Source organism: Chiloscyllium plagiosum, unplaced genomic scaffold (genome assembly GCF_037043375.1).
Source record: "Chiloscyllium plagiosum isolate Xiang-an unplaced genomic scaffold, Cpla_swu_hap1 HiC_scaffold_11, whole genome shotgun sequence".
Taxonomy (NCBI): domain Eukaryota; kingdom Metazoa; phylum Chordata; class Chondrichthyes; order Orectolobiformes; family Hemiscylliidae; genus Chiloscyllium; species Chiloscyllium plagiosum.
Window position 1 is genome coordinate 29,740,762 of NW_028270149.1, and position 259,642 is coordinate 30,000,403.

General features: G+C 40.1%; 2 protein-coding genes across 4 annotated transcripts; both read right to left on the reverse strand.

Moving 5' to 3' along the window:
• Window positions 1–44,736: 44,736 nt before the first annotated feature.
• On the reverse strand, window positions 44,737–176,889 carry amot (angiomotin). Of its 3 annotated transcripts, XM_043704943.2 has the most exons (15): window positions 176,785–176,889; window positions 169,334–169,458; window positions 139,072–139,122; window positions 98,281–98,442; window positions 91,707–92,640; window positions 83,871–84,177; window positions 80,089–80,233; window positions 70,719–70,811; window positions 63,323–63,468; window positions 58,091–58,240; window positions 57,144–57,334; window positions 54,679–54,801; window positions 53,538–53,770; window positions 52,827–53,039; window positions 44,737–48,481 (listed from the first exon to the last, which is right to left on the reverse strand). In XM_043704943.2, the coding sequence occupies exons 2-15, from the start codon at window positions 169,419–169,421 to the stop codon at window positions 48,384–48,386; spliced, it is 2,934 nt and encodes a 977-aa protein (XP_043560878.1). In that variant the 5' UTR covers window positions 169,422–169,458; window positions 176,785–176,889; the 3' UTR covers window positions 44,737–48,383. The 3 variants fall into 3 exon arrangements, with proteins under 3 accessions (XP_043560878.1, XP_043560880.1, XP_043560879.1); XM_043704945.2 differs by lacking the exons at window positions 139,072–139,122; window positions 169,334–169,458; window positions 176,785–176,889 and adding an exon at window positions 121,847–122,256; XM_043704944.2 differs by lacking the exons at window positions 139,072–139,122; window positions 169,334–169,458; window positions 176,785–176,889 and adding an exon at window positions 121,623–122,256.
• An 8,056-nt stretch (window positions 176,890–184,945) lies between these two features.
• On the reverse strand, window positions 184,946–220,272 carry pgk1 (phosphoglycerate kinase 1). The gene is made up of 11 exons (XM_043704942.2): window positions 220,098–220,272; window positions 210,785–210,835; window positions 209,657–209,812; window positions 208,121–208,265; window positions 201,030–201,133; window positions 200,295–200,414; window positions 198,029–198,143; window positions 196,077–196,256; window positions 194,912–195,089; window positions 186,599–186,697; window positions 184,946–185,332 (listed from the first exon to the last, which is right to left on the reverse strand). Exons 1-11 carry the CDS (start codon window positions 220,160–220,162, stop codon window positions 185,292–185,294), a joined length of 1,254 nt encoding a protein of 417 aa, XP_043560877.1. The 5' UTR covers window positions 220,163–220,272; the 3' UTR covers window positions 184,946–185,291.
• Between the last annotated feature and the right edge of the window lie 39,370 nt (window positions 220,273–259,642).

Here is a 259,642-nt window from a genome sequence, read left to right on the forward strand (position 1 = left end):
GGGTTGGGAGGAGGGGGGTTCAGAGAACATGTCAGCAGTCTGGGGCATTCGGCCTCGGATCTTCGGGTGATCATCCTCTGAGGTGACTTAGGGATAGGCAACAATGCAAAGTGGCCAAGCTGAGACTAATAGCCAAGTTCGATACCCATGAGGATGGCCTGAACCGGGACCTTGGATTCATGTCACACTACAGCTGACCCCATTACACTATACACTCTCTCTCTCACACTCTCACACACATACACAAACACGATTACATACTCATACACGCATGCAGACCCTTTCACATACACATATACACCCTGCACTCACACCCTCTTATAGGCTTATACTCCATCACACACTCTCACTCTCTCACACACACACAAACAAACCTCTCTCTCTCTCACTCACACACACACTCTCACATGCACTCATACTCACACGCACATTTACATACCCACACACTCTTTCTCTCTCTCTCTTTCATGCATGCACATCCATATATAAGTCTATGGGGTGAATTTATATTTGCAGAATTATATTTTCAGATACATTCTATTTTGCTCAAAACATGCACAATCTGCAGGCAGTCAATCCATGTATTATTTTGTAAATTCCACCTTGGAAATAGAATCAGTCTGACTCAAGATTGGGATACAGCTAGACTCTGACCTCACACCTTTAATGCATTGTCTGAGCTGAGATGTCACCTTTTTTTTAATAAAACTTTAAGAATGTGACTTAAAAGAAGTTCTAGGATTTACATATTAATGAACTGAAACCTGCAACCCATTCTAAAAGATAAAAGACTTAACAACAATATAAGTTAGTTCAATATATCATTTCAGTTGCATGACACTGTAATCTTTTGCTATAAATTCTGTGTCTTATAGTCCTCCTCAACAACTTCCTGAAGGAACAGTGCTCCGAAAGCTAGTGCTTCCAAATAAACCTGTTGGATTATAACCTGGTGTTGTGTGATTTTTAAAACTTATATTAGTAGCTTTACCCAATGTTTAGCACATTCTGTGCTGATCTGAGGATTAAAATACATCATTGATAGTCATTCTATTGATCAGCCTAGTCATTCAAAATATGCTTACTTTATCAGATTGTTTTATATTTCAGATATAGCTCAGACAAAATGTTATTTCAGGACAGGTCGATGGGCTGAATGGCCTGACCTCACACTATAAGGATTCTATGAAATCTTTACTTACTCCTGAACAATTAAAACAGACTTCAGTTTAATGGACTCTCTGCAATGGAGTTCTTCTGGCAAAGCTTCATTGTAGCCAGGAGCATACAAATGTGGTGAAGAAGAAAAGACCAGCTTCCAACAAGTCTCTCCCACACCTCCATAGTCAGAGCATTGTGATTATACCTTTCACTGCCTATCATTTCTCTACAGACCCTGTTACCCCACCCTGACCCTTTCCCATGGTAGGCACATAGCCTCCTGAATGACAAATGCAAAAGGAAGAAAAATAAAGGATCAATAAGAGGGAAAACTTGGAATAAAAAAATTGCTTAACCCAAGCAAGTGGGTGGCAATTTAGATTAATCAACTTTGAAAAGAAACCCATTAGCATCTTTGGTTTTATAAGTAAATATATAAATGCAAAATTTTACAAAGAAACAGTTATGTTGGCATAGTAAGTACAACTGTGGCACTCCACATGAAAAGGCTTCTAAAGCTAAAGTCACTATAGACTTATCAAGCCTTCCGTCTCATTGGGAAGAGATGGCTGATTGTGGTTTAACCTGATGGTCACCATGCCTCAGGCAAGGGGATGAGATTGAGAAGGAGAGTCCTTCATTGTAATGTCAGCCAATAGCAGGAATTAAACTCACACTGATGGCATCTTCTCTATATCACAGACCAGCCAGTCATTCAGCCAAGTGAGCTAACCAACCCCTGCTACAAAACTACAAAGAATACAAATTATAGATTCAACACGGACATACCAGGAATGTGAACTACAGTTACGTGAACATTAGTTGAGATATTGACAGTGTGTTCACTAAAACAGCGAAAGCAATAAGGAGTTATATAAATGTTTGTAACATATAAAATCTCTATAATTTAATGTATATACAGAGTTGTTAACATAATTTCAGCTTGTTTTCAGAGGCTAATTAGACAAAATGTCTTTCTTCAGAGATCTGTTGTAGCTTTACCAGAGGAATTAGTTGAGGCAGAGGAATGTTTTAGCTTTTACAGCAAAATTGAATCAGCATTTGAAGCTGAGCTAAATTTAGGACTACATGAAGAGATCATGACAATTAGGATTAGAATTACACACAGAAGAAACAACACAAACTTGACTGACCTGATGGCTTCATTCTATTCTGAAAATTAACATGAGTTTATTCCTCCCTCTGTCACTGCCAACACAAATAAATTATTCCCAATTACTTTTAAATAGAGTCATAGAAATGTACAGCACGGAAACAGACCCTTCGGTCCAACTTGTCCATGCTGACCAGATGTCCCAACCTAATCTAGTCCTATTTGCCAGCACTTGGTCCATATCCCTCTAAACCCTTCTTATTCATATACCCATCCAGGTGCCTTTTCAATTTTGAAATTGTACCAGCCTCCACCACTTCCTCTGGCAGCTCATTCCATATACGCACCATCCACTGCGTGAAAAACTTCCCCCTTAGGAGTTGCCCCTTAGCTGCCTTTTATATCTTTCTATTCTCACCCTAAAACTATAACCTCTACTTCTGGACTCCCCCATCCCAGGGAAAAGACTTTATCTTAATATCCTATCCATGCCCCTTTATAAACCTCTATGAGGTAATTCCTCAGTCTCTGATGCTCCAAGGAAAATAGCCCCACCCTGTTCAGCCTCTCCCCGGAGCTCAAATTCTCCAACCCTGGCAACACCATTGTAAATCTTTTCTGAACCCTTTCAAGTTTCACAATATCCTTCCAATAGGAAGGAGACCAGAATTGCATGCAATATTCCAAAGTGCCCTAACCAATGTCCTGTACAGCCGCAACATGACCTCCAAACTCCTGTACTCAATACTCTGATCAATAAAGGAAAGCATAACAAACGCCTTCTTCACTATCTTACCTACCTGAAACTCCACTTTCAAGGAGCTATGAACTGCACTTAAAGGTCTCTTTGATCAGCAACACTCTCTAGGACCTTACCATTAAGTGAATAAGTTCTGTTAAGATTTGCTTTCCCAAAATGCAGCGCCCCGCATTTATCTAAATTAAACGCCATTTGCCACTCCTCCAAAAGTTGGTGCCATCTGATTCTGTAACCAAATGGCTAGTTCTCCTTGTATTCCATGAGATCTAACCTTGATAATCAGTCTCCCGTGGGGAACCTTGTCGAACGCCTTACTGAAGTCCATATAGTAATCTGAGGTAACCTTCATCACTGTCCACTACACCTCCAATTTTGGGCTCATCTGCAAACTTACTAACTATACGTCCCATGTTCATATCCAACTCATTTATGTAAATGACGAAAGGTAGTGGACCCAGCACTGACCTTGTAGCACTCTACTGGTCACAGGCCTCCAGTCTAAAAAACCTCCCTCCACCACCACCCTCTGTCTTCTACCTTTGAGCCAGTTCTATAACCAGTTGGCTAGTTCTCCCTGTATTCCATGAGATCGAACCTTGCTGATCAGTCTCCCATGGGGAACCTTGTCGAACGCCTTACTGAAGTCCATATAGATCATGTCTACCACTCTGCCCTCATCAATCCTCTTAGTTACTTTTTCAAAAAACTCAATCAAGTTTGTGAGACATGATTTCCCACGCATAAAGCCATGTTGACTATCCCTAAGCAGTCCTTGCCTTTCCAAATACCTGTAAATCCCATCCCTTAGGATTCCCTCCAACAACTTGCCCACCATCGATGTCAGGCTCACTGGTCTATAGTTCCCTGGCTTGTCCTTACCACCTTTCTTAAACAGTGGCACTACATTAGCCAACCTCCAGTCTTCTGACACCTCACCTGTGACTATCGATGATTCAAATATCTCAGCAAGACACCCAGCAATCACTTTCCTCGCTTCCCACAGAGTTCTAGGGTACACCTGATCAGGTCCTGGGGATTTATCCACCTTTATGCATTTCAAGACATCCAACACTTCCTCCTCTGTAATGTGGACGTTTTTCAAGATGTCACCATCTATTTCCCTACATTCTATATTTTCCATGTCCTTTTCCACAGTAAACACTGATGCAAAATACTTGTTTACGATCTTCTCCATCTCCTGCGGCTCCACATAAAGGCCGCCTTGCTGATCTTTGAGGGGCCCTATTTGATCCCTCATTACCCTTTTGTCCTTAACGTATTTGTAAAAGCCTTTTGGGCTGCCATGCCTGCCCTCATAATAAAGTGCTTGCACTTTATTTTTTAAAAAGAAGCATCTTTTATTGTTTCTGAAACCTGGTAAAATATTCTATAAAACAAGACTTTTACAACAATCTGTCGTCAACCGTGTCACAGAGTGCCATCTTTTGGAATTATTTATAATTGCAGTTTCAAATTATCAAGCACGAGGGACCTTGAGCTGTCTATCTTGACAGGAGTGAGGAATAATTTTCACCTCCACCAGATGGGCAGTAAACTGGCAAATGAAAATAAGATGGATTTACAACAAGTAATCGATACACTCCACCAGACAGTGAAGATGAAAACTGAATCCATTTATATATGTTGACAATTGCACATCGTATGAAGAGCTCAGATAAAAATTGTATGCGACAAAGGCTAGTTCAAAAAAGTAATATGTGGCTTATAGTTTTATTCTAATATATCCTGGATATACAAATTCCTATTAATGCAACAAATTATTTCTCATTAAGCCAAAACATTGATGAAGCTAGTAACTTCCTTTATTCACTCAATGAACAATAGACTGCAATGGTTACCATGGGAACCAATGAAGAGCTAATAATTTAATAATTCAGAAGCTGTGTTAAAATTATTTTGAAATTATGCTTGACATGGATATCCACAGGATGCACACAGATTGAAAGGAGTGATTTTTGCGACTGCAGAAGCTGTTTGGAGAGATGTTGACTCACTGAATCATAACAACGTTATCAGAACACATTCAACACAGTAAGCTATCCCAACAGCATGGTCAACCTGGGTCAGACATGGTGTGTCAAGAGGGGTGACTGAAACCTTGACAGAAAAAAGATGTGTTTAAGGAGAGTCTTATAGGAGATTCACAGAAAGATTTAACAGCAAAAGTCCCAGAAAAAAAATAGAACTGCAGTACAGTCAACTCTGAGAAAGAATATATAAACTATTGAAACGATAGGGGATATGAGTTTTTGTTGGTAAAGTTTTTCCAATGTGGTGACGAGATCAGGAGGTGTGTAAGAAAATGAATCTAAATCTCCCATCTTATACTCTTAATTAAAAATGTTCAGGCTAAACCTGTCTGAGCGGTGAAAGTGGTAAATGTTTACAAATGTTTTTTAAAATGTTTATTGTGATATTGATCAATTATAAATGAAAAAAACACACTTTGTCGAAGCTTTCCATTTTGCATTTGTCAGACAATCTCCAAGGATACAATTCAAGGGGAAAATCTGATGTTTGCACCGCATGAGAGGAGAGTGCTGATTTGTTCGCATGTGGGCTCTGGTTGGTTGTCAGCAATATTTTTCACACACTCCAGATTATCCAGCAAATACTGTCCAATGACAGAATCATATCTAATGTTCACACCGTAAAAAAGGGCAACTCCCAACTGAGTGTTGTTATGAAGTTGAAGGCATGTACTTTACTTTAAGAGAGAGTGAAAGCTGTTCTGCACCGAGAGCTTACAAGCATCTGTCATATGACTAGCTAGCAGTCTCAGAGTGTATTGGAAAATTGAAAATATGTAACATTTGGCTGTGAAATGGATACCTGGATTGGTTACTGTTTTAACAACAATTTAAATTTAACCAATCCGTTTAAAGTATGCCTCAGGATACTAAAACACAATCAAGATTGAATTTATTGTGTTGCCAACCTCAAACCAATGAGACAATCTGATATTGGTGGTATAAAAAAGGCAGGCATTTTGAAAGTCAGACAGAGTAACTGCCTTCAAGAAAGACCCAAGACACTCTATCAAAGGTACCTTTTTTAATGAAACATATTCGCAGTAAAAAGAATGATGATGACCCAGGGAGATCTTCAGCCGAAAGAAGGATGACTCTAAAGATTACAGCCACTGTATGGTTTCGAAATTAAGTTGATGTAATTTTAATAAGTGTTTTATTGGAACAATATATTGGTATAGATTTGGAGGCAGGTAATAAGCAGTTAAGAAAAAGAGAGGCTTAGAGTTGTGAATAGTTGTTGTTCAATGTTCACTTTTAAAGTGAAAAATAAATTGATATTATTTTCTTTAAATAGTGGAATTTGGGAGTTCTCTGTCACTCATATTTTAGCAGATCACGACGCAAGGTGAGCTTTTCTGAGTGTAAATTAACAGAGGGGTTCATGGCTATGTCATAACAGTATCTAATGTTAGATATCATGCTGCAATTGGATAGCATTTGCTGAATAATCCTAAATAAGCAAACAATTGCAATGACAATTAATTTAGGATCGTCAGCCAGTCTCAAAGTGTGGGATACTTGCATGTACTGGCAGTAACGTATATTAATAGACAGGGGCCTGTTCTTTGCAGACAGAAAGAACATGTACACGCATTGCACATGTTTCAACTCAACAAAATACATGATACTTAATTTAAAAGGCATTGCCTTGACCAATCAAATGGCCTTATGGTGTTCTCACTGGATTGTTACTCCAGAGGTAATATTCCCACCATGCAGATAGTGGATTTTGAATTTAATAAATAACTGGAATTAAGAGTCTAATCATGACCATGAATCCATTGCCAATCGTTGAGCAAAAAACCACCTTCCCTAATGACCTTTAGGGAAGGTCTGGCCTATATGTAACTCTAGACCCCCAGCAATGTAGTTGACTTTTAACTGCCCTCTGAGCAATTAGGATGGGCAATAAATGCTAGCCTAGCCAGCGACGCCCCCATCCTGTGAATGAATAAAGAAAAAAATTGCCTAATTTAAAACTTAAACTTGTCAGTCATCATAAATCAGTGTATTCTCCTATCTATCAGAATCTTTTTGCCAACCAATCAACAGTCTCCTTCCATGCAATATAAGTCCTGGTTTTCCACGGGTTGCTTTCTTGTGAATTGCCCTGATGAGCAATAAATGAATAACTTCAATAAGATACTTTACTTTGCAGCAGCACTCCATTTCTGTGCTGCCAACTGACCAAACTTATTAATATCAGCTTCATGCTTCTTTTTATTATAAGTCATTATAATACAAAAACTCGACTATACTATTAACCCTTCAAATGCTACTTCTGAAAAGTTGCTTCTGGTGTTCCAGCTAGTTCTTTAGTTTAGTTGTCCCAAATTGCAATGATTCCCAATCCACAGGTATTGTTTACAGTTCTATAGTTTGTAGACACATATGCTTTATTAGCATATATCGTTCGCTTTGTTAGCTGCTACTGAAGAATATTGAAAAAGTCATTCAGAATTTGACCAATTTCTGAAAAATGTCTATTTAAAAAGCCCTTTTTGCAGTATCTTTTCTAATGTTGGCGACATTTAAAGTTTAGCCCATTCTTGATGCAGGACTAGTTACAGAACTCAACCCTTAAGTAACTGAGGTCAGACTCCTCAGATCATTTTGTCATTTTTTTTAAACAGCTTCTCCTGTTTCTTGCTTTCAAAGTTGAACATGTTCTTGCTGAAGGGCCAGTTAAGGATTGGTGGGGGAAGGGTAGGGTGGATGGAGCTGTGGGGTGCTGTGGGATGGGGGAGTGGGTGGTGGAGGTACAGGGAAAAACGAAGTTACTTACCTCAAGGTTTAGTGCAAAGACAACTAATCTTTCCATTTGTCACATATGATATTGATTATTTAGTGGCCAGATTTACGAATGAAACCAAACTGAGAAAAACAGTGGAATTGAATGGCAATTCATTAACTACAGAATGAGTTTGAAGTCCAGAAGTGGGCAGAACAATGGCAAATGAAATTTAATGCATCACAACACAATTTAAGAAAATGAAACCCATAGCTCATGAATGTAATTGAAATAGCTAACAATGAAGTTGAACAAGATCCGGGAGTTTAATAAACTTGATGCTAAAGACTACTAACTGATGTAAAGTCGCAATCATCAAAGCTCACAGAATGTTGACCTTTAACAAAAGAGAAGAATTTAGTCAAAAAAGGTAATGGTAAAAGATTTAAATACTCTAGTCAATCTTTTCCTTTAATGCCAATTCAGTTCCTGGTAACTAGGAGCAGCAGAAACATTTCAGTGCGTGAGACAGCCGAGAAGAGTCACAAGGCTAATCCACAGAGACATGGTGTGAGCTATCTCAGAAGGTTAAAGGGCCTTAACTTTTCAGTCTTGTAAAAAGAGACATCTGAAAGATCAACCTAAATATAGAGAAAACTAAGCTAGAACATGGCTGGACTTACAAATAGCCAGCAGAATCAATATTAGGGGATATTGATTCAACTGTAGAGAGATTTTTCAGACAAATCAATAAATGTTTCTGTATATAAAGTAATCAATGTATGGGATTAGATTCCAGATAGAGTAATGCAGGCAATAAACCTGACATTATGTAAGAAAAAATCTGATGCTGGGAGAAGAAGCTTCCAATCTCTAGGAATGTAGGAGCATAGTCAAACGTCACACAACACCAGGTTATAGTCCTACAGATTTATTTTGTATCACAAGCTTTCGGACCGTAGCCTCTTCATCAGGTGAAGTGTCACTTCACTTGATGAAGGTGCAGTGACACTTGTGATTTTAAATAAGTCTGTTGGACTATAACCTGGTGTTATGTGACCTTTGAGTTAGTCCACTTCAGTCCAACATCAGCACTTCCACCTCAGGAATGAAGAAGGGCTTATGCCCGAAACGTCGATTCTCCTGTTCCCTGGATGCTGCCTGACCTGCTGCGCTTTTCCAGCAACACATTTTCAGCTCTATACAATTGCAGCAAGACTTCATTATTCCTGTATTCAAAGTATCTTGCAATAAATGTTAACATTCCATTAACCTTCCTAATATGAAATCAGGAATTGCTGGAGAAACTCTCTAGGTCTGGCAGCATTCCATAGAGAGAAAATAAGCCTTTCTAATAGCTTGTTGCACCTACACATCAGCTTTAGTGACTAACTGACAAGGATACCCAAGTCCTTTTGTATATCTACACTTTCCAATTTCTTGCCATTTAAGAAATATGCTGCAAATTGTGGCCAGGGACCTTGCATTTTTCCCATTAAATTCCATCTGCCATGTTCTTGGCCAATGGCTAAGCCTGTCCAAATTCTCTTGAAAATGATTCACATCTACCTCGCAACATACATTCCTGTTGAGCTTTGTAACATATGAAAATTTGGAAATATTGCCCTTGGTTCCAACATCCAAAATCATTGATATACATTATGAACATTTGGGGCCCAAGTACTGAACATTACAAAATCACAATAATCACAATCTGCCAACATAAGAATAACTTATTTATTCCTACTCTCTGTTTTCAGTTAGCCAATTATTAATCTTCATTACCTCCTATACCTTGTGTTTTATGTTTGCTTAGAGTGTCCAATTGCCTATGTTGTCATGCTTTTCAACGTATTTTCCCAATCCAGTTCAGCCAAATTGTATCACATGTTTTCATAAGTTTCATTTAGGTTCCCTTCCTTCAGAAGTTGTAGTTGACATTGGTACCAATGACTTATAGGAAGAAGGAAAATGTTCTGAGAGTAAAATTCAAGGAGTTAGGAAGAAAATTGAAAAGAAGGATCTTAAGAGCGGTAATCTTAGCCTTATTCCCAGTGCCATGTAGTAATGAGGATAAGGACATGAGGACTGATCACTTGAACACATGGCTGAAGAACTGGTATGTGAGAGAGGCATCAGATTTCTGAGGCATTAGGATCAGTTCTGGGGCATGTGGAACATGTAGAAGATGGAAGGCTTACTTCTTAATAGGACTTGATCTGATATCCTAGCAGGGAGACTAGCTAGTATAGTTTGGGTTAGTTTCAATTAGATTATCCGGAATTTGGAAACCTGACAAATCTACCTGAGGTATCTACCTCACTGAAAAATCTAACGTAAAATTCTGTCATATTGTGGTCACTCATCCCTGAGGTTCTTTTACAAGATTATTAATTGCCTCTTTCTCAACACATAATTCTGGATCCAAAATAGCCTGCCATCCATTCAGTTCTTCAACATGCTGCTCTGGAAGTACATCTCTAACACACCCCAGAAATTCGACCTCCATAGCTTTCGTGCTCAGTTGATTTATCCAGTTTATATGCAAATTCAAGTAACCCCGATTACAGTGTTACACATGCTAAAAGCTTCCCTCATCTCCTTAATAAACCCATACCCAACAATGCTACTATTATTTGGTAATCTATAAATAACTTCAATAAATGTTCTATACAAATGTATTGTACATATTGTTCTTCTGTTCAGAGAGCCTCCCTTATGAATGTCCTGATTCCATCTTACATCATCAGCGCATTATATACCTCCTTTCTTTCTTATCTGTCTCTCCTATATGTCAAATATCCTTGAATATACAATTCCCAGGCCTTGTCACCAAGCAGTTGTGTTTCTGTAATGACAATTATATTTTAATTTGCTGCTATTTGTGCCTTTTGATCATGTGCCTTGTTGTGAATGCAACATGCATTTAGTAGTCTTTAACTTTGTGTTTTGACAACATTCTGCATTTGAGGCATACTCAGCGCTCAGCTTTGTTTTTGCTGTTTTTTAGTCTCCATCACAGCTTTTCAATTTCTTTTTATGAGCTTAACTCCCTTCCAATTTGGGTTACTCTTCAGGTTTCCAAATTCCGGATATTCTAATTGAAACTAACCCAAACTATACTAGCTAGTCTCCCTGCTAGGATATCAGATCAAGTCCTGCTAAGAAGTAAGCCTTCCATCTTCTACATGCCCCAGAACTGATCCTAATGCCTCAGAAATCTGATGCCTCTCTCACATACCAGTTCTTCAGCCATGTCTTCAAGTGATCAGTCCTCATGTCCTTATCCTCATTACTACATGGGAATAAGGCTAAGATTACCGCTCTTGAGGTCCTTCCTTTTCAATTTTCTTCCTAATTCTTTGAATTCTACTTTCAGAACTTTCTCTTTCTTCCTATAAGTCATTGACCAATGTCAACTACAACTTCTGGTTAACCCCCGTAAGGATGTCCTGCAGTCATACAATCATACAGCATGGAAACAGACCCTTCGGACCAACCAATCTATGCCAAACATAATCTCACCTTCCTGTTCCTGGCCCATATCCCTCCAAACATTTCCTACACATGTACTTATCTTAGTGACTTTTAAACATTATATCTGTGTCCAAATCCACCCCTTCCTCAGGAAGTTCATTCCACATAAAAAACAACACTCTAAGAAAATTGCCCCATGTCTTTTTTAAATTTCTTGCCTCTCACCTTAAAAGTCTGCCCCTAGTCTTGAAATCCTAGGGAAAAGACACTTATCATTAAGCCTGACTATACACCTCATGATTTTGTAAACCTCTATAAGGTAATTTCTCAATCTCCTATGCTCCAGTGAAAAAAGCGTCAACCTATCCAGCCTTTCTTTATAACTCAAACCTTCTACACTCAGCAACCTCCCAGTAAATCTCTTCTGAATTACCTTTAGCTTTACCTATAACAGGGTGACCAGAACTGGACTCAGTACTCCAGAAGAGGACTCACCAATGCCTTGTACAACCTCAACATGACTTCCCAACTCTTACACTCAAAGGACTGAGCAATAAAGGCAAGCATGCTAAACACTTTTTTAACAACCCTGTCACCCATGATCTTGGCACCTGGGAGATAACACACCACATCCTGGAGTAACATTTCACGCCACAGAAATGTATGTCTGATTCCTGGCTGTGTAATCTTCTATTACTATTGCTTTCCATTCTTCTTTCTCTTCCCAACTCTCCCATTCAGCTAGAACACACTTTGTGCCATTGTCTGGCAGCTCTCCCCTGAGGATCATTGCCGTCATTAATTTCCAAAACGGAATACCAATTGACAAGCTCAGTAGACTTAGGGGACTAAAAATGGAAATGTGTTGCTGGAAAAGCGCAGCAGGTCAGGCAGCATCTAGGGAACAGGAGAATCGACGTTTCGGGCATTAGCCCTTCTTCAGGAAAGAGTTCCCTAGATGCTGCCTGACCTGCTGCGCTTTTCCAGCAACACATTTCCATCTCTGATCTCCAGCATCTGCAGACCTCACTTTCTCCTTAGGGGACTAAAACACAATTTGCTGGAAGAACTCAACAGGTCTGGCAGCATCTTTGAAGAGAAATCAAAGTTAACGTTTTGGGTCCACTGACCCTTCTTCAGAACTCTATCCTGAACAAAATGCTGTTCTGAGGAAGGGTCACTGGATGCGAAACCATAACTTTGATTTCTCTCCACAGATGCTGCCGGACCTGCTGAGTTTTTCAAACAATTTCTGTTTTTGTTTCTGATTTCCAACATCCCCAGCTCTTTTGGTTTTTTAGACTTAGGGGATTGCTGTACTACCTTTCAGGAAATCTTTACCTGCAGGTGCAAAGGTGGAGTGCTCCTTAACTGACCCTCCCCTCAACATGTTAAACATTTCCCACCACAGGTTCCCTCCTCCCCCCCACTCTGCAACCTCTCAGACCCCATATCCCTCCACAAGAGACCCACTTCACGAGTGCTAATGCAGCACAGCTCACCTCTTCAACCTCACACACACTTTCATTAGTACCGCCATTACTGGAGAACTGCTCATGTCTACTTAGCCAGTAAACTCCGAGGCAGGATTTCCTGTCCCTGAGGGAACTATTTATGATCTCTAATGTGTGGGGCAGTTGGTCTCCCTACTGGAGAAGTTTGCCATTCCCCCATCTCAGCTCCAACCCCTGACATTTAAGACAGAAGGGAAACAGGAACCACAAAGACCAGTAAAATCCAACCCCCAATCTCAAGTTTGTTTATAACAATCGAGTTTATTAATGTTGTGTCAAGTTTATTGATTTTGTTCCAAAAACAGAAATTACTATTCTGCAAAAATTCAAGTTCTGAAGAAGAGTCACTGGACCCGAAATGTTAACTTTGATTTCTCTCCACAGATGCTGCCAAACCTGTAGAGTTTCTCTAGCAATTTCTGTTTTTGTTTCTGATTTCCAGATTCTGCAATTCTTTTGGGTTTTTTTAATGCTTTTGTCCTTGGGTCCAAGTAAAACTTAAAATCACCAACATCCAATTTACTCCCCAAAACTTATTTCTCCTTGAGCAGAACTCATGCACACTGTGCACCTTGGGCAGTTTATCCCTCTCTGATCCTTTCAAAATACATTGAAATCAGGGGAGGAAGAGAAAGGGTTAGACCATCAGATAAAGTGAAATGTTTCTCATAAACTAATGAAGTCCATATGGCCTAACCTCAATTTTTACATTCAGCTAAAACCTGGATCTGTACACATGCTGGCAATAATCGCTTTTTTGCCGAGTCTAAGCTGAAGCCTATTATATTTTCAAACTACATAGAGTGTACATTTGCAGTAAAATATAAGTGCAGTTCTTTAGGAATGTTCTCGTTGAGCTGAACAACAGCTGGTTTCACTTAAGCCCAAAATAAGATGATCCATGTGCTTTCAATTGCTTTCTGACAGTAAGCAGAAATATCTGTATGGGGGAGTTCTGGAATTTTCCTCTGTTACTTATTCTGGACTCTCAGTGCTCTCAGTTTGTAGCCTGTTACCACAAGCTGTCAGTTTAAAGTTAACAGAGCTATAGAATTCCAGAGATAAATTTTGCTGGAATGATTTAATAGATTGGGGCAGCATGCTCCCCAACCTTACCCCATAAAACATGTTGACAGTTAGATACTAAAATTGCTCATTACATTTGTGCATGGGGGAGGTGTTGGAGACAAGTTTGGCACTGAATTGCTGAATTTTGTTGTAATTCTTCGGATTTGATGCAGAAAGCGTAACATTCTAACACATGTAACTTCTAAGCATCTTTAATGCCACTGTTTTCAACCAAGTATCCAAGTGATAATAAGGACAACACCACTGACAAGATAACAGCAACTACATGCATTTTAATACCAATCTAATAGCCCAGATTTTGGATAGTATCAGTACCATAGTGCAAACCTTGGATAAAACTGTCCAAAGACTGTAGTGAACTCTATGTTGTGAATTTCACTTTCCCCAATGTTAATTTCATTCTGGTTCCAACCAAAGGGGTCCTCCAGTCTCCAGTCACAGTGATGTCACCAATTCACTAAACAGTCAATTATCTTGAAAATTCTCACAAATAGCAAACCATAAAGCAAGAAACATTCATTATTCTTCACATTTAATCCCTTTACAGGGAATAAAATAAAGACAGGGGCATACAGATGGGATTATAGCGTAAGATGAAATCTCATAAAATTTAAAACAATGATTTTTAGTGAGTATTTTAATGAGCAAAAGAATGAGTATTCTTTTAATAATGTAATATAACTTTTTTTTCAGTAATGATGACCATGTCAAGTATCATTAATTGTTGTAAAAGCCCACCTAGTTCACTACTTCAAAAAAAAATCTGCCATCCTTACCTTACCCAGTTCACATATGACTCCAGACTGCAGCAGTATGGTTGGCTCTTAACTCCCATCTGAAAAGGCTTAACAAGCCAATCAGTTCAGGATAATTAGGGCTGGGCAATAAATGCTGGTCTTGCAGCAAAGTCCATCTCATATGAAAAAAAATAGAAAAAAAATGAAAGAACAGATGGCAATACTGGCTAGTTTGAAAACTGAAGTCATTAGAAAATTAAAAGATGAGAGAAGGATAGAGATTATATGCTGGAGACTATATGACAGGGACCTTCCATCAAGTGGAATACACTGATGATGAGGAGAAGAAGGAGGTGGTGGTGGTGCAGAGTTAAAGCAAAGTTGAGTCAAATTTCACAAGATTTAGTATTTTCCAAGGTTTTTACAGTGAAGCTCATGGCATTGAATAGTGAGGGTTCAGGTTAAATCCTAATTGATCTGCATCTCGGAGAACGCTAACAATGCATACTTGAATGAACAGCAACTTCTGTGGATACTGACAATGTCATTGTCAATACATCTGTAACGTCCCAGCCCATTATGGACAAATAGCCATATGTGACACTTTACAACAATAGAAAATAGAGTTGGGGCAAAGAAAAACAGAGTGACGAGAGACCAAAATCTCAAGGGCTTTAAAGACGTTTATTCAGCGAAGAAGGTAACAAAACAAGAATGTAAGGAAAGTTGTTCCACAGTCAAAAAGTGTGGTGCTGGAAAAGCACAGCCAGTCAGGCAGCATCCGAGAAGCAAGAGAATCGACGTTCCTACTCCGCGGATGCTGCCTGACCTGCTGTGCTTTTCCAGCACCACACTTTTCGACTTTGATCTCCAGCATCTGCAGCACTCACTTTCTCCTAGATGTAGTCTAAAGACCTTGAAGTTGGCTGACAAAATGGAAGTGGATAGGAAGTGGGACTGCAAAGTGCCTAGCAGACGACAAGAGGATACATGCAGGGACATAGGAATAAAGTTCGTGGATGTAAGGAAAATGACGTTAAATTGAACATGTGACGTTTAATGGGAAACAACATGGAAAATCAGTTGAGCTTGTTGAGTGCAATAGTGATAGAGTGGGGATTGCAGCATAGTAAATGGCCCGTAGTTGCAGAGGAGCACAGTAAAGGAGCACCTTGTTGCGCAGCTGACTCTGCTATCCCTGGTCAGCCAAGTGGCTAAATGAGAATAACATTTTCAAACGCTAACATTTACCAGAATAAACAAAAGAACAGAAAATCACCACTACGTCTTAGAAACATGTATGAAATAATACTGTACTATTTACCTCCTCACAGTGTTTAAGGTATAGGTAGCTGGAAAATATTGAGAAATACTTTATCAATAACAGTGCCACTTTTAAAAGAGCATTGACATAGAGCCATAGACATGTAAACAATTACCTGATGCCCTCAGCAACTGCAAAGCAAATAATCATATTATTGTATGGGTTCTGTTATGACGGACAATGACAGGATAGTTCTGAAAGAATGTTGTCTTCCTGGCAAAAGTTCAGCTAGTAAACGTGCTATGTGATGTGGCAGAGACCAGGATAGACATTCAATCAAGTCAGTGTTGAATAAGCCAATCCCTTCATTTAAATTCAGCATCCCTGAGCTAGGAAGGGAAATTATTATCCAGGACTTCTAATATAGATCTGCCCTTTAGTTAGAGGAGTTAATCTTTAGACAATGGATAGGGTTGAGCTAACTATGATGCCCACCTATCAAATAACCAGAGATTAGATTCTGTCAATTCAAATGTTCAAACGCTTAAAGGTAATTTGCTGAACAAGTTGTGAGATGAGTTAGACAAATATACAAGATGAAAAAGGAAAGCAAAGGAGGAGTAGCAGCATTTTTTGTTAAGGAGGGCATTGCAGCGCTGAAGAAATAAATTGTACCAAGGATCTAAAGGACAGAATCGATTTGGCTGTAGCTCAGGGATAGTAAATTGTAATTGCATTGCCTGGTGTAATCTACAGACCACCCACTAGTGGGAAGGATGTAGAGGAACAGACCTGCAAGGGAATTACAGATAGATGCAAACATCATAATGGAGAATAATGATAGTGTAAAGGCTAGTGAGGGCAAGATGAAAGGAGGCACTGTTAAACTGATTCTTGGGAATGTGGCCAGGTTTAGAATGTTGATGGAAAATGACAATGAACCTAGAGCAAGAACAATCCACTGGCAGAGAGTTGACTTCAATGGGGTAACAATGAAGCTGGGCCAGATACACTGGAAACAAGGGTATTGAATATTGATGCAGGACATCAAAATAGCAAATAAGAAAGATAAACATATTTGCACACTAGATACAATGGAAACAATGAGATGCAAATCAGCTGTAAATATATTTGGCTGCCAGCAGTGGAGAAACACCACTTAGCGGTATAGAATCATGGAGTTATTCAGCACAGAAACAAACCCTTCAGTCCAACTTGTCTATGCCAACCAGATATTCTAAACTGATCTAGACCCATTTTCCAGCATTTGCCCTGTATCCCTGAAGCAGTTTCTATTCACTTACCCAAGCAGGTGCCATTTAAATGTTGTATCTGTACCCATCTCCACCACTTCCTCTGGCAGCTTGTTTCATACATGCAACATCTCTCTGTGAATAAGTTGCCCCTTTAGATCCCTTTTAAATCTTTACCCTCTCACCTTAAACCACTTGCTAAAAGTTGCACACAAACTTCTATGGCCTTCTGAATGTAAATTCCCTTTAACCCATGTCTCTTCAAGTACATCTGTCCTATCTGTGTTTAGGGTAAGAAACAGTAAGGTCTATCAATAAACCAGATTGAGAAACCCTCACTGACCCAGACTAGGAAAAACTAAAGAAAATATAAATGACAGCTGAGTGATATACAAAAAAAACTTCTACTATTTGAATTAAAGGGGAGGAACGTCAAAAAGGCAAACAGAAAAAGCAAAGGAAACTACTATTTTAAAGAAAATCTCCATTATTACATTTCTTCTGAAAAGGAGTTCCCAACACTCTAAAATTCAGTTTCAGGTACTGAGTTGTCATTTCAAATTAGTTATTGATTAGAAAATCATTTACATTCTGAATGCACCAACTTTAATGTTTTTTAGTCACTTGTCAGTAAAGAACAAATGAGTCCATGTTCATGCAGTTACAATGATTTCAACAGTAAGTCCTATAGTACACCCTCATGATTTTCATCATTATTATCCTCATCAGTATTATTATGGTAAAATCTGCACCATTGTTCTTTGGTACTAATAATTCTGAAAGATAAAATGCAAATGTTATAGATTCCTTGCAATTAAGAGTCAGATTTATTCCTGAAAAAATTTATGAAGACTCTCCAAAAATGTTTGTCTGTACAGGAAAGATAGTCACTGACTGAACCCTTGGTTCCATCTTTCTATTACTTTAAAATATCCCTCATATAAAGCTTTTCTTCTTTGCCTCTCAAAAACTTGATTCCTTCACCAGTGTTATACCTGCAGTATTTACTCCCTTTCCTTCAAACCCCTATTAGAATAACATTTAAAAGGCATCTGAATGGCTATATGAATAGGAAGGGTTTAGAAGGATATGGACCAAATGTGGCAAATGGGACTAGAATAACTGCAGATATCTGATGGCATGGACAAGTTGGAGCAAAGAGTCTGTTTCCGTGCTGTACATCTCTATGACTCTGTAACCAAATGATCACTGTCATCATTGACATCCCTCCATCTACAATAAGTTTCTTTGTAACTAAGTAAAAAGGCAAAGGCATCTATTATTTTTCCTTTCCCTGTCCTTGTAACTCCAGATAAGGAATTTTTTTTTGTTTCTGATCAGTTTGCTCATCGCCTCTCTTGAATCCGCTAACACTAAATGGTGGCAGTTTGAGGGATGACTACCGTCCCTGATTTCTCAGCGAAAAGCCTGGACAGTACATTTTAGTCCACATGATATAGGATACATCACACACCCAGCCCTTTTCTCACTTACTTCAATCCATAGTTCATTAGTGGTCATTGAATAACAATATAGGAGGGGGACGCCAGCTAAATTATCAACCATTGTACAATACAACAACTGCATTGGAACTGAGCTTGGGGCTTTGAGGACTGTAGAAATTAACTCTGCAACACTAGGTTATCTGGGAACATGGGCCACTAATATCAAATTTTGCTCAAAAGTTGCAATTTTGCATTCTGCCTTATAGCATCAGGACAAGCCATTTAACAGTGTCACTTGTCCAAAATAATTCCTTTCAGCAGCTCTACTCAGGAATGGAAGAGGTGCTGGGTTTAAAAGAGTTAACCAAAACTGCTTCAATTGAACAGACTTTGTGGACTGAGATTAAATCCTTTGAGGTAACATGAGTCTTTTTTCAGTTGCCTTAGCAACAAGTTCTCTGTTTAGGGTCACTACAGCAACTGTATGTTCTGGCTTCTTGCCCCAAAGACTAAAGAGAGAAGTGAGTTGCAGTTCGTTCTTGGAGCATGAAAAAGACAGCTGGACAAAAACCACAAAACTGAATTAGGAAGGAATATAAACAGAATGTCCTGGAGAAACTCAGCAAGTCTGGTAGCAACTTCGGAAACTGAAACAAAATTAGCATTCCAAAGAAGAGTCACAGCAGACTCAAAACATTAAATTTGTTTCTCTCTTGACAGATTTTGTTAGGGCTGCTGAATTTCTGCAGCACTTTTTGTTGCTGTTTTTCTATTTCAGATCTCCACATCCGCAGTACTTTGCTTTTGTTTGAAAGTTAAGAAGCAGTCAGTTCTGCCGATTTCTGACCTTGGTAGTGGATTAGGAAATAGCAAGTATTTCGTTGGAGTACTACACTAACCTTTCCTTACCCAAACCTTGAAATTAAAATGGGGGATGGTAGCATTTAATAATTAATACATGTTCAGTAAGATCCCTTCTTTGGTAATAATTAGCAGAAGCTGTTTAAAATGAATAATTTAGTGAATCCACTGAAATGTTCATAAAGTGTTGTCCCACAGATGACATTTTAAAAATGCCCATATAAAGGAGCCAGCCTGCTTGCTCAGTATCCTATGTAACCCTGAGGAAACTTCTGACCACTATACTCTCTCCACTGCAATGTTCACCTGCTTGCATGTCCACAACATTGCAACATCTTTCATATTACCACAGCTTACCTTCAACTAAATCCCCTAACTACTTCTGGACTCAACTTTTTCAAAGTTCGCCTGGCTCGGGTCCCGTCTTCCATCATCAATAAACTGAACTCGGCAGCTTGAGGCCTTGCAAAACATTAAGTTCCATTCACCCATAACCCCTTGGCTTGGAGATCTGCATTGATTCCAAGTCTATCAATACCCTGATTTAAAAAATAATAAATCCTGTCCTCAAGTCAACCCATGGCTTCACCCTATCTATTTCTGTCACCTTCGACAGCTTCAGTATTTTTCTGAATTCCTACAGATTCCCACTTCTGATCTCTTACACAACAGCTTGACCTTGTCCAGTGGAAAGTAGTAGCTAGTTTGAGGAAAGGATAGATAAGGAGTGGCACAGAGATCACCAACTGGCAAAGGGAGAAATTGGGTGGCAATCGTGGGTGAGGATGGGGGAGGGCAGAGGGAGCAGGGGGATCACAGAAGCTCAGACAGTCCTTATGGGTTTAAAAGGACTACCCCTGCTCTTCTATGCCCACTATAGAAATACTTTTTACGCATTTTTTTCTACAGGTTTTGTTGGGTCCCAAGAGTTTCTCTATAGTGCAGTCCATTCAACTATCAGTTGCAATTCCATTAAATACATGAGTCCTGGGACCAAAATTTAGATTTACACAGGGGTTCTCCAAAGTCCAATGTGAGTCAGAGATACCATCCAAACCATCAGCACTGAAACTATTGATCAGGTGGGAGCTGAGTGAGAAATGGCAGCAGAATATGAGGACAGAAAACGGGAAGTGGCTAAAGCTTGCACATAAACTGAAAGCAGAAATATCAGCTTGTAAGAATCTGTACAGCATGGAGGCAGGCCATTCAGCACATCGTTCCCACACTGACCCCTCCAAAGACCATCCCACGCAGACCTGTTCCCCCAAATCTATCCCTGTAACCCCATATTTCCCATGGCAAATCCACCTAGCCTGCACATCCCTAGACACTATGGACAATCAACCTAACCTGCACATCTTTGGACTGTGGGAGAAATCCAGAGCACCCGGAGGAAACCCACGCAGACACAGGGAGAATGTGCAAACTCTATACAGACAGTCACCCAAGGGTGGAATTGAACCCAGGTCCCTGGCACTGTGAGGCAGCAGTGCTAACCACTAAGCCACCATACCACCCAAATTAAACATTTCACTTTTTCTGGGAGATGGACAATGTCAGCAAAATCACAGGTACTATCTATTCAATTGTTCTGAGAAATTGGTGCTGTCCTTTCCCCTTGTGCTATTACTGTTCCATCAACAGTGAATAAATGTGGAAGATTTCTTTAATAATTCATGCTCTAGTGTGCTCAGATTACCTTCCAGCTACAAAACATGGCTTCAGGCATCACATTCCAAATGGAATGATTAAGAGCCATAAAGAAAATTCCTGTGAAAACATGACCCAGTTTACTTATTGATAGAGATCAAGGAATAAACCTAATTGGAAACAGATTGTAAGCAGAGACTAGGTGACTCCCAGTAAAATATTGTTTTAATTAAGCACAGAATCACTTTTAAAACGTGAAGCACTTCTACCTGGCAACAGTACATCAGAAATATTTGATTAGGAAGGGGATTTTATTTCACCCTGAACCACCTCCTTCAAAATGAATCAAATTGAAATTTTATCCCCATGTTTAGTAAGATGTCTCTTAGCACAGAAAGTAAGCTTGCTGAGCTGGTAGGTTTGTTCTCAGACGTTTCATCACCATGCAAGGTAACATCATCAATGAGCCTCCGGTGAAATGCTGGTGTTCTGCCACATTTGCTATTTGTGTGTCTTGATCTGTTGTGATGGGTGATATCACTTCTGGTTCTGTTTCTGAGAGGTTGGTAAATCGGGCCCAAATCGATATGTTTGTTAATGGGTTCTGATTTGAAAGCCAGGCTTCAAGGAATTCCCATGGTTGTCTTTGTTTAGCCTGTCCCAGGATGAATGTATTGTGTCAGTCGAACTGGTGACCCTCTTTGTCTGTCTGTATGGATACAGGTGATAGTTAGTCATGTGGCTAGTTGGTGCTCATGTATCTTGGTGGCTAGTTTCTTGCCTGTCTGTCCAATGTAATGTTTGCTGCAGTCCTTGCAGGATATTTTGTATATGACGTTGGTTATGCTGGCTGTTGGTCCAGCGTCCTTTAAATTCATCAATGCTGTTTGAGCTAAACAAAGACACGCACAGGAATTCCTAGAGGCCTGGCATTCAAACTGGAACTCGATTAACAAACATATAGATTTGGACCCCATTTATAAACCTCTCAGAAACCGAACCAGAAATGATATCACCCACCACAACAGACCAAAACACACAAATAACAAGCGGGACAGAACACCAACGCTTCACCAGAGACTCACTGATGATGTTACCTTGTGAAACATCGGTGAACAAATCTACCAGATCAGTGAGCAAATTTACAACCTGATCCACAACCTAAGCTACAAATCTTCTCCAAAATCGCAAACAGAAAGTAAATCTAAAATCATAAAAAGTCTCTAAAACTATGCCTGACATAAGGAAGTCAACACAATTAGTCAATGGACACCGTTGGCAGATTAGAACGGAGCCTGAAATTTTCAGTACTAACAGATAATCCTATTCCAGAATGCTTTTCTGTCTCAAGACTCAAGACATTGTAAGGTTAAGGTTGCACAGAATATGAATACTTGATTATGCCAAATCTCTTGAAATTTGGACCTGACTATATATTTACAGCATGTCCTCAAGTCCTTATTCTAGATTAACCTTCCAGATGGGAGCATATTAAAGGAAGAAGAGTTCTGGATGTTAGTTTGCTTACTGAGCTGGAAGGTCCATTTTCAGATGTTTTGTCACCATACTAGGTAACATCATCATGGTAGCCCACAAACCACCAACATACTAAAACAGCAGCAAATGAACTTGAAAGACCCTATACAGACAACAAGCAAAACTAATGTCATTTACAAAATACCTTGCAAGAACTGTAACAAACATGACATTGAACAAACAGGCAAAAAACTACCCAGCAGGATACATGAACATCAACTAACCACAAAAAGACATGATCCATTCTCACAAGTATCTTCACACACAGATGAGGAAGGACACCACTTCAACAGGGACAACACATCCATCCTAAGACAAGCCAAACAGGGACATGCACGAGGATTCCTAGAAGCATGGCACTCCAACCGGAACTCTATCAACAAACACATTGACTTGGATCCCATTTACCACCCCTTGAGAAAAAGAACAGAAAATGGCATCACCACAAGAAATTACATCACCAACCCAAGGAAATTAAACACATAAATCAAAAGCAGGCTACGCCACCAGTGCTTCGCTGGAGGCTCACTGATCATATTACCTAGTATGGTGACAAAATGTCTGAAAACGAATCTTCCAGCTCAGCGAGCAAATCTACATCCAGAACCTCAACCTGAGCTACAAATCTTCTCAAAACCTGCTAGGAAGAAGAGTGATTGGGGTGAGGGTGAGTAGGAGAGGTCAAATGCAGATGGTAGTCTTAAAGAGATAGCAATGTCATTCAAAAGGAAGGGATTTTCTTGTGTTGCAAGATAATCACTAGCAACAAAACTTGCAAATGATGACATTATGCTCATAAAAAAAACTTCCAGTATTTAGTGATTGAATTAGGAAGCTACTATTTCACAAGGGGGCAAAAGAACAGCTACCATAACATTGAATAGTGCTTTTCTTCATTAGTACTACTTTATTAATTTAATTTGGTGTCACTTTCAGCACCACATCGTGGGCCAATGGACCTGTTCCTGTGCTGTATATTCTAGGTCCTGTGTTCCCAAACAAAGAATCACCCAAACTGTGTAGAAAGAGATTGCAGAATCAAGGTACTTTCAGAGGACCTGGAGCAGCAAAGGATGTAGTTTCCTACACTCTGAAAATCTGTCAAGGTAGAATAACCCAGTTATCCCTGGAGACATTGCCCATCTGCTATGAATGCAGACTACAAATAACTTTCTTTCACCTATTATCCCTCAACTTAGATTATGGAAAAAGCATTCAGAGCTTACAGTGAGAAAATGCCATAAAGGGCACCAAATATTAGGAAAACTGTTAAGACCTTGCCAACGTTATGACCACAGATCATAACTTCAAATTACCTATAAACATAGCGAACTTTAATTCCAACATGTGGTTTAATTTTAAAGATGCAGCCAAGATGACCGTAGATGTAAATTCAATGGTTACCTGAAGGGACACAGAGTTTCTGGAATGTCCCACCTCTGGAATGCCAAGGATGTCTTAAGGGGATGGACTTCAAAGGGGAAGGGGGTGAAATGCACTACAAACTGAACTATAATCTTCTGGAAATTGTCTCTCACTGTAAACATGTTGTGTGGAAAAAAAGCAGCAGTCTCGGTGAGAAACATATTCTGCGTCTTCCCTTTTCAAGAATATACCAGAACGGAGGCTAAAAGCCATTCCAATGCTGGTCAGTGGGTGCTAGTCGAATAAAGTGTGCCAGTAGGCAGAGGTACCACGTCTATTAGTCTGGGTTTGAGCACCAGTGTGCCATGAAGGTCACAATCGATGAGCTGCCCATTAGTTAACTCTGCACTGCAGGGAAAAGATCCTCTCTGATGGAATACTGAAAAGCCAGCCAGCGAGTCAAAAATAAACAGGTTGAATGAGTTTCAATTAACCCAAATCTCAAAATCAATTGCTTGACTATAAACATTCTGCTGTCTACTCTTCATGAGAAACCCATAGACTGAACCACATATCTTTTAAATTTTGTCGTTTTTATGATTTACCCTTCAAATCTATCCTGTGTACGTGTGTTGCATTATTATTTCTTCTACACATTTAGTAACTAATAAACTCATTCCATTAATTCAAGACAGGTTAAGTTGGTTCCTTTTAAATCATAATTCATTTGGTCATGGAGATTTGTGAATTAACCTTGTGGTGACCAAAGGAGTAGAGGGGAGGAGTAAAGAAGGTGAGCCAGTTCATCTTTTCTCACCTGAGAGTTTGACAATTTGGGAGTATCCGGCTGGAACTGTAACAATTGTGGAATTATGCTCAGGATCGAGCTGGAACATAAAGGGTACAGAGGAGATTATCAGAAAGATAATCGGGATGAGGTACCTCAGTTACGTAACAAGACAAGAGAAACTGGGATCTTTTCCCCTAAAGAAGGTGAGATTTAACCGAGTTGTACAAAATGAAGAAGAATTTTGACAGAGTAAACAAGGAGAAACTATTTTCTCTTACAGGATGTTCAGAAACCATATGACACAGGTTTAAGATAACTGGTAAAATAAATCTAGAGAGGAAACGAGATACAAAAATGGCACAGGTTCAAACCTGAAGGGATGGTAATAGCAGATCCAATTGTAACTTTAAGAGAGAACTGGATACACATTGGCACTCGAAAAAGAGAAATTTTCTGAGCTTTAGGTTAAAAAAAGTGGAGCAGCACTAACCAGATTGTTCTTTTAAAGAACTAGTACAGACACAATGGCCTGAGAAGTTTCTAGCTGTACTCTATGTTCCCAGGAGGAAGGCCTGGAAACTTAGTCTGTTTAAAGATATTTTAAGACATTATTATCCAATGCAGGGTTAGAGATTGTGAATGGAATGTGCTATTGTGAAATGTTGTTCACAGAATAATAGAAGTATTAAGGTGCAGAAGGCAGCCAATTGGGACCATCGTGTCATTATCTCCCTCATGATTAGTAGCAAACAGCATTCTTGGAAAAGAGCCCTTGCTTTTTACAGATCTGCATGTGCCTTTAACATACACTATCTGGTAATGTAGCAATGCCTATGGTTAAACGATAAATGTTGTTACTGTAGGCTGCTCATTGGGTTAGTTCTTATAGTTTTCCACTTAAATGAGTTAAAAGTCACAACACTTTGCTAGTGCCCTAACAATACTGAACTTCTGTCGGTTGTGTAAATCTTCACGAGTATTTTCTCCAACCCTCACGATGTCACTTTAAGTATTTGTCTCCAAGCCGATGAATCAAGATGAACTGTAGCAGGGGCTGCCAAAATATATCCCTCAGTCTCAGCTTGATACTATCAACAATCTCTCCAGTGGAGAGACCTTATGAACCATCCCCTGCAGTGAGAAACTCTGCCCCTCCATGTTCGTTCCCACAAGCATCTGGATTGGCTGTTCGTGCTCCACATGAAGTGCCCCTGGCCTGACATGGCATTGTTGAACTTAGGCGCAAAGCTTTTTACTTCTAAGTGATTGTTTTAAGGACAAAGAAAACAAACTGCTTTAAAAAATTTTTACTTGCTTTTCAATTAAAATGCATTTATGCGTGAACCTTACTGCGAATATTTCCTCCACAGCAGCAATTTTCAGCCAATGTGAATTTTACCTCAACTCAAACAAAATAAGCCAAATTTAAGAGAAATTTAAAATGGTTAATCACATAAACATGGATGTCAAGACAGCAGAGGTAGAATTTCTGCAGGAATCCCCTGGTTCACCATTATTACTTTGACAGACAGTTACCAGAAAAGCTTAGAGAAGTGATAGAAAGCTGGATTGATGCATTTTCTGATCTTTATGTTGCCTTTGCCAATGTTATGGCAAAAAAATCAGCAACCTCTTGTGGAAACCTACCCCTTAGAGTTTATTACTGTTTAAGATACAACAAAAGTTCACTTTGTATTAAATAAAACTCACTCTCGTTCAAACTAATAAATGATAATGGAAGCAAAAAAGGACAATTACAATGATAAGATCTCAGTAATTTGAGCAATGTTTCCCCTGAAACAATTGGATATGAATTGAGAACAAAGCTTTTTTTTTTGAGATCAACAGCTAGGATCAAAGATATTGTTAGAAATGCCTTTTGATTATTTGAACTAGGAATTAATGAGGACAAGGTAGTAAGTTTTATGAGAAAGCTACTATACAAAATATGCACAATTTTCATTTCCTGGTTGTTATCAGGCACTAGTAGCACAGAATGTGACTGTTGTGCAGGTACTTTGTAAAGCCTCAAATTTCAATCATCTTCTTTACACATTTTCCTTTTCCATCTGCTTTGAGCAGAAGGTGAATGTTAACGTAAGTACATTTATGCAGGAATTATATTTCTCAACCCCATTAGATTTGTGTGCTAGTCCTGGTTTGGATTTTTGAATAGCCCACAGTTACAGCCCTTCATATATCAACTAAAGTTGCATATCTATACGGTCACTATGTATGGAAGTTCTTTGATTCTTCAACAACCATAAATCTATAGGTAGCAGTGACACAAACTTATCTATTTTAGGAAGCCACAACAGAGGGCAATTTAAGATCTTCTTTTGTGATACAAGATAAGGACTGGATTTTTGGTTTTGAGTCAGGATACCAGAATCAGGGTCAAACAGAGCAATCAACCTGCAATGTTTTGGGAGCAGTCATCCTTAGAGCCCAGGGGGCTTGTTCTTCATCCAATTAAAGATGGCAGACAAGCTCTGTAAGCAGGAGGCACATATCGAAGAACATGCAATCTACAAAACTGAGAGAGAAAGAGAGAGAGTGTGTGAGGAAGAGTGAGAGAGAGAGAGAATTTAACGCAGAAATATAGCTGCGGGACCATCGAAGTGGTTGTGACACTTTTCACAGGCCACCTTGTGTTTCTGCTATGGTCGGGTAGACAGGGAAACATCAAAGCTCACCTGGAGCACTGCCCCAAATCTTTACACGTATGGAATTGTCCAGAGACATTGAAGAAAAGTGCAATGCCCTTTTAAGAAGTAGAATACAGCAAATAAAAACAGGCAAATATAGGAGTGCCTGATGTGAATAGACATTGATTAATCTGCATATACCTTACAATTGCATTATGGCTTGGCTTCTTTGTTGAAACAAAATTTTAAGCTATAACAAGCTTTGCACATAGCCAGTAAATAGATTCAGAACATATGCCTTAAAAGACAGGGATGGTATTAAAAGGTCCCACAATAGACTGCTATCCAACAATTGTTTATTGATATTGTGGGCCAGCATTTGAACAAATGTATTTTCTGTTTTCAGGAGTACCTTAAGAAGCAGCTACACCTCTCAATGTTACAAGGAAGGCAGCCATCCACAGACAATATGGGGACAATTACAGGGAATGTCAGTAGAAGCATGTGATGATGTCATTGAGGAGCAGAGACATCAACCTCTTGTCATTATTCCAGGCCTGCAAAGCAATCTAAACCTCTCATAGCAATAATTCCATTTTAAAGTGCTGTGTACTTGGATAAATCCTTTTCAAATTTGAATACTGGAAAATCCTACTAACCCTGCTCTCTGATATAAAAGACAGTATCAATCAGGCGAGTAAATTTGCAATTTCTGGCAACAAAAAAAAGGGGGAAAAATGAGCTTGCATTTCCAATAAATAGTTATGATCAATAATGGTTGCCACCATGGTGTGGAATTTAAAATTACACTAATGATATATTTATACAGGGGCAGCTTTATTCTGAAAGTTGTAATCTTTTGGTAACTTTGCTCATGGATGAACTTGAGTGATAGGCTCATAGCAGGTATTTACATATTTAACTTTTTGGTCACATTTGTAAAATTTACTTCATATTTCATAAAATGTGGTTGATATTTTAAAATTAAATCCAAGTCTGGGGCTGTACTACTCTGTTTTTGAAGATAGTTGTGAGATCGTAAGGCATACATCCCATAGGGGAACGGGATGAGCATTTTCTGGCATATCACTTAGTGCTAAATACACATTACTGAACCTCACTGCCAGGGTATACACTCTGGAAGCAGCATAATAACAAGTATGGAAAAAGTTTAAAGCATAACAGGTGAGGAAGAATAGATGCTTGCAAATGTTCTAAACATGGCACACCAAACTTTAGAGTGTTTTAAAAACAGGACAGAATATACATTACAAAAAGAGTAACAGATACTTTGGAGTTAGTAAAATAATAACATATAGAACATACGTGTTTTGTTGCTGTTAAAATTAAATTGAACCCAATATCTCAACAGGAAAGTCATATGATGCACTAGAACTACTGTAAATAAGATGTTCTTGTGTTTCAAGAACAGAACAACTCTCAGGATTCAGATGACACAGATAAAAGTGTTGGACTTGGCTCTAATCCGTCATGGTATCCCCAAAACCATTGATCCATGATAATACATTTTAACCTGTGTCATCTGAGACTATTATCATTTACACAGCTATAACACTCTGCTATAGAATACAATGAGTGGTATGGATCAACACTTCCTCATAAAACATGTAATAATATATTATCTTTATAGAGATGTTAACTAATGTCTATTTTTTTTTTTTACTTCTCTTTTTATGTCGATTCAAATATTTCAAGTCTGTCATTTTCTTTTTGGGCAAGACTTCTAAACTCTTCATATCTGTAAGTGGTTGGTGAACTCATCCCACTTCGCAAAGAAGCTATTAATAATGTGGATTAGAAACCACAGCTCATAAAATAGTGGGATGTGGAATGTGCTTTTTGCAGATTCCAAAGGACTACAGCAAAACCAAAGACAAGTTACCAGGAATGAAAGAAATGATTGAACTTTTCCATTCATCCGGTCAGTAAGTGCACGTGTGCCGAGCTAAGCAGACTGGTAAATCCATAGTTCCAAACTTTGATTTAAGCTACAGTTATTTATCTCATCCATGCTACAATATTCCTTGATCGGCTTCAAACTCTGGAGTCAGATGGTGAACAAATCATTGAAGTTTTGCATACAAAGAATTTCATGCATAATTGAGAACAAGATTGAGTCCATCATTCATATTCCCTCTATTCAAAATGTTGCTGACATTGTCACAAAGAGGACGGCGACTGTGATGAAATTTAATAAGAAAGAAACAAGTTACTGGCCTGACATAGAAGGCCAAGAAGCTCACTCTGCAAAAATAAAGCACCACAGAATGATGCGTATAGGTTTGAAAGGTGTTGCTCCCAAACATAATAAATATAAACACCAAAGCACTGGACAATGCATCAAGAATGGAGGTTTCATATCTGGGGTTTGCAGGTATCAGTGTGAAGAATGTCAGTGCAGACGAATGTAAATATTTTACACTTTACAGCCTGGAGTTTCAGTCCCATCCAGTCTCAGGTCATCACTAGCATGTGTTGGAGAACATTATGAATGAACCATATCTAAAACAAATGACCTCCTCTCCTCTGCCACAGCAGTGATCCCTACGTCAAATATTAGTCAGGTTAAATGTAAATTAAATTTCCCTAATTGTAACTATGCCCCAATATCAACTTGCTAAATTAATTGTACCATAACAATATTTTTTATTGTTCTGATTTAAATGGAGACAGGCAACTTTTAAAAAGAAATTTTCTAGTTTTTGCCTGAAAAACCATACCACAAGCTTTCATATTTTACTTCACAAGAAATCAACAAAACAAGTCTTAAATTTGCTGCATCGAGTGTGTGGTGATGGAAAAGCACAGCAGGTCAGGCAGCATCAGAGGAGCAGGAGAGTCGATGTTTCGGGTATAAGCCGAAACATCAATTCCTGATGTCGATTCTCTGGATCCTCAGATTATGCCTGACCTGCTGTGCTTTTCCAGCACCACACTCTTGACTCTGATCTCCAGCATCTGCAGTCCTCATTTTCTCCTTAAATTTGCTGGGTTAGCCAAAATGAGAAAAATACACGAAGCTTGCTGTATTGAAAGATTAACCAGTTGGATGATGACTTATGTGTTCATTGTGTTTGTTGAAGGGATGTGTGTGTTTGCATTAAGTGTTGTAACAGACGATACAGCGTCTGACTGAAGTTCTGATTTAAAACATATACAGTGCACTACATGTATAACGTACCATTTGTCATCAACACCATTGGGTGAATCTGTGCAAATATCATACGATTGATATAATGACACAAAAGCTATAAGGATCTAACTTATGTGAGCAGCCTGGACAAGCTGGCCTGAATCAAGGTCCATTAAAACTGAAAGATAAACCTCTTTCTGAAGAAAACAAGCAGTTTTCTCAATAAGCGAATGATTGGTGGCACAGTGGCTAGCACTGCTGCCTCACCAGATCCCAGGTTCAATTCCAGCCTTGGGCGACTGTCTGTGTGGAGTTTGCACATTCTCCCTGTGTCTGTGTGGGTTTCCTCTCACAGTCCAAAGATGTACAGGGCAGGTGAATTGGCCATCCTAAATTGCCCATAGTGTTAGGTGCATTAGTCAGGGGGAAATGGGTCTGGGTGGGATACTCTTCGGAGGGTCGGTGTGGACTTGTTGGGCTGAAGGGCCTGTAGGGAATCTAATCTAAATGACCATAGTAAATGACAAATCTTTAATGTTTGTTTATGGTCAAGTTAATCAGTCGCTGAAGACTGGACTGTGTCAAGATTTGATCACACAGGCTTCCTGCATTGAAAAGAAATGTAAGAAAGCATGCCTCAGAAAGATAGAGTCAACTGATCAGCAACTGAAGTTGATACAGAGGGGGCTGATTGCCTGTTTCAGTCTGATCCTTGGACAAATCCACATTTGTCACTTCTGATTGTAAAGTTAAATTTATAATGTATGACTATTCTTGCAATATTTTGTGTTTTATCTGACTTCAATAAAGAACAATTGGGTACATTCCATTGATACTGCCTTAGGTTAGTGATAGCCAGAGTATGTCCAACAGACTAGGGAAGGTAGGAATAAACCCTACATAACTTAACACTCCTTCATAAATTCTTATCGTTTAAAACCAAAACCTCAACAGACCCTTTCCCATTGTTTTTAATCCCACTTGAGCTTGGCTATACTTTCCAGGACCTTGACATCTCCAAGAACTAAACCAAGATGCATTCCAGCTCTCAGCAATTCACTTTGACTCCTCATGGTTTCTTAATCTGGTATTTAGACACCAAAGCTCTTCCTGCCTCTGGAGAACTTCATTGCTGGTGTCTTCCACTAGTGTTACCAGTCAGATCTGGCAATTTTAATTTTTATTCAACCATGGAACTCATTCACGATTTCTCCTTCGTGACACAAACTTAGGAATAGAATAAAAGTGCCTCAGTTTAATACAGAGATAAGGAGATTTTCTTTCTTCTCTCAGAGGGTTGAGACACTTGGGAACTCCTCACCACAGAGGCCTTGTATATATTTAAGGCTGAGATAGATGGATTTTTGTTCAGTAGGGGAGTCAGGTTTATAGGGAAAGGTTAGGAACGTGGACATGAGAAATTTTGTATTATCCATCATCTTATTGAATGGCAGAGCAGCTCAAGGGGCTGAATGTCCTACTCCTGTTCCTTTTTTTAAAATAGTTTTATGGTTTAACATACTTTATTCCTCTTTTCATGGCCTTTGTGTTAGCTGCCAGCAGACACTCAGCTACTTTCTCTCAGTCTTCCAAACTGACTGCATCTGTGAGAAAACAGAAATAAACACAAAATAAAAGACTACCTCTCTGAAATCTAGCCCCAAGGATAGTTGACATACCTAGGATAGTGTCATAGAGTCATACAGCACGGAAACAGACCAATCAGTACAACCCATTCGCACCAACCAGATATTCTAAACTGATCCAGTGCCATTTGCCAACACTTGGCCCATATCCTTCTAAACCTTTCCTATTTATATAGCCATCCAGATATCTTTTAAATGTTGTAATTGTACTGGCCTCTCTTTTGGCAGCTTGCTCCAAACCTGGACCACCTTCTGCATGAAAAAGCTGCCAATCATGTCCCTTTTAAATCTCTGCTGTCTAATTCTGGACTCCTCTACCCTGAAAAAAAATACTTTGGTTATTCACCCTATCCATCGCCCTCATGATTTTATAAACTTCTATGAGGTAACCCCTTAGCTTCCAACAGTCCAGTGAAAATAGTCTTAGAATATTCAGCCTCTAACATCCTGGCAACATCCTTGTACATTTTTTTTGAACCCTCTCAAATTTAACAACATCTTTCCTGTAACAGGCAGACCAGAATTGAAAGCAGTATTTTAAAAGTGGTCTAACCAATGTCCTGTATAGCCGCAATATAACATACCAGCTCCTATTCTCAATGCACTGACCAACAAAGGCAAGCATGCCAGATGCCTTCTTCAGTACCTGTTTACCTTCTGTAGCTATTGTAATGAGGACAACCAGATGGATCTCCGAGAACAGGACTGTTTATCTGGTCCAATCAGGGAGACCTGGCTGATTGAGATAAGAACAGGAGCATAAGACATCTTGTTCATTCTGGGAGCTGGCTCTGAGGAAGCTGGATCAGTGTCAAGAACTCTCAACGTGTAAATAAAGGGTGACTTGGTGATGGGATACTGGCCTCTGTGGAGCTATTCCACCTGCGACCCCACTTTCAAGGGACTATGCACCTGCACCCCAAGGTCACTTTGTTTGGCAACACTTGCTGTTAACGGTGTAAATCCTGCCCTGATTTGCATTACCAAAATGCAACACCTCACATTTATCTAGATTATCTAAATTAAACTCCATCTGAAATTCCCTGGCCTATCTGATCAAGGTCTCATTATTTCAAATAAACCTCTAAACTGTCTGCTGCACCACCTATTATTGTCCCAGATATATATACTTTTAGGATTACATTTATGTACTATGCTTTTGCATCTCTAGTAAAGATAGACTAAGTCTCCTTAGACTTATTATCCTCAAGCCCCAATCTAAACAAACCCACCTGCTGCTTCACACCTCTTATACTTCTAACTCTGACCTTCTAAGTGCACATAGAAGGCCTTCCATGTGCAAGCAGAGTCATAGAGTTGTACAGCATGGCAACAGACCCTTCAGCCCAACTTTGTCCATGCCGACCAGATATCCTAAATTTATCTAGTCCCATTTGTCAGCACTTGCCCCATATCGCTCAAAAGCCTTCCTATTCATGTATCCATCCAGATGCCTTTTAATGTCATAACTGTACCAGCCTTCACCAACTTCTCTAGCAGTTCATTCCATACACTCACTCCCCTCTGCATGAAAAAGTTGCCCCATAAGTTCCTTTTAAATTTTTCCCCTCTCATCTTAAACCTATACAGTTTAGTTTCAGACTCCCCTATTCTGGGGAAAAAGACCTTGGCTATTCACTTTTTCCATGTGCCTCACGATGTTATAAATCTCAATAAGGTCAGCCCTCACCCTCTGATGCTCCAAGGAAAATAGCCCCAGTCTATTCAGCCTCTTTCTATAGCTCAAACCCTCCAACCCTGGAAACATTCTACAGGAAAGATGTTGTGAAACTTGAAAGGGTTCAGGAAAGATTTATAAGGATGTTGCCAGGGTTGGAGGGTTAGGGCTATAGGAAGAGGCTGACTAGGCTGGGGCTATTTTCCCCGGAGTATCATGGGCTGAAGGGTGACCTTATAAAGATTTTAACTTAGGTTGTCTGCTAACTTCTGAAATCCAGAGTTTCAATTATGTTATACTTAGAAATTTAATTTCCCCAAAATTAAGTTATATTCATACAATACTTGAATCATGACAGTAAATGATTTCACACAATTATTATTTGATTCCTCTTTATGGCTGAGCAATATCCAATTCTTTAGCATCATCTCTGAAGATCCCTCACAGAAGCGTAGGAAGGTAGTTGACATTTTCCTGGAAATAACACAATCCACTCTCTAATAGCTTGAAGACATTTACTGCAATATTCACAAATGAAGAATGGTCACTGAGGCAAGGTAATAGAGGGTGCAAGTAATCTTTGGAACTGAACTCTACTATATGTCTGCACAATCAATCAATCAGTACAGGAAAGGAGACCAGGGAGAACCACAATCTGGGGATTGTTCTGAAAGACTTACTTAATAGTAATCTCCAGTAATGTACATGACATGAATCTGACCACTGATGAGTCAGATTGTGAGAAATATTTATTCATTTTAAATCAAAATACAGTAATCATCCAATTTGACTTTGTGAAATAAGCTTGACTGCTACTATTAAACAATGTCTGCCCACAAACCTGGCTGGATTGGATTCGAAGAATTAGTCCTTGTACTGGAGCGCCATCCAGCAGTGTAATGTATGACTTACAGTAAGTTCAGGTGAATTCATCTTGGCTCACTATGCCCTGTTCCAAAAAAAAAGAACCAATTCCAATCTGTTGAATTACTGCCCCATCAAACTAGCCTTGTTTATCAGCAACATGATGAAAGGCTTTGTCAATAGTGACATCAACTTACTCAAGATCATTTGTCCACCAACGCTAAGTCTGGGTTCTAACAGGACCACATAACTCCAGATTTTGCTCAAAACATAGACAAAAGATCTGAACTTCAGTGATGAGGCGAATGTCACTGCTTTGATAGCAAGACATCATTAGATTCAATGCGGCATGGAGGAGTTCCACCAAAATTGTAACAGCTAAGATTCAGGACAAGTTCTCCACAGATTGCAGTCATATCTAACACAAATGAAGGTGATTGCAATAGTTGGAAGAATGTCACTGTACAGGTTTCTTAGTGTGGATAATTTCTGATCAACCTGTTTAGAGTGGTTATTACACACCTTTGTAACAGATGAAATTGAACCCAGCCTCCTGACTCAGAGGTTAGGACACCACCACAGTGCCACAAGGGCCCATAGGTTTTTCAGGGTGTTACAAAAGCCCTAACCTATCATCAACTGCTCCATCAAAGGGTTATCTTCCATTAGAATATCAGAAGGTCCAGCCATCATATTCCTTATCCAATGTAAAGAAAACATTAGTTTGCTCCACATGCAAACTTTGCCATAGCTGCGGTAATAAAATCAACAAAATATTTATGCTGAACTGTGTCTTTGGTGAAATTATTTGATGTGAGCAGCCTAAACTGTTCATGGAAAAACAAGTCACTGACAGGATATGAAGTCACCCTTAAAACAGTGAGATTTTCCCCCCACAACTGAAAACCAATTGTCTAAGCAACAGCTATGGCACTTTCACTGTCACTGTATGCATTCAAATCAATGATAAGAAATAACTTTATTTTTTCCAAAGTCATGCAATCATTGAATGACATTTGGTGTGCATCCACTACATTAATATAGTCAACAGCAACCCAATTTGCACAGCAAAATCCCACTAATGATGTGTATGATCAGTGAGCAGATGTATGATTTTCAGAGACATTGCTTAAGGGATAAATCTAGGGCAAGACACTGTTCTTGAAATCATGTTATTTCAATCTTCTACATTCACTCAAGAGCAGATTGGGACATTGATGCATTATGTCATGGGAGGATGAGCACTGTTTTTCACTACTCCACAGGTCACAGCATATATTTGACTGTTCTGTCTCATTTATGATATGGCCAATTGTATTCAATACATTTAAAATCAGAAGATCCATCAAGATTCTTTAATAAATAAAAAATATCAATTCATTATAAAGCAAATCTTATTACAGAAAGATGCAGAGTTTGTTAATACAAAAACACATATACATTTACACCAGGAAAAGATACAAAAATAAAAAGATTTCTCTCTGCAGAAATACACTTTGGGAAACAATTCATTTGGCCAGTAAGTCTTAGTTCATGTTGTGGAATGCTCAAATGGCAGCCAGTCTGATGCTGTGGCTCACAAAGATGGGTATTACTAAATTCAAGCAGCTTCTTTGCCAACATAGTTTGGTCAGGCAAAAACAGTATTGAGGACTCTTCTGAATGCCAATCAGGAAGACAATCAGAGTTCAGACTGGGCCAGCACTGCAGGTACATATGCTAGACTCAAAACATGAGTTTTCTTTTAAATGTGAGAAATGGGCTGAGAAAGCAATTTCCTTTGTGAGGCTAATCACCATCTGAAAATCCAAACAATTTTAAAAGCTGAAGATGCAAGCTGATAGTCTTAAACCCAGGCTGGGTTTATTAGTAAGCGAGCAGTTATGAGAAGACATGTGACTTTCAAGAAATGCCCTGTTAGACAAAAATGTTCCACAGACCTTGTATTAATCCCTTTACCAATTCAATCCAGGCATTCACAGTCCTTCAAAACTGAGTCTGCAAAATAATTAAACGTTATAACATATCTCAATAAAAGTTTGGCATCATTAAAAGTTTGACAACAGATGTTGGTTAGTTACTAGCACTCTTCCCTTTGAGTCATAAGATTGTGGGTTCAAGTCCAGCATCAGATCCTGAGCACATACAACTAGGTTGCCACTCCAGTGCTCTAGCAAAGGAATATTGCTCGTTTGGGGCAATTGGATGCAATTGTAATTCTACGTCACTGTGTGCCCTCTGAGGTGGGCACAAAAGATCCATAGTACTCAGTGTGGCAGAATGATCAGGGCATTGTCCTGAGGAATAGACCAGAAAATATCTATTTCATTAATCTGAATGAGTGGTAATGTAGCTCACCACTAGGAATGTAAACTATTCATCCAAAACAGCATGGTCCTTCTGCAGTTCACAACAGGCAAGGTGCTGAGCATGCCCAACCAGTCCATGCTTGCAAAACACAAAACTATTCAACATTAGTTGAGAATTAATTGGACAACGTCTACTTAACAATCCTGAGTGTGCTATGAATTATGCTGAGAACCATGTCAAAATCAGTCAGGCTCACAGTGTGATGAATTTGTCCATACTGGAAGATATATATATATATATATATATATATTAATACACAGGACCTTGTATTTACAGGCAGAAAGAACATGTACACACATTGCATCTTTTTCATTCTACAAAATAGGTGATAGCCATTCTCTTGTTTATTCATCAGGGCAATGCCTTGACCAATGAGATTCAACCTGCACGGTTTAATATTTACATTAAGCCTGACAGTTAACTGTCAGTTATCATTAACTGTTGCATTGGCCATGGCAACACTTCTACCAATCGGCTTCCACCTGCTAACCAATCAGTGTGCTCCTCACATATAACACTAAAAATGCTGCTCCCCTTTATATTGATGTTCTTGTAAATGTATATTGATGTCATGTGATGATTAACAAATTGCTGTTTGTAGGAGCTTGCTGTCTGCTAATTGGCTATGTTTCCTACATTACATTAGATTCAACATTTCAAAAGTACATCTATGGCTCTTTGGGGCACTCTGGTCATGAAAGATGCTATATAAATCCAAATCATGACTTTTTTTTTTCTTTATACAATATTGTACCAGTAACATATTCTATCTGTATTTTCTGTCCTGAAGTCCATGAAACATTTACTAAAAATAAAGCTCCAATGTTGTACAAATTAAAATGAAAAATATAATACTGTAGATGCAGGTCAGTAGGAAGAGAACTTAATTTTCTAATGAAAGATATACAAACAAAATGAATCCTCCTTTTCACTACAAATTTGGAGTCTAGTTTCTGCATTTTGGGGAAGATAACAATACGAGTGTAAGGAATGTTTGTTTCCAATTTTGGCATGCATTGATTGTATTTTTACAAGTTTATACTTCTGACACAGTGCCTTATTCATTCAGAGCACAAGGTAGAAATTTCAAGTACCTGTTTCCAATTTTCTGTCCATTAAAATTTCCAATATACAGTCCTGGTGGTGAGGTTTCATACTGGAAAGAGGAACTCATAAAATTAACCCTCAATTATCAGCAAGAACTCTGCTGGGTTAGATGTCAAACAAATTAAATGCATAGTAAGACTCTTGACTACATTCCTCATAACATGTCTCAGTGCCAGCCTCAGTCAAGCAGCCCTGACTGCACCTGTGTAACAAATGCCCACAATGGAAATTCTTTTAAGGCCTTAATGTTAAATTAGGGCAATTTTTCACAATTGACTCATACATACAAGTAACTGGACTCTGCCAGGTCACGAGCTGCCAAATGCATTTCATGCAAAACCTCTACGATCCTTGGACAGAAAATGTTTTAAATTATTTCAATATGGGTTTGATCCGGAAACAAAAAGATGGAATAGTTGAGGGTAAGGGTTGTTATTGTGAATGTCATGTTCACAGAATGGTATCATGAGCAGATTGAATATGGATTTTAGCAAGTTACTGACAAAATCTGCAGGTAATGAATGTGTTAAATGAATAATTTGTCAGGAAATTCACAGAAATTGTTACAATGCAAGGGTGGAGACAGTGGTTAGAAGCAGAGGAAACGTGCTGCGTATTGTTTATTGCTGTAATCTGAAGAGATGAGAGGTTTTCCTGCCACACATATTTAAAGAACATGGCCTAAGTGAATGTTAGGGAATTGGCTACAGGATGAAGCAATGGGTGGGATAGTAGGGGGTAGATATAAAGTGAAAGAGGAAACGCACAGGAAACCTCTACTAAACATATTCTAAAAGTATATTAGTTCCAAGGACAGATTATTAAGAATCAGCATGAATACTAATTTCATTCGGAATGATTTATAGAATCAATTCATGGAAATACTCTGATCTACAGACATTACTACTAAGCTTGAAACATGTGGAAAATATCAAAGAACTAGGTGGTGCAGTGGAGTGACTAGACTAATTTTGCAGTGTCAGATAGCTGAGTTATGAGGAAAATTTCAGTAACGTTTCAGTCTGAATTTAACTCAATATTTCCAGTGGAATGCAATGGACAGTTAATTTGCACCTCACCCAATTTTTCAACTGACAACCTCGGTGATGCTGGATGTTTGGGGTGAGGAACAGATTATCTGGGTAAGGGGATCGGGTTATCTGGATAACCATCCCAAAGACCCCTGGCCCACACCCTCCAATTCTCATGCTCTCTTTTCAAATGGACCTGCCCACTTTATTGGACACGTGCTATATCATAGAACATAGAACAGTAGAGCACAAAAACAGTAGAGCACAAAAAAATCCGGCCCTTCGGATCACCACATGCATACTGAACATGATGCCATTCTAAACCATTCCTATTTACCAAATGTGGTCCGTATCCCTCGATTTCCTGCCTGTGCGTGTGTCTGTCCAAATGGCTCACCAACATTGTATTGTATCTATTTCTCCCTTGGCAGCACATTGCAAGCACAGTGCACCCTATGTAAAAAGAAATCTCCATCACACATCTCCTTTAAACCTCCCCCCTCTCACTTTAAACTGATACCCCCTAGTATTAGCCATTTCCACAGTGGGAAGAACCTCCAATTATCCTATCCATGCCTCTCTTTTTTCTATATATATATACATCTGTCAAGTTGCCCATCAGCCTCCGACACTCGAGTGAAAACAATCCAAGATTGGACAATCACTCCTTACAGCTAATACACACCAATCCAGGCAACATCCTGGTGGACCTTTTTAGCACCCACTCCAAAACCTCCGCATCCTATCTATAGTGTGTGGATCAAAACTGCACACAATACTCCCAAAGTGACCTAACTAGAGTTTATACAGCTGCGACATGACTGATGAAAGCAGGTATGACACATGCCTTCTTTACCACCTTATCCACTTATGTTGCCACTTTCTGGGAGATACAAACTTGAACCTCAAGATCCCACTATCAATGTTTCTAGGGGTCCTGCTATTTACTGCATTTGACCTCCCAAAATGCATCACCTCACATTTGCCCAGGTTAAACTCCATCTGTCATTTCCCTGCCCAACCAACTGACCTATATCCGACCAACCTTCCTCACTATCCAAAATTCCACCGATTTCCACATCATCTGCAAACTTACTAATCAGCCCACCTACATTTGCATCCAAATGATTTATATAAATTACAAACAACAGAGGCTACAGCACTAATTCTTGTGGAATACCACTAATCACAGACCTGCAGTCAGAAAAACTTCCCTCCACAACTACTCTTTGTCTTCTACGATCAAGCCAATTTTGCAGCTAACTTACCAACTTACTGTGGATCATATGTGACATGATCTTTGGGACCTGCCCATCATACTTCAGTAAAATCCATGTAGACAAACATCCATTGCCCTACCCTCATCAATTATCTTCATTACTTTGTCAAAAAAAAAACTCAGAGAAACATGAGCTCCTGGCACAAAGCCACGCTGACTATCCCGAATAAATCATTTTTTTACCCCCAAAATGCAGGTAAACCCTGTCTCTAAGAATTTTCTCTGCTAATTTCCCTACCACTAATAAGGTTCACAAGTCTATGACTTCCTGAATTAACTCTGTTGCCCTTCTTAAACAAAGAAACAATGTTGGTTATTCCAGTGTCATCTGAGCCTTGCCTGTAGCTAAAGAAGATCTCTGTTAAGGCTTCACCAATTTCCTCCCTTGCCTCCTTCAGTAAACTGTAATAGATCCCACCAGGCAAGCTGATAAACTTCAGGCTTTCTTGCTGTCTTCATTAATCTGACCTTGCCTGTTGTTATTAGGTTTACCTAATTTAACCTCTACCTTCTCCTCAATCACTCCATATACTGACCTACTGTACGGATTCCCAATATGCTGTCACATTAGGTTAAACCTTCCTGCAGGGATATTTTTGCCCCTCCAGTTTAAATGCAACCAGTCCTTCTTGTATAGGTCCCATCTGCTCTGGAAGAGATTCCCAATGATCAAATATCTGAAGTCTTCCCTCTTACTCCCTCATCAACACAAAATCTTTATGATTTTTCAATACTTACTTGAACACAGCAGTTGCTTATGTTAAAAGGAGACCTTCACTGTCCACTGCTCACCTTCATTAGTGCTCCTTGTGTATGGCTGCAATAAAGAAGCCAGGGATTTGGAGCCAATACAAGACGACCCAGCTGGAAAGACAAGTGATAGCACTGCCACTGTCCAGAAGATCTGAGCCAGTGTTTCATTCCCTACCTGACATATCTTTTCCAGGTATCAACATCTTGCATTTATATAGTATCTTTAATGTAGCAAAATATCTCAACTTGCTTCATAGCTTTTGCAAGATCAAATTCAGCACCAAGCTATGAGAAGATACTACAACACCTGGCCAACGAGTTAAGTTATAAGGAGCATTTTAAAATAGGGGGCATCATAGAGTTTTAGCAAAGAAATTTAAGAATTCAGCATCTCGGCAACGGATATCACAGTCACCAATTACTTTTAACATGCGATCCCAGTTTTCATATTACTGCTAGATCTTGTCACTATCTACACCTGCACAAGACTTATGAACTTTCATTTTAGATCCTTGTGCTCCTTTGATTTTATTATCTTGTGCACTACTAATTTTACTTACTCCACTTGCCAGACTGGGAGCTGAAGTGTGTGATTGAGCATAAAAGTAATGGCCAAATGGAACTTGGTCAGCAGACCTTTGGATGAACTGATGTGTGTGTAAGGTGAAACATGGGAGGCCACTCAGTACAGCATTCGCATAGGAAAGGCTCAAAATAATAAGATACTGAATGAAAATTTCAGGGAATCAGTTGAGGCATCTTTGCTATGTTATAGAGTTTAAAGGAGGAAATCTTTTGCAAAGTATCATACATGAGGTTCCAAGCTTATTTTGAGGTCAAATGTAATATCAAGGTTGTAAACCATCTGGTTGCCACAGTGTGGTTGAGTCAGTTGCTAGGGAATGAAGTTTGCAACGGAGGCCAAAGACAATAGCTTTCCCAATATTTAGTTGGATGAGGCTTTAGTTCATCCAGAACTGGATATCAAATAAGCTGCATATCAAATAGCAGGGAAGATTCTTGGCAAAAAATCAAAAACAATTCAGAGATTTTGAACAATACATGAATAATGGAAATACCCGAAACCCATTATTGTCAGAGATCCTACAGCTTTGAAATCGTCAGTATATAACTAAAGATCTTATCTTTATCTACTTTCAAGGTTTTGCTCAAGTGAGAAAATATCTAGTTTCCATGTGGGTTATTTTGCGATCCTAACATATCCCTCCACATTTATCTACTTATTAAACTCATAGCAAAATGACAATATCTTTCGAAACAAACTGAATGTCAAATATTACAGTAACAAGTTTATTGGCTTCAGAACCATCTAAAGTTGCTATTTTGCCCTGGCAGATCTTCAATGATTAAGTAGCACAGAGTATGTATGTAGTCGGATTAATGTTCAACATAGCTAAACAATTGTTTTACAGTATAAACTGACCGTTAATAATGAATATGTTAATGTACATAACACTTATGGATCAGAAACTGAAGCAGCTGAGAATAAATTCCTCCATTATAGCTAGTTACACACCAGCTGCTTATGTGAGTGCAATAAGACAGCCTGTTGCCAAGGTTCCTACTGATGTTGTTCATGGTTGTTGCTAGGAGACTTGTCACAGGTGCCAGTGATAGTCTTCTCTTCCTTATTGATACATATAGACCAATTTAGTACTTTTCACTAGCAGCCCATTACCTCTTGGTGTTTGCCTTCCTGTTCCTTGCCTAGTGTGAGAGTTCTTAGATTAAACTACTAACTCCACTTCCATTAACATGGAAAGGCAACCATTTTAAGAGGGTAGAGAGGAAGTCAGCGCAACCAGATTCTGGCTGCAATCAGTTGCTCTTTTCCAGTTTCAATGGTACATTCGGTCAATTACAAACACATTTTTAGTTTTGTCCCTGGAGTGAAGTACTTTCAAAGTCAGATCACACTGACTATGCCTTGCTGGCACTAGCATCCTACAACATCCTTTGCAATGTTTCCACGGAAACCAAACAGTCAGGGTGTGGAATCATGCTGTCAATTTTAATAAATCTCAATTTGAAGCACCAAACCTGATTGAATATCATGCCACGTATCAGCATTTAAGTTTGAAATAAAGTTTTAAAATACTTATAAGCATTGATTTAAAACCTAAGTGCAATGAATTAAGCCTTCTTTACTACACAAACAAACTTAACTAGTAAACATATCAGTTATGATCAAATATAATTGGACTTCAATTGCTGGCTTAATGTTCTACTTTGGGAATACAACCATCCTGTCATCCTGGATCATGCATGGATGTGGTGAAATCCAGGGTGCTCATCGTCAAAGACTACAAAGACCACCAAAGTATTTACAGAGCTGGGAAAAGCAAGTATGGTTTAAATGTGGAATTTAAGAACTTACAAAAATTGTTTTTTGAACAGCACACCCAACATTTTTAAAAATCTTTTGTGCTTAGATTCTTGCTTAAGGGGGTTGAAAACCATCATGGGTGGTACATAAAGGGGAAATAAGTGATAGAAATTCAATAGTCATGTCAAGAAATGTAGCCAAGCTGCTTATATCAATTAATCCTTGAAGAGGAAAATGAGACAATTTGTTATTTGAAAAAGTGTTTCATGTTCATCGGTCTATAGATCAACACACTGTCCCAGGTCTCCAACTTGTATCCAAACTTGTGCTCAATGTTGGTCAGACAGAAAAGCACCCGCTGATTTGCATACAGTTTGTCAGTCCAAACTTCTCATGGAGAGCCAGAAGAATTCAATCAATAGCAGGAATCCACAGAGGGAAAAGTATAGAGAATTTGTGCAGGAGCCAAAATTACTTTTCACAATACCATCTACTGTATTCCTGAGAGCTGCTTAATAGGCCCCAAAGCTTCTCAGTGTATTAGTGAATGAATAAATGGGCGAATGTGCAGGGGTGTGAAATGACAGGTGGGGGAGGGGCATCAGTTGTCAGACCAGGATTTTTCTGCCATTTCAAAGTCTATTTTCCAAAGGAACTCAGGGAGCAAAAGTAATTGCCCATTGGAAATAAAAAACTCCTGAGCAATTTTGCAGAGTCAGTACATCGGCTCTTCTGGCGTGTCGCAATGCACATCTTGCCCCAGACCATCCAAAAGATCAAGTCCACTGTATTTTAACCTTTAGCAAAGGATTTATCCAAACCCCATAACTGTTCATCATGCAATTGGATGAATGATCCATGCTCCAGTTACTGACTGAGGCATGTAGTTACCACAGGATGTGGTAAAGAATAGGCTTTAAACTAAATGCTCACTATTCAGCACACTTTCAATGTCGCTCGTATAACACTGTGAATATTAGATCTTTTAACGTTTTTGCAATTTTGTATATGCTGCAATATGTTGGAATACAACTAGCAAGAAAGACAACAGTCAGTTTCAGCAAAATTTAGAAAATGTTTCTATTAAATATACAATAAACAATACAGAGAAAATACAAAATACAGTTGTTTTAACTTAAGAGCAAAAAGCCAGCTTTAACATCCTAACAAGAAGTTTTGAATTATATACAACAAAGTAAAAAATGTTTGTTTTTAAAAAGGCACCACATATCTGAGATTTATTTCCTAATTGTTAAGTGCACAACTTGAGTAATTAAATGCCTACTTATCAAATTTTTGAAGGTAGGCATCTTTACCAGGCTTTTAAACAAAAATCTTGTTTTATAATTACAGTAAGGTTAATTTGGAGCTTGAATAAAAATCAACTTTTGAAATGCTATATACAGTCATGACTTGGTATTTTTAACTAGGTTATTCCCATTTTGAACAAAACAATAATTTTATATGCAGGACAGAGTGGTACAGTGCAATGTTACAGGCTTTAGAGCCAGAGCTATTTAAATATATGTACATTATATACCTTTTACCCTCTAAAAAACGATTTAGTGCCTTAATATGTGGATGAAGTGATTGTTACCTTCTGAAGGTTAGCTTGACAACTATTATTTTTCATATGCAGTAACTTCCATTTATCCATCAATTTCTGACATTAGTCAATTACAATTCTAGCCTGTGCATCGCGCTTACTATTTTGCACAGAAGAGTTTTAGAACTGCCTCAAGTGCCATGCTATTTTATATAAATTGTGCACACAAATCATTGACCTCATTATGATTATTGACTTACAGGTGAGCTTTTCATATAGTCAACCACCGCTGAACATAATTCTTTTCTACTAATTGGGTTATGATAAGAGGATACCATGTTAATACCAAAAAGGACTCACACATCTCACTGGTAGATCAGTTCAGCAATTGTCATCAACTTGAAATCAGTAAAAACTAAAATTGGGTATAAATATATACTGGATCAACCACAACTGATTAACACACTATAGCTCACTGTATGAGGAATTTCTATTGTAATCCTCTTAATGTAGTCTAGATTTAATGCTCAACATCAATCAAGACTCAGATACTTCTGCTTTGTAACTGTAAAACTCTCATAGATATGTGTTATTCTATGTTCTTTTAACAGGGCTCATGCATTTGTGGGATTATGGTATTTAAGAGATATATCTGTTATATAGCAGCATTTCTGTTGTATTTCAGGCATAACATTACGATTGAACCAGTCACTAACCTGTGCACTAAAAGATATCAAGTCACAACTGTAATATAAATTAGATAAATCTACATTAGGTATAAATATTTCTTGCACAGATGATTATGAACAGAAATATATTGAAAATTATTGAAATTAAGGCAGAACTTGGCTGGGAAATGATTAGTCAAAACTAAATCAATTGCATTTTTACATAAAAAGAAACTACTAGTCACTTACTACAATCACAACAATACTATCAACAATATTGGCAAATAGAAATGGTCCACATTTTTACATGATATAAGCAGACAATTAAGAAACGTCCACTCTCTACTCTGTCCACATTTGAAACTCCCTGGCCCCCTGCTTCAAGCCAGCTCCGAACCAGCACTTAAGAGAACTGGACTCAGGATTCCTATCTACTTTTCCACCTAGTAAAATGGCACTGAACAGAAGAAGCCGTGAAATAACTGGAACAGGAGGGAGAAGATAAATTTAGTCTGAAACACTGTCATTGCAACATTTTAGCAGAACACAATTATTCATTATATGTCCAGTCAAACTCTGAAAAATACCAAGTGGCATAATTACTATTTTTGTCCTTTTCCAAAGGAACATGAGTTAAACAACACCAGAGTGAAGTATTATGGTACAAATCTAACACTCATGGCAGTAGAGACAAAGGCAGTGACAGTATCTCGCCCGAGTATAGTTTTGTTCTGAGACATACTGTTCGCAGTATTCTCAATAAAATGGTTTACAAGACTGCATGCTATGTCGTTATTCTCTTTCCCCAGATTCTTGAATTATCATAGTGCCCCACAAATTATAAAAGATTTCAATGCAAATAGATTAAGCAAAGCATAACGCTTCCTTATAATCTGGTTATACCTACTGGAAAAGACGTGAATGTCTGTCATTTAAATGTACACCAAAAATATACTGCATATTCAAAATTCCTCAGATTTGGGACTCAACTGGCTTATTACAGACATTGGCGAACTTGCATATGGGTAAAACAATGTGTGGTGCATTTAAAACAAGCATATCGTAACCAATAGTTTGAAATGTACATGAACACAATCTACCCGAAGCTACATGATATATTAAAGCAAAATTTTCAGGATCCCAAAATGTTGTTATAACAATACCAGTTTATCCTGGCGATACAGATCTGAAATTTGTTTGTCAAGTTACACTGAAATTAGGATTACAATGTCACATGCTTCTATCCCACAAATACATATTTAAAAAGAAAATTGCTAAAGTAGAATGGCATTCTGAACAGACATGTTTTCCTTTTTTGACGGGGAAGAGGGTGATCACATAACCTGGATCTATATAATGTATATCAAATGTTTATATACATTTTAACCCCATCAGTTGTCAATACTGAAACTGGTCTATGAGGCATTTGAGACTGGTGAAACCAGAATTAGCTGACTGCAGAGAGCATATTAATCGTATTCATGAAAGCAAAAGCAAGGATATCAGAGAGCTTTGCAATTAATCTGGGTATTCTTTAATTTTCTCCTCCTCTATAGCAAATATCAGCTAGGAGAAATATATTTGAATATTACCCAGTAACTCAAGTATAGAAAGTGCTCATGCCTGGATGCCAGATACAGAACAGCTCAGCTATGAGGTCCTGGTAGATGAATTACCTTCCAACACTGTTTTGGCTCATTCTTAAAGAGGGTAAACTTTGTCGAGATGTTAGAATATTGTCAGTGCCGCAGACCTCTCATTGCATGAGACAGTGGGTTTACTAAGAAAATTGTAGGGGAAATTGTTAAGCTTAGGATTGGAACAAATATTAATGATCTTTTAAGAGAGTTTCTGTACATATGAGCTAGTGAACTATTAAGATAGATTTAACTTTAATTGGTAATGAACAATTTCATATACAATCCAGAATGTTTGAAATGATGTTGTTCCAGTTTTTTGTAATCCTGAAAAAAAATACAAGAGGAAACTTGCCAAGATTTAGTGGGTTGGAGATTCTGTAAAACTCTGGCCCCCACCTCAAAGGCTATTGTCTCTCTTTTATACAATGTTATTGGTGAAAGAGTGGTTCTCCAATACATAACAGCTTGTGCTCTTATCACTATACTGTTCTGTTTGAGTATATAATACATCCATTGTTAAACGCTTAACATAATAAATTGAGCTGGAATGTATTGTACAAGGCAGTGCAGATACTTCTCAAACAGTTTGTACTGATACAGATCAATGAAGGGCTGAGTGGATAAATGATCTTTCCATGTACACTGCTTTAAAGAATGTGATGAGAAAGCATACATATCCCTTAGTCCATTTTTTGTGGCTTCCTGAAGTGCTTCGGCTTCATAAACACTTCAGCTGGAATAAAAGAAGATCCATTTTGCACGTTTTTCACAATAGACCTCAATGAGATCAGATTTTGTATTTTCAACACCCTTTATTGCCTGCTCACTGTGTCCTAGGTGAAAAAAGTTCAAATCAGGATTTCTACCATCTCATTATCAGCAAGGTCCTGCCCAAATGGAGAAGAGGGAGCTTTCTTATCAAGTGTACTCGTTGAAAGAGAATTGTCTGTAGACAAAAACAAGAAATTGATTTGGTTATTAAAATAAGAAAGTATACAATTTCAGTAACACCAAGTAATCTAGCTTCAATTAAATCTCAGAATACAATATCTGCCTCAGGTCAGAGATTTAAATGCATTTCAAGGGTACTCCATAAAAACAAATCATCTTGTGTTGTAGTAATATTGGAATACTTATGACCTTTTCTTCACAAGTTTACACAAATATTAAGTAGAATTCTGCAAGAAGCCAATATCAGTTCAAAGTTATGAAGTACTAAAATTAAACCTGTATTCACTGGAGATAATATTTAGGTCTTTAATATGCTAAAAGTCAACTATGAAGGTACAAACATGAACTCAAAACTTCAGCATAAAAATACAAAAGCAGTAAGTTTCAATTCAGAATTTTAACATGGATAATCTAAGGTGGACTGGGCACGTTTTGGGATCTAAAGTGCCAGGATCTCTCTCTCTCTACACAGGGGTCTCTTCTTTGCAGACAAAAGAACATGTACACATACTGCACCTGTTTCAACTCAACAAAATAAGTGACAGCTATTCTCTAGTTCCTTTCTCAGGAAAATGCCTCGACAAATCAGAATCAACCCAACTGGTTTAAAATTTAAACAAACTTGGCAGTGAACTGACAATGATTAACTGCTGTTGCTACCAAGGTCAATGCAGCTATGAGTCAGAGTTCACTTGCCAACCAATCAGCACTCGCCTCTCATACAGTGTAAATGTCGCTTTCCCTTTGTTTTGGTGTTTCTTGCAAATTGATCTGATGAGTGAGAGACGAAAATCTTTGACAAAATATACATTTTTGTCCTGGAGTACTCAAACTGGAATCATTTATATAATTTACTCTCAGAAGAATAGATTAGTGGAAAACTTCCAACAAAGTTATCAGAGCTAACAAACTGTAAAGAATAAACCTAAATGAATATTTGATTTCACAAAGGATTTAGATCAAATGCACAGAGACATGAATGATTAAATGCAATATATGATATTACGAGCACAACTAGCATCTCTGGCTTTAGCATATTACCAGCAGCAGGAACCATAGCAGAGTGTTTGCTTGCAGGGAGTTCAGCCAATGGTCCAATTAAAGACAATTTCTTACCCACTCTGTTATTCTGCCTGCTTTTGAAGATCACCAGAGTCCTCCCAACAGGTTCCCAACATGTAGGCTTCTTTAGTGATAGCTATATAGTTCACAAAGTTGGGTGTGCGCTGCTGGTAAAGCACAGCAGGTCAGGCAACATCCGAGCAGCAGGAAAATCGACGTTTTTGGGCCGGAGCCTTCATCAGGAATTTCGGGCCATTCCTGATGAAAGGCTCTGGCCTGAAACGTTGATTTTCCTACTCCTCAGGTGCTGCCTGACCTGTTGTGCTTTTCCAGCAAAACATTCTCAACTCTGATCTCCAGCATCTGCAGACCTCACTGTCTCCATATAGCTCACAAAGCCAATCCCTTGTCCCCAGCAAAGGCATCAATAATCAAAGATTATGACCCCCCCCCCCACCAAAGGTCTGCTCACGGACATCTATACTCCCTTCAAAGGCACTTCAGCATAAAGTCATCCACTTCCTTATCCTGCAAGCTTGGCAGTGACCACCACTAGAAGTGGCACTGCTGAGATTACTAAGCCTTTGATAGAGTTGTGATACTCTGAGAGGGACAGGCCGCTGTCCTCAACTGAACACTGATTGCGGCATCAGTCTGCTAAATTGGCTGCTGTGCTTTACCAGCACCACACTTTTCAACTCTGGTCTCCAGCATCTGCAGTCCTCACTTTCTCCTAGTTGATCTTAACCTATTGCAAATCCTCTTGCAAGGATGCCTACCTTGAAGAAGCTCTCCTTCTCCCTCTACTAGGATCTCAGTGAGTCCCTCTCTCACTGCAACCCCCAGGTCATCTCCTCTGCCCTGAAGCCACATTTCCCCTCCCCCCACCTTATCTCAGTCCCAACCCCCAGATTCAGCACCGCCCTCTTGACCTGCAATCTTCTTCCCGACCTCTCCACCCCCACCCCCTCAGGCCTATCATCCTCACCCTCACCTCCTTCCACCTATCGTATTCCCAGTGCCCCTCTCCCAAATTTCCCCCCCCACCCCCTACCTTTTATCTCAGTCCGCTTGGCACACCAGCCTCATTCCTGAAGAAGGGCTTATGCCCGAAACATAGATTCTCCTGCTCCTCGGATGCTGCCTGGCCTGCTGCGCTTTTCCAGCACCACACTTTTCAACTCTGGTCTCCAGCATATGCAGTCCTCACTTTCTCCTGGTGCAAGTCACCAACCCCAGGCCCCTGCTTTGGCTGCCCTACAGTTGGCTCCAACTCTCAAACCAGTTGTATGACATCTCAATTTCCAACAAAATTCAACCATTGCTCCAGGAAGACTGGAACCAATGAGAATTTTATCTGTGGAATGTAACCAGTCAGGTTTATTTAACGTATTACAATGCTTGACGGACATCCTGGAACTTTCTGTTTGCATTTGGTGGGCAAGACTCATCTTAAAACTTCACATGAGCAAAATTATTTTTAATTACACAGTGAAAGTAAGTTTCAAAGTGGTTGTTCACCATTTACCTACAGAGGATTTTGACAGCTGGAGAAATTACTGATTGCCTTTTCTTAACTGATCATAAAATTGCTACTGAGATGCATATTTGTTTTAGTTATGAATTTTCTGCACATTTTTTTGAGCAATACTAGCATTGACAAACATTCTTTTTGTACAGTTTAGCCCAATAGTACCTGCGATAAACACTCACGGGTCAGGAACAAAAACAGCAATTGCTGGGAAAACTCAGGAGATCTGGCAGTTTCTGTTGAGGGAAAGCAGAGTTAATGTTTCTGGTCCATTGCCTCTTCTTCAGAACAGTTTTTTTTTGAGGGGGAGGCACTGAATCAGAAACGTTAACTCAATTTTCTCTCTACTGCTGAGTTTCCCAGCAATTTTTGTTTTTGTTTCTGATTTCTAATTTCCACAGTTCTTTGGGTTTTTTTAATTCACAAGTCAGGTATGGCATAAGTTAAAGTCTTATTACCAAGAGGCAGAGAAGACTTTCATCTATCAGGCTGATCTTTGTCCATAACCAGGATTTCCATTCCTCATGGTCATCAAACAATCCACACTAGACTGTGAACCCATGGAGGTTAGTGACCCACAACATCTCTTTGCAACCCACCTCTCATGTTCAATTAGTTATCATGTGTACTTACATATGATGACTAAATACATGAAAAAATACCAGATGGTCTATTGATCCATAACTAGAGACCAGCCACTGCCTTCGGGACATAAGAGCAAGTGGTCACTCTTTTAAAAAGATAAGAAATCCCTAAAAGGTTGCAATTGTAACCATATGGAACACATGAAAAAGGAGCAGCAGTTGGCCATTCAAATAGATCATGGCTGATGCGTTAACATTTTTCCACACTATCCTCATATCTCTTGATAGCTCTGATAACCAGAAATCTACTGGCCTCCACTGTAATTTAAAATCCTTATTGAAAAAATTCCCTCTCATCTCAATACTAGATGGTCTACATATTGTTGATATTGTTCCCCTGGTTCAAGTTGCTCCCAGACAGAAAAAAGCATCTATCCCATCAAGCCCATAAGAAATTTATCAGCTCATTCTTCTAAACTCTAGAGAATACACATGGTCTTCTTAATCTCTCTTCATAAGATTGACCTGCCATTTCAGGGATCAGTTTGGTGAACCTTCATTGCATTCTCTCCATGTTAAGTATATCCTTCATTGAAGAAAGAGATCAAATGTGCAAAACTGACCACAATTGGTGATTACCCAAGTTAACATAGTTTTGCTTTCTGAGCACCTTCTAGCCAATGAATCTTAAAGACTGACAAAAGGATCTAACTGAAATCTATGGGACCAATTAGTTTTTAGAGAAAGGATATTTTCAGTTTTTGATACATTTAACCCCATGCCTCCCCCAAAGGTTCCACTCTGGCCCTTTAGAAAAAGACTTTGCTTAGCCCAACCGAATTAAAAGTGAAGTTTCTTTCTAAAGGGCCCAAATGAACACCAAAAGGAGACATAGATTTCAATCCTTTGGAAGAGAAAAAAGTTGCTTTTAGATTCGTTCAGCCAAATAAAATTATTTCCTCAAGGGACCCAAAATCAGCATGTCGACAGGCTCCATTCAGGTTCACTTACAAAAAGATCTTTGATTTTTATATCTTATTGTTTTTCAGACATGCAGATAAAGGATACCCAACTTGCAGTAGCTTCAATAGACTAGCAAGATACGTTAACACATTCACTTATAAGTAGCTGGACTATAGGACAAACACCATTAAACAAAATACCTGCTTTTTCCACACTTGCAGGGCTTGTACTGCCTGTCTTTCCTAGTGATGGTGAGGCAGTGCCTAATTTGTTATGCTCTGGACCTCTTTCTGTCTGGGTGCTGCTATCCCGGCTTCCTGTTTTAGAATGCGCTGAAAGTAGTGGCGTGGATGGTAGAACCGGTGAAGAGGAGGAAGAATGTGATTCATTCCTATCTGTGCTGAGCAGAAAACCTGATGGAAGAGAAGGCGTATCAAAAAAAATCTAATAAAATAATTTTTTTGACGATCCAACTAAAGTGGTGGCTTCTGCTGAATAATAAGAGGAACTCATGCCCATGCGATTGCCAATGATACATAGAAACAACCAAGAAATAATATTTTACAACCTCTTTTCAACTTTTTTTCCAAACAGTATTAAATCCGATATATTTAGACTTATATTTCTTTGACAGACACTTAACTAATTCTGCACAGTCAAAAAAAAATTCATTTTTAAAAATGTTTTTATTTAATCCATTTTCTAATCAACCTGTTCAGAGATATTATTACACACCTCTGGAGCAGGTACAACTTAAATCTAGGCCCCCTGGTCCTGGAGTAGAGACACTACCATTGCACCACAAGAGAGAGTTTAATCATCTGAACTCCTTTATTGGCCATTAGCATTACTAAATTCTATCACATTAAATCCTGCAATTCCTTCATTTTTTTAAAAAAAAGGATGTTTACCCAGACTGCCTTTCCAGCACTTGTCTTCCTTCTTCTCCTCAATGATTGGATTACTGGACAGCAATGTGGGATAAGACGAAAGTCCAGATGTAGCATTGGAAATAGAAGCAAGAGACTTTGAAGGTCTTAAAGCAGCTGGCTGTTCTGTTTTGACTTGTTCTCTCCGTGACCTCTGTTGGAGAACTTTGATCATAGCATCTTTCTCAATAATTTGAGCATGGAGAGTCTTAATCCTGGAACAAAACACGAACAATTAAAATGACCTATTAGCAGAAACCATTCAACCTTAATCTTGTGAAACAAAAAGGGAAAGATTTAATGAAGAGGAGTACTGACAGTATGGAATTTGAAAGGTGGCATCAGTGGTTTTGCAATAGAACTAGTAACCAGAATCACCGAGAGTTTATTTGCTACAGGGAATTGAGTCCTTGGATGTGGGATAGATTTCAGACTACATTTACCAGAAATCCAGTGGGAGCTAATTACATCAGGACGATGATCAAATTCTACTGGCTTGATGCACGTCAGTGTTGTAGAGAACAGTGCTATCCAACTTTGAGAAGGAGTTAGAAGTCTCTGAGGTAAGTATAAGTATTAAAGTTCAAAAGTAAACTGGAGCAAGACAGGAAAGGTTGAAGACAAAAAGAAAACCAATCACTGAAAGCATGCACTATTTGCTCTGTGTAATGCCTTTTAGGAAGTGACAAATCTCTCATAATATTGGTCATAGGGGTTTTGGAGTCTCATGTTCTAACGAGACATGCTTCTCGTATCACTACTCAGATACTCTCCACAATTTAGACCAAATTGGCAAATTGTGAGGTCAATTAAAGGCAAATTGTTGGAAGACTGTCAGTTGAAGGACAGATTTTCTCCTTGCAAAGTATGTAAAGATATAAGAAATAAATGATAGGCCTTCTTTCTATACACTTTTTAAAAAATGATTCATTCTTATTTGTGTTTTTAAAAGTGTGATATCTTAAGGGAGAGTGAAAAAATTACAAAACTTACATAAAGGATCTCTGTTAAGCATTACGCTAGTAAATTCTACTCTCGAACATTTTACAATGCACATGGATGATTGATTATTTAAGAAAACACAATAACAGATTCTAGGAGGATACAAATGCATTTGACCCACCTGCTTTCCATGTCGAGACACCTCCTATTGGCCATCAAAATTTCCTCCTCTTCTTTCTGGATCCGAGCTTCTAAAGATGTTTCATAGCTACCATTTGGAGAATGGCCTAAAACTGTCGTATCCCTGACAACAGACACACATTTATAATTAGTAATGCAGTTAACTCTGCTTAAACTCATATTGTTTGCTTTTACACACAATTTATTTAACAAATCCACTAACCACTGTCTTACTGAGTTATAGCAACTAAGGATTCTTGAGCTTAATTTGCAAACGGTGCTACATTAACTGATCTTAGCCTGCTTGGAAATAAAAGTGCCACAATCCCTCTAACTTTGTTGGATTAGGTTCTAGACCATGATTGCTATTCAGTAAGTTTAAAATATATGTGCACACTGGGTAATAATACAACTATAAGGCCGCTAATACTGTGTGGGATGACAGGTAAAGAAAAATGATCACTTGGGTAAGGTACCAAAGGGTCCTAACCTATAAGAAACTCTCAACCATCAGTTACTGTTCTCACAAGCTAATTAGCAAAGATACTATATATGCATCTGGTTGAAAGATTCAGTTGTTACACATCAAACCTCAATCATGTTTACTTTATTGTACATTTTCATTTAAGTACAAACATTGGCAATTCTGATTGATATACAAATCTTAATTATTTTACTTAAGTCTAGTTGCTGTAATGTCTACTAAAATCCAGAAGCTTCAGTAAGAAAGAATCTCTTTTCACTTGTGAAAAAGACTGAGGTCAACCTAATAGAGGCACTGTTCTTCAAATGACAAAAGCTTTTAACAGAGCAGGTACAGAGGGAATGTTGCTATTGTGATGTGGATCATAACTAAAAGGTCATCAGCATAAGATAATCACTAAGAAATCCAGGAACAAGTTCAGAAGAAACTTCTTTGTCCAAGAAGTGATGAGACCTTAGAAATCGCCACTACAGTCAGTGATTGAAGTCAATTCCATAGATGCATTCCAATGGAAGCTAGACAAGGGAAATGGTTATGGTGATAGACCATTGTGAGCAAAAATGAGAGGAGGCTTGACTAGAGCATAAACCATGCACTGAATTGGCTCGGCTAAATAGCCTGTTTTTTGAGACAACACCAATCCAATGCAATCCTGCATAAAAAGCCATACATTTTGAAACTAACCTTCAAGTAAAGCAAGATTTTGTTCAGTGCCTTCTGTTTTTATTTAGCCTGAAGTCCTAAATGAAATATGAGCTAGGTTGAGCTATAATTTGTTAATTGGCTATATTGAATTTGCAACCTACGAGACATATTTATGTAACTGTTACATTATTTTTCTGCAACAGTGTGCTCATCAACTGTGACAAAGACTAATTCAGTGAGTTTAGAACAGGCTCCATATGGAGGCAGCTATTAGTTGTTGTTTTGAAAATACAGATGAACCTCTATTACTATTGCAGCCAAGACATTTGCTTCATTTTGTGGTCTAGTAACAATATGAACTTTATCAAAGTCATGTGTGAGGATTTTTAATCATGCCTCATCTAACAGAAAGGACTAAATAAAGAAAGGGAATGACTTAAATTACACAACTTCTTTGAAACTATTATCATTACTTAAATCAATTTGTCACTAACAACTTGCAGTTGGCTGTATGAAATAATTTACAGATGCATCTGTAACTTGGCCTAATTTCATTTTTCTCTTTTACTAAATTCAAAGCAGAATTCCCAAAGGCAACAAATGGAATGAATAACTATTCATATTTGTAATTCATCTTCAGTCTTAAAAAGGACCCCTTTTTCCCTCCTTACATTCATGCATGAACAGAGCGCAAAGATTAGATTAGCTGCTGCAAAACTTTGAGTTGAATCAGACTCCGGTCCTACTCAAAAAGATGGAGCATGAAGTCCAGCATTACGCTGCAGACAGGCCATTCTCGCTACCTTTCCTTTCTGGCTTTGGACAGTTCATCCTCTCCTCTCGTATCCCACCTCACCTCAATTTCCTGCCCTCTGTTCCTAGTTATTTCTTTCTATCCTGATAACAGTATTTGCCTCCTTTTGTCCTAGCTATTCCCATTTTTCAGTGATTTCAAGATCAAAGTTTTCTATTGCCGTTAAAGATGGGATGGGGCAAGAGGGAAAGGTAGTAGTTTGGGTACGTGAAGTCAGCCTCTCTAGCCATCACCAAGACTGTCTTGTCCAGCCACTGAGAGACAAATGGAATATTGTGCACTTCTCCATCTGCTTTGGGTTTCTCCTCCTCCTCATAAACAAGTCAGAGAAGCTTAAATTCAGGTCAGTGAGAGAAAAACACAGGTGGAATTAATCCTACTCATTCCAGAGAGGCATTTATAAATTATTAGAAAGCAGAAGCAAAATTCCAATCATGCATGAGGCTTGCTATATCTGAAACATATGAGTCTGGTTCTGACAATGTAACTTATGGCACAGAAGTACTTTCGAGGTTAGACCGACCTTTGAGCTGCCACTGTAGCTGCAGCATCCAATGCAAATTGTCGCATCACACTTTCTTCAAGATACTTCTGTTCCCACTTTGTCATGTCAGCCTCCAAAGCCAGGATTCGCTCTTCCTTCTCACGTAGCAGTTCCATTAAGGAAGTGGCATTACACTCAGGAGCAGTGGGGGCCTGGGAGGTACCCTGACGCTGGACGAGATCAAATGAAAACGGCAATCAGATGACATCACAATTTACATATTCCAACGTCAGCATTTGTTTCTGTAATTATACAGGATTTTCCAGAATGTTGTTCAGAAAGAGAAATCAATCTTAAAAGTGATATCTTCTTTCTCTCTATACTGCTCATCCTTCCCTTCCTCTGCTGGAAGGACAGATTAGCGATCTGCTCTCCACTCTTTACCATTGAGCTCTTTGTGTGACTACTGCACAACAGCAGGATTTGAACACTGTAGTCATTCGTGAATATGCAACAGAAAATCGGGTATTAGGTGAGCTTTACTTCATTCAATTTTCATTTACAATTCCTGACAGCATAGCCATTCTAAGCAATGCCGCACACCAATAACCACTCTTCAAATTGAATCAAGTCAAAACGTATTGATATGTTACTGAATAATTGTTTGTAAATGTGATACCAAGTTCTGACCTCATTCAACCTCATCCATGCATTTCTATATGATTCACAATATAATGATCAGGAGACGATGACTCTTGTAACTTCATTTATACATCCATTAGAAAAATATCAAATGAGGAAAGGTCCTTCGGCTCAGCCCAAACTTTCCCAATACTATATAATATCCATTCATTAGGAGTTTTATTTCAATCATCAGAGGGAAACATTCTGCTTAAATCCACTAATCCCTCCAAAGGTGATCATAAAGAAATTACAATTTAAATATGAAATATGAAATATAAAACTGACACTAGTTTGCAATATACCTGCTGCATCCGAAGGGATTCCAATTCCCTTTCGAGGCGGGTTCGCAGCCGATGCTCAAGCTGCTCCCGTTTCTCACATGCTGCCTGCAGCTGGATCAGAGCTTGCTGCATTCTTTCTACTTTGTCCACGTACACCTGCTTCCTCTTCAGCTACAAGAGTCAAAGAAATGTATTTCAGCAGGTAAAGAGAATGCACACCAATGCCATGCATGTACACATAAACCACAGCAAGTGTGAATCACAATGTAAACAATGATAGCATATCATTATGACTTATTAACATTTAAAATATTGCAGGGTTTCTGAACAGCTTACATAGAAATCAGAAAGCCTTGAACAAATCTTAAAGTATTACTAACTCTCACTTTCTGGAGAGTTCCCATCATTTTTTAAAATTCAAGCTGCATTAAGCAATTGTCCGAGAATAACCTGGCATATCATATTTAGGCAGTGGAATGAAATTACTTCTCATACTATACTCATTATTTTCAGAGTACCTTTCCTTAGCCTTTGTACTATGGCGTCTACCTAGAACTCTTCATTTGGATGGCATGGTGGCTCAGTGGTTCACACTGCTACCCTACAGTGCCAGGGACTCGGGTTAGATTGCAGACTCGGACGACTGTTTGGAGCTTGCACGTTCTCCCTGTTTCTCTGCCGGTTTCCTCCCACAGTCCAAAGATGTGCAGGTTAGGTGGATTGGCCATGATAAATTGCCCCATAGCATCCAGAAATTGTAGCCATGGGAAATGCAAGGTTAGGGATAGGGTAAAGGGGTGGGTCTGAGTAGGATGCTCTTAGGAGGATCAGTGTGAACACGATGAGCCAAATGGGCTGCTTCCGTTCTGTTGGGATTTTATGATTCTTCTAATTGATTCTCTACAGGGACAAAAGTTTAACGAACTCTGGGTATCTCTGAATAGACTGGGATATTGAATGAGTTGGGATTCAGTGCTGCTGAAAAGCAGGGTTTTTGCAGTTTCTACACAAGAGTAGTAGTAGTTAACATGTAAGTTGGAACTGCTTATTCAAACATCTGTCCTCCAATCTTCATTAGTAGCTGCCCACAGATGGGGGTTTAAAATCAATGTTCATAAGCATGGGTACTGCCTTGCAAAGTCCACTCGTGTGATACAGACATCCTGAGATAAGTCCTCAATCAAAATAGAGCATAACCATACCCTCCACAAACAAGATGTGTAACCATTTGCAAAAGTGAACACTGTTCAGCCAAGAATAAACGACTGAGCACAGAAGAAAATGTCAAACAATGAAGCAGAGCGTCATTGTAAAGTGAATTATTGCACAGAGTCTCATTTACACTTCTGCAATTACAAAGTTTGCCACCAGCTAGCAAGTTGGAGATTTCTAAGGTGTCAATTTCACTTTATTGCCTTCAGGTGTTTTGCTCTCCCCTCTTTCTTTTGTACCATTACCATGGGGCCTCTTGAGGCACAATGGTAGTGTCCCTACCTCTGGGATAGAGGCTTGGGTTCAAGTTCCACTGCTTCAGAGGTGTGAGATCTCATCTCTGAATAGGTTGACTGGAAAATATCGTCATCGCTATCATTTGCTGAATCTACGTCAATTATCACTAATTATTGGCTTGGTGTAAATAGACAGTGTTGCACATGTTGTTAACAAGTGGAAGAGAAGAAACTCTTTAATTTAATAGGCAACTTTTTCACTGAACATTTTTAAGAATAAAAGCACTTCAAACTTTACACTAACGTTTTGATCAAGATATCAATATATATGCACACAATGCATCATTTAAATTTGATTGGCAAGTGCAACAGATCTGAAGTGGCTTTTGAAAATATGCTATGCTAGACAATGAAAAAGACAGAATTTAACTTTACTAATAAGCTATTTCAAAAGTTCACAAAACTTTCTAATTGTGTTCACTTAAGAAATTCTGTTTATTTTGAGTTAATTTCCTCATTCAATATCATTTCCTGTATCTTTTTGGTTCTCTCCCTACCTCCTAAAATCAGGAGACAAGTGCACAAGTCTATTCCCAGGTGACTGTGAATGTTGTCTAACAAAGTGGTGCTGAGGCTGGACTTTGCTCTACAAATAAACAGCCAAGAGATCTGTTCAGCTATCAGCCAGAAATCAATAGTTAAACTGAATCTGCAATCATCCCCATTGGGAAGTATGACACATAAGCAATACATGAGGTATTGCAGTCTGTGCACATTCCAAGTGCACTCTCATATGCCTCTTTCCAACAAGTTCAAACTGGCATTCTCTCTTGGATTAGTAGTTAGCCGTAAGTATCCAAACAGCTCAATTTAGTTGCACTCTCACTCCCACAAATTTGTGGCTTCAAGCTCTTTCCAGCACTTAATTATGTAATCTAGGCTAATACTCAAGAATGATACTAACAATATTTTCAGAAGTGATAATCTACATATAACACAATAAACAGAGTCCACGGAGTCAATATTAATCCAGCCCCCCCACCACCATGACAGAGAGAGGGAACATTAAATACTAAATGTTGGGCACATGTTTGTATTGTGATGAATTGCAAGTCATGCATATGGCCCCTTTTACAGAGTTGGGATATTTTATTATCAAATTTAACATCAGGCTTACATGGAGCAATTTGAACCTAATGTAAATTTAACAGCTGTCAGCTGGGCTTCCTGCAGTTTAGGCAACCTGGCAGTGCGAGAGAGGTGAAATTTATCAGCTCAATTTGTTCAAAGGTGTTTTATACCAATTGTTGTTAACCAGAAGAAGCAGGAGTGCTCTCTCTTTCAATTAACCCTTCAGAATAATTTCTTCCAGATTCTCTTTTTTGCTGCCAATGGTAGCCTCATGTCCTCTGCTGCCCTATCTCCATGATGTGGAGGAGCTGGTGTTGGACTGGGGTGTACAAAGTTAAAAATCATGCAACACCAGGTTATAGACCAACAGGTTTATTTCGAAGCACAAGCTTTCAGAGTGCTACTCCTTCATCAGCTACCTGATGAAAGCTAGTGCTTCCAAATAAACCTGTTGGACTATAACCTGGTGTTGCATGATTTTTAAACTTTGCCCTTGTCCCCAGTGGGTCCTATAATTGACCCCCAGCCTTCTTCCACACCTGATCCACCTCCCAGGCACTCCCAATCTGCCTCACGTTCACTGGGGACTGTCCTCAAAGGTCCTGGGCATTGATCTCCTGACTCTGTTTTCTCACCAGACATGCTAGCCAAACTGTCACTTTGACCAGTGGCCAAATGAAAAACAGAAGAGACAAATTAAACGAGGTCTTACCATTAAATCAGGGAAGACCTTGGAAGCCCCAGTTGACTTTCCTCCCTATAATCTCTTTTCAGGTGCACATCAAAAATCCAATGACACGCTTGACAAGCAACAACATCTATAAACATACTGGCCAACAGGCTCTTTCAAGCTATACTGCCAACAGCAGCTTAATCAATCATTTAATTTGATGTTGCTTGTAGGGTATTGCTGTGTGCAAAATGGTAGCAACGTTCACCTGCATATCAATGAATGGAGTACAATTCATTGTATTCACAACATGGATGGGTACATTTATGAGACAAATAAGAAACCTCATTTACACAAGGCCTATTTTTTATTATGACCCATGGATAATTAGGATAAAATGGAATTATTAACATTTAGTAAACATTTTACTGGAAATATGGAAATAAACATTAATTTATTTTGTCTCGAGACTGTCCAAAGCTTGAATAGAATTCTAGAAAAGTTTTTAAAAATCCACATGATACACATGTTTCTCAATTGTAATTGTGTTCTTAAAGTGTTGCTGTAACAACAGTGACTGGATTTCTTCATTAATTATTCCAATTTAGACATCGGGTTTTTACCAGAACAATCAGGACAGAAACTCCAAGCCTGCAGTGAAGAAGCAAACCCAATGTATTAAATTATATTCAGGAAGTGCAATACTTCCATCAGGCTTAAAAATTTAGAGAACAACATCAAATGATGACAAATTACCAGCAGTCAAGACATAGGGCAAATAAGGTGTTTTTAAAAAAAGAGTAATTGTATTTTCTAAATACGTAAATTACCAGATTCAATCTGAAAAAAAAGGAACTGTAGATGCTGGAGATTTAAGACAAAAACAAAATCTGGAGAAACTCAGCAGGTCTGGCAACATCTGCAGAGAGAAAACACAGTTAAGGTGTCAGGTCTGAAGATGATCATTGGACCAGAAATGTTGATTCTCGAGATGCTGCCAGACCTGCTGGGTTTCTCCAACAGTTACAGTTTTTGTACCAGATGCAAAAATTCAGTCTTTGAAAGGCACAATATTTTAAAAAAAGTAAATATTGAGAGAGGAAAAAACCTATAATGTTGATAAGTGAAATAGAAAAATTACCCCACAATTTGTCCTTCCACCCATTCTCCAGCAAGTCCCTCAAAGGGTTGGAATTGCTCCTTGTCCTCTATCAATGCCTATAAGGCTGAACTACTGCCCAGAGGTAAATCTCCGGTTACTATGGACACATCTTTCCCCTGGATTGCAGCCAGTAATGAAAGGGAATTTGATATACTAAAATTAAATTTTGCATTAATGGAATGCCAATGTGATCTTGTGCACATGAAACATCTTCCTCAAACATGAATGTAAAACAGACAATACACATTTATGTAATGAAAATTGAAAAGCAAGCATTTCTTGGTCCAATTTTCACTTCCAAAAGTTGTCAAGACAGTTACTTCAGAAGCTGGGCTGGCTAGTTCACTCCTCTAATATCAACACACTTTTTTTTCTCCACATAGTTAGTACTGTTAGGAGTGGAGACAGAGTTAAAGTAAGAGGTTCTATGGGATGAGCTCTCACACACGAACACTCTAACTCCATGGTCATCATGCATTGTGGCAGATAAAATGACCATTGGGTAATTATAGCTGAACCACAACTCTTGCCTCACGAATCACACTCTTGTTTGGGTAGGGATATTGAACGTTGTTAAAGAATGAGACCTCTGCTTAATACTTCTTCCTTATCTTAAAGATTCAGACAGAATTAGACTTCGAGATCAAACCTGTGTTGTGCTTGTTCTGAATAGCTGAGTCATATACCATTTTGCACACATTTATATCTAAATTCAATTGAAGAGAAATTTAAAATAACTGATGTTAGTAAGTAATTATAGTTACTCGTGTTAATTGCAATTCTTTTAAATTTTAAAATCGCATTGACTGCTACAGATAAGATCATCCTATTCCAATTCTTACCTCCTCCTCCAATTTGACCACTTTCCCTTGGGTGTTGTTCAAAGCCTGATCCCGGATTTCAATGTGTCTTCTCTGATCCTCATTGGTTGAACGGAGGACAGAGAGCTCCATTTCCAGCTTCTCCTTTTCTCTTGAATTTTCTTTACCTGGAGAATTCAGAGGCAAGGAAAGGGGAAATAAATATGCAAAACTGGGAACTGGCTTCCTTTAGAAAATAGAAGAGGAGATGCACATCATACAGTATGAACTTTACAAAAGCAAAGCTGCCCAGTGCCATTAATAGTTTTCGGAGAGAACACTGATCAAACTCCAACTAGGGTTCAGAAAGCCTAGGAACTTTATCAAAAAGACACCATGGATGATGAGCTTCAGTTATTGACAATTTAATAAATCGGTTCACAATTACAAAAGAGTTTTGATAGAGTAAATAGGAAGAAATTGTTTCCAATGTCAGCAACTTTACAGGTTCAGATCTAAGGTGTCAAAAGAACTAGACCAAAGATAAGGAGGAAGTTTTATTTTAAAATGCAGCAAGTTGCAAAGATGTAGAATTCACTGCCATAAGGAGCTTGTTGGGATCCACATAGTTTCTACTCTCATTTCAAGTAATGTACCAACAAGTAATAATAACTTCACAAGTTTACCCTGCTCTCTAGTATTAACTCTTCCACTCTATGCAATGTAAAAATTTGTAGAGGATTATTTCAAGCGTTTTGTTTGTCTACATCAGTTGCTAATGTAACCACCTCTGGTGAAAAAATTAAGGCAATAAATGAACTAATGTTCACACTGCAACAGTATTAGAACTGCAGTCTTTTGACTGCATACTTATATTATCAGTATACATTTGACAATCATTTATTTGATTATTAGATAAGCTGTGACAGAAAATAATGTACCAGATACTGTGCAGATAAAGCACTACAGACTTGAAAGAACTGCAAGACAGAACAAAAAGTCCTTCCTCAAGTTCACTGATCAGAACTATATCACATATCAGTCAAGATAGTGGGACCAATCTAAAATTTCTAATAATATAAGTCATAAATGCGCAAGGACAACGGTTGGTAATAATTAACATTCAGAATATTTGGTTTCAACCTTCCACAATACCAACTGTGTACTCCAATTAAAAACATTACTATGCAATAACTTAAAGGTCATTTATGTTCTTTTCATCTTGACATTTTACTGAATACAGTTGAAGAGGCTATCATTCAGTGTGGGACATCTAAACTGCTGATGCAAAGTCTAGTCACAATCACAAGTCTTAATTCAACTCAACTGACAAATTTAGTTATGTTCGACATGGACCGAACATTCCAGGAAGGTAATTTGGCTCGACACAAGCAGATAAGAGGTTCCAGTATGGCGGAAGCCTGGAAAGACCACTGATTAGATTACCACACTTGATTAATGTATCCTAATGGAAATTTCAATGACGCTATCTTTGCTGGATGCACTATCAAAACAAAACTAAGAAACAAAGAAATAATTTAGTCATTTAATAAATCTCTAAAGTCAAATCAACACTGCAACAAAGTAAGGCCAATAAAGTGGATCTGATTTTATAAATTAAATTGTGCAGTCTCTGCTAATAAAATTGACGATCCAAAAGAAACGCATGCAAATACAGGGTTTTGTTTTCTCTGAATAATGAGAATATTAGCAGCTTCAAAATTATGATCTTTATGTTAAAAATACTGCTGTGAAAACCACACTTTGAAAATAGTTCAAGAAAAGGCCTTTGTTGGGAATTCTGTGGGAAACTTACTGATTAGCTGCTTGGTATGCAAGGGGTACTTTCCAAGTTCATGAGCCAAAGGAAATTCAAACCACGGAAGACATAATCACTAAATTCATTACTCTGCTCCAAGCAATCTTCGTCCATTAGGGCCGGCTCTCAATTTCAACAGCCAAGAAATCACAGTAGGACATATGCATGATTTTGCTAGAATATCATCCCATCACATAATTGAAAAATCATCAATAAGACAAAGATATCCAATCCTATACCGTGGACAGGCAAAAAGAAAAGACTTGCAACAGCAGCAGCAAATGGCATTTACTTTCTTTTTGTTTATATTTGTTTCTTGAAAACTTATTCAAAACTCACATCTGCTTCTACCGAGAAACAAATAAAAAGGGGGAAACCACATGCAAATATTCTTTGGTCTTCAATTATTCTGACAACTGCTGCCTCCTTACTTGGCTGCCTGTATTATACTAAATTGTGCACTTCAATAGCTCCCCTTGTATAAAGTAAAGCTTCGGACACCATTTTTAGCAAAGAAACAGGGTGCCTGCAGCACATCAAAGCTCACCGCACATTCCAGAGACTGTGCTCTTGGAAATAAAGTGCACAGCATTTGGGGATTCAAAGATTAAACTTGCCAGCCACGTTGGTGTGGGAATGCCTTGATGTTCTGACTGTATTCATATATGGAAAATCAAAGCAACACTTGGAATTGATTATTCAAAGACTTACACATTTAACAAATAAATCTCAGGCCGATAACACATTGCTAGAATAATGCAGTTATTAAACCATCGGTTTCAAACATTCTTTTTCCAAAAAAAAAATGCCATGAGAGTTTTTATTTGAAGGAAGTCAGTGTGTGATTAAAGCAGTTGGATGGATTAAATTAAGCTATGATGGATGCTGGAGTTGTAATTGAACAAATTATGTCCCCCCTAAAGAATGGAGCAGACAGTTTCAGACAACGCATTATGTTGTGCCAAATTTATTACAGACCTGAGTATAACTTTCAAATAAAAACTACACATTTAAAAATAACAATATTCAGTGGCAGCAGGGTCCAGAGCAGGAATTGGGATCATTAAGTCATTTGTTAGAATATGTTTGAAAAACTGATAACTGTTGTTACTAGTTATTTAATGTAATAGAAAATTAGAAAAGCAAATTTGTCCCAATATGACTTTATATTACAATGCATGTTGGAAAAACAAGGTTTAACTCACAATATTACTTAGATCAATAACCTGAAACCATTCTCAACAGAATACTCTGACACTACAGAATTATAAGGACAGAACTCATCGTTGCAATGCTAAGACATAAGATATAGGGAGTGAAGGTAGGCCATTCAGCTAATCATGTCGACCTTGCCAATGACATTATGGCTGATTTGATCATTCTCAAATCTACTTTCCTGCCTTTTCCCCATAACACATTATTTCCTTGATGATTGGAAATCTCTTTCTCAACCTTGAACATAGCTAACCATAAAATCAACAGCCCTGTGCAGTTAGAATTCCACAGATTTGCTATTCTCAGAGAAGAAATTCCTCATCTGTCTTAAATATGCGACCCCATATTCTGAGATTATGCCGTCTGATCCGCGACACTGTCGCATAAGGGGAACCAACCCTTCTGCATCTACCCTATCAAGTCTCCAAATAACCTTGTATGTTTCAATAAGGTTGCTTCTCATTCTTCTACATTCCAGCAAGATCAAGGCCAACCTACTCAACCTCTCCTCATAAATCCATCAGTTTCTTGTATCAGCCTACTGAACCTTCTCTGGACTGCCAACCTTGCCAGTATATTTTTCCTTACATAAGGGGTGAACAACTGTTCACAGTATTCCAGCTGTGGCTTGACTAGTGCCTTGTACAGTTTTAGCAAAACCTTCTTGTTTTTATACTCCCCTTTTCTTTGAAAGGAAGGCCAACTTTCCATTTGCCTTCCTTATTACCTGAAGTTGGTTGGTAGCTTTTCTGATTCATGGACGACGACTCTCAAATCCCTCTGATTGCGCAGCTTTGTGCAGCCTTTCTCCGATTCAATATGATTCAGCTTCTCTAATCTTCCCTCCAAATTGCTTCATCTCACATTTTCCCACATGATGTTCCATTACATTTGCCAAGTTTTTCACCGACTCACTTAAGCTATCTATACCCCTCAAAGTTTGTGAGAAGATTTGTAGCTCGGGTGCTCGTTGTTGTGGTTCTGTTCGCCGAGCTGGGAATTTGTGTTGCAGACATTTCGTCCCCTGTCTAGGTGACATCCTCAGTGCTTGGATATTAAAGTCAGTAGCTACAGAGGGAGTAGATGCACTGTTAGTAAACTTCCAGAAATCTTCAATTCTGGAAAAATCCCAGAGGCTTAGAAATCTGCTAATGTAACATCTTTATTTAAAAATATTAGGAGGCAGACAAAATGGTAACTATAGGCCAGTTAGCTTAATGTCCATTATTAGGAAAATGTTAGAGTCTATTATAAAGGATATAATAGCAGAGCATTTAGAAATACATAATATAATCAAATAGAGGCAGCATGACTTCATGAAGGGGTAGTCATGTCTGACAAATTTACTGAAGTTCTTTGAGGGAATACTCAGCAGGATAGATAAAGGGGAAGCAGTGGATATAATATGTTTTGATTTTTAAAAGGCATTTAATAAGGTACCGCACATTTAGTTTGTTTAATAAGATGAGAGCCCATGGTATTGGAAATCGTGTACTAATATGGCTAGAGGATCGTTTGACTTACAGAAGACAGTTGGGGTAAGGGCATTTTCAGGCAACCTGTAACTGGTAGTGTGCCGCAGGGATCAGTGCTGGGTCCACAATTATTTGCAATGTATGTTAGCAACTTGGATGGGAAAAGTGAAATGTATTGTAGCCAAGTTTGCAAATGACTCAAATAGGAAGGCAAGTGGTGTTGATAGCACAAAAGGTCTGTAGAGGGGTATAGACATCCTCAGTGCTTGGGAGCCTCCTGTGAAGCGCTTCTGTGATGTTTCCTCCGGCATTTATAGTGGTTTGTCTCTGCCGCTTCTGGTTGTCAGTTCCAGCAGTCCGCTGCAGTGGTCGGTATATTGGGTCCAGGTCGATGTGCTTATTGACTGAATCTGTGGATGAGTGCCATGCCTCTAGGAATTCCCTGGCAGTTCTCTGTTTGGCTTGTCCCAGTCGAACTCAACCGACCACTGCAACGGACAGCTGGAACTGACAATCGGAAGCGGCAGCGACAAACCACTATAAATGTCGGAGGAAATATCACAGAAGCGCTTCACAGGAGGCTCCCAAGCACTGAGGATGTCTATACCCCTCTACAGACCTTTTGTGCTATCAACACCACTTGCCTTCCTATTTGAGTCATTTGCAAACTTGGCTACAATACATTTCACTTTTCCCATCCAAGTTGCTAACATACATTGCAAATAATTGTGGACCCAGCACTGATCCCTGCGGCACACTACCAGTTACAGGTTGCCTGAAAATGCCCTTACCCCAACTGTCTTCTGTAAGTCAAACGATCCTCTAGCCATATTAGTACACGATTTCCAATACCATGGGCTCTCATCTTATTAAACAAACTAAATGTGCGGTACCTTATTAAATGCCTTTTAAAAATCAAAACATATTATATCCACTGCTTCCCCTTTATCTATCCTGCTGAGTATTCCCTCAAAGAACTTCAGTAAATTTGTCAGACATGACTACCCCTTCATGAAGTCATGCTGCCTCTATTTGATTATATTATGTATTTCTAAATGCTCTGCTATTATATCCTTTATAATAGACTCTAACATTTTCCTAATAATGGACATTAAGCTAACTGGCCTATAGTTACCATTTTGTCTGCCTCCTAATATTTTTAAATAAAGATGTTACATTAGCAGATTTCTAAACCTCTGGGATTTTTCCAGAATTGAAGATTTCTGGAAGTTTACTAACAGTGCATCTACTCCCTCTGTAGCTACTGACTTTAATATCCAAGCACACATCCATAGGTCCAGGTGTCTATCAGTCTTTAGCCCTATTAGTTTTCCCAGCACTCTCTCTCTAATAACAGTTATGGTATTTATTTTCTTTCATCCTTTTGCCTATTTAGTAATTTTAGAATGCTATTAAATGTCTTATACTATACAGACTGAAGCAAAGTATTTATTTAACTCATCTGTCATTCCCAGCTTCCCCACTATTATTTCCCCACCCTCATTCTCTAAGGGGCCTTTGTTCACTTTGGCTTCACTCTTCCTTTTTATACATTTAAAATAAGATCTTGACGTCTATCTTGATATTCCTTACAAGTTTACAATAAATACTGCTCACAGTTCAAATGGTCATGAAGCATTAAAATTTCACACACTTGCAATATACTTTGTCAAAATCCAAGTGATGATCAATAAAATAGGAAGCATTGACTTTAGAATCAATGAGGTATCATTACAATCGAAATTCAAAATACTGCTTGTGTTTTTATTGAGTTTCTCAGAAACTATAGCAATCATTGGATATTGAACTGTGTCATGATCAGCAGACAAGATGTTCATTAACTCTCTACTGCCATATCAGTACAATAGAAGAATTTTAAATGAAGTTCGAATATCAACGATGATGTGAACAACCCATTCCATTATTGGTTATTGTGCCAAAAAGTTATGGTGCACAGCAATACAGAACAGGGACAAATGCAATTTTAATCTAATCCATGCTGAGTGATGTATTTCCTCATGGGAATTAGGGTAGAACATTTCAAAGGGAACAGCCATCCATGGGCAATCTTCAGCATCGCTATGGTGGTTGGCTACTATCAAACAATGGCAGCAGTCCACCAGAAAGCTCAACATCCATCCTCTCAGCTTCAGGCACCAAGACAGCGAGACAAATAAAGTACAAAAACTGGAAAAGGAACAACTTATCTGAATATCTTCCATAAAAATTAAATTGATTTTAATTATAGCTGGAGTACATCCAGGGTTGCACCTTGGAAGATACCAATAATTATAATTTTGTTCTGTACAGCCTGAAGCCTGTGTGATATTGGTCAATGAAATGTTTTTGTAGAGCCCTGGGGTCGGGGAGTCCAGAACTAGAGGGCATAGATTTAGGGTGAGAGGGGAAAGATATAAAAGAGACTTAAGGGGCAACATTTTCACGCAGAGGGTGGTACGTGTATGGAATGAGCTGCCAGAGGAAGTGGTGGAGGCTGGTCCAATTGCAACATTTAAGAGGCATTTGGATGGGTATATGAATAGGAAGGGTTTGGAGGGATATGGGCCAGGTGCTGGCAGGTGGTTCTAGATTGGGTTGGGATATCTGATCGGCATGGACTGGTTGGACCGAAGGGTCTGTTTCCATGCTGTACATCTCTATGACTCTATGACTCTTTATTTCAGGAACTTGTGTCCACTTAAGTGGAGTCAAAGGCAATCAAAGTAATGGTCACAAAACTCTTTACTGTATGTACTTAGCTTTGCAACAAAACATTCAACTTGCAACTTTAAAAGCCATTGACAATGTCAGAACAGAATCCTTTTCAGATGCAGAATGATTGTGGATTAGTTCCCAGGCTTTCGCAGTAGCCTTGGTTATTGAATTAACTAACAGTCTCACACTGTCCAAACAAGAAAAGACCACTTACTTTGCCCAATGAGCTGAGCAATAGTTTTTCGGCTGTCTTCAGAACCTTCACACTCTTTAACAGCAAGCTGTTTGTTAGCAGTTTCCAATCGATCTACAATTTATAGAACGCAAGAAAATTAAACAATAAAATTTTGGAGGCAAGTGGAACAGTTTTTTTTTTAAAAATATTTGTTCATGGAACATAGGCATTCTAACTAGACCATCATATATTGCCTATCTATAATCATGCTCAGGAAGGTGGTGGTGAGCTGCCTTCATGAACCACTTCAGTGCTGAGATGCAGGGACACTTAGTGCTGTTAGGAAGAGGGGATGTTGAATTTTGACCCAGCGACAGAGAAGCAACAGCAACATAGTTCCAAATCAAGATGTGTGGTTTGGAGGGGAACCTGCAAGTTATGGTGCCCCCATGAATCTGCTGCTTTCGTTGTTCTACTGAATACAGGTTACAAGATTGAAATGTGTTGTCAAAGGAGCCTGGATTAGTTGCTGCATTATGAAAATGGTACTTTGCAGTACAGTAATTCTTCAAGTAGTTCAGAGAAACTAGCTCTGGTGCCAATGCTGCAGATACCAGTTGGCAAACACAAAAGTAGTTCCCACATCAGTAAACTTTTAAAATTTATGATTTCGTGTTGTACCACTGTCAGATCTGGGGAAGATCATGCAAACCATTTCTTTTAAACTTGTTTTCACTTGAAGTCGAGTACAACTGATCAATAGGCAAAATCTCGGCTTCTCAACCTCCTGTGACAAGCCTAGTTTGTGTTTTTTGCCACTGGTTAAAACCAGGAGAAAGTGAGGACTGCAGATGCTGGAGATCAGAGTTGAGAGTGTAGTGCTGGAAAAGCACAGCAGGTTAGGCAGCATCCGTGGAGCAGGAAAATTGATGTTTCGGCCATAAGCCCTTCATCAGGAATTCCTGATGAAGGGCTTATGCCTGAAATGTCGATTCTCCTGCTCCTCGGATGCTGCCTGACCTGCTGTACCTTTCCAGCATTATACTCTCCACTGGTTAAAACCAACCTTTTCAAGTAGCCGCTTTGCAATTAATGTTACTACAAATGTAACTTTGCGGTGGTCTCACTTGTATTCAAAGCTCACCTACATGGAAGAGTCCATAACTAGGAGACACTTTTAAGAATGAGATAAGTGCTTTAAAATAATGGTTTATTGAACCAACTAAAACTTGAAAGGACAAAGTCCGTGGTCTTGATGAATTAGATATATTTTTCATACATATAATATACATATCAGAAGAATTCAGGAGATAGTAGAGATATTACTACCCAAATATAATCATTTGTTAGAAAAGGGTGCAGCAGAGGACAGCAATAACTAATGTAATTCCAATACTTAAGACAACTGAAATAACATACCCAGGAAATGACAAACCAATTAGCTGATCATCTCTAGAAAAAAATAATACAAGCCTTAGAGTGAGCATAGAAAGAAAATTTAGAAATTGAAAAGGAAAATATTCCTTGACCAACCTTACTGATTTTTGTTGGAAGAGTTAACTAGAATACAATGGCGTTTCAGTAGTTGCAATTCATCTGGAGTTTCAAAAGGAATTTACTAAAATACCCATAACAGACAAATGAATGTCAGACAATGTGAAATGAGACTTGGCAGAATAGATCATGAGCTGGCTCCAAGACAGGAAACAGGGAGCATCGGTAAATTGTAGTTTTATTCAGAGTAGCAGAAAGTGGGAACTGGTATTCCAGACAGATCAGTGCTGGATCACCACTCTAGAATATTTGCATTAAAAATTTTTGGATTTTGGAATCTAAATATACTTAGTAAAATTGCAAATTACATAAAACCAGGAGAGAATTAAGCAAGGCTGCAACAAATTTCCAGAATGGAAGAGCTCAGACCAGAGTGGCAGCGTCCCTACGTTTGAGCCAGAAGGCCCCAGTTCAATTCCAATCTGCTCCAGTGGTGTGTCATGAACACAACGGAACAGGTTATTTGAAAATATCTAAGCTTCAATAATGAACAAATGATTGATAAAGAAAGGGAGGGGGATCATCCATTACTTGGAAAGCACAAATACATTGAATAGAAAAACAAAGAGATCAGAGTACAAATACATCAATCACTAAAAACTGTTCCACGGGTTAGCAAGACCTTTTAAAAGAAAAAAGCAAACCAAGTACCAGATTTTAATTGTGGAAGGATGGGATTAGAAAGTTGGGAAGTTATCCTAAGCCTGTATCAAACCTTGGGTGGACCACACTCAGAGTAATTTATGCAGTTCTGGTCACTAAGATGGCAGTGGAGTAGGACTCCTCAGCCAGAGGCCAGCCCCTCCGTCCATTTCTTTTTCCTTTTTTTTGTGCTATTTTTCCCTTCTTTTTTCTTATCTCCTGTCATTAAGCCTCGGCTGAAGTCATCATGGACTCCCAGCCTTAGCTCAGATTCCCAGCATACAGAGCCTCAAGGTGAAATCTGGCATGGTTTGGAGGCGAGGGCTGGTGCAAACTGGGTTGGAGGGACTACTGTTCTTAACTTTTCATTTCTTTATTCTTCTAATTTATTCCTATGATTTTGTACATTTGTATCTAAGATGGCGTGAAGGTCTGGAATGTTGGACTTTTTCTTTATTTCTCTAATTTTTTTCCTAAGAATTTGTACTTAAGAATCTGTACCTAGGTAGCATTGTACCTAAGATGGTAATATAAGTGGCGATTTGTAAACTTTTCACTGTACTCATGTATGTACATGTAACAATAAAACCAATTTACAAATCTACACAGATACAGTGGAACTGGAGAGGGTGCACACAAGATTTACAAAAAAGTGATATCAAAAATAAGGCTGCAAAATATCAGGAAAAGTTTAAATTAGCCAATAAGGGTTTTTAGAATTACGAAATGTTATGATAAAGTGGATATGGAGAGAATACTCCTGCTTATGGAAAAGAGTGGAACTAGAAGTCATCATAATAAGACAGACACCATAAACTCCAACAGGGATTTCTGAAGAAACTTTATCAGAGTGAAGCATAAACAAAGGCATGGACTGATTGGGATGAATTGCCTGTTTCTGTGCCACATATCCTACGTGAAATCCTAATTGATATAAAACAACCGTAAATGTACTAGTATGTCGTACAGTTGTCTAAAATGAAAATTCCCCACTGTTAATGGTTCCCTGCAATAAAACAAGCTGGTTCTACAGTAACAGGGGGACCACAACTATACTGGCAGAATTACTTCCAAAGCTGTTTTCTAGTATAAATGCACCTTTCGCGCTGGCTCTCTATTTTGGACAGAGATGAAACGTATCAAGTCAATAGTTGTCAATTCAAATACTAACCAACCTGGTACACTCAAGTTACAACTGAAGTACAACTAGGAAAAATTCAATAGAACGTTTCAAATTGCATATTAATGGATATCTAGAAGCGAGTTTGCAAGCTGGAATCTAACAAAGAGATTCTGATGGCATATATGGTAATGAATATCCATGTGTAATTCATACGGATCCAATACAGGCTACTGCATCAGAATGAATGTCAAGTTCCTAAAATTTTAAACCAAAATTGTGTTGCTGCCCTATAAATAGACAATTTGTATCATTTTTGAAAATAGTTGCCGTACATAAATTCTTTATACTCCTTTGACAATTAGAATTTGACCATAAGCAGGATTGTATACCTACCACTGTAGAAAATAACAAAAATATCATATTCCTTTGCAATATCACAAGTGCAGGTTTATTGAAATTTATGCTGGTTTAGGAAAATTTATTACATGTTTTCACTTGTCTAAGTTACTGAATACCAGTCTGATGAGCTCATTTGAAACTCTATTTTCATACTCTGCGCACTCTCTCACTTCCCCTCTCACCTGCTTTACAGAACGTCATTTGTTTTTTTTTAATTTTGTTACAAACCTTTTGGATCTATCATGTTTACATTTCTTTACAAATATTACTTAGAATTCTATCCTATCCATCCAGTGATGAGTCATTTGTATGTGCAATACATAAACAACACATTGATTTCAAAAGTAATAGCACTACTTGGGAAAGAAAGCATTATTTTTTAAACAGCTAAAATGCAATAAAGTGCAAAAAACTAAATTTGTAATAGAAAGAACAACAGAAACAAACAGGAGAAAATGTATGCATTTCACAGTTTATAATTAGTATTATTTATTTTTATACACCTCAACTTCTTGGCAAATTCCTCCACCCTAAATACTTGCATGTATATATCATTGCTTTAACACTGACTTTCTTTGGAGTATTCTTTTCCTCCCCTTCATTGACAAAGGCTTCAGTGTCTGTCACGTAACCTGGAACATTCCTACCAAACTTTGCCACCTTCCTCTACAGCCTTTAAAGTTGTTATGCATATACAAGTATTTTGACCAACTTCCGAAAACTCTGAAGCCAACAGAATTCAGTCTTCATACTTTGAGAGATATCTTTATACAACAAAACCGAAGTAAATGCAATTTGTTAACGTTCAAAGCAAAATAAACTACAAGGCGGGAAAACGTTCAGGAGAACAGAAGCTTTGGATGGAAGTATAATATAAGGGTGAGGATGAAAGCAAAGAAAGCAACAGGAGAGAAATGGAACTTCGTCAGGCAAATGAGCTAGGCTATTTCACCAGCCTTTGTTCATCCATCAACCAATAAGAAGCATCACTGTATTCTATTGTTGAAACTTATTTCAGCTTATGCCTCCACTAGTCTACCTGTGAATCTACTCCATGTGTTGATCGGTTTACAAGCAGTAATCTTCTAACATTCATCTTAAACTTGCTATTCACTAATTCAACCCTGGGGCCCATTTGTTCTACTTCACAGCCATCAATAACTATTCGCTGCATCCCCGATAACTACTTCTAGGGTTTCCTGAGGAATCTATCCCTGGTCTTCTCCTTTCTTTAGCTGAAAGCACAATCTGGATTTCACTGACAACGCATATTGACAATACCTAGCTCTAACTCACCAAAACCTACTCTCTATCCCTCCACTGTGTCAAATTGTCAGACTGCTTATCCAACAGCCATTATAGGCTAAACAGAAACTTCCTCCAACAAAATATTGGGAAGGCCATAAACACTGTCTTCCATCCCCAATAAAAAATCCACCCCATCATTAATTCCATCCCTCAAATGGCACCTTTCTGAGGTTGATCCAGACTATGTGCAACTTCATTGGGAGATGTGATTCCCAGAGGAGCTTTCAACTACAAATCTGAGCCATCACCAAGACCCCTGCTTCTACCTCTGTACCATCACTTATCACAGCTTTTCTGCTGATACAATAAAGACACAGATGAGGGTATCATACACCTAAGTGCCCTCTCACATTTTATCCTTTGCAAACTTGAGGTCATCCAAAATCTGCTGACAGATCTTAACTTGCACCAACCACCATTTACCCATCACTCCTGTGCTTTCTGATTTACACTAGCTCCTGGTTGAGTAATATCTCGATTTTAAAACTCAGTCAAATCATCCATAAACTGGCCTCTCCATATCTACAATCCTCTCCAGTCATACAATAATCTGATCCACCCTTAATTCTCCAGTTCTAATCAACCCACCACTGCAGTCTATGCCTTCAGTTGTCCCAGTCCTGAATCCCCTGTTTAACCTTCCTGCCTCTACATGATGCTTTCCTACTTCAAGACTGTCCTTAAAACCTACTGCTTTACAAGTTTTCAGTCATCTGCTCCAATGTAGAGTGTCATATAATGCCTAATAGAGCGTTTTGGGACAAAAAACAAAAAACAGTATAGCACAGGAACAGGCCCTACGGCCCACCAGCCCACCAAGCCCATAGAAACACATGATGCTTTTCTAAATTAAAAACATTTTTCCTCTGTGTGGTCCATATCCCTCTATCCCCTGCCTATTCATGTATTTGCCTCACGATGCCTCCTAAATGTTGCCATTGCATCTACTCCAACCACCTCTTCTGTCAGTGCATTCTAGGCACTTACCATCTGTAAAAACAATCTGCCTTTCACATCTCCTGAGAAAACTTTCCCCCTTTTACCTTAAATCTATATGCTCTAGTACTGGCATTTTTACCCTGGGAAAAAAACTCCGACTATCCATGCCTCTCATAATTTTGTAAACTTCTATAGGCTGTCCCTCATCCTTTGACGTTGAAGTGAAAACAAATCAAGTTTGTCCAATCACTGCTCATGACTAATATTCTCCAAAATAGGCAACATTCTAGTAAACCATTTTATACTCTCTCCAAAGCCACCACATCCTTCTGGTACTGAAGTGACCAGAACTGCATACAAAATTCCAGATATAGCTGAACTATAGTTCTATACAGCTGCAACATGACTTGCCATGTTTTATACTCTATGCACTAACAGATGAAAGCACGCATGCCATATGCCTTCTTGACCATGTAGCCACTTGCCTTGCCACTTTCAGGAAACTGTGGACCTGTAAACAGATATCCTTATGTTTGCTGATGTTATTAAGGGTGCTACCGTTCCCTCCTGTATTAGGCCTTCCAATTCTGCGCCCAAAGCTCCAACCTATTTATATCCTGCTCTCTCCTCTGCCAATCCTCTTCACTGTCTGCAGTCCCCTTAATCTTTGAGTCTTCCACAAATTTACTAACCAGATTGTCTATGTTCTCTTCCAAATCATTTATATATGTCTTAAACAACAGTGTTCCCAGTACTGATCCCTGTGGAACACCACTGGTCACAGATCTCCAGTCAGAAAAACACCTTCCACTGCTACTCTGTCTTCTATGGCAAATCCAGTTCTGTATCCATCTTGCCAGCTCACCACAGACCCTAGGTGACATCACCTTGTCAAAGGCCTTGCTAAAGTCCATGTAGATTACATCCACCGCTCTGCCCTATTCAATCGTCTTTTCCACTTTCTCAAAGAACTCAATCAAATTTGAAAGACATGATTTGCCCCACACAGAGCCATGTTGCCTATCATTAATACATATTTTCCCAAATGTGAGTAAATCCTTTCTCGAAGAATCTTCTCAATAATTTCCCTCCAACTAATGTAAAGCTCACCAGCCTGTAATTTCCAGGATTATCCCTCTTATTCTTCTTAAACAAAGGAACAATACTGACTATTCTCCACTGACTATTCTCTGGAACCTCTCCTGTGACTAAAGAGGATACAAAGACTTGGTACATCACCCCAGCAATTGCCTCCCATCAGAAACTTGTCTCACAATGCTTTTCAAAACACGCAACATCACCTTTCTTATAAGGACATGCCCTAGAATATCAACATATCCTTCTCTAGGCTCATTACCAACCACATCCTTCTCATTTCTGAATACTAATGCAAAGTATTTATTAAAGACCTCACCCATTTCCTCTGGCTCCACTCATTAATTCCCTCCTTTTTCCTTGAGTGGATTTACCCTTTCCTTACCTACCCTCTTGCTCTTTATATACGCATAAAACACCTCAGATTTTCCTTAATCCTATTTGCCAAAGAAATTTCCTGACCCCTTTTAGTCCTCCTTAACTATTTCTTCAAGTTTTTTCCTTCTTTCATTATATTTAGCAATGGCACTGTCTGTCTTGGTGGCACGGTGGCTGGCTCAGTGGTTAGCACTACTGCCTCACAGCGCCAGGGACCCAGGTTCGATTCCAGCCTTGGGCTACTGTCTGTGTGGAGTTTGCACATTCTCCCAGTGTCTGCATGGGTTTCCTCCGGGTGCTCCGGTTTCCTCCCACAGTCCAAAGATGTGCAGGCCAGGTGAATTGGCCATGCTAAATTGCCCATAGTGTTAGGTGCATTAGTCAGAGGGAAATGGGTCTGGATGGATTATTCTTCGGAGGGTCGATGTGGATTTGTTGGGCCGAAGGGCCTGTTTCCACGCTGCAGGGAATCGAATCTAATCTTCAGTTTCCTAAACTTCATTATGCCTTTTTTTCTTTTTGACTAAACTCAATTTCTCTTATCAAAGTTCCCGAATCTTGCCATCCCTGTCCTTCATTTTTACATGAACATGCTGGTTCTGAACTCTAATCAACTGGTATTTAAAAATTCTCTCAGGACAAATGTAGGTTTACCTTCAAACAGCTGCCCTCAATCTACATTCCCCTGCTCTTGCCTAATATTGTCGTAGTTAGCCTTTCCCCAGTTCAGTATTTTCACCAGAGGACTACTCTTATCCTCATCCATAAGTAACTTAAAACTTGCCGAATTATGGTCACTGTTCCTGAAATGCTCCCCACTGAAACTTTGATCATTTGGCTAGCTCATTCCCCAATTCCAGATCTGGTATGGCCCCTTTCAGAGTTGGACTGGTTACACATTACTTTACAAAACCCTCCTAGATGTTGTATTTATATAGTAGCTTAACAATGTAATTGTTGCCATTGAACGTTTGGATGTAGGACAACAAAATATGTTATCCACACAAGGAAGGCCACAAACCCCAAATGCTACAATTTATAAAGTGTGTCATCATTCTTCCCAGAGTTGGAAGTCTAACTATTTACTCTCAAATATTGGCTGATATTTCAACAAATGAAACCTGCTCAAAACACACATGAATCAACATTGTAAGCTACATCAGCAAAACAACTTAGCAGGCAGGTAAATGAGGAAAATATTCAATTAGTTAGTTATTAAAGAACTGAGGCTATAAATTGAATAGATTTCAGAGTAGCTGATCAATATCTTCATTTAAGACAGGCAGAGGAATTTTGTCAATCTCCTTGACCACCATAAACTTCTTTGCAGTTTCAAAAGGCAGAATATTAAAGAACCTGAGCACGTATAGCAGGGAAGCAATGTTTGTTTAGCCAAATACCATTACAGTGACAGTAACCAACCCAACCCCATTTATACGAAATGCTTTATGCTCCTTTTCAAATATTTATTGTAGTTAATCAATAAGGAAATCAAAAATTATGGGGAAAAAGGCAGGAGACTCGCATCAAGGACTCTCAGATCAGTCATGATCTCATTGAGTGGTGGGCAGGCTCAACGGGCTGAATGGTCTACTTCAGCTCCATGATCTTAATCCCTATCAAATGATATCATTGCATCTACCTTACTTGCTGCTGCTGATGGCAAAATTCAATAATCCTTTATTTAAATAGAATCTAACTTTTCCCTTTGCCCCCATCACAATGATCCCCAGTTAATGCACCCAGGAGAAAGAATTTTTTGCCAGCTAGCATTCATAAATTTAAACTTATTTTATAACCAACTCCCCTCTTGCCAATTAACTTTGTTCATTAATACATCGTTCTTTGACACAGGAAGGCAGACATTTGTCTATGATTCTATGCGAGGTGAGCAATAGAGAAGAGTATTGCTATCGTGGAATGAACCAAGTCACCAAATACAAAACTACTGAAGCATTAAGACACATTTACCTCTCAAATCTCGATTGAAGTCGTAAAGTCTGCGGATTTCACCTTCTAACTTATTCCGCATAGCTTTTTCCAAGGTTTCTTTCTTGGAAGATGATTTCACCAGGTTTTCATAAGCTTCTGAAACTCTCTCAATTTCCATCTCCAGCTACATGAAAAGAAAAATTTCCAGTCAGCTCCTTCACTAGTGCCTGAAGCAACAGATTCACAGTATATGCATAATACATTCAGGAGATCAGAACAGATACAAGCACTGGAGTTGGTTCAGAAATAAGAACCATCATTTTTTGACCAGTTCAAGGTAGTACAATGATTGCAGGCTGATGCCAATATTGGAGCTGTCCTAAATTCTAAAGTGCAATATGTTGAGAATATCAAACTCATATTAGCAAATTACTACACTCAAGTCAGAGATTTTGAAATGGAATCCCCAGGGGACTCAGATCAGATTTCAATTAACCTGCTTTCAAATTTCTGGTCTTTCTGGATTTGGTGACTCACTAACACTCCAAACCTGTTGGAAAATCTTTTTACAATAATAACCCTGTTTCCCTTTGAGTAACTTAGACTCTCTTTCAGACGTTATAACAGAAAGGTTCTCAGGAATATATTAATATCTGCAGGGAGTCAGGCAGATGGAAAATCTCAGATCAGTGGTCAGACCAGTCAGTACTGCAACTATCAACATAGTGACACACAGAGATTCTGAATTATTTTAAAGCATACTAATGGGAAACCAGTTTTTTAAAAATGAATTACTTGAATAGGTGTTCACTGATCAACCTTAACTGCAATGAAAAACGTGTAGTAACTTGCATTTTGGACTAACCTGTGGACCAGATCACTCTAAGAACCACTGTTCTGACACACTCCTGGATGGCCTTCATTAAAAACAATGTCATCCAAAATTCAGTTGCCCATGCTCTTTACCACACCAACTTTTGTCCACTCATCATGTTTGTGCTCAAAAGGTCTACAGTAGATCCAAGTTCAGCAACAGGTCAGTTTAAAATCCTCACCTTTGTTTTCAAGTACTTCCATGGTTCCACCCCCCATTATCCTTCCTCCATCCTGACAGGATTCCAAGATATCTGTGATTCTCTAATCCCAGTGGCGTTCTTGAGCAACCCTGATATTAATCACTACACTGTTAGGAGCTGTACTTTCAAATGTCAAGATCCCAAGATTTAGAACACCCTCTCCAAAAACTTTCTAACTCTCTTTCCTCCTTTAACACACTCCTTATAATGGCCCCGCTCCCCTGTCCAATACTTCCACATGTGGATCTGCCAAGTTTTGCTATATCATGAAATGTCTTGGAATATTTTATTGCATTAAAGAGACTTCATAAAAACTAGCTGCTGCAGTAAACAACATACCTTGGGGCTGAAGTCACAACAGGGCGGAGTGATATTTTCTTGTCCTTTAAGGACCTTAAAGCAGTCAGATTTTTGACAATAATCTCAGTTTTCTGAGGTGATTTTTTTCTCTGGAGATTCCACACAAAGTATCAGAATTACTGAGTTCAATTTCATAACACATTCTGGCAGATGTGAACTCTTGACTCTAGCTTGCTTATTCAATAACTACTTGGGTAGTAGAAAATTAAATGATCAAGTCCATTATAGAGAGAATGGCTCAAATTTGTGGAAGAAGTGGGCTGTGTTCCCATCCCACATGCATTACAGTAACATCCTCTGTTTTGAGCTATGCATGCTATGTGCCATTTGTGATCTTAGATGTCAAGCGAAAAAGCAGCAAAAGACAGAAAACAGCAGCCTTGATTAACTTGTTGATTGATTTCCCTATCTTTTCCTTGGTTTCTGCTCAGGAGCATCATCCTCTCTCTATAATCTAAGCTGAAATAAGAAATATTTAGTTTTCATGAGGCTGGAGTACATGAAACTAAGCCCTCAATTCATCTCAATTTGCTTCAGTGTTAACTGCACTCTCTCTACATCTAGTCATAGTCTGAGTGTTCACCTTGGATTACTATGCTCAAGTCAGCTCTCTCAGGGGAGCACACATGAATCCGATGGCCCTCCTGCCTAGTTTAGAAATAGCTGTCTTAATTCTAGAGTTTAAAAAAAACTCCAAAAAATGAAACATAATCCAAAAGAACAGATCCACTAAGGAAAGAACACAAACAGAAAGGCTAACTCCCTCTACACCTTGGTCTTACACTCAAAGTTTAACATGTCAATCAGTTTCAATAGCTGGCAGCTTTTCCTGAAGATCCATGTCTCCAAAGACTGGAACTTTGATAAAGGATGGTGTGTATTCATGCAGTGATCAAGAGTCTGCTAATGTTCAGTTTAACTGTTTTAATGCTCTTGTGAAGAGGATCCTGTTCTTGCCCAATTAATGAGAATCAAGTACATTTTTCAGTCACGTAGCAACCAATTTGGAGGGAAAGAAGATTGAGAGATGAGGTTTCTTTTGGGTCCTTGTGACTCCATGGTGACTGCCAATGGAACTTTAGTAGCAGTTTAATCCCTCAACTTTATAATTTAGCATCTGAAATAATAAGTCACAGCATGACAGGCTAACTGTCCAGGCTTTTAAGTGAAACTGGAAGCGCTGACTGGAATTCTTTCCATTGGCTCCAAACTAAACCTGCAAACTAACAGTCTAACATTGCTAATCCTAGCTTATCAAGCAGTCAGAAAGTCTGTAACAATAAATTATGCAGTTTTATCTGGTTAAACCAGTAACTACTCATACACTTCTAAATTGCCTAATCCTCATCACTACCAATCCGAAACAAAGCTCTCTGGATCTCAAAAGTATTATGTGACCACACACAGTCACATATCATGAGGGACATGGATAGGGTAAATAGGCAAGGTCTTTTCCTCAGGATGGTGGAGTCCAAAACAAGTGGGCGTAGGTTTAAGGTGAGAAGGGAAAAGATATAAAAGGGACCAAAAGGGCAACTTTTTCACGCAGAGGGTGGTGCATGTATGGAATGAGCTGGCAGAAGTGGTAGAGGCTGGTACAATTACAACATTTAAAAGACATCTGGAGGGGTAGGAACAGGAAGGATTTAGAGAGGGGTATAGACCAAGTGCTAGCAAATGAGACGATGTAGGTTATGTGGCATGGACGAGTTGGACCGAAGGGTCTGTTTCTCTGATTTTATGTGGAAACCGCATGCACTCCGTGCCAAGTATTGAGAAAATTCAACAGAGTCAGATGTCTCAGTAAGTTGGTTTTTGAAAGTGAACTAAATTTAGACTTCCCCAAATCTGAAGAATCTGAGGTTGGTGCAGTGAGATCAGTGAACTTACAAACTAAAGTATATCACGCAATCAAAATGAATCAGAGTACTTACAAACACCGCAGCTAAAAGTCACAAAATATTAGATTGCAAAACTATCTGACATTCCCTCAATTTATTCGAGGTTGAAGGTTTACCTCTAATTTATCTTAAAAATGTGCCTCAAGAAAAGCATGCTTGCCACATTTCCATTTCCATTTCCAGGCAAAGTACTTCAGCAGATTTCTTTAATTTACTGCCACTTTAAGAGCAGTTTCAGGATATGGATCTGCACCTGCAACGATTGCCACTGTCCCAAAGCTATTTAATTGAAGTGAATTTAAGAAACTATTACCTTATTCCCTTCTAAGGGTTGACTTTGAATTTAGCCCCAAGGATGAAGGAGCAATATCCATGACTTACCTCTTCATCAAATCCTCTTGGAAATCGCCTATGATACCATAAGAAAGTAATTATTCATTCATGCTACACGTACTGTAAAGGTTGCTAATGGAACATGTATCACCTTCTGTAATTTAGCTACTTTGTCATAGTATCCCTCCAACTCCTGCCGAAGAGCACGGTTTTCCTCGGACAAGATTTCTACCATTTGTTGAGCTCGCAAGACAATGGCCAATGGGTCACCCTGGAACTGCTGATTCAGGTGGCTTGTAAGGGGGGTCTGTTGGTGTTGAGCAGTCAGCAGATTTGGTGAGGGTGGTGGCTGCATCACTGACGTAGATCCCATTGATGTCTGAGATGACGATGGGCTGTGTTGATAGGTTCGCTGCTGTAACTGCAGCTGCTGATGTGTCGACCCTTCTTGACTTTGCCTGTTAATATGAAAAAAAAAGGACTACTACTTGCACAGAGTAATGAGAAGAACATAAAAAACAGGAGAAATGCAAATCATAAAGGCCCCTCACTGTTGCTCCATCATTTAACACGATACCGGCCAATCACTGACCTCAACTCAGTTTTCCTATCCTCAATTCTCTCAGGAAATGGACTGAGAATATTAAAGGCTAATATCAGTGACTGTGTATTCATAATCATAATACAAATACCATGTAGTGAATTCACTGCGTTACTATAAAGGAGCTGTTTTGCCACCATTTTTGGTACCATTTTTCTCACCACATGAGATTAGGTTCCTGTTAAATGAAAAATTGTAATCCTCCATCCAATATACTGCTGTAATATACTCTAACAATTGCCACTATTTGAAGAGGAGGATTGGAACAGACTCCTTGTGCAAATCTGCAGGGTGCATCCAGGAGCTTTAGTTGTTTTGCCATAAGAAATGTCAGTTTTTCTCGCTATCCTCTCCCAAATGCATGACTTGCCTTTTACGAGCAACTTAAATGAGAAACAGTGTCCAATGGAATTCTCCAAATACTTCTAGACTGGTAAAACAAGTATATTATATTTGATTACTCGTGGATTTTTAAAAAATAAACACATACCAATGAGTGCACTGCAGGCAAACAACCAAACATTATTTTATGCTTCTTTTCATTGCTTGGTTAAGCAATAACCTCAACCCTCCAGCTACTGTCAATCACAGCATTTTTTTTAACACCAATGTAATGAAAGAAACAACTTTAGGGCACATCGCAAGATGAGGCAGGGCTGGAAAAAAATTATATCTGCTGACAAGTCTGAAGCAAACAGGTATGTGAGTTTGAAAAACAAACTTGTCAGTTTTCAAGCACTCTGCCTCCACATCTGATTCTTCAGAATTTCTTTGTTGAATTATTATTGAGTATTTATACTTGCAAGGTAGACTGCACACAAAGGTTAATTGGAGGACATGAACTGGGTGAAGAATGACTGCATGGGGCAGGACCAAAGATATTGTTAAAGCATTGGAAAGAGACTTTGGACGGATGGGAGAGAAATAGGGACAGGAACACACCAATCTCTCAGTTTACAGTTAATCTTTACCACAACTCCATTTACTCATCTTTCCTTCCAGTGCCTGAATACACAAAAGAAAAATCCATTGATTTCAATCTTGATAAACTTTCATTTGAAGCAGTACACATAATGATACACAATCTCATTGTTCTGCTCAATCTCAACTAAAGCCTTAAACCCAAGACCATACAGAGCCATTCCGCATCACAATAACCTGTAAAATTCACACCTGTACTGTGATTTTATAATGATAAATGTCTAAGCAAAGGATGATATATTCAGTGTGATGATCAAAAACTCAAGTCTGAGAGTACTAAACATTAATGGAATACAGAGGTTTAGGAAGAGAATTCCATGCGCCTGGGCCAAGACATAAGATAGCACTCCCAATTTTGAGAGGAAAGGATTATACATCAGGGCAGAACTGCAGAAAAATCATTCTCAGACAGTTATGGGGTTGTGAAAGAGACAGGGAACCAAAAGGCCATGAATTGATTTAAACAAGAGGAAGGCAGTTTTAAACCAGAGAAACATAACCGTAGCTTATTTAGTTCAGGAAGCAAAAATGCAATGGATAAACACAACTTCTAGGATAGCAGAGTTTGGGACTTTGAAGTTTATGGAGAGGAAACAATATTAGATCAGTCATGAGAGCAATGGAATTGTTAGGCCTAGAGAAACAAAGGCAGAGATCAGGGTTTTAACTGCATGAAAACTGGGTGAAACATACTACATACATATTAGAAGCTGAAGCCTTTGGGATGACAACTGATATGATGTTAAACAAGTTGCTGTTTGTTTTAGAAAGCAGTCCAATACAAACAAACATAGGCCATGAAGGAGATGGAGCTAACAGTATAGAATTGGTGTCAGAAGCCTAGGTACTGTTCTCAGATTTGCCAAAGTTCAGTTTGAAGAAGTCGTAGCTCATCGAGATAAGAAGACTGACAACCAGAGACAGTTAATTAGTTGAGGCAAGGAATGGAGTTGTGGAGCTGGGCATTCTCAGCATATTACATTTGGAACCTGCCATAAAATGGTCTCACCAAGGGGCAACATGTAGAGGATGTGGAGCAAAGCTGATTGAAGGGGACTGCAGATATAATGGCACAAGATGGGAAAAGAATCCAGTACTCATTTTGTTCGAGCTATGAATGGATGGGTAAAAGTTACCAGGAAAGGTAACTTCACTGAGGTAGACAATGGAAGGGAGAGATTGGAGGAAAACAGTGCGATTGACGACAAAGGCTGCGGAGATGTGAACTGGATGAGAAAAGAAGCAGTGCACTAAGTCAGAAAGTACACAGTCTAGAGTAATTTCATTGCCCTCCATCCCTCAGATAGATTAGTTGTGTAATCTTTCCTCCAGCCCCACTCCCAGCAGAGCCATCAGGATCAACTCTTTGGAATCCTAACCCTATAACCACCTACATGGTAAGGCATGCCTCTGGCCAACTTCAAAAGCTAATCACTGGCTGTGTTCAGATATGCCATAATTTGCCTCCTTCTTCCTGATTTGGCATTTGTTATTGGTCTTCATACAAAGAAAATGATGAGACAAAGGAACAACTAACAGGACTACTAACAGGATGTAGTAGCAGTAGCACACAACAATGCATACCGAGACTATATATGGCTGGAAATTTCTCACGGTGTAACTTTGCAAATATCTCTAAAGTCTATTTGAAAGAATAGCCCATCCCTAGAACTTGTCTTTTCGAAAAACAACTGCTTGCTGGATTTTAGTTTGGCTTATCCCAATATAGAACTGAAGAGGATGTTGAAGGGTACTTTAAATACCAAGAAAAAAATAGTTATTGTGTTGGAGTTCCTGATCCCAGCTGCGTCATCAGGGAAAGGCCCAAAGTGGAGGCCAGGTGTTTCCCTACAGGAAGGAAGGAAAGGAGAAGAGACACAAAAAAATTCACATTGTGTCAGGCACACTACTGCACTTCTACATACTCGTTCAATAGCAGCACAGTAGAAAGCCTGGGATCAGCGTTGTCCAGTTGACCCTGTCAGGAATATTAGATGAAAGCAAAAAATGTTCCACATCAGTTTGCAGCACTCTCTGCAGTAAAGGGAGCATGAATAATGCATTCTCATTCTTTTCAATGTACTAAAGACGTTATGCCTTTGAGACCTGCTGCAAATCAACTGTCCACTTTCTTAAATATTTGCATTCATATTAAGATTTAAAATATCAGTTCTTGATCAAGCAACAAGCATAAGCTCCAAACTACTGGGGTCATGCAGTCCAACACCATTTGGAGTTGGTCAGGAAGATTTGAATAGGATGAATGGAACTCCCCAGATTTAGACTTCGCAGCCTTTTTTAAAAAATTGCTTCCATTTTCAAAATGTCATCAGTCAACTCCTCGATATACTGCACAAGTATGTATTACAGAAGAGCAAAACTACAACTTCTCCAATTTTCCCATTTTCTTCATGGAAAAATTATGCATGGGAACATGACATTGCCTCAAGTTCCCTCCAAGACACTCAACATCCTGACTTGAAATCAAGTTGCTGTTCCTTAAGTAACATTTAACCAAAATCATGGCAATTCCTTCCTAACAGCACCGCGGATGTACTACAGCACATGGACCACTGCAGTTGAAGAAGGTGGCTTGTCACCGCCTTCTGAAGGATAATTAGGAATTGGCAATAATGCTGGCATTCACATCCAGTGAGTGAATTTGAATGTCAACAAAGAGAACTGAGAGGAAACAGTGCGTGCCAACACCCTCAAGCCTGCAGCATGACAGAGAATTCAACTCATGAAAATTTACTTCCATTTGCAGCTAACATGTGGACATGATTAATGGATTTTATTTCTCTTGGAAATGAATACTGTAAAAACTGGATATAATTACAAGTATGGGCTCACCACAGGACAAGAAAGGCTACGATTTCATATTGTAACGTGTTATCAGATGACCAAGTCAAAGAAGACCATCAGGATCCAATGCTCTACCTTGTCCACAGATCCCATAGGAACTGCTGCTCTGCTCCCACTCAGGGTTGTACAATCATAAAAATACTCAAAAGGTAATTAACATATGGCAAATGAAAATGCTACAAATTATAGTTCTGCATTTCTGCCAAGGTTTTCATCAGTTACTCCGCCAACTGTGTTCGAATACAGCTTTACAGCTCAGTACAGGCCCTTCGGGCCTCGATGTTGCACCTACCTGAAGTCTATCTATCCTACACTATTCCATTTTCATCCATATGTTTATCCAATTACCATTTAAATGCCCTTAAAGTTGGCGAGTCCACTACTGTTGCAGGCAGTACATTCTACACCTCTACTACTCGTCGAGTAAACAAACTCCCTGACATCTGTCCTATATCTATCACCCCTCAATTTAAAATTATGTCCGCTCGTGCTACCAATCACCATCTGAGGAAAAAGGCTCTCACTGTCCCCCCCCCTATCTAATCCTCTGAACATCTTGTGTGTCTCAATTAAGTCACCTCTAAACCTCCTTCTCTCTAACGAAAACAGCCTCAAGTCCCTCAGTCTTTCCTTGTAACACCTTCCCTCCATACCAGGCAACATCCGAGTAAATCTCCTCTACACAATTTCCAAAGCTTCCACACCCTTCCTATAATGCGGTGACCAAAACTGCACACAATATTCCAAGTGCGGCCGCACTAGAATTTTGTACAGCTGCAGAATGACCTCGTGGCTCTGAAACTCAATCCCTCTACCTATAAAAGCTAACACACCATATACCTTCTTAACAACTCAACCAACCTGGGTGGCAATTTTCAAGGATTTATGTACATGGACACAGAGATCTCTCTGCTCATCCACATTACCAAGAATCCTACCTTTAGCCCAGTACTCTTTATTCCCGTTGCTCCTTCCAAAGTGAATCACCTCACACTTTTCCACATTAAACTTCATTTGCCACCTTTCAGACCAGTTCTGCAGCTTATCTATGTTCCACTGTAACCTGCAACATCCTTCAGCACTATCCACAACTCCACCTACCTTAGCGTTATAGGCAAATTTACTAACACATCCTTCTCTGACTCATTTAGGTTATTTATAAAAATGACAAACAGTAGTAGCCCCAAAACAGATCCTCATAGTACACTGCTAGTAACTGAACTCCAGGATAAACATTTCCCATAAACCACCACTTCTTTCAGTTCAAATCAGTCTTCTTTCAGCTAGCCAATTTCTGATCCAAACCGCTAAATCATCCTCAATCCCATGCCTCCATATTTTGTGCAATAGCCTACTGTGGGGCACCTTATCAAACATCTTACTGAAATCCATATACACTACATCAACCATTTTACCCTCATCCACCTGTTTAGTCACCATCTCAAAGAACTCAATAAGGTTTGTGAGGCATGACCTACCCTTCACAAAACTGTGTTCACTATCCCGTATCACCTTATTCCTCTGTAGGTGGTTATAAATCCTCTGTATTATAATCTTTTCCAACACTTTACCCACAACTGAAGTAAGACTCACTAGTCTATAATTACCAGGGTTGTCTCTACCTTCTTTCTTGAACATGGGCACAACATTTGCTATCCTCCAGTCTTCTGGCATTATTTCTGCAGGGAATATTTGGGAAAGTAAAAGATCACATAGAACTTTGGTAAATGTTTCTGCTCATTAATATGAGGAATTTCAGTTCAAAATCCTTTTGGAAGTAAACTTTCTGCTCAACGTACATGTATAATTGCAATGTCGGCATGGTCAAGTAGCCCAGACTGTGGTTGCGTAGGTTTATTCCTGAAGAACATTCAATGAGCAAAGAAACTGAAGGATTACTTGCATCTGGGAATCAGAGTCAAATCTTTCAAGGAAGATAATTAGTTTCTATTTTTTAATGAAGATAATTTTGCACTTTATGGAGTTGTCAGTTTTGGTGCCTTAGAACATGACACAAACTTGTTTCTGTAATAGTAAGTCAATCACAGAACATACCACTCCAAAAAACATAGAAAAGTCATGGGGGGGGGGGGGGGGGGGAAGTAAAAAAGCAAGGGCCAATAAGATAACTCCATGATCCCCTATCAAAGTCTACTTTCTCTATTGTTATAACTGTTGAACCAACAGAATAATGTTTTCATGACAGAACAGCATTCAATGTAACCCAAATAGATGTCCAAAAATTGAAAATATTGGGTTTCAACTGCAATTTTGTGGGATAAATATTAAAAAGCAGTTGTGTGTGCCATTTTAGCATTGCCATTCAGACAGACATGGAGTCCCTTTTGCTAGTTTTCTTCTTTCAACCTCCATAATCCTGAACTCATCCAAATCGCTATGAAACATATCAAGCTGCAATGGTTCCCAGTTCAGCAATGCCCCAAGTTTCAATTTCTTATCTTAGATATCCAATTCTTCCATGGCTTTGCCCACCCTACCACTGTAACCTCCACCAGTTCTATAAACCTTCAAAATACGTCCTTCTCCATCTCTGGCCTCTTACACATTTATTATGTTGGTATGGTATGTGGTTTGTGGTTTAATCTCTCAGCCCTTCCTGTAGACTATTATGGAACAGTTGGCCACAAGTTTGAGGCCAGAACATACATGTACTGCTCTATACAGGCCAAGATGGTTACCAGGTTTGATCTACTGTCTATACTAGTCAGTTATCCCTATCAGAGCAGCAGTCAAGCTGACTTCAACACCTTGAACTGGGAAGACAGAAGGGAAGAAAAGCAAAAATCTAAATGCTAATCAATAAACAATGGAAAGTATGCATGTGGGAGCATCAGGCAAGCACTGGATTGAGCTTGGCTCAAACGGACCTATTCAATTAAAGAATGAATGATGATCACCGAATTCTAACATGGAAAATGAATACTAGAGCGAGATCCTGTAACTTACCACAAACTACTTTCATATTCATTTTTTTTTGTTCTAACGGAATACAACTTGCACAGAGCTTTGGTTATACCTTCCTTGAAAAATCTTGAGAGTTCTAATTCCCATATTATGAGGAGGATACAAATGCACTGGTGAGAGGTTTTACAAGAATGAACTTGAACTTGTAGATTATAATCAACAGGAAAGATCAAGTACATCATCACTCATCCTCTAATAAATGACTGACAGATGACCCTATTGTGGTTTTCTAAGATTGTAAAAGATCTTTAAAATTTATAAGGAAAGTTTTACTTGATACCAAAAATAGTTGTTATGATGAATAGCACCATTTAAGGTAAGTTGGATAAGTAGATGAGGTCAACACAAAATATAAAGTTATGCTGAGGGGATTAGATTAGGGTGGAAGGAATTCTTTGTGGAACATAAACAATAACTTAGATCTGTTCCATTGGGGTTATTTCTGCACCGTGTGCTCGATGTCAAATCATAAACTGAGACTTTGCCCTTTACTTTTCCCATAAAGATAAAATTGCACTGGAGACCAGGACTTTAGAATGGTCCCTCTTTACGTACCTGACAGCTCCATACTCAGGAGGTGGTTGGTACCTCATAACAGGAGCATCTGGCTTAATGTGTTGCTGAGAGGTTGAAGGCGGCTTTAAACCTTCCGTTGTCATTCCCAGTCTAATGTCACTGTAGAAATTGCCATAGTCCTGAGCCTTGGAAGTAACAGGTAAAGTTGACATATTTTTGTAAGGATATTCAGGTGGAGGCCCCCGAGGGTCTATTCCCTTTATGGACGTCTGAGACAAAACATGCCCAGCATGTGTGTAGAATTCATTCGCCTGTTGGGACGAAATCACACTACTTGCAATTGAAGATTGTGCTTTTACACCAGTTGTAGCTAAGGAGAGCTGCATAAGCCGCTCACTGAGAGAACGAACATGACCTTGTTTCAAGTCTTTAAGCCCATCATCTTGGTGAACCTTTCCAGTACCCAGCCTCTGGACTGTGGACCGCCCTTCAGTTCTCATCTTCTGGTTATTTATTCCAGTAACAAAGAAAGCAGTTCCTGCTGCTGTATGTTGCTGTCCTCTAAAAAACTGTGATTGGACCTTCGCTTCTTCATAAGTTGGCAGTTCCTCGTTATTCTGTGCTTGTGCTGCTCTGGTCTGCAGCTGCTTCTCCATGACACTATTGTCAACTTGCAGCTCCTGGCCTTGGGGTTCCTGTCGTGCAGAATGTGTGACCACTTGACGCTCATCTTGTGTCAGACCATCGTTTGTAGGTACTACAGACCCACTACTGTTGTAGGCAATGACATTTACTGTGGCTTGCTGGTGCAAGGCAAGGAGATTTCGATTCTCAGTGGGGTTTCCATATCTGAGCTGCTCTTGCAACAAACGCTGTAGAACTGTCCCACTTGCTCCTTCTTCTGAATTTCTCATTTCAAGCCCGTGTGTTCTGTGAATGTCTTGCAGATACTGGACATCAAAATGGGTTTTTCCTTTAAGAAGAAAAAGTATTAGGACAATGAGTAAAGATAATATACAATGAGATTCATAAAACTTTAATTGTGCTTAACATTCTTTATTACTTATGCACAAATAAAAGACTTTAAAAATTGTAGAAGATTCAGAGGAGAATCACAGAAGAATGCTTTCAGAACCGAATACTTGCCTTATTCATTTTTCCATAGACAAATGCATAATGAAGATCTAAAAGAACCATCTGATCTTGAAAAACAATAAATCTTCTATTTTCTCATTTCCTCACTGACTCAGTGCATAATTGGTACATTTGGTTTTGTAATGAACTAGACAAACCAGGTAGCTCTCAATTATAATTATTAATATACGAGTTAGCCAATATTTCTCAACTCTACTTCACTAGAACCTCTCTGAATTCTTCCACTGTTGCCAAATCATCAGACCTGTTTATCCAACATCCAATACTAGATGAGCTGAAATTTCTACCAATTAACTTTTGGGAAGACTGAAGCCATCACAATTTGTTTCTTTCTCTGGCAACAGTCTGGGATTAAGTGGGTCTATTTGCCACCTTGACGCTACATTTAATCCTGAGGTGAGCTTTCAAACTTAGGCTTATGTCATCTCTAAATCTACATAATTTCTCTCAAAAATCATCTTAGCTCATCAGCTGCTGAATCTCTCATTCATGGTTTTCTTAGATGCAAACTCAACAATTCCAACAATTTTCCTCACTATTTCCCACATTCCACTCTCTGTAAATTTTGGGGCATCAAAACTTCTTCTATTAACTTCTCAATTTGCAGCAAGCCCTAGTCCCCTAACATCCTGTGCTCGATGAACCTACACTGATTCCAGGGAGCTGTGGAAGCTCAGTCTTTACATGTGTTTAAAAGTAGAGATTGTTCGACTTCTGATTATCAGTGGAGGACAGGGTTATGGGAAAGGGTGAGTTAATAAGATTGAAGTGTTCAATAAACCATGAATGCATTGAATGGTGGGGCAGTCTCAACAGACTAAATGGGGACTCTTGCCCCTATGCTCCTATGTATCTGAGTTATGACTGTAATGTGAAAGGCATAGGTTGAGGGAGAAATTTTCTTTGGTTGGCCTGAGTATCTGTAGACAATTGGGGAAAAAAAGAAACAGATTCTAACCAGGATTATGACTATTTATTACTGTCTTATGAGAAGCCAATGCAAGAACATCTCTCAAGAACAAAATTGGACTAATAATAAAAGGTAGGTCCTCCGCTCTTCATTGATTGTCAAGTGCTAGGAGATGTCCTAAATGTCAAGAAATGAACAACCATACAAATGCAGACTTTTTCCTTCTATGGTCAATTGCTGACTCTGAAGAAATGATGACCTGACAACGTGACAACTTGATAGCATTCACAAAAACTGTAGCTCAGCATTAATTTCAACCTTCAGCCAAAAAAAAAAAGGGCCTAGGAAGAAAAATCAGTGTTGGAAGTGAATGAGGTAAGATCCTCCTCATACACACAACTCTGTTCTTTCAAATGTATCATTCTTTTTCACTCTGGCAACGATACAACTACTTTGATTGCCAAGGCTAGAATAAACAGCCTGTCACATGACAGGTTATTCTGTCATTTCACCATTCAGACAGAGAGGCATGTAAAAGTAAATAGTGCTATTGTCCAGCTGCTGTTTAAAAGAAATGAATCAATAATACAATTCAGCTCAACTGTGAATGTGCAATGATTAAGCTGTTTGGAATGTGGTTCTACCCCTTATGGATTTCTTATAAACTAATTCTGTAATATATACCAACATATAATTTTATCAAGGAGGGCTACACCTTCTACAAAATCAATTGCTGTATACCACAGCTATATCTTTTCAAAAATGGAAACTACTGATCTCATTTCTAACGAAGTTGAAGCAAGAGCAAAAGCCCTTAAAACCAATTAAAGCATAAGACACAGGAGCATAGTAGGCTAATCATCCCATCGAGTCTGCTCTTATGCTCAAAGAGATCATGGCGAAACTGATAAGCCTCAACTCCACTTTCCTGTCTTTTCCCCATAATCCTCGATTTCTTTACAGATTAAAAACCTATCTCAGCCTTCAACATACTTAACGACCTAACCTTAACAACCCTTTGTGGTGAAAAATTCCACAGATTCACAACACAGATGAAATTTCTTCACATCTATTTTGAATGTGCAACCCGTTAACTCTGAAATTTTCACCCTCTGGTTCTGAACTCTCCCAAAATTCAGCATTTTTAGTGGTTTCCTTCTAAATTAAAAAATTAAACGTTCTGATGAATGACCACATACAACATATTATCTGATCTTTGTGTTTCACAGCTTCTGTATGACCTGCTGTACATTTCCTGCACGCTGTTTATTGTTCAGATTTCCATATTTTATAGTTTTTTCCCCCTTTAATTAATCAAATCCAATGGTTTTGAACACTGAAGATCGTAAGTTTTTTCTGCACAAGAACATCTTCATTCAAATTATAAAATTAGTTTAATGTGCTTTAAACATCACGAGAATCAGAGTTCAGACTCCAAACTCTGATAAAAACCCAATATAGCTGATCAGAAATGATCCATTTTCATCTAAAATATCACGAATTGCCACTTTTAAAGACAAAAATAGTTCTACTCTGTTACATGAATCAAGTATAACTTATGCAATAAAGGGAATAATTCTCTCAAAGTGTCTAGGATAACTTAGTTTTATCACATACTACTATGACAAGATGGGTGAAAATAAAGTTACGTTCGCATTGAGCCATAATGTTACACCAAATGTTTCTTGCACAACAGCCTTCATTTATCATTTCAAATTCATAGAATCAGAGAATCCCTACAGTGTGGAAGCAGGTCATTTGGTCCATCAAGTCCATACCAACCCTCCAAAGAGCATACCACCAAGATCCACCCCTTTACCCTATCCCTGTAACCCTGCATTTCCCAGGGCTAATCCACCTAGCCTGCACATCCTTGGACACTATGGACAATTTACCTATCTTGCACATCTTTCAACTATGGGAGGACACTGGAGCACCTGGAAGAAATCCACGCAGACACAGGGAGAATGTGCAAACTCCACACAGTCACCAGAGGGTGGAATCGAACCCAGTTCCCTATCACTGAGGCAGCAGTGTTAAGCATTGAACCACCTTGCTGCAAGAACAAATACTTTTGATGAATTTTTGTGAAATTGTTCCCTATGTTGCCAGTATTTTGCCATCTCTGCAAAACAAAGCAGCATTGAGAGCAATGTATAAAATTGCAGTATTTTTGTAATTCAGGTAAACACAGTATGAATATTGTACATACCTACTGTTATCCTTTATTCAAATTCAACAAAATTGAAAGGCTACCACAATATTCCAACAATGTAAAGGTTATATGGACTTGCCCCATCGTGTTCAGGGGTGTGTAGATTAAGTGGATTAGTCATGAGGTTACAGGGATAGTGTAGGGGCGTAGGTCTGGGTAGGATGCTCTTCGGAGGGTTTGTGTAGACTTGATGGGTTGAATGGCCTGCTTGCACACTCTAGGGACTCTGATTGACACGTGCATTAAAACATCATGCAGATTCATTAGTTAGTATCTGCAGATGTATCAGATTCTCAGCTACGTACGAGACATTGAAGAATTACATAATATGTTTTAGTTATTGATTATTTATTTCTTGCAGTAGGACACAGAGAGAAAAATGAACAAAGCTGACTCAAAATAAGGAAGCACCAAGTGAAATTCAAGCAATTTTCAGGGCTTCAGTGGTGAATGAGGAGATAACAGTAGAAGGACAAGACATGGAACAAGGTAATATGCAAGAAAATTTACATCATTTGGTGAATCTTTCAATATTTTCTCCTAATTGTTCAAGTGAATCCCTTTGGTCATACCTTAGACAAAAGATGTCTGCTCTTAGGTATCTGCAATAAAATGTACTTTTTATTTACTTTAATTCGAGTGATAGAGAGGTACAGCCTGAAAACAGACCCTTCGGTCCAACTCATCCATACTGACGAGATATCCTAAACTAATCTAGTTCCATTTGTCCCATATTCCTCTAAACACTTCCTATTCATGTACCCATCCAGGTGCATTTTAAATGTTGTAACTGTACTAGCCTCAATTATTTCCTCTGGCAAATATTTCCATGCATGCACCATCCCCTGCATGAAAAAGTTGCCTTTGGGTCCCTTTTAAATTTTTCCCATCTAACTTTAAACCTATGCCCTCTAGTTTTGGACTCCTACACCAGAGAAAAGGCCTTGGCTATTTACCTTATCCATGTCGGTTATGATTTTATAAACTTCGATAAGGTCACTCCTCAGCCTCCAACACTCCAGGGACAAGAGCCACAGCCTATTCAGCCTCTCCCCATAGCTCAAAACCTCCAACCCTGGCAACATGCTTGTTAAAAAAAAAAGAGAAAACTACAGATGCTGTAAATCAGAGACAAAAACAGTAATTGCTGGAAAAGCTCAACAGGTCTGGCAGCATCTGTGGAGAGAAATCAAAGTTGATGTTTCAAGTCAAATTACCTTTCCTCAGAAACTCAATCCTGAGAAAGGGTGACTCGATGTGAAACACTAATGCTGATTTTTCTCCTTTGCTCATCTGTTTTGACCTTAACAGGCTTTTCATGTAAATTAATTAACTGGAAAATACGGGTGATTTATAGTGGTGGTTGATAGATAAAAATTGCCTCAGGTGATTTGGTAATGGGAAAAGCAATTCTGTTTTGCAATACAACTGTGGTAGTGGACAATATCACTTCCAGATATAAGAAGGGTCCTAGTGAAGCCCAGGTTCAAGTCTCATCTGCTCTCGAGGTGATGTGTAAAAGTGTCTCTGTAGCAAAAATATCAAAATTCCTTTTGGCACAGTGGTCAGGAGGCCTGGTTTCAGGTCCCATCGATGTCAAACGCATGTCATAACATAGCTGAACAGGGTTCTTAAGGCCCAGGTTCGAGTCTATCGGCTCCAGAGTTGCAGGTTGATTAAAAATGTCGATTAAAATGTGTAAGGAGATTGTGTTTCTATCTCCCGCCCACTTAGATTATCATATTGTTGTTTGGGGACCAAGCTGTATGCCAATTCCCGACACCATTCATCCCTACATTACAAAGTAATCTATACTTGAAAAAGTACATAATTGACTGTAAAGTTTTTTTTGGGACATCCTAAGATTGTGAAAGATGCATGATTAATGCAAGTGTTTTTCTTCGTTTAAGAAATCTAAAGTCACTCGTGATATATTATTGGATATGTTTTGCACATAAAATGTAAAATGATACCATGAGATTCATAACAAGTTTTACTTATAGTATGGTCTTGCATAAAACACTAGCAAAGATGACATAAAAAAGTCACCTTACCCCAAGGATAAACTGGCTTCATGTGCACATTTACATTGCCCATTGTTTTCATGTAATAAAAAATAGCAAGCAGTACAACAAATTTACAACTCACTCTTCCATCATGGTACATGGAGGAAAGTCTGCCTCACAACATATCAAACATAGTTTGTGCTTTTGAAAACCAAGTCTTAATTTGTGGAAAGTTGTTTTTAAATTTTGGCAATTGCTCCTTGGTCCTGAATTGCTGTACAGTGCAGTAACTTAGGTGTGCCTTTTATAGTAATAGCTACAAAGTACCTGTTTCACTCTTTTCAATATCCTCCTCAGCTATTGTGGAGAGCTCATGCCGGTGCAGTAACTGGCTGTGTTCCTCCAAGTAAACAGCATCTTGTTCAAACAAACACTTCACTCCTTGCAGGATAGACCACCGATCACAGAGATTGCTCACCCCCAGAGACTCTACCAGAAGGAAAATAAAACATCAGCAAATCGACAGGCTTAATTTATTTCACTAGCCTATTGTAAACTGCAGTTCTTATGTAAATTATATCATCAAAAGCATGCCAGAGAAATGAGATCACCTGAATTGCTCTGATAATCTTTAAACAATAGCACCTGAGTAATTCCCTTAAAGGCAAATGTGTCTGCAAAGTTTTCAACACATGAACATAATGTGCACACATGATCACGAAAAGAGATTTCAGCCCTGCAAGTTTAGATTTCCTTCCCTAACTTGGAATGACCATATGATTTCAGTGGTAAAGTTTTATGGTCTCCTTTTCTCTTGGAGGAAAGTATCAAAAGGTTCATTTTCTTTAATTTCATTAACTATGCTGGAGAGTCTTTTACGCTGAAAAATGTGTTGCTGGAAATGCACAGCAGGACAGGGAGCATCCAAGGAGCAGGAGAATCGACATTTCGGGCATAAACCCTTCTTCAGGAATGAGGAGGGTGTGCCAAGCAGGCTAAGATAAAAGGTAGGGAGGAGGGACTTGGGGGAGGGGCGTTGGGAATGCGATAGGTGGAAGGAGGTTAAGGGGAGGGTGATAGGCGCGGAGAGGTCGGGAAGAAGATTGCAGATCAAGAAGGCGGTGCTGAGTCTGAGGTTTGGGACTGAGATAAGGTGGGGGGAGGGGAAATGAGAAAGCTGGAGAAATCTGCATTCATCCCTTATGGTTGGAGGGTTTCTAGGCGGAAGATGAGGCGCTTTTCCTCCAGGCGTCGTGTTGCCATGGTCTGGCGATGGAGGTGGCCAAGGACCTGCATGTCCTTGGCGGAGTGGGAGGGGGAGTTAAAGTGTTCAGCCACGGGGCGGTTGGGTTGGTTGGTGCAGGTGTCCCAGAGGTGTTCTCTGAAACGTTCCGCAAGTAGGCGGCCTGTCTCCCCAATGTAGAGGAGGCCACATCGGGTGCAGCGGATGTAGTAAATGATGTGTGGAGGTGCAGGTGAATTTGTGACAGATATGGAAGGATCCCTTGGGGCCTTGGAGGGAAGTGTGGGAGGAGAGTGGGCGCAAGTTTTGCATTTCTTGTGGTTGCAGAAGGTGCCGGGAGTGGGGGTTGGGTTGGTGGGGGTGTGGACCTGACGAGGGAGTCGCGGAGGGAGTGGTCTTTCTAGAACGCTGATAGGGAGGTGAGGGGAGGAAAATATATCCTTGGTGGTGGGGTCTGTTTGGAGGTGGCAGAAATGACGAAGGATTATCTGTTTATCCTTCGTCATTTCCGCCACCTCCAAACAGACTCCACCACCAAGGATATATTTCCCTCTCCTCCCCTATCAGCATTCCGGAAAGACCACTCCCTCCGCGACTCCCTCGTCAGGTCCACACCCCCCACCATCCCAACCTCCACTCCCAGCACCTTCCCCTGTAACCACAAGAATTGCAAAACTTGCACCCACACTTCCCCCCTCACTTCCCTCCAAGGTCCCAAGGGATCCTTCCATATCCGTCACAAATTCACCTGCACCTCCACACACATCACTTACTGCATCCGCTGCACCCGATGTGGCCTCCTCTACATTGGGGAGACAGGCCGCCTACTTGCGGAACGTTTCAGAGAACACCTCTGGGACACCCGCACCAACCAACCCAACCGCCCCGTGGCTGAACACTTTAACTCCCCCTCCCACTCCGCCAAGGACATGCAGGTCCTTGGCCTCCTCCATCGCCAGACCATGGCAACACGACGCCTGGAGGAAGAGCGCCTCATCTTCCACCTAGGAACCCTCCAACCATAAGGGATGAATGCAGATTTCTCCAGCTTTCTCATTTCCCCTCCCCCCCCCCACCTTATCTCAGTCCCAACCCTCGGACTCAGCACCGCCTTCTTGACCTGCAATAATCTTCCCGACTTCTCCACCCCCACCCCCTCTCCGGCCTATCACCCTCACCTTAACCTCCTTCCACCTATCGCATTCCCAACGCCCTTCCCCCAAGTCCCTCCTCCTTTTATCTTAGCCTGCTTGGCACACCCTCCTCATTCCTGAAGAAGGGCTTATGCCCGAAATGGCAATTCTCCTGGTCCTTGGATGCTGCCTGACCTGCTGCGCTTTTCCAGCAACACAATTTTCAGCTCTGATCTCCAGCATCTGCAGTCCTCACTTCCTCCCTGGAGAGTCTTTTAGCAGAGTCCAGTTAGATCCAGCACATAGAGCATTAGGACATGCGGTGACATTGGCAACCAATGTGGTAGAACATTCTGATTCCCATCTGTTGAAAGTTTAGCTACATTTAATGTTCACAATTCAAAAAGATTTGGATAAACTTCTAAATGTCTTAGCCCCACACATGTATGCACAAATATTTTCCTATTGAGTACAGTACCCTACCTATAAAAGGGTTAAACAAAGAATTTTTATTAAGTTACATCAAAATCAGAAAGCAATTTAATATTATCCACTGTAACATTATCCTTTAACACGCCTCTTCCCAAATGTAGTCAATACATTGTGAGCCATTTCCAGATTGGCAAGTAAAGTTTTAAATGCAGTAAGTACTTCAATCTACATCCGAAGGCCTCTGAAGATTTAGGTTCCCCCAAATATCCGCAGTGACAATAATATGAAAATAAAGCAGTCTCGTACTTGCATGTTTTCAAAGAATGCCACTGATCATACCATCAATGCATAGAACAAAAAGTGGCTCTCAACAGAACACAGATTGAAAATTAACTGATCAGCATTAAATTGGAAAAGGCTTTTTTTTACACCAAGCACAGTAATTGTGCAGAGTCAATTAATAGAAGAGGTCAACAAAGTTCAAAAATAAATTGGTTAAAAGAAAAATCAACCAGATGGATAAGAGAAAGAGATCAAGAGAAGCTGACTCTTCGGTACTTTGGATAATAATATGTGAAATTCACATTTTTGTATAGAGAGCTGTGAATACTTAGTTCATAATTCTTATATCTCAGAATGTAATTATTCATTTTAAGGATGTATCAAAGCTTCCATTTCTTGAACTTCATGCAGAAATTGGAAGCATCTGATTAAGAAATTGAAGAACTGAAGAAGTAACCCCAAATAACTTCAATTGAAATAACCTTAAAGGTTAATACACTTAAAAGATTGTGGCTACATTAACTGAAGAGCTTAACAGCTAGAAAAGCAAGATCATAAACATCATGCATGCTTACTTAGCTAAAGCACCAGAGATGCGACATTTGCAGGTACTTCCACTGAAGAATAAGTTATCCATGTGGCTGCCAAAATTAAGGAAAACTTTGAAATTAAAGTGCAGTTCATTTGCATCTTTACCTAGGCACACGTCAAGATGTCACACTGTCAATGGAAGTAGATCAGACTTAGTAAACGTCTCTGTTGGAATTTATATCTGTGAATTCAGTTAGAGCATAGCCATCAGGAAAGACTGGATGATATTTGGAAAAGCGACTAAGAGTCTTTGTCACATTTGGGTTAACTGTAGATTGTGGTTTCATAGACGTCAAGAGATAAAGACAAACCTGAAGTACAGGAAGTGCTAGATTTATCACTAGGACGTAGCCTGAAATTCGGGGGCTAATATTCGGTATTAATCATAATTGGTAAGGGAACTAAGATTTATTTAACTGTAAGCCAAGGGAAAAGAAATCTACCGTAATCCTCAATAAAAGGTAGCAGGGCTTCTTGAAGTAATCAGCTTGATTGCAAATGGAAACTACAAAGTGGGCTATTGGAAATCAAAGATATTTTCTGATGTTTTAAACCACTACATGAGCTGCGGGCAATCATATGCTTGAACTGTGGAATTTGGAATTTAGGTTGGTGAAGAAATTAGAGGGTCAACTAACTGAAAGATAAGAGAAGGATCCCAATGGACCCCCAACATACCTTGGAGAATAACTGAAATACTGAAGAGAAATCAATGACTCTGATGGAATGTGAATCAACTGAGTTGGTTCCAAGCAAAGTGAAAAATGTGGTGCTGGAAAAACACAGCAGGCCAGGCAGCATCCGAGGAGCAGGAGAATCGACATTTCGGGCATAAGCCCTTCTTCAGGAATGAGGAATGCTCATATATCAGTTTAAATCAGAAATCTTTACAAATTATATTAAGTTAGTCATGCATGTACCATATGTTTAATACCCCTTTATATATAAATTAAAGTTTGTTTCTAGTTAAAAAGTGAAAGATCTTATGGCTTAGTTCATTTGGCTAATTATTGGGTGTTTGAATTCCTTCTTCAAGTGTCAACAATCCCTAACAAGATCTTAACAGGTGAACTGAAGCTGTTATTTTCATACTTAAACTGACTCATCACATTGTAGGTGCAGCTTCCAAAGAAATCGGTCAAATTGCCTCAAAGGCAAATTGTTGATGACTGAACCACACAAGGAACTGCATGTGCAAGTCTTCTAAAATCTAACTCTGTCTTTAATAGTGTTTCAACCTGTAACAAGGATTAACCTCCCTTGTGACAAGGAAAGCTGCTGTGATATAGTAGCTTTATACAAAAGCGAAGTCCTACAGGTGCTGCAAGAAATATTCAGCTGGTCAGCAACATCTTTGTACTGAGAAATGACGTTAAAGTTTCAGGTCAATGACCACATATCAAAATAGAAACAAAAAAAAAAGGGTTTTATACAATTTCAAAAAGCAGGCAAAGGCAAGTCAAAAAGAGTGGTTTGTGTGAATAACAGGAGCACCTTATTATCACAGCAATTCGTTCTTTTTTTGCAATTATAACAGTGCCACAGTAAGAGAGACACAGAAAAAAGAAACATATAGCAGCAGTAGGCCATTCAGCCATTTGAGTCTGCTCTGCCATGCAACATGGCTGGTCATCCAACTTTGTATCCTGCTCCCATTCTCTCCACATTCTTTGATCCCTTTAGTCCTAGGAACCATACCTAACTCATTGAAAACATTCAATATTTTTGTCTCAAAAGTGTCAGAGTGTTCCACAAGTTTACCACTTTCAAGGTGAAGAAATTCTTCCTCGTCTCTGTCCTCAAAGGCCCATCATTATCCTTAGATGAGACCCCTGGTTCTGGATTCCATGTTCATTGAGAACATCCTTCCTCCATCAATCCTGTCTAATCCTGTTAGGATATTATAGGTCTTGATAAGATTCCTCCCTCAGTTCTGGCATTCCAGGAATCAGGAGAAAGTGTGGGCCGCAGAAAAGCACAGCAGGTCAGGCAGCATCCAAGGAGCAGGCATAAGCCCTTCATCAGGACATCAATTCTCCTGCTCCTCGGATGCTGCCTGACCTGCTTTGCTTGCCCATCATCACACTCTCATCCAATGAATTAGATTAGTAAACCTTTTTTACACTCCCTTAGTCCAGAATATCATTCCCCAGATAAGGAGAACAAAACTGCATACAATACTCCAGGCGTGGTCTTACCAATACCTTGTACAGTTGCAGAGAGACATACCTGTGCCTGTACTTGAATCCTCTCACTGTGAAGGCCGACATACCATTTGTCTTCTTCAATGCCTGCTGCACCTACACGTTTACTTTCAGCGACTGGTGCACGAGAACTCCCAGGTCTCACTGCACCAATCCCTTCCCAAATTTCACAATTTAGATAATAATTTGCCTATCTTTGCTACCAAAGTGGAAACCCTCACAATAATCCACATTACACTGCATCTGCTACGTATTTGCTTACTTAACTTGTCCAAATCACACTGAAGCTTCTTTGCATCCTCCTCACAGCAGTCCCTCCCACCCAGCTTTGAATCTTCTGCAAACATAGAGATATGACCTGTGGCTGCCTCATCCAAATCATTAACTATTACATGAATAGCTGGCGTCCAAGCGCTGATGGCTGTATTACTCTATGTCACTGCCTGAAACTCTGGTGGGGTGGTGGGGTTGGGGGAGAGGGGATGGATTGAACTTGTTCAATCCTACTGTTTTCTGTCTGCCAACCAGTTCTCAGTTCATTTCAGTGCATGACTTCCAACCCCATGCACGTTCATTTTGAATGCTAATCTCTACTGAAGGACCCAATTGAAAGCCTCCCAAAAATCCAAGTAAACATCATCCATCGCCTTCCCTTTTCTTTGTTCGGTTGGGAGATGTGGGCATTACTGGCTGGCCAGCATTTATTGCCCATCCCTAGTTGCCCTTGAAGAGATTTTATAGAGATTGGCTCAACTGAATGGCTTGCTAGGTCATTTCAATTAAGAGTCAACCACATATGTGGGTCTGGAGTCACGTGAGGATGGCAGATTTCTTTCCCTGGAGGACATCAGTGAACCAGATAGGTTTTCCGACAATACTCATCCATGGTCATCAATAGATCCTTAATTGCAGGTATTTTCTGTTGAATTCAAATTCCACTATCTGCTGTTAGCAGGATTTGAATCAGTGTCCCCAGAACATTAGCTGAGTCTCTGGATTAATAGTCTAGTGATAATACCATGAGGCTATCGCAGCTCCCTTATTCACTTTATTAATTACATTCTCAAAAATTCCAGCAGATTTGTCAAGCTTCACTTCCCCTTTGTAAATCCATGCTGACTGTCTGATCCTTTCATTCTCTTCCAAGTGCTCTGTTATTACATCTTTTATCATGAGCTCTAGCATTTTTCCTCACTGCCAGTGTTAAGCTAACTGGTCTATAACCCACTGCTTTCTCTCTGCATTTCTTCTTAAAAAGTGGGATTACATTAGATACAGGAACTGTTCCAAAGTCCATGGAACTTTGGAAGATGACCACTAGTGCATCTGCTATTTCTATGGCTACTTCTTTTGGTACTATGGGATGAAGCTTATCAGCCCCTGGGGATTTATCTGTCTTTAATCGTTAGTTTCCCCAATACCATTTCTCTACTTAGAACTTCTGTCCATTTCGCCTTCCCATTAGAACCCGAGTTCCCCATATTTTTTGGGATGTCAAATGTGTCTTCTTTTGTGAAGGCAGAACCAAAGCATGTATTTAATTGATCTGCTATCTCTTTGCTCCCATTATAAATTTCTGTTTCTGACTGTGGAGTACTTATATTCATCTTTACTGTTTTTTCTCTTCACATACCTATAGAAGTGTTTACTATCAGTATGTATATTTCCTAAAAGTTGATTCTCATACTCTATTCTCTCTCTCTTAATCAGTCTTTTTTTCTCCCTTTGCTGGATTCTAAACTGCTCCTAACCCTCAAGTCTTTTGCTTTACTTAGTCAATTTGTACACCTCTTCCTTGGGTTTAATACTGTCCCGAATTGGCCTAGTTTTTCATGGTCTGAGCATGTTTCCCTGTTTCTTTTTTTTGCCAGACCAGAATTAATAACTTTTGTAATTATCCATGCACTCTTTAAATGTTTGCCATTGCCTATTTATCAACGTTCCTTTGAATAATGATCCCCAATTTATCATACCACCTCATACCATTTACTTAAATTCAGTGACACAAGTGAAGAATTTCTGACTCTTCCTTAACAAGAGGAAATGGATATTATGCCATACTGAACATGATATAAATGGAAGTAAATTTTACTTTTGAAAGATAAGCTCATTGAAATACCTGGATCATTGGTTAAATTAAACCAATGGGCTTACTAAATCCAGTTCAGGTTCATCATGACAAATAAAAAGGGATTGTGTCCACCGCAGCAGTGACAGACCAGTGGGTCTACACTCACTTTTTGAAACTTGGTGAGAAATGGAAATGAAGACGGAAGAGACAGTATTAGAGGTCATTACCTTTTTCCAAAACATCTTTTTTGTAACATGCTATTCTGTTTTGGATATACACGGTTATTCCTTCTGAGGAAGGGTCACTTGACCTGAAACGTCAACGCTGATTTCTCTTCACAGCTGCTGCCAGCCCTGATAAGCTTTTCCACCAACTTCCATTTTTGTCTGATTTATAACATCCACAGTTCTTTCAGTTTTTACTGCTTTTCCTTGCTTCACTTTCACTCGGTTAAAATCTGTTGGAGGTTTCCAGCCTGAAACAACACTGTGGGAGCACTGTCACCATATACTACCACAGTTCAAAACCAAGGCCCCAGCACAACCTGCATAAGGTAATAAAGGATGGGCATTAATCACCAATCATTCCAGTGATATCCACAAGCTAAGAATTACATTTATAAACTGGGCTAGTGTCAGTACAGAGGTAAGGACGGGGTCTTTGGATCATTGCTACTCATATGATATTTAATTTTCTTATGACAGGATACTGAAAAACATGGTGACTTTAGAACAAATGGCTTCACATATTCAAGCAAGAATGAAATTAAAAACTATGTCAAAAGCCAGACTTTTGAGGTTTAGTTTGCATTTTTTAAATTTCCAGACTGCACACTCACAAACCAGACCGTCCAGCCCAAAGTTGGAGTAGATGACAACCCTGTAGGGGAGGGATTAAATTTCTATTTCCTATCATTACTTAAAACATGGATTGAAAATGTGTTGCTGGAAAAGCGTAGCAGGTCAGGCAGCATCCAAGGAGCAGGAGAATCAACGTTTCGGGCATGAGCCCTTCTGCAGGAATTCCTGAAACGTCGATTCTCCTGCTCCTTGGATGCTGCCTGACCTGCTGCGCTTTTCCAGCAACACATTTTCAGTCTGATCTCCAGCATCTGCAGTCCTCACTTTCTCCTTAAAACATGGATTACCAACATGAGCTCTGCATGGGTAGGGCAGTGCCCTTTCACCTCCAGTTCAGCTTAAAGTCTAGCACATGAAGAAAAGGCTTGAAGCAAATGTTGAAGCAGAAAAACAATGGTCACAGAAGGAACACAGGAGGAGTTCAAGAGTGAAACAACTTTGTAACTATAAGAGTAAGTGCCAACAGAGTGAGAAAATTGCAGTAAAACAAAGTTGAGTGTGCAAGCAAATACGTGAGAAGTTCACTGAAGATCAGTTTGACACACTGCCTAAGAGAGATTTGAAGGAGAGGACAAAGATCATGAAAGCAATTTGCTCGAGCATAAAAAGAACCAGTGTGATTTGGTAGGGAAAGAGTACTAGGAGTACAAGTCTTTATGCAAGTGCAGATATAGGCACTGAATGCATGCAATTCGTGGAGGATAGAAGTGGCAAGAGTGGCTGGGGCAGTGCATAAAACTTTAACAGCGATAGGGAACAAATCTGGCAATGACATTTAGTAATTTGATGGTGGGAAAGAATAACCTTAATAATGGAAAGGATTTGGAAAAGAAAGCTAAATTTGACCAACATATTAGGATTCAAAAGGAACCATGCCTGCACAGAAGAAATGAGATATACAATGACAGGACAGAAGCTCATCTTTCACGAGAACTTAACATCAGCTAAATTGAGGTTGATCTTAAAACAAGGGACTATATAAATCACCTAAACTGTATAATGTCACTCCACACCATAATCTACCAAAAAGAACTTGCCTCGCCATCTTATTATGAGTATCCTTGAAGCAGCATCAGTGTTTCTGGGAATCAAGGTAGAGTATTATATGAAAGTGTACATGTTTCTTACTTCACATACAACGTTTACTGACTAAGACAGCCATTCTAGTGAAATCAGAAGTGGAATGAAAGAATATTTCATTTTGTACCTCAAGCTGTTACAAACTTTGCTTGTATATAGCCTTAGGTATTGTATCAGGTCCAGTAAAGGTAGCCATTTCCATAAGTGGTCGGAGTAGTTTAAATTTAGGTATTAGCAAGTACTGACCAGAACTATTTTGTAGCTTAAACATATGAAGTATACTCCTGTGATCCCAACTGGATGATCATGCCTTTCGCATGTGAGCCATTCCAATCTTTTCAAAGGCATGCTGTGTAAATATTTGATAAGACTGGGCCAGATTTATTTCACAGTAAGTAAACATACATAGCAATAATTATGAGTGGACTCTGGGCAAATAAATTGTCTTTGTGAAATAACTGATGATGATAAACCCATAAAGTTTCTTTCATAAAAGTGTTTCATTTTGTTTGACTGAAAACAAAATCAATTTTGACTTGCCTATTTTTATTTTAACCTCTGGGTCTGTCAAATGACTGTCATTGAAGCAATCCTTTTTTATAAACTGTTTAGTGAATGTATGTATTCACAATTTTGATGTGAAGGTCTAATAAGATCGACCCATATCCAGGACCTCCCAACACAAAGGGTGTGAAGGGATACCAATCACAGAGAGGCTCGCAAATTGCGTATTGTTTACAATTACCAGAGGAAACAACTTAAGTGGAATGGTAACTAGTATTATAATAAAACTCCAGTGTGCGCTAATATTTTTAAATATGGGAACACTGGCCAAAAAATTCTAACAGTTACAATCCTCTTCAGCAAAATTTGTCAAAAATTCTTGAAATGTGACAAAAGCATACACTGAAAACACTCCAACTGCCAATATTTTAAACATTAATCTCGCAGCAGCAGGGCTAAAGGAAACAGGTGATCTTTAGTAAACACAGCTGACTGAGCAAAGAGCCTAATTCACACTTACGCTGCACAATGTTCGTACTTCATCACACAAAAATAACTTAAAGCATTTACAGACTTAACTGTTTCCAGAATTTATTTCTCCAAAACAATTTTATTTTCCTCAGGAGTCCGGGAAAGATACAATTCCCAAGGCTCTCTTTCTCACTCCCAATGCTTCCTTTACTGCTTTCTGCACTGACCCAGTTAGTTTTGGCCAGGAAACAACATTCCTTTTTTTTCCCCTGGGAAACCAAGAACTATAAAGGGACAAATCTGCTTTGGAGTTCAGGGAATAACTCAATTTATGATGGTCAGTATTACAATATTACCGTGTTAAAAATCACACAACAACAGGTTATAGTCAAACAGGTTTATTTGGAAGTACTAGCTTTCAGAGCGCTGCTCCTTCATCGGGTAGCTGTGGAACAGGATCATAAGACACAATTCAACATTCAGTTACCAATGTTGAGTTAGCTTATCTCAACTCAGGTACTGCAACTTGCCATACACCCATGGACCTTCTGGATAAAGGACTTGCTCTCCCTTAAAGGCTACTGCACCAAAGAGAAAGGAAGAAGAATAAGACTTCGACTTTGCAGAGCACAAACAGCTTCCTCAAAAAGCTTCCTGAAAGCTTGTACCATTGATACCATATCACAAACGAGTTCACTTGGTAGAATAATTACTGACTAAGTTGGCTGAGTCTTAAGGAACAGGGCTGCTAGATTGTGTCTGCAGCATGCAATGAGGTAACCAGAGAGAAAAAAAATCTACTTGACCTCATTCTCGAGAGTGTGGTGCTGAAAAAGCTGGAATGAGCTCATTCCTGATGAAGGCCTTATGCCCGAAACATCAATTCTCCTGCTCCTTGGATGCTGCCTGACCTGCTATGCGTTCTCAGCACCGCATTCTCGACTCTGACCTCCAGCACCTGCAGTCCTCACTTTCTCCTAGTTGATCTCATTCTCACCAACCTAACCACCCATCATGCTTGTGGTAGGAGTGACCAGTGCACCGTGTGCTTACACTGATAGTCCTATCTTTTGGATTGGGGGTAACCTCTGCAGAGTGCCTTGCGACAGCACCACTGTGATAAATGAAACAGACTTCAAGCAGATATAGCAACTCAAGACAGAGCAAAGATTGCGAAATTGTACTCAAACCAATTCTGGAGCCTCATATTCCAGCAAATCCCCACTCTCCCATTACAATCAAGCCATTGGATCAACTCTGTTAAAATGAACAGTGAGTACAAAAGGGGAATACTAGGAGCAGCACCAGACATACCTAAAAATGAAGTGTTAATCTGGTGAGGCTTCATATGACTACTTACATGCCAAACAGCAAAGGCAGGATGCAATATACCCAGATAAGCAATCCTACAACCAAATGATTAGATCAAAACTCCACAGTCCTGCCACACCTTTTCAGGAATACCGATGGGTGATTAAATAACTAACAGAATGCTCCACAAACATCCCCATCCGAATGGTGGGGACGCATAGCACATTTGCGCAAAAGTCAAGGCTGAATAATTGCATCTGGGAAATTAGATTAAGTGTCGGTAGATATGCAGTGTCAGACATTGAACGAGATATTTCACTATGCTCAACAAAGATATAATCCAGTGAGAAAGAGGCTGCAGGAAATGGGTGTGCCTGCGGTCTGTGGCTAAAGAAAGAAATTAAGGGCAGGATCAAGTTGAAAAAGAAGAGTCCAATTCTTCAAAGATTAGTGGAATGTCAATAGTAATAAAGACTTAGGCTCCAGAACTATCCGTACACCCAGCCACTCAGTTTCAGTACAGCCATAGCACTTACATCCACCAGCAAGATGGAAAATTGCCCAGACGCATCCTGCCCACAAAAAGCAGGCCATGTCCACCCAGACAACTACCACCCTGTCACTCTATTCACACTCATCAGTAAAGTGAGGAAAGGGGTCACCAATAGCATTGTCAAGCAGCACTTGCAAAGAATTAACCTGATTAGTGATGGGGAAGAGTAAGTGTCCTTAGTATCAAGGAGCATTTGATAGAGAATGGCATCAAGGAGCCCTAGCAAAGCTTATGTCAATGACAGTTTGGGGGAATCTCTCCGTTTATTGGAGCCACACATAGCACAAAGGATTCTGATTGTGATTGTTGATGGTCAGTCCCCAGACATTTCTGCAGGAGCTCCTCAGGGTAGTGTCCTACGTCCAGCCACCTTCAGCTGCTTCAATGATCTTCCCAAAATCAATAAGTTAGAGCTGGGAAGATTTGCTGCTGACTGCGCAATGTTCAGTGCTATTCACAACACCTCAGATTTTGAAGCAGTACATATGTAGTAAGACCTGGACAATATCCAATGTGGCAAGTAAAATTCATATTGCAGAAGTTGGAGAAGGTCATTGCCTGGCACAAGGGAAAATATAAACAATTGTTCCTTGACACTGAATGGCATTACCATTGCTGAATTCCCCATATCAACTTTCTAGTTATTACCATTGACCAGAAACTGAAGAAACCATCCATACAAATATTGCAGTGAAATGACCAGGTCAAGGCTAGGAAATCTGCATGTAACTCACTTTGACCACCACCCCCCGCCCCCAATGCCTGTAAACCATCGACAATTAACAGTCAAGAGTGATATGGAATACTCCCCACTTGCCTGGATAGGTGCAGCTCCAACAACACTCCAGAAGCTTCACACCATTAAGGACACAGCCCACTAAAATAGTACACCATCTATCACCTTCAACATTCACTCCCTTCATCATTGAAGCAACTGTATGCATCATCTACAAGATGCACTGAAGTAATTTATCAATGCATGTCTGACAGCACCTTCTAAACTCATGACCCGTACCACCTAAAAACCAAGGGTAACACATGCAACGGGGACACCAACACTTGCAAATTCCCCTCCAAGCCACACACACCATCCTAACTTAGATTCCCCTTCCTAACAGGATTGTGTGTACTCCTACACCCAAAGGTCTGCAGCACATTAAAAAATGAAGTTTACTACCACTTTCTCTAGGGTAACTGGGGATAGGTAGCTGACTCAGCTAGTGTCACCCATATCGTGACCAAGTAGAATTAAAAAGGCTGACTGCCACCATCATCTGCTTACTCCAGGATGGCATGCAAGCTATGATCCTCACCAACAGAACAACTGTAAACCCTACCGTAATGAAGAGAACTGTCAAACAAGGTCATGTCATTACACTCTCCTCTTTATTTTCCTCATTGTAATCCTGGACCTCAACTCTAAGAGATTTTCAAAAGAAAAGAACTGAGGAACTGATCAACTTATGCAACATTCAATGCAAAATTAAAATCATTTCAATTTCACCATGTAATAGTGATCCACATACTCTTATATAAAACATGCACATGTACCAGGGATCTCAATGCATTGGTGAATCATCATTAATGGTCCTTTGCAAGATCCTTCAAATCTGTTGCCAAAGAAAACACTCCAAAATTGAGGCACAAATCACTTAAAATCAATTTAACTGTTTAGGAAATGTTGTTTTCTATGCCTGACACCCTACTTGGAACTCAGTTTCAGCAGGTGAATCCCATGAAGACACCAGAAATGTTGCAGGAAAGAGCTCAAAGATTCTTCCAAGAGGTCAAACACTCTCACAGACACAATGGGGATCCTGGCTTGTGACTGACCAAAATAGAGAAAGCAACAAGCACAGAAAGACTTTGACATGGATGTTTAGAGGAATGTTTTTTCAATTTCCTCAATTAGAGGGAACATACAGATCTCTAACCAATCTATCTATCCAATGTTTCAAGCATCACCTACACAGTGTACGTGGCAGAGTCTGCTGCTCACACATGGGACTAATCAGTCATCTCAAAGTTCACCAAACCAGATAGTAGCAAGTCATCCTCAATCCAAGAGGCCACCCAAGAAGATTACAATGACTTTCTAGGCTGTACAGAAAACGTTAATGGACTACTCTATTAAGTTGATATATCTCCACTTACTAAAACAAGCATGCAATCTTACCAGAATTTAGTTCAAGAAGCAGAAAAAAAAGTCAAAGCAAGAGCTGTATTAAGACTATTAGTGTGCTTCCTTGACTTCCGCATAAGTAGAGATCTAATTGATTCATTAAAACATTCCTCCATAATTTTTGTAAGATTTCAGATGAAGCCATTGGCAACCTAATGAACCTTTTTGAACTATCTCCAATGCTAGTATATCTTTCCTTAGATCAAGGGATCAAAACTGTTCACAGTATGCTAGCTATGGTGTAACTAGTACTCTGTATAGTTTTAGCAAGACTTGCTGATTTTTATGCTTCATTCTCTTTGAAACTTAGGTCAACATTCCATTTGCTTTCCCTATTCCCTGCTGAACTTGCATGCCTTGTTTTTGATTTAGGCACAAGGATCCATCCCCAATTCCCTGTGCTGCAGTACCTGTCCATTTAAATAATGTTCAGCTCTTCTATTCTTTATCAAAGTGAATAACCTCACATTTTCACATTATATTCTATCTGCCAAGTTTTTGCCCACTTACTTAAACCTACTTCTCTCTGGAGAGTCTGCGTCATCCTTGCTACGTGCCTTCCCACTTACTTTTGTGTCATCAACAAACTTGGCTATAATGCATTCATGTTCATTATCTAACTCATTCATATAATGTCTATTATAAATAATTACAGCCCCAGTACTGATCCCTGTGGCTAGTTACAGTTAGTCACTAGTCACAGGTTACCATCCTGGAAATTTTTCCTTCATCCCAACTGTCTTATACATTAGTTAGCCAATTCTCAATCCATGCCAACACACTACCCCAAAACCATCGGCTATTATTTTAAGAGGCCCTATTTGCAGTACCTATCAAACGCCTTTTGGAAATCCAAATACAGTATGTTGCATGCACATCCTCCCCTTTATCGATCCTACTTATTACTTCAAAGAATTTTATTCAATTTGAGAGGCATGATTTCCCCTTCATGAAGCCATATGAACTCGGCTGAATAACTTTATGTATTTTGAAAGGTTGTGTATTACAACCTTAATAATAGAACATAACATCTTCCTGCAATTGTCTTTCTTTTGTCTCTTTCCCTTTTTGAATTCGGTGTAACATTAGCAGTTTGAGAATCTAAGGATTCTTGGAAGATTATGACCAGTGCATCCACATCTGTAGCTACTTCCTTTAATATCCTAGGATGCAACCTATCTGGTCCAGGGAACTTATCCACCTTTACCCTCATTCGTTTCCCCACTACATATTCTCCATTGGTAGCTGATGTATTTATTTCCTCTTCAGCTCCTTGATTATTTAGTATTTTTGAAATGACACTCACAGGTGTATTTCATTATATAACAGTAACACACTATTTTCTTCCCACTCTCTCCTAGTTTTCAAAGTTTGCAGAAAACAATACGCACGTACACCTGGGTTTATGGTGTTTTCCCTCACTAGTGTGAATCTTAAGTTGTGAGGTGATTTCTCTTTATAGATTTAGAATACAACGACACCAACAAAATACAAATGAACTTCATAATTAGTTTGGCAAAATGCACAATTTCACAAATACCACATTTTTCGTTTGCTTTCTCCTATCACAAATCATATTAAAATTGCTTTACAATAACTTGTATTCATGTAAAGCATCTTGAATACAGGAAATATTCCAAGATGTCTGATGAAGGACTGAAACAAAATATGACATCAACTCAATGAAGCTTCGTGAAAAAGAATCCAGTTTGAAGCACCACAAAATACAGGAGTTGTAGAGGTGCAAAGAAATTTGGAGAGGGAATTGCAGACTTTGAGTCCAGATACTAAAGGCATCCAGATACTGAGATGTTTGATTAACCAGGAGTCGATGTAAATCAGCAAAGATCGTGAATACAATTTGGTGAGCAATTGGACATGATAGCAGAGTCCTGATGCCCTGAGGTTCACAGATCCCAACTATTGACACATACTTCTGAACACAAAGTTATCACCAAATACCTTTCACAGACTGGTGAGATTTCCATCTCAAATTTAAATTTAACAACTGACAGAATTCATTATCATAGCCTTGCATTATTCTTCTACAGATAATTGCTCCTGAACATTCGCAGCCTTAAGGTGGAGAAAGCACATTGCTTGCAATCAACTTATCTCAATGATTTCAAGTTTTCCTAGCTGCTAGTTGGATGAGTGTTCCTTTGTTAATAGTTTTGAAGCACTTCTCTCTTCTTTGCAGCCTCTTTCTTCTCTTCCCTTGTAACCTCCCTCTCTCCTGTGTTTTCAGCTTTCTTGTGGCCACCCATCTACTCCCAACCCTACCATTTCCCCAAATTTCCTTGTGGTATCCCTGCAACCTGGTTGCAGATAGAAGGTTCCGCAGCAGAAATAAGGCACTCAGCAAGACAGCAGCTGGGTTCTGAACCTCAAAAACACCCTCCATCCAACTCCCTATCTCAGACAGTACCTCCCCCATCACCAGGATTTACCTAACCTCTCCTTCCAATTGCACATTTTCATTTGTTGTTGTTAGGTTTACTGGTGATTTGATCAGCTGCAAGCACAAAGAAAATATCCATGTAATTCAAAGAGCTGCTTCTTACCCTTTACTTCCATACTATTTGTAGGGGCAACTTTTCTCTAATCAGCCCGTGACTGAACTTTCCTGAGCATTTGCAGGTCTTCAGGATGGACTCGTTTTGAGCATTGAGTAATGCAGGAAACATGGTAACCATGTGATGATGACCAGAGAAGGCTTTGGGAAGTTGATTAAGGGATAACCATTGGCCAGACACCTTCCTCCTCTTTTGAATAAACTAGTTACATGATGAAGGAGCAGTGCTCTGAAAGCTAGTACTTCCAAATAAACCTGTTGGACTATAACCTAGTGTTGTGTGATTTTTAAACAAGAAAATCTAATGTTGTTAGGAAAACTACAATATGAAAGAGAGGAAATTCTGCTCCAGCTATGAAGAGTCCTGGTTAGACTACATCTAGAGTACTGCATACAATTCTGGGCACTAAACCTTCAAAGGATATGGTGACCTTGGAAGGCATGCAGGGCAGATTAACCAAAATGTGATCAAAGCAGTAGAAAAATGGGTCATTCCTATATAAAGCAACAGAGACACAATCAATAAATAAACTTAAATTGGAGTCTGATAGATTTTTATTAGACAAGCAAATACAGAGTTATTGAGCCAAAACAGGTGGATACAGCTCAGTTATAAATCACTCAGAATGCTGGAACAGGCTCAGGAGCTGAATAGCCTACCTCTCTAAGGTGGAAGTGGGTACTGCAGATGCTGGAGATTAGAGTCAAGATTAGAGTGGTGCTAGAAAAGCACAGCAGGTCAGGCAGCATCCAAGGAGCAGGAAAATTGACGTTTCGGGCAAAAGCCCTTCATCAGGATTTCTTGACTACCTCTCGAAGGTTCACATTTACAACATCTTAAAATCTTTACTGAGTTAATTCCTCAAAGAAAAGCAATTAGAGATTGATTCAAAGGAAAGATTGATACCTGAAGTGTCAACTGAATTATAATTTTCTTCAAAGGTAACACCCAATTTGCTCATTATCTCAGTAGTTTCACTTTTTAAGATAATGGTCTTTGAATTTATAGCACAATATTTGTTCAGAAGACTAATGCACCATATTTTATTAACAAATAGCACAGCTGTGCTCTTCAGTGAGGACTGGGTCATAAAGAGCTGTGCTGAGTTAGACCCTAGGTGCCCATGTGGAGTGAACTGACAATTAATATATCATACAGCCACTATAGGCCTCAAATATCTAGAGGTTTAGGAAATATTAAACAAAAATCAGCCCAGGTACCGGTCTCTGATCATAATCAAGTAAATATTGTAGAAAATGTACACATATGGTTCCAGAGTAAAACAGAATTAAATTCAGCTGGGATATCTTCAAAAATAAGTAATGCTCAACATGTACTGTCTGGGCTCAAACCTGAAGAATGGCCATTTAAACAAGCTCAAAGATGTCTAGGATACATCATGAACTAGGACCTACAGTAAGAAAGAGAAAAGTGAAAAAGGGAAAATAATGTATAGTTTATTTATTACAAGAAAACATATTTTTCACAATATGCCATTTTTAAAAAAATGATCACTATAACTTTGCTCTTGGCCTTTGCAAATGTAGTTACTTATTAATATCAATCTGGCAGTGCCAGAAGAGAATTCTGGTTGCTAAGTGACCAAATCAGGTTAAATATTTTTGCACACAATTCCACCATCAGAAAGAACTCCGCCATCCCTCCAGAAACACATGCATACACTGCAGAACAGACATCTTTTTTCTACTAACACTTTGCAATAGTTAGACTGCAACACCTCATTAACAGGATATTTTACAACATTGCAAACAGACCATTAACAGTCTGTCTAGATTTTGAAAGCGGAATGTCAAACACTGAGGAGGAGGAACAGAGGAGAAATATTTTCCAGGGATAGAAGCCAGCACACACTTAAAACAGCATGGCTGTTAAATAATACTGCATGACTTGGAGCAGAAGAGGGCATGGAAAGAATACTGAATAAGTCAACGTAAAGAGATTTCAAAGGAAGTGAAATCTACCCTGAAAGGTTCAAGTGTCACACAGGACCCAAAAACATTTAAAAATGAAAAGCAAAGACCGAAGTCTAGGAGCATAACATAATCATTGGTCATACATTCACTTTTTCTTCCTGGATTACACCCTCTTTCCAACAAGGTGGCAGGAGGATACCAGAAGATCCAGATTGATTAAATCATTAGAACCAAGCAATTAGAGACATGTGAATCTGGTTATATAAATATTTCTGAGAATTTATGCAAAATATTTACAGAACATGAAGGATGAATCCCACTTCAAGCCAAAGAAGCCATTCTATGGCAACAACTTTATGCCTTTTTCCAGTGGAAACTCATATTTTAATGCCACATATACAACTACTTCATAATGTTGTATGTGCAAAGTGATTCTAGACATACCCTGCAAAGCAAATACTATATTTTCAATAAGAGAAAACTGGATTACATACAAGAACAAAGCAATTTAAGTTCAGGTTCAGAAGGCATTAAAAGCAGCAGCACAAGTGGATAAGCCGCAAAATATAGTGGGTTGTGTGAATAGAAGTTTTGACCAGACATCTAGTCCCATTTGTTAGCATTTAGCCCAAACACTTCCTCCAAATGCTTCCTATTCATATACTTATCCGGATGCTTTTTAAATGTTGTAATTGTACCCACCTCCACCACTTCCTTTGGCAGCTCATTTCACCCTCAACATGAAAAAGTTACCCCACCCCCACAGAGTCCTTTTTAAACTATTCTTCCTCTCAACTTATACACATGTCCTCTAGTTTTGCACTCTCTCACCCCAGAGAAAAGACCTTGTCTGTTTACCCTATCCATGCCCTCATGATTTTATAAACTTCTGTAAGGTCACCCCTTAACCTCCAACACTCCAGTGAATAAAAAATTCCCAGTCTATTCAGCCTCTCCTTATAACTGAAACCATCCAGTTCTAGCAAAATCCTTGTAAATCTTTTCTGCACTGTCTCAACTTTAACAACATCTTTCCCATAGAATCATGACCAGAACTGCACACAATATTTGAAAAGTGGCCACATCAATGTCCTATACAGCTACAAAATATTGCAGTTCATACACTCAATGTTATGACTCATGAAAGCAAGTGTACCAAACACGTTCTTCACCACCCTGTCTTCCTGCAATTCCACTTTCAAGGAACTAAGCACCTGCATCCCTAGGTTTCTTTGCTTGGCAACACATCGCAGGACCTTACTATTAACTGTATACGTCCTGCTCTGATTTGCCTTACCAAAATGCAACACCTCACAATTATTTAAATTAAACTCCATCTGCCACTCCTCAGCCCATCAGATCAAGGTCCCATTGTACTTGAAATAACTTTCTTCACCATCTATTTTGGTGTCATCTGCAAACTTACTCACCATACCTCTTGTGTTCACATGCAAATTGTTTATATAAATGACAAAAAGCAGTGGACCCAGCACCGATCCTTGTGGCAAACCTCTGGTCACAGGCCTCCAGTCTGAAAAACAACCTTCTACCACAACCTCTGTCTCCTACCTTCAAGCCGATTTTGCATCCAATTCACTAGCTCTTCTAGATCCCATGTGATTTAACCTTACTAACCAATCTACCATGCAGAAACTTTTTAAATGCTTTGTTCAAGTCCATATGGACAACATCCACTGCTCTGCCCTCATGAATCTTGTCACCACTTCAAAAAACTTTAATCAAGTTTATGAGATGCAATTTCCCATACACAAAGCCATGTTAACTATCCCTAATGAGTCCTTTCGAAATGCATAACTTGCTGAGTCAAAAGCCTATTTTCTATATTACAATTTCTATATTTCCTTTGCTAACTGGTCTTATGGAAAGGAATGTAAAAAAAGTTAAGATGCAGCTGTGAATGCACACAAAAGCTTGGTCTGGTCACAACTGGTATACTGTATCCAGTTTTAGACTTGTTCCCCTTTCCTACACCTCTCTCCCCACTGCTCAACTCCAACCAGTTGACTCAAAAGAGAGGATGCAGTTCAGAATCACTATTTTGAGAAAATAATTGAAAACCTGTTTTTTTCCCCCAATTAAACACATGAAGTAAATTGATAGCTGTGCAACAATTAGGAAGAGCTACAAGTTGGAACCAAGATGGAACAGAGTTGAAACAATTTTTTTCCTGAGATTCGGGAACCAAGTTGAAGTAATTTAGGACTCAGAGCAGAAGAAAACATTTGCTTGAGATCTGTGAAGCTCTAGATTGCATTACCAGAGTTTGTGTTTAAAGCAGAGACTATTTAAGAATAAATTATCCAGGTCTATCAAGGAATGAGGTATGTAGCCATAAAGTAAACTAATGGATCGGAACCACTAATTAAGTGGAGGACAGACACCTAAATAAACTGAGCCAAATATCATTTTGATTATTTTATTTTTGACTTGCGTTCCTTCCTATTTTCTTCTATTACTTGCTAATAACTCTTTATAAACCCTCAGTCTATTTTTCAACCATCTCTTTTGTCATATTCTTCATATTTTGCTGAATTTGCTTCAACGCTGGACTCTGATTTCTCATAACTGAGAAGGCTCTACCCACACAAAAAAAAACTCAGCTATTGTTGAAGCACTTTATTTCTTGTGAGATTACTTCAAGTTTGTATTGGCATAATCTTTTGCTTAAAAATTCCCTTGATTTAACCATCACTTAACCTGCTGTTTCCTCTCTAATTTATTTTGTTAAACTTTTTTTTTCTAATCAGATACCATTGTAAACTGAAAGATCATGGAAATTAGAACATATCACAATTTTGTTAGGGTTTTGTTATGTTCCCCCTACCTATTACATTATTGCATTGTAATATGTCCACTTCCTGGAAACAATTTTTCAGCACTGAAAAAGGCAATGCTAGAACATTGAAGGCCAGGGGCTGATGAAGCAGTAGAGAAATACACTCAAAATACCAATTAAAAATGCATTAAAAAATGTACACTAACGTCAGGTTTTACCGAGTACTTAAAACTTGCTTAAACTTTGCTCTCGCAGTTTAATCAGAATCTGAACTTCGTTTTAACAGTAATTTAACTGTAGGCATCCAAATTTCAGGACAGGTGTCAATGTCAACGAAGCCAAGCAATAATGGAAACTCAGGCAAGAGCTCTACAAATATTTTCACCCAAAGCTCCTATCTTTCCCTGATTTTTTTCTGCATTAATCCGAATTCTATTCAAATCAAATTGAACAAAAAGTTCAATACATGTGAAAAAAAATCAGTTGAATACTAGCGTGGACATTTTTTTTCAGCTTTGTCAAGGACAGTGAAGTAAAACTTCCCATTTAACAAAAGGCATTTGAAAACTGGAGTGGCACTGTACACATCCTGGGCTGGATGTTCATTTACCACTTTTAAAATACTATTCGTGAAAAATTATTACCTGTCTCCTTCTCATTTACTTTTCTTTTGCCAAAGTTCAAAGAAAATTCAATTCTTGTATGGTTGGAAAGGAATTTTAAGTTGTACGTAGTACAACATGCACTTCCAATCACTCGTTAGTGAGGACAACTCCATTGTCAAATAGTATCGCCTGCCTCACTGCTTAGTTCCTGTATGGAATAAACTACAACCTTCAGAATTGTCTTTAATTAAGTCAGAGCAAAGAACACTCAAATAAGTGAATTACCCTCATCATATCGACAGTGCTACCAAATTAGGTTTTGGTATAAGAAGTTTTGCAAAACTTTTTTTTCCCCCCCTTAAAAAGCAAACTGCATTCATTGATACAGAAAATATTCTGGAAGGGTTGTTCCTTTCCTCTCTCCCAATCCTTCACGTAAGCTTGGTAAAGTACTAGAAAATAGATTGCCATTGCTCCATACTTATTATGTACATCATAATTCAAATAGTTGGCTGCTGTGAAAAAAGTGTTATTCTAAGACGAATAAAACTCAAATATATGGGTTCCTTGTGTATTTCCAGCGCAATCACAAGCAGCCGGGCTAATATTGCAAGTTTGGAAAATAATTAGATAGAAATGCTGCAGCAAAATGAAACAACTGAATAAAATAATTTGGAAAAGGTCGATATTAATGAAAAGTTATCAGAAGGATGTACGGAAACTGAGGAATACATTAGACGGATACACAGCTTCTGGTTCAGGCGCGTGATCTAACGATACCATCAACCATTCACATTCCTGTGCCGGTGACAGGAAAGCTTGTGTCGGTCAAGAACTTACCGACTTCGGAGCTTTCTCAACGTTGCAAATGATCGGGCTGGGATTTTGCGATCATTCCTCCCACATCGCCACGTAGGGACATATCCTGCCAGGCACGGTGCCGGCTGTTTCTTCTGAGTTTGGCCACAATGTAATTCCCCGCCGCCCCCTTTCCACCACTTTTTGTTCTTCTTGAACAAGACGGAATGTTACACGTAACAACTGCAAATACAAGAATCCAGTACCTTATTTCCTGGCCCCGTGTAGAAATTCAAATTGGCGTATATGTCCGCTCTATAAATGAAGCCAGACATGAAACTCTTCAAGAATTCTCACAAGGCAAATCATACTTCTTTCTTGTTCTTCTCGTACTCGTTCTCCCTCCCCCTCCCATCTAGTTCCTTCCTCTTCCTTTAGGAGCCAAGCTGGTAATAATTATTAATCTGCTCTTGCTCATTCCGGGAGTATGATAGGAATGCAGGAAATGAACCTCCCATGGAAACCACAGCAACCACCAATAAAGCTCGCAAAAACTCCAAAGCTACTGGGACGCACAAAGAAAGTTAGTTTTGAACAAGATTTTAGTTTGGAAGGAGGCGGATTTGCAATACTTCTGCAAGGAATGGTGAAGGCGGGATATAGGAACGGAAATCCCGCCCACATACATCCCATTGGCAATCTACAGTCACAAGGTTTATCAGATTCGCTATTAGAAAGTCAATCTGTCAAGGCATCAACAAAGCTCTCAGTGTAGCCGCTTCCCATAATGATACATTGTCCCTTTGATAGCCCGCTTGGGCATCATTTCCAAATCAGCAGTATGCAGTTAGTAAAAAAAAGTTAAGATTTTGCCTGTCAATTTTAAACGACCTACTTAAATAAAATGCTGGATTAACCTTTCCACATTTTCAGACTCCAAAGTGGTAAACGGCAATGAACTAACAAGCGCCTTAAAAGAACCCTCTCCAGCCAAAAAAATTAAACTGCCTGCCCCACTTCGCCCCAACCCCTGTTTCCATCCAGAGCTGTCCAACAGCGGTTAAATATGCGAGCAATCTGAGCTAAACTTGGTTGCAAACATATAGAAGTGAATATACGGTTCGGTGAAAATGGTTAAAAGTTAGCATTGTGAAATTAGATCACAAATTTAGTCTCCAATATTTTGAACTGTTCACTACGTGAAAATATCACGGAGCTCTATGCACTTCTAGGTAAATTACTGACAACCACCAAAATCACAGGACCTGTACAGGCGGGATGTTCACTCCGCCATACACTATAGATTCCTCCATTCTAACTGTTCCCTGCATGTCTCAGTGGGCTTTGCCTCCACAGCTCAAAGCGAAGGGCCATTCCAGGGATCGCTTGTGTGGAGATCTTCCTGCCATTACTCCCTTCACCAGTTCGAACTTACGTCTCCTTGTCCTGACTGTGAAGTGCAATTTCAAATCAGAAGACACGAAATGGACTTTGTGACCAGATTGTGCGGTACTGTTTAAGGTCAAGGTTTTCAACTTTAATTTGACTCAATCTGCGTTTGTTCTACCCGTCCTGTCTCTAGAGTTAATATTGTTTGTTATGTTGATGTGACTGCTCATCGATTGAACAATAGACGCAAAGGTCACCTCGAGCTCTCTTTCAACTTCTATTTTCACACCATTCACGGACTACTTGATGCTCTGGCATAACTAAATTTATTTAGAGTCATAGAACATAGAACATAGAAGAATACAGCGCAGTACAGGCCCTTGGGCCCTCGATGTTGCGCCGATCCAAGCCCACCTAAACTACACTAACCCACTATCCTCCATATACCTATCCAATGCCCTCTTAAATGCCCATAAAGAGGGAGAGTCCACCACTGTTACTGGCAGGGCATTCCATGAACTAACGACTCGCTGAGTGAAGAACCTACCCCTAACATCAGTCCTATATCTACCCCCCCTTAATTTAAAGCTATGCCCCCTTGTAATACCCGACTCCATACGCGGGAAAAGGTTCATACTGTCTACCCTATCTAACCCCCTAATCATCTTGTACACCTCAATCAAGTCACCCCTAAACCTTCTTTTCTCTAGTGAAAACAGCTCCAAGTGCCTCAGTCTTTCCTCATACGATTTTCCTTCCATACCAGGCAACATCCTGGTAAACCTCCTCTGCACCCGTTCCAATGCCTCCACATCCTTCCTATAGTATGGCGACCAAAACTGCACACAGTATTCCAGATGCGGCCGTACAAGAGTCTTATACAACTGCATCATGACCTCAGGACTCCGGAACTCAATTCCTCTACCAATAAAAGCCAGTACGCCATATGCCTTCCTCACCGCACTATTTACCTGGGTGGCAACTTTCAGAGATCTGTGTACATGGACACCAAGATCCCTCTGTTCATCCACACTACCAAGTATCCGACCATTAGCCCAGTACCCCATCTTTTTGTTATTCTTCCCAAAGTGAATCACCTCGCACTTAGCTACATTGAATTCCATCTGCCACCTTTCTGCCCAGCTCTGCAGCTTCTCTATATCCTGCTGTAACCTGCCACATGCTTCCTCACTGTCAACAACTCCTCCGACTTTCGTATCATCCGCAAACTTGCTCACCCAACCTTCTAACCCCTCTTCCAGGTCATTTATAAAAATGACAAACAGCAATGGTCCCAAAACAGATCCTTGCGGAACACCGCTAGTGACGGCACTCCATGAAGAAACTTTGCCATCAACTACTACCCTCTGTCTTCTTCCATCCAGCCAATTCCTAATCCAAACCTCCAATTCACCCTCAATGCCATATCTCCGTATTTTCTGCAGTAGCCTACCATGGGGAACCTTATCAAACGCCTTACTAAAATCCATATATACCACATCTACCGCTTTCCCCTCATCAACCTCCTTCGTCACCTTTTCAAAGAATTCAATAAGGTTTGTGAGGCACGACTTGCCCTTCACAAAACCATGCTGACTATCCTTGATCACATTATTCCTATCCAGATGTGCATAAATCCTATCCCTTACAATTCTCTCTAAGACTTTGCCCACAACAGAAGTGAGACTCACCGGCCTATAGTTACTAGGGCTATCCCTACTCCCCTTTTTGAACAAGGGAACCACATTTGCTATCCTCCAGTCTTCTGGGACTACTCCTGTAGACAAAGAGGACATAAAAATCAAGGCCAATGGCTCTGCAATCTCCTCCCTTGCTTCCCAGAGAATCCTAGGATAAATGCCATCAGGCCCAGGGGACTTATCAATTTTCACCTTTTCCAGGATTTCCAACACCTCTTCTCTACATACCTCAAAGCCATCCATTCTACTTATTTGTGACTCAGTATTCTCATCCACAACAATGCCCTGTTCCTGAGTAAATACTGAAGAAAAGTATTCATTCAGTGTCTCCCCAATCTCTTCCGCCTCCACACGCAACTTCCCACTACTATCCTTGACTGGACCTATTCCTACCCTAGTCATTCTTTTATTCCTAACATACCTATAGAAAGCCTGAGGGTTTTCCCTAATCCTATCGACTAAGGACCTTTCATGTCCCCTCATGTCATAGAGTCAGAGAGATGTACAGCATGGAAACAGACCCTGCGGCCCAACCTGTCCACGCCGACCAGATATCCCAACCCAATCTAGTCCCACCTGCCAGCACCCGGCCCATATCCCTCCAAACCCTTCCTATTCATATACCCATCCAAATGCCTCCTAAATGTTGCAATTGTACCAGCCTCCACCACATCCTCTGGCAGCTCATTCCATACACATACCACCCTCTGCGTGAACAAGTTGCCCCTTAGGTGTCTTTTATATCTTTCCCCTCTCACCCTAAACCTATGCCCTCTAGTTCTGGACTCCCCAGTCCAAGGGAATGACTTTGTCTATTTATCCTATCCATGCCCCTCATAATTTTGTAAACCTCTAAGGTCACCCCTCAGCCTCCGACGCTCCAGGGAAAACAGCCCCAGCCTGTTCAGCCTCTGCCTATAGCTCAAATCCTCCAACCTTGGCAACATCCTTGTAAATCTTTTCTGAACCCTTTCAAGTTTCACAACATCTTTCTGGTAGGAAGAAGACCAGAATTGCAAGCAATATTCCAACATGGCCTAACCAATGTCCTGTACAGCTGCAAATGACCTCCCTACTCCTGTACTCAACACTCTGACCAATAAAGGAAAGCATACCAAACACCTTCTTCACTATCCTATCTACCTGCGATTCTACTTTCAAGGAGCTATGAACCTATACTCCAAGGTCTCTTTGTTCAGCAACACTCCCTAGGACCTTACCATTAACTGTACAAGTCCTGCTAAGATTTGCTTTTCCGAAATGCAGCACCTCACATTTATCTGAATTAAACTCCATCTGCCACTTCTCAGCCCATTGGCCCATCTGGTCCAGATCCTGTTGTATCTGAGGTAACCTTCTTCGCTGTCCATTACACCTCCAATTTTGGTGTCATCTGCAAACTTACTAATTGTACCTCTTAAACTCGCATTCAAATCATTTATGTAAATTATAAAAAGTAGAGGACCCAGCACCGTTCGTTGTGGCACTCCACTGGTCACAGGCCTCCAGTTTGAAAAACAACCCTCCACCACCACCGTCTGTCTTCTACCTTTGAGCCAGTTCTGTATCAAAATGGCTACATCTCCCTTTATTCCATGAGATCTAACCTTGCTAATCAGTCTCCCATGGGGAACCTTGTCGAACGCCTTACTGAAGTCCATATACTGCTCTGCCTTCATCAATCTTCTTTGTTACTTCTTCAAAAAACTCAATCAAAATTTGTTTCTGTTCTTCCTTACATATTTTGTCTAAGTCGTTCTATCTTTTCCAGGTTGCGCCGAATTTAAAAAGTCCTCTTTCTTAGATGGATCACTGTCTGAATCCAAGTGGTTAATGTAAATGAGAAATGCATTCTAACACTGATCCTCAAATTCTTAATCAGCATATGTACATATTAATATACTCCAACAAGTACCTCCTGCTTCCACGTTTGGAGAATGAGGGCAAGTATGTTCCATTTATTCATACATGGGATTTGGGCATCAGTAGCAAAACCAACATTAGAATGTCACTATTGCCCTAAGATGATGGTGATGGTGAGCTGTCTTCTTGATCCACTGCAGATACAACCTCGGTGCTCTTGGGAAGGGAATTCTATGATTTTGATCTGGCAATAGTGAAGGAACACAATCTATTCACAAGTCAGAATGTTGGATGGCTTGGAGGGGAACTTGCAGGCTCTGGTTTTCCCATGTGGCAGCAAACTTCCCTCTTCTAAAAGGCCGCAGTTTGTAAAATTCTATTGAAGGAGTCTTGAAAAGTGTACCACTTGTGGAGAGTGTCATCTCATCTACCACTTTTAAAAAACAGCAATCAAATGGGCTTCTTCTATGGTGTTAGGCTTTAAGTATTACTGGAGCTGGAGTACTCATGTAGGCAGCTGAATATTATTTGACACTTAGCCATCCATACCTTAATATTGTCAGGGTATTGGTGAATGTGGACACAGACTGCTTCAGTAACTGAGGATTCAAGAATGGTATTGAATATTATGCAATCAGAGAACAGCCTCACTTCTTGCTTTAACATGGAAAGAATGTCATTAATGAAACAGCCAGAGATGGTTAAGTCCAGGACATAACCACGAAAGGTCCTGCAATGTCCTGTAGCTGAGATGATTTGGGTGGTACGTTGGTTAGCACTGCTGCCTCGCAGCGCTAGAGACCCAGGTTCAATTCCCGCCTCAGGCGACTCTCTGTGTGGAGTTTGCACATTCTCCCCATGTCTGCGTGGGTTTCCTCCCACAATTCAAAAATGTGCAGGTTAGGTGAATTGGCCATGCTAAATTGCCTGTAGTGTTAGGTGAAGGGTAAATGTAAGGGAATGGGTCTGGGTGGGTTGCGCTTCGGCAGGTCGGTGTGGACTTGTTGGGCTTAAGGGCCTGTTTCCACACTGTAAGTAATCTAATGATTGGTCCCTAACAGGCACAATTATTTTCATTTGCTTAGTATGACACCAACCAGTGGAGTGTTTCCTTCTTCATCCATTCCCCACCAATCAATTCCTATGGACTTCAATTTTGCTGTGTGTGCTTGATACCACATTCCACAAAACACTGCCTTGATTTCAAGGTTAGTTAGTCTTGCCGCTCAAGCTCAATGTTTTTGTATATTTAGACAATATCAGAATGAGAGTTGAGCTGGTTTTTGCTAAGCAGCACAATGTAAACAATGCCTTCAACCACATTGCCTTTAAGTAAAAGTAGATCAATTGGGTAGTAGTTAGCCAAATTGAATTTGTCCTACTTTCTATGGACAGGACATACCTGGGAAATTTTCTCTTTTTGGATATTACATTGCAGCTGTACTGGTTGGGGGTTGGTTAGCTTAGTTGGCTGGACAGCATGCTTGCAATACAAAGTGATGCCAGCAGCGTGGGTTAAATTCCCATAAGTGTCTGAAGTTGCCATGAATGTCTATTCTTCTCAATCTCAACGTTTGCCTGAGGTGTTATGACCCTCAGTTTAAACAACTCTCTGAAATAAGCGCACAGTCGGCTAGAACTTACCTTAAAACGGAAATAGTTTAGTGAGGTATGGTGCATGAATGATTCTGGGAATTTCTGGAATTCAGACGACAGATAATACACCTTGTGATCCCCCTCTCTGTACTGCCCTGAAATCAGCTTAGATTTTGTGCCCAAGTTCTGGAGTGCATCTCTAAAATCCACCAGTATTTGACTCAGCAGTGAGTATGTATCAATTGAGTTACACTAGATACCTAGGTGAGACATTTGCATCTTTCTCCATACTAAATAAGGTCCCTGGATGTTTTGCTGTTGACAAAGGGAATCTGTTGAAGAAGTATGCACAATGTCATTCTATATACAGTAAGAAAACAAGTTTTAAAATGTTTGAATGTAGTAAATTTCCTTTTTGTAAAATACATTTCTGTTCATTGTTATTCTTTTTTTCCCTGGTGTATGACACTGAGCAGTGCTTCAGACACAGCTGTAATACTCATTGTTTTTGGTAAATCATGTCGTCAAGCAGCAGTTAAGTTATGCCATCTGGAACCAAGCCAACACTGCAATATGTACATGGAGAAACAGACATTTCGAGCAATATAGGCTGTATCAGTATTAAACCGGAGAGAATAGTATTCTTCAAATTATTCAGAGTTCTGGCAATGCTCATCTCCTTGGGCAGGTGCTATCAATATAACTTTTTAACTCACTGAATCAAATACTATTATAATAATAACACTGCTCTAATGTCAGGAATGTTTTTTTTTGCTGAGCTATTAATCTGAATCTAAAAAAATGAAAATACATTTTAAATAAAACTCTTGGAAAACCAGTCTTGCTACAATGCTTCTTTTCCAGTTTTTACTTTGAATTTGACCTTATATTTCAGTCTCATCTTCTCTGTGTTTATTTCACTCTAAAATTACATTTGGAACTCGACTTTTATAATTCTACCTCATTCCACATTCAATTATCTGGGCGGAACAAAGAGAATGGCTTGGTGAGAAGCTATCAAAGGGTTTACTTAGCTGATTAGGAATCTGAAAGAACAAAGACCAGAGTTAATCAGATCAATCCATGGCCCGATTTTTTCATCGTCAACATCTGATACCGGTGACCAAGTAAACACAACCCAAAAGAGTACAAACATCTTCAAAATAAAAAGTGATTAGTGAGAGAAAGAAATTGTGTTGAGGATATAACAATTTGTACTTTTTAAAAAAATGAACTGATCTGTTTGGCTAGTTTTTTTTAAAAAAGTGCTCTATTTGGAGGTACAAACTTGACCCATCTCATCTCTCGATGTCCAAGAGCAGCAGGTTGCACTCTGCAATACTTATTATATGGACAAAAGCATTAGGATAACCCAAGAATTATTCCTAGGGAAATCATTACAATTTTTTTTCCCAACATACAGTAAGGGTGACTTTCATGTCCCATGGATAAATACCCAGGAGGTATTTATACCGAGTCGCATCAATTCTGGATTCACCCTCATTTTGGACAGAAGCAGATGCATTCTGATTAGTTAGAAAGGCAGACCATAATGTAATAACCAGTCTTCCAGCTTAGGCAGCTTCCTTCACGATTCCTTTGACTTTCAACTGTTCAGAGACAGATGATTTTATTTATCTGCCCACATTGTAAAGGATTTTTTTTATTTCCATAACACCCTGCAATGCATGTCTTTGAAAAGGTCAAGTAAAATAAAAAGCCTGAGAATTCATATGATTAGCTCCTAGTGATGACAATTTATATTATACACAACATCTTCAGACTGAAAATGGTTTTTGTGTATCTTGGCTTCTATTGCTGGCATCAATAGCAATAAGAAATAACTACATATTCACAACTTGCTCCATACAAACAAGAAATTACTTAAACATAAAAAAAATTCTGGAAAGTCTCAGCAGGTCTGGCAGCAGTTGTGGAGAGAAAGCAGAGTTAATATTGTGGGTCCAGTGACCTAAAGGTTTTCTGCAGAAGGGTCACTGGACCCTCAACATGAGCTCTGATTTCTCTCCACAGATGATGCCAGACCTGCTTAGACTTTACAGCAATTTCTGTTTTTGTTTCTGATTTCCAGCATCCATGATTCTTTCATTTTATTTTTAAGAAATTACTTGAGGCCAGTGACCCCAAGCCTTCCTGGCTGGGAAAATGCACTGTGAAATAATGTATCAGTTGCTGGCCTATAAATGAAAGCTGAACAATTAAGCAGGTAATTTCCATCCAGAAAATAAATCCTGAGCAAACTTTGAGCAATTTAACATCAACTGAATTCACTGACTTCCTGACTAGCAATTCATTGAATTAGTGTATGAAAATAGATGACCTGCCAACAAAACTTTTTAAATTTTTATTTATTCATTTTTGGGCATTACTGGATGGCCAGTGTTTTTGCCCATCCCTAGTTGCCCTTGAGAATGTGGAGGTGAGCTGCCTTCTTAAAACACTGCAGTCCACCTGTGAGTTGACTCACAATGCCATCAGGGAAGGAATTCTAGGATGTTGACCCAACAGCAGTGAAGGAACGGCAATATATTTCCAAGTCAAGATGGTGAGGGGCTTGGAGGGGAATTTGAAGATGGTGGCGTTCATCCATAAAAGTTAGTCAGCAATTCTCCAGATATTCTAATTCCCATAGTTACAACCATAGCCTTATGTTTTTTAATTCTGTTTTTGGATGTAACATTGCTAGGTTCCAGAATCCATCCATAAAAGATGATTAACACACAGCTAACTAACCATTTCAGATGAGATGTCTTCACATGACACACTTCTGCTGATGACTGAAAGAGGCCAATCCTTGAGAGGCAGATTCTGCCTATGAAACCTGTAAGTGCCATTGTTGCTTGTTTTTGACATTGGTGCACACCTACCAACAGAAGGTGTTGCTAGTTTCTGCCATCGTCGGTTAGTGACTGCCAGATGTAATGATCAATACTTCAGGCCTTAATGTCACACATGCATGCATCCTTAATGGGAATAATTGGGCATCCTGTTAGCTGTGTGGCTTCATCTACCTACATGTACAGAAAGTTTTTGGTAAGCAGTCTTTAATCCTGTGGATGTGTCTAGGCCACGAAAGCACCTCTGTTCAATGAGTATGAACCCTGTCTTTCAGATAGCGCCCATCTTTGTTATTTTGTCTTGTCGTGATATACTCAAGACTGTAACACAAAACACTAGCCAGACAAACATTTATCACACATTCCTAGTTGCTGTGAGGTGTTCGTGGATTTTCTCCAATGACTTGCTAGGCGATTATACGGATAGCATTCCTTCTAATTCTTTTTAATCAGCTGCACCAGTAATTCAGGCCCATGCATGGCAGCAACTTCTGGAATTGGAAGTCAATGCCATGATCAATGTCGATTCCATGCATTGAACATTGCAGCTATCACACAAGTGCAGCATAGAGAGAATTATGGTTGAGAGCTCTGTTCATGTAAGACTCCAGTCACATTTAAAAGCACAAGAAATGGGATAAGGAGCAGGATATTTGTCCCCTCAGGCTTACTCTTCCATTTGGTAGGATCAAGGCTAATTGCCCCAGGCCTCAATAGCTCCTTCATGCCAGCTTCTCAGAGCCCTCAAGCTTAATATTTCCAAACATCTATCCCCTTTTTAAATATTTTCAGTAATCTAGCCACCACACTTCTCTGCAATAGAGACTTCCAGACATTCACTATTCTCCTATGCATCTCAACTCTGAATGAACGTTCCCTTATTCTGTAACAATGTCCCAGATTTCAAGATGCTGCCACTAGTGAAAGCATCGTTTTAATATCTACCTTGCCAAGCCCCTTTAGATCAATTCTCCCCTCAGGAAATAGCCCAGTGAATCTCTTTTGAATTGCCTCCAATGTCAGTACATCCTTGCTTACATATGTGGAACCTTCCTGATGAAGGCCTTATGCCCAAAACGTCGATTCTCCTGCTCCTCTGATGCTGCCTGACCTGCTGTGCTTTTCCAGCAACACACTCTCCACATAACATACGTGGACCAAAACTGTACACAGCACTCCATGTGTAGGCTCATCAACATCCTATATACTTGTAACAAGCTTTCGCTATTTTCAAAGTAGCAATAAAAGCCTAAATTCCATTTAGCTTCTAAGTTATCTGCTAAATCTGCACACTAATTTTTTGTGTTACCTGCACAAAACCATTACATTTTTTTCAGTCTCTTCATTTAATAATAATTTGCCTTTTGATTCTTTCTATCAAAGTGCATACCTTTCCATTTTCCTACATTAAACTCCATTTGCCAAGTTTTTTTATCCATTCACACAACCTCTCTCTATCCCTTTGTTATGGACTAGGCCAGATCACTCAAAACATTCTTAAGCGGGCAGCCCAGACCATAACTTTGTAACTTGTTTCGGTAAGTGTACAGTGACAATTACCTGGAGTAAGTTAGCTAGATTGACTACCAGGTTTTAAAACAGACAAAAATTTATTCACAATATTTATTACCCAATGAAACACAAAGAACAGAATAAAGAACCTCTACAGAACTCAGTCTAATCAAGCTAGACTTAATTATGCTGTTCCGAATATACATAACAGTCCCAATAAGCAAATCCCCTGAAACACAGTAAAAATGAAAAAAAGGCTTATAGTTTGAAGTTAGAAGGGCAGAAGAAGAGACAGTTTAGCAGCCTTTCTTCACAAAGTCCACTGCTGAACTGACTCTAACTTAACTTCAGTTTCAAGAACAGGTCACTCCCCTTTCATTATAAAGCTCACTTCTAAAACATGACCACTTTGGCCTGAAGACTCATCTGCTTACAATATTATCAACCGGCATCTCAAAATCCTTTATCATCTCTGTACCAAACTAGCCATCTCGGAGGTCAGTCTGTTTACGATCCCTCTTTAAAAAAAAAATCCAAGGACACTGTATCCTTGAGAAAAGGAACAGCTTTTAGGGAAAAAAAAACAGCTTTGTGACACCTCCCGCCTTATAAAAAATGAACCATCAATATCAAAAGATGGCTTCATTTTTAAAACCCTTCAAATACAAGCTGGTTAGTCGTCTAAAGCACACGAATACACGATACTAATTATACACATGCAAACATGCACAACCACATGCCATGGCATACCCACCACTGAAAACCTCCTTCAAGCCTCGATAATGCATCGGCAAAAATATTTTCGTAACCTTTCACATGCACAATTGTCAAATTGAACGGCTGCAATAACAAGCTCAATCTAAACAGTCTGGCATTTTTGTCCTTGAACTTTTCCACAAATGTCAATGGATTATGATTAGTGTATACGATTGTCTCAGATGTGTTGCTGATAATATAAACACTGAAATGTTGTAATGTCAACACCAAGCTCAAAGTCTCTTTTTCTACCGTTGAATATTTTGTTGATGAACATTCAACTTCCTGGAAAAATACCCGATGGGTCTTGCTATTCCCTCATCATACAGGAGGACCGCACTGACCCCCACATCACTGGCCTTGATAGCCACCTTGAAAGGCTTCGTGTAAACAGGTGTGACTAACACTGGGGCAGTGGTTAACACAGTTTTTAGGCTGTCAAATACTTTTTGACAGTCTGCTGTCCACTGAAACCTCTTGCCCTTTTTTAACAATTCAGTTAATGGAGCAGCCATACTGCTAAAATTCGGCACAAATTTCCAATAAAATCTACTCAATCCCAGGAACCGTAGTACTGCTCTTTTTGTTGATGGTGTGGGAAATTTCCCAATTACTTTTGCTTTTGCATCTCATAGGGCCATTTGTCCGTGTCCAACAACATGGCCCAGGAAGGTGACTTTGGCTTTGGCAAATTCACTTTTAGCTAGGTTCACCACCAAGCCTGCCTTCCGAAGTCAATCGAACATGTCTAATAGATGCTGTAAATGTTCCTTCCATGAGTGACTAAAAATCACCAGGTAATCAATGTAAACAACACTGTTGGGTAATCCGACAATGACCTTATTAGTTAGTCTCTGAAATGTGGCTGGAGCGTTTTTCATACCAAATGTCATGATTTTGACTGATATAATCCATTTGGTGTTACGAAAGCCGAAATTGCCTTTGCTCTCTCTGACAGAGATACCTGCCAGTAGCCTCTGAGCACGACCACCTTAGAAATGTAAGTTGCTTGTCCCACCTTTTCAACATACGGAATTGGATATGCATCAGTCTTTTTAACGGCACTGACTGTGCAATAGTCTACACATAATAATTGGGTATCATCTGGCTTTGGAACCATAACTATGGGTGAGCTCCAGTCACTGTAACTCACTTTGATTATGCCATCTTGGAGCATGCGTTCTATCTCCTTCTGAACCTGTGCCAACCTTAGAGGGTTAGGCCTATAAGGATGTTGCTTAATCGGAACAGGATTTCCTGTATACATCATGCACAATTAGGTTGGTACTTCCCAGTTTATTTCCGCAGATCTCCCCATGTTATAGAAATAACTCTTTCAGGTCATTTTGATTTTCTCGTGAAAGGTAACTCAATAATTTATCCCAATTTTTGACAACTTCCTCATTGTCCAATTTGATTTGAGGAATGTCCAATTCAGAATCCTCTGAACTTGTTCTTCCCTCTGTGCTGTAATCATTAACACCTTCTCCTTTTGCTTTCCTTCCCTATCAAAATACCTTTTGAGCATATTCACATGGAACACTCAGATTTCTTCCTGTTTCGAATCCCTATCGAGTGGTTCAGCTCACTCAATTTCCTCTTGATTTGGTCCTCTTACTTAATGCCCAAAAATTAATTCAAATCAACTGAAATTGGTTGATTTATTTGATGCATCTGATCGCAAAAAGTACAGATGGAATTCCCTTATCCCAATCACCTGGATAATCCTGATCATAAGTCCTCTTTAGTGTTTTATGCCTTCTCTCTCATGCTTCCTGTGATTCTGGATGGTGTGCAGTAGATTTGAATTGCTTTTTTCCCAAGTTATCCATAATCTCCTTGAATAGTTTAGATACGAAGTTTGATCCTTAATCTGGCTGGATCTCTATTTCTAGTAAAAAAAAACTTTCAGTAATTCTTCTTTAAACTTTTTAGCTGTGATATTGTGTAATGGGATTGCCCCTGGAAATCTAGTCGATACATCCATTATTGTTAATAAATACTCATTGCCGCCTTTTTTTGAGGTAGGGGACCAATGCAATTAATCAAGACTCTTGTGAAAGGTTTCTCAAATGCTGTAATAGGTATTAAAGGTGCAGGTTTTATTACTGCTTGTGGTTTTCCGATTAGCTGAAATGTGTGATACATCTGGCAAAATTCAACTATATCTTTTGTAGTCCAGGCCAGTAAAAATGTCTTTATATTTTAGCCTGTGTTTTCTTCACCCCTAAATGTCCTCCAAGTGGTAGCTCATGCTCCACTCGCAGCACCTGCTTTCTATACCCTACTGGCAAAACAAGTTGATGAACTTCTGCTCATTTCTCATCTGCTTGAATGTCTGATGGTCTCCATTTTCTCATTAAGACATCATTTGTTAAGTAACAACACACAGGGATGCATTCACTCTCCTTCTCTGATTGTGCCTTTTGAAATAACTGTTTTAAGTTCTCATCTTTCTGCTGTAACTCAATAAGCCTGGCAGAGCTAAAGATACTTGCACGTTTACCTATTTGCTCCTGCTCTGTCCCACTCATCCGATAAAAAAAGAGTCTCTGATAAAGCTATTTCAGCTTCCTTATCTATGCCTTTTGATCTCTCCTGCTTCAGCTTGTACCTCTGTGATCTTGTGACCACACAATCAGTGAAGATCCCTGCATAAACTCCCAGCATTTATTGAGTTGCTCGAGTCTCCACTGGCTTTTCAACTAGGGTAGGCAGCACACCTACCAGTGAATCAGCTATATCATTTGCAAGGACAAATTGTATTCCAGGAGCTGAGAGTTTGTCCGGTACTCCTACCACAAATTCTCCACTCTTCTCTGGACACTCTAGCCTCACTTTATATAACTGAGCACTTTTGTCTCACCATGAATTCCTGTTACCAGTACCTTTTTCGCAGTAGTCCCTCAGGAGTACATATCTCCTCATCCTTCAGCATCACAGGCTGAGAGGATCCTGTGTCCCTTAATATTCTAACCTCTTTATCTGCTACTCCTGGCCTATGTGAATAAACTTTACTCTTGCATGTATATTTTTTAAGCAGATCTGGCATTTGCTCCTTAACCAACCTCTGATCATCTTGTACACTCTGAGGCAGTGGTCTAACTTCCCTTGTGCTTTTTGTTACTAGTCCAACAAAACTCCCAGGCATTGTGCGGTTTTCCTACATCTGGCTTTCTCCTAGCCCACCAACACTGTGATTTTGTGTGGCCCATTTTATTACAATGAAAATACCGGAGCTTTTTAACTTCTTAGTTTCCCTCAAGGGTTTCCTTTTTACCCTGTGGTAAATTCTCCTTATGATCGTCAGTGAAATTTAGCTTTCCCTTTCCACTTGAGAATTTCTCTTTGCCCCAGTTTCTATCCCTCATGGACTGAAATTGATTCTAGAAGCCAAACAGTGTTTTATAGACCAGCTCAGAATCATCAGCCACTTCAGCTGCTAACCTTGCTGTTTTAACTCGCTGCTCTTCCACGTGAGTTTGCACTATTTCCTCGCTAAGGTTACCTGCAGCCTTTATCTCCTGCCTTTTAAGCTGACTTCCCTTTTTAAGTGTCAGTTTTTGAAGTTCAAAAGCTCTTTCTTTTTCTTTCCTAGGTCTCTGTTTCTCTCTCTTCCGCTTTAAATTGTAACTCAAACTGTTCAACTCCACTGCCCTTTCCTTATCTCTTGTCTCTAACTCAAGCTACTTCATAAACAATTAAATTCTTGCCATGTCTATAGATTCTGATGGTTTCTCCAGCAATTGAAATGGTGAGCTACTGCTGTAATTATCTCTCATTTCATCACAGAAGCAGGCAGTTCCAATTCCAGCTTCTCTGCTAAGTCCTGCAGCTTGGTCTTATTCACTTTTTGCAAAACTTCCAAAGTCACCGCATCCACATCCAGAAAACTTTTGCCTGAAAGAGCCATTATCCCAAGCTTTGTCTACCCAACCAAACCAACACCAGAAATAAAGACACTAACACCTACCACTCGCTGTTTAAAATCACGCAAAGAGCCCCCAATCTGTTATGGACTAAGCAAGACCACTCAAAACATTCTTAAGCAGGCAACCCAGACCATAACTTTGCAATTTGTTTCGGTAAATGTACAGTGAAAATTATCTGGATTAAGTTAGCTAGGTTGACTACCAAGTTTAAAACAGACAAAAAATTTATTCAAAAAAAATTACACAATGAAACACAAAGAACAGAATAAAGAACCCCTACAGAACTCAGTCTATCAAAACTAGACTTAAGTATGCTGTTCCGAATATATGCAACAGTCCAACAAGCAAATCCCCTTTAAAACACAGTACAAAAAAGGGTCACATGCTTACAGATTGAAGTTAGAAGAGCAGGAGGAGAGACAGTTTCCACACTGCCAACCAGTTCTGGACTGAACTAAACTGCTCAGCTAGCTAGAGAGCTGACCACTCCCCTTTATACAGGTCACTTCTAAAACATGGTCGAGGGTGCAGTGCTGGAAAAGTACAGCAGGTCATGCAGCATTCGAAGAGCAGGAGAATCGACATTTCGGGCATAAGCCCTTTATCAGGAAGGGCTTCCCATTCCTGATTAAGGGCTTATGCCCAAACGTCGATTCTCCTGCTTCTTGGAACCTGCCCAACCTGCTGTACTTTTCCAGCACCACACTCTCAACTCTGATCTCCAGCATCTGCAGCCTCACATTCTCTATTTCTAAAACATGACCACTTTAGCCTGAAGTCTCATCTCATTACAAAAAGGTCTCTCAATACCCTTTAATCTCTGTACTAAACCAGACTAATCGGAGCCCGGCCTGGTTTATTACCCCTCTGAAAAAAATCAAGGACAGAGTATCCTTGAACGAAGGATTAGCTTTTAGAAAAAAGGACTAGCTTTGTGACACAAGCAAAACCCCATGAAACTGAAATGATATAACTAAAATTGCCTGCAGCAAAATTAATCTTTTTTAACAACACAGCCTGAAACTAAGCAGGTGTGAAGAACTTATTTTAAACTAACACCGATATAACAGGTCTCACATATCGGACAGGAAAGACATGCCTTCAATTTTCCAGCTTGGAATAGTAACCGTAAACACTGGAATACACAAGTGATCTGTACTTCAAGGAACTGTTCTGGCAGAGCACTGGAGATGCATTTGTAACAGCAGAACTGGAAGAAGCTCTCTCTTTGATTTTTCTTCGAAAGCACAAAGCAACCACTGACAACAAATTAGAGAAACATCTGAACATTGACGATTCAAAGATATCTGCAACATTCTCAGACTCTGCTGTTCTAGGATACAGCTAACTAACCTGGTCTCAGGTTACCTCTTACACTGCTGTATACCCAAAGGACTTTAAGCTGCATATCTTTTTATCTTTTCTTTTGTATTGGACACTACCCCTTTTTTAATGTCACACTTTTGTTTGTGCAAATGCACACTCAATATCTTTGTTTTCATTTTTCTTGGGAGATCAAAATTTATAAAACTACTCTTTCACTCAAGAAAACCTTGCAAATTGGCTCCTTAATATTTCTGGTAAGTTAGTTAGCTACATTTTATTTGCAGAAACGTATTACTGCATGGGGAAAATAATTAAATTTTTGCAGCCAAATGATTGTAAAGAGGGGAACCGATACCAGTTTCCTCAACTGGATGTGGTAATCCATAGAATTCATATCTACTCCAACATGAATCTACGCCAGTTTAACAGTAGGAAAGACTGTGAAGAGAAACAACATGACTAATGTTTTTCAGTTTTGTGTACTTCGCACATTCCCTTGCAGAGTCTGCAATCATGTAACACCAAACAACATTTGATATTAATTCAAGTATTTTCTTACCTAAAAGGGCATCATCCAATTGAGCAAGCAATTGACCACTTACAGCATTTTCTGAAAACAGAACATTAAAACGGTTGAAAGTTTCACAATCCAAACATTTAACAAAGGAACACAGTACTACGTTTTTATATTACAAGCATATTTTTTCCTAATTATTTTATTTTGAAATCGCGCTTTTCAGGCTACTAGCTACAAGATGTGACAGACCCTGCAACCAATAGGAAAGGAAATCAAGTAAGTAACAACCATTTTCACCAAGTAGTATGGGCCAGAGGCACAGTGAAGCATCTGTCCTCCGCTCGTCTTTGAATGTAAATCACTACATCTCAGCCCTCCTCACAGACATCACTATTTAAGGACTCCTACTCCAATTTTTTTTAAACTATTCATAGGATGTGAGTTTTGCTGGCCAGACTAATATTTATTCCCATTTGTGAACTGGCCTCAAGAAGGTTGAGGTGAGCTGCCTCTGAACTGTTGCAGCACACCCAGAAAGTAGTTCCTGAATTTTGACCCAGGAACAGCAAAGTAACAGTGATGTAGTTCCAAGGTGGATTGGAGGTGAGCTTGCAGATGGTGGTCTTGCTATGCACCTAACACCCTTGTCCTTTTGGGTGGTAGAGGTCACAGATTTGGAAGGTACTGTCAAAGCAACCATGACTTGTTGCAGTGTATCTTGCAGATGGTATATATTGCTGCTACTGTATATCAGTGCTGAAGGAAATGATTGCTGAAGCTGGTTGATTAGGTGTAAATTAAGCTAGCAGCATTGATCTGGATGGCGTTGAGCAATTTGACTGATATTAGACCCGCACTCATGTAGGCAAGTTGATTATATTGCAGCACACTCCCGATTGATGCCTACAAATGGTGGACAAGCTTTGATGAGACAGGAGGTGAGGTACTCAATGAAGAGTTTCCAGTCTCTGGCCCGCTCTTGGAGCCACAGTATTTATATGGCTAGTCTAATTAAGTTTCTGGTCAATAATAATATTCATACTGAAATTCAGTGACACTAATGCCAATGAACATTTTGGAAAGATGGTGACACTTCTCTTGTTTGAAAATGTAACTTCCTGGTACTTAGGTAGCATTCATATTACTTGCACTTATCAACCGAAGACTAATATTGTCCCGGTCTTATGGCATTTGGACACAGCAGCATCAATATCTGAGGAATTGCAAAGGTAACAAACATTGTGCGATTATCAGTTACCATCCTTACATATGACATTATTATTAAAGAATGCTCATTCACTGAAGCAGCTGATGATTAGATCGAGAATACTACCACCTTAAGGAACTCTTGCAGAGATATCCTGGGCTGAAATGACTGACCTCGAACAACCACAACCACCTTCCTTTATACTACGCATACTCCAAACAGCAGAGAATGTTCCTCAGATTCTGACTGGATCAAGTTTTTCTAGTGATCCTTGGTGTTACACTTAGTCGGCTGTGGCCTTGATGTCAATTAGGCAAAAGTGAGGGCTGCAGATGCCAGTAACCAGAGTTTAGATCAGAGTGGTATTGGAAAAGTACAGCAGGTCAGGCAGTATCCTGCTCCTCGGATGCTGCCTGACCTGCTGTGCTTTTCCAGTACCACTCTGATCTAAACCCTTGATGTCAATGGCAATCATTCTTAACTCACCTTAGAGTACAGCTCTTCTGTCTGTCTATGTACCAAGATTGTAATATGGCTCGTGTGGACCTCGGGACAACAAAATGGAGTGTCACTGAGCAGGCTACTAGCCCTCCCATTTATCTCTCCACCCCGAGGCTCCCAGCCTTCATTCCTGATGAAAGGCTGTTGCCCCAAACTTCGATGTTCCTACTCCTCGGATGCTGCCTGACCTGCTATGCTTTTCCAGCACCAATCTAATCTAGACTACTGCTAAGCTGTGTCAGTTGAAAGCGCCTTAAATGACCCCATCTAACACTTTGCTGATAACTGAAAGCAGACTGATAAACTGCCCATTGACTGGGTTGGATTTGTCTTCCCATTGTTGATAGAGCATACCTGAATAATGTTACACATCACTGGATAGATGCCAGTGTTTTGCTGTAATGGAACAGCTTTGCAAGGAAAATAGTTCATTTTGGAGCACGTCCTCAGTACTTGCAGTTTATAGTGCTGTCAGCCTATGCACATGAAGTGAATCAAATTGGCTAAAAACTAGCATTTGTGATGCTGGGACCTCAGGAGAAGTCGGAGATGGATCATCCATTTGCAGTTCTGGTTGAAGACGATTACAAGTACTTCAGCCTTCTCTTTTCCACTGATGTGCTGGGATCCTATATTGTTTTAGATGGAGATATCTCCAGACCTTTTTTCTGTTAATTGATTAATTGACCTGGGTGTGGCAGGACTGCAGAACTTGGACCTAGTCCATTGCTGTACCAACATTAATTCTGTCAATTGCATGCTGCTTCTACTGCCTGACATGCAAGTAATCCTCTGTTGTAACTTCCTCGGTTCAAAACCTCATTTTAAAGCACGCCTAATGCACTCAAGCATTCTTTTTGAACCATGTTGATGGTAATGGAGGAATGGAGGATATGCCATATCAAGAAATTATGGACTGTAATTTAATACATTCCAACTGCTAATAGCCAACAGTGCCTCATGAATGTCCAGTTTTGAATTGCTAGATCTGTTTGAAACAACCTCTTTTAACATGATGGTAGTGCAACAAAACACAATGGACGACATCCTAAATATAAAAAGAGGGTGTTGTCTTTGTCACTCATATGAATATAGTCCTGGAATGATACATCTGCGACAGGCAGATTGTTGACTGTGTGGTCAAGTCAATCGTTCCCTCACGACCTTCCTCAGTCAAGCAACTGTGTCCTTTAGCCACCTCAATCAGCAATGATACTACCAAACCTTCTGGGTAATAGATAATTAAGTCTCCCTCCCTCCCTCCTAGAGTTTGGTAGGTGAGCTGGGCAAGAGGGTAGGATAATTTAATTTGAAAATAGTACTTTCCTCCCTGACTATCAGCAGATATGATTAGATTACATTACTTACAGTGTGGAAACAGGCCCTTCGGCCCAACATGTCCACATCGACCCTCTGAAGAGCAACCCACCCATACCCCTACATTTACCCCTTACCTAACACTACGGGCAATTTAGCATGGCCAATTCACCTAACCTGCACATCTTTGGACTGTGGGAGGAAACCAGAGCACCCGGAGGAAACCCACGCAGACACGGGGAGAATGTGCAAACTCCACACAATTACCTGAGGTGGGAATTAAACCCGGGTCTCTGGTGCTGTGAGGCAGCAGTGCTAACCACTGTGCCACCGTGCCGCCCACTGGTCCTTCGAGCAGAGTGCTTCAATTTTCATTTCACTCTTCTCTTCATTCAGCTTCCTTCCCATTTGTGGCTTGTAAATTATTAAGGACCAGCATGCAGTTCAACAGTAATCACGATAGATAAAAGTAATTTGGACGATAAACAGAAAAAGTTGACTAAAAATGTTAAATACAATTCTCTGCAAAGGTTCAAAGTTTCAAAAACAAAACCCAATGGTTTAACTTCCATCTTAAGTATCAGGCATATAAAAATGAATAAGTATTTTTTATTCACTTGTGAGACATGGGATGTGGCCAGCATTTATTTCCTACCCCCAGCTGCCCTTGAATGGAACAGTCATTTCAGACAGCAGTTGATTGTCAACTACATTTGATGTGAATCTGAAGTCACATGTAGGCCAGACCAGTTGAGGATGGCAGATTTCCTTCCTTAAAAGGACATCAATGAACCATATAGCATATATAAGCCATATATAGTGGATCATATATATAGTTATAGCAAAGAAGGATATCATTCAGCCCTTTGAAACTAAACTGAGTCTCTGCAAGAGCAACTCAGCTTGTTCCACTCTTCAACACCGACTCCCCCTCCCCCTCAACTCACCACTGGCCTAGAAACATCAATAATCAGGCATTAGCACCATCTGATATCCAGCAAGCAAAAATTCTAACATTGTACAAGCTTAAGGGCATTGCAGAGATTACAACAGCTATTCAAGAACCTGTCCGCCAAGCATCTTGGGAAAAGTATTTGTCAGTGTTGCCCTTGTCAAACTTCAAATCCTGGCTGAGCATATCTACCCTAATCCCAGCTACGAAATTATTTAGCATGACCTTGCAGTTCGATGGCTGCAAGAGAAATGCCTTGAACAAAGAAGACCTCTATATCCATTCTCTTTCCATTGAGTATTGATTTCTCCAAGCAGTGAACCATGTAAACAGAGGCAGTGTATTTAAGCTTGCAACAAATTATTGCAGATGCGGTAAGCTGTACTGAAAACTACAAATGCTGGTGATCACAGTGAGTCAGACAGCATCCATGGAGAGAAAGCGAGCTAATGCTTCAGGTCTACATGACTTTTCATCAGACTGCGAAGAAAAGGCATCTGGACTTGAAATGTTAGCTTGCTCTCTCTCTGTGCATGCTGTCTGACTCGCTGTGATCTCTAGCATTTGTTGTTTTCAGTATTTCACACTACTTGAGAAGTTTGGCTGTCTACAGAAACTACTTAATGTGACCATCTCTTTTCAAAGCAAAGTGATGGTTAAAGTCAGCTTTGACAGTGCAATATCAAAACTCCCTGGGATCTGCAGTGGGGACAAACATATCTGCAATCTGGCACAGACACTCTTTGGCATCCTGTTTTCTTCTCTTTGCTGCTGTCAAATGCCTTCAGGTCAAGTCAAAGGGTGTCTGCCGACATACCAGAGTTAGCAGAAAGCTGTTCAGGCTTGCTCAGCCAAGCTTCAAGACAAAGGTGCGCCAAGTCCTCCCCATACAATGGCTGTATGCCATGATGCCACAATAGAATTTTTTAACAAGCGACATTTTCAGTGGCAAATCAATAAATTCTCTCATGCTTGTAAAATGAACTCCAGGAAGACAAATATCATGGTACAGGATGTTGCTTTGCCACCATTTACCAGCACTGACAATATGCCACTGGAGATTATTGATAGCTTCATATATCTAAGCATTCTATTATTTGATGCTGGAATTAATACACATATTGAAAAGGCTGTAGCTGTTACGTCAAGCTGAGTAAGAGTGAATAGGATTGCAAGTTAACTATTCATACATTCCAAGTACACTCCTCTACAATAGCAGGTGCTGGATAAAACATATTTAGGCAGGTGAAGAGCGTGAACAGCTTCAACCTTCACTGTGTCAGTGTGTCCAGGCATGTCGTGGCAGAACAATATTACCACCCTACAGATCCTGAATGAGCCAACTCTACAGCATACACTCATTGCAAAGCCAACAATGCCTGCATTGCCTGATTTATCAGATGGATGGCAGTTGTTTACTGATAGATCTTCTGTATGGTGAACTGGCAATGGGTCACAAATATGCTGGATGCCTGTATTCCACTACAAGGCTACCCGCAAGTAACATATGAAGATTGTGGATATTGTACTGATCACTTTGCTGATAGCTGCGGCCTCTGAAGACTATTTGGAAGGGCACTGGAAGAAGTGAACAGAAACCCAAAGCTCAGCTGGTTGAGAAGAGGTCTTAGAACAAAACAAAGACCATCAAATAATGCAACTTCTCAGCTCCACTGTCATCTTCCACTGCTGTGCCATTTCAGATTGATGACTGCCATCTCTTTTCATCAAGCCCAGGATCCAGTATATCATTTTAACCATTTTCTAAACCTGCTCAGATACCCTCAACAATTTGTCTAAATTGACCTGCACATCACTGTTCCTGCACCCTTTTTGGAATTGGAACTTCTATTCTATATTGCCCATGATTTTGCTTCCTTCCAAAATGAACAATTTCACACTCATCCGCATTAAATTTCATGTGCTAGTATTTCGTCCTGAGATGGGTTATTAAGGAGGATTGAGGGTGATAACTGGTGCTAGACATTAAAGAGGTGTGATGTACACAGAGTGAAATTGGCAAGTTATAATAAATACTGTCATTGCATCTGTGGAACAAAATTGCAGTAATCAATTAAAAATTCAAAACAAAGAAATCTAAATTTATTTTTTCCAGATGTTAGTTTAGATTAAAGAAAAAATCCCTTATATTGGCTGGCCTTACCCTACCCCAGAGAAAGCATAATGTTTGTGACAAATACCATGAATTAAACCATTGTACACTGCAAATTTATCCAAATTTGCAGTAAAAATGGTTCAACAGTGAGTTACATTGAACAGTCAAATCATAAATAGTGCAGCCAATGTCTAGAGGGAGATGGAAACCTTTATCATCCAGTGCATGTATATTCATAGTCAGGGAGTTATACATATCACGCATAGATCTCCCAAGTAATGCTAAATGAAACTCCTACGAGATCTTAAAATTCAGTTTGACTTGTCCTAATTAAAAAGTACAAACTAAAAAACAACAATTAAAATGAATCTTTTGTTAAGTCACAGTAATTTGTTCAGAAAATGATTTCCTTAGCTACCATAGCTAATAAAAAGCAAAATACTATGGAAATCTGAAATAAAAAGAGAAAATGTTAGAGACATTCAGGAGGTCTGGAGGCATCTTTGGAGAGAGAAAGAGTTTTGAGTCTGATATGCCTCTCCTTCAGAACCACTGTAAGATGGAGGAGCAGGGGTAGGCTATTTGTGCCATCAAACCAGCTCCCCCATTCAATGAGATAATGGTTGATTTATTGATCTTCAACTCTAATTTATTGCCTTTTCCACATAACTCGATTCCCTTACTGATTAAAATTCTGACTATCTCAGGCTTGAATATTTAATGACACCAGGCTCAATGGTCCTCAACAGGAAAGGATTCCACAGATTCATTAACTTTCACGTGAAGAAATTCCTCCTCATCGGTCTTAAATGTGTAACTCTTATTCTGACAATATGCCGTCTAGTCCTAAGCTCTCCCACAAGGGGAAACAATGCTTCCATATCTACCCTGTCAAGTACCCTAAGATTCTTGTATGTTTCATAAGGTCATTCTTCCGTATTCCAACAAGTATAGACCTCATTTCCTCGACCTCTCCTCATAAGACAGTGCCTCCATATCTGGTATCAGCCTAGTAAACCCTCTCTGGATGGAATCCAATGCAACTATATCTTTCCTTAGAGAACAGTCTCAAAATTATTCACAGTATTCCAGCTGTGGTCTGATTAATGTTTTGTATACTTTTAACAAAATCTCCCTACATTTATATTCTATACCCTTTAAACGAAAGGCCAACATTCTATTTGCCATTTCCCTATTAATACATCAAACTTGGATGCTAGCTTTTTATGATTCATGGATGAGGACTCCCAAATACTTTTGCTCCAAAGCATCATGTAGCATTTCTCCATTTGAATAATATTTTGCTCCTCAATCATTCCTGCCAAAATACATAACCACACATTTCCCTAAATTATATTCCAACTGCTAAGTTATTTTCTCACTAACTTAACCTATTTTCCTCTGCAGACTCTTGGTGTCATCCTCATGACTTGCCTATTTTTGTGCCCAAGGTATCCAAGTTGATCAATTCAATACAGAATGTCTTCCATGAATAGCTTAACATGGAGATTACGCGACAACGTGCTGAATCTACATTTGGATGAAGCTATTAACTCAGCTTGTACTTTTCAGGTATTGCGCATTTACTTATTTAAAAACAAATTCACTGGGGCATTTTGAGTGCCAATCTGATTTCAATATGCAATATTTATTTCGGAACAAGTTCTACCCAAACCTTCCCACGAGACCCATGTTCAGACTAATCAGGATAATAATTTGTTTCGGTTGCAAATGCAGCATCTGCACAGTGAGACGGATCAGCAGCTGAAGAGATTTGTTGCTGGGACCTGGGTCTTCTCACAACAGGACCGTGTTTCAAAATTATTGCAGTATAAACAGGGACAGCCTTAGGCTTCTCCATCAGTTTCCATTGAAATTTCATTAAAATGTGACCCGAAAGGTTTGAATAAACTGATTAAAATTTTATTGGACCACACTATTAATTCAAAGGCATCAACATTACTATTTCTCCCCCTAACGCACAATAAATAGGAAAGCTGGACTTTAACACTCAAACAAGGCACTACAAACTGCCCTTCGCTTACAGCAATGGTTATCATTTGTTAAACTGCCATGACCTAATCCAGTATGTATCAAGAGAGAGAACTGTAATCTTCTGGAATTTTAATGAAAGATTGTTTATACTGCAGGGTTCACAACAGACAGAGGTGCATTGAAAGACATTAGGATGATGTTGGTTTAGAACAATCAAGGTCTGACTTTAAATGAGGGAAAAAAACATTTTTAGACAGTTTGCTGTGGAGAAGCAAAACAGTGAAATAATGTTTAATATACGGTTCCCACAGTGCAACTGTGAATGAACACAATACAAAATTTATTGCAGCCATGTTTGTTTTCCAGCATAAGGGAACCTGCCAAGGAGGAGGTCTGCTGGATCCCTAACCTTTTAGAGCCTTTCCCAACACTCTTTGCAGACTCCTTTTTTCTCTCTCTCTCTGACTGTGGTCTCTTTCTCAACCCGTCTTGATGGCAATCTTTCACACCAACCCTGATTGCCAGGCACCACCCTAAATGGTGGCCTCCCGTTGCTGACCAGGCAGTCATTTTTATTGATCGCTTTGCTAGGTTCTTCAGCTGGTTTTGGTCTCCCAACACCTTCCATGTAATCATGAAGAGTCTTTCTTTCATTTGAGAAGTTTCACATTAAATAAGTTAGGCGTGCTGAAAATTTTGGAGGTATCTTCTCGGTTATGCAACCCAAGAAAATTCCAAGTCAATTAGGACAAGGAGACTTCTACTTGGGCAGCAATATTAAAAATTATCCACAGTACCCTCATACTAAGGTAAGTATGATTAAAAAAAAATCAGTATCATCCAGATTGTTTCTTGAGTGGGTTATCTTTTAGTATGTTCTGTGTGGCTCATGACAAATTATTACAATGATAAAAGATGCACATTTTTTATATATGTTAATATCAATTTGAGCTTAGATTTCAAACTAGTGGGTGTTGGTTACATTTGGGGAAGCTTTTAAAAATATATCAAGGTCAGAGAGCCCTTCAGGAGCCATGACCTAATCCAGTATGTATCAAGAGAGAGAACTGTAATCTTCTGGAATTTTAATGAAAGATTGTTTATACTGCAGGGTTCACAACAGACAGAGGTGCATTGAAAGACATTAGGATGATGTTGGTTTAGAACAATCAAGGTCTGACTTTAAATGAGGGAAAAAAACATTTTTAGACAGTTTTGGAGGAGGCCTGACTAAAACAAATATAGGTTCTCTCCTAAAGAGTACAGGACAGTTCAAGGAAAGCACAATTACTTTGGTTTAAAGGCTTGGCTTGTGAAACTTTCAGACTAGGAGTGTTTGGTTCAAAATCTGCAGGTTATGACAAGACTGTGAAAGTCGAAACTTCCAGTTTTGCCGTTTTTCACAGGCAGAATTTGTGCAAAACAGTTAAGTTTTTTTCATTCATGGGACGAAGGTGTCAATGGCTCGGCCACATTTACTGCCCATCCCCAATTGCCAAGAGGACAATTTATGAATCACAGAATCATAGAATCTCTACAGTGTGGAAATAGGCCCTTTGGCCCAACAAGTCCACAGTAATCACATTTCTGAGAGTCTGGAGTCATATATAGGCCAGAAAAGGCAAGCATGTCATTTAGTGAAGGAAACTGCCACCAGTGAACCAGATAGTGTTTACCTGACAATCAACAACTGATTCATGATCATTTTAAGACTCTTAATTCCAGATTTAAAATTAAGTTAGACCTAAAGATTTGATAGAGGAGGGTAATTCCTCTAGATTTGAATCATTGCTAAATGATAGCCTTGGGGCTTTGTTTGCTGGGCAATTTAAGATATTACAAACTGTGTTCCATATGTAGATAGCCTGATTTATTTTGTCTTATTTTATTGTTATCGAAAATCTTCAGTCTTGTATGTCTATGTTTCAGTTAATGATCATAATAATACATTTAAGAAATAATTAATCAAGCTAGATTTCATTCTGGGATCCGACTTTTTCAGTAGTACCATCAGCTAGGATTATAACAAGTAGGGACTCTTGCAGAATTTCAGGTTATTGAATTGAGAGGAATTTATTTCTTTTGAACAATAAATAAGGCATTTGATAAGGTTCCCCACAGTAGGCTATCGCACAAAATACAGAGGCATGGGATTGAGGGCGATTTAGCAGTTTGGATCAGAAATTGGCTAGCTGAAAGAAGACAGAGGGTGATGGTTGATGGGGAATATTCATCCTAGAGGTCAGTTACTTGTGCGGTACCGCAAGGATCTGTTTTGAGTCCACTATTGCTTGTTATTTTTATAAATGACCTGGATGAGGGAATAGAAGGATGGGTTAATAAATTTGCAGATGACACGAAGGTCAGTCGAGTTGTGGATAGTGATGAAGGACGTTGTTGATTACAGAGAAACATAGATAAGCTGTAGGGCTGGGCTGAGAGGTGGCAAATGGAGTTTAATATGGAAAAGTGAGAGGTGATTCACTGTAGAAGGAGGAACAGGAATGCAGAGTACTGGGCTAATGGTAAGATTCTTGATAGTGTAGATGAACAGAGAGATCTCGGTGTCCAGGTACATAGATCCTTGAAAGTTGCCACGTAAGTTGATTGGCTTGTTAAAAAGGCATAGCTTTTATTGGTAGAGGGACTGAGTTTCGGATCCATGAAATCATGCTGCAGCTGTACAAAACTCTGATGCAGCCACATTCTGGTCACCGCATTATAGGAAGGATGGGGAAGCTTTGGAAAGAGTTCATAGGAGATTTACTAGGATGCTGCCTGGTATGGAGGGAAGGTCTTACAAGGAAAGGCTGAGGGACTGGAGGCTGTTTTCATTAGAGAGAATAAGGTTGAGAAGTGACTGAATTGAGGCATATAAGATAATCAGAAGGTTAGATAGGTTGGATAGTGAGAGCCTTTTTCCTCCAATGGCGAAGGCTAAAATGAGGGGACATAGCTTTAAATTGAGGATTGATAGATATAGGACAGATGTCAGAAGTAGTTTCTTAACTCAGTGAGCAGTAGGGGCATGGCATACACTGCCTGCAACAATAGTAGACTCACCAACTTTAAGAGCATTTAAATGGTCATTGGACAGGCATATGGGTGAGAATGGAATAGCGCAGGGCAGATGGGCTTCAGATTGGTTCCACAGGTCAGCGCAATATCGAAGGCCAAAGGGCCTGTACTGCGCTGTAATGTTCTATGTAATAAGATGCTGAAAATAACACAGGAGTGTTGTGGTAAGTTTAATACTGGATGAATATTTAAGATGACTTTGAATATTGCTAGTACAATTGCAACATTTAAAAGGCATCTGGATGGGTATATGAGCAGGAAGGGTTTGGAGGGACATGGGCTGGCTGCTGACAGGTGGGACTAGATTAAGTTGGCATATCTGGTCGGCATGGACAAGTTGGACCAAAGGGTCTTTTTCTGTGCTGTACATCTCTATGACACTGGAGGTTCGGATTATTAATCTCAAAAGGATTTTCTTATGCCTTAAATCAAGTAGGAAAATCAATAATGATACAAACATAGACTAGAACAAGCCAGTCATAGATGCTAACTGATGATATCACGCGCCTTCCAGAAGGATTAATGAAAGAATATTAATTGGAGATTTACACTGTGGTTACAAACTAGTCCAATTATACAGCGTGGGATTAAAGAGTGACTTAATAAATGTTAAAAGTTGTAATTGGACTGGTGAAACAAATCGCCGCAGATGCGGATGGAATTGATTTTAATTTGAGAAATTATCCGGTTGATCCAAAAATACTAGCCTCACCAACTGAAAGAAACAGGGAGTGAAACAAAACAAAGGAGCATTGAGAACAGGAGCAGGAGTAAGCCATCAGCCCATCAAAACTGCTCTACCATTCAGCAGTGCAACAGCCACAATCATATCTTAGCACTATACTCCTGCTCGCTTGCCATCCCCCAAACACTAATTTCCAGAAATTAATTTTTTTTTAAATACATTCAGTACATGGCCTGCACAGCCTTTAGTAGAGAATTCCACAAGTTCACCACAATGAGTGCAGAAATTTCTCAAGCAGTCAGAAATGGCCTACCATGCCCTATCCTGAGGCAGTGGCCCCTTGTCCTGGCCTCCTGGCCAGGGAAACATCATTCTTGCAACCGGTTTGCTGAGCCCTATGAGAATTTTGTGTGTTTCAGTAAGATTCCCTTTCATCTTCTAAAGTCAGAAAACATCAGAAAAATTAGAGAATGAAAAATTGAAAATTCAACACTTGATCCTCTGGATATCAGATTAGATAATGCAGAATTACTTAATAGTTTAGATAGTATGATATTTTATCTTCCAGTAAACTACTGAAGTGATTTCCAGAGGCTATTACAGACTCGTATCAATTTATATGAATAGGTCAGGAAAAAATTTTTTAGCTCTCCAAAACACTGGAGACCATTTTGGCCTGCTTCATTATTCAAGATGATTATGACTGATCCTCTATTTCAATGTCATATTCCCACTTTCTCCCCATATGCCTTGATGCTTTTAAAATCTAAAAATCCATCCTTCTCTTTCTTGAATGTATCCAGTCATGAATTCCACTCCTTGTGTCAAGAAATATCCCTTACTCATTCTACTAGTCACATCCTCAAAACAAAAACGCCAGTAGATTTGTCAAGCTTGCTTGACCAGTAGATTTGTAGAGTTTGCTTCGTAAACCCATGCCAGTCCTATTAATGTTTTCCAAAGGATTGTTAACACATCAATTATAATAGACTCCAACATTTTCCCCAATATTGGTATTAGGCTAACTAGTCTGTAATTCTTGGTGTTTTCTTCCCCCCCCTGTTTAATTAGTGGGGTTACATTTGCCATCCTCCAATCTGTAGGAAGTGTTCCAGAGTCTATAAAATTTTGGAAGATGACCACGAATGCAACCAATATTTTTAGCACCATTTCCTTTAATGCTCTGAGATACAAATTATCAGGTTCTGTTGACTTGTCAGCCTTTGACTCCATTAATTTCCCCAGCACCATATTCTTACTAATGTTATTTTCCCTCAATTCCACCCTTACACTAGTTTCCCTGCAATCTCACTCTCATACTGTTATTTTACCCTTCCTGATCAAACTTTTTGACCCCTTTTGCTGAGTTCAAAAATGCTCCTAATCTTTAGCCTTGCTGCTTTGCCGGCAATTTTATTCATCTCTTTGCATTTAAAACCATCGTTAATTTTTTTTGTAAGCCGTGTTTGAGCCATCTTTCTTTTTATTTTGGCACAAGACAGGAATGAATAGTTGTTGTAATACATGCACACGTTCTTTAAATATGACCCAATGCCTCTCACTGTCAACTTCTTTCATAAGGTTCCCCAAACTATCCTTGCCAATCCACACCTCATACCCTTGTATTTCCCTTTATTTAGATTAGTACCCTAGTTACAGATGTGAAATATTTACTCACCATCTCAATGAAGAATTCTATCATCTAGTGATCACTCTTCCCCAAGGGATTCTTCACAAGAATCCTCTTAGTGAATCCTTTCTCAGTGTACAGTACCTGGACTAGAATAGCCTGTCTCTGGCTGATTCCTGAAAGTCTCTAATAACTTCACATACACTTTCCGTGAAATTCTCCTTCACAATATCATTGCTGCTTTAGTTTTTCCAATCCAAATTAAATTCACCCATAATTATAGTCATATTCTTATTGCATGCATCTCTGATTTTTTGTTTAATACCTTCCCTTACATCTCCACTACTGTACAATAGTTTCTGCTCCTTGGTGTTCCTTACATCCACTCATATAGATTCCATATTATACATTTTTGAGCCAATATCCTCCTCAGTATTTGCACTGATTTCTTCTTTACTAACAATGCTATTCCACATTCTGTCCTTCCTAAATAATGAATACTCAATTCCAACTTAATGATGTTAATGTGGGAAGGGGACATTACCTATAAAACAATACCCTTACAGAGTCAATCCAGAAAAATTAGCTGAAATCAGCAAAGGGATTAAGTTCATGATAGACAATGGTATAATTGAACCATGCCTTGCCAGCTGGCACTCACCTGCTGTGATGGCTCCAAACCACACACATCACAAAGATTCTGTATTGATTACTACAATGTCAATGCAGAAACAAAACAGATTCCTATCATAAACCAAGATTAGAGGACTGCATTGAAAAAAAACTGGACACCATGATTCATTGACAAAGTCAGCTTGCTAAAAGGATGTTGTCAAGTTCCATTGTCTGTTCGAGCCAGAAAAATATCAGTGTTTGAAACACGAGGTGGACTTTATCAATGCAAAATCATGCCATTTGGAATGGAAAATGCATCAGCAACATTACAATTGAAAGTAATTGAAGGACTACATAGCGTCATGGTTTACATTGATGATTTGATTATATTCAGCTAAACCTGGAGAGAACATTTACACCACTTAATCAATTGTTTGATCAGTTAAAAGAGCTAATTGCTCACAAATCTGGCTAAAAATGAATTTGCCAAAGCAAAAGTAACTTACTTAAGTCAAACTAGTGTAAGGCCAACCAGCACTTCTAGAAGCGAAAGTACATATCATTTTGGATTTCCATGGACCTAGGAAAAAATCCAAAATTTTGCAATACATTGACAGAGTGGATTTTATTCCTGATGAAGGGCTTTTGCCCGAAACGTCGATTTCGCTGCTCATTGGATGCTGCCTGAACTGCTGTGCTCTTCCAGCACCACTGATCCAAAATGTAGAAGCTGCCTATACGTATACACCATAGTCCATTCATTTTTTTTGACAAATTTCAGGACAAGAATTTATGGCTGTTTTTTAAAAAGTGTTTAATCCTCCAACCATCCAACTCTAAAACTGTCCATGCGCCTGGAAAAATAAGTGGTACAACAGCATATATAAAGGAAACAGAGTGCTGTGATTCACATGAACTAATGTAAAATATGGCTACAACAAAACTCATTGTGTTTAATCTCAATTTTCTCATCGTATATAATACAGAAATGGTGTTCAGAAGAATTTTTGTTGAGAAATGAAAACCCTTCTCAAAAAAACACTTACATTTTCTTAGGGGGTGGATAAATTGAAAGTAGTCTGATTTTTATTTATAAGATCATTTTTTAAGTTTGGATATCAACCCAGTGGCACATGGATGTTGAACACTTTTGGAAAAGTTTAAATAATGAGTTCAAAAATCCCTTCTGAAACTGTGACTTAAAACAATAGGAGAGAGACAGCAAGTGACTGCAAACCCTGCAGTGTGTTCATCAATGATTGTACTGTGGGCTTTGTAAGCAGTGGAGGTGCCAGTGTTGGACTGGAGTAGACAAAGTCAAAAATCCCAAGACACCAGGTTATATCCAACAGCTTTATTCAAAACCACAAGCTTTCAGTAACCCCGGTTCATTGCTCAGGCAGAAAAGGAGCAAGGGCTCCAAAAGCTTATTGTTTTGAATAAAGCTGTAGGACTATAACCTGGTGCCTCATGATTATTGACTTTGTAAGAGGGAGTATGCATTGAAATGCATTAAATTGCTTTTGATTTAAATAATTAAAGAGTAACTTTAGCTTAGAAAGGAAAGAAGAGTTTGAAAGCATTTAGGGCAGTTTAGCAGGAGGTCTAAGGTCAGGAACAAATATAGTTTCTCTCCTAGAAAGGAACACAAGGAAGTTCAAGGAAAACACAGTTACTTTTGTATAAAAATTTTGTTTGTGAAACTTCCAGAGCAGGAATTAGAAATCCACAGATTATTACAAGACTGACAAAGTCTAAACTTTGAGTTTTGTGGATATTCATGTAAGATTACTTCACAATTCAATAGGACAGAATTGGGGAGAACTAGTTGAGCCAAACCTTATTTTTTAAAAAATGTACATGTGTAGCTTGTCTGCATTTGAATCACAGTGAGGTGACAGTGTTAGAGAACAGATGAAACTTTGTTTTGCATGTTTTATAAGATCTTTCAAACTGTGTTCAAGAATTACATATTTTGGGATTTATGTGTAATGAACTGCTGACTTATTCTCAAATGAAAATCTGCCATTTTCTACGCCTATGTTTCAGTGATTGCCCACCAAGTCAAAAAAGAGGAAACTACATACCCAACCATATTCAGGAATCTGACTTGTCAAGGAATGACATCAGCTGGGATCATAATATTATTTCAAAACTTTATGAACAAAAATGAACAGAACCATGTACAACTTTATGTTAGATTTGTTCTTCTATGTTGTATGCATTCAGGGGGACAGAATTTTATATTTCTGAGTTCTACGAGTGGCATTAGGCTTTCTGAAATTTTGTTTACATGCAGTTCAATGAGGTTCTTCAAAAAGCACTATGGTAACGAATTCAGTGCTGTAGAGAAGGGTACAAAAGAGAAAAAATGTGGGTGTTGTCATGCAACAAAGTATTCTATAACACAGGGAGACAGAGTGTGAGAAAAGTTATTTTACAAAAACAAAACCACCTAGCATATCACTGAGTGAGGCATCTTTCAATGAACAGGTCTTTCAGAGAGGTCTGTAACACCAACAGTATAGTTAAGCAGTCTTTAGAACAGTCAGGGCAGAAGAAGCCCTGGTTGATTCAAACATTAGTAAGAACAGAGTTCTAGAAACAGAAGGCATCAGAAACTGTCAGAAAGAAGGTCATCCGACAGAGCTGGTAGATGCATGGGTTTAATAATGCCATGTTATGAAGTTATTGCTGTGTTAGCTGACTGTTTAATGTTCAACTCCTCACAGCCATCACAGCACCTCTCCTGTACACGGAGGCAGCTTAGGAAGTGCAGACTCACACTGAATGGTGCACCAGCAATTGGTATTGAAAGGCTGCAAGCAGCACCAAGGAACAGTTTGCACACAAAGGCATGTGATGGAAATGTGTTGCTGGAAAAGCGCAGCAGGTCAGGCAGCATCTAGGGAACAGGAGAATTGACGTTTCGGGCATTAGCCCTTCTTCAGGAATGAGGGAAGTTGGTCCAGCAGGCTAAGATAAAAGATAGGGAGGAGGGACTTGGGGGAGGGGCGTCGGAAATGTGATAGGTGGAAAGAGGTCAAGGTGAGGGTGATAGGTCAGACTGGGGTGGGGGCGGAGAGGTCGGGAAGAAGATTGCAGGTTAGGAAGGCGGTGCTGAATTTGATGGATTTGACTGAGACAGGCTGGGGGGAGGGGAAATGAGGAAACTGGTGAAATCCGAGTTCATCCCTTGTGGTTGGAGGGTTCCTAGCCGGAAGATGAGGCGTTCTTCCTCCAACCGTCGTTTTGCTGTGGTCTGACGATGGAGGAGTCCAAAGACCTGCATATCCTTGGTGGAGTGGGAGGGGGAATTGAAATGTTGAGCTACAGGGTGGTTGGGTTGGTTGGTCCGGGTGTCCCAGAGGTGTTCTCTGAAACGCTCCGCAAGTAGGCGGCCTGTCTCCCCAATATAGAGGAGGCCACATCGGGTGCAAAGGATGCAATAGATGATATGTGTGGAGGTACAGGTGAATCTGTGGCGGATATGGAAGTTTCCTTTGGGGCCTTGGAGGGAGGTGTGGGCGCAAGTCTTGCACCTCCTGCGGTTGCAGGGGAAGGTGCCGGGAGTGGAGGTTGGGTTGGTGGGGGGTGTGGATCTGACGAGGGAGTGGTCTTTACGGAATGCTGATAGGGGAGGGGAGGGAAATATATCCTTGGTGGTGGGGTCCGTTTGGAGGTGGCGGAAATGGCGGCGGATGATGCGCTGTACATGGAGGTTAGTGGGGTGGTAGGTGAGGATCAGTGGGGTTCTGTCCTGGTGGCGGTTGGAGGGGCGGGGTTCAAGGGCGGAGGATCGGGAAGTGGAAGAGATGCGGTGGAGGGCATCGTCGACCACGTCGGGGGGGAAATTGCGGTCCTTAAAGAAGGAGGCCATCTGGGATGTGCATTTTTGGAACTGGTCCTCCTGGGAGCAGATGCGGCGGAGTCGAAGGAATTGGGAGAATGGGACGGCGTTTTTACAGGGGGCAGGATTGGAGGAGGTGTAGTCCAGGTAGCTGTGGGAGTCGGTTGGTTTGTAGTAGATGTCCGTGTTGATTCGGTCGCCTGAGATAGAAATAGAAAGGTCGAGGAAGGGGAGGGAGGAATCTGAGACTGTCCAGGTGAATTTGAGGTCGGGGTGGAAGGTGTTGGTGAAGTGGATGAACTGTTCAACCTCCTCGTGGGAGCACGAGGCGGCGCCGATACAGTCATCGATGTAGCGGAGGAAAATGTGGGGCGTGGGGCCAGTGTAGTTGCGGAAGATGGATTGTTCCACATATCCTACGAAGAGGCAGGCATAGCTGGGGCCCATGCGGGTACCCATGGCTACTCCTTTCGTTTGGAGGAAGTGGGAGGATTGGAAAGAGAAGTTGTTCAGGGTGAGGACCAGTTCAGTCAGTCGAAGGAGGGTGTCTGTGGAAGGGTACTGGTCGGTACGGCGGGAAAGAAAGAAGCGGAGGGCTTTGAGTCCTTCGTGATGGGGGAATGGAGGTGTACAGGGACTGGATGACCATGGTGAAAATAAGGCGTTGGGGACCGGGGAAGCGAAAATTACAGGGACTGCATGTCCACACAAAGGCATGTACCCATCTAAAAGACTGGACCAGGCTGTATCTCAGGACTGATCAATTACTCCCTTTGACCTACATGCTCACAGCATCCATTCCTTGTTATGCCATGCTTGTTACCGCATTGGTGCTTTAGCAAAAGCCAAAGGCTAACAGTCCTGCTGTATTTAAATGCTCCTTTGTGCAGACACATGGACAAAGTGCTCATCAGTCCTGATATGTATGGGTGGAGTGGGGGACATCTTAGTGAAGGAGATGTCAATTGTACAGAATGAACGAGCTCTCTGCGTGGCAAAGATACATATTCATTCAACCAAACGGCCCTGGTCAAAGACTGGGTGGCAGGCATGGCCATTTGGTGACATTCTTGATGACATGTGGTAGTCCCTCAGCCAGAGCAGGCCTTTACCAAGTTGCTGCACATGCTGAATGGTCATGACTGGCAATAAACATACACTCCACATCAGTCAGAATGTTGCCTAATGGTGTTATGAATCATGGTCATAGTGGATGGTCCTTGTCCCTCAATTACCAGTTTTGTAAAACAGATGGACACTCAAATGCACCACGTACGTGAGAGTGCTTCATGATGTAGACATTGTCACAGTTGCAAGGATGGCAGACATGCAATGTAGGGAAGTGTTATTGGTGATTACAGATTAATCAAATGTAACCCCTTCCTGTTGATAAGTTGCAGTGTTGTGAAATGGCTGTCTCAGAGATATGTGTATGCTGTCGATGGCATCCTGCAACTTGTAGCCCAGCTTCATTGCAGATTGGATTCCTCTACTTGGACAACTCTTAGGGAGCCATCCTGTACAGGTCAGATACTGTGTGCTGTGTCATCCTAACATTCAGTGGTCTGCACAATTAGAATGTGCTAAATGCTGAGGAACAGTCTTCTGAGGAGGAGGAGGACAAGGACAGTGGGAGGAGGAAGGTGCCATTGACCATGGCAAAGTTCAGCTGCATGTAACAAAAACAACAAAACTTCATGGACATCTTCTTCCAATAGGTGAGAGCTTAGTGTAGCAGACCATTATGGACTATAAAATATTCATTGGTCAAGAAGCCAAAATTTGGTTTGGACTGTCAGGGTGAACTTCAGCCTCTACTGGTTTTGTGTATATTCATTTTTTCTGTCTATAAATAAAAGTTCACACTTGTAGTTGTCTGATTGTCCAGTGGTAGAACATCGCATACAGACAAAAAATGAGAAACAGAGGATTAACAATGGGCAGTGGGATAGGGTGGTGCTGACCTAAAGAGGGTGTTCAGACTGGATGTAGCTGTGGACAGATAAAGTGTGGTGTGGTGTTTAAACAGCAACAAAGATGAAGAGAATGGGGTTGTATGTATAAGGCAGTGACAGCCACACTGGCTAGATGTCTTGGGCAAAGTGCCTTTGTGGCTGACGTGCCACGAGGTTTCCGGGGTAGAAACATTAAATTGTTAATGCTTATCTATTACACTTCAGTCAGGAGTTGTTCTGTGATCAGCACGTCAGAAGTTAGGGTGAGTATCAGACTGGATAGACACCATACGGACGGGGAAAGTAATTAATGTGGAAAGTTTTGTAAGATATAACAAGAAAACTTGCAGAAATGCCTTAAAAAAACTCAGTACAACTTGGACTTTGCCAAAACAAGTAAGATTCAGCCCATCATCTTTTTCTATTAACATCTCTTCCATTGGAAATTGCATGTGGATCACATGCTCCCCACAGCTTATCAGCGTGTTGGCATTCACCATGTCAGTTTACAGACAATGTGACCATTTATAAAATGGTAGCCTATACCCCTGAAACTACGCCACTGCATAATTATAATGTTTTCAAGAATGAAAACATTTCTTTACAAAAAAAAAGACATGTTGAACTGAGGTTTCCTTAAAGACAGATTACACTTGCCAGTTCCTCAGCAATTTTGCACTACCAATCAGGTATAATGCATTAGGGATAGGAAAATATTTGTTGTACAATTGTTATTAGTAGGCAGAAAATGTACTCCATGGGCTATATTAGCTAAGCCAAGTTGTTTAACTAATTTGGCAACAGCAGCAAAACAATTTGGGAGCATTATGAAGTCTGTTTTCATTCAGTGGGGCTGGGTTCTTCAAAGATTCTAAAACAATTTGGAGGGGGGGTTTAGGGAACAAACAGGACTGTAATCTCTTCCTTCCACAACAATTGTTTCTTTTTAACTCTCAACACTAGTAAACCTAATGCCATTTTTTAAAATATAAGTTTAGATGGGAGTTCTTTCGGAATGAGCAACACTGTTGATGGCGTAAACATATTTTTTCAATTTCTCATGCTTACCACTCCCAACAGTTAGGAAGGGTTTGGCAAAAAAAAGGGTGTTCATAAAATGTAATTTAAAAGTGATTAACTTGAAGACTTCCCAGCAAGTTTTGCACTCAGCAAACCAATCAATCACATTCCCTAGAATTTCCATAAGGTTATTTTAGTATTGTACACTTAAGTGCCAAAGATAACACGCTGTTTAATACTGCAGAATGATCCCCGATTCTTAATTATCAACGATAATGAAGAACAGGCAAATAAAAATGGTCATTATATCAGGATTAGTGGGTTACTGGAGCTGCCAACTCATGTCAATTTGCACAGCTAACGACAACCCCACAGTAACATGCCAATTTCACCAAGACTAAAGAAGGATTCTATTTTTTATAAACTGCACAATAGGAGCCAAATGTTCTTGAACTTCAATAAACCCAATACAGAAACAGCTTGCACCTTGCACCTTGTCGTATATTGTAAGATCTGAACATGCTGTTATACTGCCAACCCGGCTGCCTGCTCTGTCTGTAAGGTGTAAATAAAGTTAGTTTAATAATGGCTGCCTGCTGAGAGTCCATGTTAGTTCTTTCTCAATGTAATACACAACAGAATGGTAGCAACAAGGATAGAATTTTTTTACATTCCATTTTGGAAACTACAGATGGAATAACATTGTAACACATTTTTGGAACTTCTAAAGTTGATTTTGAGGAAGTTTGAAGATTGTTCCATGTGCATATCATGTTCAGGTACACAATGAGTCTGTATGCATAACTGATAAAAATCGTATTTCATGAATGCATATTTGGGAACAATGGGAAATTCAACCATAACCAAAAGAACACAAATAATTTGAAACAAATGACATTTGGCTGAAAGCGAATGAAACAGGAGCTGATGATAAAAGGAATGCTTTCTTTACTATGCAAAGGCTGAATGATTTTGTGGTGGTGCGAAACCCCATTACTAGGGAAGATTCTGAAATTAAATGAGATTTGTGGCTCAGTGGTTAGCACTGCTGCCTCACTGCACCAGGGACTCAAGTTCGATTACAGCCTCAGGCAATTGACTGTGTGGAGTTTGCGCATTTTCCCAGTGTCTGCATGGGTTTCCACCTGGTGCTCTGGTTTCCTCCCACAGTCCAAAGGTGTGCAGGTTAGATGAAGTAGCCAGTCTAAATTGCCCATAGTGTTCCAGGGTGTGTAGGTTAGGTATATTAGTCAGGAGAAATGTAGAGTAATCGGTAGGAGAACAGGTTTGAATGTCAGGGGTGTGGACTCGTTGGGCTAAATGGCCTGTTTTCACACAGTAGGGACGCTATGATATGATTCTGGACTCACACTGGCTTTCCTCTTATGACATGGAGAGCTGCATTCCATGAAAGGAAGAAGTTGCCAACAAAGACTATTATAGGTGATGTTACTGATTGGAGAATGCTTGCCACTTTGAATATGCAGCAAATTTAGAAATTGACCTTAGAGATAGATTTGTTGCAGAGGAGTCCTGTGCTGAGAGAACAGCCTAAAAAAGGAAGACAGAGTCGCATTATTGCAAAGGAGACCTATTCCTAAGTTTGCACGACATCCACTAAATTTTAACGAGGTCCAGTCTATGTTCACAGTGTCAGTTGGAAATTTGGATACTACTGCATGAAAGCCACTAAGTATTTAAAACTTCCACATTCACAGACAAAATGTCATGCCTATGGGAAAGTCAATTATATCTGGACGGCATTCAGGAGTTGAGGAAACAGTAATGCTCCCATTTGTACTAATTCTCCAGTCTCAGCCATGAAAGCTGGTTCAGGAGCCTGAAAATTCTCAAATAGAAGTTGATGTTAACCAAGCAGAAAGATCAAGAGTTATAGTCAGAGTGAAAGAAAAATAATACATCGAAGATGAAGTAAAAAGAACAAACACATCACCCAAAACAGAAGTAAAAGTCAGAGATTCACACCTTACTTTCACTGTAAATCCAGCTATAACAGTGTCTGTTACCTCAAAAGGAGAGTATTGGAATTCTTCAAGTCATATTTCCTTTTGTAAAGCTAGTGTAAAACTGAAGAATTGTTCTAAAAACTATTCCAAAATTAGTTTTAGAGGAGAATATAGTGATACTTGTAATTACTTGGCATGGATATAGTGGTTGTGAGAGGGACTAAGTCTTGCTGGTGGGAACAAATTGGTTACAGAAAATATAGTTGTTTACAGCAGGAATCAGAAACATTAAATCTGACATCAAGGAAGGGTTAAAAGAGCACAAAGTGGTCTTTAAGAAAGGAGAACCCAATGATAAAATTAGCATCACAAGACCAAAGTCAAGATAAAGGACAATGATCAGCCAGTGTGCCAGGCTAGGCCAGTGCCTTATGCACAGTTGGAAGCAAAAACTAAAAAGAGCTGGCTTGATTAGAAATAACATGGTTATCAACAAGAAAACTGTGGGAATGAGTACATGTTGTTCTTTTTATTTATTTTTAAGTGGAAGGGAAACAGTACTTTGTTTTTGTTGATTGCAAGAGCAAATAAATAAATATGGAGTCCATGGCCAACTATACATGCCAAATCTATTGAGGCTTTGAGAAACTGGTGTCTGAACATGGTCTATATTTCCTTCAGAAGATTAAGAATGGAGTCAAATAAGGCTCTGGTATTACCATAGCACTCAGCATTGAATGGTGCTTCAGAAAAGAGTGTACAAATTATTTAAAAGGTCTTTGCAGGAGTATTTGCTAAATGATAGGTTAGTCAATAATTTCCATCTTGCTCTTTGACACAGGTCAATCTACTGTTCTACAGAATAACCCCAGAGTCTATAACAGGTCACTCTGTGATTTAGTGTTTAAACCCGCTCCTTGGACTTGATTAAGTTTGATATTGATAGCGAAGTAAGAAAAAGCAAGACAGTGAAAATGGGTTAGGATACACTATGCATTAATCTTAAACAGTTAAGTACCAGTTATGGTGAAAAACTGAGGCGATAAGGAAAAGCACATGATTGGAATTGTTGGAAATAAAAGATTTATTCACATATTGAATGAAAACTTGAAATGCCATTTGCATCACCCAGATCATTTGCTTGAAAGAGGAAACTTCTTGTCGTTCAAATTTGGTTTTTGATTAAGATAAATCAATTGATGTCACAGACCCAACATTAAGTGGACAAAATGAAAAAGGCCAGAAACATTAATTGGAAGTACATAGAAAGAAAGAGAGAAGAGGGCGGCACGGTAGCTCAGTGGTTAGCACTGCTGCCTCACAGTGTCAGGAACCCAGTTTCGATTCCAATCTCGGGCAACTGTGTGGAGTTTGCATATTCTCCCCATGTCAGTGTGGGTTTCCTCTGGTGTTTTGGTATTCTCCCACAGTCCAAAGATGTGCGGGTTAAGTGAATTGATTATGTTAAATTGCCCATAGTGTTCAGGGATGTGTAAGTTATGTGCATTAGTTACAGGAAATGTAGAGTAATAGGGTACAGGAACGGGTCTGGGTGGGATACTCTTCGGAGGAACAGTGTGGACTTGGGCCTAATGGCCTGTTTCCACACTCTAGGGATTCTATGATTAAGTCGTCCTTCTCATTACTCTTCATCAAATGATGATATGTTTGTTAAAATACATAAGATTAATAGGTAAATTTCTCCAGAAATATTGATCTGTGTGTTCTGGTTGTGATTCCAGCAGAAACAAATAAGCCACCAATCTGTTAAATTTTCAAGTATTGCTGATGTTGGTTTAGTGATCATGTATTCTGGAAACTTAATCATTTTATATTTTAAAGTTCTTATTTGAAATGGTGAGGAAGCATAGTATATTGCAAGTTCAAAACATTTTGTTATATATTCTCTTGGCTACATCCTCTGTTGGCCAGGTGTAGATTTGTTCAATAATCTACAAGAGTCAACAGGCAAATCCTTTCTCATGGGTACATACCGTCTCATACTATGCTGCATTCATAGTAATTCTATTAAGAATGGGACTAAATGAACAGTTCTTTCAGGGAGCAAATATCTTTCTTCAGTGTTCTCAGGTTGCACGATGACAGTTTCTTAGTTGAGAGCTCTGCAACATCAGTTACAGCTCCTGATAATTGCTCCTATTCCACAATTTAGGCTGGAGCTAATTTCTCCATTAGCCAGCACCCACAGTTTTAAATTTTCAAAACAACTGTTCATGCAGAAAAATAGAGTATTTTTAAACTATTTCATATTCATCCAAAAACAACACCTTGAATTCATTTAATTTAATTCACTAATACTTAGCAGCAGTGTGTATTATGTACAAGATGCACAGAAGTTCACCAAAGGTTCTTAGACACACCTTTCACACCTTCCATCTCGAAAGAATCATAGAATCTCTACAGTGTGGAAACAGGCCCTTCAGCCCAACAAGTCCACACTGACCCTCTGAAGAGTAACCCACCCAGACCCATTCCTCCCTACCCTATATTTACCCCTGACTAATGCACCTAAACCTACACATCCCTGAGCATTATGAGCAACTTAAGCATAGCCAATCCACCTAACCTGCATATCTTTGGGAGGAAACTGGAGCACCCGGAGGAAACCCACGCAGACATGGGGAGAATGTACAAACTCCACACAGACAGTCGCCTGCAATCGAACCCAAGTCGCTAGCGCTGTGAGGCAGCAGTGCTAGCTATCGTGTCACCTTTGGCATAGTGACATGGGTAGCAGATACATGGGAACACCGCTACCTGCAAGGTATCCTCCAAGCCACTTATCATCCTGACTTGGAAATATATTGCCATTCCTTCAGTTCGCTGAGTCAAAATCCTGAAATTATCTCTCCAACTACAATGAGGGTCTACCAACAGTACAGACTGCAGGAGTTCAAGAGGCAGCGCACCATTACTTTCAAGGGTAATAAATGCAGGCCAGCCAGCAACACTCACATCCACAGAATCACAGAGTCATACAACACGGAAACAGACCCTTTGGTCCAATTCATCCACACCGACCAGACATCCCAATCCGACCTATTCCCATTTGCCAGCATTTGGCCCATATCCCTCTAAACTCTTTCTATTCAAATACCCACCCAGATACCTTTTAAACATTGTAATTGTATTTGCCTCCACCACTTCCTCTGGAAGCTCATTCCATTCGCACACCCACCGCTGTGTGAAAAAGTTATCCCTCAGGCCCTTTTTAAATCTTTCCCCTCTCACATTAATCGTATGCTCTCTAGTTTTGAACTCCCCATCCTAGGAACACCACTCATTCTCCTCTCTTGCCTCCCTTTCTATCCTTCCTGTAGGATCAGTATTCCAGAATCTTGGCTATTTATCCGATCCATGCTCCTCATGATTATATAAACCTCTCAAAGGTCACCCCTCAGCCTCTATGCTCCAGGGAAAAAAGCCCCAGTCTGTTCAGGCTCTTCCTATAATTCAAGCCCTCCAGTCCTGGCAACATCCTTGTAAACATTTTCGGCACCTCTCAAAGTTTAACATCTTTCATATAAAAGGGCAATCAGAACTCTGCATGATACTCTAAAAGGGGCCTCACCAATGTCCTGTATAGCTGCAACAAGACATCCCATCAATGCACAGACCACTGAATGCAAGCGTGCCAAATGCTTTCTTCTCCACCCTGTCCACCTGCGATTCCACTTTCAAGGAACTATGCACCTGTACCCATAGGTCTCTTTGTTTGGCAACACTACCCAGGGTCCTACCATTAAATGTATAAGTCCTGCCCTCACATTTATCTAAATTAAATTCCATCTGCCACTCCTCAGCCTATCTGATCAAGGTCCTGTTTTACTCTGAGATAATCTTGACTGTCCGCTGCACCACTATTTTGTTGTCATCTGTAAACTTACCATTCATACTACCTGTATTTAAATCCAAATCATTTATATAAATGACAAAAAGCAGTGCCCCAAGCACCAATGCTTTGGCACAGTGCTGGGCACAGGCCTCCAGTCCAAAAAGCATCCTTGACCACCATCCTCTGCCTCCTGCCTTCAAGTCAATTTTATGTCCAATTGGCTGGCTCCCTCACAACCATTGTGATCTAATTGTACTAATCAGTCAAACACCTTGCTGAAAACCATTTTACAACATCTACTGTTCTGCCTTCAACAACCTTCTTTGTCACCTCTTCAAAAAAACTCAATTAAGTCAGTGGGACACAATTTCCCATGCACAATTCCATGTTGACTATCCCTAATCAGTCTTACCTTTCCAAATGCATATAAAACCTGTGCCTCAGAATCCCTGCAACAACTCACTCACCGCTATTGTCAGGCTCACCTTACATCAGTCAGGTTTCCTGGTTTTTCCTTACAGCCTTTCTTAAATAATGGCACCACATTAGCTGACTTCCAATCTTCTGACACCTCACCTATGGCTGTCAATGATACAAATATCTCAGCAAGTGGTCCAACCATCTGTCCCCTAGCTTTCCACAAAGTTCTGGGAAATACTAGTTCAAGTCCTGGGGATTTATCTACTTTTATGCATTTTAAGACCTCCAGAACCTCCTCTTCTGTAATGTGAACTCTTTCGAGATATTACTACTTATTTCTCCAAGTTCCCTATCTTCCATGTCCTTCTGTAAATACTGACACAAAATAAACTGTTTAGTATCTCATTATTCCCGAGTTTCCAAACACAGCCATGTTGATCCTTAAGAGGACGTATTCTCTCCCCTATTTAGTCTTTTGCCATTCATGTACGTATAGAATCTCTTTGGATTCTCCTTAACTTTATTTGCCAAAGCTTTCTCATGTCCCCTTTTTGCCCTCTTGATTTTCCTCTTAAGTATACTCATGCTGCCCTTCTACCCCTGCAGGGATTCACTTGATCCCAGAAGTCTCTACCTGTCAATATTCCACCAGGACATCTATGCAGATAATCTTTAAAAAGTGAATTTTCTTTTATATGAGAAAGTACCTTTGCAGTCCAACCCTTGGAGTTCCTCACACTCTTGTACAACAGAAACCTCAAATGGTCTTTTAATACAATGAATAACTGGCATAGAACTGTTGCACCAGCAGCACATATAGATTCACAAGATCTGTACTACCCTCTGCTGGTCAAGCAGTATTTTTTGTCATAATCTATCAACCATGATCAAGTATATTTGCAAATAGTAAATTTTGATTAACTAAAAATAAATCTGAATATTGCTTAATTAGCATTAAAGTGTATTAATACCATCTTTGATAAGAATTTGATTTCACATGTTGAATACAAAAGCATACAAGAGGGTAATATACTGGGGTAGGGGCACTACTACGATGGAGATGCACCTATTTTCTAATCGATCGACTCAGAAATGTTATTACATAGCTCCAGAACAGGTGGTACTTGAACCCAGCCTCCTGGCTTGGAGGTAGTAACATTATCACTGCGTCACAAAACGGTCTGATGGAAATGTAACAGTGCACATTGCATGTGATACAGGTGGGAATCAATTAAAGCAGGGAGCAACTCCAGGATTTCACATTGACAGGTGGTTACAAATCTTTCATGAACAAGGCCTTAACAGCATCAAGCCTTGGTGTTAATTAGAAGTGAGTACAGCAAAGTGGTATTCTCACAGTTGCATAAACTTTGCTAAACTATGTTGTAAAGAACATATCTTTTTAGTATACTGTATTTTTGATTATAGTCTGAAATGGGAAAAATGTTTTTAAACCCAAGAATACTGAAGGAATGCTGCACATTTTAAAGCAAGTAACCTGACACTCATCATTGTCATGACGCACTGGCATAGCGTGCCGGAAATCTTCTGCCAACAACTATGTGATTGATTCCCAGGTAGCTGGACAGCTTGCTGACGTGAATATTTTGTCAGAAACAATCCAATCTCTGAAGAAGCTGTGTTTTTCTCTGCTGTTAAAAGCATCTCTAGCCTGAAGATAGCCAGTTTATTTCCCTTTCCAGCTTCTGTTAGCTGTGACTTTTAACTGATTAGTCATGGACCTTTTAAGAGTGTGAACCAGTCACCCTGTGACTCCTGCAAACAAGTGAACATATCTGGAGAGGGAGACCTAGAAGCAGCATTCCAATTAGCAAAAGGCTTATTTCAGCAATCCCTGTGGACAGTGACCATTTTTTGTGTCTGTTCTTATAAGAAATAGAAATGGAGTTTTAGAAGTTGGTTAGAGTTTCAACTAGAAGACTTACAAGTTAATGGTGCATAATTGTTTATCTGGAATTAGAATCCTTTTTTTTACATTCATTTATGTGATGTGGGTGTCACTGGCTGGGCCAACATTTCTATTGCCAATCCCTAGTTGGCCTTCAGAAGGTATTGGTGAGCTGCCTTTTTGAACTGCTACCATCCATGTGCTGTTGGTAAACCATCAGGGAGGGAATTCCAGGATTTTGACCCAGCAATAGTGAAGGAACAGCAATATATTTCCAAGTCAGGAAGGTGAGTGGCTTGGAGGGAACTTACAGGTGGTTGTGTTCCCATGCATCTGCTGACCTTGTCCTTCTAGATGGAATGGGTTGTTGGTTTGGAAGGTGCAGTCTAAGGATCTTTGGTGAATTTCTGCAGTGCATCTTTTAGGTAGTACACAATGCTGCTACTGAATGTCAGTGGTGCAGTGACTGAATATTTGTGGATATGGTTTCATTCAAGCAGGCTGTGTTCTGGATGGTGTCAAGCTTCATGAGTGTTGCTGGATCTGCACTTGTCCAGATAAGTGATGAATATACCACCATATTTCTGACTTATGCCTTACAGGTAATGGTCAGGCTTTGGACAGTCAGGAGGAAAGTTACTCACTGCAATATTCCTAGCCTCTTGATGTGCTCTTGTAACCACTGTGTTTATATGGCAACTCCAGTTCAGTTTCTGCTCAATGGTAGCCCCAGAACATTGATAGTAGGAGATCCAGTGATTGTAATGCCAAGGGGGGTGATTAAGTTGTGTCTTATTGGAGATGGCCATAGCCTGGTATTTGTGCAGCATGAATGTTGCCTGCCCCTGTTCAGCCTAAGCCTGGATATTACCCCAGGTTTTGTTGCATTTGGATATGGGCTGTTTTAGTATCAGAGGAGTTACAAATGATGTTGATCATCGTGAAATCATTAGTGAACATCTCCACTTATGTCCGAGTGGCAATAATGTGCAAACAAAACAAAAGGAGAGAGAGACACTAAGTAAATTGTGACTCTCTCTGACTGATTTTTTTGAAAGGCCTATTTATAACATGAGATTATTCATGAAACTAGGTGGCAGGTGCCAAGAATTTGACTCCCACAAAGGCATACCCACATTCATTTAAATTTTGTTCCAAAGAAAATACAGTCATTTTATTTAAGAAGCACAACTATTACATAAACATTCTAAAGAATACAGTTTCTCAATACCTAAAAATTTCTGTGCATATTGTCGAAAGCCAGCTCGATTCAACCAATTGGCCACGTCAGAGGGACACCATTCTATCAACGATTGCATGTTCACATCAAGTAGAGCATCCACTCATCTCACCTCACTGAAAGGAAGAAACAAAAACCTGTGATCTTTAACAATCAACGTTAACTCTTTTCCAAAATTTGGCTGCTTAGAGGCAGAAATCTCATTATGGAATAGATTTGCAAATCTGCCACTTTAGATAGTTTCAGCTTCAATAATCCAGCATAGAAGGCAAAGGGACTACTAGATCCATGAATAAAACAAATACATATTTTCAAATAAAAATTAAAATGCATGTGCAATTTAACAATTACTATCATCATAGTGGATTACTTTATAAAAACGCCCTTAAAGAAACAAAAACATAAATTGCTGGAGAAACTCAGCAGGTCTGACAGCATCTCTAGAGAAAACAGACTTAACATTTTAATGCCAAGGGGGGTGATTAAGTTGTCTCTTATTGGAGATGGTGAGTCCCGTAACTCTTCTTCCGAAGCTCACTGGATACAATGTAGAAACAGAAACTGTGGAAATTAGCTCCCCATCAAGCATGTCAAGATCCTAACAACTACCCAACCAACATCATAGAGCTCAACATAGTCTAGATGTTGAACCAGAACACCGTGATATCTACATACTACAATGGACTGAACTTTAATCCACCAGCCATTGGGGAACCTTCAAATGGTAAAACATTAGAATGCATAATAAGCATTATATGGCACATAGAATCAAGCATGCTTCACTTGTTGCTATTTGGTGAATTCAGTATTCAACCTAACCCTCGCAACACATAGCCCTCCACTTCCTCCGCTCCAATCCTAACCTCACCATCAAACCAGCGGACAAGGGAGGGCAGTGGTAGTTTGGCGCACCAACCTGTACATCACTGAAGCCAGACGCCAACTCATGAATACCTCCTCCTCCTGCCCCCTCGACCATGACCTCACCTCCTATCATCAAACTAATCATCTCCGAGACCATCAACAACCTCATCACCTCAGGGGATCTCCCACCAACAGCCTCCAACCTCATAGTTCGGGAACCCTGCACCGCCTGGTTATACCTCTTACCCAAAATTTACAAACCTGACTGCCCTGGTCAACCCATTGTCTCCGCCTGCTCCTGCCCCACCAAAATGTATCTCCACATACCTTGAAACCGCCCTATACCCCTTGGTCCAGAATCTCCCCACATACATTTGAGACACCAGCCATGCTCTCCACCTCCTCCGTGACTTTCAATTCACAGGCCCCCAATGCCTCATCTTCACCATGGACATCCAATCCCTGTACACGTTCATCTGCCATGACGAAGATCTCAAAGTCCTCCGTTTCTTCCTCTCCCGCTGACCCAACCAGTACCCTTCCACCGACACACTCATTCGATTGGCTGAACGTAGTCCTCACCTTCAACAATTTTTCCTTTGAATCCTCCCATTTCCTTCACACCAAAAGGGTAGCCATGGGCACCCGCATGGGCCCCAGTTATGCCTGCCTCTTCATTGGGTACATGGAAATTCCGCAGTTACACCAGCACCATTCTGTATCTTTTCCTCCACTACAAGTACTGTATCGGTGCCAGCTTGTGCTCCCATGGGAAGGTTGAATAGTTCATCAACACATTCCACCCCAACCTCAAGATCATCTGGACCATCTCGAACACCTCCTTCCCCTTCTTGGACTTCTCCATCACCATTTCTGATGACTGACTCAACACAGACATCTACTTCAAAACCACAGACTCCCACAGCTACCTGGACTACACCTCTTCCCACCACCCCTTTCTGTAAAAATAATACCCCTTACTCCCAATTCCTCCACCTCTGCCACATTCGCTCTCAGGAAGATCAATTCCACTCTAGAACATCCCAGATGGTCTCCTACTTCAATGGACCACAATTTCCCCTCCAACGTGGTCAATAATGCCCTCCAGTGCATCTCCTCCACTTCCCACACCTCTGCCCGTTTACCCCACCCCTCCAACCACAACAAGGATAGATCCTCCCTGGTCCTCACCTTCTACCTCACCAATCTCCAGATATAAAGCATGATGCTTTGCCATTTCCGCCACCTACAATCAGACCCCGCCACCAAAGATATATTTCCCTCCCCACCACTTTCAGCTTTCTGCAGCGACCATTCCCTCCACGACTCCCTTAGGTCCACACACCCCACCACCCCACCCTCCACTCACGACACCTTCCCCTGCCACCACAAAAGATGTAAAACCTGCACCCACACTTGCCCCCTCACATCCATCCAAGGCCCCAAAAGATCCTTCAACATCCGGCTGAGATTTTCCTGCACCTCCAAATACCTCATCTACTGTGTCCATTGGCTCTTGATGTGCTCTCCCCTACATTGGGGAGACAGAATGCCTACTTGCAGAACATTTTAAAGAACATCTCTGGGATACACACACTAAACAAACCTGCCACCCTGTGGCCGACCACTTCAACTCCCCCTCCCACTCTGCCAAGGACATGCAAGACCTGAGCCACCTCCACCGCCGAATCCAAGCAGCTGATGACTGGAGGAAGAACACCTCATCTTCTGTCTTGGGACCCTCAATGTCGACTTCACTAGTTTCCAAATCTCCCCTCCACCTCATCACAGATGCAACCCTCCAACTTGGCATCATCCTCTTGGCCCGTTCATCTTTTTTCCCATCTATCCACTCCACCCTCCACTTCGACCTATCACCATCACCCCCACCTTCATCTACGTTTCACATTCCTCGTTCCCTCCCCCCAGCCTCACCCCCCCCTCCCATTTATCTCTCAGGCCCCTTGGGCACCCCCACATTCCTGATGAAGAGCTTATGCTCAAAACGTCGACTCTCCAGCTCCTCAGATGCTGCCTGACCGGCTGTGCTTTTCCAACGCCACACTTTTTGATTGAACCTTACATGTCAACTTATGATTATTGACCATCAACTACTTCAAGGGTTGTAACAGTTAATGTTGCCATTAAAAACACACCTTGTTGTCTTGGTTCTTTTCCATGTCTGGTAGCACAAGGCAGAGAAAGCACATGCTTTTGTCTGTTTGCATGACTAGTTTTGCCTGGAACAAGTTGCCAGAGGCTACAGCTTAAGGAACACCATTCTATATCAAGCCTGGTTGACCAGGAGACACACACACTCTTCCACCTGCTGTTTTGATCAGATTTAGAATTTGAAAGTCAACCCATTTGATCCAGTTATGAACACAGACATTAAATCCTGGATCGAGACTCAAACCTGAGGGTTGTGGTTCAGAGGCTGGCCACTTCACCATAAAACCTTCACTAAGCATAATAACAAATCAGATATGCATGTCAGAATTTTATCAAGTGCACTACAACACTGATTTCTTCAAGAATCATATTTTTACAAATTAAGTGGTTCTTTCAGCCAAACACTTTTCCCTTTCCTTAATTCATTCCCAGAAAACCATTGTACGTAGGAGTGATTATAAAAGTGGTGCAGATTTACAAATTAGATTAGTGAAATCCTCTAATTATATCATTTTCTTTTATACTGTTCAGAAAACGGAACCCATGGAAAGAATTAAACAAAGCAGATGTGAAATGGGCAAAAGTGAAAGACCTCAAAAGTGTACAGGTATCAGATCTGAAAAAGAACATTTTCAATGGAACACAAAAAGCATCTCAATAACATTCTCAAAAGAAAAAAAAACCAAAGGGGCTTGATTCAAGACAAAGATGAATTGCTGGAAGAGTGAATTTTACCTTATTGGCACAAAATGAAATTCTATCACCAAGTTTGGAAAACTGATTTATTAATGGGATGGCACCTTTGCACAAAAAAAATAACACTCGAGCTGTGGACTGAACTGAGATCTTATTTGCAGAGTTCAAGAGCATAATAATATTAACACTAAATTATTGTAACTCTAATGTCTCACAAGGCAGAAACTGGGCAGCTGAGAGAACCACTGCCTCTCCACAGCGGGTAAAGGCCTGGTCATCAGGTGTGACTTCCTCTCAGTGTTGCTCTATGTCGTACAGATCTGGCCTATTCCCCAAAAATGCAGCACTACAGTCACTCAAGCCACCTTCTACTTCATTTGGAGGTTGATGAATGGACCAGGTCTGAAGGGACAGCATAAATCCTTGGTACGCAAACACCTCGTGTCACTACATACAGAGATTCCCAGTGTTACAAAGGATACGTTTGGTCTTGTCGCCACAGAACGCTCCAAGTAGTTGGCCCATCCCATATGGCCTGACCGTCATGGAAAAATTTGTGATACAAATATCTTTGACCACAAGTCCATCAGGAAGTGGTCAGCCCAAGACCCTTCAACAAAAACAGATTGTTTATCTTGTCGGGTGGTTTCCTCAGCAGACTGTTAAAGCCATTTGGCAGAATGTCTCCTCACCAGAACTTTCCAACAAGCACGAAGACAGAGCTTGGCTGGTGGTAAGAAGGCAACTACTTGAAAGATCCTTAATAATGCCCAAACTTTGCACCACCGCACGCTGCCCTCAAAGCGGCTGCGAGAGGGTCGAGGCTGTTGCACATCTCCTTCTGGAATGATCCAATGTAAAGAAAGTCTGGAGAGAGATGCAGTGGTTTTTGTTGAGGTTCGTCCCAAACAGTTCCATGACACAGGATTCTGTGCTCTACAGTCTGTTGCCTGGGACGTTGGTGAGGCCACTGTTGGAATATTGCATGCAGTTCTGGTCTCCTTCCTATCGGAAATATGTTGTGAAACTTGAAAGGGTTCAGAAAAGATTTACAAGGATGTTGCCAGGCTTGGAGAATTGGAGCTATAGGGAGAGGCTGGACAGGCTGGGGCTGTTTTCCCTGGAGCATCGGAGGCTGAGGGGCAACTTTACAGACGTTTACAAAATTATGAGGGGCATAGGTAAAGTCTTTTCCCTGGGGTCAGGGAGTCCAGAATTAGAAGGCATAGGTTTAGGGTGAGAGGGGAAAGATATAAAAGAGACCTAAGGGGCAACTTTTTCATACAGAGGGTCGTATGTGTAGGGAATGAGCTGCCAGAGGAAGTGGTGGAGGCAGCTACAATTGCAACATTTAAGAGGCATTTGGATGGGTATATGAATAGGAAGGGTTTGGAGGGATATGGACCGGGTGCTGGCAGGTGGGACTAGTTTGGATTGGGATATCTGTTCGGCATGGACGGGTTGGACCGAAGGGTCTGTTTCCATGCTATACATCTCTATGACGCTATAACTGTGCCTGTAAGACCATCAACCCAGTGAAAGACACCCTGTGGTCTGCCCAAAACTTGCTCATCTTCCTGTGCAAAGTGTCAACCCCCACTCATATTGCAGGCTGGCACATTTCAGGGTCCAGGACTACGTGGGGAAAGATGCACCAAAGCTTGGGGCAGCTGTCACCAAGGCACAGTAGGGAAAGACCACCATACTTTGTGCCAAAGTACAACAAGGGTCCATTCAGTTATTGGATTCTCCCGATGCCTCAGATACATATAAATAGTTCCTAGTACCTTGCGTATCTAGAAAATACTTTTGGATTAGTTGTAACTAATAAAAAAAAATCAAACCCCAATGTTTATTTTCCTCACCATTTGCAAAAACTGTAGAGATTTAAACTGCTTTAGTAACTGTGTACGTACGTGAAGTTTTTTTGTGAATAAAGTATATTCTTGCAAAATAATTTAATTGTAAAATGTTATATCCTGCTAATCCTATTTGTTCCATGTTCTTGCTTTCGACTTGATTTACATTTTATTGTCATGTGTACTGAAGTACAGGAGTACAGTGAAGTGTATGTCACCACACATAATGTCATCTTAAGTAAAAAGGTGAAATCTAAAATACATTGAAGTATGTTAAAGGGTTATCTGTATAGCCTATATTTGTTAGAAGTTTACGAATTTTGTATATTTTTAAAACCATTGCAAAGAAATGCTCATTATGGTGAATGTTTCTATCTTTCAAGAGGTAGCTGTGATGACATCCTCTCGCTGCAACCTTTATTTTGTATTAAGCAGGTCAACAATCTGTGACTGGTAACATTTATGATACAGTCACTTCCAAGTATAGATACATGGCAACATTCAACCCTGGCCAGCAATATGGAAGGGACCTATTGCAAGATACTTAAAAGGACCTCTCAGGAACACTGCCTGTCTCCTCTGAACTCTTGCTCCGAGTGAAAAACGTCAGTAAGTACGTAAAGGAGACAAACAGTAGATTCCATGTTCCAAGTGCTAAATTGTAGCTGTACTGCATGGTGAGTTGGAGTTTTCAGATTCAAGGGAACTTTGACGTAGGACAGAATGGTAATCACCCAGAACAGGAGTCATTGAGCCAGTTTAAAATGGAGTGGCTGTTGGAAGGATGCTCCAAGTCCAGATCAGCAAAGTGGAGCATTGTCAAATGTTATTAAACTTCACAAGGATGACAATCTACTGTTTGAGTTGCATCATGAAGAGTTAGTGAGAAATCCATGGGATCTGTCTTGATGGTATTTGATAGTCACAGTGAGTATTCACAGTATATGTTACCCATGTTTACCACGTTAATTTGAAATGAGTTGTATGTTTATTGCAGATTGTATTACTGCTCTAAATTGTAAGTATTGTTATTTGTTCAAAACTATGAGAACTGCTATCATTCCTCACTAAGTCTCCTAGAGCACACCTTGTCTGCCTCAAAATGTGTCAGTTAGTCATCCCTCACCACATGGCAACAGAACTTTATGATCTCTTCTGGGATCATAAAATGAAACTTTGTACTTGTATGCACATCCTACTGCAATATTTTCAAAATCAAACGTGTAATAGGGTTTAGTTTCTGATGTTGTAGCAGTCTTCCATAAACACATGCAGGTTTACAAATTAGATGAAGATCCAGTTTATAAAGAATCGTGTAGGTTTTGTTGCGCCATGTTAACTTGAAAGTCAAAACCTGGTTAAGAATTTGAATTTTGCTAGTGTTATCTTTGGGGGCGGGTGCAAAACTCTCAAGAAAAATAGGAGACAATTGAGTGGGCGGTGGTGCTGAATTCAGTACAGTCTGGTATGCTTTAAAAGAGCTGAAGTCCACTTAAGGTGGTGAATATTTTAGCATCAGACGGGGAGAAATAGGAGCGGTGACTTGCAACGTCAGACTGGTAGTAGTGAAATAAAGGATAATTTTAAGTGTTACTTCACAACTTAATTTGGAAATCAGAGGCATGAAACCGAATGTACTAATAGTTTGCAACACAGACACACTGTCAAGATTTTTTTTATATTTTATGTATTGCAAGTTAATAGTTTTCTGTCCACATGCAATTTAGTTGAAGTCCGCTCTTTGTTACAGGGTATCTGGCCAGTAGAGGTGCAATTCCTCACCAAACGTTAGGTGCATTTTAAATCATCTTACGAAGCAATTTAACCTTTTTCAAAAATTAAACGACTTACAGATAAAACTTGCTGCAACCCTTTCCATGCTCCGCTCTTTTTCACTGCCATTTCCAAACCCAGGTGAGAGGAGAAAAAAAGAGAAACCCTTCTCCAGCGTCTTCCACCTGCCGGCCCCGCTTGTTTTCCCTACGCTTACGCTTGGGGCCTCGATGCAGCTCGGGAATTGTAGTCAACTGATTGCAGTAGATTGCCCTGCTCTCCTATCAGGAGCTGCTGACTCGGACTACAACTTCCAAGAGGCTTCGCGCGGCACCTGCTGAGGCGCTTTAGCTTGTTAAACGAACGGTGGCAGGGAAAGGGTGGGGTGTGCAAACAGGTAACATTGAGGAAAAAAAAATATTTTACGCACCTTTAAAAACAAACCGACTCGAATAACGTGCTTGTTTGACGCATTAAATCAACGCTCGTGAATTTAAACTCCCCCCCCCCCCCTTAGAGAAAAGTAAAATAGTGTTTATTGCTAAAGATCTGAAATAGAGTGTGGGGTATGAGGTTCTGGCAGCATCTGTGGAAACAGAAATAGAGTTAACATTTGGACTCGAATACGAACATGGTTCAGAAGAGAAATCATATTGGACTAGAATTCTATATGTACAGATGCTGCTGGACATGCTGATTTTTTTTCCAGCACATGTTTTATTTCGGTTTGTTCCAAATAAATTCATAATGCAAAAACATATTCCACCTTTTAAATTCCTTTAGTGTCACCTCTGAAACCAACATTTATTGTCCATCCTTAGTCGCCTCCTGTTGATACTGGGGGATGATGTGCTCTTTGTGATGAATGTGTTCTCTGTATGCAATTTGACTGTGCATTCTAGGATTTTGCCCTAAAAATGAAGGAACAGGACTGTATGGCCAATTGAAAATGAGGTACAACTTAAGAGGCAAACTCGAGAGGGAATTCTTTCACCAGCTTCCTTTGCCTCTCTAGCTGATTTAGGAAGTCTTGCCATAACAGTCGGATGAATGGTTGGAGTGCATACAGTAGGTGGCACACATCATAGCCAAGATATACCAATAATGTAGAAGATAGATTTTTTTCCTTTATTCATTCACAAAATGACAGCATCACTGGCTCGGCAGCATTTACTGCCCATCTCTAATTGCCCAATGTGCAGCTAAGAGTCAACCACATTGCTGTGGATCTGGAGCCACAGGTTGGCTTGACCAGGTAAGGATGGCAGCTGTCTTCCCTAAACGACATTAGAGAACCAGGTGGGTTTTTCGAACCATCGATTCATGGTCATCATTAGATTCTTAATTCCAGATATTTATCAAATTCAAGTTTCACTATTTGCCATGGTCGGATTCAAACCCAGATCCTGTCAACATTATCTGGTTCTCTGAATTAATTGTCCAGCAATAATACCACGAGGCCAACACCTTCCCTCCTCTACTTAAGCACGAGGGTGCTGTTTTGATCAAATGGGACTAATTTGTGCTTAACATACACTCCAACTGGAGAACCTGATTTGTGCATTGCAGATGGTGGGGAATAATGTGAACCATTCATTGCAACATACCCAGTCTCTGACCCATTTAAAAATATTTATGTGGCTGGTCTAGTTACGTTTTTGGACAATGATGACCTGCAGGATGTTGGTGGTTCAGTGATAGCTATTCTATTGAATAAAACCATTGAATATCAAAGGGAGACAATTGGGCTCTTTGGAGTTGGGCGTTAGCCAATGCCAGCATTGGTGGGGCACAAAATGATGTCTGTTTTGCCACCAGCATGGCATTCTTACCTGACACAGCAATATCATCCTTCACAACATTAGAAACTAGTATATAGATAACGTGATAGTGAAAGATTCAACAAACATTAACTCTTTGGTTACAATGAGTAGCATGCTTCCATCAGTGCCTTATGCTTCAGGTAGTCCAAGTTACAGTAGACTAAAGTGAGGACTGCAGATGCTGGAAACCAGAGTTACGGTAGAGTCCGAGACATTTATACCCACAGTTCATATGCTATGATACAGTGATGAATCAAGATCATTTCTCTTAAAAGGTATATTAACATGCTACCTGTAAAACCTAATACAACACTCCTCTTTTTCCAAACATAAAGGTTATGTCAAAAAGACATACAGTTGTACATAGACATGTTTCTCAATTTTATAATTATGCAAACAGGTAGAAACAAAGTTTACAAAATTAACAATCCAGAGTTCAATATAATGCTTTGAATTTATGCTGATCTGGTAATCGTATATCCATGTGGAGATGTACATGTTCTCTGTTTTACCTGCTTGACAACTTGGTTGCCATTTTGCTGTTTACTGTCACTCAATATCACTGCACAGACATCATCATCAGAATATTCTTCCTCATTCTCATCATACATTATTTGAGTGTTATACATTGGTCTGAGCTGGCATATGGTCCTTCTCAAACTAACACCATGATCAGTAATGACATCAAATCATCTGGGCTGGCTGCATGATTGAAACCATTGCTACATTCAAGTATTTGTATTTCTAACTCATTCTCTGTATAGTGTGCAACTGTGATATTTCTCTACCTGTTCACTCATCATGTACCTCTTTCATTCTCCTCTATCTTCGAAGAAAAATATTGTATCATGGAATGGTTAGACAATTGGGTACTTGGCAAAGTTGCATGGTACTTGCCTTCCAAGCGTATGTTGTACTGGCTTGGCAATGGCTTTGCCATTGATGTTGCATGAAAATGCACCAATGTGAAAATCTTGTTTTCTTGTTTGTTAGATGATCATTGATTTGGCAGGAGGTTCCACACACACTGCTGGACCATTTGAAATGGGGTGATGTGATATGGTCATTCCCCACTTAGTACGCGTCTTTAAATGGTTTGCCAGTGAACTGCAAACTGTCATCAGATGCTATCTACTCTGGGACACCGAATAAATAATAGTGGTGGTTATTGTGTCAGCATTAGTTACATTGACTGTGTTGCCAAGTCACCATAGAATGGGAAATTTACAGAAGTAATCTGTCACAAGGATGTAGCCTTTCCTATGCACTGTGAATATGTCTGTAGTTTACAGACCTGTGGTAGTTCCCGCACTCCTATATGGCTGAGACGTGGACTCTCTACAGCAGACACCTAAAGGCACTGGAACAGTACCACCAATGTTGCCTGCGCAAGATCTTGTAAATCTAATGGAAAGAACCAGCGTCCTCAATCAGGCCAACACCCCAACATCGAGGCACTGACCATCCTTGATTGGTTATGATGGGCTGGGCACATCATCCGCATGATCAACAAGAGACGAGCAGGTGCTCTCCTCCCAGCTTTGAAATGACAGGCGAGCCTCAGGTGGACAAAGAAAGCACTCCAGTGTTACCCTCAAGACTTCACTGATGAAGTGCAGCACTCCCACAGACACCTGGGAAACATTGGTCCAAGAATGTCCATAGTAGAGGTGCATGTGGGAACGTATCCAGCACCTGGACACCTGCCATCAGGAAAAAAAGGAAGCCAGGTGAACACAGTGAAAGGAGCGCACTGTCACCACAATGCTCCACTCACCACCTGCCCCAAGTGCTGCATCCGTCTATACAGCCACCTATGGACTCATCCTGAATGGAAAAAGAGACATCCTCATCTACGAGGGACCGCCAAAGATGATGAATGCATCAGAACTGATAATTAACATTAAAGGATACATTCTCTATGGCAATGTTCCAACTAGCATGTATTTGCCAACCAATCTGAACTCTCCTCTCTAGCAGTAACATGTTGATTTCAACTTGAATTTGCATTCTTGCAAAATGTCCTGATAAATGCAAGAGGAAAAAACTTTTGACTACTTTTTTTCTAGCAGTACTCAAATTCTGTATTACCAAAAAACTATTTGAAAATCATAATATTTGTCTAACAGAATCATTTAGGACAGATTATTTTAACAAGATATACAAGTGTAAAACTAGGTTAAATGTTTGTAGGTTTTCTCTTCCGATAGAATAGTGAACTGCCTGCTCATTGGTGATGAGCAATTTACCAGATCACTTCAAGCTAGAACTAGATCTGTTTTTGGGGCACAGATAATCTCAACATTAATTAGAAAAAGAATGGGTTCATGAACTAGTTTTGACCATGTAAAGGTGGGTCTGGAGAGAAATATTCCAATTCTTCCCCGTTCAATTAGCCATGGTCTACTTTTGAAAAACTGTTTTTGGGTCTGAAAAGAATTTTTTTTCTACTTCTCTCATGAAATCATATGGTTCCAGTGGGGTTGAGGTGCAGATGTGTGGCGCTGCGTTAAACATCATACTTAGACGGACCTCATTTTTTATTGTCCGTCAATTCTAATTTTTGCAAAAAAAGTCTGGTTCAGGTGTTCGTGGAAATTAATTACATTATCAGGATTTTGCTGTCCCTCTTACTCAACTGCATCATAGAATTTTTACAGCATGGAAAGACGTCTTTTGGCCCATCAAATCCAAGCCAGTCACCAAGCATCTATCTTATTTTAATCCAATTTTACAACACTTGGCCCATAACCTTACATGCTATAATATTTCAAGTGGTCAGATCATATTTTCAATCAGTTCCAGATACCTACCAATCACTGGGTTTAAAAAAGACATTTTTCTAGTCTCCGAACATCCTGCTACTTAGACTAAATCTGTGTCCCTGATTATTCATCCCTCTAAGTGTCTCCCCATCAATACCTCTCAAAACTTTATAGATTTCAATCAGGTCTTCCCTCATCCTTCTCTGCTCTAAAGAAAACTCTAGCCTATCTGGCCTCTCATCATAACTGAAACACTCCAACCCAGGCAACAGTCTGGTGATCTCCTCTGCATCCCCCCAATAATTTGAATTCTAGAATTGCACAAAGCACTCCAACAGTGGCCTAATATTATATGCAGTTCCATCATAAGGTATTGAGTACAGAGCACAGAAGTTGACTAATTAAGGCAAGTATCCCACATGCCTTCTTAACCACCTTATCTACTTGTCTACAAATCAGAAAAAGGCTATTTGGCCCATCAAGGTTGTGCCAGTCAAAAACAAACATTTTCCAGCACAAGGTTCATAGCCTCATATGCCTTGGCATCACAAGTGTGCAATTAAAATACTTAAATGTGAAGTGTTTCTGCCTCTACCACGAACAGGTGATAAGTTCCAGTCACTTACCCTTGCCCCCCAGCTTTAAAAAACATTCCTCTTATCCCCTCTAAACCTCCTACCCCCAACCTTAAATCTATCCCTTACCAAGGGGAAAACTTCTTATCTATCCAGCCCACTCTCCCTCAATGTTAAACAGCTCAATCACAACACCCCTCAATGTCCTCCGCTCCAAGGAAAACTATACATCTGAATTCTTAACTAAATGTTACCCAGATAACATGCAGATCAATCTCCTTTGCACCCTCAGAACAAAGAAAATTACAGCACAGGAACAGGTCCTTTGCCCTTCCACACCTGCATCAATCCAGATCCTCTTTCTAAACCTGTTGACTATTTTCCAAGGATCTGCATGCCTCTGCTCCCTGCCCATTCATGTCTCTGTCTTGATACATCCTAAATGACACTATCATGCCTACCTCCACCATTTCTACTGGCAATGCATTCCAGGCACCCACCACCCTCTACATAAAGAACCTTCCATGCATATTTCCCTTAAACTTATCGCTTCTCACCTAGACTTTATGACCTCTAGTAATCAAGTCCCCCACTCTGTGAAAAAGCTTCTTGCTGTCCATTGTCTATACCTCTCATGATTTTGTAGACCCCCATCAGGTCCCCTCTCAACCTCAGTCTTTCTAATGAAAATAATCCTAATCTACTCAACCTCTCTTCATAGCTAGCACCCTTCATCCCAGGAAACATCCTGGTGAACCTCCTCTGCATCCTCTCCAAAGCATCTGTATCCTTTTGGTAATGTGGGAACCAGAACCGTACATAGTATTCCAAAGGTGGTTGAACCAAAGTGCTATACATCTGTAAAAATGACCTGCCAACTCTTGTACTCAATACCACGTGCAATGAGGAAAAGCATTCCATATTGCTGCCTTGACTACTCTATTGGCGTGTGTTGCCAACTTCAGGGTACAATGGACCTGAACACCCAGATCTTTCTGTACATCAATTTTCTCCAGGGCTTTTCCATTTACCGTATAGTTCGCTCTTGAATTGGATCTTCTAAAATGCATCACCCTGCGTTTGCCCAGATCGAACTCAATCTGCCATTTCTCCGCCCAACTCTTCAATCTATCCAATACAATCACATCCCTCTGAATGTGTATCTCAGAACTGCACACAATACTCTAGCTGTGACCTAACCAAATTTTAATGCAGTTCCAGCATAACCTCCCTGCTCTTAAACCCTATATCTCAACAAATAAAGGCAAGCATTCTATTTGCCTTCTTAAGCTGGGATGGTGGCACAGCGGTTAGCACTGCTGCCTCACAGCGCTAGAGACGTGGGTTCAATTCCCGTGTTGGGCAACTGTCTGTGTGGAGTTTGCACATTCTCCCAGTGTCTGCGTGGGTTTCCTCCGGGTTTTCTGGTTTCCTCCCGCAGTCCAAAGAGTGCAGGTTAGGTGAATTGGTTATGCTAAATTGCCCATAGTGTCAGATGTAGGGGGAATAGGTCTGGGTGGATTGCTCTTTGGAGGGTCGGTGTGGATTTGTTGGGCCGAAGGGCCTGTTTCCACACTAAGTAATCTAATCTTAACCACTTTATCTACATGTCCTGCTACCTTAAAGGGCTGGGGGACATGCACACCAAGGTATCTCTGAACTCTGTTTCCCAGGGTCCTATTATTCACCACGTATTTCCTTGCCTCATTTGTCCTGCTCAAGTTCATCACCTCACATTTACCTAGATTGAATTCCATCTGCCATTTATTAGCCCATCTGTATCCTCTTGTAATCTAAGGCTAACCGATTTACCACCCCACCAATTTTCATATCAATCATAAACTTACTAATTAACCCTCCTACTTTCAAGTCTAAATCATTTATAAATACTACAAACAGCAAAGCCCCCAAAACAGATCCAGCCACAAACACCCTCAACCATCACCCTCTGATTCAAAATTGGCTTAATGGTAGGAAGCAATTTGTCAAATTGCCCTGGGCCCCATGGGCTCTTAACCAGTTTGCCATGGGAGACCTTGTCAAAATCCCTATTGAAGCCCATATGGATAACATCAACCTGCACCATCTTCCATCTAGTTACCCCCTTGAAAAAATCCTCCCCAAAGCCATGCTGACTATCCTTGATTAATCTCTGCCTCTCCAAGTGGAGATTAATCCAATCCCTCAGAGTTATTTCCAAAAGTTTCCCCACCACTGATGTTAGACTCAAAGGTCAATAGTTTATGGTTTATCTCTATCATCCTTCTTGAATAATGCTTCATTAGTTGTCCTCCAGAGCTCTGGCACTCCTCCTATGGCCAGAGAGGATTTTAAAAAAAGGCTCGGCAACCTCACCCTTTGCCCCACATAGAAGCCTGGGATAGATCTCATCTGGGCCTTAGTATTTATCGATTTTCAAGCCTGCTGAAACCACTAATGTTTCCTCCGACTCTGCTAATTTGTTCAAATTTATTATAGTCCCCTTCCCCGAAGTACACACCTGCATCATCCTTCTCTACAGTGAATATAGATACAAAGCACTCATGTAAAGCCTCCGCTGTGAATTTCAGCTCCACACACTGATTTTCAGGACTAAAGTGGCAGAGGATTGTTCTCTCTCTGGTTATTCTCTTACCCCAATATACTTATAAAATACCTTTGAATTATCCTTAATGTTACCCGCCAGTGATTCTTCATGTCCATTCTACATTCTCCTATTTTCTTTTTTAAATAACATCCTGCACTTTCCATATTCCTCCAGTGCATCCACTGTTTGGAAGCCTCAGTATGTACCATAAACTTCCTTTGCTTTCCCAATCAATCCTATACATTTCCTGACATTCAGAATTGTCTGCACTTGGCGATCTCATCCTTCGCTTTTATAGGAATGTTGGCCTGCATACCCATTATTACCCTTTAGAATGATTTTCACTGCTCTGATGTGAACTTTCCCTCAAGTATCTGCTCCCAATTCATTTTGTCCAGATTTTCTCTTATTATATGGTCTTTTCCCCCTAATTCAGAACCTTAAATTCCAATCCACCTGATCACCATTTCTCAATAAAAAGCCAGGACATATGCACATTTATTTATTCAGCAGTCATTACAGTCCATTTCCAGTGAAAACAGAATTGTAAACTTACTTTGGTGCATCAGTGCTCTACAGTCCATGAAAGACAATAATTGCTTGTAAAGCCATTTCAACATTATAAGTGGACAATTGATTACATAAAAATTGGACAAAACTGAACAAATTACTTTAGGACTACATTATATATACATAAAACAAGACAGCAACAAGCTAATTTTCATCATTTACAATGATCTACATTATTGAAACAATTACTTTTTGAATATTCTAAAGCATAAGAGTGAAATCCTTGAGGCATGTGTGCAAGGGAACCCAACTTGTTGTCTCGTCCTTAGATGTTGCTGAGAGCATCTACTCCTGGGAGAACTTTACCTAGAAACAGAAAACAAAATAGGATGGGGCTTGCATGAGAAAGTGTGTCAGGTAGGTTGCCAGCAGCATATTTTACAACCTTTTGTCATCTGTAGCACTATCTTCCATTTCTTGGAAAAGAATGTTAACGGAAGGCTTAGCTCTTCCTCACATGTCTCAGTTTTGCAGAACTATTCAAACGTAATTTATGAACAGAATCTTTTTACATACCTAATATGGATTAAAATTTTCAAAACTGCAACAGATTTAAAGCTTTCAACACCGATGCTGATAATAGTGTTGATATTTGGCTTAGTAAAGCTTGTGTTTCAAAAGCCCATTGCACAATTCTCACAAAAATTTCAAGAAAAGGATCGAGTTCAGAGACCTGAGAGTTTTAATTGCAAGGACGAGCAAACAAAAATGCATTTTATTTCTTTATGTGACAGGAAGTGTGAGCCTTGCAAGATTTGTTTATGTGGCACTGAGCAGAAGCCATGAAAATAGCAGAAAAGTCAATAAGTCTCACTGGGCTGCTCATGTATCAACCAATGCAAGATCTTACCTGACAGAGGAGAGCTCAGTAACGAGCATGGGAGTACTGGAATATTTGGCTGTAATTTAATGAACAAATGTTCATATGTCTATTTGTCCCAATTTAACCTTGTGAATAACGTGAGGCTGAGTTTAAAGGAAAAAGTTAACCAACTATAACCACACAATAAAACCTATGAAACACAAACATAGAAAAGAAGAGTAGGCCATTCAGCCCTTCAAGCTGCTCTACCATGCAGTTATGGTCATGGCTGGTCATCCAACTCTATAGCCTGTTCTTGCTTTGCCCACATATCCTTTGACACCTTTAACCCAAAGTGCTATTTCCAACCCCTCCTTGAAACACTCAATGTTTTGGCATCAATCACTTTGTGACAGAATTCCACAGGCTCACCACTCACCGGGTGAAGACATTTTTCCTCATCTCAATCCTAAAAGTTTACCCTGTATCCTTGGAATGGATTCCTTCCTGTAGGGAACACCCTTCCTGTATCCAGCCTATCTGTTGGAATTTGGTAGTTTTTTTTTAAAAATGAGATCACCCACTCATTCTTCCAAACCCCAGCAAATATAATCCTAACTGAGAACCTCTCCTCATACATCAGTCCCACTATTGCATGAACCAGCATTTATGCTTAGGTTCCTTCACTGAACATTAAACAAAATAACATTTTCTCAGTTCTTAATGATTACACCGAATGAAAGTAGAAGACCCCAAAATCTGAAGCTCACCTTCAAGCAGTTCTAAACTGGCTCCACCTCCAGTGCTAACATGGCTGACTTTGTCTTCAGTGTTCCACTTGGCACAGCAAGTGGCTGTATCGCCACCACCTAAAACATGATTTTAAAAAAGTAGTTAAAAAGAGTTAAAATTTTAAGATCAGTACGGCTCTTCTTCAGACTCTCTGTTAGACCTGTTGAGATTCTCCAGTACTGATTTTATTTAGGAAGGAAAGAATAATGGGGTAGCTTTGTTAGTATGGGACAGAATAAGTACAATTGCAAGAAATGGATCTTGGATTGGAAAATGTAAAATCCAAATAAGTGGAGACATGAAATAACAATAGAAAGATGATACTGGTGAAAACTGTCTATCGGTCCCTTAACAGCAGCTATACTGTAGGACAGAATAAGTCAAAAGATATTGAAAAGCCAATATATCAATGACTTGAAGCTTCATGTAGATCGATAAAAACCAAATTGGCAGAGGGAGTCACAAGGAAGAATTCATAGAGTGTATTCAGGGAAGTTGCCGAAAACAATAGGTTATGGTTCTAACCAGGTATCAGGTTATTTTGGATCTGTTAGTGTAATAAGGAAGGTTTTTATAAGCAATGTCAAAGTAAAAAAGGTCCTCTGATAATGTAACCATAACGTGGTAGAATTTAGCATTCAGTTTGAGTGAGAAATGGGTCAGAAACAACCTTACTAAATTTAAACAAGGGTCATTAGAAAGAAATGAAGGCAGAGTTGGGGGAGTCAACTGGGCAAGAGTGTAACAGAAAACAAATAGCTGATGAACAATGACAGATGTTGAAGAAAATATTTAAATGACTCAAAACAAAGGTATATCCCAGTGAGGAAGAAAGATTCTAAGAAAGGGATAAGCTGACCATGGTAACCAAGGAAGTGAAGGCCAGCATCAAATTGAAAGCAACATGCAATAGAGTAAAGATGAAGAGTAAACCAGAGGTTGCAAAGTGCTGCATTTTAGGAAAACAAATCTTAGTAGGACTTATACACTTAATAGTAAGGTCCTAGGGTGTGTTACTGAACAAAGAGACTTTGGAGTGCAGGTTCATAGCTCCTTGAAAGTAGAGTCGCAGGTAGATAGGATAGTGAAGGCAGCGTTTGGTATGCTTTCCTTCATTGGTCAGAGTATTGAATACAGGAGTTGGGAAGTCATGTTGCGGTTGTACAGGACATTGGTTAGGCCACTGTTGGAACATTGCGTGCAATTCTGGTCTCCTTCCTATCAGAACGATATTGTGAAACTCAAAAGGGTTCAGAAAAGATTTACAAGGATGTTTTCCAGGGTTGGGGGATTTGAGCTCTAGGGAGAAGTTGAATAAGCTAAGGCTGTTTTCCCTGGAGTGTCAGAGGCTGAGGGGTGACCTTATTGAGGTTTATAAAATCATGAGGGGCATGAATAGGGTAAATAGACAAAGTCTTTTCCCAGAGGTGGGGGAATCCAGAACTAGAGGGCATAGGTTTAGGGTGAGAGGGTGAAAGATATGAGACCAAATGTGCAACATTTTCACACAGAGTGGTGAGTGTATGGAATGAGCTGCCAGAGGAAGTGGTAGAGGCTAGTACAGTTGCAACGTTTAAATCTGTAGGGGTATATAAACAGGAAGGGTTTGGAGGGATATAGGCCGGATGCTGGGAGATGGGACTAGATTGGATTGGGATACCTGGTCGGCATGGACAAGTTGGGCCGAAAGGTCAGTTTCCGTACTGTACATCTCTATGACTCTATTTGGCAAGTGTTTGCAATTTTTGAGTAGATTTGACGTTCATGTTGTACGTTTGTTTGCTGAGCTAAAAGGTTTGTTTTCAGAGGTTTCGTCACCATGCTAGGTAACATCCATCCGAGGACAGACTAAACAGACACATAAGGGAATTCCTGGAGACCTAGCACTCAAACTAGAACTCTATCAATACACGTAATTGATTTGGACCCCATTTACCAACCTCTTAGAAAAAGAACCGGAAATGATATCACACACCTTAAGAGACCAAGACAAAAATGAAAACCAGGATGTAACACCTGCATCAGTGAGCCTTCCGTGAATTGATGTTACCTAGCATGGTGATGAAACATCCGAAAAACCTTCCAGCTCAGCGAGCAAACTTACAACCTTATTTGGGAAGTTTTAGAAACCAAATGATAATCAAGCAAATGATCTATAACAACGAACCCTTAAAATTCTGAAAAAGTGCTGGAAGATTGAAAAAAATGCCAATGTAACAAGTGTGTATTGGGAAAATGTTCTATTTTAAAGGTTGTAAACAAAATATTTAAAACGCATAATAAAAATCAAATAGAGTCAGCATGACTTCACAAAGGAGAAATCATGCCTGACATACTTATTTGAATTCTTTCAAGTGATAACAAGCAATAGATAAAGGGGAAGCAGTGGATGCAATTTATGTGATTTTCCAGAAGGCATTTGATAGGGTACCACACATTTGGCTAATTAATAAGATACGAGCCCATGGTGTTGAAGGTTGTATATTACCATAGATAGAAAACTGGTTAACTAATAGACAACAGAGTTAGAATAAAGGAGACATTTTAAGGACAACAACACTAGTGTGGTGCCACATGATCACTGCTGGGTCACAATAATGACTTTGATAAATATACTATCTCCAAATGACAAAAGAAGGTGGGAAGGCATGTGATGAGGCTGGAACAGAATTAAAGGGTTGAATGAAAGGGCAAAAACTTGGTAAATGGAATATAATATGGGAAAATGAGATCATGCATTTTTCCTGGAAGAATAAAGAAGCTGAATACTATTTAAGTGGAGAAAGACTGCAAAAAGCTACAGTACAGAGATTTCGGAGTCCTTATTCAAGAAACATAAAATACTGGTAACCAAGCTCAGCAGGTAAGAAGAAATGCAAATGGACTGGCCCTCCATGTTGAGCCGACATTTTAATCTACTCTAAGATCAAACTAACTTACATACCCTTCATTCTACTATCACCCATGAGTCTATCTATCCAAAAGTCGCTTTAATGTCCCTAATCTATCTTACACTACCACCACTGCTGGCAGTGCATTCCACGCACCAACCACTCTGTATAAAGAACCAACCTCTGACATGTCCCCTAAACCTTCTTCCAATCACCTTAAAATTATGCCCCCTCATGATAGCCACTTCCACCCTGGGAAAAAGTCTCTGGCTATCCACTCTCTCTATGCCTCTCATCATCTTCTACACCCCTATCAAATCACCTCTCATCCTTTTCACCAATGAGAAAAACCCGAGCTCCTTCAACCTTTCTTCATAAGACATGCCCTCCAGTCCAAGCAGCATCCTGGTAAATCTCCTCTGCACCCTCTCTAAAGTTTCCACATTGTTCCTAAAATGAGGCAACCAGAACTGGACACAATATTCCAAGTGTGGTCTAACCAGGGCCTTACAGAACTGTAGCATTACCCCATGGCTCTTAAACTCAATTCCCCTGTTCATGAAAGCCAACACAGCATATGCTCTCTTAACAACCCTATCAACCGGGGTGGCAACTTGAGGCATCTATGGACATGGACCCAAAGATTGCACTGTTCATCCACACTGCCAAGAATCCTACCTTTAACCCTGTAATCTGCATTCAAATTCAACCTTTCAAAAATCAATCACTTCACACTTTTCCAGATTGAACTCCATCTGCCACTTCTCAACCCAGCTCTGCATTCTTTAAACATCTCACTGCACCCTACAACAGCCTTCCACACTATCCACAACTTCACCAATCTTCAGGTCATCGGCAACCCACCTTTCCGCTTCCTCATCCAAGTCATTTATAAAAATTACAAAGAGCAGAGGTCCCAAAACAGATCCCAGGGGAATACCATTGGTCACCGAGCTCCAGGCTAAATATTTTCCATCTGCTACCACCTGCTTCCAAGGGCCAGCCAGTTCTCTATCCAGACAGCCAATTTTCTCTGTATCCCATGCCTCCTTACTTTCTGAATGACCCTACCATGGGGAACCTTATCAAACGCCTTGCTAAAATCCACATACACCACATCCATTGCTATACCTTCAGTGTGTTTTGTCACATCCTCAAAGAATTCAATAAGGCTTGTGAGGCATGATGTGCCCCACAAAAAAGCCATGCTGACTAATCTCTAATCAGGCTATGCTTCTCCAAAATATATCCTGTCTCTCAGAATCCTCTCCAATAATTTGCTCACCACCGACGCAAGAATTTCCAGGGTTATTCCTATTCCCTTTCTTGAACAAGGGAATAACATTTGCCATGTGCCAATCATCTGGTACTACTCCAGTGGACAGTGGGGACACAAAGATCATCGCCAAAGATGCAGCAATCCCTTCCCTCACTTCCTGTAGTAACCTTGGGTATATCCCATCTGGGCCAGGCAACTTACCTATCTTCATGTTTTCAAAATTTCCAGCACATCCTCCTTAATATCAACCTGTTTCACCCTGTCCTCACAAATGACAAAGTCCCTCTCACTGAAGTAAAGTATTCAATAAGGACCTCCCCAACCTCCTCCGACTCCAGGCACAAGTTCCCTCCACTATCCCTGATCGGCCCTCCTCTTGTTCCTCACACAAGCATAGAATGTCTTGGGGTGATTAGAGAATAAACATGAAGTCATCCTATAACTACACAAGGAATTAGTCAGACCACACCTAGAATATTGCAAAAAAGGTTTAGACCCCTTTATCTAAGGAAAGATATACTGGTACTGGAAGCAGTCCAGAGAAAGTTCTCTAGGTTATTCCCAGGTATGGAGTGATTTTCTTATGAGGATGAATGGAGAAGGTTGGAACTGTACTCATTAGTGTTTAGAGGAATGTGAGGAGACCTTATTGAAACATAAGATTCTTAGGGGGTTTACAAGTAGATGTAGAATGGTCATTTCCCCTTACAGTCTGGGACCAGAGGGCATAAGGTCAGAACAAAGTGTCAGCCATTTAGGAAAGTGATGTGGAAATATTTCTTCTAGGAGGGTAGTGGATTAGTGATATTCTTTACCACAGAGAGCTGGGTCATCAAAGATATTCATGGCTGAGACACATTTTTAATCAGTATGGGCATTAAAAATATATGAGCCTCAAAGATTATCAGACCAGCCATGATCTAACTGAATGATGGAGCAGACTCAATGGGCAAAAATTGCCTGAATCTGCTCCTATGTCTTCTGTGCTTACTGTGATTGAAATATGTACATCTAGTAACTTTGTTTTTCCAGCATAAAAGTTATTAAAACATGTACAGTATTTACCCAAAGACAAGGGAAATGCTGGGTTCTCATGTCAAGGTGGTGAGAAACAAGGGATGACAAGAGGGTTTGAGGCTGTGAAAGGAGTGTTATGGACTAGGCAGACCACTCAAAACATTCTTAAGCAGGCAGCACAAACCATAACTTTGCAATTTGTTTCAGTAAGCGTACAGTGAAAATTACCCAGATTAAAGTTAGCTAGATTTTAAAATAGACAATCCTTTATTCACAAAATTACACAATGAAACACAAAGAACAAAGAACTCAGCCTATCCAAGTAGACTTAATCGTGCTGTTCCGAATATACACAACAGTCCCAATAAACAAACTCCCTTTAAAAACCACTATAAATAGAACACAGGCTTACAGGTTGAAGTTGAAGGGCAGAAAAGAGAGAATGAGTTTCCACAGAGCTCCCTGTTGAACTTACAACCAGTTCAAGACTGAACTAAAACTGCTCAGCTCAGAGAGCTGACCACTCCCCTTTCTTTACACAGGTCACTTCTAAAACATGACCACTTAGGCCTTAATTCTCATCTGTTTTCGTATAAACAAAAGGCTTCAAAATCATTTTAATCTCTGTAACAAACCAGACTGATCGGAGCCCGGCCCGGTTTATTAGCCCTCTGACAAAAATCAAGGACAGAGAATCTCTTTGAGCCAAAGAACAGCTTTTAGAAAAAAAAGGGGGCTAGCTTTGTGACAGGAGATGCCAGGTTGGAAGGGAGCATTTGCTATTGATAGAACTTTGGCTACAGCCCAATTATAATAATTTGTTGTACAGAGGTAAATATGGAAAAAGTAGTCTTACATTTAGTATTCAATTGACTCTGGCATGGTATATTTATAACTTTAAAGAAAAACAGCTTCACTTATAGAAATTATGTCCTACCTCAATAATAAATTATTGTGGTGACAGTTACAGAGGAACCTCGATTATCTGAATACCAATTATCCGAAAATCAGATTATCCGAAGGAGATCTTGAGGTCCCGATAGAAACATTGCATCAAAGATGTGTTTCCAACAGTCATCGCGTCTTTTGTTTAGTGATTAAACAGGCACAGTCTCCAAATGACTGACCTCCCACCCTCTCTCTCTCCCCCCACACTTTCCCTGGAATTCTACGGAGGGGTGTACCCTAAACCCCATCCCCAGATAATCTCTCCAACATTGTCCTGTACAGGGCAAACGTGGAACGTGTCAAAACGTTGTAGTTAAAAGTTGTGTGTATGGCTGTATCTGTGCGCACGCTATTTGGAGACTTACCCCACAAAGGCAGTTTCAGCAGCAGTCTTATTGTTGGTGTCAAGTCTGGCTGCCCCAAGGAAGGAGCGGGGGCAGTGCTGGATGGGGTTAGGGATGGGGCCAGGCAGGAGGCAGTATTGGACAAGGTTGGGGGACGGTGTTGGATGTGTTTAGATCGCTTTGGGAGCTGGGAAGGAGGAATTAGTCACTGTGAGTGTCTCTGGTACTGTGGCCATGTTTATGTTTGTGTATCGCCGGCCTTAGACATTTGGTTTTTGGGAAGTAAAGAATAATAAAAATTATTTTCAAAGCTAATTGTTACCTATTACCACTGTGGAAGGCAAATATGTGGATGTTAAGTGAGGACAAGAGCAGTGCAACTGCATTTATAGCTTGCAAATGTTAGGACCTGGACCACATAACATAGTCCCCATAGCTTTCAATGGCAAGGCAGGAGAGGAGATCACCTCGTGGTATTATCACTGAATTGTTAATGCAGAGACCCAGATAATGTTCTAGGGACGTGGGTTTGAATCCTGCAATGGCAGACAAAGGATTTGAAAAATCAATTTTAAAAATCTGGCATTTAGAGTCTAATAATGACCATGAATCCATTTTCAATTGTCAGACAAACCCATCTTGTTCACTAACGTTCTTTCGGAAGGAAACTACCATCCTTACCTAGTCTGGTGTACATTTGACTCCATATCCACAGCAATGTGGTCGACTCTTAATTGCCCTTTGGGCAATTACAGATGGGCAATAAATGCTGGCTTGGCCAGCAATGCCCTCATCCAATGGTGCTATTAAAAAAAAAGATACTTTTCATTGTAAAGCTTCTCTCACACTCTCCAAAAGGGAAGGGAAATTGAAATACATTTTGTACCCAAGTTGATTTTCATGACCAACCTCAAAGTCATTTTTGTACTCATTAAACCATGAGCCACATCTAAAGGAGAATACTTTATATAAATCAGTGCAAATGTTTAAGAAGCTTTTTCAGAGTAACCCTAAACTTACACTTCATAGGGAATTAACAAGTCCAGCTTCAACAAAAAGTTATATTTTTGGCTTTCATTAACAGGGGGATCGAGTTTAAGAGTCTCGAGATCTTGTTGCAGCTCTATAACACTTTGGTTAGACCGTACTTGAAATACTGCATCCAGTTCTGGTCGCCCTATTATAGGAAAGGTGTGGATGCTTTGGAGAGGATTCAGATGAGGTTTACCAAGATACTGCCTGGACTGGAGGGCTTATTTTATGAAGAGAGGTTGACTGAGCTTGGACTTTTTTCATTGGAGAAAAGGAGGAGGAGAGGGGACCTAATTGAGGTATACAAGATAATGAGAGGCATAGATAGAGTCGATAGCCAGAGACTATTTCCCAGGGCAGAAATGACTAATACGAGGGGTCATAGTTTTAAGCTGGTTGGAGGAAATATAGAAGGGATGTCAGAGGTGGGTTCTTTACACAGAGAGTTGAGAGAGCATGGAATGCGTTGCCAACAGCAGTTGTGGAAGCAAGGTCATTGGGGACATTTAAGAGACTACTGGACACCCATATGGTCACAGAAATTTGAGGGTGCATGCATGAGTATCAGTGGTCGGCACAACATCGTGGGCTGAAGGGCTTGTTCTGTGCTGTACTGTTCTATGTTCTAATTACAAAAAATGTGAAACTGGATTACATGAAAACCTCAACACCAAGTTCTGCTATTAACAATATAGCCCACCTTAACCCATGAACACTACAAACTGGCAGGGCTTTTCTCATCTGAAAAAAGGAATTTTCTAAGTGTCACTCCATACTTACCAATAATAGTGATACAGCCTTTCTGGGTAACTTCCACAACCTTGTCCATAACTGCCTTGGTGCCATTGGCAAACTTGTCCCACTCAAAAACACCAACAGGACCATTCCACACAATCAGCTTGGCCCTGCCCACAGCAGCAACAAACTTCTTAACACTCTCAGGACCACAATCAAGACCCTTGAGGATAAAAACAATTAAACATACATCAAAATCTGATTTGGGGAAATAAAATTTGACATTTCTAACAAATGATAAGATATTGATACAGGTGTTTAATACCTTAAGGTCATTGTTATACAGAATAGTAAGAAAGAGTACAACCAAATGTAGCAGATATGAACTAGTTAAAGGTGAAATATTTAGAACATTCAAGTTGCTCCACACAAATCTTGATATTTACAAAACACTAATTTGTTTCTTAGAGCAGTACATGTTAACTCACAAGAGATTTGATTTCATATGGTAAAAAGGCTGATGAGTCAAAATTGTGTTTTTCTGTTATATGCAGTTGTCAGACATGAAGTGAACTTAAGTGTTTTCAAGCCAGTTCTTATTGGATACAGATTCACATTACAAAATGGCTTTTAATTTGGAGTCAATATCCAGTAAGAGACTATAATGGGGTTATAGTGGTGAGTATAGCTGCCAGTTGACCTGGGTTCATTTCCTGGCCATTGCACTGTTGCAGTTTTTTTTGTCAGCACGGACCAATTTGGACCGAAGGGCCTGTCTCGGTGCTATAGGACTCTATGACACAATAATGATGAACCAATACAGGAAACGAACATGTCACCAGTACAGAATGAATACTTTTAGAACAAAGGCCTGTTTGAAGATGGAGAAGAGTATTTTTCTTCTGCAACTGTCTCTATTATGGGGTGGGGCACTTGAAATAGCAAAATATTCCATCCCCTTCACATGGCTTGTCTCAATTAGCATGAAAGTCTTAACCAACATAACTAAAGTTGATCAGATTTGTTTACTTACTAAATTTGCGATTTCTAAGACTGGTCTTGGCAAGTTAGCTGCTAACTTTCCATGATAATAGGGATTAGATTTCAAAAAGAAACCTTTTGACTCAGATACTTTGAAAGTTACAGGACATAAAACACATTATTAAAACTAAAAAAAAAGTGTTAAAATTAAACCATCTCACTAACTTACCATCCAATTTGCTGGAATTCCTGCAGCCACTGTGGCTGCTCCAGTATTGGCATTTTCATCAAATTTATCTGCGATCACAAAATCTTCAGGCAGTGTGATGATCACACCGTTCTTCTTAGCCTTAGCCATCAAATCGTTGACTATTTTAGAGCCTTCTTCATCGTAGAGGGAAGTACCAATCTGAAAGTGTAAAAATTATGTAATATTTATAAATATCCAGAAAGCATTGTACACTGTTCCCTTATAGCTGCGGCCTTGAGATGTTTATCACGATTAATTAAATCAAAGATCTCAGAATATTTGGCACAATTTCAAAATTATGACTTATTATCTCTGCCAGTTAGGGGTAGGCAGAGGGAATTTAGATGGATTTTGTAGATCATCTTTGTTGTCGTGATGTAATTACTTACAGCAGTCAAAATGTGAGCAGATTATTCAGAACAGATTGTTGAAAGTGAATTGGCCTGAAACCTCCTTAGGGAGACTCAAACTCAGAATAAAAGGATTTCTTATTTCATTTTCGTTTTTACAGAGCATCAATGAAGGAGGGAAAATCCTTGAGAAAGAGCTACAGAATGTTGAATTGACATAGTACAACAACTGTTTTATTGAGCATCCTTTTTTTTTTAAAACAAGAGTCCTAACTCATGCAGCAATACCAGGACTATACTTAAAACCACTGCTTTACGAAAAAAACTCTGGAAAGTCAGAAAATGTTGGTATATATGTGCATCCTACATTTATGGCAAAGAAGAACAGAAGGAATGCATTTCATATCATACATAAACCTTCTACTCCCCCATAGTGCCTGCTCTCAAATCAGATCAGGTTTTGGACAATCAATATTGTAGAGACAATTACATTAATAGGGCAGTAAAACGCAAAACAACAAAAGAAAATGCCCTAAAAAAAAAACCAAGATAATAACCTGCACATGAACATGAAAGAGGATAAAGTGCAAATTCTGTCTAGTGTATGCTATGTCTCATGGATGCATATATTCTAGTGTTCAAGAGTATCAGTACAATCCTGGGTCTCAGCCAGAGGGCAGGGAAAAAAACTACAATTCAGAGACTGAGATTGTGATGGAAGCAGCAAGGACCAAGTTGAAGAAAGGAGTAAATATAATGTATAAACGCTCAAAGGTTGGTCAGAGCAGTGAGTATAGGAATTGGGAGCTCCTATTGCAGCTGCACAAGATGTTGGTTAGGCCACTTTTAGAATATTGAGAGAGATTCTGGTCTCCCTCCTATAGGAAGGATATTGTGAAACTTGAAACGGTTCAGAAAAGATTTACAAGGATGTTGCCAAGGTTAAGGGCTTGAGCTATAGGGAGAGACTGAATAGGCTAGGGGTGTTTTCATGAGGCATCAGAGGATTAGGGGTGACCTTAGAGGTTTATAAAATCATGAGGGTCATAGATAGAGGAAATAGGCAAGGTCTTTTCTCTGGGGAGAGGGAGTCCAGAAACAAGAGTGCATAAGTTTAAGGCGAGAGGGAAACATTTGAAAGAAAACTGAGGGGCAAATTTTTCATACAAAGGGCGGTGCATGTATGGAATGAGCTGCCAGAGGAAGTGGAGGAGGCTGGTATAATTACAACATTTAAAAGACATCACTTTGGGTATATGAATAGAAAGGGTTTAGAAGGATATGGGCCAAGTGTGGGCAAATGGGACTAGATTAATTTAGGATATCCGGTTGGTGTAGATGAGTTAGACCAAAGAATCTGGTTCCGAGCTGTACCTCTATCTCTAATGTTACTAGAGAAAAAGCAAATATTCTGGCAAGGGAATATAATTTGAAAATTTAAAATGGTGTAATAATTGCTACAACAATGTTTTCTTATGCAATGCTTTAAACAGAAATTCTGTATTGCAATAGGAAAATAAAATCTGTTGATTAACTTAGCAAAGGGGAAGTATGATGATGCAATTCTGTTAGTGCACATACCTCCATCTTATTGAGGACTTTCAGGAATGTAAAGGCCATGCCACCTCCGATAATCATTTCATTCACCTTATCTAGCAAGTTACTGATGAGCTGAATCTTGTCTTGAACTTTAGCCCTGAACAGCAGAAGAAGCAGCATTTAAGGCTACACAATTTCATGTCTTTCATCAAACTGCTGTACAAATTGAACAAGTACTGATCATTACCAGCTGACAGAAGAATGATGGAGCAGATCAAGAGACTGGAATAGCAAACTCCCACAAATGATTCATATCTTGTTAACAAAAAATCTTCCATCAGGGCAAATTTAATGGATTGGAATCAAGAATGTACAGTTTAATACTATGGCCTTTTTTTATAAAGCGCACTTTAAACTGACTTGCAGGCTTTGTTAAAGACGTCTCAACCTCAAGTTCAATTCTCAACATACGCAGTTTTATTGTTCTCAATATTATGCTAAACAGACAAGATAGCCTTTAAAGAGTCCAATAATTGAGCACAATTCAGTTTCTGAAGTAATTAAAGTTACTCCGTCAGCTGCAGTGACTATGGGGTACTACAGTTTGGCCAAAGAAAGAGGTTGTTAAAAACAAACCTCTCAGCTAGTTATTGTAACAACTGCTCAGATAAAGACACTATTCTTCTTCTAATACAGGTGCAAATGAAGCTAGTGCAAAAATACTATCCTATGTAGGAAATTTGAAACAATTCCTGAAGAACTCCACCTCCTGATATTGCTTGGCTTGCTGTGCTCTTCCAGACTCCTTGGAGACTACTTTGAGTTCCTGCTCTGCAGTTTGTTTTTGTCTCTTTTATACAAGCTTTCTGTTTTTACATTGTATTATTTCCTTCCCACACATAATTTTTCTAATCTCAGCCATACTTTACTCAAAGTATTGTGTTACAGAATTAACATTGCAGAATCTGAATAAAGGTAGTCTATAAGTTATAGGGGTTCCTTATAGAGTACTTATGTCAATTGCATGAAATGGCAATGATATTCAAACTACAATAGCCCACTACAGTTGGTCACTTTATCAGACAAACCAAATCCCAACAATCTTTAGTGCTTCACTCTGTCCTGAAGATGACTTATAGCATGCAATATCTCTGTCTCCTGGAGAGTTATAGAGATGTACAGCACAGAAACAGACCCTTCAGTACAACTCGTCCATGCCGACCAGATATCCTAACCTAATCTAGTCCCACCTGCCAGTACCCGCCCCATATCCCTCCAAACCCTTCCTATTCATATACCCATCCAGATGCCTTTTAAATGTTGCAATTGCACCAGCCTCGACCACTTCCTCTGGCAACTAATTCCATACATGCACTACCCTCTTTGAAAATGTTGCTCCTTAGGTCTCTTTTATATCTTACCCCTCTCACACTAAACCTATGCCCTCTAGTTCTGGACCCCCCGCCCTCCACCTCAGGAAATAAAACCTTGTCTCTTTATCCTATCCATGCCTCTCAGGATTTGATAAACCTCTATAAGGTAATCCCTCAGCCTTTGACGCTCCAGGGAAAACAGCCCCAGCCTATTCAGCCTCTCCCTATAGCTGAAACCCTCCAAACCTGGTTCTTTTCTGAACCCTTTCAAGTTTCACAACATCCTTCTGTTAGCAAGGAGACCAGGATTGCATGGTACAGCCAAAACAAGACCTCCCAACTCCTATACTCAATACTCTGACCAATAAAGGAAAGCATATCAAATGCCTTCATCACTATCTTATCTACCTCCGACTCTACTTTCAAGGAACTATGAACCTGTACTCCAAGGTCTTTTTGTTCAGCAATACTCCTTAGGACCTTATCATTAGTGTAGAAGTCTGGCTCGGATTAGTGTAACCTAACACAAAGTTTGTCAATTTTATTTCAGGATTACGTATTTGCCATAAAATCACATGCAACAGGATAGTTCTAATAGTTCTTGCAAAGCTAAGCAAGCAATACCATACTGGATGCTAATGTCCTGAGAACCTGTGTTCAAATCCCACCGTGGCAGATGATGGAATTTGAATTCAATAAAGAATCTGGAAGTAAGGGTTGAATGATGATCACGAAACCATTATCGATTGTTGAAAAACATCTGATCATATCATAAGGAAATCTGCCATCCTTATCTGGTCTGGCCAAAACGTTACTTTAGACCCACAACGATGCCGCTGACTCTCTACAGCCCTCTGGGCAATAAATGCTGACATAGCCAGAGATCCCCACATCCCATGAGTGAATAAACAAACACTGAATGATTTGACACTTACCCACCCAGAATGGCAAGGAATGGTCTTTCAGGGGTTTCTAGAGCTTTGGCAAAATACTCAAGCTCTTTCTTCATCAAGAAGCCAGCTGCTTTCTTTGACAAATTTACACCAACCATGGAGCTAACAAAAATATAAAAACAAATAGTACTTGATCAGAGGAATAAATCAAATAAATTAATATTTGGTCATCTCATTTACAAAGGTTTCAGGTTAAGTTTGGGTCTATCAACTGGTGAAGAACTTAGACCAAAAGCATTACTTGGGTTCTGGTTATTTTACAAATCTTTCTGACGTACTGCAAGTCATTTTAATCTAATTTCAGGCTTAGGAATTTGTTATATACATTCACCATGGATGCTTTGTTCTTGTATTTCAACATAAGATTTCAATGCTTTTTAAAAAATATATTTATTCATCAACATTTACAGGTAATTATGTACTTGAGTTTCTACTTATTCATAATCATCCATACTATCAAGTACTCTTCCATTGGATGCATGCTCCCAATCAGTTTATCAAACCGTATTACTTTATACTTAACCAATTAAATTACATCCCCCCATTAGCCCATTCCACTAACCTATCCATAACATCTTGAAGCTTTTTAACAGTGCACTGTAGCATTTGCCACGTTCCTACTTCAGCATAAAAGTATATTAGGTTTCTATGCCAATTACAACTCGAAACATATTCAACCTGAATCCTTCTCTTGGCCAAGTGATAAAAACAACTCACCTGTGAGCTCTGTGTGCTGTTCCAAAAGCATCATTGACATACACATCACCCAACTTGGACAGTGAAGCTCGGAAAGACTTGACCTTTTCATCATCCGCTTTTATCTGAAAAGGATTACACACACACATACATAAACAATTTTTGGAAAAAAGACCAGTTCAGTGTATTTTTTTACAACTTTCCTACATTTTCAAATCAAATTTGATCAAGTAAACTGTTCCTCACTTAGTTAATAATTTTTTACAATCAATTTTTCTACATTTAATGCCAACAAATTGCTCCTTTGTGATGAGTGTATTTCAGATTACAAAGTACCACAGTCTTACAATTTATAAGTTCCAGTTGAGAGTGAGAAAAATCTGAAGTGTGTCCAAGTGCACACACACAGAATAATACAACCACAACAAACATTTATAAAATGTGTGAAAATACATATAAAAGGTGGTGAATTACCAACATGCAACTATTTACTTAGAGAAGACAAAAAAAACAACATTGCACATTATCTTTCTGGAGTGCCTGTGAAAAGTTCCTCCAAGCTTTCAATACCTTACACAAATATTCACATTACCAATTCCAGAAAATAGCTATTTCATAGCAGGACAGCACTGGGGCAAACTCAAATCTAAATCATCTAACGTGCCTTTTTCTAGCACTCAAATGTAAATCTTAGATGTTCTACTTTCTTCTCAGTGCAACACTGATGTCCATTACTAAAACTACTTGATCTACATAAAATATCAAGTTTTAATTAAGTGTGTGGCCTGAAGCAAAATCATTTAATTTATGAAGGATGATGATAGTAATTAATAGAAATTAACACTTATTGAATGTGCTAATAGGTCAATATAACTGGTCAGACTTTTTTTTTCCCCAATGAATTTTCTGGATCATTACAATAGATCATGATTATCTTTTAATTAAAAGTTCACTTTTAGCTATACCTCAGTTACTAGAAATATGAAGCAGTAGACGTGTGACAATTAACTTCAGATGACCTAGGAATGGGAAGAGACAAAGAGAATAAAATTTTAGCCTGGTCTCACATTCCTAAGCATTACTTAGTAGCTTTTGTTGGAAATGAGGCTCAGCTAGAATATTGCTGTAGCATTTCCAGTCAATTATCTAATCAATCTTGAGCATTAAAAACATATTGGAGATTCAGCAACTGTATGGAACCATGCTCTAACATGAATAAAGCTCCAATTGGAACAAATGCAAAAGCAGACCATTTGGCACCGGTGTTACATGACAGCATTAGTGAATAAATCAACTGTGTTAATCCTTTATAGATAGGTTTCTACCAAATCTTCTAGGGTTCAATTCACTGCAGTTCACCATTATATTGAAGATCTTAAACAGTAGCCATTCCTTTTACTAGTCAACCCAAATCATGCCTAGATGCCCAAGCTGTTAATGTAAACTTGTTATTCATTGACACCCAGCCTTTTTTTTTTAAATTGCAGAATACTTATAAACAGAATTGTGCACACATACAGATGGGAATAATGCTGAGTCTGCAAAAAGAATACCCCATATTTACTATAGTTATTCTTAGACCATATGTGTACTAAATTAAGTCACCACCAAAATCCAGTTGACTTTGCAGCCCATATATTCTTGAGTTCAAGGAGTCTCCAATGTCAGTCTGTAAATGTCAGCATAACTGAGAGCAACTAGTATTACTGTATCTGGGTTGATTTCAGTACAAGAGACCCATTAGACTTGGATTGCTGTGATCTTCTTGAGCTACAAAGAGTCAGGATACAACTTGACCTTAAGGATTAAGTCATCATTCTGTAATGGCGACTTCTGACATTCAGACATTATGATTCATAGAATCCTCACAGTGTGGAAACAGGTTATTTGGCCCAAAAAGTCCACACCGACCCACCGAGTATCCCATCCAGACCCATTGTCTTACCCTACTACTCTACATTTCTGCTGACTAATGCACCTAGCCTACGCATCCCTGAACACTATAGCCAAATTTAGAACAGCAATTCACCTAACCTGCACATCTTTGGACTATGGGAGGAAGCCAGAACACCGAGAGGAAACCCACGTAGACGCAGGGCGAATGCCTGTGGAATTTGCACAGTCACTAGAGGCTGGAATCAAACATGGGTCCCTGGCACTGTGAGGCAGCAGTGCTAACCATCGAGCCACCGTGCCACCCAAAGGTTTAAATACTAGCCACAAAACCCTTCAATAAAAATGAAACTTCATAGGAATAATCTTCAAAAACAAGATACTTGACAAATACATTTTCAATAAGGTACACAGCGGAGTTAATAATAGTTCACAGCACAGAATCAGACAAGTTAATCGTTGTTTTAAGTGTGGCCTACAGAGAATCTGCAGTAGTGAGCAGAGTGGGTTCTTTCTTGATTGTGTGTTTTTGGAGATATGTCTCTTGATTAAACTTAAAATATAAGCCATAACTATTAATTTAACCTGGGGCAGTGTTTGTAAAGGAATAACACGGTGTTAATTTCTGGGTCTGTAGATTGTGAAGGAGCAAAAATGGCCTTTAATAGAGTGACATGTACTTCTTGACAGATGTGGGAATTTAAAGAGAGTTTAAGGGTTACTGCAGATTATGTCTGCCATAAGTGCTGTTGGATGTGAATCTTATCAGATCAAATGGATCGGTTGGACAGACAGTTAGGAGCAATGAGGAAATTGCAACAGCAACAGTATGTGATGGATGGCAGTTATAGAAAGGGGAGAAAGTCTCAGATACAGTCACATAGATGGATTAACTCCAGGAGAGGTAAGAGAGGAAGGCAGCGAGTGCAGGAGTCTTTTGTGGATATTCCTATTTCAAACAGGTATGCAGTTTTGGAAAATGTAGGGGGTGATGGATTCTCAGGGGAACATAGCACAAACAGCCAAGTTTCTGGTATTGAGACTGGCTCTAATGCAATGAGGGGTACATTGGGTTCCAAGAGATCATTTGTGTTAGGCGGTTCTCTCGTCCGCGGTACAGACAGACGTTTCTCTGGCCAGCAGCGAAAAAGCAGAATGGTGTGTTGCTTCCCTGGTGCCAGGATCAAGGATGTCTCAGAGGGTGCAGAATGTTCTCACAGGGGAAGAGCGGCCAGCAAGAGGTCACTGTCCACATTGGAACCAATGACATAGGAAGGGAAAAGATTGAGATTCTGAAGGGAGATTACAGAGAGTTAGGCATTTAAAAGGAGGTCCTCGAGAGTAGTAATATCTGGATTACTCCCAGTGCCACGAGCTAGTGAGGGCAGGAATAGGAGGATAGAGCAGATGAATGCATGGTTGAGGAGCTGGTATATGGGAGAAGGACTCACAGTTTTGGATCATTGGAATCTCTTTTGGGGTAGAAGTGACCTGTACAAGGAGGACGGATTGCACCTAAATTTTTGATAAGGGATAGCATTACAGCTGTGCTGAGGGAGGATATTCCTGGAAATACGTCCAGGGAAGTTATTTGGGTGGAACTGAGAAATAAAAAAGGGATGATCACCTTATTGGGATTGTATTATAGACCCCCTAATAGTCAGAGGGAAATTGAGAAACAAACTTGTAAGGAGATCTCAGCTATCTGTAAAAATTATAGGGTGGTTACGGTAGGGGATTTCCAAACATTGACTGGGACTGCCATAGTGTTAAGGGTTTAGATGGAGAGGAATTTGTTAAGAGTGCACAAGACAATTTTCTGATTCCGTATATGGATGTACCTACTAGAGAAGGTGCAGAACTTGACCTACTCTTGGGAAATAAGGCAGGGCAAGTGACTGAGGTGACAGCGGGGAGCATTTTTGGGCCAGCGACCATAATTCTATTAGATTTAAAATAATGATGGAAAAGGATAGACCAGATCTAAAAGTTGAAGTTCTAAATTGGAGAAAGGCCAATTTTGACAGTATTAGGCAAGAACTTTCGAAAGCCAATTGGGGGCAGATGTTCGCAGGTAAAGGGACGGCTGGAAAATGGGAAGCCTTCAGAAATGAGCTAACAAGAATCCAGAGAAAGTGTATTCCTGTCAGGGTGAAAGGGAAGGCTGGTAGATATAGGGAATACTGGATGACTAAAGAAATTGAGGGTTTGGTTAAGAAAAAGAAGGAAGCATACATAAGGTATAGACAAGATAGATCGAGTGAATCCTAAGAAGAGTATAAAGGAAGTATACTTAAGAGAGAAATCAGGAGGTCAAAAAGGGGACATGAGATAGCTTTGGCAAATCGAATTAAGGAGAATCCAAAAGGTTTTTACAAATATATTAAAAGACAAAAGGGTAACCAGGGAGAGAATAGGGCCCCTCAAAGATCAGCAAGGCAGCCTGCATGCAGAAAATGGGGGAGATACTAAATGAGTATTTTGCATCAATATTTACTGTGGAAAAGGATATGGAAGATATAGACTGTAGGGAAATAGATGGTGACATCTTGCAAAATGTCCATATTACAGAGGAGGAAGTGCTGGATGTCTTGAAACGGGTAAAGGTAGATAAATCCCCAGGACCTGATCAGGTGTACCCTAGAACTCTGTGGGAACTAGAGAAGTGATTGCTGGGCATCTTGCTGAGATATTTGCATCACCAATAGTCACAGGTGAGGTGCCAGAAGAAGGTTGGTAAGGTCAAGCCAGGGAACTATAGACCAGTGAGCCTGACGTCGGTGGTGGGCTAGTTGTTGGAGGGAATCCTGAGGGACAGGATGTACATGAATTTGGAAAGGCAAGGACTAATTAGGGATCGTCAACATGGCTTTGTGCGTGGGAAATCATGTCTCACAAACTTGATTGAGTTTTTTGAGAAGTAACAAAGAGGATTGATGATGGCAGAGCGGTAGATGTGATCTATATGGACTTCAGTAAGGCGTTCAACAAGGTTCCCCATGGGAGACTGATTAGCAAGGTTAGATCTCATGGAATACAGGGAGAACTAACCATTTGGATACAGAACTGGCTCAAAGGTAGAAGACAGACGGTAGTGGTGGAGGGTTGTTTTTCAGACTGGAGGCCTGTGATCAGTGGAGTACCACAAGGATCGATGCTGGGTCCTCTACGTTTTGTCATTTACATAAATGATGTGAATGCGAGCATAAGAGGTACAATTAGGAAGTTTGCAGATGACACCAAAATTGGAGGTGTAGTGGACAGCGAAGAGGGTTACCTCAGATAACAACAGGATCTTGACCAGATGGGCCAATGTGCCGAGAAGCGGCAGATAGTGTTTAATTCAGATAAATGCGAGGTACTGCATTTTGGGAAAGCAAATCTTAGCAGGACTTATACACTTAATGGTAAGGTCCTCGGGACTGTTGCTGAACAAAGAGACCTTGTGGTGCAGGTTCATAGCTCTTTGAAAGTGGAGTCGCAGGTAGATAGGATAGTGAAGGAGGAGTTTAGTATGCTTTCCTTTATTGGTCAGAATATTGAGTACAGGAGTTGGGAGGTCATGTTGCGGCTGTACAGGGCATTGGTTAGGCCACTGTTGGAATATTGTGTGCAATTCTGGTCTCCTTCCTATCGGAAGGATGTTGTGAAACTTGAAAGGGTTCAGAAAAGATTTACAAGGATGTTGCCAGGGTTGGAGAATTTGAGCTATAGAGAGAGCATGAACAGGCTGGGGCTGTTTTCCCTGGAGCGTCGGAGGCTGAGGGGTGAACTTATAGAGGTTTACAAAATTATAAGGATAGGGCAAATAGGCAAAGTCTTTTCCCGAGAGTCAGGGAGTGCAGAACTAGAGGACATAGGTTTAGAGTGAGAGGGGTTAAGGTATAAAAGAGATCTACAAAGCAACCTTTTCACACACAGAATGGTACGTGTATGGAATGAGCTGCCAGAGGAAGTGATGGAGGCTGGTACAATTGCAACATTTAAGAGACATTTATTTGGGTAAATGAATAGGAGAGGTTTGGAGGGATATGGGCCGGGTGCTGGCAGATGGGACTAGATTGGGTTGGGATATCTGGTCGGCATGGACGGGTTGGACCGAATGGTCTGTTTCCATGCTGTACATCTCTATGACTTTAAGTAGCTTCATGAATGCAGTTCCCAAAAAATCATGAACTCAACAGATGACACATAATTTTGTTCAATCATTTAAATTGTGATTGTCTTGCAGCACATTAAATATACTGGTACCAATATAGAGAAATTAGTGCTTTAAGATACATTAGTAAAGCAATACTTTCAACTCATCACTTCATAATACTGCAACTACTAGTCATACTGTTAGATACTAGTATTTCAACACAATATCAAGACACAGACTGTCTATTCCTTTTAAAACCACATACTGCATCCACTTCAATTGTGTATGAACATTTAATATCCTTGTTATCATTTTTCACTGAAGTATTAGTGATGGCATTATCTCTCTATATTCTTGTGCTCAGCTCCTAGTCTCAATGCCACTAGATGCCAGGACAAACCTGCTCCACACCTATGTGTTCATGATTTATGAAACTTGAATAGCAAATCTGTCATTATTTCCCATGTATTAAAGATTCTAATTCTGGGCCTGTTCCTAATAAAATTAGTCTCCAGCTGCATCATTCCTTCTAAGTTATTTCAAAGCTATACTTTAACTAAGGCTTTGACTAAGAGGAGATGAGTTGCGGAGAGGATGTGGTGGGAAAGGGATGAAGCACTTCTTAATTTTTGCACTTTTTTAAAAACCTTGGGAGCGTAGTTGACACAGGGAACCTCAACCGGTTTAAAAAAATATGAGTAATTGAAAAAATCATAACATTCTGGCCTCTGACCCAAGGACTAGAAAGTCCGATTAGTGTAGGTTTTGTTAGTGAGGACTCAATAGGCTTAAGTGCCTTTTCTGTACAGTGTAATTCTATGAAATCTCCCCTATTTCAACATCCTGTCGCTACAAGTGTACTCACAAATCACACAACATGCAAAGACTCTAAGAGAAAACAATGACAAGTTCCAGTTTATATTTGTTTCCTAGAACTATAAAATTTCCAGGTTCGATGGCTTCAACATTAGATGATCACTAACTCATCTGAAATGACTTTTTATCTCCAATCTAATTATATCTGCTTCATAAATTCTTGAGACTTCCAAATATCTTTGTTACCTGTATGAAATCTCACCTTATTCCCAGACGCATCTTTCCCCTTGCCCTCCTCTTCAACATGAAAGCGCAGATTTTCCAGAAGAATCACACTTCCATTAGCCGGGTTAGCGCATGCCTCTTCAACTTCAGATCCAACACAATTTTTCAGGAAGATAATATTCCTATTTGTAAATCAAAAATAAAAACTTTGAAAGGCACCTACACAAGTTAACAATTTTTGAAAATGTTTTTTTAAATACTGTTACTAAATAATAGGCATAAATGTAAATGGTCAAAAGACTGAACTACCTTACTGAACACCTGTACCATCCCCAAGTTAAGAATTAAGTTCTGTGGAGTTGAATTGCAAGCGTTAACTATTTTAATGGCACAAGCAATTTTTTATCCAAAGGCATTTGGCATTAAATTTTGTTACCAGCTCCAACCCACCCCTTATGTTTCAGAAGTATACATCACATAAGCAATTTTCATTTACAACACATTAAAAAGTTATTCTGCACCACAGTGCTCAAGAATCTTAGAAGTATAGTATTGCACTTTTCAAACAAATCTTACTTCATAAAATCCCTCATTCTCATCTCAACAAAAAAAAGCATTATGTTAAGCATCTCAAACACAACTTTCAGAGACTATGTAAACCTGTTGAAAGCACCAGCTTGTCTCCCTTGCATCCCTTTGAATATTTTATTTTCCAAAAAAAAAGGGTTTCTGGAAGCAAGTTATGCATATAGATAATACAGTTTCTTGTTGTGGTTCTGTTCGCCGAGCTGGGAATTTGTGCTGCAGGCGTTTCGTCCCCTGTCTAGGTGACATCCTCAGCGCTTGGGAGCCTCCTGTGAAGCGCTTCTGTGATCTTTCCTCCGGCATTTGTAGTGGTTTGAATCTGCTGCTTCCAGTTGTCGGCTGCAGTGGTCGGTATATTGGGTCCAGGTCAATGTGCTTTTTGATTGAATCTGTGGATGAGTGCCATGCCTCTAGAAATTCCCTGGCTGTTCTCTGTTTGGCTTGCCCTATAATAGTAGTGTTGTCCCAGTCGAATTCATGTTGCTTTTCATCTGCGTGTGTGGCTACTAAGGATAGCTGGTCATGTTGTTGCATGGCTAGTTGGTGTTCATGGATGCGGATCCATGAACACCAACTAGCCACGAAACGACATGACCAGCTATCCTTAGTAGCCACACACGCAGGTGACAAGCAACATGAATTCGACTGGGACAACACTACTATTATAGGGCAAGCCAAACAGAGAACAGCCAGGGAATTCCTAGAGGCATGGCACTCATCCACAGATTCAATCAATAAGCACATCGACCTGGACCCAATATACCGACCACTGCAGCGGACAGCTGGAACCGACAACTGGAAGCAGCAGATTCAAACCACTACAAAAGCCGGAGGAAAGATCACAGAAGCGCTGAGGATGTCACCTAGACAGGGGACGAAACGTCTGCAACACAAATTCCCAGCTCGGCGAACAGAACCACAACAATGAGCACCCGAGCTACAAATCTTCTCTCAAACTTTGAATACAGTTTCTTGGTTTCAATTTTACCTTCCCATAAGTTTCTTCAATTCCTCTGCAACTGGTGCCAGTGAGAACTTCTCAGGCATAGGGATGCCATCAGGCCTTCCCAAGTGGCTCATGAGCACCACTGACTTGGCTCCACTGTTTAAACAATGCTGAATACTTGGAATTGCAGCTTTAATCCTGTAAAATGAATCAAATATCTTAGAACTTTTTTTTTTAAACTTCACAGTATAACATTTGTTTCTCCTCCCTCCAAAACTTTGTTCTGCAAAAAATATTTCCAAAAGGTACTGGTTGGGCATAAATTGTATTTTGTTTTCACATGTTAAAGCATGGCAAAGTTCAAAGAATATCTGATCTCCAGATAGATGATAACCTAAAAAAAGTCAAATATCTTAAATGTATCATAACCTTCCTCAACTTCAAATGTTGAGTACGCAAGTGTGTCTTATCTTATGCATTGCTTCAATAAATCAGTATTACATACCACAATATAGCCCACAATTATACTCCCAAATAACATGCTTCTAGAAAAAAAAATCAACACCACGATCAATGTCAAGACACCACAATGTCGCAGCTAACCTCTGCATCAACCTTTATCTACATTACATTTCTTTGGCATATATGATTGATTCCTGGAAGATCATTATCAACATTTTGTCACCTATTCAAAGGATGCACAAGCAGGTATCAAATGAGATTGGGATCAGGTACATCCCACTAATAATAGGTCAGCCTAACAAAATACAATGTTTGTTCTCGTGCATATAAAACATTCATATAAAGAAGATTTCAGAGAATGGTCACTGCCTTCATGGGGTGAGGAAAGAGGCACCAATGTAGAAAAACCAAAAGAACTGCGGATGCTGTAAATCAGAAACAAAAACAGAAGTTGCTGGAAAAGCTCAGCAGGTCTGGCAGTATCTGTGAATAGAAATCAAGAGTTAAAGTTTTGAGTCCAGTGACCCTTCCTCAGAAACCATCAAGGCAAGAGACTAAAAAAGTATGTTCATTTTTGAATACAGGCTTTAACATAACAATCCAAATAATTTTTGTTAACCATACATTGAATTTGAACATCCCAACCTCAGTTTTAAGCTACATCACATATAAAATTAATAGGTAGCTGGGAATCAAAGTACTGATTACCTTTGGTTGTTAGTGATCTGATTATTCTTCATTGGTACATTGAAGTCCACCCTGTAAGACAGTAATAATAAAATAATAAAATTTCAGGTTCAGGAATATCACCAAGGAATTAATCATTTTGAATAGGTGGGTATTACTAAAGGTCAGAGTAAAGATGAGTGGTGAAACGCTGTGTTTATCATAGTGGTGTGCACATACCAAAACAGCATTTAAAATTATTCCATAAGACATAGGAGTAGAAATTAGGTCATTCGGCCGATCAAGGAGGAGGAAGTGAGGACAGCAGATGCTGGACATCAGAGTCGAGAGTGTTGTGCTGGAAGAGCAAAGGTCAGGCAGCATCTGAGGAGCAGGAGAATTTCCTGCTCCTCAGATGCTGCCTGACTTGCTGTGCTTTTCTAGCAGCGTACATTCGGCCCATCAAGTCTGCTCTGCCATTCAATCATGGCTGATAAGTTTCTCAACCCCATTCTCACACTTTCTTCCCTTCACAATGAAGAATCTATCTATCTATCTCAGTCTTAAATATACTCAATGACCTGGCCTCCACAGCCTTCTACAGCAATGAATTCCATAGATTCAACACTCTCTGGCTGAAGAAGTTTCTCCTTACCTCCGTTCTAAAGGGTCTTACCTTTACTCCTAGGCTGTGCCATCAGGTCCTTGTCTCTCCTACCTATGGAAACATCTTCTCAACAACCACTCTGTCCAGACTATTCAGTATTCTATACGCCCAATTAGATCCCCCCCTCATTCTTCTAAACTCCATGGAGTATAAACCCAGAGTCCTCAAACATTCCTCATGTGCCAAGCCTTTCATTCCTGGGATTATTCACGTGAACCTCTGAACCCGCTCCAGGGACACATTCCTCCTGAGGCATGGGGCCCAAAATTGCTCACAATACTTCAAATGTGGTCTGACCAGAGCTCTACAAAGCCTTACAAGTTCATTCCTGCTTTCATATTCTAGTCCTCTCAAAAATAAATGCCATCATTGTATTTGCCTTCCAACTCAACCTACAATTTTTCCTGAAGAGAATCCTGAACTAGGACTCCCAAGTCCCTTTGCACTTCAGATTTCTGAATTTTCCTCCCAATTTAGAAAATAGTCCATGCCTCTATTCTTCTTACAAAAGTGCATGACCTTATAATTTCCCATGTTGTATTCTATCTGCTTCTTTGCCCATTCTCCCAACATGTTAAATCCTTCAGCAACCTTCCTGCCTCCTCAATACTACCTGTCCCTCTATCTCTGTATCATCTGCAAACTTAGCCAGAAAGTCCTCAGTTCCTTCAACTAGATCGTTAATGTATAAAGTGACAAGCTGGGGTCGCATTGTCCCTTGTGGAATACTACTGGTCACTGGCTGCCATCCTGAGAAGGGTCCTTTTATCCCCAGTCTCTGCTTTCTGCCAGATAGCCAAGCTTCTGTCCATGCTAGCAACTTGCCTCTAACATCATGGGTCCTTGTCTCACTCAGAGGCCTCCTGTGCGGCACTTTGTCAAAGGCCTCTGGAAGCCCAGGTAGATTACATCCACTGGCTCTCCTTGGTCAAACCTGCTCGTTACTTCCTCAAAAGAATTCTAGCAGATTTGTAAGGCATGACCTCCCCTTGATGAAACAATGCTAACTTTGCCCTATACGCTTCCAAGTATTGAGAAAACTCATCCTTCACAATAGACTCCAAAATCTTACAAACAATCAGGGTCAGGCTAGTCAGCCTGTAATTTTCTGTCTTTTGCCTCCCTCCTCCTTAAAATGAGGGGGGGGGGGGGGGGTTACATGAGCTATTTTCCAATCCTCTGGGAGCATCCCTGATTCTAGCAATTCCTGAAAGATCACCACTAATGCCTCCACTACCTCTTCAGCTATGTCCTTCAGAATTCTAGAGCGTAGTCCATCTGGTCCAAGTGATTTACCCAACTTCAGGCCATTCAGTTTTTCTAGCACCTTCTCCTTGGTGATGGCCACAATACTCACTTCTGCCCCCACAACCCCCACCCCAACTCTCTTGAATGTTGGGGATATTACTCATGAAGACTGAGCCATTTCTTTGTTCCCACTACTACTGCTCTACTGTCATTTTCCAACGGTCCTATTTGCTTCCCTTTAGACATCTAAATAAACTTATGTAATCTTCTTTTATATTATTGGCTAGCATACACTCATATTTAATCTTCTCCCTCCTTAGTTCTTTTCTCATTGTCCTCTGTTAGTCTTTATGGCTTCCCAAACCTCTGACTTCCCACTGCCCTTTGCCACATTTTAGGCTTTCTCTTCTGCTTTTATGCTGTCCCTAACTTGCCTTGTCACTTAGGTTTGCCTCACTCTCCCTTTAATTATGAAATCAATAAGTGTTGATAATGATGCCCACATCTCAATTTAATAAATGCAAGTGATCCCTACTAGCAAAAGCATGCATGGACTATGGACAAAGGCTAGATCAGTCTGGGCCATAAATGGATGCACAATCAAACAGCCTCCAAATAGTCAACTTCTATGCTCGACATTATTTTATCTTTAAATCACTGGTTATTAAAGACAAAAACTGATGGCAGCACGTTTGGTAAAACAGGATTTTAAAATTGTCCTAATTACTGAAAAAAATGTGAATCTAGAAACTCTGAAATGAAAGGATTTCGTGAGTTTTGAGAAGATTTGTAGCTCAGGTTGAGGTTCTGGATGTAGGTTTGCTCGCTGAGCTGCAAGCTTCATTTTCAGAAGTTTCATCATCATACGAGGAAACATGTGTAGCGAGCCTCCGGACAAAGCACTGTTTTCTATTTGTATGTTTGAGTTTCTCTGAGTTGGTGATGTCATTTCCTGTTCTTTTTCCTCAGGGGGTGGTAAATCGGGTCCAAGTCAACATGTTTGTGGATGGGAGTTCCGGTTAGAATGCCATGCTTCTAGGAATTCTCATGCATGTCTCTGTTTGGCTTGTCCTAGGATGGATGTGTTGTCCCCGAAGTGGTGTTCCTCCTCATCTGGATGTAAGGATACTGGTGAGAGGGGGGTCATGTCGTTTTGTGGCTAGTTGATATTCATGTATCCTGGTGGCTAGTTTTCTGCCTGTTTGTCCAATGTAGTTTGTTACAGTCCTTGCACAGTATTTTGTAAATGACATTAGTTTTGCTTGTTGTCTGTATAGGTCTTTCAAGTTCATTAGCTGCTGTTTCAGTGTGTTGGTGGGCTTGTGGGCTACCATGATGCCCTGAGAAAAAGAACCGGAAATGACATCACCAACCCAAAGAAACCCACCTACTACAATGACAAAATGTCTGAAGATGAACCTTCCAGCTCTGCAAGCAAACCTAATTCCAGAACAAAAGGATTTATTTTAGTTGTACAATTATAGAATATGTTACAACTCAACCTAAAGAGAATGAGGTAATAGAGGTAACCCACAATTCATGAAACAAGACTGTATATTATCATACAAAGATGAGGAAAGAAATCAAGAGTGAGATGGAAAGCAGATAAGCAAAATCACAACTTTTTCTAAAACACTGCAGCTGGCCAGGACAAATGCCAGTTGTTAAAATCGAGAGTCTAGGAAGTCATATCAAAATATCAATTTGTAAGATCAGCAAGTCTGATCCCCAACTCTATTTGGAAATATCTGCTATAAACCATCAGCTATACAAACTCAGCCCAACTTAATGAATGATCTGTCAAAAATGGCCAATGACTTTTCAACCTGAAGGATATTCCATTCCACACTTAATTCCATGTTTCTTATAATAATATCTAACATCTGGAGAATCATAATTGAATCAAACGAGACATTATGGCTTCATGAAAGGTAAATAGTCTGACAAATTTAAGTTTTTCAGTCTCAGACTGAATAAAGGGAAACATGGAGATGTTGTGGACTTGGATATCCAGAAGGTGTTTGACAAGGTACCTCACAAAAAGCTATGCCATAGGATAAAGAGTCCATGATGTTGGAGGTACTGTATTGGCATGGAGAGAGAATTGGCTCATGGACAGAAAACAGCAAGTGATGATAAGGGTTCTTTTTCAGGTTGGCAACTTGTAACCAGTGATGTTCTACAGCAATTAGTGCAACTGTTTAAAACAGATATGGAGGACTTGAAGGAAGGAAGCGAAATGTACTGTAGCCAAACTTGCAGACAACACAAAAATACATGAAAACACAGGGGGGAAAAGGAATACACTCAGTTTATGGAGAGATTTGGTAGGTTAAGTAAAAGGGCAAAAAGTTGGCAAATGGAGCGTAATGTGGGAAAACGTGAAGTTGTTCACTTTGGAAGGGAAAACAGTATTACTTCAAATGGAGAAAAACAATCAAAATCCACAACACAAAGGGACATGCACACAAAATTTAAACCTAGCAGACATGCACAGCAGGTAATCATGAAAACTAACAGAATGGCAGCCCTTATTTCAAGGGAATTGGAATATGACTGTGGGGAGATCTTCCGGCAATTGTACACGATGCTAGTAAGACCACATCTCAAAAACAGAGTTTTGGCCCCCTTATTTAAGGAAAAGTAGAGGCAGTTCAGAGAATGCTCATTATGATCTATGGTTTGGAGGGATTGTCTTTGAGCAAAAAGCTAAACAGGTTGGGACCCTGCTCACTGGGGTTTAGATGAACAGTGATCTCATTGAAACATATAGGAGGGCATAGTTTCAGAATAAAGGGTTGGCAATTTAAGACTGATACGAGACAAAAAGGCAGCAAAGTGGACGTAAGGATTACAGCTGATCTGACATTACTCTGAATGGTGGAACAGGCTCAAAAGGGCCAAACAGCCTATTCCTGTTCCTATTTCTGAAGGCCTTTTCATTTCAAAAGTATTGCATTTATATTCTAGGAGCTTTCCAAATATACAAGTATGGAAAAGCACTATGTAAGCATATTTTTCTTAGTTTATATGTAATTTTCAATGATTTTCAATATCTATTGCAGGTGCTTATGTACACAAGGCTAAGAGTTGCCCTTGCTAAATAATTTTAGGCAAAAGAAATTCCAACATTGTACTTGGTATAACAGTTTCATTACTTAACATTAACTGTCTTTTTAATGTCCAGGATGATACAAACCTGACCTGTGGCAACAGCAATCAAATGTGTCTTTCAATAACTGCAAGGTACTGATTTTCAAACTGGAACACCAATAACTAAGGGAGTCCTATACAGTCCCCAGACATCTTCCGGTCATCAAATTTCTAATTTGATTCTTCAACTGCTGTACTATTTACTGCAATGATTGGGAAACCTATCACAACCACTAGAAATGTCAAAGTACTTTATACTCAATGACAAACATCGAAGCGTGATCACTATTTAATACACCAAACCATGGAAGCCAATGTGCACTCAACACACACTCACAAACAGCAAAGTAATAATGACCAAACTGTATTTTAATGTTGATTGAAGAAGAACTATTGACCAGTGCTCCCTGCTCATCAGCACAATAGTACAGATGATTTACTCTCACCTAAAAGTGCTGATTAAGCCTCAGTTGAATACGTTTTCTGAAAGATATCACAATGAATATTTTGCACTAGTGATTATTGTGGAAAAGGACATGGAAGATATAGAATGTGAGGAAATAGATGGTGACATCTTGAAATACATTCATTTTGCATGCAATTCTGTCTCCTTCCTGTCAGAAGGATGTTGTGAAACTTTGAAGAGTTCAGAAAAGATTTACAAGCATGTTTTCAGGGTTGGAGGGTTTGAGCTATAGAAGAGGCTGAATAGGCTGGGGCTGTTTTCCCTGGAGCGGTGAAGGCTGAGAGGTGACCTCAAAGGTTTATAAAATCATGAGAGGCATGGATACAATAAATAGGCAAAGTCTATTCCCTGGGGTGGGGGGGTGGGGGTCCAGAACTAGAGGGCATAGGTTTAGGGTGAGAGGGGAAAAGATAAGAGACACCTGAGGGGCAACTTTTCCATGCAAAAGGTGGTGCGTGTATGGAATGAGCTGCCAGAGGAAGTGGTGGAGGCTGGTACAACTACAACATTTAAAATGCATCAGGATGGGTATATGAATAGGAAGGGTTTAGAGGGATACAGACCAAGTGCTGGCAAATGGGATTAGATTAGGTTGGGATATCTGGTAGGCATGGAAGAGTTGGACCGAAGGATCTGCTTCCATGCTGTACATCTCTATGACAATCTGGTAATGCAGCATTCCTTCAGCTTTAAAATGAAGTGTCAGCCTTGATTTTTAGTGCTCAAGTCCAAAAGTGGGCTTTGAACTCCACAATCTTCTGACTCAGAGACAAGACTCCAGCCAACTAAGTCATGCTGACAAATATATTACACATTACCCTTCATCTGAATGTTCATTATTTAATGGAAATTTAATATTAATTTAGTACATGCATTGCTGGAGGAACCTTGCAGGGACAGTGCCGAAATCACCATCCATTTTAAAGAATGATCTTGAATATTCATCCTGAAAAACCCCTCTCACAATGTAAAATGTCACCTACTCCACATTTCATTACTTAATCGTGGTCTTCAGATTACTCATCACACATTCTGCTTCTGAACGTACCGCATAATGGAAACAACCAACAAAAATGACTCAAACAGGAGGATTAATAAAAAGGTACACATGACTGCAGTATGACTATTGGTTTAAAATTTCCTTTGGCATTAGTTATTAAAACTGAGGCAATTCAATTCATAGTGAAGAGAATCTAAGGATATGACCGAGAGGAGCTGGTGTTGGACTGGAGTGGACAAAATTAAAAATGACAACACCAGGTTATAGTCCAACAGGTTTATTTGGAAGCACTTTCTTTCATCAGGCAGTTGAGGAGAATAAGATCATGATCACAGAATTTATAGACAAAGGAGTCCAGTGTGAGTACCCACACCAACACACTCACATGCACACTCACTCTGCCGTTCCTACATGCAATGTCCAGTTTTGTCTTTCAAATTAAAAGACTAACATGTATGAATTAGCTTAAACCACAAAAAACCCATGTTACCATAATTAAGATTAGATTAGATTACTTACAGTGTGGAAACAGGCCCAACAAGTCCACACCGACCCGCCGAAGCGTAACCCACCCAGACCCATTCTCCTACATTTACCCCTTCACCTAACACTACGAACAATTCAGCATGGCCAATTCACCTAACCTGCACATTTTTGGACTGTGGGAGGAAACCGGAGCACCCGGAGGAAACCCACGCAGACACGGGGAGAATTTGCAAACTCCACACAGAGAGTCGCCCGAGACGGGAATTGAACCCGGGTCTCTGGCACTGTGAGGCAGCAGTGCTAACCACTGTGCCACCGTGCCACCCACCAAGCTCACACAAATTCTGGGCAGAGTCATACTTGCAGATAAATCATAGGCAAAATGCCAGTGGCTTACCTAACATCTACAGGTTAATTAATTATTCTTTCAGAATATTCTAACGGTATTCTCAATTATATAAATCAAGAACATAGCAAATCTTTCTTCCCCCCAAAAAGAAACATGCTTTGAAGCTAGTATTTAAGATCTTGATCAGCCCAAGAACTCATGCTCTGACTGCAGTCAGTTATTGATAGCCACATGCAAGATGCTATAACTTCAGGAATACATCCTGCTCCTAACTCCTCATTTCAATTTGCCACACTACAGGTTGAATGGCACTAGAGAATTTTAAAAGGAGTAATATGCTGTAATTCTGATTTACAGTTGCAATCTGGTGTACATTTTAGTTAAAGATTCGGTCAAAAATAACTGTTAATCTGTCTTGGACTATCAAAAACCACATTAAGACAAATCAACAATTAGAGAGGTCAACATGCTATTGTTCTCACTGGCAGGATTTGGCTCAAAATTAAGGCCTCTACCTTTCTTATTCCAAATCAACCTGTTCAGAGACGTTATTGCACAACTCTGGAGCATGTGGGACTTGAAGCCAGGCCTCCTGATTCAGGAGTAGGGACACTACCACTGTGCCATAAGATGGCCCTAAAGTACACCCGAACCTGTGCACAGTCCAACTCAAATATTCCACATCATGCCTGTCAAGAAAATTGAACTCCAGTCTCCTACAAGAGGCATGGATTCTAACCAATATATTAGTGAGGAGCTGCTTAATTAAGCCCTCATTACATCTCTGATATCAAACAAGAGAAAATATTGCAAACAACACAAAACTAGGTATGATTTTCTTTAAAAAAAATCAGAATGTCAAACAAGGAGACTAGGATAATTAGGGAAAAAACTGCAATGCAGTCTGGAATGAGTTCTGAACTACCTGCAAAATGTGCTTTAAACCTTGTGCAATATTAGAAGCCATCTTTCAGAGCAGTTTTTTTTTTAAAAAGGAAGATTATGCAATTTTCCCCAAAAACCCTTGAGCACAAAAGGGAAGAAATAATCTTAATTTAGTTTGTGGAGATTTCTCCTTTAACCATTTACTTCTAATGTGGAAATACACTGACATCTGTGCTCTGACAGTGAAGATTAAAGGTCATCCAGATAAAGTATTCTCTTGCTCCTCAATTTAGCAAACGGTGGTAGCAGTGATATCTTTAGGCTTGTACTTTTAGACTCTCATACTTTCACAAGGAGCATGTTAATTTCTGATAGCTTCTTATAGCAACTAGTTAAAAAAGTGAGATAACCAACATATGACAAGTAATGAAATTGAAACAGGTCTAGATTAATTTGATGAACAGGATGCACCATCTCATAACTGCAACTAATTAAAATTAGCTCCCAAAAATATCACTTTTATGTGTTCCCTTCCGAAATACGGACGAAGCTAATTATGGAGTATGCTTGGTCCGAGAGCTTAAATACGTGTTCCACTAGCAACAACTCAATGATTGAAATTCTATATATCACATATGATTTGATTATTTTAGCTGTCTTTATCCTGATCTCAGGTAGAAGCAAAACGAAGATGCGAAATTTATCATGCCCTCCCCAAAAAGGCTGCAATTCATAAAATTCAGCACGTTACCCAGCGTGAGGCTGCTTGACACAATTCCATTAATAATTTACAGGCAACATACACAGAGGAAAGCAATATGTGCGGAATTTAAAAATAAAAACATCAGCAACGCTGGAGACGACTGGATTACATTTAGAAATTCACAAAAACGAATTAACTTGAACCTTTACACTTGTTGCAGATCAATCGTCATTGATGGAATTTTGCATTTTCATCATACTACAAACTGGAGCTAGCACACACTGAAACGTTCAACTAATAGTGCAGTGACGAATATCCATTAAAAATGATTCTCAATTATAAATATGTAATTAGCAGCGTTTTACAATTAAAAGTGCGGCCTTCTACACTAAACTCACCTCATCACTACTCTCTGATTCTTCACGTCCACCTTATCCAAGGTCAGTTTATTAGACAGAGACATCTTTCCTTATTTTTAAAAATACTAATATATTTTTCTTGCTTTAAAATATCAGGAATCCCTGTCTCACAAACTTCACCTCAATGACCTCGAGAGAAATGGACGGTTTTTTCCAGAGCTGACACGAGCCGGTTTAACCAAGCCCCGCCCCCAAGGTAGGTCTCCCTACACGATTGGCTGCTGCCGAACGGATAGGCGCAGATTGACGGGCCGCTCCGTTTGATGAATGGTGAGCTCGTCCGCCTATCATTCGGGCCCTGCTCACCAGCTGAGCCTGAACCACGTGGTCTTTCGCGACTGCATGGGAGCTGCGGAGTCACGTCCGGCACGTAGCCGCGTGGGAGGGGCGGGAGCCCTGCGGTCAATCAACATTAGGGGCCGAGCTGAGGATCGGCAGAATTAATATCACGTGACAAAGTAGGCATGGGGTTGGCCATTCAGCCCGTCCAACCTACCGCACAATTCGATAGGATCATGATGTGGAGATACCAGTGTTGGACCGGGGTGGACAAACTTAAAAAATCAAACAGCACCAGGTTATAGTCCAACAGGTTTATTTGGAAGCACTTCAGTAAACTTAGGGAACAGTTCATTTGAGCATTGAACCGGGGCTGGGGCTGAGTGGACTTCCATTTCAATTCCCACCCATTTCAATTTCCCCCAACCAGTCCCTTACTGATATGACCATCTTTGGCCTCCTCCATTGCCAAAACAAACCACAGCTCCTATTGGAGGAACAACACCTTATCCTCCATCTGGGCACCCTACAGCCTGGAGGACTCAACATTGAGGTCTCCAGTTTCAAATAATCTCCCTCTCCATTCCCCAACTCCCTTCCCGGCCCTGCCCCCTTCCTTCCACTGCTCCCTCCCACCAACCGGATTCATTCCCTTCATTGACCAAACAGGTCATATGCTCCACCTGTCTTCACTTCTCCCCACCACCACCCTGCCCTCACCTCCCTGTTTATCTGCAGCTCCCTCCACACCCACCCCCAAGTCCTGAAGAAGGGTTACATCTGAAATGTCAAAACTCTCCACCTTCTAATGCTGCCTGGTTTGCCGTGTTCTTCCAGCCTCCTGCCTGTCTTATTTGGAAGTACGAGCTTTCCAAGCTAGTATCATTGAGATGAGGCAATGCTGTAATGACAAATGTCACTGGGCAACTGACACGAGCTAATAGTTGGTGATAATGAAACAAAGAACTGAAGATGCCAGATGTCTGTAACAAACAAAACCAGAAATTGCTGGAGAAATTCAGCCAGTCTAATGGTATCTGTGGAGAAACAACAATTAACTGGAGGCTAAGGGGTAACCTTATAGAGGTTTATAAAATCATGAGGGGCATGGATAAGGTAAATAGATAAGGATTTTTCCCTGGGGTAGGGGAGTCTAAAACTAGAGGGCATACGTTTAAGGTGAGAGGGGAAAAATTTAAAATAGATCTAAATAGCAACTTTTTGATGCAGAGGGTGGTACACATATGGAATGAGCTGACAGGGGAAATAGTGAAGGCTGGTACAATTACATTTAAAAGACATCTGGGTGGGTATATAAATTGAAAGAGTTTAGAGGGATATGGGCCAAATGCTGCCAAATGGGACTAGATTAATTTAGGATATCTGGTCGGCCTGGAAGAGTATGATTGAAGGATCTGTCTCCATGCTGTATGTCTCCATGACTCTATAACTGTTGCAGTCCACTGAACTGTCTTCAGAACAGAAGTAGTTTTGAACTGCACTTGGCAGGTGGAGAAATTGCCATTCCATAAATTTCTAGCCTAATAGGGACCTTCATTGTTGCAAAAACCCACATAGCTCACTAATGCCCTTATGGGAAAGGAATTTCATCCATACTGAATACCTATGTGTGGCTCCAGTCCCACAGCAAAATGGTTGACCCTTAACTGCCCTCTGAAATGGCCCAAGCTGCTCAGATCAAGAGGTAATTAGGGATAGGCAATAAATGCAGACTCAGAAACCAATGCCTACATCCATGAATTAAAAAAAAACACTTCTTTGTCTTTGCACACCTAATCCTCGCAGGTCTGTGTCAGAAATCTGTCAATTCCTACCTAAACTAAAACCTGTGCCTCACAGCCCTTGATGACAGAGAATTGCAAACATTCACAGCTCTCTGAGTAAAATAATTTTCCTTATCTCGAACATAAGGGGAATCTTATTTTTAAACTGGAATTAGACTCATCAACCGGAGAAAATACCTGCATCTACACTGTCCATCCCTTTAAATATTTTATATGTTTCAGTGTGATTACCCCTCATTCTGCAAAACTCTGGAGAATACAGGCCCAGTTTTCCCAATCTCTTTTCATATGACAGTTCCACCTTCCCAGAAACAAGTTTGATTAAGTTGTCCATCAATAGCACTTAATTTCGACAAAACACGTGTCTAGCCAATTTGTTCATCCCCCTATTTCTTTCTCCCTCAGCACACAAAATCAAGCATATTAAACCTCTGTAAAACACTAGTTCATCATCAAATGAAGCATTGCAACCAGTTTTAGGGACTACATTTTGGTAGGGAAGACATGAGAAAGGGATTGGAAAAAATTCCCTACAACCAGGGATCAGGAACCTCAGATATATGGATATGTTAAAGAAGCTGGTGCTATTCCCTTTGAACAAGTGATGATTTTTTTTTTTATAGATATTTTTATTAGAAATTTAACATTTTTACAAGTTTACAAAAATAAACAAAACTCTCAGATATAAACATTGATATACAATTAGCTCAAATATACAATAGCCAAAATTTGACAACAAAAAAAAAAACAAAACAACAAAAAAAAAACCCGAAAAAAAAAACAACAAAAAAAAACAAACAGACAAAACTCAACTATCTACTAATCTAACCTACAACTAACCAGGGTGTATATTTAAGTCTCTTACATGCTCGGGATTTGTTAACATCAGATATGATAAAACCCGTATTCGTGCGGGATTCCTCCCCCGAGGGGCCGCGGACCAGCCAGGTCTGTAGTCTCAATTAAATAAAAGCCCTTGTTAGGATAGCCGAAATATCTGTATTTATGTAATTCAAAAAGGGCTGCCATATTTTATAAAATAATTCGGTCTTTCGGTGCACCATATTTGTAAGGAAGTCAAGGGGAATACATTCCATAATTAGTCTGTGCCAATTTGAAAGTCCAGGGGGGCCCTCCGCCACCCAGTTCATCAAAATATTTTTCCTTGCACAGAAAGAAAGAATAGAAAATAGTCTCTTCCCGTACGTGTCCAGGGAGGGAAAGTTCGAAAAGCCCAAGAGGAGAGATACGGGGTCCACTTTTATTTCCGTTCCTAAAATTTCTGTCAGGGTACTTGCTACTTTAGTCCAATATCCACGGATCTTATGACAGGTCCATAAGCAATGTACAAGAGTGCCCACCTCTATTTTGCATTTAGGACACATTGGAGATGCTCCTGCCTTAAATTTTGCCAATCGAACCGGTGCTATATGGGCCCTATGAAGTATCTTCAGCTGGATATCCTGGGTTCTGTTACAAATAGTAATTCTTCTAGCATTTTCCCAGATATCATTCCACGTTTCTGTGGAGATTTCTAGTCCCAGATCCTGATCCCATGTTTTAAGCAGATTATCCATATCTCCCGATACTTCATCATGTAGCAAATGATAAATATTACTGACGGAAGATACCCCCACTGGTCGTAGGACACTACATTCTCTATCGGATTTATAAAGACTATCTAATAACGTAGTCTTCTTCTGTATAAAATCTCGAATTTGGAAGTATCGAAAGAGGTCTCCATTGGGTAATCCGAATTTCTGACGCAGCTGTCCGAAAGACATCAGGACCCCATCTTTAAATAAATCCCCAAGACATGAGATACCCCTGGCTCTCCAGAGTTTAAAAGTGGCATCTGTTAACCCCGGTTGGAATCCCCATGCTCCCACTATCGGTGCATAGGGGGATGTTTTATGTGAATTACCCTCATTTTGCCGCATTATATTCCAAGCCTTGATTGTATTCAGTATTATAAGGTTTTTACAGTGATCTGTAATGATTTTCCTCTTGTCTGAGAATAAAAGGTTAATAAGTGGGTATTTTACTTGAGAAGCCTCGATGTCCAACCAGATTGATTGTGGATCAGACAAGACCCAATCAGCTATATAACTTAATAGGGAACTTAATTGATATTTCCTAAAATCTGGGAAGTCCAATCCACCCCTTGCCTGTGGAAGCTGTAGCTTCTTCAGCTTAATGAGGGGTCGCCTATGGTTCCAGATAAAGGAACTCAGCCAGCCGTATAATTTACATAAAGCTGTCCTCGGCAGCATCACCGGAAGCATTCTCATAGGATATAGGAGACGGGGCAGGATATTCATTTTGATTAATGCTATTCTACCCAGCCAGGAAATTGGCAGGTCTCCCCATCGCTGGAGGTCCTGCCTTATCCTTTCCAATAAATACACAAAATTAGCCTTATACAACTGACCAAATACTGGAGTAATAAAAATGCCTAAATATAAGAAACCCTCCAGGGACCAGCGAAAGGGAAAAAGGGAACCGTCCGCTAAGCGGGGTATCACAGCAAGGCCACCCATTGGCATAGCTTCCGATTTTGAAAAATTAATTTTATAGCCTGAGAATGCACTAAATGTATTAATAACTTGGATTAAGCGAGGTATGGACATCAAAGGGTTACTGAGGAATAGAAGAACATCATCTGCATAAAGGGTAATTTTATGTTTACCTGTACCAATCCTTGGGGCCACTATATTAGGATCAGCTCGTATAGCTTCTGCTAGTGGTTCAATTATTAGCGTGAATAACAATGGCGAGAGGGGACATCCCTGACGGCAGCCCCTACCCACACTGAAGCTATCCGAGCCTAATCCATTGGTAACCACAACTGCTTTGGGATCACTATACAATGTTGAGATCCATTTGGTAAACACCTGTCCAACACCAAACCTCTCCAATGTGTAAAACAAATATAACCATTCGACCCTATCAAATGCCTTTTCCGCGTCTAATGAAACCACTACTCCTGGTATCTTTCCCTGATGACAAGCTTGAATCATATTCAGAGCCCTTCTAACATTATTGGATGATCTACGGCCCTTAATAAACCCCGTCTGATCCTCCTTTATAATATGTGGCAGTATCCTTTCTAATCTCAGTGCTAACGTTTTAGAGAGGATTTTAAAATCTACATTTAGCAAGGATATTGGTCTGTATGATGTACAATCTTCTGGGTCCTTTCCTTTTTTGAGGATAAGAGAGATATTTGCCTCTTTCAGCGAAGGCGGGAGACAGCCCTGACTATATGCATAGTTATACATGTCCATAAGTGGACCAACCAGTATTTCTGTAAATTCTTTATAGAATTCAGCTTGAAAGCCATCTGGGCCCGGCGTCTTACCATTTTGAAGGTGCCTAATTGCATCAACTATTTCTTGGGGTGTAAGAGGAGCATTTAGGACCGATACTTGTTCCGGAGTTAGGTCTGGAAAAGTCAAATTTTTAAAAAATGACTGCATCCTCTTCGCCCTATCTTCACAATCCTGTGATTTATATAACTCAGAATAGAATTTTCTAAAGGTCACATTAATCTTTTTATGATCATGAGTCAAAATACCCGTACTTTCCTTGATAGACATAATCGTCTGAGGGGCCTTTTTTTTCTTTGCAAGAAATGCTAAGTATCTACCCGGTTTGTCGCCATATTCATATAATCTTTGCTTTGCAAATAATATTTCCCTCTTAGCCGTTTGAGTAAGTGTAGTATTTAGAGCTGTCCTAAGAGCTGTAATCCTTTGCAATTTAATAATAGAGGGTCTATCAGTGTATGCTGTTTCAGCCGCTTTTAAGCGGGCTTCAAGCAAACGCTGTTGTTCTCCTTTTAATTTCTTCTGGGTCGCTGAGTAGGAGATGATCAAGCCTCGCGTGTAAGCTTTGATGGTCTCCCACATCATTGACGGGTTGCTAGCTGTACCTGAATTAATTTCTAAAAAAGTTTTAAATTCTTAAGAGAAGTACTTTACAAATTTACTATCTTTCATTAAGAAGGGGTCCATACGCCAATGCCGAGGGGATGTCCCACTGTTCCTCGCCTTAGTTTCCATATATACAGCAGCGTGGTCAGAAATTGCTATATTACCTATTTTACAGGATGATATGGAATTTAAAAAAATTGAGGGGGCAAAAAACATATCAATTCTGGTATGACATTTATGTGGATTAGAGTAGAAAGAAAAATCTCTACCCTGTGGATGAAGACATCTCCATACATCTACTAATCCTAATTCTTTGTTCAGATCCATCAATTGTCTAGATCTGGGAGATACTCCTGCAGTACTCTTGGGAATCCTGTCTATTTCCGGATCCATAATACAATTAAAGTCTCCCCCTATAATTATATGACGGGCATCAAAAGCCATCAATTTTGAGAAGGCTTCTGTTATAAATTTAAAGGGGTGTGCCGGGGGGCAGTACAAATTTAAAATCCCATATTCCTCTCCATTTATGAGAGCTTTAATCAAGATATATCGTCCAGATTCGTCTTTTATCTGCTTTAGGATTTTGAAAGGGAAATTCTTCCGAACAAGAATAACAACTCCCCTGCTTTTTGAGCTAAAAGAAGAAAAAAAGGCCTGATCAAATCCGCCCTGTCGTAATTTCAAGTGTTCTTTATCTGACAGATGCGTCTCCTGTAGGAGAGCTATATCAACTCTTTCCTTCTTAAGATTTGATAATATTTTCTTCCTTTTAAGTGGCGAATTACTCCCTTTGACATTCCAGGTGCACCACTTAACCGATTGATCAACCATAATCCTCTGGGCCAATCCGAGACCCCTCGGGAGGGGGAACCCTATCCAGAACATCCCGAGCATGGAACATGTAAAATTTACAAAAATAAACCCTCTTTAATACACCCACAACAATACAGTAAAAAACTATTTCTAAATAAAAAAAATATAAAACGTATCTAAGTGGAGACTTTCCCCCTTGTTCCCAGGGGGCATCACTTCCTCTCCAAAAATCCCTCATATCCTCTCCCAACCAATGCCCCACCCTTGACCCAGGCACTCCTCAATAAAGTGAGGAAAATTCAAATATAATACAAAGCTAGAGTTAACAGTGAGCACCCCACCCCCACCCCTACCAACACCTGGGTATATTTGGTAATGTTAATACCATATATAAACATATAACTATAAAATTACCAGTTCAACAAATAATAATTAAATATGATAATACAAAATAACGAAGGGAAAAACAACCCCGCTCCTAAAGACAGAGGTAAAATCAAATAAGGTAACCACCTCCCCCCACCAACATTAACCAAATCCCCCAACTTATATATACATATATATACATACACATACATATATATATATATATATATACATACATACACACACACACACATATACATACACCCCTCATATATACATAAAATAATAACAGAAAACAACTCCAAGGGGGGGGGGGGAGAAAATCAAATCCCTCTCCCCACCCCCCATAATAATATTAAGCAATAAGGTAAGAAAAAAAAAGGGAGGGGATTATAAACCAAAACGGGGGGGGAAGGCAGACCAACATCCATTATGTCCTACAGTTTATCTAAGAGAGTCCAAGAATTCCTTAGCCTTTTCTGGTGATCCAAAGTTATATACAGATCCTTCATGGTTAAAGCGTAACATCGCTGGGTAGCGTAAGGAGTACTGTACATTTAAGTCCCTTAAACGCTTCTTCGCCTCGTCGAATGCCTTCCTCTTTCGAACCAGAGCCGGGGAAAAGTCCTGAAATAGCATGATCTTGGATCCTTTGTAGATCATAGCTTGGGGGTCTTTTCCGAGATTTCTAGAGGCTTCTAGGAGTATCTGCCTCTCCCTGTAGCTCTGCAGCTGGAACAGGACCGGGCGCGGGCGCTGGTTCGAGCCGGGCCCGCGTATTGCTACCCGGTAGGCCCATTCCACCCTTACCTGGCCTGATCCAGCTTGCAGATTTAAAAGTTGTGGCAGCCACTGCTCCAGGAATGCTGTAAGCTGGCCTTCCTCTTCCCGTTCGGGAAGGCCCAGCAAACGAATATTTTTTCGACGACCTCGATTATCGAGGTCGTCAATATGATTTTCCAAGGTCCGGACTCGCTGCTCGAGAGTCCGGACCTGATCCACGGCCAATTGAGCGGTTGTCTCCGAGGTCGCGGCCTTTAACTCCGCCCCTCCGACTCGGCATTGAATTTCTTCAATTTCACGGTCGTGCTTCTTCAGCGCGGCCGACAGCGACTCCCAACGGTTCCTGGATTCGACGATAAAGGCATCGATCTTCGAGTCAAGCTTGGAAAGCATTTCTGCAAGGCTTGTTACTGTAGGTAAGTCCCCCGGGGCGGCTGTGGACGCCTCTGCTGCAGCTGGAGAGGGTGGGGGAGGGGTTCCTGCTTGCTGAGAGCTGCGGGCTCCCTTCCCTTTAGTCATTTTAACTTAGGATAAAGTTGCTTAAATGTAATATTACACCACTAATTCAGTTACTAAACTATTATAAATGATTTATAAATGATTTGGTGAGCTTGGTAGGGGGTAGGTGACCCACTGTGCCCAAGTCTTGGGAGGAGCACTATAGACTCAGTCTTACTGGGTCGCCGCCATCTTGGATCCCCCCGAACAAGTGATGATTAAACATACAAACTAGGGGCAGAGAAGTCATTCAGCCCCTAAATCTTGTTCCATCATTCAATAAGTTCATAACTGATCTTTTTCTTTTGAATTCCACATTCTCAACTACACCTGATAACCTTTGATTCGAGTGCCTAACAAGAATCCATTTACATTTGCCTTAAAATATTCAATGATTGAACTCCACTGCCTTTTGAGAAACAGAAGAATTCCAAAGTCTTATAACCCTCTGGGAGAAATATTTCCCTCAACTCTGTCCTAAAAGGGTGACCCCTATTTTAAAACACTGCTCCTAGTTCTGCACTCACCCACAAAGCTAAACGTCTTTTCCACATTCACTTTCAAGACCATTCATGACCTTAGATACTTCAATTAAATCACCCCTCACTCTGCTAAACTCGAGTTGAAAGATGTCCATTCTGTCCAATCTTTCCTCAGAGGACAATCTCTGCATTCGAGGTGTCAGTTTAATAAATCTTCTCTGAACTAGCTCCAAAAGAATTTACATCCTTCCTTAAATAAGGAGAACAAAACTACACACTGTATTCAAGATGTGGTCCCCTTATCGAGGGCATGATATACTGTATTGGGATTGGAGGCAAATACCAGAGAGGGTTCACTAGACTCATCTGGGCATGCAGGGGCTTTCATATGAGGAGAAGTTGATTAAATTAGCCTGTACGCTTTGGAACGTAGAAGAATAAAAGGTGACCTTGTGTGGTTTGACAGGGTAGAAGCAGAAAGATATTTCTGCTTGTGGGAAAGTCGAGGGTGTGACATAATCTGAGAGGAAGGGATTGTGCATTTGAGACAGAAATGAGGAGGAATTCAAGGTAGTAAATCGGTGGAATTCTTCGCCACCGAGGACTGTCGAGGATGGGTCTTAGCTATTTTAAAGGCTGTAACGGATTTTTAATCAGTTAGGGAATTGAGAGTTATGGAGAAAATACAGGAAAGTGGCATTAAGGACAATCAGAGCAGCCATAATCTCAATGAATGGCAGACCAGACTCAATGGCTTAAATGAGAGAAAGTGAGGACTGCAGATGCTAGAGAGTCAGAGTCAAAAAGTCTGGCACTGGAAAAGCACAGCAGGTCAGACAGCATCCAAGGATCAGGAGTCATGATTTGGAGTTGCCGGTGTTGGATTGGGGTGTACAAAGTTAAAAATCACACAACACCGTGTGGGCGGCACGGTGGCACAGTGGTTAGCACTGCTGCCTCACAGCGCCGGAGACCCGGGTTTAATTCCTGTCTCAGGCGACTGACTGTGTGGAGTTTGCACATTCTCCCCGTCTCTCCGGGTGCTCTGGTTTCCTCCCACAGTCCAAAGATGTTCAGGTCAGGTGAATTGGCAAAATTGCCCGTAGTGTTAGGTAAGGGGTAAATGTAGGGGTATGGGTGGGTTGCGCTTCGGTGGGTCGGTGTGGACTTGTTGGGCCGAAGGGCCTGTTTCCACACTGTAATGTAATGTAATCTAAAACCAGGTTATAGTCCAACAGGTTTAATTGGAAGCACACTAGTGTGATGCCAAGTTGGAGGGTTAGATCTGGGATGAGGTGGGCAGAAAGAAGATTTGGAAACTCGTGAAATCAACATTGATGCCATGTGGTTGAAGGGTCCCAAGGCAGACAATCAGGCGTTTTTCCTCCAGTCATCAGGTGGCTTGCATTTGGCGGTAGAGGTGGCCCACTCTTGGTGGAGTGGGAAAGGAGTTGAAGTGGTTTAGTGTGTGTGTGTTCCAGAGATGTTCTCTGAAATGTTCTGCCAGTTAGCATCCTCTCTCCCTGATGTAAGGACCACATCGAGAGCAATGGAAACAGTAGATGAGGTAGGTCAATCTCTGGCAATGTGGTAAAAACAATGACTGCAGATGCTGGAAACCAGATTCTGGATTAGTGGTGCTGGAAGAGCACAGCAGTTCAGGCAGCATCCAAGGAGCTTCAAAATCGACGTTTCGGGCAAAAGCCCTTCTTTATTCCTGATGAAGGGCTTTTGCCCGAAACGTCGATTTTGAAGCTCCTTGGATGCTGCCTGAACTGCTGTGCTCTTCCAGCACCACGAATCCCGATCTCTGGCAATTATGAAAAGATCCTTTGGAGTCTTGGACAAAGATGAGGGGGAAGTGTGGGCACAGGATTTACAACTCTTGCGGCGGCAAGGTAAGGTGGAGGGTAGGCTGGTGGGGGGGATGGACCAAACAAGGAAGTCACAGAGGGAATAGTCTCTGTGGAATGCAGATAGGGATGGAGAGCCAAATATCTTTCTGGTGGTGGGGTCTGATTGCAGAAGGCGGAAATGGCTGACAAAGATGCGCTCTATCTGGAGATTGGTGGAGTGGAAGGTGAGGACTTGGGCATTCTATCCTTGTTGTAGTTGGGTGGGGTTCAAGGACGGAAATGTGGGAAGTGGAGGAGATACGCTGGAGAGCATTGTTGAATACATGGGAGGGGAAATTGTTGTCCTGGAACAAGGAGGCCATCTGGGATGTCCTGGAGTGGAATTGCTCCTCCTGGGAGGAGATATAGTTGAGGCGGAGGAATTGGGAGTAAGGGATCACATTTTTACAGGGGAGGGTGGGAAGAGGTGTAGGCCAGGTAGCTGTGGGAGTTGGTGGGTTTGAAATACATGTTCGCATTGAGTCAGTTGCCGGAGATGGAGACGGAGAGGTCCAGGAAAGGAGGGAGGTGTCCGAGATGGATCATGTGGAAAGTGATAATGAAGTTGATGAACTGTTCCACCTCCTCATGGGAACATGAGGTGGCACCAATATGGACATCAATGTAGTGGAGGAAGAGGTGGGGGATGGTGCCAGTGTAACTGCAGATGATGGTCTGTTCCACATATCTTACGAAGAGGCAGGCATAACTGGGCCGCATGACTTACTTCTGTTTCTACGTCTCATGTGGTCTTCACAATGCTTGTAGGTCCAATTCATTTTGTAATAAAGGATAGCATTCCATCAGCATTCTTAATTACCTGAGGTACCTGCACACTAATCTTATAAGGCACATGCATAAGAATACTTCGATCCCTCTAAAGCTTTAACATTCTCTGTTCTCCTTTTTTTGATTCTTCCTGCCAAATGAACAATTTCATATCATCCTACATTGATCAATTTGCAAGCTGTTTTCCACTTACTGAACCTATCTATCCGCATCTGCAACCTCGTTATATCTTCACAACATGCAGAGGTGGCAAACACAGAAAGGCAGATTGTTATCTGAATGGTGACAGATTGGGAAAGGGTGAGGTTCAATGAGACCAGGTGTCCTTGGACACCAGTTATTAGCCTTTATACTAAGAGGATTCAAGTACAGCAATTGTCTTGCTGCAATTGTATAGGGGCCTTCTTGAAGCCACACCTGGAGTACTGTGTGTAGTTTTGGTCTTCTTATTTGAGGAAGCATGTTGTGGCTATGAAGGGAATGCAACAATATTTTGCAAATTGATTGCTAGGATGGCAGGACCGACGAATGAAGAGAGACTGGTTCAGTTAGAACATTATTTGCTGGAGGTTAGAAGAATGAAAGCAGATCTCATGTAAACCTGTATATTACAAACAGAAATAGATAAACATAGGAAGGATGTTCCCAGTGACCAAGTCATGATTCAGAGATGCCGGTGTTGGACTGGGGTGTACAAAGTTAAAAATCACACAACACCGGTTATAGTCCAACAGGTTTAATTGGAAGCACAATAGCTTTTGGAGCGATGCTTCATCACCTGATGAAGGAGCGTCGCTCCGAAAGCTAGTGTGCTTCCAATTAAACCTGTTGGACTATAACCTGGTGTTGTGTGATTTTTAACCCAGTGACCAAGGGATGCAGAACCAGGGGTAGCAATCTAAGGATATAGAGTAGGACTGAGATGAGGAAAAATTCCTTCACCCAGAAAGTGGTAAGCCTTTGGAATTCTCTGTCACTGAAAGTGGTTGAGGCATGTGCCTTATAAGATCGACATATAGGTATCACAAGTAATCAATGTTTTCAAGAAGAAGTTAGAAACAGTTCTTAGGGATACAGGGATCAAAGGATATGCTGAGAACAGGGTACTGAGTGAATGATCAACTGTGATCCTTTGGGATAGCAGAGCAGCCTCAAAGGGCCAGATGGTCTATTCCTGCTCCTATTTTCAATATTTCTAGACTTTCCTACCTTGTTTGTGTCACCTGAAAATTTAGCTTCCAATTCTTCACTCCCCTCATCTAAGTCATTGATATTGAAGCCTCAGCGCAGTCTCTGAGGGACTTTATTAGCTAATCCGAAAAATATGCATTTATGTATATTCTCAGTTTTCTGCCAGATAGCTAATCTTCTTCCCAAACTAGTATATAACTTGTTACACATCAATCTCCTACACCTTCTCAAATATTTCTTAAAATCCAAGTACAGTATGCAATGGGCTCCACTTTAGCATATTACTCCTTTACTGAGCTCCTATTAATAAATTAATTACACACGATTTATCTTTCACTAAACCATATGCACACCAACTCTCGCCTTGACATTTTCTATGTGCCCATAAATGATTTTAACAGCTTCCACAGAAAAGATGCCAAGTTAATTGGTCTGTAGCTTCCTGTTTTCTGCTTTCTGTCCTTCTTGAATAAAGGAGTTACTTTACTTTTAAAATTCCATTTAATTTTACTACTAAAAAGGAGATTTAAGAGAAGTGTTAAAACACATGATGTTTTCAGACAGAGTAGATAGATAGTAGAGTAAATAGGAAGAAACTGTTCCTGTTGGCAGAAAGATTGAAACCAGTTTAAGGAACTTGGCGAAAGACGTTCTGAAAAAACGTCATACTGGACTTGAAACGTTAACTTTGTTTCTCTCTCCACAGATTCTGCCAGACCTGATGAGTGTCTCCAGCATTCTCTGTGTTTAGTAAAAGAAATAATGGCAACATGAGGGAAAATCTTTTGATACAGCAAATAATTAGAATCTGGGATGCATGTTGCCCCAGCAAAACAGATCACTTTTACCCAAGAATGATGCATTCTGGTTTATTTTGTACATGCATCAGGACCAATAGATTTTTAATTTTTAAATGAGGAAGTAAAGTGCTATTTTGAATTTTAAATACTATGCGATCACAGTTGGTGAACATTCCCAATTATGACATAATGATGGAAAAAAGGACATTGATGAAGTATCTGAAGCTGACTGGGCTGAGGACATCATTTTGAGAAACACTGCAGCAATGTCCTGAGCTGAAATGATTGACCTCCAACAATCGCAACCATCTTATTTTAGGCCAAATCTGATTCCAGCTACTGGACAGTGTTTTGACAAACCTACCGAACTCTGATGATTGGATGTAGGCTGATTAGACTGTAGTTGGTTGATTTGGAATTGTTGTGATATTTGTAGACAAGAGACATTGTAAGCAGATTTCTTCCCAGAATTACCATTATAACCTAAATTTGTTAGTCTTTCAACAATAAATTCTGTGTGATTCAACCCAGAATGATTATAAACATATATCATTTCATATCATTTGATTCATAACACTGGAATACAACAATCTTCAGATTACATTAAATGACAAACATGCTTGTAGCCTCCGTAGGCTATCTTCTTGATTGTCCTCCTTTCTTTTAAACCCCAGTGAAACCACTCTGAGTCTATTTTCACTTTCTTTCTATTTTCACCTTACATAGCCTTCAAGCTTACAATGTTTCAGAAATCATATTAACATGTATATTAAATACATAGAGCTTCATGGGCCCTTTGGTCACATTTTACCTTCTGAAAATCCTTTTGGTGATTTATATTCCATTGCTGGATTTCTAGTCTAATTTGGCTTTCTGTTTCCTTTGTTGATTTTTTAAAAAAATAATGTTTCAATGCAACATTTACATGATAACATGTCTAAGGTTAATTTGGCCAATACTGCATGTCATTGACATGGAAGGAGATGGGAAGGGACCATTCGCCACAGCAGATTCGCCGTCGATTAGCCACTGCCCTTTGCGGACGCTTAGCCACCAGCCATTGGCCACTGAAGAAGATTTGCCACTGTAAATACTGCAAATAGAAGTATATACAATACTGGATGAACCCCATCAAGTCTTTTTGCTAAAATACAATATACCTGAGAGAATAAAATAGGGGCTATGTTGAACTTACCATCCACAAACCACGTCAATTCTGCTAAATGATATATCCAAGATTCCCTACCAAATATGATTATGGGCGGCACGATGACACAGTGGTTAGCGCTGCTGCCTCACAGCACCAGAGACCCGGGTTCAATTCCCGACTGTGTGGAGTTTGCACATTCTCCCCGTGTCTGCGTGGGTTTCCTCCGGGTGCTCCGGTTTCCTCCCACAGCCAAAAATGTGCAGGTCAGGTGAATTGGCTATGCTAAATTGTCCGTAGTTTTAGGTAAGGGGTAAATGTAGGGGTATGGGTGGTTTGCGCTTCGGCGGGTCGGTGTGGACTTGTTGGGCCGAAGGGCCTGTTTCCACACTGTAAAGTAATCTAATCTAATCTAATCTAATTATACGATTACTTCCTTGACCATTCAAAAGTGTAAATACTTCTACCAAATAAGCAGCGTTCAACGTATATCTGCATGTTTGAAATGGTGAAGTCCTTGGTACCTAATCCCAGACCACAGTATATCCATTGTGACCTTGAGCAGGCAGCTATCAGTGCTATGAGAGAATGTTTTCTTGAAGTTAGAATTGGGGGCTGTTTATTTCATTTGGCACAAAGTATGCATAGACATATTGCTGCAGTTGGAGCAACTCGTCAATACCACACCGATCCTGATTATGCTTTAAAAGCAAGCATGATAATTGCTTTCGCTTTTATCTTTATAAATAAATAGCGCATAACTATCAAATGAACTAAAATTTCATTGTTTAATATTAATGTGAGATTTTACTGCCATTACAAAGATTTTTAAAATATATTTCCTTTTTCTGGTTAAAGTTTGTAACTCATTTTTATGTATAAACCAATAAAATGATATTTATTTTACCTCTTTTTTTATCAATATGTAGTATGTAGTTGTATAAATACAGGGGACTGAGAAGTATGAAAGAACAAGTGGGAGGGAAAACAATCAGCACATATATATACATATTTCCGGTGGCAAATAGTCTCCAGAGGTCAAACGACCCCACTGAAGAAATGCTGGTGGAGAACTGGCAGTGGCTAATCATCGGCGGTGAATCTGCCGTGGCGAATCGTCACCAATCCAGAAGGAGAAAGTCAGCATGAATTGTACAGAAAAGTATCTGTCTTTTCTGCCATAGCTATTCTTGAGGGCCATGGACGTCCCTGCACGTCCTTGAGAAAGTGTAACCCACAGACCAGTCAAATCAGGAACATTCCTCGTCACAATGGACATTTCAGCACTCGACACCAGCATCCCCCACAATGATGCATCGCAGCAACTGTCTCAGTACTCAATACCAATAACTGCCAATATCCGAGCACCATCCTACAACTCATCTGCTTTATCCTCAACCACAACATTTTCACCTTTGACAACCAGTTCTTCATCCAGACACACGGAACAGCCATGGGGACCAGATTTGCACTCCAATATGCCAACATTTTCATGCACCAGTTCGAACAAGAGTTCTTCTCTACGCAGGACCTCCAACCAACATTACACACCAGGTACATTGACGACATTTTCTTCTTCTGGACCCACGGCAAGGAATCACTGAAACAACTACGCAGTGATATCAGCAAATTTCATCCCACCATCAAACTCACCATGGACTACTCTCTAGGATCTGTCTCATTTGTGGACACATGCATTTCCATTAAGGATGGGCACCTCAGCACCTCACTCTACCGCAAACCCACAGATAACCTCACGATGCTTCACTCCTCCAGTTTCACCTGAAATATATTAAAATATGCTTCCCCACTGACAAGCCCTACGCGTACACAGGATCTGTTCAGATGAGGGGGAAACATGATGAGCACTTTGAAGTACTCAAGGATGCTCTCATAAGAATGGGGTATGATGCTCAACTCATTGACCATCAGTTCTGATGTGCCACAGCAAGGAACCATAATGACCTCCTCAGGAGACAGACACAAGGTGCAACTGACAGGGTACTCTTCGTTGTCCAGGACTTCCCAGGAGCTGAAAAACTACGCCATGTTCTTCGCAGTCTGCTTATCAACGAGGTTGAGCACCTCACCAAGACCTTCCCCACGCCTCCACTTCTCACCTTTAAACAAGCACCAAACTTGAAACAGGTCATTGTTCTCAGCAAACTGCTCGGCTTTCAGGACAACATAATACAACCTTGTCATGGTAGGTGCTGCAAGTCATGTCAGAGTGTCAACAAGGATACCACTATTACAATTGGGGACACCTCCTACCATGTATGTGGCATGTGACTTGGCCAACAATGTCTATCTCATACGCTGCAGGCAAGGATGCCCTGAGGCATGGTACATTGGCAAGACCAAGCAAAGGCTATGGCAATGGATGAATGGACACCGCACAACAATCACCAGCTCGGAATGTCCCCTCCCAGTTGGAGAACACTTCAGCAGTCCAGGACATTTGACCTTGGATCTTCGGGTGACCATCCTCCAAGGCAGACTTCTAGATAGACAACAACGCAAAGTGGCCAGCAGAGGCTGATAGCCAAGTTCGGGACCCATGGGGATGACGTCAATTGGGACCTTGGGTTCATGTCACAATACAGGTGATCCCACTGCACTGCACACTGTCTCTCTCTCACACACACACACACTCCTACAGACCCATACACTCACGTAGACCCTCTCTCATACGCTCACACATACACGCCCACACACACATGCCCACTCAAAGACTTATACCCTTTTACACACACACATACTGTCTCACAGACACTTTTTACCCCTCCCCCCACCCCCAAAGCACACAGACACTCACATGCACACACACACATACACACATAAGTTTGTGGGGTGAATTTGTACTTGTAGAATTACATTTTATTTTGCTCAAAAACTGCGTGAATCCATGTAAGATTCTGTAAATCCCTTTTTTTTAGAAATATGATCAGTCTGAACATTGGGGCACAGACATCCTCACATAGGGCACCTCACACCTTCAATGCATTATCTGGGCCAACATGGCACCTATTGTTAAAGTTCACTTGAGAATGTAACTTTTTTTAAAAGTTCTGGGATTTACATATGAAAGAACTGAAACCAACATGCCCATTCTAAAGATAAGAGACTTAAACAGTTAATTTCAGTTACATCACACTGTAAACTTTTGCTATAAATTCTGTGTCCTACAATCTTATACTCCATAACCAGCTGACAAAGGAGCATCACTCTGAAAACTAGTGCTTCCAAATAAACCCATGGTGTTGTGTGATTTTTATTTTTAACTTTGTCCACCTCAGTCCAACACGGGCACCTCCAAATCATGGCTACGTAGAAAGATAGCTACCAATTTTCCTCCTTCTTTAAAGGTAACCAATTCTCAATTTCTTTATTGTACATTTATCACATTACTTCATTTTATATTATTTTATGCTACATTCGTCCATTTTTGGAACTATAGATGTAATTTTACGGAAGAACCACTAGATGGTGACCCGGAGCTATAAAGATACTGCAGACACTGGAAATCTGAAACAAGAGGAGAATATGCTGAAAATAGTCACACATTATTTTGTGCAGAAAGGAAATTAATTCAGCTAAAATGTCAGGTTTTGAGCTTTCATCGCAATTCCTGAAATTGGAATTGGGTCTAACCCGACACCAGATCAAAGAAGAGTAAGACTCATAGAAGAAATGTCTAATTTTAATTGGTTTTGGGATCAGTTAATAATTTCACAGAAAGCTTTCACTAAAGGGAGAACAGTCCATTTTACCGATTCTGTCAGCAACAATCCTAATAATGGTTGCAATCAGTCCCCCTCCTCGCTCTCTGTGGAAATTGTTGCCTTTAAAATATTAGCCTCAGCAATCAATCGTTTAAATGAGTGCTAGCACGTGTGTACACGTGTTAATGAAATATTAACTGCCAACATCGCATGGTAGTTCAAGTTACCCAGAATAATGTCTGATTCATTTTAAGACAGAAGATGTAGTTTTGCTGCTGAAGGGTCACTGAATGTGAAACGTTGATTCGGTTTCTCTCTCAACCGATGTTGCCGGACCCGCTGAGTTTCTCCAGCAATTTTTTGATTTTCCTTCAGATTTCCAGCAACTGCAATTCTTTATTTTTTGTAGGTTTCCTTTGATGCTCTGGGTTTTCCTGCCTTAATACTTTCTCATTTTTTAAGAACCAAACAAATCACTTCTAGATCACGACCACTGGGGTCACTTAGCTGGTCAGCAGGAAAGATATAGCAGTGCAATAGGAAAGATCAGCAAGACGATTCCCAATTTCATTTCCAGTCTGGGGAGGGAAATAGATATTTGGCTTCCGAAAGACAGCCAAAACCAGGAAGAAAAAATATTCAAGTGGAAAATTGTCGTGTATTTTCCCCTTCGTGTGACCTCACATTAGGCAAGAGGACATGATGAAGCAGTATAAGCTTGGAAAGAGAGCCGGTTCATATATTTTGAACAGCTGAGAAAAAAAAAATTCATGTTCAAAATGACTTATTCCTCCTCTATTACTCTACCATCTTGCTGGATGTCACAACTTTAATTCACATTTCCCCAGCAACGTATAATCGCGCATTGCTTTCACCTACTGCGTTTTGCCTCAACGCTTTTTTTTGGAAAGGTTTATCTTTGAGAAAAAGACTTTGAATGTTTTACAAAATTAGAAACTTACTACAAAAAAGCAGAACAATCTTATAATATAACAACAGTCACAGTAAACAAACTACTACTCCACGCTACAAACAATTTAGAAAAAAAGAGAAAAAAAACATGCGAACAACAATTCAATAAATAGCTAAATCAAAAAAAAACCTAAAGTAAATCAAATTGAACCAAGGCAAATTAAATTCAGTTCCAACACTCAGTGCAATCCCACCAAAGCTCCCCACCACCAGTACCATCACTTGGGATACCCATATTTGTTCGGAGTTCACCAGGCACAGCCCAGGCTACACACAGGCCCTGACCAATATAGCCGACAAGTCTGCATCTATGTACTTCAAAAAAGGTCGCCACGTCCTATAAAAGAGTTCCATTTTCTGGTGGACCATACTGGTAAGGAAGTTCAGGGGGATGTGCGCCATAACTAACCTATGCCAGGCCAAGAGTCCCAGGGAAATTCTCCGACACCCAACTTATCAGGATGTTCTTCCTCGCACAAAATAAAAGAATATTAAACAGTTTCTTCCCATGCGCGTCCAAAGAGGGAATATTTGGCAAACCCAAGAGGAGGGACGCTGGATCTACCTTGAATTCGGTCCCCAAGATCCCGGCTAAAACACTCACTATAGCGCCCCAAAGGCTGCACAGCTTGTGGCATGACCACACAAGCAATGAGTAAGAGTACCAATATCTATTTTACATTTGGGGCACATTGGGGACACTCCTGTCTTAAATTTTGCAAGCCGCTCGGGTGCGAAATAAGCCCTGTGGAGAACGTGTCGTTGCATAGCCTGTGTCCTGTTGCAAATCAAAATCTTCCCATCGCTCTCCAAAATATCCTCCCATGCCTCTGACGAGATCTCCACACCCAATTCCTGAGTCTAGATTCCGCACACTGCTCAATGTCCTTCGAAACACTACCTTCTAATAAATGATAGAGGGTGCTGACCAAGAGAGTACCCGTGGACCGGAATACTCTCCTTTCCACTTCCGACTTATTGTCTTTTTTTGTATGAAATCCCTAATCTGAAAATAACAAAAGAGGTCCCTCCTAGATGTTTCATATTTGTAGCTCAACTGCTTGAAAGACTCAAAGCATTTTTAAGTCTTCCCCAAATAATTGTCTTTCATTTGGATCCTCAGGCCAAGTAACATAGGTTTCCTTCTACATGAGTTTTTACACTTTGCGATATCTGGAGTATTTATAGTCTGAAATTCTCTCCAGAAATATCAGAATGAGAACATCCTGATAATCAACAAAAAGTCTCCTACTGGCCAGTTGGACCTCTATCTTGCACCATTCTCCTCCAAATCATTTATTGCAAACAACAACATAGGAGTCCCAGCACTGTTCCCTGCAGAACACTGTTGGTCACAGATCTCCAGTCAGAACCTTCTACTGCTACTGTCTGGCTTCTATGACTAAGCCAGTTCTGCAACCATCTTGACAGCTCACCACAGATTCCATGTGACTTCACCTTTTGTTTCAACCTGCCATGAGGGACCTTGTCACAGCCCTGGTTGAAGTCTATCTGGATATTTCACGGCCCTGTTCTCTGTATTTTCTCAAAAAACTTAATCAAGTTTGTGAGACACAACCTACCCTGCACAAAGTCTTGCTACCTACCTCTAATATGTCCACACTTCTCAAATGAGTAAATCCAATCCCCAACAACCTTCTCCAATAATTTCCCAACCACTAATGTAAGGTTCAGTCCTGTAATTTTCCTGATTATCCCTGTTGACCTTGTTAAACAAAGGAACAACTTTGGCTATTCTCCAGTCCTCTGGGACCTCTCCCATGACTAAATAGGACACAAAGATTTCATTCAAGACCCCAGACATTTCCTCACCTGCCTCCCTCCGCATTTTGGCATAGATCCAATCAGGTCTTGGCCATTTGTCTACCTTAATGCTTTTCAAAACACCAACACCTCTTCCTTTTTTACATTGACATGCCCTAGAATATCAACATACCTCTGTTTTGGAATTTTCTCTAATCCTGTTTGCCAAAGACATTTCATAGCCCCTTTTAACCTCCCAATTCCTTGTTTGAGTTCTTTCCTGTTTCCTTTATTTCTTCAAGGGCTTATATTATAGCAATTAGCCTTTCCCCAATTTAGTACTCTAGTGATGGAGAAATAGATCTTGGTCTCGACAGCTCTCATGTGGAAGCTGACTCATTGCCCATGGATGAGGTAACCAAAGGCTGCATATTTTAAGATGAAGAGTAGGGAATCCTTGGGTAACTATAGGAGTTATTCTGCATGATTGATAGAGAAACATAGATATGTTTCCTGCAGTGGCAGGGTTGGGGTAGATCCATGAGCAGTCTCATTGAGTTGAATAATGGAAATGTGATAGTTGACTTCGGTGAGCATGGAAGAGAAATAGGGAAGAACAGGAAAGGATAGTGCACAATAGGCACAGAAAATGCCTTTTGTACCTGTGCTTTAGGTAGTCTCAGTGATGTGAGAAGAAACAAAGTCAGACTGTGGTTTGAACGGATGGGGTGTTTGCAAGCAGATGGGTAATGTGTTGGATGATGATAACATATGTGAGAACATCACAAAGATGTGAGAGATGATTGGATGATCTGTCCAAGTAAAAAGGTTTCAAGTTTCTGAGAAAAGGAAGACTCCACCAGATTACCACACAGTTATCAATTAAAAGTAACATTCATAATGGCCATTATTCAATGTGCAATTAGTAGTTAATTATGAGATCTGGGCTTTTAAAAAATTATTTAATTGAACATGGATGTTCATTCATAATTGTTATCCAACCTTAATAAATCTCAAGAATATGTAATCAACTGTCATTGATTTTGTACACAGACAGTGCTGCATTTTGGTTGCTCCAAGTCAGGATGGTATGTGGTCTGAACAGGAATCTCCAGGTGTCGGTGTTGTTACACGTGTATTTCCCTCAACGTCTTCTGTGATAAAGTTGCAAGTCTGGAAGTTGCTGTCAAAGGAACATTTGGGAATTGCCACTGAGTCTTATAATGGCATAATGTGGCAAAAAATAATAAGCATTTTTCAGTTTTTTAAAACTTGCCTCAAGCCATTCAAGACATAGTGTTTTAGACAAAAGCAGAAGTATAATACTTATCATTTCACTAAGGTCAACAACTGCAGTCAACAGAGAATGGAACCTGGCATTTTCCTGGTCTGGATTGTTAATCAATGTGATAATTATCACAAGAGGCTCTTTGGAATCCAATGTCATTTCCTTAGTACCTTCCCCCACACAAAAAATATGATCTTGGTACCAATTCATGGTGTAACTGAAATTGAGTTTGAGAAGAAATGCAAAGTGTTTACCCACATAAGTAATTGAACTATTTCATTACAAAGTCTTTTGTTAAAAATATTTTAGCCAGTAATGCAAAGGTAGAGATCTGCAGCAAGTTAAAATTAGAATAAAACACGTGACCACATAGCATCTCACTTTCAGAAAGCTCAAAATGCTTTATCAGACGCAATAATAATTTTGCTTGAGAACTCTAATTCCAGAAAAACTACCTCAACTGAAAAGTATGACAATGGGAAAGTACAGTTTGGTGTGCTTGCTAGGTTTAGAGGCTAGAAAGATGGGCATACTTTAAATAGATGGGAAGAGAAGTTGGCTTTGAATGACATAATCATAGACTCGGAGAGTCATAGAGATGTACAGCACAGAAACAGACCCTTCAGTCCAACTCATCTATGCTGACCAGATATCCCAACCCAATCTAGTCCCACCTGCCAGCACCTGGCCCATATCCCTCCAAACCCTTCCTATTCATATACCCATCCAGATGCCTCTTAAATGTTGCAATTGTACCAGACTCCACCGCTTCCTCTGGCAGCTCATTCTAAACATGTATCACGCTCCATGTGAAAAGGTTGCCCCTTAGGTCTCTTTTATATCTTTCCCCTCTCACCCTAAACCTATGCCCTCTAGTTTTGGACTTTGTCTATTTATCCTATCCATGCCCCTCATGATTTTATAAACCTCTATAAGGTCACCCCTCAGCCTCCGACGCTCCAGGGAAAACAGCCCCAGCCTGTTCAGCCTCTCCCTATAGCTCAAATCCTCCAACCCCAGCAATATCCTTGTAAACATTTTCTGAACCGTTTCAAGTTTCACAACATCTTTCCGATAGAAAGGAGACCAGAATTGCATGCAATATTCCAATAGTGGCCTAGCCAAAGTCCTGTACAGCCATAACATGACCTCCCAGCTCCTGTACTCAATACTCTGACCAATAAAGGAAAGCATACCGAACACCTTCTTCACTATCCTATATACCTGCGACTCCACTTTCATGGAGCTATGAACCTGCACCACAAGGTCTCTTTGTTCAGCAACACTCCCTAAAACCTTACCATTAAGTGTATAAGTCCTAAGATTTGCTTTCCCAAAATGCAGCACCTCGCATTTATCTGAATGAAACTCCATCTGTCAATTCTCAGCCCATTGCCCCATCTGATCAAGATCCCATTGTAATCTAAGATAACCTTTTTTGCTGTCCACTACACCCCCAATTTTGGTGTCATCTGCAAACTTACTAATTATACCTCTTATGCTCACATCCAAATCATTTATATAAATAACAAAAAGTAGAGGGCCCAGCACCGATCCTTGTGGCATTCCACTGGTCACAGGCCTCCAGTCTGAAAAACAACCCTCCACCACCACCGTCTGTCTTCTACCTTTGAGCCAGATCTGTATCCAAATGGCTAGTTCTCCCTGTATTCCATGAGATCTAACCTTGCTAATCAGTCTCCCATGGGGAACCTTGTCGAACGCCTTACTGAAGTCCATATAGATCACATCTACCGCTCTGCCCTCATCAATCCTCTTTGTTACTTCTCAAAAAGCTCAATCAAGTTTGTGAGACATGATTTCCCACGCACAAAACTATGCTGACTATCCCTAATTAGCCCTTGCCTTTCCAAAAAAATGTACATCCTGTCCCGCAGAATTCCTTCCAACAACTTGCCCAACAGCGACGTCAGGCTCACTGGTCTATAGTTCCCTGGCTTGTCCTTACCACCCTTCTTAAACAGTGGCACCACGTTAGCTAACCTCCAGTCTTCCAGCGCCTCACCCATGACTATCAATGATCTCATAATTTTGGGCTTGGAATTGCAGAACTGAGAAGTCGCCAAATTTATGACTGTGGTTTGGTCCTTTCTGTGGAAGTGGTGAAAAAGAAGTTCACACTCAGGTAAACAACAACCACAGTTAAAAAGGAGAGGCTACTTGATTGGGCCACTGTAAATGTGACCAGCTGTCAAAGTTTCTTCAAGGATTGTGTTGCAATCTATTTCTGAGATATTTACACTATTGACTTATCTATGTATGAAACACAACATCTGGATATCTGCCTTGACTTAATCTTTTAATCTCTCTACATATCTATTTTCCTACCTTCTCCCTTCAAAACCTCAAGTCACATAGAATAATGATATATAAAAGCCTTACTTTATATTTTAGAGCAGTCAACATCCACAAGAAAACATGGGAAACATCATTATTAAATGATTAAGGGTGCAATAATTGGTCACCTAATCTGGACGGTGACAGCTGAACACAAAAGCCAAAATTTCAATTTCTTAGGCTTGTGTTATTAGTAGAAAGTGAGGACTGTAGATGCTGGGGATCAGAGTCAAGAGTGTGGTGCTGAAAAAGCACAGCAGGTCAGGCAGCATCCAAGGAGCAGGAGAGTTGACGTTTTGGGCATAAGCCCTTCATCAGGAAGAGCTCCTCCTCCTCGAGTGCTGCCTGACTGGCTGCGTGGTTCCAGCATCACACACTTCAACTTGTGTTATTAGAAACCAAAGCTCTTTATTTTCTGTTTGTTTTGCTTTTGGTTTCTCTGAATGGGGAGATTTTCATCTGACAACCCTGCAGCAATTCCACCGGTGACAGGGGAGAGATTGATGGAGAAGGGCAAACCATTACAGAGGCTGCAAGCAACTTTCAGTACATCTATAATGAACCTTTGCCTAAGGGGAATGGGGTGAAAGAGCAAAATAAAATGAATATGTGAAACTGCAGCCATTTCTTCATCAACACCGATCTTTGAGATTAGTCATGCAAATGCAGACCTCTCTCAGCAGATGCCCTGGCTTGTCAATTGGCTGAGCAATTGTACATTGTTTTCACTAGCTTACTAACTCTGCAGGGGCATGGGAACCCAGACTGTAGCTTTAGGGTGCAGGACCTGGAGTGTAGGGAGGTTAGGAACATGGCATCAATTTCAAAGGAGGGTGCCTGTAAACAGGAAAGTGGCTTGAAGTGTGTATACTTCAATGCAAGAAGTATACGAAATAAGGTAGGTGAACTTGCAGCGTGGGTTGGTACCTGGGACTTCGATGTTGTGGCTATTACGGAGACATGGGTAGAACAGGGACAGGATTGGCTGTTGCAGGTTCCAGGGTTTAAATGTTTTAGTAGGGTCAGAGGTGGGGGTAAAAGAGGGGGAGGTGTGGCATTGCTTGTCAAAGATAGTATTACAGCTGTGGAAAGGACGATGGATGAAGACTCGCCATCTGAGGTAGTTTGGGCTGAGTTAGGAATAGGAAAGGTGAGCTCACCCTGTTAGGAGTTTTTTACAGGCCTCCTAATAGTCCTAGAAATGTAGAAGAAAGGATTGCAAGGATGATTCAAGAGAAGAGTGAAAGTAATAGGGTGGTTGTTATGGGGGACTTTAACTTTCCTGATATTGATTGGGAAAGCTATAGCTCAAGTTCGTTAGATGGGTCAGTGTTTGTCCAATGTGTGCAGGAGGGTTTCCTGACACAATATGTAAATAGGCCAACAAGAGGTGAGGCCATACTGGATTTGGTTCTGGGTAATGAACCAGGCCAGGTGTTAGAATTGGAGGTAGGTGAGCACTTTGGGGACAGTGACCACAATTCGGTGACTTTTACTCTAGTGATGGAGAGGGATAAGTGTGCACTACAGGGCAAGAGTTATAGCTGGGGGCAGGGAAATTATGATGCGGTGAGGCATGACTTAGGATGTGTGGCTTGGAAAAGTAAGCTTCAAGGCAAGGGCGTAATTGATATGTGGAGCTTGTTCAAGGAGCAACTATTGAGTGTCCTTGATAAGTATGTACCCGTCAGACAGGGAGGAAAGGGTCGTGTGAGGGAGCCGTGGTTTAATAAGGAATTGGAATCCCTTGTTAAATGGAAGAGGGCGGCCTATGTAAAGATGAGGCGTGAAGTTCAATTGGGGCGATTGAGAGTTATAAGGTAGCCAGGAAGGACCTGAAGAGAGAGCTAAGAGCAGCAAGGAGGGGACATGAAAGGTCCTTAGTTGGTAGGATTAGGGAAAACCCTAAGGCTTTCTATAGGTATGTCAGCAATAAAAGAATGACTAGGGGGTAGGAATAGGTCCAGTCAAGGATAGTAGTGGGAAGTTGCGTGTGGAGGCTGAAGACATTGGGGAGACACTGAATGAATACTTTTCGTCAGTATTCAATCAGGAACAGGACATTGTTGTCAATGTGAGTACTGAGTCACAATTAAGTAGAATGGATGGCTTTGAGGTGTGTAGAGAAGAGGTGTTGGAAATTCTGGAAAGGGTGAAAATAGATAAGTCCTCTGGGCCTGATGGCATTTATCCTAGGATTCTCTGGGAAGCAAGGGAGGAGATTGCAGAGCCATTGGCCTTGATTTTTGTGTCTTCGTTGTCTACAGGAGTAGTGCCAGAAGATTGGAGGCTAGCAAATGTGGTTCCCTTGCTCAAGAAGGGGAGTAGGGATAACCCTAGTAACTATAGGCCGGTGAGTCTCACTTCTGTTGTGGGCAAAATCTTAGAGAGAATTGTAAGGGAAAGGATTTATGAACATCTGGATAGGAATAATGTGATCAAGGATAGTCAGCATGGTTTTGTGAAGGGCAGGTCGTGCCTCACAAACCTTATTGAATTCTTTGAGAAGGTGACTAAGGAGGTGGACGAGGGGAAAGCGGTAGATGTGGTGTATATGGATTTTAGTAAGGCATTTGATAAGGTTCCCCATGGTAGACTACTGCAAAGAATATGGAGGTATGGCATTGAGGGTGAGTTGGAGGTTTGGATTAGGAATTGGCTGGCTGGAAGAAGACAGAGGGTAGTAGTTGATGGTAAAGGTTCACCTTGGAGTGCCGTCACTAGCGGTGTTCCGCAAGGATCTGTTTTGGGACCATTGCTGTTTGTCATTTTTATAAATGACCTGGAGGAGGGGTTAGAAGGTTGGGGGAGCAAGTTTGCGGATGATACGAAAGTCGGAGGAGTTGTAGACAGTGAGGAAGGATGTGGCAGGTTACAGCGGGATATAGATAAGCTGCATAACTGGGCAGAAAGGTGGCAAATGGAGTTCAATGTAGCTAAGTGTGAGGTGATTCACTTTGGTAAGAGTAATAAAAAGATGGGGTACTGGGCTAATGGTCGGATACTTGGTAGTGTGGATGAGCAGAGAGATCTTGGTGTCCATGTACACAGATCTTTGAAAGTTGCCACCCAGGTAAATAGCGCGGTGAAGGCGGCATATGGCGTACTGGCTTTTATTGGTAGAGGAATTGAGTTCCGGAGTACTGAGGTCATGTTGCAGTTGTATAAGACTCTGGTGCGGCCGCATCTGGAATATTGTGTGCAGTTTTGGTCGCCATACTATAGGAAGGATGTGGAGGCACTGGAACGGGTGCAGAGGAGGTTTACCAGGATGTTGCCTGGTATGGTAGAAAGATCGTATGAGGAAAGGCTGAGGCACTTGGGGCTGTTTTCATTGGAGAAAAGAAGGTTTAGGGGTGACTTGATAGAGGTGTACAAGATGATTAGGGGTTTAGATAGGGTCGACAGTGAGAATCTTTTTCCACGTATGGAGTCAGCTATTACAAGGGGGCATTGCTTTAAATTAAGGGGGGGTAGATATAGGACTGATGTTAGGGGTAGGTTCTTTACTCAGCGAGTCGTGAGTTCATGGAATGCCCTGCCAGTAGCAGTGGTGTACTCTCCCTCATTATGGGCATTTAAGCAGGCATTGGATAGGCATATGGAGGATAGTGGGCTAGTGTAGGTTAGGTGGGCTTGGATCGGCGCAACATCGAGGGCCGAAGGGCCTGGACTGTGCTGTATTCTTCTATATTTTATGTTCTATAATCCCCCAACCCCATACACTCCAAAAAACTGTACACAACTTGTGAGCTGAGAAGCTATAAATATTGTGGAGGGTTTTAGACACTGCTAGTAAAATCCCATTGTCTTTAGAAAAATCCCATTGACTTAGAGTCACAGAGATGTATAGCAATGCTGACCAGACATCCTAAACTAATTTAGTCCCATTTGCCAGCACTTGGCCCATATCCCTCCAAACCCTTCCTATTCATGTACCCATCCTTTTAAATGCTGTAATTGTACCAGCCTCCACCACTTCAGGTGGCAGCTCATTCCATACACATACCACCCTCTGCATGAAAAAGTTGCGCTTTAGATCCCTTGAAAGACTTTCCCTCTCACTTTAAATCTATGCCCTCTAGTTTTGGACTCCCCCAACCCAGGGAAATACCTTGTCTATTTACTCTATTCATGCCCCTTATGATTTTATAAGCCTCTGTAAGGTCACCCTTGGCCTCTGATGCTCCAAGGAAAACAGTTCCAGCCTCTCCCTATAGCTCAAACCCTCCAACTCTGGCATCATCCTTGCAGATCTTTTCTGAACCCTTTCAAGTTTCACAATATCCTTCTATAGGAGGGAGACCAGAATTGCACGCATTATTCCAAAAGTGGCCGAACCAATGTTTTGTGCAACCACATGACCTCCCGACCCCAAGACTCAAGGCACTTATTTCACTAATAATCACAATTGATTTTCTGGTGAGACGAAGTGGGCTGCCTTCAGCATATCAATGCTGCTCCTGGTGAAAATAAGGAAGGGGATGAAACACATCAATATCCCTTTCCCACACCATTTTCTCATTGTCAACTTGCATCCCATCACTGTCCCTGTCAAAGGTGAGATCATTCACTCATAAAATCCCCACAGTGTGGAATCAGGGCATTCAGCCTTTGGGTGTCCACTGACCCACCCCATACCCTATCCCTGTGACACTGCATTTCCCATATCTAAACCACCTAGCCTGCACATCCCTAACCACTATGGGAAATGTAGCATGGCCAGGCGCCTAACCTGCACATCGTTGGACTGTGAGAAGAAACTGGAACACCTGGAAGAAACCCATGCAGAAACAGACACACTGTGGAAACTTCACACAGTGACCAGAGGCTGGAACAGAACCTGGGTCTAAAGTGGTGTGAGGCCACAGTGCTAACCACTGAGCGACCATGAACTCCCCCATTCCTACTCCATCTGTTTATACACATCACTTTACAGTGGCACTGTTTTTGTCATTGAACAAATCTGATTTAGAATTGAAAAGGAAAATAGCAAGACGTAGGCAAATCACTGCAGCCATAATTGTGGCTGATGAGTTCTTCAGTTGATCTTCCTCTGCCACAATCCATGCAGCACAATATTTTAAACTGCATCAAATGCTTTGAGGTGAAATTATTTTTGGCTTGAAAGGTGGAATTATAGTAAGCCTCAAAATAATGGAAAAGACGTATGAGAATCATACACAGCCCTTACAAACTCTCACCCTTACAATTCTCACATGTCAGCAATTAATAATACATTCACCGTTGTTGAAACCAAACCTTTATTCACTTTCAGATATCCCAAATTTTCTTTTGATTTATTTGGGATATGTGGACTTTCACTGGTTGGGCTCTCAAGAAGCTGCCTTTTTACACTCGAGCAGTCCATTTAGTGTAGGTACACCCACAGCACTGTTACTGAGGGAGTTCCAGGGAATTTTACACTGTGACATTGAGGGAGCTGCAAGATATTTCCAAGTCACGCTGGTGAGCGAGTTGGAGGGGAACTTGCAGGGACTGTTGCTCCCTTGCATCTTTTGCCTTTGTCTTTCTAGCTGATAGTGAGTTTGGAAGGGGCTGCTGAAAAAAACTTGGTGTATTGCTGCAGTGCATGTCATAGATGGTACAAACTGCTACTCTCTTTCAGTGGCGTAATTGGTTCAAATCAAGGAGGCGGCCCTGTCCTAGCTGGTGTCAGGTTTGTTGACTATTGTTGGAGCTGTACACACCCAGGTAAGTGGGGAGTATTCCATCACATTTCTGGCTTATGCCTTATAAATGGAGTCAAAAGATTTGGGGAGTCAGGTGAAATATTTACTGCCTACATTCCCTTTAATTTTTCCTGTCACTGCATGAACCTCTAAGGTCCATGTACAGCAGCAGTTTCTGAAACCAGAGGTTGCTTCTGAAAGCAAAAGTCAATGTGTCCACACATTGGACCCTCTGAGCAGCTGTGTGGCTGCACACAGCTTGGAAGGAATGTTGCTCATTGCAGGCTTGCTAGCCTCTGACTTGCTCTTCTAAATGGTTATTTATCTGGCTGAACATTGGACAGGCCTTCTTAAGTTAACAACACAACAAAACCTCCTTCCCCCATTAACATAGAGCAGGATACATAATGAAAACATTTGTCAGCAGCTTGTGAAACCTTTTGACATCCCTGATGAAGCCGTGTTCTGTCATGGTGTAAAATGGGCAATGCTGCTTGCAACACTGAACCAATAAAGCAGGCGATAAACTGGATGTTTTTGTTGTTGTTTTTGGCAAGTAAAAAATATTCCATAACAAAACCAAAAGCTGAAGAAACTCAGCTGGTCTGGCAGTATTGTCGAGAGAGTAACAGAAATTTGAAGTCATTAGACTCAAAATGTGAACAATTTTAATCTCCACAGATGATGCGCAACCAACTGAATTTCTCCAGCAATGTTTTAAAATCATATTTCAGATTGTAGTACTTTACTGAAATAAATATTCACTCACTCCTAGTTGATAACAGCCAGATATTGCAACGATAGAGCACACTGTCTGCATTGCTCATGAAGGTAATGGTGACTTTCAATATGCCAGTTACTTTCACTTACATTCAAAAAGCCAACTAATATCTTCCACTCGCATCACTTCGTGAGATATCACCAATTTTATCTTGGATTGTTCAGAGGCATTAATAGGATATTACATGACAAACAATGGAGACTGTTTGTATTTACAAAGAGGGTCAACAAGTTCTATCTCAACATGATATTCCTATGCTGTCCCATACCCCTAGATGCTTTTAGTGTCTAAAAGTTTCTTTCTTTCTTTCTTTCTTAAAGATATTCAATGACTTGGCTTCGACAACTTTATATGTTTGAGGATAATGACCCGAGTGCGCTGAAACATGATATTTCCAAGCCAGCATTAATATGCCCCTTATCTGGGGACTACATATGAAATTGAATTTTGGACTAGGGTGATGGAGTTGGGCTTGCTCTGACTACATGCATCGACCTGGTATTGCAGTTGGCAACCCCTCTTGCAGCACAGTGGTAGGAGCCCTGGGTTCAAGACCCACTTGCTCCACAGATGTATAACACCACACCTGAATAGATTTATTACAAAGAAAGATTAAATAAAAACAAAATAAAATTTCAGTGATCAAGGCTATTTCTTCTCTTTTACAGTGAGAAACCCAAAGACAATTCTATTTTCCTGGCATTATTGCAGACCAACCTTGGATTGAACCATTTTTGTTTTAAGACTGCACAGTTACCCCAATACCATAAGAAATAGGAATAGGAATAGGCTATTCAGCCCCTCGATCCCGCTCAGCCATTCAATAAGATCATGACCTGCACATTTTATAATACTTGATTCCCTTACGAATTAAGAATCTAGCTATCTGTCTCAGTATTACATATACACAGGGACTCTGCCTCACAGCTCTCTGTGGCAAGGAGTTCCAAAGACTCTCAACCCTTGGAGAGGAAATTCTTCATCTCGCTCTTAAATTGGCGAGTCCGAGAATATGCCTTCTGCCCATGATGGGAAAAATCCTCTCAGTATTGACCAAGTCAAACCTCTTAAGAATCCTGTATATTTCAATAAGATCACCTCACATCATTGGAGTTTAGAATAAATAGAGGCCCAAACGGTTTAGCCTTAGCTCACAAAACAATCCGTCCATATCAGGGATCATCCGAAGGAACCTTTCCTGAACTGCCTTCCTTCCTCAAATAAGGGAACAAAAACTGCACACAACTCCAGAAGTGGTCTCACCAGCCCTTTGTTCAGTTGCAGTAAGCATACTGAATGCCTTCTTCACTATCCTATCTACCTGCGACTCCACTTTCAAGGAGCTATGAACCTGCACTCCAAGATCTGGCATTCCATGCAAGGACTGCCACAAACACTACATAGAACAAACAGGAAGAAAGTTAGCCACCAGGATTCACGAACACCAGCTAGCCACAAAAAGACACAACCCTCTCTCCCTCGTAGCCCTACACACTGATGAAAAAAACCCACCATTTCGACTGGGACAACACATCTATCCTGGGACAGGGTAAGCAAAGACATGCCAGAGAATTCCTAGAGGCCTGGCACTCGAACTACAACGCCATAAACAAACACAGATCTGGATACCATCTATCAACCCCTCAGAAAACGAACAGAAAATGACATCACCACAAACCCCAGGAACCCCATCCAGGACAAACATAAATAGAAAGCAGGAGACAACAGCTTCGCTTCACTTGGAGGTCGCCACTGATGTTACCTAGCCAGGTAACGAAACAGCTGGATATCAAACCTACAGCTCAGCGAGCAAACCTACACCCTAAACCGTCAAAATTGGCCATTCTCCAATTTAGAACTTCAACTTTTATATCTGGTCTATCCTTTTCCATCACTATTTTAAATCTAATAGAACTTTGGTCACTGACCCCAAAGTTCTCTCCCACTGACACCTCAGTCACATACCCTGCCTTATTTCCCAAGAGTAGGTCAAGTTTGCACCTTCTCTGGTAGGTACATCCACATACTGAATCAGAAATTTTTCTTGGACACACTTAACAGTGGCAGTCCCAGTCTATGTTTGGAAAGTTATAATCCCCTACCATAACCACCCTATTATTCTTACAGATAGCTGAGGTCTCCTTACAAGTTTGTTTCACAATTTGCCTCTGACTATGAAGGGGTCTATAATACAGTCCCAATAAAGTGACCATCCCTTTCTTATCTCTCAGTTCCACCCAAATAATTTCCCTGGATGCATTTCCTCAGCACAGCTGTATTGCTATCCCTCATCAAAAAAGCCACTTCCCCTCCTCTCTTGCCTCCCTTTCTATACTTCTTGTAGCATTTGTATCCTGGGACATTAAGCTGCCTTCCCTGTTAGACCCCTTGCATTGAAATAAATGCAATTTAATTTATTAGTCCTACCTTGTTGCAGACTGCCCCTGACTGCTTGACTCACTTCTGTTCTCAACTGTACCAGTCTCAGATTGATCTCTTCCCTCACTATCTCCCGAGGTCCCACCCCACCTTACTAGTTTAAATCCTCCCGAGCAGCGCGAGCAAATCTCTCTGCCAGTATAATTGTCTCCTTCCAATTTAGGTGCAATCCGTCCTTCTTGTACAGGTCACTTCTACCCCAAAAGAGATTCCAATGATCCAAAAATGTGAAACCTTCTCCCATACACCAGCTCCTCAGCCATGCATTCATCTGCTCTATCCTCCTATTCCTGCCCTCACTAGCTCGTGGCAGTGGAGTAATCCAGATATTGCTACTCTAGAGGACGTCCTTTTTAAATTCCTGTCTAACTTCTGTAATCTCCCTTCAGAATCTCAACCTTTTCCTTTCCTATTCACTGGTCCCAATGTGGACAATGACCTCTTGCTGGCCCTCTCCCCCGTGAGAACATTCTGCACCCTCTCCGAGACAACCTTGATCCTGGCAAGAGGGAAACAACACACCATTCTGCTTTTTCACTGCTGGCCACAGAAACATCTGTCTGTACCTCGGACTAGAGAATCCCCTAACACAATTGATCTCTTGGAACCCAATGTACCCCTCGTTGCATTAGAGCCAGTCTCAATACCAGAGACTTGGCTGTTCGTGCTACATTCCCCTGAGAATCCATCACCCCCTACATTTTCCAAATCAGCATACTTGTTTGAAATGGGCATAGCCACAGAAGACTCCTGCACTAGCTGCCTACCTCTCTTACCCTTCCTGGAATTAACCCATCTATGTGACTGTATTTGAGACTTTCCCTCCTTCCTATAACTGCCATCCATCACATACTGTTGCTGTTGCAAATTCCTCATTGCTTCTAACTGTCTCTCCAACCGATCAATTCGATCTGATCAGAATTGCAAGCTAAAGCATTTCTTGCAGACATAATTCGCATTAACCCTTAAACTCTCTTTAAACTCCCACATCTGACAAGTAGTAAATATCACTCTACTAAAGGCCATTTTTGCTCCTTCACAATCTATAGACCCAGAAAATAACACCGTCTTACTCCTCCACAAAACATTGTCCCAGTTTAAATTAATAGTTATGGCTTATATTTTAAGTTTAATCAAGAGACATATCTCAAAAAACATAATCAAGAAAGAACCCACTCTACTCACTACTGCAAATTTTCTGTAGGCCACACTTAAAACAATACACTTATCTGATTCTATGCTGTGAACTTCGCATAAACAGTTCCTCCAAGAGCAGTTGTGAATTTCACTGTTTGTTAATTTTACCAGACGCACTCCGATGTCCAGCGATACATGAATTCAAACAGCAAAGGCAGTAACTGTGCAGACACACAGTGGTGTCAGTTTCTTTTTCTCTCTCTCTCTGCTGCACTGACCTCACCATGTGCTTCCTTTGTCTGTTCTTCACTTTTTAAACTGCTGTAGTTTTGACTTTTTTTTCCAAAGTTCTAAAACAATGCAACAGCATATAAAACAGTAGTCGCTGCTCTTGGAATTCAAGGAAATCACCTCCAGCACCTGAAGTACCTCAAAAAAGGAGCAGCTGTTATAGCCAGAAATTTTTCCCGTCCTCCATCTTGGATTACCCAGAATCACTTCCTCAGGAAGTTCGTTTACCACACAAATGACCCCTCTGTAAAAATTTTGCTCCTCATGCCTTTTTTAAAATCCGTCACTTTAAAATTATGCCCCCTCACCTTGAAATCCCCATGCTGGGGAAAAGACACACTTGCAATATCTCTCAATTTTATAAACCTCCATTGGGTCACCTCTCAACCTTCAACGCTCCAGTGAACAAAACTGCAGTCTACTCAGCTTTTCGTTATACCTTCCATACCTGGCAACATCCTGGTAAATCTCTTCTGAACCGGCTCTAGCTTAATAAAGTAATATTCTTTCTATAGAACAACCAGAACTGGTCACAGGACACCAGAGGTGGCCTCACCAATGTCCTGTCCAACTACAACATGACTTCCTAACTGTTCTCCCTTTCAAAGTAAACAACTTCACATTTTTCCACATCATACTCCATTTGACAAATACACTACATCTACTATAATAGTGTTGTGAAAAGGAAGCCGTAACAAATTTGTTAGAATGCTTTGAGGATATAAGCACAGTTGTTAAAGGTGAGCCAGTAGATGTAGTTTATTTGGATTTTTAGAAGGTATCCAATAAGATTTTATATGGAAAAACTATTGTACAAGATGGAACTCATAGTATTGAGGGTGATGTGCAAGCCTGGGTGGAGGATTAGTTAACACATAGAAGGCTGAGTTGGAATCAATAGCTTTTATCGAAGTTGAAAAGATGCAGCTAGTGGAAAGCCACAAGAACCAGTCCCAGGACCTCATTAATTTAGTATTGATATTAATGACTTGGAGGAGGAGGCATAAAGTAATTTGTCCAAATTTAATGATACAAGAGGTGGGAGAGCATGTTATGATGAGGAGGAGAGAAATTTGCAAGGGGATTGGGAGTGAAAGTGGGCAAAACCTTGGCATAGGTAAATAAATGTAGCACAGTGGAGATCATGCACTTCAGTTGGAAAAATCAAAAGGCAGATTATGTAAATGAAGACAGACACAGGAATCTGTGAATGAAACAAAATTGGCATACAAGTGCACCAAGTAATTAAGGTGGTAATGGAATTTTGCCTTTATTGCTAGGGGCTTAGAGTTTAAAAATAGCAAAGTCGGGTTCTGTTGAGGCTTAGAGATTGGGTATATTCAAAGCAAAGGTGAACACATTTTTAATCCATAAGAGATTCAAGTGTTGTGGGGCAAAGATAGGAAAGTGGTGTTGAGCATTATCAGATCAGCCAAGATCTCAAAGAATGGTGGAGCAGAGTCGATGAGCTGAATGGCCTATTTCGGCTCCCATGCTTTATGACCTTACTATAAGGGAAGCCAGCAGTTAGAACATAGAACAATACAGCTCAGAACAGGCCCTTTGGCCCTCGATGTTGCACTGACCTGTGAACTAACCCAAACCCATCCCCCTACACTATCCCAGCTTCATTCCATATGCTTATTCAAAGACTGTTTAAACCCCCCTAATGTGGCTGAGTTAACTATATTGGCAGGCAGGGCATTCCACACCCTTACCACTCTCTGCATAAAGAACCTGCCTCTGACATCTGTCTTAAATCTATCACCCCTCAATTTGCAGCTATGCCCCCTTACACAAGCCAACATCATCATCCTAGAAAAAAGACTCAATGTCCACCCTATCTAATCCTCTGATCATCTTGTATGTCTCAATTAAATCCACTCTTAGCCTTCTTCTCTCCAATGAGAACTGACCCAAGTCCCTCAACCTTTTCTCATAAGACCTTCCCTCAAGAACAGGCAACATCCCTGGTAAATCTCCTCTGCACCTTTTCCAATGCTTCCACATCCTTCCTGTAATGAGACGACCAGAACTGCACACAATATTCCAAGTGTAGCCGCATTAGCGATTTGTACAGTTGCAGGATGACATCACAGCTCCAGAATTCAATCCCTCTACCAATAAAACCTAACACACCGTATGCCTTCTTAACAGCGCTATCAACCTGAGTGGCAACTTTCAGAGATCTATGTACTTGGACACCAACATCCCTCTGCACATCCACACTACCAAAAATCTTTCCATAGACCTAGTATTCTGTCTTTGTTATTCTTCCCAAAGTGAATCACCTCATATCTATCTGCATTGAACTCCATTTGCCACCTCTCAGCCCAACTCTGCTGTTTATCCAAGTCCCTGTGCAACCTGCAACATTCTTCCACACTGTCCATCACTCCACCAACTTTGGTGTCATCTGCAAACCTACTAGCCATCCACCTAGGTCTGCATCCAAGTCATTTATAAGAATGACAAAAAAGCAGTGGTCCCAAACCAGATCCTTGTGGCACGTCACTAGTAACCAGACTCTAGGCTGAATATTTTCCACCAACCACCACTTGCTGCCTTCTTACAGAAAGCCAGTTTTTAATCCAAACTGCTAAATCACCCTCAATCCCAAGCCTCTGTATTTTCTCCAAAGGCCGACAATAGGGAACTTTATCAAAGGCTTGACTGAAGTCTATGTACACCACGTCAACTGCCCTACCCTCATCCACATGTTGGTCCCCTTCTCAGAAAACTCAATGAGGTTTGAGAGACACGACATGCCTTTGACGAAACCATGTTGACTATCTGCAATCAATTTGTTGCTTGTTAGATGATTATAAATTCTATCACTTATAATGCTTTCCAAAACTTTTCCTCCAACAGACGTAAGGCTCATTGGTCTATAATGACCTGGGTCATCTCTACTGCCCTTCTTGAACAAGGGCACATTTGAAATCCTCCAGTCCTCTGGTTATAAACCTGTAGACAATGACGACTCAAAGATCAAGGCCAAGTCCTCCGCCATCTCCTCCCTAGCTTCCCAAAGAATCCTCAGATAAATACCATCCGGCCCAGGGGACTACCTACTTTGACACCTTCTAGAATTGATAACACCTCCTCCTTACTACCCTCAATCCTTTCTAGTCTAATAGCCCGTTTCTTGGTCTTCTCCTCTATGGTATTCTTTTTTATCCCCGAGTGAAAACAGATGAGAAATATTCATTTAGCACCTCTCAGATTTCCATAGGGTCCACACACAACTTCCCACTTGTCTTTGACTGGCCCTGTTCCTACCCTAGTCATCTTTTTATTCCTCGCATACCTACAGAAAAGCTTTAGGGATCTCCTTGATTGCACCTGCTAAAGACTGCTCAAGTCCCCTCCTTGCTCTTCTGAACTCTCTCTTTTAATCCTTCCAACTAATCTGTAACTCTCCATCACCTCATCTGAACCATCTTGTCTAAACACCATATAAGCCTCCCTCTTCTGCTTAACAAGAGATACAATTTCTTTAGTAAACCATAGTTCCCTTATCACTTCCTCCATGCCTGACAGGGACATACCTCTCAAGGACATGCAATATCTGTTCCTTAAACCAGCTCCACATTTCGATTGTCCCCATTCCTTGCATTTTGCTACCCCATTCTATGCCTCCTAAGTCTTGCCTAATCACATTGTAATTGCCCTTCCCCCATCTATAATGCTTGCCCTGTGGCATGTGTCTATCCCTTTCCATCGCTAAACCAAATGTAACTGAATCGTGGTCACTCTCTCCTAAGATCTCACCCAAGTTCATGGTTCGCACATAATGCTGTTTGGCCTTTGTTCCCATGATTTCATTTTTCATTATTAGCATGAACAGCTAGTCGCCTCTCAGGGCTATGTTTTTGTTACTCTCTTTTCCAGGGATCGTGTGCCATGTATTTTTGTCAATGGGTCAGTTGGAAGGTTTAACACTGAACAACTTGAATATACTCTGTACAGTTACAGGGTTATGCAACAAAAACTAATCAACTTCCAATCATCATGATGGAATTTAGATAAGAGTAGGAGACAAAGTGCTGGGATATTACATCAACAGTGAGAAAACAAACAAGCTTCTGGTAAAATATATAGATTAATTCATGAGTGTAGATAACCAGGCACATCTTAATGGCCATATACACCATCCTTCAGTGTGTGAAAAATTGATAATATATAGTCACATTTACAAACCATGTGAAACAATTTCTTTGATTTACTTTCAATAACAAATCAAAAGTAACCTCCTAATGTTGCATTCAAAATTCTGTTGGTGGAATA

Bases quoted from the DNA above. Each gene is read 5' to 3' on its own strand.
- amot (XM_043704943.2), bottom strand. From the start codon at position 169,421: ATGCAATCGTTGATAGAATGGTGTCCCTCTGACGTGGCCAATTGGTTG. The intron at 70,812-80,088 runs GTAAATGTGTCT...TATAAATTGTAG, and splicing joins CTTCAATCGAGATTTGAGAG to ATCGATTGGAAACTGCTAAC. The intron at 58,241-63,322 runs GTAAGAATTGGA...TGACTCTTGTAG, and splicing joins TGGTCAAATTGGAGGAGGAG to CTGAAGAGGAAGCAGGTGTA.
- pgk1 (XM_043704942.2), bottom strand. From the start codon at position 220,162: ATGTCTCTGTCTAATAAACTGACCTTGGATAAGGTGGACGTGAAGAAT. The intron at 210,836-220,097 runs GTGAGTTTAGTG...ACTGTCTTACAG, and splicing joins AATCAGAGAGTAGTGATGAG to GGTGGACTTCAATGTACCAA. The intron at 195,090-196,076 runs GTAAGTTAGTGA...TTTATCCTCAAG, and splicing joins GAATTCCAGCAAATTGGATG to GGTCTTGATTGTGGTCCTGA.